The sequence below is a fragment of the Cnephaeus nilssonii genome (assembly GCF_951640355.1).
Source record: "Cnephaeus nilssonii genome assembly, chromosome: 11".
Classification (NCBI taxonomy): Eukaryota; Metazoa; Chordata; class Mammalia; order Chiroptera; family Vespertilionidae; genus Cnephaeus; species Cnephaeus nilssonii.
The window spans coordinates 3984806-4273163 of NC_137082.1; the positions used below are offsets into that span (position 1 = coordinate 3984806).

At 49.7% G+C, this 288358-nt stretch overlaps 1 protein-coding gene and 1 pseudogene across 2 annotated transcripts in view; one reads left to right on the top strand and one right to left on the bottom strand.

The window, feature by feature from the left end:
• Positions 1-44094: 44094 nt before the first annotated feature.
• On the bottom strand, positions 44095-204312 carry PHACTR3 (phosphatase and actin regulator 3; the record flags this gene model as incomplete). Its single annotated transcript, XM_079784633.1, has 13 exons — positions 44095-44264; positions 46110-46186; positions 47685-47825; positions 48898-48959; positions 53458-53513; positions 71975-72128; positions 84345-84592; positions 85236-85410; positions 87621-87833; positions 92216-92377; positions 100284-100358; positions 104142-104303; positions 204204-204312. 13 exons carry the CDS (start codon positions 204310-204312, stop codon positions 44249-44251), a joined length of 1650 nt encoding a protein of 549 aa, XP_079640759.1. The 3' UTR covers positions 44095-44248.
• Positions 204313-231901: 27589 nt separating this feature from the next.
• The window catches only part of LOC307107422 (tripartite motif-containing protein 60-like), a 167719-nt pseudogene continuing 111262 nt past the window's right edge, over positions 231902-288358 (top strand). Inside the window, exon 1 of the transcript in view lies at positions 231902-233252. The product of the transcript in view is annotated as a tripartite motif-containing protein 60-like (transcript). The remainder of the gene's footprint in view (positions 233253-288358) is intronic.

Genomic DNA, 288358 nt, shown 5'->3' on the forward strand with positions numbered 1-288358 from the left:
TTACTGAGTTAACTATACTGAATTATATTTATTATATTTACAAAACTAATTTAATCAACTAAAATTTATCACATAAGAAGTATTTTAAACATACACAGTTTTATATATTATATTACTACTAGAGGCCCCGTGCACAAAATTCATGCATGGGTAGGGTCCCTAGACCTGGCCAGCGATCAGGGCCAATTGGAGCCTTCCTTCCCCTGGCTGCTGGCTGCCAGCTGTGGCCTTCCTTCGTTCCACGCCGTCCCCTGGTGGTCAGCACACATGATAACATCATAGCAAGTGGTCAAATTCCTAGTGGGTTGAACTCTTGAGGAGACAATTTGCATATCAGCCTTTGATTATATAGGATGTATTAAACTTGTCTACTAGTTAAGAATATTTATAAATAATAAAAAAAATTAAGCTACATTTGGAGAAGTCTTTGATTTAAAATGTGTAAGTGTAAATTGGTCCTTTCAGCACACTGTGGGAGAATATTCAAGTATGTCTCCAAAATACTAAATAGCCCAAAACTATTACTATATTGTCAATATTTTAATTCTAGGTAAACGTCTTAACTCATAGCAGGCTGTTTTGACAAGTACTTATTAAGCTGTTCACTGTAGTAATTTTCAAGATTACTTTATGAAAATCAGTACACATTTAGTTTGCTTTAATCACATAGTATATTAAAGTTGAAATAAATGCTATGTCATTTGGATAAATATTATAATCATTATTTCCCTATTTTACAAACATTGGGTCACACAAAGTATCCTTCTCCAATCAGATATGCAAAGTACAATATAATACTAATCAGCCTTACTCACCATTGCTTGCCTGCTTAATGGTAGCAGAGTATATGAATACTACCAGTACTTCAATTCAGTGGCAAAGTGCCTTGTTCTTAGCTTCATTCAATTACTGTCAGCTAAGATTTATTGATAGGATGCTAGGGATCCTATTTCAAGAGACAGTGACAAGTCTGCTACACTATTAAAGATTACTCAGGAGTTGCATTTCCATGTTGCCTGTGAGACTTTTAGAACCCTATCTGTACATGTTTACCTCATCCGGGCCAGACATACAAGACCCCTAACTCATACATCACACTTCCTCCCTTACTGCACTGTGTGTGTAATCCACCCTGGGTTCCTACTTCCTCCCTGCTCTTCCGAACCTGCTGCTGTGTCCATGTCATTGTCCCTCTGAATATCAGTTTCCAACATCCTTATCCCCTACCTTCCTAGCTCTCCAGCTTTCTCTTTTTATCCTAAGAAACATTCAAACCTGTAAAGAATTTTTGTGAGTTTATTTGAGCCAGCCTGTTGACAATTGCCAGAAAGCAGAATCTCAATGAATTAAGATGATGTCCAGAGAATGGTGGTTTTCACTTTGTTTTATACATTGTAATCAAAGGAGGAGAGGAGATGTAAGTGGATTACATGAAATCCACTGGTGAGAGAAGTAAAGGGGGGCGGGGTACCTCTGGGATTGGATATAAAGTAAAATAGACACAGGCTTCTTTTACACAGGTGGGTGCAGGATAGTTAACAGTCAACAATTACCATGATCACAGTAACAATGAAGGTATTTGTGGTCTCTGCCCTGGTGCCTTGGTTGTCCTTGAGGGGGCTGGAAAAAGGGAAGTTACAAGTTACCGTGACATTCCACAGTTATGCAAAAAGACAATAGGCTCAGTAAAGATCTAAATTAATCTTTGTCAAGGACATGACTACCCACCATAACTGCTTTTAGTTAAAGTTTAATTTCAGACAATCCTTTGTGGTCACTTTAGGATCCTTTGTGGTTACTTTAAGTCTCTGAGTTTGCAAGGCCGCCATGCAGGCCCTTCCTTGAGTTTGTCACGTCAGCATGTGGCCCCTTTCGTCCACAGACTCAATCATGAAATTCCAGCAAAGGTGGTCAGTTGCTGTTCTTGTGTTTATGCAAACAATCAGGCCGAATTGAAACTAGACTTAATGCAATAGATAAATTGGTCTTAATTTGGCTCTTTAATAAAAATAAGGGTGATTTTAGGGAGAAAAATTATATTTCAATAGGGAATCATTAGAACTGAAATGTTTTCCCTTCCACATGACCATTTGTTGTAATTCTTGCTGTTCTAATTTTTGCCCAATAATACTAAATTTTATAACAGTTTGTCTCCACCAGGTTACAAGCCCACCTCCTTCCATGCTCAGGCCTCATCGTTCCTCTGACAGAGAAAAAGGATCTCTTGGCTCTGAGAGAAACCTTTGTCCCTCCTCAGCATGGAAGCAGTTAAGAGACCTGACGCCCCCTTTCCCTGTCAGAATTCAGAGCCAAGATTCTTGAGAGGATGTGGTAGGCAGTTAGACATAAGCAGACCATGGGCCAACTGAGGGAGAAATGGATGGGCCAACCCTGAGATGTGCTTCTCACCACTCCAACTGCTCTGAAGCTGGCAATAGAGGAACCTGTGTGGACTCTCTCCCCCTCCCTTCCTCTAAGAAAGCCAACAGGTATTAGAACAGCTAATGAAGATAGAATCAGTGTAAGAGAAAGAGGAGGGAATTGGTAAGAAATGTGCCTTTGATTCATCTTCATAGAAAAGGAACAGCATGAGGCCAGGCGGTTACAGAAATTTCCCAGAGCAAACAGGATGTGAGGGGTGGGGAGAGGGTGTGAGAGCTGCGCACGTGGCTGATAGCACATTTCCCAGGAAGATTCCCCTAAAGCCGTGGTTGGCAAACTGCGGCTCGCGAGCCACATGCTGCTCTTTGGCCTCTTGAGTGTGGCTCTTCCACAAAATACCACGGCCTGGGCGAGTCTATTTTGAAGAAGTGGCGTTAGAAGAAGTTTAACTTTAAAAAATTTGGCTCTCAAAAGAAATTTCAATGGTTGTACTGTTGATATTTGGCTCTGTTGACTAATGAGTTTGCCAACCACTGCCCTAAACCAGTGGTCGGCAAACTCATTAGTCAACAGAGACAAATATCAACAGTACAACCATTGAAATTTCTTTTGAGAGCCAAAAACCGACTTCTGTGCATGGGCCACGAAGTTTCAATCGCACGTGGTATTTTGTGGAAGAGCCACACTCAAGGGGCCAAAGAGCCGCATGTGGCTCGCGAGCCGCAATTTGCCGACCACTGCCCTAAACAAAGAGAGGTGGAGGCAGCGAGAAAGATCTCAGCCCAGTATTTTACTGGCACACTGGAAGACAGCAAGACCTAGGCCAGTGATGGCGAACCTATGACACGCGTGTCAGCACTGACACACGTAACCATTTCTGATGACACGCCGAGGATGAAACATTTGCTGCTCCTGAGGATGAAACATTTGCGACTAGAGTCTTAGAACTCCAAGACTCTAGTCGCAAATGTTTCATCTTCCCCTATTAGACACTCTGTGCCGGAGGTCTGTAGGCCAAAACAACAGAAGTCCGGCACAGAGCGTCTAGTTCTGGGACTTCTGGTTAAGCCAGCATCTTTGCCCTCACTTCCACTGGCAGAGCAGGGAGCAGCAGAACGCAGCAGGGGACGCATCTCTGGGGGCCCTGCCATTACCAGTAACCAAATAACAGTTAGCCACAGCAACCATTATCTACTGTTCTGGGGTGGCATGGATTTCTTTCTTTCTTTTTTTTTTTTTATCCATACAAATTTGTTTATTTAAATCCCCAAGTATTTCTGTTTGTTTGTTTGGACTGGTTTTAGTTTTGACTTATTGGGGTTCTTTTCATCTTTGTTGCTCTTTTTCTATCTGTTTTCTTTTTTTTTTTTAATTTCTTTATTGATTAAGGTGTCACATATTTGTCCTCATCCCCCCATTCCCATCCCACACCCCTCCCCACGGATGCCCCAACCCCCTGTTGAACTTAACCATTGGTTAGGCTCATATGCATGCACACAAGTCTTTGGTTGATCTCTCCCCCCTCCCCCCACCCTCCCCTATCCTCCCTCTGAGGTCAGATAGTCCGATCGATGCCTCCTTGTTTCCGGTTCTGTTCTTGTTCATCAGTCTATGTTGTTCATCATTTACCCTAGATGAGCGAGATCATGTGTCACTAGAGATATACTTATATGAACTGAATGTGAGATGAGCAATAATAGTTATGCTGACAGGCAAATGAATCAGTCTGTAGTGAGTTTCTTTCTGGACCAACAGTTCTTTTGAGACCCAATATCAATGTCCACCAGTTCCTTATGTGTACATGTCGGCACTGACCCCTCAGCTCTGGATGGTGGACAAATGGTGGTAATGTAGGTTCGATTCCCTCTGGTTGGGTCTCGGCCGAACCCAGGGGCACGGCTTCATCCGGAACCAGGGACCTCACCCGGACCCAGGTGCGCGCGGCTTCCCCTGGACCCGGGATCCAGCCTCACCCGGATCCAGGGGCACATGGCCTCACCTGGACCCGGGATCCAGCTTCACCCGGAACCAGGGGCGCATGACCTCACCCGGACCCAGGGGAGCGTGGCCTCACCCGGACCCAGGGATGCGTGGCCTCACCCGGACCCAGGGGCACGTGGCCTCACCTGGACCCAGGGGCGCGTGGCCTCACCCGGATCCAGGGGCCCACGGCCTCACCCGGACCCCAGACCCAGCCTCACCCGGATCCAGGGGCACACGGTCTCACCCAGACCCAGGATTCAGCTTCACCCGGACCCAGGGTCGCGTGGCCTCACCCGGATCCAGGGGCGCACAGCCTCACCCGGACCCGGGACCCAGCCTCACCCGGATCCAGGGGCACACGGCCTCACCCGGACCCCAGACCCAGCCTCACCCGGATCCAGGGGCACACGGTCTCACCCAGACCCAGGATTCAACTTCACCCGGACCCAGGGTCGCGTGGCCTCACCCGGATCCAGGGGCGCACAGCCTCACCCAGACCCGGGACCCAGCCTCACCCGGATCCAGGGGCACACAGCCTCGTTCGGACCCGGGACCCCGCCTCACCCTGATCCAGGGGCCCATGGCCTCACCGGACCCGGGACCCAGCCTCATCCGGATCCAGGGGCACACGGCCTCACCCGGACCCGGGACCCAGCCTCACCCGGATCCAGGGGCCCACGGCCTCACCCAGACCGGGGATCCAGCTTCACCCGGACCCAGGGGCGCATGGCCTCACCCGGACCCAGGGGCGCGTGGCCTCTCCCGGGCCCGGGACCCAGCCTCACCCAGATCCAGGGGCCCACGGCCTCACCCGGACCTGGGACCCAGCCTCACCCGGACCCAGGGGCGCGTGGCCGCTCCCAGACTTAGGGTCGCGTGGCCTCACCCGAATCCAGGGGCCCACGGCCTCACCCGGACCCGGGACCCAGCCTCACCCGGATCCAGGGGCACACGGCCTCACCCGGACCCGGGACCCAGCCTCACCCGGATCCAGGGGCACACGGCCTCGTTCGGACCCGGGACCCCGCCTCACCCGGATCCAGGGGCCCACGGCCTCACCCAGACCCGGGACCCAGCCTCACCCGGATCCAGGGGCACACGGCCTCGTTCGGACCCGGGACCCCGCCTCACCCGGATCCAGGGGCCCACGGCCTCACCCAGACCCGGGACCCAGCCTCACCCGGATCCAGGGGCACACGGCCTCACCCGGACCCAGGATCCAGCTTCCCCCGGACCCAGGGGCGCGTGGCCTCTCCCAGAACCAGGGTCGCATGGCCTCACCCGGATACAGGGGCCCACGGCCTCGCCCGGACCCAGGACCCAGCCTCACCCGGATCCAGGGGCACACGGCCTCACCCGGACCCGGGACCCAGCCTCACCCGGATCCAGGGGCACACGGCCTCGTTCGGACCCGGGACCCCGCCTCACCCGGATCCAGGGGCCCACGGCCTCACCCGGACCCGAGACCCAGCCTCACCCGGATCCAGGGGCCCATGGCCTCACCCAGACCGGGGATCCAGCTTCACCCGGACCCAGGGGCGCATGGCCTCACCTGGACCCAGGGGCGCGTGGCCTCTCCCGGGTCCGGGACCCAGCCTCACCCGGATCCAGGGGCCCACGGCCTCATCCGGACCCGGGACCCAGCTTCATCTGGACCCAGGGGCACGTGGCCTCACCCGGGCCCGGGACCCAGCCTCACCCGGATCCAGGGGCACACGGCCTCACCTGGACCCGGGATTTAGCTTCCCCCGGACCCAGGGGTGCGTGGCCTCACCCGGACCCAGGGCCGCGTGGCCTCTCCCAGACTTAGGGTCGCATGGCCTCACCCGGATCCAGGGGCACACGGCCTCACCCAGACCTGGGACCCAGCCTCACCCGGATCCAGGGGCACAAGGCCTCGCCCAGACCCAGGATTCAGCTTCACCCGGACCCAGGGGCGCATGGCCTCACCTGGACCCAGGGGCACGTGGCCTCTTCCGGGCCCGGGACCCAGCCTCACCCGGATCCAGGGGCACACGGCCTCGCCTGGACCCGGGATCCAGCTTCACCCGGACCCAGGGGCGCGTGGCCTTACCCGGACCCAGGGGCACGTGGCCTCACCCGGGCCGGGGACCCAGCCTCACCCTGACCCAGTTCCCAGCCTCACCCGGACCCAGGGGCGCGCGGCTTCACCCGGATCCGGGACCCAGCGGGGTTTCGTCTTCTTGATCCCATTTCCTGTTGGTCAATTCCATCTCAGCAATTCCTTCGGCCATTTTCTCAGAGCTCCAGGGCAGCCGCCGAAGAACTCGTTGGGCGGCGGGCTCGGCGAAGCTCCGGTGTGCCCGGTGCGCGGCGGCGGGCTGGCTGTGTCGGCCCTTGGGTCTGTAGCGGTGGCCGGTCGCCGAGCATGCGCACCTGGCTGCTTCTGGGGCGTTGAGATTCTTGAAGGACTAGGAGGTCAACAAGCGCGGAGTCTCCCACCCCATGTCTCCCAGTGGCTCGTCTGTCCGTGCTCAGCAGCGAGTGGGGCCTTCCCCTCATCCAGAGACCGCCGGGGGAACTGCGCCGAGCACGTTCCAGGCCGCCATTGTGTCGCCTGAGCCGTAGTTCTTAAAGTGTGATCTTTGGGTCACCGGCATCAGCATCATCCCGCCTACCCCTCTCTTTTATTCTAGTTGTAGAGCATCTGCTCAGCCAGCCCTCCGGTGGTTCTGGATGGTGTCTGCTCTGCTCTCCCGTCGTAGACTGAAAATTGTTGTGGTAGGCAACAATCAGGCTTCCGCCCTATGCCCCCATCTTGGTCCTCCTTTGTATAGTTAAGTCTTGATTGTTGTTGGTGTCGCTGGGAGGAATTGTCCTCCAGGCCAATTGGCCGTGCAGATCCTCTGTGTCTATAAAGGAAGAGTTGCTGTGTAGGAGACACATTTATGGGCCGGGTCTTGGTGCAGCAAGGCTTTGGCGCTCACTGAGTCTGCCTCTTGAATGTGTCCCTTATGCGAGTGGTTGAAATCTGGTGTCATCTCACCCCGACCACTAGATGCCCTCGTTTCTGGGTCTCCAATGGTGTGTAGGTCAGCTACTGCCTGAGGCCACTCAGCAGGAATTACAGCAAAAACTGCAGTTTCCTCCTCCTGTCTGAGCGTCCCTGGAACAGTCCGACTAGAACCGCAGTTTATCTGGTCAAGCTGCCATAGGGCAGGCCACCCACATGCAAAAGCCGCTGCTTGGAGCCCAGGTGTGCCTGCAAAACGTGCGGGGCGGGCCTGCAAAACGAGCGGGGCGGGTCCCAGGGTGGGGCGAGTCTCAGGGCAGGGCGGGGCCTCAGGGCGCCACCAGGCCATGGTGTGGCGAACCACACTGGCTGCAAGTCTGCTTTTTCTGCATTCCACGTTTCTAAGCCCCCTCGTTCCGCACTCCAGTGTAGCAAACACTGATTGCTGGGCGCACCTCCGCAAGGAAGTCACTCCCACTCTCCGACACGAAGGCCGAGAGTCCAGCCTCTCCCCGCAGGCGTCTGGGGAGCTAATCTCCCCTAGGGTTGGAACAAAAGCCGCACGTCCCTTCCCCCGCCCCCAGCCCGACCCACGCGCCTCCGCACCTCAGCTCCTCCAGAGTTCGCTCTTTCCTCTTCTCTCTTAGCTGTAAATCCACCATTCAGCAAGCTCTCCTGTGGTTCTGGGTGGCAGACGCTCTGTGCGCAGCGAAGTTCCTTTGTTTAACTTTGAAATTGCTGTGCGCAGCGAAGTTCCTTTGTTTAACTTTGCTGCCTTCTTGGTTCTCCTCTCTCAAAATGGCTAGAGGACTTGAGTGTAAGACAGGAAGTCCTAAGAATCCTCTAAGTCGGTGTTTGCGGTCTCCGGGGCCCCGAGGATCTCAGTGGGGAGCTGGGCCAGGTCGGTGACGCGGATGGGCCCATCCTGCAGAAAGATGGTCTCTTCCTTCACCAAGAGCCGCTGCGCCGAGTCCGTGGCCGCCGCCACAGCAGCAGCTGCGGCGCCCACGAGCTCATGGCCCTGGCTGCGGTGCTGACTGAGAGGAGCAGCCGCCCGGCCTGGGGAGACGCGAGCAGGAGTTGCCGTGCTCACCAGTCCATCTTTTAGTTGTATTTCCGAAAATGCCATGCGAGGCAACAGATCAGCCGTTCACCTCCGCCGCCATCTTGGCTCCTCCCTCCTTTCTATCTCGCATGGATTTCTAATCCATCATTACTGAGATAAGTGAGGGGGAGGCTGGGAGAGGTGAAGGTTTGTGGCGTGCTATGGGTGCTGTTTCCCGCCATTAGAAATAGCGGCAGCCATTTTAATTCACATAAGGAACACCATCTTGCTCCATAGTGCAGACTCCATTACACCACTATTACTGTTGTGCATCCTTATTAACCCCTATTTCTGCTTATTAACCCTGCCCTTTCCTAAAAGACAGTTATATGCACCATTTTGTGGTTGGTTAGGCTAGTTAACCCCTAATTGCCTGCAGGCCTAACAAGCTATCTATAATTCTATCTTCTGTCACTGCCCCCCTGATGGAGAGTGACAAAAATACAAAAAATAAAAAACTAAGGTTAAGTAAAGGAAGTGGTAGTAGCAGTGGCCGACCCTTTCAAGAGACATGGACCGAGATGTATGGCTTTATAGAAAAAAATGGCAGATCATTTTGCGTTCTATGTACTGAAACGGTAGTAAGCAGAATGTGGAATATAAATAGACATTTTGAAACTAATCATTCCCAGCTCTTGGAAAAAAGTGAGGATGAAAGGAAGGAATACATTTCCAGGCAGCTACACCTTTATAAGAGCCAATCTAATTCCATCCTTAAATTTATGAAAGGCTAAAAAAAAAATTTACGAAAGGCTCTACAAATTTAACATCTGCAAGTCTGAGCATTGCTCACTCTATAGCTCAGCATGGAAAAGCGCTCAGTGAGGGAGAATTTATTAAAGAAACTCTCCTAAGATGTGCGCCAGTTCTATTTCACAATATGCAGAATAAAGATGCAATTATTAAGAGAATATCTGAGTTACCACTCAGTAGAAATATCATAAAAGACTGAATAATGAGACTGAACACAAACGTACAACATCAATTAAAGAGAGACATAAGGAAGTGTAAATATTTTTTTGATTTCTATTGATGAAACTACTGATGTCACATCACATGCTCAGTTGGCCATTATTGGTCAATATTCTGATGGTCTCACAATGAGAGAAGAGTTGATAAAGTTAGTATCAGTGTCAACAAGTAAATCAGGAAGCGAAATATGTAAGGTTGTTATACAAACATTTCGTGACCTAAGCATTGATATCTCTAAAGTTGTGTCAGTGACGACAGATGGGGCACCAAATATGGTGGGGGAAAAAGTCGGATTTGTCAAATTGTTTACAGAAGCTATTGGACATCCAATTGTGCCTTTTCATTGTATTATCCATCAGGAGGCTTTATGTGCCAAGGCAGGATTCACCGACTTAAACGACTTAATGTCAGTTGTTACAAAAATAGTTAATTTAATAGCTGCTCGCCCCCTTCACAAGCGAGAATTTTTGGCACTTTTACTGGAGGTTGATTCCACCTACAGTGGACTGCTGATGTACAATAATGTAAGATGGCTGAGCCGAGGCAAAGTTCTTGAGTGCTTTGTGGAGTGCTTTGAAGAAATTAAGGTATTTCTTGACGATAAGCATCTGGGAAACTTTCCTCAGCTTAATGATGATAAGTGGGTCAACACCCTGATGTTTTTTACAGATCTCTCTGTTCATATTAATGAACTGAACTTAAAGTTACAAGGTTTTGGCAAAAGTATTGACATTATGTTTGGATACATAAAAGCTTTTGAAAGTAAAGTTAAAATTTTCAAGCGAGATGTAGAAACTAAAACTTATAAGTATTTTCCTCAAGTAACAAAGTATTTTGAGAAGGCCAGTGCAGCTGTACAAAATGAAATGGAACTCTTGCATATGAAGTACCAGCATGTTTTAGACTCGTTACTTGACCAGCTTAGTGATAGATGTAGTCAATTTAGAAGTCTAGAACAGACCATGAAAATAATTAAGTATCCTGATGTAGTAGTCTACAGTAGTTTGGAATTAAATGGTTTCCAATGGATGCAAATTGATGATTTGGAGATGCAACTTGCAGAATTTCAAGACAGTATCTGGGCTCAGGTGTTTGTTGACTTGAGGTCAAAGCTTGAGAATCTGGAAAGGTGCCGCTTGGAGAATCAAGAGGAGTGCCACTACGAACAGGAAATTTGGAGTGCCTGGAACTGACTACCAGACACTTTTAGCACCCTGAAAAATATAGCAATGGCTTTACTCACAATTTTTCCCTCTACATACTTTTGTGAGGCCTTATTCTCAGTGTTAAATAATATCAAAACCAACAAAAGAAACAGATTGACAGATGAAGTTAGTAGCGCTTGCTTGGGCCTGAAGTGTACAAAATACCAACCTTCAATTGAAGATTTAGCCAATGAAATTCAGCAACAAAGTCACTAATAGGCAGGTTAGTTAAAGAATTCCCTCTCCCCCTCACTTATCTTAGTTCACAGCACCCCACACAAGCTAAATAATATCAAGACCAACAAAAGAAACCGACTGATGGATGAACAAAGAAGTCACTAAGCAGGTAAGTTAAATATTTAGTTTTTGGTTTATTAAATACAATTATATATAACAATTATACATTTATGTTATTTAAACTATAAATATCGCGAAATAATGTTTTTTCCTCAAAGTGACACACTACCCAAGTTATGCTCAGTTTTTTGGCGAAGTTTGACACACCAAGCTCAAAAGGTTGCCCATCACTGACCTAGGCAATGTATGAGGAAACAGGACTCAGCCAGTGAGGAACCGGAGGAGGGACTACATGACTAGGCTGTGTTCCCTGCCCCACGTGTGTTCCTGTATAACACTCTCAAAAGTGTATTAAAAGTCTCATTTTTGCCATGTTTCTGTTTTCCAGTCATTTGAAATTTGGACAGGTGAGCCATTTTTCACACTCAGCAAACCTTCCTCTACCTCTTTTAACTCACTTGACTGCATTTTTGTAACCAATCAATGGGTTTATGCTGCCTGTCAATTTTGCAGAAGACCAAAGAAATACCAAGCACACTTCCTAGAGAAAGGGAGGGACCCCGTGTATTAACACTAGTGGACTCAGGAAATAATTTCCATATCAGAGTGAAGAAACACGCAGAGGGCTTCACTTTTTATAACCTTCTGGGATCTTTGTCTTGCAGATATGGTTCTGCCCCCTTTCGTGGGCTTACCGGAAGGCCCCCAGGTGTTGGGGTCCCCAGGCCATGTCCAATTATCTGTCCTGGGGCCATCGATAACGACCCCCCCTCCCCAGGGCAGTGCATTTTTCACAGTTTTTATGGCCTGACAAGCCTTGCAAGACCAGTTTCCTCCTCATCACTTCTGGAGCTAATTAAGTGGAGACAAGGTTAAATCCTATATGAGCGTTTATTCCAATACTGAGGGCAGTATGGGAGAGCAGCAGGTCATCCACAAACATCTGCTCTGCAGCTCCCCATAAGCCAGCTCTCTATATAGGGTAGAGATTACAGGATTACATGGAGAAGTAGGCAATGTGGGCTAGGGAGAGATTCTATTGTTTGGGCAACAAGATTGTTAATCTTTCCAAGATAATTCTCTTGAATGAGAATAGACCATGTTCCAAGGTTGACTCCCAGGTCTCAGGGGGTGTACAACTTCCAGCCAAGTTAGAATGAGTTAGAATGTCCTTTCTTTTTTTAAAATATATTTTTATTGATTTCAAAGAGGAAGAGATAATGAGAAAGAAACATCAATGATGAGAGAGAATCATTGATTGGCTGCCTCCTGCATGCCCCCTACTGGGAATTGAGCCCACAACCCGGGCATGTGCCCTTGACCAGAATCAAACCTGGGAAACCTTCAGACTAATAAGTATATCAGTTTTCTTTTCTTTTTTTTTTTTTTTTTTACACCAGCCAGGCTGTTTTATTTATTAACTAGATCCTGGTGCATGAAATTTCGTGTCCTGAGGTGTGTGTGTGTGGGGGGGGGGGGGTTCTTCAGCCCAGCCTGCACCCTCTTGCAGTCTGGGAGCCCTTGGGGGATGTCCAACTGATGGCTTAGGGCTGCTCTCCTCTAGCCTCCCACTGCGGGAGGCAACTGGCTGGCTGATCCAGGGACTGCACCAGCCAGTGAGTGACTGGCCCTGCCTCCCAATCACTCCTCCACTGCCACCCCCTGATCACCATCCTCTCCTTCCCACTGGCACCCACTTTGGCTCGCCTGGAGCCATCCCCTCATTGTCCCTGTCCCCCACCAACCAGTCATTCTGCTGTTCAGTCGATTTGCATATTAGGCTTTTATTATATAGGATGTCCCACTAGTCCATAGCATATAGACCCTGCACACAGTAGGTCTTGGATATTTGTTGTTGAATTAAAAAAAAATTGCTGCATTCCATTTCATCTTCATGCTAATGAGTCACTCCAGTATTATTACCATTTTACAACAGGGAAATTGAGACTCAGATCAAAGGACTTGCCCAGGGTCTCACACACACACACACACACACACACACACACACACACACACACGCATGTACTAGATTAAAATGCTGTCCCTTTGAGCAAATTGTAGCCATTTTCACCTTGTATCCAAATTCACTGATTGGGGTGAGGAAGGGGTGTGCTGATGATTCTGTTGCCACCTATGGTGAGTTCTTACTGCTCAACTCTGCCTTCCAGTGATGGGAATACTAAAGTTCTCAGGAACTGTGGATAAAGGGCCTTTGTGGGAGAACCCCTAGTTCTTTCAGGTCACAATCCTATCTTCAAACCTTCCTCTTTCATTGTGCCAATGAGTAAGTTGGATGATCGGCCACATGCATAAATATGGGGACAGAAATGGAATGGGGAACCCACCTCCCACCCCGTCCCAGTCCCAAGCAGGCTGAGGCCTTTGCCTAGCACTCAGGCTGCAGATATCTCCTGTGGGGTTCACTTTAGGACTCAGGTCAGTCACTCTGGCAGGGAGCTTGTGGTGACAGGGACAGAAGTTCCTGGTGAACCCTGGACTCAGGCAGCCAGGAATGGAGCTCTCCAGCTGGTCTTCACAGAAGTATGACTCTGGTTCTGTTATAGAAAACCAAAGAAGAACAAAGCAATACCAGAGAGATGGAGTTACATTTATTACACGTGGGTCCAGAGGAAAATCTCTCTCAAATTCTGAGCCCCAACATGCAGGAATTTTCCCTATTTAAATGTTTTTACCTTCTTTGTCTCCCAAATATGGAGTGTTTCTGGCCCCTTTTGTAAGTTCTTAAAGAGCCTGTATGTGCTGGGCCTTGAGACCTCAACCAGAGGCCTAGCCTGGCGCCAGCACTGATAACCTTATCTGGGGAAGGTTTAGTGGCTTCTCTGAAGTGGGAGTAGTCTTAGCAAGCAAGAATTTACAGAAGCCAAATAGCAGGGTTAAAATTTCAAACAGCAGTTTTTATATAAGATGGATGCTTCATTCCCCACTGGTTTTATGTACATGAGTCAAATCATTGACTCTTAGTCATTGTAGTTATATTTACTCCTGAGGACTATAATCTTAATTTTCTGCCTAATAAAGTTAGTGGGCCTGCTTATAAGCTAAGGGCCCGGAATGAGGGCCAGGAGTAATCTTTAGAAAGTCCAAAGAGTCCTGGACTCTCAATTTTGCTGGCTGTCTTAAGCCGGGTATGATGAAGCCACGTTGGGATTCTGTCGACCTTGACTGCCATGGAGGTGGTCCTTTCCAGGTAGGAGTCAGTCCTTAGGTGGCAAATTTCTTTACCCAAACAGAGTCACCAGGGTGGAAGGGATGAACCAGATCAGAAGTTGGTACAGGCAGAGCGTCTCAGATGTGCTTCTGGATTGCTTCCTGGGTAGACTGTAAAGCCTATAAGAACTTGAATAAATACTGGTTATGGATTTCAGCTTTTCTAGATTGGGTAGGTCAGGATCTGGAAGAGTCACTAGAATCTGTAGAGGCCCCACTGGTTTTAGGGCAGCCTCCCGGGCAGCTTCATCTGTGGCCTGGTTCCCTCTTCCTTCTGTGGAGAAACCTTACCTTGTTGTAAATGCATACCTGCTATCAGTATAAATTGTTACTGATTTTTCTTTTGTCTACCAGAGAGCCTGAAACTGGGTGACTCAAGCGTTTGACATCCAGTGCTCTAGTGTGTTCTGGTGTAAAACCTCGACTTCATGGGGCAGTTAGGATTAGTTACTGCCCTAGGGTTAACTTATTTGCTTTTTTAATAAGCATAGCTGTGGCTGCTACCACCCAGAGGCAAGTAGGTCACCCAAATGCAAAGGGGTCAAGTCTTTTGGACAAATAGGCTACCAGCCTTTTCTAGGGGCTGAGACTTTGGTGAGTACCCCTTTGGCTATGCCCCTTGTCTCACATACGTAGAGGTGGAAAGACTTAGTTACATCCTGTAGCGCTAGTTGGCCCATCATCCCTGCTCTGCTCATGTCTGTCTAACTGCCTAATATATTACCTCAAGGACCTGGTTCTGAATTTTTTTAGGGGAAATGGACGTTGAATTTCTTCTGTAGCTGCTTCATGCTGAGGAGGGACGGAGTTTTCTCTCAGAGCCAAGAGATCCTTGCTGTCTGTCACAGGGACGATGAGGCCTGGGCACAGAAGGAGGTGGGCTTATAACCTGGCAGAGACAAACTGTAACAAGTGGTCCAGTGGAAGGGAAAGAAAACATTTCAGTTTTAATGACCTCTATTGAAATAGAATTTTTCTCCTCAAAATTACCTCTATGTTTATCAAAAGAGCCAGATAAAGACTAACTTACCTATTGTATTTAATTTGGCCTGATTGTTTGCATAAACGCGACAAGAATGGTAACTGACTACCTTTGCCGGAATTTCATGATTGAATCTTATTGTGCCCCATAGGGCCAGGAAGCCAAGCCATCCAGCTGCAGTCAGGCCTGCCTGTAGTATCTGCTGAGTTAGGTGAATCCTTCACCTGCAGCGACTCCACCTGGGCCCACGCCCTAGGTTTTAAAGCCCATCTCAGTAGCCCTCCTACTCGTCATGGCCTAGAGTGTGTGGGGTTCCGCAGGGACGCAGCGTCGTCCTTATTGCTCCCCTTCTACTCTGACCAACTGCCAGTGATGGTAGGGCATGGTCCTGATACTCCAACACCAGCCATTTTCAGGGCTCCCAAGCAGGATACCAGGCTTTTCCTTGGCACTCTTATTGGCTTCAAGTCTTCAGAGTTCAGGCAGGGCTCTTTAAAACATGATACTCCTGTCAAAGTTTCTGGATAATAAAACCACTATTGGAAACCGGTCTTGTTGAATTTATGCAAAGAAATGTATTGCCAAATTTCAGAGGAATTATATAAGGAGAAAAATATACTGACCTGCTTTAAGATCTTCTGATTTTCCTTGTCAGTCCTTTCTATGGATTCTTCAGAGTAATATAACTGTCTTCAAATGACAAGGAGAAATTCAAAATGTGTCTATATTCAAGTAGACAATTATAGCTGTCCTTGTAGTAAGGTTCCCCATACTTGACTTGTCCTTAAAATTTCATATGGTCTCTGGGAGGGGTGACATGCCCTCTGAGAAAGGACTAAGGGAGCATTATTGCTTTACAGGGTCTCACATGTCACAGGACCTCACGGGGTCTGTAATTCCTGTAACAAAGGGCTGGTACTCACCACTTCCCTCTGTTCCAAACAGGCCTTCCCCGGTTTCCTAAAGTTGAGGTTTGTGCCATACCTGACATGGGCATGGTCACACAGGCCTGCAAGACAGTATGTAGGCTGCCAACTGTCTTTTAATAGAGACCAAAACCAGATGGGTATTTTCCTTGCCCATTTGGGCACTTGCCCTTTTGGCAACTGCATTCACATCTGCAAGGTTAATGCAATATTATTAACACAATGAAGTACAATATTGGCACTGTGGCCACCTTAGGTAGCCAAATCTTCTGCTACCATATATGACACATGGCAGGGCTATACAAATATCTTAGGGAGGTGACTAAAGTCTATTCTTGACCTTCCCACACAAAGCAAAATTGTCCTTGTCTTTTTGGAATCATGTCCATGAAGTCGCAGGTATCATCTAAATCTATTGTACAGTTTTCTGCAGGTCACTGTCAGGGCTGTGCATGGTGGCCAGTTCTTCTTTCTAGCCACAACACAGCCTGTCTAATTTCCCTAAATTTTATTCTGGTACGGGAGAAAATTGTTTTGCTGTAAACAGGCAGCTTAACCCCTACATATCTGGGCTTGGACATCTGCCTAGAAAGCTGTAATTTATAAGTTTAACATGTGGCCTTAGGTCCTTCTAACCCAACAGGGTCTCTGCCATCCCTCAGTCAGACTCCTCCTCTCTTGGAGAATCTCAAAGTCCTGAAGGCTCCCTGGTCCAGGGAGAGTGCCTTTCCTTTGCTCTTTGACTTTTAAGCTGCCAGTCCAAAACAGCCAGAGTTGCAGTTAGAAACAGCTTTGCATATTGCAAAGGTCTTCCGTGGCAGTGGCTTGGGTATTAGGACCCTTGCCTTCCCACCAGTCTCCTTTGTGGCAGAGCAGGGACTAGGCTTCTCCCAAGGGAGTGCACTGGAAGGGATCTCAGCCCCTCCTCTTCCCGCAGCAGCAGGTACTGAACCCTTTCAGTACATTTGCAAACAGGGAGCTTCACTAGCTCTATCTGCTGCTTTCACAGATCCTGGGCCTGCTGCTCTATTCCTGGGGCTGCCGGAAGGCTAGTAGCAGTCACTGGTTTCTGGTTTAACTGCTGCAGCCAACAAGCCAAAGGCCTAAGTCTTGTATTGCTTGTTGTAAAATGCTCATTACTCACTGGGCAGGAGCGGGGCAGCTATAGTGTCAGGTAAATGTCTGCTGTCCCCCGCTTTTCTTGCTGCTGAGCCTTCTTCCAGGGCCACTGCAGGCAGCTCACCCCTTTCTTTCATCTGGCTCTTGGGGGATGAGTCTGCCTAGCAACCAGTTTTAAATCACCAGGGCAGCTAGATTAATTATGCTTGCAGAAAACTTGACACCTGGACCATACCCTTATGCCAGCAGAGCGGTCTGCAGCCAGTAAAAATAAAAATAAAACACCTATCTCTCCCAGCTTCATAATTAACTGGTGACACTCCCCTCCCCTTTTCTGCATTAACCATTTACTCTGTCCTTAGCAGGGGAAATAAAGCAAGTGGTCTGAGATCCTGTATAACCAGGCTTTTTACATTTAAGGATTTTTTTTTCATTCAAATCTGTAACTGTTGTTTTCCCTCATAGATTTTTACTCTAAGCCCCTAGACTCCTAGAGTACCTTAAATTCTCCTCCTTTACCACTCTTGATTTCTCCGACCACCCCCTCCCCACCCATCCCATCCTCCAGTCCAGTTGTTTGTCTCCCTTTCCGATTGTGAGTCAGAGGAAGACAATTTCCACAGAGGGAGAAATAGAAACAGTGGGAGTTTTGGAGAAAACTACAGATTACCGCTGTAGCAGTCCTCCCTTTCAAAGGCTGAGGTTTGACCTGTGGAGAAAAATGACTCTTAGTCAGCCTGGAAAGATAGCGGATGAGAATAAGGGTGTGTAGGGAGATTTCTTTCGAACTGAAAGCCTGGATGGCCTCCTGAAAGAAAAGATCTCTAATCCAGTTACAGATGCTATCAGAATCAGGATGAGAGAGGAAGGGAAAGACCAGGTTATGTCCTCTATGAGGATCCTAATAAATAACTGAAAACAAGTCAAACAAAACATATAACCACAAAGACAAAAGACTACATAAGACACATAACTAGGGTTAACTTGGTCCATAGATAGTTAATAATAACTTCAGCCTTAGTTCCACGTTGGACTATGATGTTACAGGCAGGGACAGGGCCTGTAAATCTCTCCACCCTGCGGAGCTGTAAGCCCTGTCCTGGAAGTCTCCGACCACCAAAAGAGATAAGAAAGCCATAAATAAAAGTTCTTTGTTCTTTGAAATATCACAAATTTATACTTTTAAATTAACCCTAGGATTTTAAAATTTCAATTTAATACAGCAAATTCACAAATCAGAGCAAACTGAAACTCTTACTTATACAAACATACAAACAGAGAGAAAAATTTTTATTAGCTAAATGGGCTGATTCCCTCCCACTGTTATAGAGAGTAAACATCTCTGAGAAAAATAACTCAGCAGCACTGCTTAAGACGTTTGCAGAACATCACAGCAGGTCTGCCCTATCTTGAAACAAATTAAACAATAGAAAGAGATAACAAATCCAGAGTCTCACATTTATATACTAGCTAGTCCAAGTTTTTTTTACCTCTGCCAGATATTTACCCAGAGTTTCCTGATTAATTTGCCTGAGGAAGCCCTATGGCCTCCGGGGAGGTGATCAAGCTCCCCCTTCCACTCACTTGGAGTGGGCTGAACTGACGGGGCCCCTACCTTACAGATTCTGTCGACAGGTCCAGAAGTGTCCATCCACTCTCTCCAGATGCCGGCCAGGTCCTGGGCTGATGTCTGGGAGAGCCCGGAGTCCCCTGGTTCAATTCTACTAAATCAGCAGAGCGATACCTCCCGGAGGCCTATCCAGCTCCCCCAGGCCCCAAACCCGGCCCATTCACCGGAGGCCAAAAATGGCCAAGCCCAGTTGTCCCTGGTCAGGGAACCAATAATGTTATAGAAAACCGAAGAAGAACAAAGCAATACCAGAGAGATGGAGTTACATTTATTACACGCGGGTCCAGAGGAAAATCTCTCTCAAATTCTGGGCCCCAACATGCAGGAATTTTCCCTATTTATATGTTTTTACCTCTTTTGTCTCCCAAATATGGAGTGTTTCCGGCCCCTTTTACAAGTTCTTAAAGAGCCTGTATGTGCTGGGCCTTGAGACCTCAACCAGAGGCCTAGCCTGGCACCAGCACTGATAAACTTGTCTGGGGAAGGTTTAATGGCCTCTCTGAAGTGGGAGTAGTCTTAGCAAGCAAGAATTTACAGAAGCCAAATAGCAGGGTTAAAATTTCAAACCGCAGTTTTTATATAAGATGGATGCTTCAGTTCAGTGTTTGGGTGTTAAAGTTAGGGAGGCCAGGATTCCAGGAATGTGGCCTCTTGCTCTCCAATTAGCCTGGTGGTGATGGGCAGGGCAAGGGTGAGAGGGAGAGGCAGATCTTCACAAATCTATCCACTTGAGGAGGGGCTAGCCGGGTGCCAGGCACATTGTTGTGGCAGAATGCACAGGAGAGCAAGCAGCCAGCACTCTGAGGGAGGCAAGTTTAACCTTTATTTTGCAGATCTGCTAGTCCAGGGGAAATTCCAGATCCAACTCCTGAATTGAACTCCTGGAGAGACTCTGACCCATATATCTCCTTCTGTGGTGGCCCCTGAGGGTCCCCGAAGCTCCTCCCAAGTCAGTCTTGGCAGGGCCTTGGGGGCATGCTCCTCAGCTCCGCCCAAGTCAGAGTGGTGAAGTTTTAACTAGATATTGAACTAGGTGGCAGGCCCCCCCCCCGCCCCCCCAATTTTCCTTTTCAACATAATCCCAACAACAATCCTAGCAGATGGATTTTAGTATTTCCATTTTTCCAAATGAGAAAGCAAAAGCTTGGGAACATTGAGAAAGCACCTTGCTCAAGGATGCTGTGTAGCAAGTGGCAGTCAACCCAGATGTTGAAGTCTCCACTTCTCTGCCTGCAGAAGAAGACAAAGGGCCTTTGGTGATCTGGTGGCTGGTGTGGGTAGACTCAGTGGAGAAGGACATGGGGAGGGGGGTGGCTTTCAGGGAGTTCTGCAAGGTCTGCTGTAGGGCGCACTCGGTGTAAGGCATTGTGCTGGGGACCAAGGCTAAACAAGTCCCTTTCCAGACCTCTTGTCCCCTAGACTGCAATCACTAACACTGATGGAGCACCTCCTGAGTGCCAATCAGTGTTCTAAAAGGCTCAGCTCTCTTCATTCTCATTAACCCTGTGATCAGTTAGTTCTCCCATTTTATAATTGAGAACAATGAGGCACAAAGTGGTGTGGATGAAGGGGCCACATGCTGACCTGACAAGCTCAGAGAAGGCCTGCATAGCGGTCTTGCAAACTCAAGGCCTGCATGGCGGTCTTGCAAACTCAGAGACCTAAAGAAACCACAAAGGATGGTCTGAAATTAAACTTTAACTGAAAGCAGTTATAGTGGGTAGTTACATCCTAGGCCGGTATCTTCACTGACAAGTTCAACCTTTACCTTAAGGGAGCCTATGTGTCTTTTTGCATCTATAATTACATACCCTTGAAATGTCTGGGTAACTTGTAACTTCCCCTTTTCTGGACCCCTTGGGGCACAACCTAATGTGCTGGGCGCCAGGACAGATACCACAAATTCCTTCATTATCATGTTAATTTTTCCTGCAACCACCTAAGTATGTCTATTATTTTACTTTTTATCCAATCCCAGGGGTTTCCCCATTTTGTTTTCTCCCGCCTCTTTGGTCTATCACCAATGGATTTCATGTAACCCACCTTCGATTGCAATGTATAAATATAGATGTAACCCGACATTCTCCAGAGCATGATCTCAATTCGTTGAGGTTCTGCTTCCCGGCATATGTCGACAGTTTGACTCAAATAAATTCACAAAAATTCTTTACAAGTTTCAATGGTTTTTTATGTTAACATTACTTGCTGTAGTCATGTCAGGATTCCAAAGAAGTTCACCCAGAACCATCCTTTGGACACAGACTCAGTGCTAAGATCCAGCAAAGGGCCCGTTGAGCCCGCTGGTTCTCCGCCCATTGGGTGAACGTGGGTGAGTTGTCTCTTGGATCCAGGACCTTCCCTTGCTTTGGTAGAGGGTCTGACTTTATTTGAGCTGTGTTTTAAAATCCTCAAGGTGGAACCAGGGTTGACAGAACCCAGGTTAAGGGTTGACAGAACCCAGGCTAAGGTGGGACTGGAGGAAAAAATAGGTGGCTGGTTTTGATTTTGGCTTTACAATTGAAATTGCTGAGAGCCTGAGCAAAAAACTTTCGCCGTATAAATGAGCTGAACTCATTCAGCTTCAAAGATAAAGGGGCACATCCTCCCTCCAGTCTGATTCTAGGGTATTCTTAGGTGACTAAGAATCTTTGTGGAGGTGTCAGAAGTGCAGGAGCCCCATAGGGGAGTCCCAACTCAACAGTAATTAACTAAACGACCTGTCTACGGGACCACCATAAGGCTTAGTACATAACATGTCTAGAAAATTTGCTCAGACTACATATATATGTATATATATATATATATATATATATATATATATATATATATGGAAATTAACATGGGAAATTGTGCCTCAAAGCCAGAAGCTCCCAAACCCCAGCCCTCATTTAATACTCCTGATAGGAAGCCTTTACTTGCAAGTACTTTGCATAAATGGGAATATTTAACTAGAAAATATCAACTGAGAAATGGCCAAAATGCAGTTTGTTTTGGGTACCTACATTAATATTTTGCATTCAGAAATTAGAAAAAGCCGGCTCTGAAATTAAACCGAATGACTATATGGGAAGCATATCTTGATTTGGAAATTAGAAGCTTCTAAGGAAAAGCACAGAAAAAAATTCTTCCAAAAAGATGGAAATTAGTAAGAAATTTTAGAGACTGTCTCAGAACTATTCTGAAGTTAACAAATGCCTACACCCAGTTTTCCTCCCTGTAGGAAGCATGCCTCTGATTTATCTCCATAGAAAAGAAACTGTAGGTGGCCAGGCCATTTACTGAATTCCCCAGAGCAAACAGAATGTGGGGGTGCGGAGATATGTGTCTGATGGCACTTGTCCTAGGAAGATTCCCCAAAGGGAGGTAGAGCAACTAGAAAAGGCCCCATCCCATTTTTTAAATAGTCCATTGGGAGAATGCTGAGGTTCTAGAGATGGGCAGTTCCCTAACCAGGGACAAAAGACATTGCTTTGATGGTTTTTAATGCCAGACATTCTGTGGTATAAACTTTTAAGTGTGTTGTGTATTCCTGTTTAAGAGTGTTGATGTTTTGTATCTCTTTTATATTGTTTGTATAATTTGTTCAAAGAGGAGGCAAGTCCCCCTTTGGGGAAGCCCAGTATGTGTGGTGAGGTTGAAAACGTGAGAGAGACTGCAGGAACGTCCCAGCAGCTACCAAGAATTCTTAATCTATGGGGCTCTTCTTGCTCTTCCTCTCAGGGTTCAGCCACCAGAAACAGCGAATGAGATTTCTATCTGTGTGTCTGCAATGTAGTTTTGGCTTTCTATCTTTTAGGGATTTTGGTTTGCTCCTTCCTTGTTTATGAATATAGGGACAAAGAATACAGGGGGAAGTAGGGATTACAGGCCTGGGGAAGTAAGCTATACAGGCTGGGTTGGGCAACGAGGTTAATGCTTCCATGATAATGGGCAGTTCTTGAATGAGATGGACCACATTCCAAGGGTGACTCCCAGCCAGATTGGTATGTACTTTCATTTAACAGAAAGGGCAATCATGGTTAACAGCATAATTAATATTTCCCATGACTATAACTAGTCCCCAATGTTCTATTTTCCCCCCATAACACTAGGAGGAACAGATCTGTAGAAGTACCCTCTAGTAGTGAAGGGGGTGCACTTCTGTTTTATAAAGGAAAGTAAAATAGTACTTTCACATTAAAGCCACTGAAGGCTGATGAGTTATTCCTATTACAAATTGGTCAAAAAATGCTTTAGGTAATAATTGGCTTTAAAAATCTCAAAGTTGTTAAGATATAATAAATAGATGTAACTAAAATGAAGAATTTATGATAAAGCTTTTCAGTAATAATTATAAATATTTTAATAATGAAAGTCAAGTCACTCAAGAGGAAACTGACTGTGCTCTCTGTTGGAGGAAGGAGCCAGTCCTATAAAGGCAGAGTAGCCTAAAAGAGAACAAGGGCAGACAGAGAAATGAGATCCCTTGTCCTGCCTTCCATTCCCTATGCAACCGGGGAGTGGGGGGCATGTGGGACAATCTGAGGGAACATCGAAGATGGCAATTTACAATCCAAGCCTCCCCCTTGTGAGGAGAGCTATCCTGATAAGGCTCCAACCGGCCCTGAGGCCACTGCACCACCAGAAACCAGCTTTTCTGGTTGTGAAAGGGGTTGGAGCAGTAAAAAAAAGAAAGAAAGAAAGAAAGAAAGAAAGAAAGAAAGAAAGGAGTTAAAACCTCTGCTGGAAAACCAGCTAGACCCATTTTGGGGCCCACAAGTGAATATGTAGACCCCAGTTAATGTCTGTCTTGAGAATACTATTCTCAGGAGAAGAAGGGGGCATGATTTGAAGGTGAGGTATGGCTATCTGGGAAAGGGAGCACCTGGCTGGCCGTGGTGTGCTTCCAGCAGATGTAAAATTTACAAACCTGGAAGCCCCAGTGGAACCTTAACAACAAGGCCCATAGGGGATACATGAGAGATCTCTCAGGGAACTAATAATTAAAGGGATTAGGGGAGCAGTTCCCCAGTCTCAGAACCTAAATAAAGCCTTCAATTTTCAGCAGGGCAAGGAAGAAGGGCCTTCCGAATTGTACCAAGACTAAAAGAGCTAATGAGAAAATACTCTGTGCCAGACCCTGAGGACCTGTTGGGCCAAGGAATATTAAAAATTACATTTTTTCACCAATAGTTGGCCTGGCATTTCAAGAAAACTACAAAGTTAGAGAACTGGAAAAGTAGAAGTGCAGAAGAGCTGTTAAAAGGCTCAGAAGGTCTATGTACATAAAGATAAGAAAGGCAGAAACAGAAAGCTAACATAATGCTCACAACTGTAGAACAAGTGACCCAGGGAGCCAGAAACAGAAGCCACAGCAGTATCGCCCAAACCTTAGCATGTTCTCTCTAAGGAAAAATGTAGCAGTTTTGAATCCAAGAGCTAGAGGTCTGAGAACAGACTGTGGGGCCTGCTCCCTTTCCCCTCACCCTTTTCTCCAGCCTCATAGGCCTATACATAATTTTCCAGAGTCTTTGATAACTTAAAGGCATTGCTGGGTTAAATAATAAACATCTAAATATTTTGAAGTAACAGGATACTGAAACATTAATTAATTTGTGTTTGTCTCTTAGGGATAATATAGAAGATGGATTTGAATCTATTAATGAATAAATCTTGTATTTTATTTGAAATATCTTTTAAAATGTGAGTGTGTTGCTAATCTGAGAAATATTAATTACATGCCACCTAAAATTAAGGTTTCCAAGGGTTAAAATTTTAAAAATTATGAAAAGAAATTATGGTTTTGATATAATAGAGAAAGCATGAGACATGAAAATGCATTTTGAAGGAGAAATAAAATGGTTTCTAAAGCTGGTTATTAATGAAAGTTGTAAGATTTCTAAAGAAAAATTTGTGAAAGATGTTTGTAAAGAAAAATATTGAAAAGAAGTTAAATAAATGACACAGGCCAGTAAGCCAGAATAAATAGAATAGGAAAGTTGAAAAAAAAAACACCCACACACCAATTTGGAGCCATCTAGTAAATCCTATCTTCCCTAAACCAAGGACACTTAAGATTTGGAAATAAGTGAAACTGAGGCATGCAACATGACAGAAAAAGAATTCACAGTAATGGTCATACAGTTCATACACCGGATGGATGAGAAAAATCAACAACCTATGCAAAAATCAGGAAGAAATCAAAAGGGATATAGCTGTAATAAAAAATGCCATGGAAGGTTTCAACAGTAGACTAGAAGCAGCAGAGGACTAGAAGAAGATAAGGTAGAGAAACAAGCCCAATCTGAACAGAAACTGGAGAAAAAAATTAAAAAGCAGGAGGAGAGCCTAAGGGAGCTTTGGGACAACTCCAAATGAAGTAACATACATATAATAGGGGTACCAGAAGGACAAGAAGAGCAGCAAAGTTTAGAGAATCTATTTGAAGAAATAATGACAGAAAACTTACCTGATATGGGGAAGAAAAAAGTTACACAAGTACAGAGTCCCAAGCAAGATGAATCCCAAAAGACCCACACTAAGACACATCATAATTACAATGGCAAATGTTAACAACAAAGAGAGAATCTTAAAGGCTGCAAGAGAGAGACAAAGAATTACTTACAAAGAATCCCCCATCAGATTATCAAATGATTTCTCAACAGAAACACATCAAGCTAGAAGGGAATGGAATAAAGTATACAAAGTGATGCAAAGCAAAGGTCTGAATCCAAGATTACTCTATCCAGCAAGACTATCAATCAAAATTGAAGGTGAAATCAGGAGCTTCGCAGACAAATAAAGGCTAAGGGAGTTTATCACTACCAGGCCAGTGCTACAAGAAATGCTAAAGGGAGTGCTGTAAAAAGAAGAAATAGAAAGGGAGAAGGAACACAGGCATAAAGTACAGAAATGGGTACAAACAAGTACCTATCAATAATAACATTAAATGTAAATGGATTAATCAAAAGACATCGAGTGAGTGAATGGATAAGAAAACATGACTCATATATATGCTGTCTACAGGAGACTCACCTCAGAACAAGGGACTCACAAAGACTGAAAGTGAAGGGATGGAAAAATATCTATCAGGCAAATGGAAATGAAAAAAAAGCGGGGGTAGCAATACTTATATCTGACAAAATAGACATCAAAGTGATGACCATAACATGAGACAAGGAAGGCCACTTCATAATTCTAAAGGGATCGATACAACAAGAGGATATAACTCTGGTAAACATATATGCACCCAATGCAGGAGCACCCAAATACATTAAAAAAAAACTTCTAGAAGATATCAGGGAAGAGACTGACAGCAACACAATCATAGTAGGAGACTTTAATACCCCATTAACATCACTGGATAAATCCTCTAGACAAAAAAATTAGCATAGAAACTTCAATCCTAAATGAAGCAATAGATCAGATGGACTTAATCGACATCTTCAGAACATGCCAGCCCAAAATTACAGAATATACATTCTTCTCAAGCGCACATGGGACATTTTCAAAGATAGAACACATATTGGGACACAGGCAAAGTCTCTCCAAATTCAAGAGGATTGAAATCATATCAAGCATCTTCTCAGATCACAATGGCATAAAATTAGAAATCAACTACAGTAAAAACAATCACAAAAATTCAAACACTTAGAGGCTGAATATCATACTGTTAAACAATGAGTGGGTTACCAAAGAGATCAAAGAAGAAATGAAAAACATCCTGGAAACAAATGACAATGAAAACACAATAATCCAAAATCTTTGGGACTCAATGAAAGCAATCCTGAGAGGAAAGTTCATAGCATTACAGGCCTACCTCAAAGAAACAAGAAAAACTGGTAATAAACCATCTAACTCTGCAACTTGAAGAATTAGAAAGAGAGCAACAAGAAAAGCCCAGTGTGAGCAGAAGGAAGAAAATAATAAAGATCAGAGCGGAAACGACATAGACACACACACACACACACACACACACACACGCACGCACGCACGCACACACACAACAACAACAACAACAACAACAAACCCAACAACAAAAAACAATACAAATGATCAATGAAACCAAGAGCTGGTTCTTTGAAAGGATAAACAAGATTGATGAACCTCTAGCCAGGCTCACCAAGAAGCAAAGAGAGAGGACCCACATAAACAAAATCAGAAATGAAAGAGGTGAAATAACAACAGACCCCTCAGAAGTACAAAGAATAAAAAAAAATACTATGAGCAACTCAACTCCAACAAACTGATCAATCTAGAAGAAATGGACATATTCCGAGAAAAATATGATGTTCCAAAACTCAACCAGGAGGAAGCAAAAAATTTGCATAAGGCCAATAACTATGGAAGAAATTGAAGCAGTAATAAAAAAAAATCTTCCAACAAACAAAAGCCCAGGACCAGACAGCTTCACAGGAGAGTTTTATAAAACATTCAAAGAAGAAATAAAACCTATCTTCCTCAGACTATTCCAAAAAAATTCAAGAGGAAGGACCACTTCCAAGCTCTTTCTACAAAGCCAGAATTACCCTAATCCCAAAACCAAATAAAGACAATACAGAGAAAGAGAATTACAGGCCAATATCTTTCATGAACATAGATGCCAAAATCCTCAACAAAATTCTAGCAAATAGAATCCAGCATTACATTAGAAAGATCATACACTATGACCAAGTGGGATTTATTCCGGGAATGCAAGGATGGTACAATATCTGCAAATCAATAAATGTGATACACCATATAAATAAACTGAGAGATAAAAACCATATAATCATATCCATTGATTCAGAAAAAGCATTTGAAAAAAATCCAACGCCCTTTCTTGGTAAAAACTCTCAGCAAGGTGGGAATAGAAGGATCATACCTCAATATAATAAAAGCCATATATGACAAACCCACAGCCAACATCATACTCAATGGGCAAAAACTAAAACCATTTTCCCTATGAACAGGAACAAGACAGGGATGCCCTCTTTCACCACTCCTGTTTGACATAGTACTGGAAGTGCTAGCCATTGTGATCAGAAAAGAAGAAATAAAAGGCATACAAATTGGAAAAGAAGAGGTAAAACTGTCCTTATTTGCAGATGACATGATATTGTACATAGAAAACCTCAAAGACTCCATCAAAAAACTATCAGACTTAATAAATGAATTCAACAATGTAGCAAGATACAAAATTAACACCCAGAAGTCTATGGCTTTTCTATACACCAATAATGAACTCACAGAAAGAGAAATTTAAAAAGCAATACCATTTATCTTTGCAACAAAAAAATTAAGATACCTAGGAATAAACTTAACCAAGGAGATAAAGGAACTGTACTCAGAAAATTTCAGGATGCTAAAAACAGAGATAGAGGAAGACATGAAAAAATGGAAGAATATACCATGTTCATGGATTGGTAGAATCAACATCATTAAAATGTCCATACTACCTAGAGCAATCTATAAATTCAATGCAATCACCATTAAAATACCAACCGCATACTTCAGAGACCTAGAATAAATTCTCCAAAAATTCATCTGGAATAAAAAAAGACTTTGAATAGCTGCAACAACCATGAGAAAGAAGAACAATGTGGGAGGGATCACAATACCAGATATCAAGCTATACTATAAAGCTATTGTTTTCAAAACTGCCTGGTACTGGCACAAGAACAGACACATAGATCAATGGAACAGAACAGAGAACCCAGAAATTGACACAAGCCATTATGCTCAATTAATATTTGACAAAGGAGGCAAGACCATACAATGGAGTCAAGACACTCTCTTCAATAAATGGTGTTGGGAAAACTGGACAAATACTTGCAAAAAAAAAAAAGAAAGAAACTAGATCACCAACTTACACCACACACCAAAATAAACTCAAAATGGATAAAGGACTTAAACGTAAGATGGGAAACCATAAAAATTTTAGAAGAAGCCATAGGCAGCAAAATAGCAGACATTTGTTGTAGCAATATATTTAACAATACAGCTCGTAGGGCAATGGAAACTAAAAGGAAAATAAACAAATGGGACTACATCAAAATAAAAAGCTTCTGCACAGCAAAAGAAACCATCAATAAAACAACAAGGAAGCCCACTGCATGGAAGAACGTATTTTGCCAATGTTATTTATAATAAGGGTTTAATCTCCAACATTTACAGGGAAGTCATACAACTTAACAAAAGAAGATAAACAATCCAATCAAAAAATGGGCAAAGGACCTAAATAGACATTTTTCTTTTTTTAATATATATATTTTTATTGATTTTTACAGAGAGGAAGAGAGAGGGACAGAGAGTAAAAAACATCGATGAGAGAGAAACATCCTCCTCCTGCACACCTCCTACTGGGGATGTATGTGTCCACAACCAAGGTACATGACCCTGACTGGAATCGAACCCAGGACCTTCCAGTCCACAGGCCGATGCTCTATCCACTGAGCCAAACCAGTTAGGGTTAAATAGACACTTTTCGACAGAAGACATTCAGAAAGCCAAGAGACATATGAAAACATGCTCAGAGTTATTAATCATCCGAGTGATGCAAATCAAAACAACCATGTGGTACCACCTCACACCTGTCAGAATGGCTGTCATCAACAAATCAACAAGGGACAAGTGCTGGAGAGGATGCGGAGAAAAAGGAACCCTCCTTCACTGTTGGTGGGAATGCAGACTGGTGCAGCCACTGTGGAAAACAGTATGGCGTTTCCTCAAAAATTTTAAAATGGAACTGCCATTTGACCCAGTAATCCACTTCAAGGTATATATCCTAAGAAAACAGAAACACCAATCAGAAAGGATATATGCACCCCTATGTTCATAGCAGCACAATTCACCGTAGCTAAGATTTGGAAACAGCCTAAATGCCCATCAGCAGATGAGTGGATTAGAAAACGATGGTACATCTACATAATGGAATACTACGCTGCTATAATAAAGAAAGAATTCTTACCATTTGCAGCAACCTGGATGGAACTGGAGAACATTATGCTAAGTGAAATGAGCCAGTCAGTGGAAGAAAAATACCACATGATCGCACTCATTTATGGATAATAAAAAACATTATAACCTGATGAACAAAAAGATAGATACAGAGGCAGAGAAGCTTCGAACAGACTGTCAAACTACAGCGGGAAGGCTGGGGAGGGTTGGGCGAGGAGGTAAGAGATCAACTGAAGGACTTGTATGCATGCATCCTATCTAATAATAGACAAATATGCAAATTGACCATACCTCTGACACACAAGCCACGCCCACCATCCAATCAGAGCGAGTATGCAAATTAACCCAAACCAAGATGGCTACAGCCACAGAGAGCAAGGTTTCCTAGGTAACAGAGGAAGCCAAGCTTTCCGCCTGCCCTTGCCAGGCCTAAGCCTCCACTCAAGCTACAAAGTTTCAATTATAGAAGGTAAACAAATTCAAACAAATGGCGGCAGAATGGAGCTTGAGAGAGCAGGCCAGGGTTGCTGCCGGCAACAGGGGAAGCAAAGCTTTCCACACACCCTGGCCGGGCCCACCCGCTTAAGGCAACAAAGTTTCAATTATAACCCCAACAGAAATGGCTGCCGGCCTCGGAGGGAGCCCCAGGCTTAGCTCCGCTCCAGGCTACAAAGTTTCAATTGTAGAAGGAAAATAAATTCCAGATACCAGGGCCTCTGCTTGGGTTGCCAGGGGATGTGGCTGGCCTGCAAACCACCACAGGCCCCTCGCTCAGGCCGCCCCACACCCCAAGGGAACCCCCGCCTGATCCGGGACGCCCTTCAGGGCAAACCAGCTGGCTCCCACCCCTGTACCAGACCTCTATCTTATCTAATAAAAGAGTAATATGCAGATTGATCATCACTGCAACACACAATATAGCTGCCCCCATGTGGTCAAAGATCCTGCCCCCATGTGGACACAAGATGGCCACCACAAGATGGCCAGCAGGAGAGGGCAGTTGGGAGGCACCCTGCCTGCAAGGGAGGGCAGTTGAGAGGGACCAAGCCTGCAAGGGAGGGCAGTTGGAGGTGATCAACCCTGCAGGAGAGGGCAGTTAGGGGTGACCAGGCCAGCAGAGGAGGGAAGTTGGAGGCAAACAGGCTGGCAGCAGAGTGGTTAGGGGGTGATCAGGCTGGCAGGCAGAAGCGGTTAGGGGCAATCAGGAAGGCAAGCAGTTGGGAGCCAGCAGTCCTGGATTGTGAGAGGGATGTCTGACTGCCCGTTTAGGCCCGATCCCAGTGGGCCCATATTGGAGAGGGTACAGGCTGGGCTGAGGGACAACCCCCCTCCGTGCACGAATTTCGTGCACCGGGCCTCTAGTATAAGCATAACCAACCGACGAAAAACACTGCAAGGTGTGGGGGAAGGGGGCGGTGAGGGCATGTGCCAGGGGTAGGGGTGGCCAGGAGAAGGTCAATGGGGAAAAAATGGAGACATATGTACTACTATTTGTAATACTTTAAACAATAAAATAAAATTAAAAAAAGAAGGTACAGGCAGAATCTACATCTATAGGCAGTGGGTGGTGTCCTAGTGGGGACTTACAAACAGAGGGGAGGAAGACAGGATGTAGGCATGTAATGGGAAACAGCATCCCAGAAACTTGAATAACAAAGGAAGTTCATGTAGCACCAAACAGCAACTTACTGATGCTAAATAAGGTATGGGAGTTATCCAACATAGTTTTGAAATACATCTCTATCTCTTAAATATTTGTGATATTGAGTAAGTTAACCAACTATTAAATTTCAATGTATTCATCTCAAAATAGAGATACTAATTCCTATATTTTAGGGTTATTGTGAGATATACACAATATTTGAAGATGGGTCTATAACCTGGTACACACATGTTTTATAAATGCAGATGATGGTGATGAACTGTCATAATTTTTGTTTTCTGAAGAAAGAGATCATTTGCCTTCAGTTGTAGCTGCAAGTCACTTGAGAGTGGGTCCCAGAGGAGGCATGTGATCTCAGAAAATCCCTTGCACTTGCAGTGTTTTACTGAATCCAGAACTGATTATTTTGTTTTACTTCTAAAGATGATTTGATTGGTTCACTTTTTGGAAATAAGTAAAACAAAAAACTAGAACATACATGAAGAATCCTCTCAAAAAATAAAAATAAATAAAAGAGTAAATGATTTGCATATTGCCTCCCAAACATATTAAATAGCTTATATCAATGTATTCAGGGAGACTGATAGCAGAAATCCAATTAGTATCATTTGCTGACTGTACCCAAGGACAAATTCAGTCCTTTTTCTGAAGCAAAAGTTCTATAAATTATTATGTTATATTAATCAGGCTTTTTTTTTTCTTTCAAAAAGCAATCTTAATTGTGGAAACTGAAGTTTTACTAGCTTATGTTTGTGTTTAATACCCTCTTGTCACTCTGAATGCTATATAATCTTTTGGTAGAATGGGTTTGACAACCTTCTTAGGGTTTAAATTTTAAGAAAAATTTTTTTTTTTTTTTTTTTTTTTACCTGGAGTTGCCTATAGGTGATTCCAATAGGACCTGGAATACCTCAAGATCTTCCTACAATGCAGACTAGGGACCAATTTCTTCAGAACTGAGGCTGGGGTACCTCAGGCCGCACCCCGCCCAGCGTGGCTTGATGGGCACCAGGCCAGCCAAGGCAGGTGCAATGCAATTAGTCAGGGGCCCAGCCATTGCCCTATGATTGCCCCATGATTGCCCCAAAGAGGGAGGCCCAGGCCACTGATCTGCGGGCTGCAGCAGGTGGATGGGGCCTCTCTCTGTGGGGGTGATCCATCGCAGAGCCCTGGCCAGTTGGGCAGGGCCTACCTCTTTGGGGTGATTGATCGCGGGGCTCCCAGAGTGTGAGAGGTCACAGGCTGGGCTGAGAGACCCCCCCCCCTTGAGTGCACCAATTTCATGCCCTGGGCCTCTAGTATCCTATATAATAAAGAGGTAATATGCAAATTGACCATCACCCCTCGCACAAGATGACCATCCCATGTGGTCACAAGATGGCCATCACAAGATGGCTGGCAGGGTAAAGCAGTTGTGGGTGACCAGGCCAGCAGGGGAGGGCAGTTAGGGGCAATGAGGCTGGCCGGGAGGGCAGTTAGGGGCAATGAGGCTGGCAGGGGAGGGCAGTTGTGGGGGGATCAGGCCTGCAGGGGAAGGCAGTTAGGGGCAACCAGGCTGGCAGGGGAGGGCAGTTAGGGGTGATCGGGCCAACAGGGGTAGTTGGGGGCAATCAGGCAGGCAGGCAGGTGAGCAGTTGAGAGCCAGCAGTCCCGGATTGTGAGAGGGATGTCCGACTGTTTCCCTCTCCCCATGTGGGTGTCTGGACTTGCTCTTCAATAAATCTCCACCTTTGCTGTACCATCTTCAGTCGGTGGATTCATTCTTCAACTCCGATGGACAAAGAATCTGGGGAACACTGCATGTTCCAGTCCAAAAATCACATTTTCACTATGAAATGTCAGGGTAACTTGTAACTTCCCTTTTTCCGAATCCTTTGGGGCACAACCAAATGTACCTGGATGTTAACAAGAGAACATCGGTAAAACTGAACGGTTAATCAGAATAAAACAAACACGTTAAACACATAACAACATTCAAACCTGTAAAGAATTTTTGTGAATTTATCTAAGCCAAACTGTCGACAATTGCTGAGAAGCAGAATCTCAAAGGATTGGGGTAGTGCTCTGGAGAATGGCAGGTCTTCACCTTGTTTATACATAACATCAAAGGAGGAGACGTAAGTGGGTTACGTGAAATCCATTGGTGGTGGATTACGTGAAATCTGTATGGTGACGGATTACGTGAAATCTGTATGGTGATGGATTAGGGAGGCGGGAGAAAGCAAAGTAGGGGGGAGGGGGGGAACCTCTGGGATTGGATAAAAAATAAAATGCTAGACACATACTTCTTTTACTTGGGTGGGTGCAGGATAGTTAACAGTCAACAATTAACATGATAATAATAACAATGAAGGAATTTATGGTCTCAGTCCTGGCGCCCAGGGCATTTGGTATGCCTCAGGGGGCCAGAAAAAGGGAAGTTACAAATTACCCTGACATTTCACAGGCATGTTATCTTAGATGCAAAAAGGCAACAGGCTCAGTTAAGGTAAAGACTGACCTTTATCAGGGAAGATACTGGCCTAGGACATGACTACCCACCATGACTGCTTTTAGTTAAAAGTTTAATTTCAGACCATCCTTTATGGTTACTTTAGGTCTTTGAGTTTGCAAAACTACAATGTAGGCCTTCCCCGAGCTGGTCAGGTCAGCATGTGGCCTTTTTTTTTTTTTTTTTTTTCCATCCACAATTCTTTGAAACCATCAAGAAAATTGATAAACTATTAGACTGACTAAGATAAACAGAAGACTAAAATTTCTAAAATCAGAAATGAAAATTGTGGACATTACTACTGACCTAACAGAAATAGAAAAGATAAGAGAATTCTGTGAACAATTTTAATACCAACAAAGCGAATAACAGATGAAATGGATGACTGCCCAGTAACAAACTACCAACACTGACTCGAAGAAACAGGAAGTGTGAGCAGGCCTGTACCAAGTGAAGAGACTGAATCAGCAATCACAAACCTAACAAAGCATCCTACCGAACACTTAGAGAACAGTTAGTACCGGTCCTTCTCCAATGCTTCTGGAAAAGCAGGAGAAGAGAAACCCTTTTAACTCATTTAGGAAGCCAGCATCACTGTGGGACGAAGCCAGATGAAAACATCACAAGGAAAAGGAACAGACCAGTATCCCTTACGAATGCGCATGTAAAATTCTCAAAAAACGCTAGCCTATGGATCCAGCAGCATACAAAGGACATTTAATGAAGGAGGTGCAAGATTTGGGCAGCAAGACCTCGAATGACATCTTGTTAAATGTTTCATTTTAACAATTAGATGCCTTAGGAATTAACTCTTGTTATATCAATTAGCCCATGGTAAAACTGGTTATATTATACATCATTTCACTTGAAGTGGCAGAATCCTATCAATGACCGTGAGGATGTACTGTACACTGAAAACTACAAAACAGTGTTGGAAGAAATAAAAGAAAACCTAAGTAAGTGGAAAGACAGGCCAGGCTCATTAATTGCAAGAGGTAATATTGTTAAAACAACAATATTACATGAAGCAAGCTACAGATTTATTACAATCACAATCAAAACCACCCCCAATGGCCTTTTTGTGAAATGAAAAAGCCATTCCTAGAAATCACATGGAAATGGAAGGGACCCTGCACAGCAAAACAATCTTGAAAGAATAATAATGAGGTTAAAGGACTTGCACTTCCCAGTGTAATACCACAAAGCTAAATTAATCAAAACAGTGTGATCCCTAAAGAAGTATAGATATATTAGCCAATGGAATAGAACTTAGAGTCCAGAAATAAACCTATTCACCTATGGTCAACTGTGTTTCATCAAAGGTGCCAAGGACATTTGATAGCGAGAGAATACTCTCTTCAACAAATGGTTTGGGGCAGCTGGATAGCCACATGCAAAATAATAGAGTTGGACCCTTCCTTACAACATATACAAAAATTAACTCGAAAAGGATCAAAAACTTTAAAGTAAGAGCTAAATTATAAAACTCTTAGGAAAAAACATAGAAGTAAATCTTCGGGAGAGAAACCAAGATGGCAGCATAGGTTTCTCTATGCACCTAAACTGCTGCCTTGCACAACAATTTCAAAACTACAACTAAAAGACAGAACGGACATCATCCAGAACCACAGGAAAGCTGGCTGAGTGGAAATTCTACAACTAGAAGGAAAGAGAAAAGCTCATGGAGAATCAGAGGAGCTGCAAAGAGCTGAGGTACGGAGACACGTGCGCAGAGAGGAAGGGCGGCTGAGTGCCTGGCTGGCTTTGTCTGGCGGGAGGGAGAAGGAGGCTCCCGACTGCACTGAACCCCAGTTCCAGGCAAAACCCCGTGGACCCAGGCTCATACAGGGGGAGTCTAGACTTTCGGGTAGAGAGAAAGGCACACGGAGACTCAGGGGAGCCGTGGCGGGCAGGGGTCTGGAGGCTCGCGCACGCGAGTGCGCGCAGAGAAGACTGCGGAGGTTGCCGCTGGCTTTCCGTAGTGGAAGTCAGTCGGAAGCTCCTGACTGCACTGAACCCCAGTTCCAAATGCACTGAACCCCAGTTCCGGGCGAGCCCCTGGGACCCACGCTCTTTCGGGGGGAATCTGGACTCTCAGGGGAGCCATGAAGGCAGAGGTCTGGACGCGCATGTGCAAGTGTATGCAGAGAGGACTGACTGCTGACTGCACCACTGGCTGGAGGGAACCAGAAGCTCCCGACTGCTCTGAACTCCAGTTCCAGGCAAGAATCTGGGAATCTAGATTCATTGGGGGAGTAACTGGACTGTCTGGCAGTGGGCGAAACTCGAGGGTAGCTTTCTCTCAGAGGTGCTTGCAGCAATTACTGAGGGACACTGAGACCCAGGGGCCTCAGGCAGGGCTGATGGGAAGCCAAGACTGTCTGCTCAGCCCTGAGACTCCGCCCCATCCAAGCTGAGCATAGAGGCTTTTGCAATTTTGCAAGTCTGGTCCCATAAGGCTGTCTCCAGCACAGAAGGTCTCCCAGCATAGACACAGCTGATACTCACAACCAATTGGCCTGAAGGTCAATTCCTCCCAGTGATACCAATAACAATCAAGACTTAACTACAACAAGGCTGCACACACAGTCCACAAAGGGGTGCACCAAGAGTGTCCACCTCAGGTAACTGAGGAGGCCAACCCACTGGGCCATATAGGACACCTAGCACACAAAGCTACCCTACCAACTCAGGGAAGCAGCAAAAATGCGGAGACAAAGAAACAGATCACAAACGAAAGAAATGGAGGAAAACAAATGACTGGATATAGAGTTCAAAACCACGGTTATAAGGTTTTGCAAGAATTTCCTAGAAAAGGCCAATAAATTTAGCGAGACCCTCGAGGATATGAAAAAGCACCAACTAAAATTAAACATACACTGACTGAAATAAAAAATATTATACAGAGACCAAACAACAGACTAGAGGAACACAAGAATCAAGTCAAAGATTTGAAATACAAAGAAGCAAGAAACACTCAACTGGAAAAGCAAAAAGAAAAAAGAATAAAAAAAATTGAAGATAGTGTAAGAAGCCTCTGGGACAACTTCAAGTGTACCAACATCAGAATTATGGGGGTGCCAGAAGAAGAGAGAGAGAGCAAGATACTGAAAACCTATTTGAAGAAATAATGACCGAAAACTTCCCCCACCTGGTGAAAGAAATAGACTTGCAAGTCCAGGAAGCGCACAGAACCCCAAACAAAAGGAATCCAAAGAGGCCCACACCAAGACACATCATAATTAAAATGCCAAGAGCAAAAGACAAAGAGAGAATATTAAAAGCAGCAAGAGAAAAACAATTAATTACCTACAAGGGAGCACCCATACGATTGTCAGCTGATTTCTCAACAGAAACTATGCAGGCCAGATGGGAGTGGCAAGAAATATTCAAAGTGATGAATAGCAAGAACCTACAACCAAGAGTACTCTACCCAGCAAAGTTATTATTCAGAATTGAAGGTCAGATAACGAGCTTCACAGATAAGAAAAAGCTAAAGGAGTTCATCACCACCAAACCAGTATTATATGAAATGCTGAAAGGTATTCTTTAAGAAGAGGAAGAAGAAAAAAGTAAAGATAAAAATTATGAACAACAAATACATATCTATCAACAAGTGAACCTAAAAATCAAGTGAATAAAAAATCTGATGAACAGAATAAACTGGTGAATATAATAGAATCAGGGGCATAGAAAGGGAGTGGACTGATAATTCTCAGGGGAAAGGGGTATGAGGCGTGCAGGAAGAGACTGGACAAAAATCGTACACCTATGGATGAGGACAGTGGGGGGGAGGTAAGGGCAGAAGGTGGGGTGGGAACCAGGTGGAGGGGAGCTATGGGGGGAAAAAGGAGAAACAATTGTAATCATCTGAACAATAAAGATTTATTAAATTAAAAAAAAAATAAATAAAATATTACACGTGAAAAAAAAATCTTCGTGGCCCTGGAATTGGCAATGGATTCATAAATGTAACACCAAAAGTACCAGCAACAGAAACAAAAGTGAATTAGACTTCATAAAAAATTTTAAAAACTTTTGTGCATCAAAGAATGCATTCATAAAGGTGAAAAAACAACCGACAGAATAGAAGAAAATATTTGCAAATCATATACCTGATTAGGGTATGTTATCCAGTATATATAAAGAATGTTTCGAACTTAACAACAAAATGACAAACACCCAATTAAGAAACGAGCAAAGGACTTGCATAAACACTTCACAGAAGCTACACAAATGGCCAATAAGCACATGAAAATATGCTGGGCAGTATTAGTCATTGGGAAAATGCGATCAAAACCATAATGAGATGCCACTTCACACCCAATAGGATGGCTAGAATCGACAAAGAAAAGTTTTGGCTAAGATGTTGTCGGAATACTTACTCCTGAACCCTGCTCGCTGCAGCAACTGCGGGAGCAAGTCCTTCCTTGATCCTGCTGGACTACACCAACTGTGGGAACACAGGTCCTTCTCTGCTAGGAGCTCTATCCCCATGGATGCCAGTTATTAGACGGAGAAGACATGAGAACAGGCATACAGGAGAGTTTTATTGCAGACCCAGTAGCCATTGCTAACAGGGAGTCATCAGTTCTTCAAAGTAGCCTTAAAAAGTAGCTGCACAAAGCAACCCTTGCTAATACAGTAGCAAACTCAGGAGCCATTGCTAACAAACAGCCTGACCAAGCAGTCGTGCACCGGCTGGTCAACAACATGTCTTTATACCAACTTAGACAAAAAAGGCTTCTTGCCAAATAATGACATCAATATTTTGGTTATAGAAAGGCATGCCTGTGCAGTGCATACAGTAAGAGTGCTGTGTCCTTGGTTTTGCAAGTGCATATGGCAAATTGGCCTTGAACATCCGGTGTACTCTGGACAGGGCCCCCACACTCAAATTGGCCTTGAACATCAGCGTACTCTGATTAGGGCTCCCACAGATGTGTAGGAGCTGGGACCCTTGTGCATTTCTAAGGGAGTGTAAAATAATGAAGCTGCTGTGGAAAACAGCCAGTTCCTTAAAAAGGTAAATGTGAATTACCGAGTGACTCAGCAATGAGTTTATAATGATGTCAGAATTTGGAACAGATTTGATGTTAAATTTTTTTAGGCTTATTTATAAACAAAACTTACCTGTTTGAGTTTGTTCTGTGTAATTCATTTTTTATCATTTTCTATTACTTAAACTTTTTGGAAAAAATTTTAGAGTAGGAGTTGGCAAACTGTCTTAAGGGCCATATAGTAAATGTTTAAGTCTTTTGGGCCAAAAGGTGAACTGGTGGCTACCATGCAGGTACTAGTATGAACATGGCAAATGTAACCATTTAAAAATGTAAGAACCATTCTTACCTTGCAGGACATTAAAAAAAGTGGGCCAGATTCGGTCTGTGAGCTATAGTCTGCAAGACCCTGAGTTTTCAAGAAAAAGTTTAAAGATCAGATCTCTGTTCTTTATTATAAAACTAGTGTCCTGGGGCACGATTCATGCACATCGAAAGGAAATTAATTAGAAGAAATATTTTAATATCACTATTCACCCTTTCTCTATAATAGAAGTGTCAACCAAATTCACGATTGACAATGACAGATGGAAACACCTGCGTGTGATTGGCGCCAGCGAGAGCTTTATATGTATGGCACATGCGCAAGTTAACTTAGCCTTTTATAGATACAGAATAAACTTGCTTAATTGGATCTGCTTTCTCATGTAGCTAAACTTTCTCCAGCCCAGTGAAGCACCCCAACTTCTCTTTCAGGTAATTGTCAGCAACACAGCAGTAAATATCAACATGAAGCAGATTATTATTGTAGATCTCACAGGGAGAACAAAGGGCAAAATATTTAACTGTAGCAGTGTCTGACTATATTCTGTGCAGTGAGAAAAATCTGAGGTCATATTCAAGGTCCACCATTTCTTACTTCTTTTCAGTCAGGTCAAGTTTCTAAGCTTTCTAAATCTCCATTTTCTGGCTAATGAAAAGAAAATAGGATTCCACCAAGTCTCCTATCTACCCACTCCAGGAATTCTGTGAGGATCAAGTGAGATGAGACATGGAAAAACGTTTCACAGACATTTGGTTACAGTGTGAAATGTTTGCACCTGGCTCTAAAGCAAGTCATGTTCCTGGGCTGAAGAAACTGCAAGGAGGCTAGTTGCTAGGGAGAGGAAGCCGGGTGTTGCTACGTTATGTCATTACCCAGTGCCCACAGACACTGTTTCCGGAATAGGCTGGGCTGTGGGCCACAGTTTGCATCATGGGGTCTTGGCAGCGTTGGCTGCGATTTGGTGGGCTGTCACTCGGGGTGGTGGCGGGGCCTGTGTCCCACTTGGGGGAAGCTGAGTGTTGCTTTGTTGATGCCAGGTGGTGCCGTTTCTTTGTAAATGCCCAGTGAGTTAGTGTCTGCCTCCTGGTGGTCAGTGCGCATCATAGTGACCAGTCGGACAGTCAGAGGGACACTTAGCATATTAACCTTTTATATATATAGATTTATTCCTTAACTTACCTTACTATTTAACAAAAATAGTGACTTAAATAGATTTTGCATTAGCAGAGGCTGAAGACTGTTAATTAATATAGCTAAAACTTCTCGATTTTCCTTTCGAACATGTTAAAACAAGTGATCATTGTAGCCAATGACATATTTCTTACCTGGATCACAGTTCCACACCATGTTGGTGTAGGTTACTGCACTCCATCAGCCACATTGAGCCTGAAAGTGGTAACAGTCCCAGAAGAACACATGGAAAAAGACATGGGCAAGAGGAAATGTTGGAGTATTATATAGCCAGGCAGAGGCTTAAGTAGTGAACTCCACAGGCATCACACCAGAGACTAAATGACCCAAATCCCGATGCCTGGGATCCCAGCAGATCCCCTGATTGGGCGTAGACTGGTTTTTATCCAACGTTGCATTCGGGTTAAGCTGGCAGACTACAACGACGAGTCCTGCCAACTCAGAACCCAGGGCCTGGCGGGAAGCTGCCCAGGTGCTGGTGGTCACTCTTCTGCCATTCTGTTACCCCACCTGCACCGGGTGACCCCAGCACAGTTCCTGCACATGAATTCACACCTCTAAGCTCCTTAACCCCTCGAAGCAAAAGTTTAAGTATGGAAGGAATCATCAATGCGCTATATAAGCAACTAAAGTAGAATGCTGAGCAAAATAACATGCAGGAAATAATAGTCATAAACAAATGTAACTTGGAATGTAAAAATTGGAGCAAAATGGCCCTGGCCAGTGTGGCTCCATGGTTAGAGAATTGTAGACACATTTTCAGTATATGCATCTTTGAAAAGGGATAATAAACTGCATTTAAAAAATAATAGTGCCTAAATTATGTTATCAACTCTAAAAATTATTAGCATGTATGCCACATCCAGAATTCTCTACCATTGCTCATTATCAAGAAAATATGACTTTAAAGAATTTCCCACTCACATTAAGGAGATTTATAATTGGTATTAAGACAAATTACTCTCTGTTACTCTAAACACAAAACACCATTGTTTTCATAGAGCTATGGACATGATAACTGGCAGCTTTCCCATTTCTCATTCTAGCAAGACATTGTCTAAATATGAATTCATGATATGTCTCTACTATCATAGTGAATAAACTTACAGAAAACTACATATGTAATTTATACTCATTTACTCTTCAAAGTATTTTCATATGTTCAGTTTGACTTTCAAGATGTTCAGTTGCTTATGAGCACCTTCTGAAATGTTTCATTGGAGAAACAAAAAATCCTCTGAAAAGAACTGGCAAAGTGGGTGTTGGAAGCATATTGGACTAACAGTGTTAACGGTACAATTAGAATATTGCATTTCTGGACTTGCATTTGGTACTGAAGAACTGTGGGCATGTAACTAAAAACGCTTTCACCTCCAATATAGAATAGAATAAATTTAGACTTGTAATTACCATATATGTCCACAAGGTGGGCCTCTTGATGTTCGGTGTTTTTCCTTATCCATTTCTATTGTCCAAAAATTACATAATTGCAAAGTACCTTTAAAACTTTTTATAAAAAGTCATGATCTACCTTTTCCCCTATCAGATTGGCTTAAAACTCAATGGATGCTTCTAGAAGTGATTTGTCTTTCACAAAATTACCCATTATATTTTCTTAAAACTTAAAAAAATCCTTAAGAGCTTCTTTAATGTTTTAATATTCATTGTTACTTTAATAGTTAATTATATTTTATTGTGTGAAAATGAACAAATGAGTTGTAAAGTGGATGCACAGGAACCTCGTTAATGATTACTAGTAACGAAGAATTCTGACCACTCAGATATGGTGTCTGTTACTGAAGAGGAGGCAGAATCTCAGAGGGAGGGAGGCGGGAAGAGATTTACCAAGGAACTTATATGCACGTATGCATAACCCATGGACAAAGGCAGTGACTGCAGGCCTGGGGAGGGGGCAGGAGCAGGGAGGAGGGCTGTCATCCATAAATCAACAAACAAGTGCTGGCGAGGATGTGGAGAAAAGGGAACCCTTTGGGAATGCAGACTGGTGCAGCCACTGTGGAAAACAGTATGGAGATTCCTCAAAAAGTTAAAAATGAAACTGCCTTATGACCCAGGGATTCTATTTCTGGGACTATATCCGAAGAAACACAAACCCACTAATTTGAAGGAATATATGCACCCATATGCACCCCTACGTTCATTGCAGCATTATTTACAAGCAGCCCAAGTGCATCAGCAGGCGAGTGGACAAAAAGCTGTACATTTACACAATGGAATACTACTCGGCCATAAAAAAAGGACATCTTACCTTTTGCAACAGCATGGATCGACCTGGAGGGTATTATGTTAAGTGAAATAAGCCAGTCAGAGAAAGACAAACACCATATGATTTAACTTCTATGTGGAATCTAAAGAACAAAATAAAATAGAAACAGACTCATAGACACAGAGAACAGACTGACAGCTGTCAGAGGGAGGAGGGTTGAGGGCTGGGTGAAAAGGTGAAGGAATTGAGCAGTACCAATTGGTAGTTGCAGAATAGCCACAGAGATGCAGGTGGCAGCATGGAGAATGCAGTCAATAATGTTGAGATAATGGGTACGGGGCCGGGGGTGCTAGGGGCGGGAGGGGCCCTCTGTAGAGTGTGTGGTTTTCTGGCCACTTGGTGGTCCGTCTGAACCTGGTGAGGAATGGTATTGATGTGAACTGTGGCTGAAAAATAAAACATTGCAGCAATGTCGTCGGACACAGAGGTGAGGCCCCTACAGAGAAAACAGTGCGCTGAAGAGGGCGGGCTGCGTGTGGCGTGGTCCCCCAGCTCCCAAAGGCCCCGCGGCCCGGAGGGAGGGGGGACTCACTTCGCGAGGACGCTTGTTCAGAACCCACGTAAAGCCCCCTCCAGGGACCATGCATCCTGCCTAACGTTCCCCCTTGTGCCAGGATTACTTTCCACCTGCGTGCTGGGTAATCTCCGCTCCATCTAAACCTTTGTCTCTTAGAACAGCTTTTACTACTTTTCCTGTGAACTTAAAAATAGCCTTAAGGAGGGCAGATTTTTCATCTTGGTAGAATTTTTCAGCAAATCAGTACTTATTTCTAGGTTTGTTACTCAGTGATACATAAATTTCAATTAATCTGAAAAAAACAACAACACACAACAGTTTCATTTTCCAAGGCACAAACCACAGTCCCTAACAGTTTATAAAACAAAATATAGAAGTTGGAATTCTCTCTTATGTGTTTGGATTCTGATGGCTTGGAAATAAAGCTTGACTTGTTTCTTAGACTACTGTTCAGACAAAACCCCTATTCCAACCCCAAGAAAACATAAAGCCCAGGTGGATTTCCTGCAATGAGTAGTCATTTAATTAAAGAACAAAATTAACAGGAATCAAAATGTTGCAGCTGTATTTCTGTTAGACATTATATAAAAAAAGGAGAAATATAATACAGGAAATAATTTTGTATAACATGAACTTAGAGAGTTCTCAACTCAATCATGATCGGAATAAAAATGTCTTTTCAACATAACACAGAACGCCGCCGCGTCACACGCCCTCAGGCCCGAGGTCTGGAGTGGCGAGCCTGCACCTGCGTATCTCCGCCCTCTGTCCACCGCAGAACTGAAAACAAGGCTCAAAGGCAACCAACAGTTTTCTTCTGCAGAGTTACTCCGGGTCTCTGAGGACCCCACAGCTCACTCCTGGGACACCAGAGCGAAACCTGTCCGTGTCCGTGTCCGTGTCCGTGTCCGGAGAGCAGCGAGGGTGACCTCCCCTGCCTGCTCGCTCCTCCCGACACAGCGGGGAGTCTTGAGTTGAATTCAGGAGAGTCCCCTGATGAGTATCCAGTGTTGGTATCAAAAGTTAAACACAGATTCTTCTCAGAAGAAAATCTCTACGGCCTGTGGAATCTAGAAATTATTTTTAAAAGCACAATCATTTCAGGTCATACATTTTGAAGTTGAAATTGCCAAAACCTCCCACAAAGAAATCTTTTGCTATTTAAAATGTCTCTTTAGTCCAACCTGGAAAACCTGTTTTGGTTTAAGTGTATGAAGCACCTCAGGGGACCCCCCACCCCTCAGCCTCCCTCATACCCACAAAGGATTGATACCCCGATGTCTCAAGACTACCTTACACCTATTGGAAAGCGGCTCGCTAAATCCCGGATGTACTCAGAAAGGCCAGGACTGCAAATCAGAAGTAATGGGCTGAGGAGACCAGTTGCTGGAAATTACAGTGAGTTACAGTTTTACCTGCTTTTACAACTGGTAATGTGTTTGTGCTTTAATGCACTTAAGAAAACTTCATATGACTAAAAATATTGTTCAGACTTTTAAAAGTGGACTGTAAATCCTAAAATGCAGTTGTATAAAAATCTTAGAATTATTTCCTGATGTCCAAGTTTTGGGCTCACTCTCAAAATCTCATCATCTGAGACAGCTGTCAAGAACTTAGGAGAGAAAAAAACATCTCTTAGTCATTTCTTTTAATAAGTACGATGGGAAAATGTATTAAATATTTTACATTACCATACATAAAACATGTGGGAATTACATCCTTTAACACAGACTGAGCATTAAAAATAATTTTGAACGGTGACTGGAGACTTTCTTCCCTAAATGTTTTTGATTTCTGAATAATCGAAAACAAGATGATCCATTCCTTCCTAAATATACATCAGTCCTGGGGGAAACTTCAAAAAATTTAAACAGACTATCTACTTCCTCATTTTCTCCTGCCCTTGCAGCCTCCTCTTCTTCCCTCAATATCTTCATCATCAAGTGGCTGGTAGGACAGGATCGTATGGCACTGGTCTCAGTTCCACAGCTACACTGGATTACAGGGTAAACCTGCTAAATGACAGCACTGTGGCCACTCTGTGACAAATGGGGGGAGGAGGGGTACCCACTGTTCTAGTTTAAGGTGGCTTTCCTTCCTCCTTGCATCCAGGGCTTGAGCATCTTTAGACCAAGGGAGAGAGGACAAAACATCTGCTTGGAAGGGGAAGGCTTGTTGCTGAGGGATGAAGGCCATATGAGAACTTCAAAGGGGGACTGCATGTGGCGGCCACGGAACAGAAGGGGGTGCTGAGAGAACCCACAAGCAAAGAGAAGCCGATCTCCACTCTCCACCAAGAGACCCGCGTCATCTCAATGGACCACGTGGACAGAGCAGAGATGCGCCTCGCTGGGAGGTCCCGATTCTGGAAGAACCGGCCAGTGTGTTCCCACTGGAATGTACGTTCTGTGGGGATGGGCTGGCACACAGTAGGTACTCAAATATCTGCAGAGGAAGTAAGTGCCCTCTGAGCGGAGGGGGGGTGTGAGTTTGTGTAAAGATGTGACCATAAATGTGAATGAGATGGGAAGGGAACGGGAGGGTGTCGGCTCCCAGCGGATAGCCAGGGAGCTCTGTAAAGTGGAGTGTCAGGCATACCAGGAGGGTAAGTAAATATGTAAGCAAATTACTTTCATTGCCTGGAGACTAATTTCCTTACATGTACATTAACTACGTAGATTAGCCAATGGCCTTGCAATACTGTCCTACGTAACCACTCCTTTCACCAGCCCGGGGAGGAACCTGGGAGCGAACGCCCTTCCGAGCGGAGGAGCATTCTGACGGTTCCATCCAGTTCTCTGCAGATACTGACTTTGTTTACCTGAACACAGAGTTCTTTCTTTGTGGCATTTTCTTTCTTTTTTTTATGAATACCATGTTATAAAGTATGAACTTCACACAAATAGAAATCTGACCTTGTCAAATGCTTGCTCGATGCGTGTACCTCCATCTCGTTACTTTTGTATTCATTGAGTTCTTTACGAATCGCTGCCTGGAATGAAAAACAGCACATTGGTTCACAGGACAGTCAAGTTAGCATAGGCACTTGTGTCAGGGCTATGGATTAACCCCATTGCTAACAGTGCTGCCTTCTGGGATTTGGTTATGTGTTCCTAAGCAGAAAGGAAGAAACACCTTTTTGCTCAGATTTAGACTCTCACTCATCTTCACGGCCCTACCAAGCCAGTGCGGCCAGGACTGACTGAGCCCACACCTGCCGGGGCGCCCACACCTGCCGGGGCGCAGGGCACTGACGCAGCAGGAACCCCGTCCGTGGTGCGCCAAGTGCAGCTTCGGGAAACTTACGAAGGAGTCACTCTAATTCAGCGTGCACTGATGTCTTGTGTCATTTGAAATGGGACACGGTCATTGCCAGTGGGTGACACTGCCTCTCGCCTGGACCTCCTCCAGCGCCCAGGCCCACCCTCCCGGGCCAGGTGACCCAGGAGCAGCAGGCACGCCCGCCTCTGGGTGAGGACGGGCTCTGAGGGGAGGACTCCAGGGGGGCTGCTCCCACCTCCACAGTGGCTGTCAGACACTTTTCCCCGCCCCTTCAGGCCCCTGCGAGCTGATGGACCATGGGCAGCCAAGCATCGGTCCACGCGTGTCTGCATTTCTCCAAATAGGTGCAAACCCACTCGCATTCCCGCTCAGCACAGACAGGGGGAGGGACAGTTTGCAACCCCACAGGCTCCCTGGCTGCAGGCGCTCTTTCCAACCTCTTCTAAGGCTGCAGGAGTCAGAGGCAGGGGCGCGGCGGGCAGGCGGGCAGAGGGCAGGCACCGCCGGTCTGAAGGTCTGACTCCAGGCCAGCACTTTCCGAGCTCTGCTCGGGGGTAGTAGCACTGCCTCTTACAGGGTTCTTTTGGGGACTACGTGGAACGATAGCTGACAGGGGGTTCAATACAGGGCAGAGTCAGGGCTTGGTGGAGGCTCACTCACCTCACAGCCCCGGGACCTCCTTCCTCTCTTCCTGCCTCTCTGGCTGCGGCTCAGAGGGACCGACCAAGGCGGACCCAGAGCCACCTCTGCCTGTAGGTAAGCTCTCCTCCATGCCTCCTGGGCCTCTCCTCCCCCCTGCCCCCTGCAGCTGGCTTCCTGTAAGCCTGTCACCCAGCCCTGCCTACCTCTGATTCATCCCCAGACTCGGGTCTCTGCTCGCACATTCTTGACACTGGGACTGGAGGAGTCTCTGCTGTGGGCTGTCCAGGAGCCCGGTGCACAGGACAGCCCACAGCAGAGACTCCTCCCACTAGACACAGTAGCGCCCCCCACTGGTGGCACTAAAAATATCTCCAAACATTGCCAAATGTCCTGGGCCAAACGGTCCCCTAATTGAGAACACGGCCCTGATCCAGGTGCCTCTGTGAAGCCAACATCCGGTGAAGGCATAGCGTTATTTCACAGCTGACGGCCCACGGCAAGAACACACTCCCCGCAGGGCGCCGGTGCCCTTGCCCACAACTGCCCCCGACCAGTCCGGACAGTACCTTGTCCGCCGCCGACAACCTCGTCCAGGGCTTGTCCGCCCGTCTGTCGTAGTCCTGGGCTTTGGCCACTTCCACGTAATCACTGAACCGGATCAGGATTTTCCTGTCTCTCAGTTCATCCACGGTGGGTCTCTGATTAAGCTAAAATGAAAGGTCATCACCATGAGTACCTGTGCCAAACTCGCTTTCCTAAAGTACTTGGAACAAACAGCACATGTTCATAAGGGAACAGAAAACTCTGCCACTGAGAACTCTCACCCTAATGCAAACTATCTCTGAGGAGAAGGGTTTAGAATCGGTGGTCGCCAACCTTTCGGACCTCCTGGACCACCATGGGTCCGCGGACCACCGGTTGGTGACCGCTGGTTTAGATTATGCGTCTAACGGCCCAGCCCTCCCCTTGACGCATATGTCGTCGTCGTCGGAGGGGCTCACGCACCCTGTCACCTCCCAGCGTGCATATAGCACAGGCTCAGGGGTGGGTTGATGAATTTACGCATACATTTTAGGGCAGAAGTGGCTTCTTTTCAACTCTCATTAGATAAGCTTTTTAAAAAAGTTAAAGATAAAGTGCTAACTACAACTAGTATTCGTAAGTCAAGCTCAAGTTAGGGAAGGGTATTCTCTCCAAGCAGGACAAGATTTTATTATTGTTATTATTATTATTGTCACTATTAGGGAGCCCAGTGGAGGCAGCAGAAAGGAAACCGCCAGCACATGTGAATTTAGGGAGGATCTGGGTTCTAAAAGGCCCAGTGTGCAGAATTTACCAATATGGGCCTCAGCAAGCTTTAATCTAACGGAGTCCCACACCCAAGCCCTCAGGGCTGATGGAGTTTTCTGCTGTCAGGGGCTTCTACACAAATTCAAGGTTTCCAGAGAGTCTAAAGGTAACCCAAACCCTGACATCAGGTGTGCTTTCCTGGGCATCGTGTAAAAAGCCCCTTCAGCGAGGGAACGCCCGGCCCACGCCTGGCTCCCCGGAAGCAAAGGGACAGGCCATCCAGATGGTCCTGCCCGCAGGCCAGCCCTGGGTGAGGACGGCAGCACCAGCGGGCACGCATGCACTAGGCACCGTGTCTCCAGCGCCTGCTGAGTGCGTTCGCTGTGCCGGAAGCCGGCGCTCAGGACCACGCAGGGTCAGCGCCAGCCCAGCTCCCTCGCGCCACCGTTCACCGTCACATTCAGCAGACAGCGTGCTTAACTCCAGTACCTTCCTCGTCAGCCTCTGCTTGATCTCTCTTCTCTCCTCCTGCTCTGTCTGGTCGTTCCTTTCTGTGAAAGGTTGAAAACGGGAAAGAAGGGGAAGAACAGGTGAGACCCTCCTCTCCCCGTGGGCAGTGCACCTGGCTGTCCATCTCTGGCCGCGGATGGGCTCTCGTGGCCATCTGGCAGGTGACACCTGTCCACAGCGCACTTCGTTTTCTCCACGTTGCCGGTCACTGCTCAGGAGACCGTGGTCTCACCGACACACAGAACCGTGTGGGAGGGAAGCTCCGCCATGGTCCCCTCCCCCAGCCCCTGGTCACAGTAACTACACTGCTGCTGCTCTGGGCCGTCGGCAGGGCACACGGGCAGCAGCTCCCCTCCACCCCGCTCTCCGTGGGTAGCTTTACATCCACGGGGACAGGCGGCAAGCAGACAGCGTAGAGGGCTAAGTTATCTATAACACATTCACACACATGCATCAATGAATGAATACTAATAGAACTGGGATTGCTTTTTTTTTCTTTTCCATTTACTAGATAGACATACTTTTATTTTTAGCCAAGCAATATAAGCCGAGGAACACCCTCTTCAGAGTCTGGGCAACATATGCTTGCCTCGAATTTATATTTTCAAGGGTATTTCCAATGCAAACACACCCAGAACCAGCTGACTGCTGGCAGGAGCCGTAACTCTCACGCGACACTGCAACACCCCTCTTAAAGGGGCCGTCTCTCACCAAAATTGGCTCTGCTCCCCAGTGCGACTAAGCACTCAGCAGCGCTCACAGCTCCCCGTGAGAGCTAAAAATAGAGCGGATGCTGAGGTGTAGTGGAAACCTCTGCCTCGCCCTAGGATACGAGGTGATGGATGCCCTATTTCTGGCGCTCTGCTGCTAAATAAAGCCACAGCTCCTGGGCTCCTCTCAGCTCCTAGAAACGCCCCCAGGTTCCAGAAAGGGAACCCCGTGGCTTGCACGTAATATAATGTCACATGATCTGCCTTCCTTTAAAGCATTTCAAACATCATGCATTTGGGGAATTGGGTGGACAGAGATCTCATGTATTAGCCACTGGCTTATATGTTTTATTTTTTTATTTTTTAAAAGGAAGTATTGCGTGGCTGGCATGGCTCAGTGTTTGAGCATCGACCTATAAACCAGGAGGTCATGGTTTGATTCCTGGCCAGGGCACACACCCGGTTGCAGGCTTGATCCCATGTGGGGCGTTCAGGAGGCTGCCAATCAATGTTTCTCTCTCATCATTGATGTTTCTATCTCTATCCCTATCCCTTCATCTCTGAAATCAATATATATATATATATTAAAAGGAAGCGTCATCCTGCATTTGGGTGTTTTATAAAAGGGAATCCAAGAAATAAACCAGAAGAAACCACCTCTAATCAGAAAGCTGGTAACACAATTAGGGGGAAATGCAGGAGGATCACACGTAAGGCCAACCAGGAGGGGTTTCAATGACGAAGCCGCACTAATTGCCCAGGCGCGGACAAGCAGGACAGCCTCTGTCGGAAACTCCGAGACAAACTGGATCTTTCTTTGTCCAATTGTGAACGTGGTCGGCATTGTCACCAAGGTCTGCAGACACGTGCGTGGACCGAGCACTGCAGGCGCCAGGGGAGCGGGTCTGCGAGAGCGGCAGGGCCAGGGCTCAGCTGCCACCACCTCCGCGAAGCCCTTCCTTTCCCCGCCCCTTACGGCCCCTGCGAGCTGATCAACCACGGGCAACCAAGCATCGGTCCACGCACCTGTCTGCGTTCCTCCTGCCTGAGCTCTGCCTGAGCTCACTCAGCCAAGGGCTTGGGGGTCTCTGAGCTTACCCGAGGCGAGGGGCCCTGATCGGAGCCTCCATTCCCAGATTCTCCGGAAATAGCGCTGGGAGCGGAGACTCCCACGGGATAAGCTGGCAGGGCAGTGGTATCCCTCGTGGTGCGGCGGCGAGGGCGTGGGCAACAGACCTGGGTGAGAACTCGGGCTCCGTCCCTCCCCAGCACTCATGTTAAGGAGTCCTGCTTGCTACCCCGTGAGTTCTAGCTTCCTCCTGAAAGTGGGGACGGCGTGCAAGCCTCACAACTTTGCCGTGAAGATGGAACGAGGGAACGAAACCAGCGCCAAGTCCGCAGCCCGCACAGAGCGGGCCAAGGGCAGATCCAGGGTTCTCGGTGCCGCCTGTAGGGTGGGGCCACGGTGTCGCTGGCTCCCGTACCCTGAGGATGCAGGCAGAGCTCGGAGTGTTCCTGCCCTCAGTCCTGCAACCCTCCGAGGGGAGCCCATGCAACGGAGGTGCAGAACCTGCGCAGAAATGGCAGACAGAGCAGGAGCCCGGGAAGCCTGGGTCGGGCCTGTGACTGTGAGGCTCCTCCCTGACCAAGACCTGACTGCTCTCACCCTCCCGGAACAAAGAGTCCCCGCAGACAGCAGGGCGGCTCAGGGTGCGAGAGGCTCCGAGCTGCAGGCACAGGCGCTGCTTCCAGGGCGAGGAGGGACGGCACTGCCAAGGCCACACGCGGGAGACCCACGCCTTCCTTCCCTGCGCACAGAGGGTCGGCGCAGTCCGTCACCTCACCGGCTCTAGTCACTGAGCACCGACCCTCTTCGTGAGGCTGCCCGGTGACTGGCAAAGACCACACAGTCAGGAGCGCTGGCTGGTGGGCCCCGGACAGGCCGCCACCGCAGGGACAGGTCACCACGGCCGGTGACAAAGGCTCCATGGCCGTGGGCAGCAGACCCCTCTGAGTCTGGTCTTTAACTTGTGCCATTCACGTCTTGAACTGTTACTTCAGGACATCTGTGACTTATGAGCTTTATAGATGAGTGACTTACTTTTTAAAGATTCAAATACTTGGTAACCTGCCCTAGCTGGTTTTGCTCGGTGGAGAGAGCATCAGCCTGTGGACTGAGAGGTCCCGGGTTCGATTCCTGTCAAGGGCATGTACCTCCGTTGCAGTTTCCTCCCTGGCCTGGGACCTGGTCCGGGCGCGTGCAGGAGGCAACCAATGGATGTGTTTCTCTCACATCGGTGTTTCTCTCTGTCTTTCCCTCTCTCTTCCATTCTCTCTTCCATTCTCTCTAAAAATCAACGGAAAAATATCCTCAGGTCAGGATTTTTAAAAAAAATTGGTAACCTAATATTTTTTTAAAAATATTTTTATCGATTTCAGAGAGGAAGGGAGAGGAAGAGAGGTAGAAGCATCAGTGATGAGAGAGAATTATTGGTCAGCTGCCTCCTGCACACCCCACACTGGGGATGGAGCCTGTAACCCGGGCCTGTGCCCTGACCGGGAATCCAACCATGACCTCCTGGTTCACAGGTCGATGCTCAACCACTGTTGAGCCAAACCTAATATCTGACTCCTTCAGCTGGCCACGTGACTGAGCATGTTACCAACAAAAAGCTTTTCTGGTTTTTTAAAATATTTTTTTTATTGATTTCAGAGAGGAAGGGAGAGGGAGCGAGAGATAGAAACATCAGTGATGAGAGAGAATCCTTGATTGGCTGCCTCCTGCACGCCCCCCACTGGGGATCAAGCCCACAACCCGGGCCTGTGCCCTGACCAGAATCGAACCTGGGACCCTTTTTGGTCCACAGGCCGATGCTCTATCCACTGAGCCAAACTGGCTAGAGCATGAAAAGCTTTTCTGTATGTCCTCCCACGCAGCCTAGCACTCACAATAGAGAACGTAGTTGTCATGGCTTACGTTTAAAAAAATAAAACAAAGAAGTCTTAATGTTGAGGTTAAATGTTTCTAATTGTCTCTAAAGGAGCGGACTGACTGAGCAAAGGCCGGGCAGAAACCCAGGTGGGACTCAGGCCCCAGAGCCAGGCCCTGCGGCTGCTTTCTGACTGGAAGGCAGCGTGTAACTTTGTGAAAAGATGCTCACGGGTCAAAAACCAAACTCAGAGGATGTCTGCAGTGCTCACCACAGAGAGAGGAGGTGAAATGGAAACACTTAGAATCCAGGCCCAAGACGCCACTCTTGGCAGAAAATGCTTTGAGAAGGAAAGCCTGTGGAGCCGCGATGAAGACCTGGCTGAGAGCGCTTTCCGAAGGGTCCCCCCCTCGCAGTGACGAAACTGAGACGGCCGTGCACACCGTGCGGGACACGGCGATGGCATACGCCTCCCGGACCCGGACCCGGACCGGCGGGAGCCTGAAGCGCCCGGCTGCACGGCTGACTCTTCCTTTGAGCCGCGGGCTTGTGCCCCAGGTGTGACGGGGGCGTGTCCCGTGGGTTCCCACACGCGCTGCGCTGCCTGTGCGGTCTGTGGCCCTCACAAAGGAGCCCCATTCAAATCTGCCGGGACCCTGCCTGAAACCCAGGACCAATGGCCCCACCCAGGCACCTTCCGCTGTGCCAGCAGGCGCTCTCCCCGGATTTTAAGGGGGTGCTTCTGGGGACACCGACTCTCCCCGGGGCTCGCAATCTTCCCTGAGGACACAGAGGAGCTGGGCTGCGAGAAGGGGGGCACCAGGGGACAGCGCCCGCTGGTCCGGCCACGGCTCAGCACAGGTGCAGCGGCTGCTGGGGCGGGGGACTCGGCTACTCACGTTTCAAGATGTTTCTCCTCTCCAGCTCCTCCACAGCGGGTCTCTGGCTCAGCCGTCTGCGGAAAAACACCAGAATCACATTGTGCACCATAGCGGCCCCTGCGGAGTCCGCCTTCCACGGGGTCCTCGAGGTCGGAGGTGGCTGGTGCACCCCTCCAGATCGCTCCCCAAAAGCTGCAGGAGAGAAGGGGACCTCTGGTGGTGGCCTCTTGCCGGCAGGTCCAGTCAGACCTCCCCATGGGAGGGAGGTCCCCGCTGTCAAGGGCCGCTGGGGGGAGCGGGGGAGGCACAGGCGCCCCCTCTCCAAGGGAGGCTCCCCATGTCCAGATCCGCGCCCAGCCTGGCGGTCCTGAGGGCCCGGGAGGGACCCGCGATTGAGCCGCAAGCAGGGAGATCCGCGCAGGAAAGGCTGCCAGCCGCTGGGAGGGAGGGGCGCCCGCCTCAGCTTCTGCAGGAGCTGCGACCTCCCCTGGGTCCCGGACACCTGCGCCTGCCCCTCCGGGTGGCTCCTGCGCTCCTGCCGCCGAACCAGCCTCGCGCCAGCGTGACTGAGCGCGCCCCGCCTCCGCCTCCGCCGGGGAGCCCACAGCCCGGGGGAGGGCGCCGGCCCAGCGCCTGCGGGATCTCCCGGTGCGCAGCCCGCCCCACGCGCCCCGCCCCGACCAGTGTTTCTGCGACCGGAGGACACATTATTATTTCCTCTCAAGGGCTTCTCTTGGCGGGCTTGCAGGATGCAGCCCCCGAACACAAATAAATACAAGGCTTGTCAGGAGAAGGGGGCGTAATTAGCCGAAACCAATGCCAAGCTCCAACTGGTTCTGTAACTCCAATAACATTGTGCTTGGGCCACAGCCAGAGCCCCCAGGTCCGGATCTTTCAGCCACTGGGGCACAATGCTTTGCCCCAAACAGGATGCTGCCCCCAGAAATACTTGTCTGCTATTTATAACCCTGTCCCAGCACAAAGCCCAGGGCGTCCCCAGGGCACGCGTCTCCTCCCTCCACTCAAACAGGACAGTTTGCTGGGTGGCCCCTGGGGGCTGCGTGTAGCCTGGCTCAGTGGGTGGCTGCATGCACACCCTGACTTGATGGCTGAGGCGACAGGAACTGGCCCCCACAAGTCCAGATCTGTCAGGACCAGGAGCATGAAGCCTCGCTCAGTGGGTGGGGCTCCCTCAGCCTGCTCAGATTCCCCAAATGCCACTCACTCAGGCGCTCTGAGCATGACCGTGGAGCATGTGCCCAGTGCCAGGCACGGTCCCAAGCCCCAGGGCACAGGGAGGCCCACGAGCAGCCTGCCCTGCCCTTGGGAAGCTCACAGTCTACAGAAGGAGACAGACAAACGGAAAACAAGTGAATAAGAGTAATCCACAGAGCAGGCATGGGGGAGATGAAATGGGGGGTCTCAGGGGAGATCCTTACTGCTGGGACCCCACAAAGAGGAGGCGGTGGCCCTGGGAAGATCACCCCTCTAGACAGTGTCTCCTAACTGCGCATGTGCTGGGCTTGTCCTCAGGAGGAAGGAGGGTGGGCGATCAAGGCAGGCTTCACGGAAGAAGAGACGTCCACCAAGTTGCAGAGACTCTATAAGGACAGCCTGGTGCCTCCTGACTGCCAGTTGACCAGCAGGGGGCCCACAGGGACACCTGAGGAGGGAGGCCACATACTTCCTCAAACCTGAGACGCCCCCAAACATCTGTGGACGTGGCCACCAAAGAGCCTTTTCCTTGCTGGAAGCTTGTCTCCTTCAAGATGAGGAGCAATAATACCTCTTCCCAGAGGCAAGAACTGAAGGAGGTAACACATCAAAGGGTCCGTAACAGGTGCTTGGGAGTCGGCATTTTGTCTTGGGATATAGTGTCAAGAAAAGGTAACCTGTAAGTTGCCGGGGTCACGGACCAGAGTTCCCAGAAAGGCCTGTCATCCAATTCAGACATCTCAGAAAGGATGGGTCCTGCCCCTCAGAGCAGGTTGGGCTGGCTGCTGGGCCCCTCCAGGCCGAGGTGTGTGTGTGTGTGGGGGGGGTCCCAGGCTGAGAGCAGGCCTCAGGGCACCTGTGAGGGAGCTAGAAGGGGCATCTTCTGGGTGGCTGCAGCCGCAGGTGCTCAGTGGTGAGCAGAGGGAGCCCGGGAGCCCAGGGCTGGCTGGGGGAGAGGACCCGAGCCCTCCAGGTGAGTTCCTTCAGGTCAGCGGGAAGGGAAGGGACCAGCATGAAGGGAATCAAGCAAGTCCAGAGCTCCCAGCTACACTCACCGCCCCAGGAGGACCACCCTGAACCTGGGACCCGCTTCACGGAGCTGCAATGGGGTAAGGCAACCTTCCTCCATCGGGAGTCTTGTGAGCACTGGTGACAGGCCTGGCCAGGGGGGCGGGGGGTGGCAGAGGAGCTGCCCAGGCCTGCCCTCAGGGCGCGCAGGATTGGGGGTTGGGGAAGACACACTGTCTCTATTGTCACACAAGCAACCATGCATCTCAGTGGGGACCAGGCCAGGAGGAGGAATCCAACAGGGCATGTGGGGTAGGAGAGACTGAGAAAAGAAAGGAAGGTAGAGAGGCACCTGCCGTCTCTCAGCCTGGGCCCACCTGAGCGCACCGAAGAGGTGGAGATGCAGGGGCTAGGGACCGGCGCCTTGCAGACTGGCCTGGGACTTGAACAGGAGGTACAGGTATGGAGCACCTGGAGAAGGGCAGGGTAAGGGGTGACATGTGTGGGGGGCAGTCATCTGGAGACATGAGACCCCCAGTGGCTCACTAGGCCCCCCTTGCCTCTCCTCTGCTCAGATTTTGAGTGAAGCCCACTCTGTACCTGACCCTCCATCGCGAGGATGGAGGAGAAGACCTGGGAGGTGAATGGGGACGAAGGAGACCCGGGAGGTGACCAAGGATGGAGGAGAGGAACTGGGAGGTGACCGAGGATGGAGGAGAGGATGGGAGGCGACTGAGGATGGAGGAGACCCGGGAGGTGACTGTGGATGGAGGAGACCCGGGAGGTGACGGAGAATGGAGGAGAGGACGGGAGGTGACCGAGGATGGAGGTGACCGGGGATGGAGGAGAGGACGGGAGGTGACCGAGGATGGAGGTGACCGGGGATGGAGGAGACCCGGCGGTGACCAGGGATGGAGGAGACCCGGAGGTGACCGAGGATGGAGGAGACCCGGTAGGAGACAGAGGACAGAGAAGAGGATGGGAGGAGACCGGGGATGGAGGAGAACCGGGAGGTGACTGAGGATGGAGGAGAGGACGGGAGGTGACTGGGGATGGAGGAGAGGACGGGAGGTGACTGGGGATGGAAGTGACCAGACATGGAGGAGACCCGGAGGTGACTGGGGATGGAGGAGACCCAGAAGGTGACCGGGGATGGAGGAGAGGACCCGAAAGGTGACCAGGGATGGAGGAGAGGATGGGAAGTAACTGGGGATGGAGGAGAGAATGGGAGGTGACCGGGGATGGAGGAGAGGACTCGGGAGGTGACTGAGGACGAAGGAGACCCGGGAGGTGACCGAGGATGGAGGAGACCCGGGAGGTGACTGTGGATGGAGGAGACCCAGAAGGTGACCGAGGATGGAGGAGACCCGGGTGGTGACTGAGAATGGAGGAGACCCCGAGGTGACCGGGGATGGAGGAGAGGACGGGATGTGACCAAGGATGGAGGAGACCCAGGAGGTGACTGAGGTTGGAGGAGAGGACCCGGAAGGTGACTGAGGATGGAGGAGAGGACCCGGGAGGTGACTGAGGATGGAGGAGAGGACCCAGGAGGTGACCAAGGATGGAGGAGAGGACCCAGAAGGTGACTGAGGATGGAGGAGAGGACCCGGGAGGTGACTAACGATGAAGGAGAGGACCCGGGAGGTGACCGAGGATGGAGGAGAGGACCCGGGAGGTGACCGAGGATGGAGGAGAGGACCCGGGAGGTGACCGAGGATGGAGGAGAGGACCCGGGAGGTGACCGAGGATGGAGGAGAGGACCTGGGAGGTGACCGACGATGGAGGAGAGGACCCAGAAGGTGACTGAGGATGGAGGAGAGGACCCAGAAGGTGACTGAGGATGGAGGAGAGGACCCGGAGGTGACTGAGGATGGAGGAGAGGACCTGGGAGGTGACCGACGATGGAGGAGAGGACCCAGAAGGTGACCAAGGATGGAGGAGAGGACCCAGAAGGTGACTGAGGATGGAGGAGAGGACCCGGAGGTGACTGAGGATGGAGGAGAGGACCCGGGAGGTGACCAAGGATGGAGGAGAGGACCCGGGAGGTGACTAACAATGAAGGAGAGGACCCGGGAGGTGACCGAGGATGGAGGAGAGGACACAAGAGGTGACCGAGGATGGAGGAGAGGACCCGGGAGGTGACTAACAATGAAGGAGAGGACCCGGGAAGTGACTGAGGATGGAGGAGAGGACCCGGGAGGTGACTGAGGATGGAGGAGAGGACCTGGGAGGTGTCCGAGGATGAAGAGAGGACCCCTGACAGCTGGGTGGCCGGGACCTTGGAGTGGGTTTCCGGAGAATAGACGATGCGCTGTCCCATCCACATTTCTCAGGCTGTCAAATCTCCCTGGGACCAGCACTGAGGCCACCCAGGGGCACTGAGTCCAAATTTGAGTCCCAGCCCTGCCATCTGTCTGGGGGAGGGGAGGGGGTCACCCAGGATAACAGCTCCCATATCTGAGCCTCCCATCCCCTGGCCCATTAGCCCAGGGGCACTGAGGGGTCCAGAACATGAAAGCAGGAGCGCGTAGTTCCACTGCCCACGCTGGGCCCAGCCCGGGCCTCCCCCACTGGGTGCACGCGCCCCCTCCCCACGTCCTCCTGGGCGGAGGCCACGGCAGCGGGGAGCCGGGCCCAGCAGCAGCTCGCACACAGGCAGACCGCCTTCCTGGAGAGCGGAGCCTCAGAGCAACAGACAGCCCCACTCCCACGGCCTGGAGTCACCAGGGAGCCTGCCTGGGAAGGGGTTCCCCAGGGGGCTGCGTCACTCCATTCAACAGTGATTCCTCCTGCCAGACACAAGCCGTGCTGAGTGCAGGGTTCAGAGAAGGGGTCCCCTGGGGCACTGTCAGGGCCAGCAGGTAACCAGGGGCGAGTGGGCAGGCCTGGGAGATGGCGGAAGGGTGGCGGGGAAGAGGGACAACCCATTCGGCCTCCTCAGGTCCGCCAAGGCCAAGGGATGCTGCCCCAACCCTGAACTCTGGGGTAGACACCTCACCTGCTCTGGGACACCCCTTCTCTCACCACCAACTGTGGGCTTCCTGACACCCAGGAAGTGAGATACTCACAGGCCTGGGCTCTCCCCTGCTGGCCTGAGGGCCCGCCTCCTAGGCGGGCACACTGCAGGCGGGGCAGCGCTGGGCTCTGGGGTGGGCCGCAGCCCTCCCCTGCCAGGGCAGCAGTCTATCTGTGTGCCCAGAAGCAGGAGACCACGGTCCCCTTGCAGGTTGGTGGCGAGAATGGCAGGATGGATGCACGTGGAACCCCGTGGCACAGCACCACCACACCCGAGCACGGAGCCCTGGCGCCCAGCCTCGTCTCTCTGCTGGGGTTGGCCCCAGTGTGCAGGCCGTCAGCGGGTCACGCAGGCCGAAAGGCTGGCCCTGCGGGAGGGCGGCCAGCCGCGGGCTCTCAGGACAGACATGTGCCTACGTGTCAGAGGTACTTCCTATTCTCAGTCCGGTGGAGAGAGGGAATTTCACTTGCCACTCTGGCCCGCCCCACCCCTCCCTGCCTGCTCCATGCCCCGCCCCCTCCCATCCCGCCCTGCCCAAGCCCAGTTTGAAAGGCGGAAGGCAGGTGTGGGAGTTCCAGAGCACTGGGGGGTGAAGGAGAGGAGCCAGACGCCTGAGTAACCGTCACAGACCATGGGTGAGGCAGGGAGGGGCAGTGCTGGAGAAAGCCCTTCCAGGGGCCAGGAGAGGCGGCGGGGCTGCAGGGGGAGCTCGCACAGGAAGGGCCCATGGGGTCCCCAATGCCCTGCTTGGCCTCCTCTGGGCCCAGCTGCCAGCCCAGCCCAGAACCAAGACACCGGCCCCACGATGGCCTGGGCCGGGCTGCTGCCCTCTGGCCCGCTGGGCAGGAACTCAGGGAGGTCCTGGCTCACACGGACCGGGGGCCTGGGCAGAAAACCTGCTGAATGCCCAGGCCCGGCTGCCCCTCTGCTGCCGGGCTCCCCCTCCCTCTCCCACTTCCTCCCACCATGGCTTCTTTTGGTCACACTGCATGCCAAGCTTACTCCTCCCTCAGAGCTTCTACCTGTGCTGTTCCCTCTCTAGACTTCCCCATGGCTCAGCCTAAACATCTCCTCCTCCAGGAAGCCTGCCCTGACTGCTCAGCTGAAGTAGCCAACTGCTCTCTGCACTATTCGCTCTCAGTGCATATTTTCTGTTTTGTGGCCTTTGTGGCCGCCGGGGTCCAGCCTTTCCCGACGGCCCAGCCCCAGGATCCCGGACCTGCCTAGCCGGTCCCTCAGCAGCCTAAGCCCACACCTTACGATAATCTCTAGTTCATCTCCTGCTGGTTCTGTCTCTCTGCTGTCTGACCGACACAGCCTCCTTCTCTCAAGTTACCGCTGCTCACTCAGCTTCAGGTTAACCAACGCCCAGTCCGCATGGAACACCAGCCCCCCCGCCCATGCGCCCCCCAGCAGCCCCTGCCCGCCTGGGCTCCCAGGAGGCAGCACGGGTCCACTGTTCCCTGGCCTGCTTGTGCCTATGGTCAGGTGAGTTCATTCAGCCTCTGCATGTCCATTCAAGGGGAACTGAGTGGAAGGCCCTGGAGCCAGTCAAGGCAAGAAGCTAGAATACTCTGTCGGCCTGTGTGGGAGGAAAGTGTGTGGGAGCCAGGAAACCGTACAACTCGGAAGGTGCTGTGTAGGTGGCTTCCGCGTGTCCTTAAAGTCTCCCTTGTCTCCAAGAGCCGCCCCTAGAAGCCGTAGACGATGCCCCCCTTATCTCACACGAGGACACCCCGCATGAGACATGCTGGATTCCAGCTCGGAGGGTGCAAGTCAGGTGTTCAGAGCATGAGCACATCATGTTTGTGATTTCTCCTTTCATCCGCTCCCGGGCCCACGAGGGAGGTCTGCCCGCCTCCCGAGGGGACTGTGGCCCCCTCCAGGTGACAGGCCACTCGGCAGCAGGGGCGAGTCAGCTAGTGCCTCGTGGATGTTCCCACTCGTGTCAGCGTTGGAGCGGTTGCAAGCACCACAGTTTGTAACAGCGGCTGCCTCTGGGTGGAGGGTGTGGAGGGTGGGGGTGAGATTACGGTTTCATTTTCACCAGGTATATCTGTCCCTTATTCTGATCTTAAAACGTAAAACAACAAGGAAGCACCCACTGCCTGTGCCCTGGCACTGAGACCATGTGGTTGGCGGTGCACACACTCATGGAGCGCCCGCGAGTACCCGGCCCTGCCTCCCTCCCTCCCTCGCTGCCCACGGCCCCGGCCTCCGCCCCTCCTCGGTCACTGCATCCCCACCTCCAAGCTTTTGCTCAGGTGGCCCCCCACCAGGCCTTCCCCGCCCTTCCCCTCCTGCCTGGGCCAGGTCTCCTGGGCAGAGGCCCTGCCCCACGGGCTCCACTCTCTGCCCATCACCTCGGGAAGCCTGACAGCCCCCTGCGGGCCAAGAAGCTCCTCCACGGGGTCTCCCATGGTGCCTGTCCCACCTCAGCAAGTCTGGGGGCAATGGTGGGGTGGGGTCCAGTCCAGTGCCTGAGGCACAAGGCAGAGGCCCAACAACGCGGGTAAGCAAGAGCATCCTGGACAAAAGATACCGCGGCACAGAAAGACACAAACTCCGATCTGTCCCGGATTTTAAAGAAACAGCATCACCTACCCACCAACGCCTGCGGACATGGACCCCCTCCAGCCCAGCGAGGGGGGTTGGTAACCTCCTGAGGCCCCAGTAGCGCCCGTGCCCAGGGCCTGTTAGAAGCACTCCCTGTGTCCCCGACCACATGCCCCGAACCTGTGCACGTCACCTGCCCGTGTTCACCTTGGCCTCCTCCCTGTGCCTGTCCTGAAGGCCGTGCCCACGTCCACTTGGTTCCTCCTCCTTCCCCAGGATCTGATACTGACAGTGGCACACAGAGGCTGCTCAGAAGTGTCTGTCCTTGAGCGGAAATGTCGTGGCGGAAGTCATCCCTGAGGAGGGGACAGCCTAGCTGTCCACATCATCAAGGACCCTCAGAGTTACCCTCTCCCCCTCTTCCTCAGCTTGCCACCACGGCCACGCGGCCCGGCCCAGCACTAGACAGCAGGTGTGTGGGGCACAGGACAATTCCCCGTGTGGCCTCGATCACACTGCTTTGGAGATGGCTGCAACCCGACAAGGAATGTGTCTCGCTCGCGCGTGCACCTGTTTGCTCGCTCCTTCCTTGCTCCTTCGATGTGCTTAGCCAACACAGTTGACCTGCACTCCTGCCGTAGCAGAGCTGCTGGCTTCCAGCCCAACCGCCATTCTCCCGAAGCAGCATCAGAAAGCTGACTTTTTAGTGGACCCTCTTTGCCAGCGAAGATGGTCACATGATGAAGTTGTGACCCAGGGGCTGCAGGTAAAGGTGTGCTGAGTAGCTTCTGGGGTCCTTCCTGAAGAGCTGTCTTGGCTGGGATGTATGCACTTTTGGGACTTGAACGTGATACCTGGTGCTCCTGCAGCCATCCTGGACCATAGAGGCTACATGAGCAGGAAGCTAAAGGAGCCTGGGTCCTCAGGGACTGTGGAACCACCAGGCCAGGCCTGACTGTCTACAACTATTTCAGGAAGCAGGGTGGTTCCAGGTCTGGCATCCAGAGCCAGCTAGCCAGCTGGGTCCAAGCTCAGTCCATTACCTACCAGCTGTGTGACTTGGAACCTCTTAGCTACCCTCTCTGAGCATTTACATCTCAGACTTGAGTGAATGCAGGCGCAGCACAGTCCCTGGCATGGAACGTGAGTTAGCAAATGTTAGCGAACTGTCGTTGCACTAGCATTGCTACGACTGCCGCTCACACAGCATGAGCCCTGTCCGGGTAAGGCAGGCCGGTACAGTCAGTCCCTGCAACAGCCAAGCTCAGGCAGGCCAGGTGACTCCTCGGGGCTCACTCAGTCCTCGCTTCCGCCGGGCGACCTCAAACCCAGCAGGCCACCTGCTCCCCGGGTCAGGAGTCATGTTTATGGACACTGACGGGAGATGGATGTGGTCTTGCATTTTCTTACAAAACATACTGTACCTTCCTGGACAGATTCCCAAGCACCTGAGGAAAAGCAACAGCAGCTGACCCAGGGGTGACTCAAAGGACTCGGCGTGTTCCACATCACCAAACAAGGGAGCCGAGCCTGCCCTGCAGGGGCCACAGCCCACCCGCACTCTCCCTCCTGGACACCCTCAGTGCTGCGCCAGCGCCAAGGCTTGTGCTTATGTGCTCCAAGGCTTAGGTTTTGTCAAACCTTTCCCATTCAGGAGCCGTTTCCTGTTGCTTAGCTACCTACACCGAAAGGCAGAAGGTGCCCTAGCCGGTGCTCAATGGTTAGAGCATCAGCCCGTGGACTGAAGGGTCCCGAGTTTGATTCCAGTCAAGGGCACATACCTCGGTTGCAGGTTCGATCTCTGGTCCTGGTCAGGGCATATGCAGGGAGGCAACCAATCAATGCGTCTCTCACACATTGATGTTTCTCTCTCTCTGTCTCTCTCCCTCCCTTCCACTCTCTAAAGACCAATGGAAAAAAAATCCTTGGGTGAGGATTAACAAAAATCTATCTAATAACAGGATAATATGCAAATAAGTTGGGACACTATCACGTAACGACCTATCCGCAGGCTGCGTCCCCGCCCCCTGCTCAGGCAGCTGCAAGGCCCGGGGTAGGTAGGATAGGATACAATAGGAGGGGATAAGAAAGGAGAGGGAGAGGAAGGCAGGCCTGCAGGCAGACAGGCCAAGAGGAGAAACAGAAATACAGAAATGGAACAAGAAAAAGATGCAGGAATGAAAAAGGGAAGGAAACGTGGGGCTGCACGTGGGAGGGGGTGGCGACCACAGAGGGGCAGAACAGGTGTGCCCGGCGAGGGGCGGGATGCAGGCAGCGTGGAGCGGGGATCCCCATCCAGACTCGGGAGGAGGGCAGTGGCCCCCAGCGCGGGCTGTTGGCGTGGAGGCGCCCACAGGTCCTGGGACGGAGGGGTGGATGGTCTGAGGCCTTCCAGGCAGAGGCGCTCCTGCTTCGCGGCAGCAGCACCCAGGCTGCACGGGCCTCGGCCACCCTCGATGGGCTGGGCACCCTGTGCTGGGAGGGGAGGCACAGCCTAGCTGGGGTGGGGTTGGACACTAGGAGGGTACTGCTTTCGTCCTCGAGGGCTGGACCCCAAAGACACTGGCCAGGGTTAGGTTGGTGGCCCGTTAACTGTACTTTGTTGACTAGAAGTTGGGATGTCCTGGGCAGGGAATGGGAGGAGGACGGTGGTGGGGAGGCCGGGGAAGGGGGGTGGCGAAGGCCTGGCCGGGGCTGGGCCCTGGGCTGGGGATTAACGCCCCCCGAACGGAAGCTTTAATATCAAAGTGCGTTCAGGTGGGCTGGAAGCAGATCCTAGAGAGGAAAGGTTTAAAAGAGAAACCAGTGAACATGGTGGGGGGTGGGGGGAGGGGGTGTAATAATAGGGAAGGAGGGAGGGAGGCAGGGTTCAGGCTCACAAGGGAAATGTAAAAAGGAGGGTGGGAGGAGTAAGAAGGAGACAGACACGGGGAATGAAGGGAGAGAAGGGAGGAGGGAGGGAGGGAGAGGGGCCGCGGGGGGTTCAAAGGGAGGGAGGGAAAGAAAGCAGGAAAGAGGAGGATGCTAAAATGGGGCGAGGCCAGGAAAATAGTTAAATAAAAAGAAGAAACAGAATGTGAGAGTGAGGGGAGTTTAAAAGGAGGAGTTAGTAAGAAAATTAAGTACATGGTAATTTTTTAAAAATGTAGTCGGACATCTCCTGAGGGCTCCTGTACTGTGAAAGGACGCAGGCTTAGCTGAGCCCCGCCCCCCTCATGCACGAATTTTGTGCACCGGGCCTCTAGTAAATAAATAAAAGTAGAAGGTGTACGAGCCACAGTTCACATTCAGGACCGCGCTGGCCTCACCTGTCTTCCTCCAGGACAGGGGTCATGTCACTGTCCCCACAACCTCACAGAGCCCACACATAGCCCCGTCCCACCCTCCCCACTACCTCCCACGGGCCCACACACAGCCCCGTCCCACCCTCCCCACAACCTCCCACGGGCCCACACACAGCCCCGTCCCACCCTCCCCAATACCTCCCATGGGCCCGCCCCTGACCCACCCTCCCCACCACATTGCACAGGGCCCTCGGGTTCCTTCGAGTTTTGAAGTAAATCCTTGAAAGTGCCTTAACAATCAGGGCCTTCTTGACCTTGAAGGCTGTGCAATATTTGAGGGCATGTTTCTCACCACAGCAGCAGCGGGCAGGTGGTGTCGAGTCAGGGTCTGGGAGGGTTTATCTGGACAGAACAGACCTGACCTCCTTGGGCCCCGAGGTTTTGTAGTGGAGAGACCGAATCGCTAGCCACTCACTGGACGCCCTGAGGGCTTGGGAAGCAAGTGGGGTAAAATGTGCTTCATCCACAAGAGGAGGCAATTGCTAAACACAAATTGTCTTTGTTCCTGAAGCTCAAAATCCAAAGAGTGGGACCCTACCCAGGCCAGCCAATGGGTGGCCCTACCTCACCATCTACCAGGTCACTACTGGGGACTGAGGTCCCAGCGGGACCTGCAGGGTCTGTGATAGCCTGGTCCTGCTCCACCCTCTGCTGCTCACCACTTTCAAGTCTCCCTTTCTGTCCAGGTGGGAGTCTGCAGGAGGCCCCTGGCCCGGCCTTGGATGTGGCCTTCACTCCCTGGACCACGGAGAGAGGAAGCCCCAGAGGTCCCGGGGGCTGAGAGCCCATGTTTCCTAAGTGCTTCCCACCAACCTATCAAGGACTAGACACTAATGATCGTGATGAAGATGACAATGATAAGGGGACGAGAACGGCAAAGATGGTGACGATAATGATATAGATGGAGATGACAATGTTGACAGTGAAGACAAAGGAGATAAGGAGGAAGATGAAGGTGATGAAGATGTTGACAAAAATGTGGTGAAGATGGTGATGAAGGCAAAGAGGGTGATGATAACGAAGAGCTTGAGGAAGAAGATGGAGATGGTGATGAAAATGACGAAGCTGATGAAGATGACGGTGGTGACTCTAACACTTGGTAATGTTTGGGACGGGCCTCAGGTGTGGTGCCCCCCTCTGGTGACAGTAACTGGGAAAATGTCCACAGGACCTGGCACTGCTCCAGGGTGGGAAACAGGTAAGTGGTGACGGCTTCTGTGTGGGTAAGGAAAACGTCCTACAATCGTGGCGATGGATACACAGCTCTTGTGAATTGGGTCGTGTGGGAAAATCTCACATGCTAAAAAGGACACCATAAAATAGATGTATCTGTATAATAAAACTAGCCCTGGCCAGTGTGTTCAGTGGTTAGATCATGGGCCCGAGCATCAAAGGGTTGCAGGTTCAATTCCTGGTCAAGGAGCACGTACCTGGGTTGCAGATTTGATACCTGGCCCCGGTTGGAGCATATGCGGGAGGCAACCAATCGATGTGTCTCTCTCATGTTGAAGTTTCTCTCTCTCGCCCTCCCATCCTCCCTTCCACACTCTCTAAAAAACCAATGGAAAAAAATCCTTGGGTGAGGATGAACAATATATATGTAATAAAATCTAGAAATGGACTTGAAATCATGTATACTCCCTAAAGATAAAGCAAAGAGTTGAGAAAACGAGGCCAAGGGCATACAACAGAAGGTCAAACACAGGCACACACCCAAAATGAGACAACACAGTTCCCACAGGTGCTGCACACTTGGCTCTGAGCTGCCTGGTGGCCAAAGCAAAAAAGGAAACGCAATTACAGAGTTTGCTTTGCTAAGATACTCACAGGCGGCTACGATGCAGACACAGCTTATTTTGAGCCCAGCGCCTCAGAGAATGGTCCTAGGAGGGCGTAGCAGGGGCACGTGGGAGAGAAAACTCACATTTCAGCCCCTACCCCGGAGAGTTGGAGTGGGGTCTAGGAGCCTGTGTTCGCACAGAGCTCCCTGGTGATCTGGATGAATGGTCAGAAGTGGGAACCGGCGTGGGTCAGATGACCCGTTACCCCCACGTTTCTGCTGTGTGAGCAGGGGCTCTGAGCCAGTCTCCTCGTCTGAGAAACAGGCCCATTAGCGTATTCCAGGAGACATACATGCGCGCGCACACACAAGTGCACACGCACATGACCACACGCGGGCGCTCAGCAGGAGCTGGTACACAGAAGGCATGCCCGCTGCCCCCTGCACCTCTGCTCAACTACTCACACCTGCTCCTCTGTCCCCATCTTGGGTGACGAGCTGAGTTCCCAGCCAGTGCAGGCTGGGAGGAGGGAAATGAGCAGCTAGCTCTCAAGGGACCATTAGCCTGCATCCCCCACAATGGCCCGCCCACACCTCCCAAGTGGCTTCCTTTCTGGCAATTAAAAGTCTCTCAACCTCTTTTTGATAAACGCAGAATAAAACGTTTTCTGTATTTTCAAAACTCTGTGTCCACAGAACCAAGACCCCGGCTCCGTGCCCAGCTTTTCTCGAAGGTCCCGTAGAAAGAAGGGACCAAGTCGAATGCTCTGGGGTCCGGGCACCACAATTAAGTGGCCCCTTCTCCCCACCCTTCCAAGCGGCAGCTCCTCCTGGAGACCCTGCAGGTGCAGGCCAGGTGGGCAGCCACAGTACCCTCCCTGCTCACAGTACCCTCCCCACCCACAGTACCCTCCCCTCCACAGTACTCTCCCCGCCCACAGTACTCTCCCCGCCCACAGTACTCTCCCCGCCCACAGTACCCTCCCCGCCCACAGTACCCTCCCTGCTCATAGTACTCTCCCCGCCCACAGTACCCTCCCTGCTCACAGTACCCTCCCCGCCCACAGTACCCTCCCTGCTCACAGTACTCTCCCTGCTCACAGTACTCTCCCCGCCCACAGTACTCTCCCCGCCCACAGTACCCTCCCCGCCCACAGTACCCTCCCCTCCACAGTACTCTCCCCGCCCACAGTACTCTCCCCTCCCACAGTACCCTCCCCGCCCACAGTACTCTCCCCGCCCACAGTACCCTCCCCGCCCACAGTACTCTCCCCGCCCACAGTACTCTCCCCGCCCACAGTACCCTCCCCTCCACAGTACTCTCCCCGCCCACAGTACTCTCCCCGCCCACAGTACTCTCCCCTCCCACAGTACCCTCCCCTCCACAGTACTCTCCCTGCCCACAGTACCCTCCCCTCCACAGTACTCTCCCCTCCCACAGTACTCTCCCTGCTCACAGTACTCTCCCCGCCCACAGTACTCTCCCCGCCCACAGTACCCTCCCCTCCACAGTACTCTCCCCGCCCACAGTACCCTCCCCTCCACAGTACTCTCCCCTCCCACAGTACTCTCCCTGCTCACAGTACTCTGCCCACCCACAGTACCCTCCCCCCACAGTACTCTCCCCGCCCACAGTACCCTCCCCGCCCACACTACTCTCCCCACCCACAGTACTCTCCCCGTCCACAGTACCCTCCCGGGGACCTGCGCTTGCATGAGGCCGTGTCGACAGCCTGTTCAGCTGTAGAACAGAATGTTCAAAGGCATGGGCTCCAGGGTCACCCAGCGCTGTGTTCACATGCTAAGTGCCCCTCCTGAAGGACACACTGAGCGTGGATCGGCTCCTCACAAGGCCACAGGTCCCCAGAGAGGAGGACCTCCCCCCCCCCCCCCCGGGAGAGGTAATAGAAGGTTCCAGCAGCACTCAGGCAGGAATAACCACAATCATATCATCAACAACAGGAGAACACCGTGACCTGGCCTGCCAGCTGCTGCCTGCCCAGGAGCTGCTCGGCCAGTGAGCTCCTTTCATCCTCATGAGGCCTGCGGCACGCATGCGCCTCCCCGCCCCCCCCCCCCCCCCACACACACACACACAGGTGACAACCAGCCCAGGAGTGGCCGGGCCGGGACCACAGCAGCAGCGCCCCGGAGCCCTCCTGCCAGGAACACGCCTTTACGTGCCTTACAGGGACTGCCTGGAACCTTCCCAAGGGCCGCCGGGGGGAAGGTGCCGTCACGGCCACCACTTCAACCTGGAGGGAGCCTGGAAGACGGTGTCCGCACACCTCACAGGCCTTTCCCAAGCCTGTGCTCAGCCAGGAGTCTTCGGTGTCTTCTCTGCCTCCCACGGCTCCGTGTCAGGGCGCCTCCCACGGCTCCGTGTCAGGGCAGTGGCCTCATGTCCTGCCACCCACCCTAACAGAGGCACGATGCACTTTGCACCCAGAGGCGAGCATGCTGCTGCAGGTCTGAGTGCACCCCAAAGAAATAAATCAACACAAGGAAAATGCACCTGGCTGTGGGACCACGGGCAAGTCCCTTAGCCTCTCAGTAACACTTAGTTTTCACCCAGTATGGAGGCGCCTCAACAAATTAAAAACAGAACTCTCATATGACCCAGCAATCCCACTTTGGGGTACTTATTCAAAGAAATCCAAAACACTAACTTGAAAAGACACTTGCACTGCTATGTTATTCACAGCAGCCAACATGTGGGGGCAGCCATCAGCACGCAAGTGGGTGAAGAAGTGGTGCAACGTGCAATGGAATATCACTCGGCCATGAAAACATAGACATTTAGATGCATTCTGCTCCATGAAGTAAGTCAGACAGAGGAAGGCAAATACCATATGATTTCACTCCTGTGGACTCTAATGAACAAAATCAACAAACAAAATAGAAACAGACTCACAGATGCAGAGAATAGACTGATGACCGCCAATGGGAGGGGGCTGGGGGACGGGCTGAAAAGGTGAAGGAATTGAGACTGCTGGTTGCAGAGCAGTCACGGGGATATGAAGTACAGCACACGGGGTACAGCCGACAACTTTGTAGTCACTGTGTAGTGGTGCCAGGTGTGCTAGGCTTCTCAGGGACACCTGGTAAGGGATGTAAATGTCTACACATCTGAAGCTAATGGAACAGTGATGTCAATTGTAATTGAAAAACATTTTTTAATTTATAAAGAAAAAACAATAAGACTTCGTTTTCTTCTCTGTAAGATGGCGATGACAATAACACCTACTTTACCGGGTTCCTGTAAGGATTCAATTAAAGGAGGGAAAGTAAGCAACCCTTGTGCATAGGGTCAGCCCTTAAAACTATGTCGGCACCCTGACCGCAGACGCCTCTTACTAGTCAGTGGTGTGTGCGCCTCTGTGCTGAGTTCCAGGGCACGCCTACTGTGCGGGGCGTGGGAGCTGGGGTCCCCAGCTTCGCCCATCACTTACACAGGCACTGAAGGAGCGGGACCCTGCCGAGGGGGTGGGGCTCATCACAGAGCCTCACTCCTCCCAAGGGGACTGAGTGTACTTGGGTGCCCAGGTCCGGCACAGAGGGTGTCGGTGGGGGTGGGGGAACACTGTGACCACTTCAACCAGAAAAGCCCCAGGAGCACTCAAAGAAATCAAATTTTAAGGACCTGGAAAAAACAAAAATACCAACTGCCCTTCAGGACATGGAGGGAATGGCATGTTGCCATGGCAACCAGAGGCTGACTTCGTCAGCAAATGCTGGCAGGAGAACCTCAGGAAGGAGGCAAAACAAAGACAAAGGGAACCGATTAAACCCTTTCTGCAGGGAAACCAACTGGGCCGGCCGGGCTGTCTGACCTCCCAGCGACTTCTCACTGGCTGCTCCCTCCGTGTCCAATTCGGAGGGTGCTTTTCCGTTTTGAACACGACGACAAACATCCAAGGAGCTACTACCACATTCTAGTTCCAGGTGTAAAATTACAGTCTCTGGGCAACGGAGGACACTGAGGCTCCCCACACGGCTTCCTGGCGCCCGGCTACCCTCTGCACCACGGCAGGCGAGGTCCCGCCTCTCCACTCAGCACGGCCAACCTCGTCCTGTATCTGAATCAAAGGTGCGATCACGGGGTCTCACGATCTTTCCTTAAATTAATTCACTTAATATTCTACTTTGAAGGAGAATGTGGCTCCTCAATGAAATAAAAATCATTGTGCAGTGGGCTCTGCAAAAATAATCTCGTAAATAAATATGTTTTTCACCTCTGAGTAGCAAAGGGTTTTTGAAACATGGCAAAGACAGGGTGAGCCATACACCATAACAGAGGCCAGCAAACTTTGTGGGCCTGTGTTTGTAAATAAAGTTTTGTTGGCACAATTATGCATTATATTCAGTCCATGCCGCCCGCTGACCCAGCGCCCAGAGCCGCGGCAGTGCGACGAGAACAGACTGTGTAGGTACAGGAAACACGGGCCCACACAGCCACACCGTCGCGACCTGGCCCCTCGAAGCAAAAGTCTGGCGGCACCTAAAGTATCTGATTGGTGACCTGTGACCTTAAAAGTACCAAATGCTGCACATCCAAGGGAAGCAAACAAAACAAAAATGCAAGTCTCTCACAGGGAGGACTACGTAATTAGAGAACTGACGCAGGGATAGAGCCAGCACTTCCACAGCAATCCTACAAGGTAGCAATGAAGAACACCGAAGGAGTAGACTGGAAAAGAAGAAGAAACCAAAGAGCTGATACACACTGAAAAACGGTTGATCTCACAAAAAATGAGAAATGACCAAGTGAAACTTGTGTGGCTGCACCTGCATCAGTGAGCCGGGCTCATTGCGCTGAGACAGTGAGCATCACGAGGCTGGGCGGCAGAAACTGGAAAGACTCTGAACCTAGTCCTGACCCTAAAACTAACCTAACCCTAAACCTAACCCTAACCCTAATCCAGGCTCTGACCAGGACCCTGACCCTAGCCCTAGCCCTAGCCCTAGCCCCAATCCAGAACCTCATCAGGACCCTGAACCTAACCCTAACTCTAACCCTAACCCCAACCCTAACCCTAACCTTATTCCTAACCCTAACCCTAACCCTAACCCCAAACCCAACCCTAACCCTAACCCTAACACTAACCCCAACCCTAACCCTAATCTCAAACCAAACCCTAACCTTAACCCTAACCCTAACCCCAACCCTAACCCTAACCCTAACCCCAAACCCAACCCTAACCCTAACCCTAACCCTAACCCCAACCCTAACCCTAACCCCAAACCCAACCCTAACCCTAACCCTAACCCTAACCCTAACCCCAACCCTAACCCTAACCCAAACCCCAACCCTAACCCTAACTGGCAGAGATGGAACCAGGACCGCTACTTCGAGGAGCAACACAGCAAAGCCCGGTGAGCGGGGCAGCACGCTGTGACGCCACTCCCGCAGGAGGACATGTGCAGAGGCCAAGGATGCTGCTGAGCACGTGACTGCAAAGGACCAGCCCCACGACAAGGGCCAAGTGTGGGGAGTGGCGAGCCCAGCAACCCACGGAGGCGCTGCGCTCAGAGCCCATGGAGGCGCCTGAGGAGAGGGGAGACTCGCGGGGCTCGGCTGCGGCCAGCCTCGGCTCTGGCCCCTGGCGTACTTACTTGGAGAGCTTCATCTCTATCTGCTGCCGGATTTCCTGCCGCTCCTCGTCCGTCCTCCGGGGGAAAATGTTCCGGTCCTCCAGCTCCTGCTTGCTGGGCCGGTTCCTCAGTCTCACGGCCAGCAGCTCCTTCTTGCATTTCCTCGGCAGAGTTCCTGGGGGAGCCGGGGAGGGGGCAGCAGAGACAGTGTTAGGGAGTGTGGGCATGTCCCTGCAGCCCCCACCTGCCTGGGGAAGGGGTGTGGACAGAGCGAGGGGCACTGTCAGCTTGTGGTGACTTCCAGGGGAACAGCGGGTGACAGGGACGGCAACGGGGACGGCCATCTCCCACCTCTATGGTGGCGGGTCGGTCACATGGCCAAGTCTCCAGGGCCAGTGCTGGGTGACACCAGTTGCCCCAGCTGATCATTAATAGCACCCACTTTTTTTTTCAAAAGTGTCCACGTTTGGGTCATAACTTACAGTTTCTTTGCCCATGGCAACCCTCCCCACTGCCCGCTACCCTCTGGCCAGGTGGCTCTTTCAGTTCCTGGAACATCCCCCCTGGTCCACACCCATGTCCGTCCTCCGCAGGGACCTGCTCTGCCACATCATCTGGGGCTGGCCTCTTGCTGAGCCCTGTGCCAGCCTCGAACCATCTCCTCAGACAGGTCCGCCGGGACTCCATCACTATCACCCCCCTTAACTCCGCCCTCATCTGCCTCTCTGTTGTTTGTTAGTTTATTCGGTCTCTCCCTCGAGACTTGAACTTCAACTGTCATCTGCTCTCCAGGTCACAGGACAGTGTTGGCAAAGTAGGTTATTAATGATCGCTGCTGAGTGAAGAGATGGGGTGGGGCTGGCTCAGGGTCCAGGAGGCGGAGGCAAGCCTGTGTTCTGCACATGTCAAGTCAGGGGGTGGAATCTGGGCAGGAGTAAGATCCTGGGGAACATGCCCTAGCCAGTTTGGCTCAGTGGATAGAACCTTGGCCTGTGGACTGAAGGGTCCCAGGTTTGATTCCCAGGTCAAGGGCACATACCTGGGTTGTGGGCTCAATCCCCAGGAGGGGGCGTGCAAGAGGCAGCCGATCAATGACTCCCTCATCATCAATGTTTCTCTCTCTCCCTCCCCCTTCCTCTCTGAAATCAATAAAAATATATTTTTTAAAAAGGGTCCTGGGGGACAGAATGTCTGGACTCACTTCAGAGCAGGACTGGAGTGTGGCTGCAAGCACAGGCGGGGGTCACTCAGCCGGGAAATGGGGTGTCCAGCTCACTGAGCCTCCTGAACAGCAGAGCCCCACCTGCCCTCACAAAGGGTGACGCAGACCTCAGGTGTTAGGGTGTGTTGCTGGGAGCATAGATTTAAATCCTGGGGCTAAAACCATCACCCCGCTTGGTCTCTCCCACAATAGTTTGAAGACAAACGATTTCTTAAGAAAAGAGTCTTCCAAAAGAAAGTCAATTCCTCATGTGGGAGATGAAAATTCAAAGAAATAAGTCTAATAACATGATGGTTTAACAGAAGGTTGGGATGAAGTAAGACAAAAAGTTGGACTCAGCTGAGGCTTGGATTTCTAATCTGAAATAGTTTATGTATTTTATAGAGAAAAGAGAAAAATAATGACCCCAAAAACCATGTCAGTAAGGGCTCCAGCCTGACTTGCTGTCCCAGCTCTGTGGTGGGCACAGGCCCTGTGCTTACGGAGCCATGAAGACCCTGAAGGGCTGTGTGCTTGTCTCAGCGGGTCCTGACTGCGTGCTTGTCTCAGCGGGTCCTGACTGCGTGCTTGTCTCAGCGGGTCCTGACTGTGTGCTTGTCTCAGCGGGTCCTGACTGCGTGCTTGTCTCAGCGGGTCCTGACTGTGTGATTGTCTCAGCGGGTCCTGACTGTGTGATTGTCTCAGCGGGTCCTGACTGTGTGATTGTCTCAGTGGGTCCTGACTGCGTGCTTGTCTCAGCGGGTCCTGACTGTGTGATTGTCTCAGCGGGTCCTGACTGTGTGATTGTCTCAGCGGGTCCTGACTGCGTGCTTGTCTCAGCGGGTCCTGACTGCGTGCTTGTCTCAGCGGGTCCTGACTGCGTGCTTGTCTCAGCGGGTCCTGACTGCGTGCTATGGTACATCGCGAGTCAAAGGCACCTCAAAGGGACCAAGCTGTCGTGAATGTCAAGGGTCTAACCCATGGTGGGAAGGGACTGCCATTCCCAGAGAACTAGAATACGCTTAACCACAAAACTATGCTGACTGTAGCTAACCGTTTCCGCTTTGGATCAAGTCCCTAAGCCTACGCAAATATATCAGGTGTGTTATTACAAACTTCAGTCTCATTTGTCCTTAACTGAAGACCCTTTCACCAGAGATCTCCAGATATAACTGATAATTCACCCACGTGAAATCTGTGCACGGGCCAAGTCCTCCTCTGCTCACCATCCAGCCTCCATGAACATACTGGGCACACAGTAGGGCTGCAACAAACACACTTCAGGTCTTCCCAAGGCATCACGAGGTTACCAGGTTTTGCTACTTCAAAGTCAGCAAAGGACATTTCCAAACACGTAGCTTAAAACGAGTGGTTTTCATGAATGGAGAGGTGCACCTACCCAACCGGTGCGAGCGCCTGGCCAGCACGTGGCCCAGGGCACACTGGACAGCCGGTGGCCGAGAACCAGCCAGGACACCCTTCTGGCCAGACTGGGGGCCAGCAATCTCCTCCCAAAGGCTCCCAAAAATCCCTGCTGGCCGAGCTTTGGGCCAGAAGTCCTACCTCCAGGAGTCTGCCTCCCAAAACAAACGGACGAGCACATAAAAGACACCTTCAGGGGCCCCATCGGCCTCATTTATGAACGTGAGAAATGAAGCCACCTAGATTTCCCACAAGAGGGGACTTGGACCATCTGAATATGGTGAGCCTAGGAAGACAGTGGTGGCAGGGTCCCTGAGGGACAAAGACAGTCATGATGAGGCTGTGAGAAGGAACGTGTAGAAAGGTGTGTTTGCGCATACGTACAGAAATACTGTTGTGTAAGTATATATGTGATCTTACTATACACCGGCAGAGTAATGCCAGAAATCAATCATTTAACTTACTAAATTTAGTTTCCTGTATTTTTAAACCCTGAATTATAGTTTTCTGAAATTAAATAATTGTTTTAAAATAAAAACTTTCAATCCAGAGATGGAGAAGCATCAATCAGACTGTCAAAACTCAGAGGGAAGGCAGGGGAGGATAGGGGGAAAGGGGAGAGATCAACCAAAGAACTTATATGAATGCATATACTGGTAAGCCTAACCAATGGACACAGACATTAGGGGGGTAAGGGCACGAGTGTGGGGTGGTGGGGGAGCAATGGGGAGATAAGGACACATATGTAATACCTTAATCAATAAAGAAAAAATAGACAAAAATAGATTGAAAGGACATAGGAGAATGATATTCCAATCTAAAACTAATCAGAAGAAAGCTGCAGTGTCTGCTACTGTCAGACAAGCAAAGAGCCATACCAGGAACAAAGACAGGTCTCTCACAGCGATAAGGGTACGACGTCAGGAGGGCAGGACAATCCTAAATGCTTATGACCCTATTAAGCGGTTCAAATACATGAAGCAGAAACTGACAGGTCAGAGACAGGAAATAGACTAGTCACATGTTGAAACCTCCAAGCAGCGGGCGAAATTGGAAGGTAGACATGTGAGGATGAAGTGGGTGTGAACACCATTCTCAAGCAATTGGATTTGACTAACATTTATAAAAACACTAGAGGCCCGGTGCATGAAATTCATGCACGGGGGGACGGTGTGTGTCCCTCAGCCCAGCCTGCACCCTCTCCAATCTGAGACCCCTTCAGGGATGTCTGACTGCCCGTTTAGGCCCGATCCTACTGGGATCAGGCCTAAACAGGCAGTCGGACATCCCTCTCACAATCCAGGACTGCTGGTTCACAACTGCTCACCTGCCTGCCTTCCTGATTGCCCCAACCGCTTCTGCCTGCCAGCCTGATTAACCCCTAACCACTCCCCTGCCAGCCTGATTGATGCCTAACTGCTCCCCTGTCAGCCTGTTTGCCCCTAACTGCCCTCCCTTGCAGGCCTGGTCGCCCCTAACTGCCCTCCCCTGCAGGCCTGGTCCCCCCCAACTACCCTCCCCTGCTGGCCTGATTGCCCACAACTGCCCTCCCTTGCAGACCCGGTCCATCCCAACTACCCTCCCCTGCTGGCCATCTTGTGGTGGCCATCTTGTGTCCACAGGGGGGCATCCATCTTGTGTGTTGGAGTGATGGTCAATTTGCATATTACTCTTTTATTAGATAGTATAGAGGCCTGGTGCACGGGTGGGGGCCAACTGGTTTGCCCTGAAGGGTGTCCCGGATTAGGGTGGGGGTTCCCTTGGGGCATGGGCGGCCTGGATGAGGGGCCTGTGGTGGTTTACAGGCCGGCCACACTCCCCAGCGACCCAAGCGGAGGCCCTGGTATCTGGGGTTTATTTATCTTCTATAATTGGAACTTTATAGCCTTGAGTGGAGGCCTGGGCTGGCCAGGGTGTGTGGGAAGTTTGGCTTCCTCCATTGCCTGGGAAACCCAAGCCTCCTGCTTGCTCCGTGGCCGCAGCCATCTTGGTTGGGTTAATTTGCATACTCGCTCCTGATTGGCTGGTGGGCATGGCTTATGGGTGTAGCAGAGGTACAGTCTATTTGCATATTACTCTTTTATTAGATAGGATGCTACCCCAAACCGAAAAATACACATTCTTTAAAGTGCACTGTTAATACCTTAATAAAAAAATTGAGAAAAAAAAAATAAAGTGCACTGTGACCTTTAGCAAGAGAAACCATATTCTGGACTGCACGACATCTTAATACATTTAAAAGTACTCAGGTCACACTAAGCATGTGCTCTGCTTGAGTGCAATTGAATTGGAAATCAACAATAAAAATATCTCTAGAAAAATACCCAACTCTTTGGAAACTAAATAAAAAACTTGAATAATCTGTCGAAACCAGTTTGGCTCAGTGGATAGAGCGTCAGCCTGCGGACTCAAGGGTCCCAGGTTCGATTCCGGTCAAGGGCATGTACCTTGGTTGCAGGCACATTCCCAGTAGGGGGTGTGCAAGAGGCAGCTGATTGATGTTTCTAACTCTCTATCCCTCTCTCTTCCTCTCTCTGTAAAAAAATCAATAACATATATTTTAAAAAAACTTGAATAATCCATAGTTTCAAGAAGAAATCAAAGGGGAAATTAGAAAGCATTTTGAAGTAAATAAAAATATAACTTATTATAAGTTTTGGGGGAAATATTTACAGCACCAAATGTCACTATTAGAAAAGAAGAAAGGACTCGAATCAGTGCCCTCAGAGTCCATCTCAATAAACTAGGCAGGGAAGAGCAAATAAAATCAAGGAAGTAGAAAAACTAATAAGGATCATAGCAGAAACCAATAAAATCAAACAGAAAAACAACAAAGAAAATATTTGAATCCGAGAGCTGGTTCTTTGAGAACAATAAAATTGATCAAACTGCCCGACCGGCATTGCTCAGTGGTTAGCGTTGACCTATGAACTAGCAGTCAGGGTTTAATTCCCCGTTGGTCGAGGAACATGCCTGGGTTGTGGACTTGATCTCCAGCGGGGGGCGTGCAGGAGGCAGCCAATCAATGATTCTCTCTCCCTGTCCCTTCCTCTCTGAGATCAATAAAAAGATATTTTAAAAAACCATTTGATCAAACTTAGCCAGACTTATCGGGGAGGCGGGTGAATGAGAGAACCCGATGTCAGGAAGCGGAGGGCGGTAGCTGCCTCTGGTTCCGTGCCAGCCCTCGAGGCTCACTCAGGAAGAAATATAGAACCAAAACAGGCCTACCACTATCAACAAATGCAATTTCCAGTCAAAAACCTTCCTCCACATACAAATAGAACCCCTGCAGGGCCAGATGGGTGCTCTCATAAACTCTGTGAAACACGTTGAGAAGTAAACACCAATTCTATACACATTATCCTAGAACATTGAAGCAAAGGGGATACTTAAAACTCATGCCATCAGGCTAGAGTTCTCTGGGATGTCAAGACCAGAAAAGAGAATTAAAGAAAATGAAAGACTAACAGCTCCTATGAACATCGATGTAAAATTCTAAACAAAATTTCAGCAAATCAATTAGACAGCTGAAGTGCTAACCCACCCTGACCCGCTGGGAGCGAGGGGCCCAGCACTTGGAAAGCAACCACCGTCACTCTCCCAATCAACAAACGTCAGAGGAGAAGCCATGTGATGACCTCCACAGCCACGCTTTGACCCCGGGCCTGGGCCTGGCCCGGAGCTGAAAGGGACCCAGGAGACTTGGCCCGGGAAGTAAGGGGAGGGACAGTGCCATTCGGGGAGACGTGAGCCGCCCTGGGTCCCAGCAGAGGTCTGGCTCAGAGAAGCATGTTCTCCACTCAGGCACAGAAATGACACACGCTCGTTGCGAACAGCTCACAGCTAACAGCTGTGGTGGAAGATCACCTCCCCGCACCCCCTCGCACCTCCAGAAACCACCACCAGAGCTGCCCATTCTTCCAGACCTGCGTCTACTCAATCAGCGCTCACAGTCCCCCCTGACTTCACTTGTCCCCGGGGCTCCCACTCCACACCGTGCCCGCAGCGCGTCCGAGCTCAGGCGTCGGGCTCGGGATCCCGGCGGCACGCTTTTTGGAGTGTGGATGCCGTGCTGCCTCATCACTTGCGGTCCAGCCCGCCGATAATGGACATCTGGGGGCTGTCTGGCTTTGCTCTTTTACCAAAGCTATAGGGACTGTCCTCATTCCGTGTTTCCCGGCACATGTATGAATATTCCATCAGCCCCATCCCTGGGACGGGCAGGACTGCGAGCCAAGGCCGCTGCCTCTTCCAGGTCTCCATGGGCACGCCTGGCCCTGCTCCACCCACGTCCTGGCTCGCTGCCGCTTCCAGAACCGGTCCTGGGCACCCTCTGGGGAGGAGGAGGAATAATGTACAAATGGGAACGCAAGGCCGAGGGGCTCTGGCGTTAGAAAGGAGCTCGCTATCTTTCTCTCCATTAGTCTCACTTTGGAGCGCACCCTAAGGATAATTACGGAGATGCACAAAGTCGTAGCGGCGAGGATGCCAGCGTGTCCTCCCATTGCTAAGGCAGCTGTTTCCCACCCGAAACGGCAACGCTGGAACCTGGTGGGCGCAGGCCACGTGGGCTCACGTGCCAGCCTCTGACGTTGAGTGGGAGGAGGGACAGGTGCCAGGAGAGAGAGGAGGCCGGCAGAGATGGCGCCCTGTCCTGGCCACAGGAGTCCCCGCATGCGACTCCTGTCTTCACACAAGCAGGGACACTGTGGGGCCATCTTCAGCTGCTGTGAAATGCTCATTTCAGAGATTATACTTTTTAATTCTAGAATTTGCATCGGGTTCTCTCTGATAGTTTCTGTTTCTCTGCTAAGACCCTCCATCTGTTCATTCACCTTGTCCTTGAAGACCCTGGACATGCTCCCAGGCCAGGTCTTCCATGGTTTGAGCATGATCCTTACTCCGAAACACGCTGCTACTCCTGAGGCCTGGGTTTCCTGAGGTTTCCAGAGACTGTCTGGACCTCTTAGTCACAGCGGGCTTGGTAGAGACAGCTGTGTCCACACGCGGCTCCCGGGAAACTCCCTCTGCACTCGTGAGGCAGGCGAGTGGGAAAGGCAAAGTTTCAGTGCCGCTATGAGAAGTTTTGAACTTGAGAGCCTTTTGAAAGTCTCAGAGACTTCCTCCCGCAGGGTCCCGGGAAGGAAAAAAGAGAGACTGACTGTGTGCTCAGGGGGCTGTCTTCACTGCCTGGGCTGGGATCACCAGTCAGCTGCCACGCCCACGGGTGCCAAGTCCATGGACTACACAGGCACAGCCCAGCCTGGCCAACACCCATGCACACACCCTCCCATCCAGGTCCCTGTCCCACAAACCCCAGCTGTTGCGCAGCCCACGCTGCCATTGGGGCGAGACCACACTCTGCTTGCGGCCACCGCCCTGCACCCCCACAAAACAGCCAGGCCTCAGAACAGTCCACGTGGGTCTCCCTTTCATGGAGGACAGTCCCGCATGACCTGCTGTCTGACGCCCCAAACAGCGGGCTCCTACACCCCATCCAGTTTTTAAGTGGTTTCCATGGGAAGGCAGCTACCAGAAGCAGATCAGCTTAAAAAATAAATTTAGACACAGACTATACCCTTTACAAAGTGGATCACAGACCTAAATGTAAAATCAAAACTACAAAACTCCTAATTTAACAAAGGAAAAAACCTAGGTGACTGAATATGGAGGCGACTCGTTATGTAACGCTGTCAAAGGTGCCAGCCATGAAAGAAAGAACTGGTAAGCTGGACTTCATTAAAATTAAAAACTTCTCCTCTGCAATAGACAGTGTCAAGAGAATTAGAAGATAAAACCATAGACTGGGAGAAAATATTTGCAAAAGAAATACCATACCTGATAAAAGACTATAACCAGCGTGGCCAGTGTGGCTCAGTGGTTAGGAATTGGCCCATGCACCAAGAGGTCACTGGTTCAATTCCCAGTTAGGGCGCATGACCAGATTGTGGGCTCGATCCCCAGTAGGGGGTGTGCAGGAGGCAGCTTATCAATGTTTCTCTCTCATCGATGTTTCTCTCTCTCCCTTCTCCCTCTCCCTTCCTCTCTAAAAATCAGTAAAATATATTTTAAAGAAAAGACTGTTATCCAAAATATATACAAACTCTTAAAATTCAACCATAAGAAAACAAACAACCCAATCAAAAATGGGCCCAAACCTTCACAGACCCCTCCCAAAGGAGATACGCAGGTGCAAACAAGCCATGAAAAGGTGCTCCATGTCCCACGTCGTTGGGGAAGTGCAATGAGATTCCACTGCACACCTGTCAGCACGGCCAAAACCCAGAGCTGACACCACCAAGTGCTGGCGAGGACAGGGAGCAGCGGGGCTCTCGGTCACTGCTGGTGGGAATGCAAAATGATACACTCACTTTGTAAGACAGTTTGAAGATTTCTTACAAAATTAAACATACATACTCTCCCCATACAATCCAGTAATCATGCTCCATCGTATTTACCCGAAGGGGTTGAAAACCGATGTCCACAGAAGAACCTGCACATGATGTTACAGCAGCTTTGTTCCTAACTGGCAGCCATTGGAAGCAACCAAGACGGCCTTCCGCAAGGGAAGGGCTAAATGAACAGTGGTCCATCCAGACAATGGACTGTTACTCAGAGCTAACAAGAAATGAGCGATCAAGCCATGCACAGGCGTGGGGAATCTTAAGTGCCCGTGACGGAGTGAAGCAGCCAATCTGAAAGAGGTGGCCACGATGCCACCTCCGTGACATTCTGGACAGGCAAAGCTGTGGAGACACAAGAAGATCCGTGGGTGCCAGCGGCTGAGGGGGAGGGCTGACTTGGCAGAGTGCAGGGCTTTAGGGCAGTGAAAATGCTCCACACGATGCTACAATGATGGATGACACGTCGTGATACCTCTGTCCAGACCCACAGGCTGTACAACGCCGAGAGCGAACCTCATGTAAACCACAGCTCAGGTGATAGTGATGCGCCAATGAGGGCTCATTGGTGGGGGTGTTGAGAATGGGGGGCTCTGCGGGTCTGGGACAGGGTATACGGGAAGTCTCTGTACCCTTCACTTAATTTTGCTATGAACCTAAAACTGCTCCATAAAACAAAACCTTTTTAAACATCATCTTGAGAATGCCCACCCTGCGCTGCTTTTTCGTGGTGCTGACTGCACATGTAAAAGGTGCCCTGTGCGCGGGCATGTGCATGTACATGTGTAAGTGTGCTGCGGAGTATGTGTGCACTGCGTGTGCGGGCATATGCATGTGTAAGTGTGCTGCAGATTATGTGTGCATACTGCAGGCTGTGGTGACCTGTGTGTGCAGGCATGTGCGCGTGCAAGCATGCTGTGGAGTGTGTGTGTGCACTGCAGGTTGTGGGGACCTGTGTGTGCGGGCATGTGCATGTGTAAGCGTGCTCCGGAGTTGCGTGTGTGCACTGCAGGTGGTGACGACCTGTGTGTGTGGACATGTGCGTGTGCAAGCATGCTGCGGAGTGTGTGTGCGCACTGCAGGCCGTGGCGACTGCACGAGGCACACACACCGTGACGCGCCTCTCCACGCTGACCAAGACACTGTATGTGTCCTGCATGGAAACCCAATGGTCACACTCGCTTGAAACAGGTACATCTCACTACAACCTGGTCAAGCAGGACGCCGTCCGGTGGGTTCACAGGGCCGGCTGCTGGGATGGGGCCTCCCCAGCCCTAGAAATTGTGATGCATCTGATGCTGACGATTAGAGGATTCCAGTGGACGAGACGATGCCTGCAGGGCTCCGGCAGCAGTAGCTCAGTGGGTAAGGAAGGAAGTAACGAACAGCACAGCTCCCATGATGAATAACAGACGAATGTGCTGCCTGGCGCCCTTCGGCTTCGGCACCACAGAGCCCCACAAACAACGAGGCAGCCCCGACAAGGGCACGGGGTTGGACCCGAGAGAAGCAAATGACCACGGATCTTTGCTGGTGCCCGCCAGGCAGCACGGAGTGGTTTATGGGGCTCTCCTACTGTGCATAACGTCCCCCACAGTGGCAGTTCATTTATAGACTTTTCTATAACCAGCACTGAATTTTTCCCTCCAAGCGTTTTGCCTCAGACGTTGCTAATGGTGAGGGAGCTGTGACACATGATCAAAGCTAACCCTGCGTGCTGGCTCGGCCGCAGGGGCTTGGGGACCCAGGTTCCGCCGGGACGGCACCGGGAGCTCAGGTGAGATGGCAGGAATCTCAGCAGGCCTGACGCACAGCGGGCCCCGCCCTCGACACGGTGTTCTTAGGGCTGAGCGTGAGCTTTGACTTTGAGCCCCGGACCCGGGTGCCCACAGAAGGCCCCGTGAACGGGGACTCTGCTGGGGGTCGGCTGGCACAGTCAGCAGCAGTGAGCGGGGCGTGGCAGCCACAGCGGAGCTTCTAGAACCGGCCGACCCGCCCTGCATCCGTCAGACCACGAACCCGTGTTCACTTAAAAACACCAGGTGGTAAGAGACAAGCCCAGGAGACTCACGTTGGACGCGCCCTGGAGAAACGGCTCATTTTCTCATGGCGGCCGGAACGAGGGCTCCCTGGGCCACAATAGCCCTACTTTGCAGGCACCTTGTCCCCGTTCTCAGGGGTCGGCACAGCCCAGGTTTGGAGGCAAAGGTCCCGAACTCGGACCTGAAGACACCTGGTCAGCCAGTCAACAAAGAGACACCTGGTGCCGGGGGCCACGGGCTGGAGGAGTGACCGGGACCCGTGGATGCTCAGGCAGCATGCAGAGCCACCAGCCAGCGGCTGCTTGCTGACTCTAACTTGGACCCAGGCCCTGTGAAGACCAGGGTAGCACATAGGCACTGCCCTTGGGCGGACAACCGTCAGGCGCATATGTCAGGGAATGGAAATGACCAGGAACTGATAAGTTAGTGGAGAGACGGGCACCTAGTGAGATGACAAAAACTCGTGTAAAACTGCTGCTGTGTTGGAGCTCTGAGGGACATGCGCAGTGCCGCCCTGGAGCCCAGGGTGAGCTGGTCACGAGGACGCGAGGAGACCGGACCTGCCAGGGCCGCGGGGCTGGTCCCCCTGAGCCCGGCCACTGGCCCCACTGCCGAGAGCCCCTCCTCTATCCACGGCTGCAACCTCACCAGGAGGAGCTTCCAGGAAGAACGATGACACGTCACTCCACAGCCATCACCCACCTGGAAGGCCTGCAGCCAGGCCACCCGGACCCTCCTGCAGTGACGGTGCCGCTCAGCTGGCCTGCCCTGGCCTGGGCACCCCCATCCCCCCATCAGGGTGTCTACAGCGCTGTCTCCCCGAGCTCCCAGTCCCCAGGGTAGGACAGAGCAGTCACCATGACCTTGACCTTGAACACTGTGCAGACTGATAGAGCTGGACTTCCAGGGCGCGGGCTGTCACACGGACACCATTTTGCTGACACTGGACCCAATCCCTCTCTCCCTCTCTTCCTCCCCGGAGGCCTCATCTCGCTTTCCCTTAGCACTTTGCTCCCTTCCCCAACCGGGCTCCTGAGCACAACCTGTGCACGCCGTGCCCGGTCAACGCCACCTGCCGAGGCGCAGCGATCTTTCCTCGCACACGTGAACACGCCACTATCGAAACAAACCCAGCTCACTCACGTCACGATGCCTGAGCCCGTCTGTACCCCCTTGCTGGTCTTTGGAGGGGCTCCCTTCATCCTCACAGGCACAGACCCCGCCCTGTCCTCCTGGGCTGTGGCAGGAGCGCCACCTCAAACTCAGGCTCGGTGCCCCGTGACACGACCTCGTGGGGGCTGGACCGGCAGGACCCCGCTCACCGGAGATGATGGAGTCGTTCAGCACCTCTTCGTCCTGGTACAGGAGCAGGTCGTCCTGGAGCTCCGAGTTCACCAGCAAGTTCTCCTTGTTTTCCTCCGACGCCTTGGCGGCCGCCCACTTGCCCTCCGAGGCGCCTTCCACGCTCCAGGCCTCCTCCCGCTCCTTGGCCCGCTCCATGCTGGATGCTCGCGACAGGCGGACGTCCACCCGCTTCTTCGGGGACCCTTTGCTGTCCCTCCCTTGAAAACTGAATCAGAAAGGCAGGTCAGGTCAGACGCTGTCCCCTTCACCTGGAAAAGCCGCCAAGCTGACGGGCAGGGTGCTTGTCTGGGCACTGAAATGACCCAAGTACCAGAGCGACTCCTCGGCTTCTGTCGCGAACACACAGGACAAGAAGCGCAGAGGCGTGCACACACGGCATTGAGTCTGCGGCAGTGGCCGCTGAGAACATGGGGCTTTGAGCAGCACAGACGTGCATGTAACAAAACCTGCCTCACCGCCCACAGCAAGTGCTCAGGCCAAGGCTCCCAAGAGCCGGGAAGGGCACTGTGTCCGGCGCTCCCGCCAAGCCCTGGGTGGGCCCATCGCCCACTTTGCCCACCAACAATTTGCTTCTCCTTCACATGCGACAAACCACGGGAGATCAGGACCAGGGTGAGCCGCGGGAACCACCTGGGACCCCTCACAGAGCGTGACCAAGACCAGCCACAAACCAGCTGCAGAGCTGGGTGCCAAATGTCAATGCCGGCTCCTTGCCAAAAAAAATGATTGAGAACTTCAAGATGGTGACCCAGAGCAGTGAGCCCAGCCCAGAGACCTCCCAGGTGCAGCCCACAAGCTGGCCAGCAGGGGATTTGGCACACAGGTCCCTCGGCCAAGGCAGGGCCTACCTGTCCTGACGGTGCTTGGTGGCCAGTGCCCGGTGCAGCTCCTCGATCACGCGGCTGGGGGGCAGTGGCCGGTGGATGGTGGTCGGATGCGGGGACCCTGTGGGCGTGGGAAGCTGTCCTCGGGGGGGAGGGTCAGTATTCTTCCCGCCGGAGTCTTGGAGGAGCACAGCCTGGCCTGGGGAGTGAGAGGCCAAGGAGAACCTAAGTTCGCGGGCAGGGAGGCGACACGAGCCAAGGAGCAGAGGGGATGCAGGTCCCTGCCGGGTGAGCCCGCCAATGCCGGCGTAGCTGGGCTCCCGGGGCCTGTGCCCCACAGTCCACTAGAGCCGCACAGAGCAATGCCGCCGGCGAGCTGCCCCTGCCCCGGGGCCCTGTCACCACCTCTCTCGCAGGTGAGGAAGCCGAGGCCCAGAAGCCAACTCCAGGTCGCGCACCTTCAGGAGGTGGCGGGGGCTGGGACTGGACCCTGGCAGGTGACCCAGGTGTAGTTGAGGCCACAGGACCCCATACAAGGAGCGGACTGTCACCCGCCGGGGCAGGGAAAGCTTGCCTGAGGGGTAGGTCATGCGTCTCCAGGGTCCAGGCCAATGAAATGCAGGCCATCGAGGGGGCAATTTATACAAAGGGAGGGTGGGGACTGTGGCTAACAGGAGGCAGGTCCGTCTTAAGGGGGCTGTTGCAACTCGGGGCTGCCACATATGAACTTTAAAAAAAAAAAGCCAGACATTTGGACTACAGGTGAAAATTCTCCTGTGTTTATACATACTAATACCTAATACTTCAATAGACTTAGTATGTTTTAAATGTTGGCAACCCATTTTTTAAAAAAAAATATCAAACACCATATAAGCCCAGCACAGCAAGTCCGAAGTGGGATCTGGGGCAGGTGAGGATGCCCTGGGCGGGGCTGCTGTGTCTCAGACCAGAGAGCGCCCAGGGGACGCGCTTGTGTGCTATCTATCCCGTGCCAGGTAAGCCCAGGTGAGGGGCCTCTCTCCTCCCTGCTGCCACCTAGTGTTCACAGGATGAAGCCAACATTTCCCCAAAGAAAAGGAAAAAGGACCTTGGAGAAAATGAAGACACTCTCCCAAATGTCCTCAGCTGTGAGAGATCCCGGCCCAAGCCCTGTGGCCACCCTCCTGTCCCTTCCACTCCTGTCCCAGTCCCCATATCTGTGGGTGCCTGGGTGACTGGGTGACGTGTCCGATTTATGCCCCGGGTGCTCCTCTATACCAGGTGAACCAACAGGGTAAATGCCAAGGGCACCATGCGCCTGCCTGGGGGCTGTGGTCAGGACAGGCTCCTGGAAGAAGGGACAGAGATGCACTGATCTGGTGAAGTGAGAGGAAAGAACATTCTAGGAGGGAAAGCGGGAGGTGGGGGTGGGCGGGCGTGTGAAGGGTATGAGCTTTGGCCCCAAACAGCTCAAGTCTCCATTAGCTGGGGGATCTGGACAAGCTGCCGGAGCCCCTGAGCCTCAGTTTCCTCCACTCAAGGACTGTGATGGGGCCGTGTGCCCTCGGGGTCCTTGGGTGCCTGGGCTGGTGCACCCACACGCGGTAAGCAGTCGTATTACAGGTGGAGGTCAAGGGCTGAGAGCAGACCTGCTGGCCTCTCTGCTGTCATCTGCCACCTTTGTCCTCAAGGCCACCTGCCAGGACTCGCTCCTAAAGCAATCCTCTCCTAGGAAGGGCCTGCTCTTCCCGAGGCCAGTGCCATCCCTGTTTCCAGGATTATGGCACAAGAGAGCACAAGCTTGGAGAGGAAATGTCGCAACTACCTGGAATTACTCAGCTGGCATGGCCAAAGCTGCAGACGGGAGGCCTTGGGGCCTCTGCTCGGCCATGCTGCCCCCTCTGACCACCACCCTAACCTGCCTTCCAGGACAGAGCTCACGGGAGGGAGAGATAGTCAGTGAAACAGATGAACAGAGACAGTGAGAGAGACTGAGAGAGAGGGGAAGGGAAGGGGAGAGAGGAGGAGGGGAGGGGAGAGGAAGTAAGGGGAGGGGAGACAGAGGAAGAGAGAGAAACATAGGACAGACACTTGGACACCCAGGCAGACAGAAAGACCTCGTCTGGGGGCTAGCTGTGTCTCGTGCACTCTGAAGACCTCAGACCACTGCAAAGGGACTGCCCTGCTTGCTAGAGGGGTCCTGAGTGGTCTGCTTCTGACAACCAGAGATCCTTACTAAGTAAGAACAGCCCTCCTGCCCCAGCTCTGCTCCCTGGACCTGCCCAGAGCCCAAATGCCCAAGCAGCCCCCAGAGGGAGCCCCATCAGGATGGATGGAAGGAAGGAAGGAAGGAAGGAAGGAAGGAAGGAAGGAAGGAAGGAAGGAAGGAAGGAAGATGGATGGGTGGACAGACAATGCGTTAGGACCCACCTGTGGCATTTTTTGTGGCTTTGGAGCCTGCCTTGGGCAGTGGGGTGGGCGGCAGCGGGGGACTGGGGAGCTGGCCCACGGATCTCTCCAGGGTTCTGGGAGGACTGTCCAGGGAGTCGGACCCAGCTAAGGCTTGAGAGGACTCGTCCGTGGTGGGTGGAAGGCTGCTGGTGGCGTCTGCTTCTTCACCTCTGGGTGCTGAGGGCGTCTTGGCTGGTTCAAAGACAAAACAGAGAGTTCACAAACCACGGTTCCTCCGACTGGCGAAGGTGAGCAAGGGCAGCAGGGGCGGGGGACACCGCGGCACGGAGCAGAATCCACAGGGGCCACTTCACAGACACACTTGACCTCCTGTGAGTTCACCTATCAATAGAGCTGTCAGAAGCAGAGAGGAGGAGGAGATCATTTCACGAGCGAGTGGTTCAGTTCCCTTTTCACTCACTGGGTGGTGCCAAAGCTCCTACCTGGCCTGGGGAAAGCAGGGGGCGGGGGGGGGGGGGGGGGGGGCGTTGTCCACAATCACAGGTTTTGGGATCAGACACACCTGGGCTCCAGCTGGCCCCTGCACTTCCTCTGTGACTTTAGGTCAGTCACTAAACTTCTTTGTGCCTCATTTACCCGCACGTCGAACTTCCATGACATCGAACTAACAACAGGGGTCCCTCACAAGACAGCTGTGATATTTAAACAAGAGATGACATGCCCTAGCTGGTTTTGCTCAATAGATAGAGTGTTGGCCTGCAGAGTGAAGGGTCCCAGGTTCGATTCCAGTCAAGGGCACATGCCCAGGGTTGTGGGCTCCATCCCCAGTAGGGGATGTGCAGGAGGCAGCCAATCACTGATTCTCTCTCATCATTGATGTTTCTATCGCTCTTTCCCTCTCCCTTCCTCTCTGAAATCAATAAAAATATAGTTAAAAATAAATAAATAAATAATAATAATAATAAAAGAGATGACGTGTGCCTTCACATCGCATACGCTCAAATTTAGCAGCTACTGACTTCTCAGGTGGTTTTCAGCAGCCCTGCCCCCTGGCACACCAGCCAGGTGAGTGATGGGAAAGGTCAGCCTGCCCAGACCCCGCCCATCCTCTTCTTCTACCTGCATGTCCAGGCTCCCCCAGGAAGGGCCCCCCAACTCCCTTGAGTGCCATACTCCCCTGCTTTCTCCAAACCCATCAACCCTCCCCCTTCCACTCTCTCCATCCAGCTCAATTTCCACCATCCACCACAGCAAGGATCTCACCCACACCCCCAGGTCCTCTGCCTGACTTCCTTTCCATTTAAATCTGGAAAAGCCCCACCTCTGGATGGAGCCTCCATGATCCCACCCCTGCCGAGGTGCCACAGAAGGCCCAGCCCCAGCCGCCTCAGGACCTGCCCCCCAACCCCGCACTCAGCACAGCCTCTACCCTCAGTCACTCTGCTTCACACCTTTCCTGGCTTTTTCCTGCTCCGTTTCCCACCTTTCTCCTGCCATGCAGCCTCACCTCCAGGTTTACAGGGGAAACTGAGGCCATCAGACAGGGGCAATCCTGTCTCACACACAAATCTACTGTCCCCACACCCCTCCCTCCCTCCCTCCCTCCCTCTCTGATGTGAGAGGCAGCCTCCAGTCCCCACCTCCGACCCCAGGTGCCCAGGCCTGTGCAAGGCCCTGGCTGTTTCGCTTTTACAACCACCTGAGGATACTAACATCCGGGAACAACCTTTCAGAGTGGACCCTAAAATCAGAGTGGGCCCACCCATCCTCCCATCCCCCCTTCCCCCCATCCATCAGACCTCCTCAGGCAGGCAGGCTGGGGCAGGGTGCTGTCCGCGGTGCTGAAAGCACGTGCAGCGGACGGGGCGGGATCCCTGCCCTTAGGGAATGTCCACAGAAACTGGGAGCATGCGCTGTATGTCCCAGGGGTCCCATTATTCATCAGCATTTCTATTATTTCAATGTCCGCGTCGGAAGTGGCAAGCCTCTCAGGCCAGGCCCTTTCTCTTGTGAAGCTCGTGGGAATGGAGACCTTGCCATAGAGGGGCTGGCTCTCCCGCTGGCCAAGGAGCACAACCCGCAGAGGCAAACGCCCCTCCCCTCCACGGCAGGAGGCAGCCTGGGCTCTGCATCAGAGGGCTGATTTCTAACTGCTCCACAGAGGCGTCCCGCGGCTCTCCCTTCTGCTCAGAGGGCCTTGGGACTCCACACACCAGCAACACTCAGTCCTCCCCCAAAGCCTCTCCACAAACCTAGTCTCTGCTCACCGCGCAGACCCGGGAGTGCCTGACCTGACCGAGGGGCTTGCCTCTCCTCCTCTCTCAGCCTGCATCTTCCTCTGCATCTCCTATGAGAGTGTGTGTAGCTACCATTATAGTTTGGAATCTTATCAAAACTGAAGTGTTAACACCCCTTCAAATCTCAAGTATGGGGGGAAAAGACTTAGAAGACAGAGCTCTGCCTCAGGGCTGGCCCTGTCCTGCCCTGACCAGCAGAGGGAGCTGCGCACCCACTGAACACTCCAAACCCCAGTGCAGGGCTCAGATCTAGAAGTGAAGCCAGAAGCTCCCCTTGGGAGGATGACCCCAGACTCAATAGCATGTCCCGCCCACAGAAAGATTCTTAATAACAAATTTGTGCTCAACAAACCAAGTCTGCTCTGAAATCCATCCCCAAACCATCTGGATAGCAAGAGCGCCTGAGGTTAGACGGGCCTTGATGGGAGCCGGCACATCCCTCAGAGCCGAACAAGCAGAAAGGACCTGCCACGGCGGAGCGCCGGGCACCAGCAGCAGGCTCAGTGGCCGAAGGCAATGCTGAGTGGGGCCATGGGAATCCCACCAACCTCCACCCTGACTGAAGGCTGATGCCTGAGGGAAGGCAGGTACCCGGTGCCCACAGGGCCTCTGCAGCGTGTCCCACCAGCCACAGTTCTTCAGACCCCAAACTCATTGTTTCCCCAAGTCAGGGTGAAACTGGAGAGGCACAGCCAGCCCCTCTGGGCAGGTGCCTACAAATGCTGAAGGGACACGGTGGGTGGGGCCATGGGAGAGGCACAGGGAGAGCCCCATTGGGCAGGAGGAGGCAGCCGAGGACAGATGCTCGCCCGGCTGTGAAGCGAAAGACCCCGCCGTCCACAGGAGCCCTGGTGAGCCTGTCCTCGTGGCCTGGACTTCCGACATCCACAACTGCAGGGACACAGTGGAAGTTCCAGCCCTCACACTGTACCTGCCATGTTTACGGCTGCAGCTTTACTAAGGAACAGGTTTCCTGCTCCACAGCGAAGTCTCCTGGGAGACATCTCCACAAACACTGCTAAGAGGTCAGAGAGCAGGGGGTCATCACCTCAAAGCACCCACAGGTATCTTTCCTGGATTCATGCTTTCCTTCTTCTCCATCATTCCCTTTGTCTCTCCTTTCTCAGCTGCCAACCACCCAGTCCATTCAATTAAAATAATGATCATCACCACCACCATTACTGCCATCACCACCACCACCACCACCACCATCACCACCACCACCACCACCACCATCACCACCATCACCACCACCACCACCACCACCACCATCACCACCACCACCACCACCACCACCACCATCACCATCATCATTACCATCACCACCAACATCACCACCACCACCATCTCCATCACCATCACCACCACCACCACCACCACCGCCACCATCACCACCATCACCACCACCACCACCACCACCACCACCACCATCACCACCACCACCATCACCATCACCATCACCATCACCACCACCACCACCACCACCGCCGCCACCATCACCATCATCACCACCACCACCACCACCACCACCATCACCATCACCATCACCATCACCACCACCACCACCACCATCACCATCACCACTATTACCATCACCATCACCATCACCACCACCACCACCACCATCACCATCACCACCACCATCACCACCATCACCATCACCGCCATTACTGCCACCACCACCATCTCCAGTAATCAGCACAGTGCCTGCCACACTGAGTGAGTCCTTCCACCTGACACAAGCCCCACCATTTGTCCCTTGTACCAGAGGGAACCAGTGAAGCTTGGAGCAGTGCCACAAGCACGCCTGGCGGAGAAGTGGCGAGAAGCACCTCCCCTCTGGAGGAGCCCGGCATGCTGGGCTTCACCACGCGGCGGGCACTGAAGTCCTGTCCCTGACAGAGGCAGGCTCTGTGGAGGATGCTGTGGGCCCCTCCACCTCCGATCTGCCCTATGGTCTTGGGCTCAACGAAGTTGCTCCCACTGGACATTGGCTCCTTGGGGAAAATGTTCCTGAAGTTCCCAGTGAAGAAGCAAAGATGTCCAGAGGCAGGTGCACGGGGGTGCACCTGCGAGCATCGTGAGCACTTCCATTCACTGGCTGTGCCAGACTTGGGAGGACACAGTTTGAAAATGCTCCGGCAAACATTTAAACCCAACCACATGGCAGAGTGTGGCGGAGCTCGAGCCGGGCTGTGGTTGTGCCTCGAGGACAGCTCCTGATGGAGCCCAGGCCCAGGCCGGGAACCCCAGTTGCCACCCAGGCCAGTGGCCACCCTGAGAGCAGCTCAACCCCACATGGGCTCCAGCCGGTACCTGCGTCCTCGGAGAGGGTGTCCGAGGACAGCGGCTCCTCCAGGGAGGCCTGGTCTGTCCCGGTGGCCGTGGGGGATCCTGGCTGGGCATCTTCGGGAAACTGCTGCTTGGGAGTGGACGGCTCACTCTGTGTGGCTCGGCTGCCCGCTCTGCTTTCAGCATCTGCAAGGAAATGCAGCTGTCAGCCTAGCCCGTCCTCCCTCCCTACATGCTCTATGTTTTTTGGTTAATCCTCACCTGAGGTTTTGTTTTCTTTCCATTGCTTTTTTTCAGAGAGTAGAAGGGAGGGAGGGAGGGAGAAACATTGATGTGAGAGAGACACATCAACTGATTGCCTCCTGCGCATGCCCCAAATGGGGGCAGGGAGGGAACCCATAACCGAGGTATGTACCCTTGACCAGGAATCGAACCTGCGACCATTTGGTGTTGATGCTCTAACCACTTAGCAACTCTGGCCAGAGCTCTGCAGCTTCAAAGCCTTGCTGGGCATATGCCTGCCCGGGCCCCGGAGTCCCTGTGCACACCCTGTCTTCCTAAGGCAGCACTGAGCATCGCGACACCCCCAGCCTCTGCACACCTGCCTGTGCCCTCTCACTTCAACCTGTGCAGACTGGACAGTGACCCCACCTGTATCTGCAGCTTTGGATGCCTCCCCCTAACCCTGGGCTCTGCCCTATGGCTTGCTTTGGTCAGTGGGACACCAGCAGGTTTGACGCAACAGTGGCCTCAAAAGCGATGCTCACTCCTGCTTGCTGCTCCTTGTACTGGGCCCCGCCTGGGGGACACATCTAGCTAGCGTAGGGCGGGGGGTGGGGTGGTGGAGGGGGGGGAGCACGCGCGGCTGGGGGGCGGGGCTGAGCTGCCTCCATCCCGCCAGCCAAGGCTAACCCCGACAGGTGACAACAAATGCCCCCCAGGTGCTGGGGTTGTTCGTTAGGTGACATTGTGGCTACAGGAACAGATTCACCTCCGCACCCCCTGCCCCATGGGTCTCCGCCACACACATGTTTCTCAATACCCACTGTCTGTCTGGCCCCAGGCGGCCCCAGGAAGGCAGAGAGCAATAAGCCGTGACCCTTACCCCTTTAACTCACACTCTGAGTCTCATGAGCCCAGGAATGGGGTGGGGGGGGGCTGCCAAGAACTGGGGGCATCACAGAGCAGGGGTCCCAGAAGGATGACACCAGGCTCCTAGCAGGGAGGAGAGGAGGACCTGGGCTCCCCTTGTTTGGGGCTCAGCTGTGGAGCCTTTGAGGGTCTGACCCCTGATCCTTCAGGGTCACATCTTACTGATGAGGGGTCCGGCGCTCAGGAGTAACTGGTCCTGGTCCCACAGCCACCAGGTAGCAGTCCAGGCTGGGAGACTCAGCAGCTGAAAACGTGCCCCTTCTGAGACACACACCCCAGTCCCTGTAGGACCCCTCGTCCCCACAGCCGAGTCATCGGGCCATCACAGTGCAGAGCGGCAGTGTGACCTGCGCAGGTTCGCGCAGCCCGGAGGCAGCAGGGTGAGGGCAGGGACTGGGGTGTGGCCCCGATGGGACTCGAGAGCTTCCTCCGGGCTGCCTCCCTCCCATCACAGCATGGGAGCCGGGGGTAAAGTGGATTTTGGAGTCAGGGGCCCCCTTTGCCTGCGTCCTTGTATCCACCAACCGTGTGCGCTTTCACTCCTAGAGTGTCACAACCGGATAAAACATGTGCGGTCACCCTACCCGCACACCCCCAACCCCCACGGCAGAACTGTCTGTGCCCCCACAGCGTGCCTGGCCTCGGTCTCCTCAGCCATAAAATGAGGGGAATCTGACCACCTGCTCCACGGCGAAGGTGTGAGAATTAAGTGAGTTAATACATGCAACGTGCCTGGAATTGCCATTATTGCTGTTGATGAGGGTTTTTAAAAAAAATCCTCATTTGAGGATATGTTTTTGTTAATTTTAGAGGGGGGGGGGGAGAGAAATATCGATGTGAGAGAGATACATCCATCGGTTGCCTCCCGTACACGTCCTGACTGGGGATCAAACCCGAAACCTAGGTTTGTCCCTGGTGGGGAATGGAACCCACGACCTCTTGTTGCACAGGATGATCCTCCAACAGAGCCACACCACAGGCCACTGACGGGAGTTTTGATGGGGAGGAGGTGGTGATGGTCTGGTCAGCAGGCCTAGGCCCACGTGCCCAGGTGATAACCACAGGCTCCCTTACAGGGCCCGCCCCACGCCCAGGGCACTGGCCAGACCCATGCGTGCAGCACACGAGGGATTTGAGCTGGACACGGCTCACCACATCCCCTCTGCAGCACACCTGTCTCCTGGGGAGGGCGGGGGGAGTCTGCAGATTTGGACTAGAAAGCTCACATTGCACAGCCAGTGTTCTGACCGGGGTCCAGGCCAGGGGCCAGCCAGCTTTTCCCAGAAAGGGACAGATGGCCAGTCGTTCAGACTGTGGGCCATATGCCATACGGTCCATGCTGCGTTTTCTTCCTTGATTTTTAAAAAAATCCTTTAAGTGTAAAAATCATTCTCCGTTTAGGGCCTTATAAAAACAGGCCGTGGTTTGTGAGCACAACGAGAGTCTGCCAACCGACCTCTGACCTAGGGAGAGACCCAGACAAGCGCCAGCAGGTCCCTGGCCTAGTGGACAAAATTTGCTGTCACCGGCTCAAACTCGTTTCTCGGCACCTCTCGGGACTGGCCTTGTCGTGCTTGACGCACGGTCGTGACCACCTCTGCCGCCAGCCTGCTCGCTCGGTTGGGCCTTGTAAGGAAGAGACGACAGCAGCACCAAGCGAGGGTGCGCTGCCCAGACGCGCCCGGCATCGCCAGCCCGGCTCCTGGGCCTCGTGCTTCCTGTGAGCTGCCACCACCGCTTCCAGACATGGACAGGAGTTTTAGAAGGCGCGGCCATTTGCTGCCACAACTATCGTGCTGTTGTCACGATGACCCCTCTCCCTCCTCATCAACATCAGTGACAAGCCAGTCAGAACACTGGTCGGAGGGCGCCACCGTCTCAGCCTCCGTGGGACTCAGCGGAGCTGCCCACCAGCAGGCAGGCCCGGCTGCCCCTGCCCAGCAGGCTCTGAGCTGCAGCTCGGAATCTTGTTCAATGAAAACTTACAGTTCCCAAAATAGCCCTGGTGGCAGGGCGGTTGCTAGGAAACACTGGCTGGGGTAGGGGAGCTGTGGGCGGCCCTCTCCGGCCCCGTTTCCACTGCCGCCCTTTCCCTTCTGAGGGCCACACAGGGGAGCACGAGGCCAAGCCTGTGTCATCTAGAGTAGCCAGAGAGAGGGAACATGCCACGAACACGTCTGCACACACATGCACATAAATGCACACACACATGTGCACATGTGCACACATATGTGCAGGCAAGCACCCACACTGAGAGCACACACATGCTCACATTGGCCCTGGCATTCCAGACAGACCCGCTGTCCCTGCCCAAGTCCCCCGAGGTAACGGCCGCTGAGCACAGCAGGGGTGGCAGCTTGCTCTCACAGCCCATGATGGAGTATGAAGCTCCTTGTTATTTAAAAAAATGCCATGTGGACATGAACAGGAAGATGGAGGACAGTTACCCAGACACGCAGTGTCTGGCATGGAGACACCTGCGGGCTCCTGCCCTCACTGGTAGCATGTGTCAGAGAAGAACAGCCACAGCAGTGAAGACAGAGAAAAAGGGTCACCTCCTCCCTCCCCACACAGACCTAGTCCCATCTCATCTGTTGCACAACCGCACAGGTGGTCCCGCCTGGGTTCAGAAGGTCACCTGCCGTCCGGGAGCCAGAGCAGAGGGACCAGAGGGGTCAAACACACAGGGCGAACAATATCATTAAATCCACCCAACCCCGTGAGTGTGGAAGGCAAACCGTGTCCTGGACAAGGCTCCAGGGTCAGCTCCCACTGTTGCGCTGGTGACTGCAGTGTGGGCAAACTCCATGGTTGACTTATGCCTATAAGTGTGTGGGGGCAGGTGTGCATGGGGGCATGTGTGGAGGGTACATGGGTGGTAGCATGTGCATGTGGGGGGCACGTTTGTGTCTCTGTGAGTGCACCCCATGTACGTGCCACATGTGTGTGCACCATACGTATGTGTCATGTGTGTGTACTGTATGTCCATGTGCACTGGTGTGTGCACCATGTGTGTGCACAGTGTGTGCATGTGCACTGTTTGTGCAGCATGTGTGCGTGTGTGTACCATATATGTACACGCACCGTGTGCCCATGTTCAGCGTGTATGACCGCATGTTGGCACACACCGTGTGCGCACGTGCACACACACCATGTGTGTACATGTATGAATGCACACATGCAGTGTGTGTGCCTATATATGCATGCGTGCATGTGCAGGGCAGAGGGTCCTCCCTCCCAGGCTTTGCCCTGGCCTTCAAAGCTCAAGTATGAGGTCTCGGGCTGCTAAGGGCTCCAGGCAGCTCTGGGAGGGTCTGTGGCCTGAGCCTGTGGGGACTTCTCAGGGCCCCTCCATCACTGTCACCCACTCAGGCACCAGTCTTGTGTGGAGTCCTGGTGACAGCACAGGGCTCCTGGCTGCAGGAATGGTCTCCTGGTTAGGAGCAGGTGCTGGCCAATGAGCAATCCCTTAACCCAAACCCAGGAAACTATAGCTGCTTCCTGGGGAGGCGGGCACTCACACCATAGCTGCACCTGAGGGAGACGAGGGGGTGCTGCCTTCCCACTTGGGGTTCCCACTCGGGGAGCCTCGGTGCTCACCACCCACCATTCTGGGCTCAGGGAGATGCCACAGAATCCTACCACCCAGCAGGAGCCGTCACCCCAACACCAGCAAGAATTAGGGATGCACAGGGCCTGGCCTGAGCTTGACCTCACCCCCAGTGAGAAAAGGCATTTTCTGAGCAGGTGACAACAGAAAGAACAGGGCGAGGTGTCCCCAGGCCTTGTCACCACCTGCGGCCAGGAGAGGTGACACAGAACTCAGGCAGCACCGCCAAGGCTGAGAGAGCCTCCGCTCCCTCCCTGACCCACGCCCCTTCCAGCGGGAGCGCCTGGGACTGCTCGCTGCAGATCACCCGCCCATGGCTGCCCTGCTCCCACTGAGGCTGGGAGGTGCCTGTCCCCCAGCCCGCCGCTGCCTGGGGACTCGAATTGTCTTGACTCTGGCCGTGAGAGAGAGAAGGGGCAGAGAAGACAAGATTTTCTACTGGACTGCCTTCCAGTTCCCGTTTCTGACCTCACTGCACCCACCCACCTTCTCCAGTTTCCTTCACTGGGCGCCCGCCTCTTCCCACCACAGGCCCTGCTCCTCCGGGTAAAGACACCTCTGCCTCCCGGGTCGTGGATCCTCGACCTCAGCTGACAGCACCGGGCGGTTTATGACGCATGGCAGCCGCCCCACAGCACTTCAGCTCCGAGCTGCCCGGTGACCCTCGTGCGCCGCGCATGGAGAACCAGCAGGCCAGTGCCCTCACACTTTCTGAGGGGCCACGTGCCTGCCCCTCACCACACTCACCTCAGCGGTGGCTCGGACATGGCAGGCATTTCACAAAGCAGCTCTCACAGCCCTTCCTGGGCCGAGTTACCAACACTCGGCTGTTTCTCCCCAGGCTCTGCGCTCTGGGAGGATGGTGTGGGCCCACCTGTACCCTGGCAGCGGGCGCCCCTCTCTGAAATGCTGTAAAAATGCAGTTTCAACTCCCGAGGCAAGAGATGGTGTCGCAGGCCCCTCTAGTTCCTGCTCCATAATCACTCCCGAGAGGAAGCTCCATAATCACTCCCGAGAGGAAGCTCCATAATCACTCCCGAGAAGAAGAGCGGGCTGTGCTTGCCGGCACCTGGGCCGAGCCCAGCCCTCACCTGCTCCACGCCCGAGTGAAGAGGGGACTCCCTGCCTTCATGTGGTTGAAAAAATAACAAGAAATATAGTAGCCGTGGTTGGTTTCCTCAGTGGTTACAGCATCGGCCCGTGAACCAAAGGGTCATGGGTTCGATTCCCAGTCAAGTGCACGTATTTGGGTTGCAGGTTCGATCCCTGACCCTGGTCCAGGACAGGGGGTACATGTGGGAGGCAACCAATCGATGTGGCTCTCTCACACCAATGTTTCTCACTCAGGTGAGGATGAAAAACAAACAAAAAGAAAGAAATACAGTAGTCATGAGTGACACAAAATTCAAATTTCAAAGTCCACAAATAAGGCTGTCCTGGCAGCTATGTCCACGCTGAGACATACTGCTGGCTTTGCCTTTCAATGCTGTCAGTAGTTGCCCTCGGGCCCATGGCCCCAGAGCCTAAACTCTTCGATCGGATCCTCTGTGGGAAAGGTTTGCCGGCCCGATGGAGCTGGCGCGGGGTGGGAGGGGACACGACACACCCACGAGGCCAGGAGCGCCTCCTCCGCGGTAACACCGCCTGGCAGTCACCCCGACACTTTGGCTGCCGCCACAGTCCGCCCCGCCGGGTCTCTGTTTTCAGCCGTCAAACAAAATGGTCACCAGACTTGGTGTTTAGGAGCGGCAAGCTGCCCTCCAGACGTTCTTCCCTCCCTCATCCCCTCCCTCTGTCCTTCCAGGAGTCAATCCACATGTGTATCGAGTCTTCATTCGCAGCGATCACATGGTATAACTCAGTGGTCGGCAAACTCATTAGTCAACAGAGCCAAACATCAATAGTACAACGATTGAAATTTCTTTTGAGAGCCACATTTTTTAAACTTAAACTATATAGGTAGGTACATTGTTATTAACTTAATTAGGGTACTCCTAAGCTGGCCTTTGCTAAAAACTCATGGAGCCAAAGAGCCGCATGTGGCTCGCGAGCCGCAGTTTGCCGACCACTGGTATAAATGATAAATAGTCCTTAACTCTGGTTTTTTTTCCACTTCTCCAAGATCCAAAGTAAGGTTTGTTGTCAAACTGCCTCGCTCTGTCCCACCCAGATGAAAACAGTCCCGAGTCCTCGCTCAGCAGTGCGGGGCCTGCAGGTCTAAGTCAGCACAGCTTTCCTTCATGTGCAAAGTCTGAGTACTGGCGCCACGTATGTGCCCACGTGGGTTTGCCCTACACACATCATCAGAACACTTCCGTCTTTGAATCTAAGGAAATGACGATGAGGGGGGAGAGGGGTTTTGATAGGAACCCCCCACTGAGGCCAGGCTCCTTCAGTCAGGACAGAGAGCCCGCCCAGCTCCCGAGAATGAGGTTTTGAACCCCCTCACTGAGCCCAGGGGTGTCAGAGGACCAGAGACACCAGGGACTCCCGTCCGGTGCCTTTTGGTATCACAGAGAGAGGAAGATAGGAACTCGGGAATCTCATGGATGAACGGTGCTATCCGTAATGACCGATGTTTCTCAAAGATGCAAACACAGGTGGCCACACAGACTCTACCACGATGAAGACCTCCAGGCCGGGACTGACGGCGTCGGGGCCCAGAGACGGGTGACCCTGGCGGCCGCCTCCGACACCTCATGGCTTACCTGCACGCCGGGGAAGACACACCGGCCAGGATGCTGTGAGGACCAAAGGGATACGGGGCCCCGCCCAGCGCAGCACCGGCGTGCCGGGCCGTCAGGGTGGTTCATAAATGCTAGCGGCAGCGGTCGGTGGCAGTAAAAATAACTCGCCTGAGTCAAGGATTAAATGTGACCATGAAGTAACAAAGCCACTGCTACCACTCCAGGGAGGAGCCACAGCTAAACCCCACGCACTGCTCAGCGGGAAGCCCCAGGCCTCCCAGGGAAGGAGACTGCTCTTAGCTGTGCCCGGGGAGGGGCCTCCAACTCCCCCTCAGCTCTCAGAGGCCTGGGGGCTGAGCCCATGGGCCGGGCTCCGGCAATTCCTGCAGCCACCGAGCCCATTGGGTCCAGTAGCCACACGAGGACGCCAGACTTCTCCAATTTCCACTCCACCCGACGGGCTTCCTGGGCCCAGGAGAGACGCCCTTCTGTGTCCCTGGGCTCAGCGCTGCCCACTTACCCTGGCCCACTTACCGTGCCCCCACTTACCCTGCCCCCCACCTGCCCTGTCCCCCACTTACCCTGTCCTCACCCGCCCTGCTCCCCACTTACCCTCTCCCCACCCACCCTGCCCCCCACTTACCCTGCTCCACCATCTCGAGCAGCCCCTTCTTGATGAGCTCCTCCCGACCCTGCCGGCCAGCCTTCTTCTCGAGCGCTGCACAGACACAAACAGCCAGGTGAGTCAGGGCGGGGCCTCCAGAAGACACAGGGAGGCCCAGGAGGTGGGGTAAGAGGGCCTGGTCCCCGGGGCCCCCTGTTTGGGAACCCTAAGCTTTCTCACTGACCAAGCTGCCAAGTATCGCACCTGAGCAGCAAGCCTGGCATGATACCCTTCTCTCAGCTGGCCCCCACTGCCCACTCTGCCCTCCACCAAATGCTCCTTAATTAACCGGCTAGAACCGCTTCTCTCTGCCCAACGCCCTGGGGCACTTTCCTCGGTTCCTATTATCAGTTAAACACTCCTTGAGCACTCTCTGCTCCCAGACTGCCTCTGCTGCCCAGAGCTTCCCTGTGCTCCCCAGCTTATGCTTCCGGAGAGTCCACCAGGTGACCAGGGAGGAGGAGGACCTGGCCCCCCTCACAGACCCCAGCAAAGCTCAGTTCCTCCTCGGGAGAGCCCTCCCACCTCCAGCCCTAGCACAGCACTCAGCAACTTGCCCACGCTCCCCCTCTTTCCTCTAAGTGTCCAGAAAACTCGCCCACAGTTTCCAAGTACAAGCCTATGTGATTCTCGGACTCTCTCTCTAAAAGACGCAGACAGAGCCGGCCGTGAAGCCTGGGCCACAGAGGGCCTGCGGGGCACCCGTGTGTGCAAGCACTGCCCACGCCAGCTGCAGGGGACCAGAGCCGCCCACCTGTCGGAGCTTGAAGTCCAGCAGCGGTGGACAAACAGGTAATGACAGCAAAGTTATTTAACTTGTTCACAATTACTGACTGAGCACCTACTATGTGTCAGGTGCTAAGCAAGTGTGTGGGGGTGTCCCTGGGGAGCAGAACCAACTCAGCCCCTTCAGGGAGCAGCAGTGCAAACGAGGTTCCTCAGTGGATTCCCACCAATAGCGCCTTTTCTCAGCATCTGCTGTGCCCCAGGCACAGAGGGGCACCAGGCATGGCCTCTGCCTGAGGACAGTGGGCTGGGAGGACAGGTGACCAACTCCCACCAGAACCAGAAGGCCTGGGGCTGCGGCTCCCGGGGTGGGGCTGCGGCTCCCGGGGGTGGTGGTGGGGGGCCTTGCTGACTGAAGGATGAATCACAGACCCAGGGACTTCAGGGAGAAGATGGGGTTGGGCAAGAGGAACATTATTTCCTTCCTTTAGTCCAAGTTCCCATCCCGTTCCCTGGGGCCTGCAGTGTGGACAAAACTAAAATCTGAACTCAGACTTTGGGAGGTGCCATCCACCCGAGAAAAGGGAAGAGCAGCCTGAGGGTGAGGTCTGAGAGCCGGGGACCCATCACCCCGCCAGCACTGGGTGGCTCGGGCCAGCTCCGATGCAGGTGTCACCTGCCCTGACTCGCGGTCTTCCCAATGACCTGAAGGTGCAGCTGTGAGGGTCTGCTGTCCCCATCTCAGGAGACGGGGTGCCCACTGCCCGAGCCCCCCACAACACCGAGGGGCTCAGACTCCGCTTCCTGAAACTCTGAGAGCCATCTTCCAGGTGCAGCCCGATCCTCACCCCACCCCAACCACTGTTTCATGTTTTTCTTTAAATCACCTTTGTTTTGACTTCATCTCATCCTAACCAAGGATGCCTATGAAACCAGGGATTGATATGCTGAAGTACATACATCCCTCACTGTGGGGGAAGACTGGCTTAGAAGTAAATGAATGCACCCTGTTCCTGGGATTCCTAAATGCTTGGACAATGGCCTGAAGGTGGGGAACTCCTGCAGGGTTAAGCTGGAGCCCTCCATGCCCTTGCAGGGACGCACAGCATCCTGATGACCTCGCAGGCCCCTCTCCGTGGCATGGAGTCCTTAGAGCGCAGAGCTCACCTCTCCAATCCCATGGCTGCGGCCGTCAAACCCAGAGAGTGTCAGGGGCTCCCCTGAGGTCACAGAGGTCACCTTGCTTTGGCTCCCTAGGCCTTCCACTGATGCAAGGACATGTCTTCCCCAACTCAGTGCCTTTGCATGGGCTGTTCCCACCACTACAATGCTTTTCCCTGCCTTCCTCAAGGGGACCAATTACGTCTCAGCTCAATGTCACCTCCTCACCTGCGTCTTCTCAGGCCACCCACCCCCAGCCACGCCCACCCTGCCCACTTCCGCCCCAGCAGCTGCGCAGCCCCTGTGAGGCCCCACCAGAGTCGTGATGGCTCCCAGGCTGTGCCGGACACCAGGGGAAGCTCTAAGTGGGCAGGGCCTGGCTGACCAGCTGTGTGTACCTGCACTCAGGTTCGCTGAATAACGGTGTGTCTGTTGCTCTCATTCTGGACAAGAAGAATTAGTCAATCAACTTCGTGGGTGGTTAAAAAAATTATCATGTAGGGGGGCGGTGGGGGGATAAGGACACATATGTCATACCTTAATCAATAAAGAAAATAAATAAATAAACATTATTATGTAGCCCTGGCCGGTGGCTCAGTGGTTAGAGCCTCACCCCAAACACCAAAGGGTCTAGGTTTGACTCCTGGTCAGAGGCACATACCAGGGCTGCAGGTTCGATCCCAGGTCCTGGTCGGGGCACATGTGGGAGGCAGCCAATCGATATGTCTCACTCACATCAATGCTTCTCTTTCTGCCTCTGTCTCTCCCTTTCTCCCTCCCTCTCTCCCTTCCAGGCTCTCTAAAAATCAATGGAAAAAATATCCTTGGGTGCGGACTAACAAAACTAATAATAATTACGTAAAAAGTGTAAAAAGGTGAGAGGAGGACCAACTGCTACTATGAGCGGTCCCCCCCGGCTTTGTCTCCGGCAGCCTCTGAGCCCCGGGAAGGAAATGGAGACCCCGAAACTCAGCGGCAAACGGCCCGAGCCAAGCACTCGCCCGGGCAAGTCCCCACGGCCGGAGCCGATGGCACACGAGCAGCCGCTCACGAATGGCTCCCAGCAGAGCTGAGAGGCGCCAGCGAGGGCCTGTGGGTGAGAGGCTGTCTCTCTGGGTTTGCTTCTCAAGGCCGACCTTCCCCTCACCACGGATACGCTGTGGTCCAGGGGCCGGACTGAGCAGGGCGGCCAGGCTACTCCGGGCGCCTGGCCCTGCGAGTGCGTCCTCCCTCTGAGCCTGTCCTTCCCGAACGGGCAGGTCAGGTCGCAGCAACAGCACTGGCCACAGGTGCGGCGGAGTCTGTGCATTAGGAACGCGCTCTGTTGCTCTGTGCTGTTATGGCCAGTTCGCTGCGGCCACACGCGCCCCCTATCGGTTGTCTAACGGTCACAGTTCCCAGTGTGCCTGCGGGGGCAGCGGCAGAACTCCCCCGAGGTGAGAGGAGCAGCCGGAGGTGCGTGGGGGACCTGCGGGTCCTCTAAGGGGAGGGCATGGGGACACGGTACCCCCACAGGGGGCCTCTTCAGGAAGCGTGCAGAGCCGAGGGCCGCCCTCCAAACCTCCAGGGGGCTCTTGGGGGCCCCGGGCCCAGCGTGGTCAAAGTGGGTTCCTGTGCAGGAAGGCTGGGTGCTTGTTCCTCGGGGGGGGGGGGGGGGGGTCAGCCAGGAGAGCTTGTGACAAGCCAGGGTCTCTGCAGCCTGGCCCTGGCTTTTTCACGAGGTCCCGGGTGACGTGTGTGCCCCTAGGGTCTGGGTGGTAAGTGGGTCATGGTGCTGACCTGTCCCAGCAGGTGGATGAGCCTGGAAGGCCCGCTGGAGGGGGCGACCCGGGGAGGCTGAGCAGCTCCTGGCTGTCAGAGGCCACGGCAGCCCGTCCCGTGTGGGGCTGGGGGGACATCGGCCACAAAAAGCACAGCAACAATGACACCCACCACGTTCCCAGGGCTCACCGGACGTCGTCTGCTTCAGTTTTTCATTTTTCTTTTTCCTCCATTTCCAGGGTTTGAAGATCCTGCCCAGGGTGGCCAGCCTGCTGTTCCTCCTGGCAGGGGGTGTGCGAATCCCTGAGACCAGATATTCTGAGCGCACTGGGGGCGTGGGGTCCATCTCATCTGTAAGACAACACCGAGGGGGCTCAGGGGTCACCAATCCCACGTGACTCCCTGAGGAGCCACTGCGATTCTGCAGAGCCGGGCGTGTCCCGGGTGGCCCGTGCCGGCCCTCAGAGAGCGTGTGTTTCATTTTCCTTCTGTGAGCCCCTCCCCTGCAGCCCCCCCACAGCCCACCGGAAGCCCTAACCAGACTCTGCCTGCAGCACAGCAATCTGAAGACAGCGAGTTCCAGGGCGGAACTCTCCCACCCCAGGACCTTTGCTCGCGCTGCGCCCTCCTCCTGTGCTGCTCGCCCTGCCGCTGCTTCTGTGCTCTGTGCCCTTCAGCTGCTCAGCTGACCTGGCCTCCTCAGGAAGTCTTTCTTCCTCTTGTCCCAGGTGAGGTCCAGCCCTGGCCCCTGCTCCAGAAGTGACCCACACGGCCACCAAGGAGCCGCAACGAGCTGGCGCCCACCCCGCCCACTCAGCTGCCAGCTCTGCCACGGCCCCGGGCAGGCCTGGCCATGCTCCTCGTGGACAGCGGAGAATGACTAAGTCCAGGAGTGGACAGAGCGAAGCGACCGGATCCCTTCCTCATTCAGAAAACGAGGCCATTGGCACGCTCAGCAGGGAGCAGAGAGACGGGGCCGAGGAAGCTCACAGCATTGCTGCCACACAGGAGACTGGTGCCAACCACATGCCCCTGGACAGGGTGCCGCTGGGTCATCGTCCCTCCTTCTGAGAACCATGCACAGACTTGGGAAGATAAAGCAGACGGTGTGAGCAGACACCTGCTGTGTCTCATGGACGGTCTGCGGGGGCGGGGGGAAGAGGGACTGGGAGAGAGGATGGCGTGGGCTCCCCACAGGCCGTATGAGAGGTGTATTTTTTTTTTTTAAGATAGAATGGAAAACAAAACATGACTAAGGCAATGTATCACCCAGGGCGGGAGTCGACAATGGGACACTAGTCAGGACGGGCCAGCCAACGGGGCCAGGCCAATGGGTGTGTTCTCTCTCTCTCTTTCTGTTAATTGACCACGAGTCGTGTGTGCAGGGGCTGCAGCCACAGCTGGTCCATAGACCAACGCTGGCCGGGTGGGAGGTATTTTATCCAGGACAAACTTGGGTGTCTTATTTCAGAACCTCTCCCTCCAGGCTCAGCAACCAGTAAGGCACCAAAGGAATGACATTCTCCACTTGTTTTCTGCTGTAATCCTGAGGCCCTGCACCCAGTAGGAGCCTGGGACATGCAGGAGAGGGATGATCAAGCCAGGGGGATCCAAGGGTGCCAGGCAGGATCCCTCCTCCATCCTTGCCCCAGCTCCTCGCCAGGTGTGTAGGATGCAGCCGGTCCTCCTTTCCTGGAGACAGTTTATTCCCTGATATTCCTTCCTGCGCCCACAGGCGCCAGATGGAGCGGAACGGCCAGTGCCACGTGTTCCGGGAGCGCTGGCTGTCTGAAGGCACTGTGGGCATAATCTGCAAAGACCTGGCCAGGTCTCCCCAAGCCGGGGGTTCGTTTGAAGACGAAGACAAGACCCCAGAGATGAGCTGGGAATGATGGAGCACCATCACCCCTTTCTTTATACCTCCTCGCCTGGCCCACCAAGGAGGAGTGGCAGGTGTGAGAAACACAGGCCTCACAAGGTGAAATGAACATGGAGGAAAGCCAGAGGAAGGGGATTTGGACGGGGCCGCAGCGGCCAGGGGTAGAGGCCTCACACGGGCACCAGAGGAGGGCACACGGGCAGCTCTGAGCTTCCGGTGGGCAAAGCAGAAAGGAGCAGCACGAAGGATAGACCACAGATCGGACCACAAATCCCACCCCACTTGCTACCTGCATTGCTGAGACCCTGGGCCAGGTCCCCAGACGCAGGAAGAGTGAGGTCAAGTGCTTGGAGGAAGAATGCAGCCGTGAGGGCCCTGGGGACCTTCCGCTCCAAAGGCCTGATTCGTTCATGTGCTGGGCGGGCAGCATGCTTAGTCTGGGGGACCCCTCGGGGCCTGCTCTCATCAGGGAGCACAGACCCCCAAGCCCAGGGGCCTGAAGGAGGACACACCTGCTCCCCACCTCCCCAGGTGGCTCAGGCCAGGGCCAGGCGGGTGAGGGCTCCTGAACACTGTGACTTGCAACCCAAGAATAGAAAGTTCAGGAGCCAGGCTGTGCCGCTCAGTGCAGGAATTCCATATAAACACCTGAGAGCAGAGAGGGCACGAGTGTGTCAACAACTGTGGGCATGGGGGTCCCAGTGAGCGGAGGTGGGCCTGGGTCCTTCTGGGCATGGAGTGGGCTCTGCACGCGTGAGGGTTGGTGTGAATGTGGGTGGGTGGGTGGGTGGGTATGTAGGAGATGGGTGTGTGGGAATGTGTGGACCTGCATGGCGGGCACTTACGTATGTGGGTGAGCATGTGCATACCTGGGTGGGTGTGCGTGCACCCCTACATATGTGCCCCTAGAGAAGGGCGGGCTGGGCATGCTGCCGCTTCCCTCCGTCGCAGCCTCTGAATCTCTGAGTGCCTCTGGAGTTTCCAGGGAACGCCCTGCCCTTCTCACCCTGGGAGGATCCACGGGGAAGATACATTAGCAGGCCCGCTGCCCTCTAAATAGCTCAGGTGCTAAGTCCCGGCACCTCTGCTGCCTGTGATACATTAGCCGTTAATTAACGAAAGTGTTTCCACAGGGGCGTGAGGAGGTACAACACACAGCCTCGGGCCAGGCGGGGCCCTGGGTGCCCAGGCGAAGGATGGGGCAGCCGCGGGCGCCTGCTGACATTACGCACTGAGCTGAAGGCACAGGCGCCACTCCCTCCCAGTCCCCTATCAGGCTCAGGGCAGCTGGAGCTCGTCCCCAGTACCCAACACCACCCACCTCCCATTGGTGGATCCCATAAACCTGCAAGTCAGGCACGTTCTAGAATAGGCAGCGAGGAACACCAATGCCACAGCCTCAGTCACTGAGCTTACAGCTCATCTTCAAGCCTGGCGCAGGGCCAACTCTCTTATTTATAATATTCCCTTCCATCCCAGCCCTGGCCACTCTGATATCATCCTGGGTGCAGGGATTATTGTTATTTTTCCATGAGCACAGGCACTGTGGCTGTCTTGCCCAACACTGTGTCCCTGGCATCTTCACCGATGCCCAGCACCCATGAAGTGCTCCAATAAACACACCTGCTCAACCTGTGAACCTGGGATGCTCGTGTGGGAGCCAGGACCTAGCCCTGTCCATCTGAGTCCAAAGTCCACCCCTTAGTCATGCCAGGCATTTCCGCTTTCTTGCCTCTTGACCACTGACCCAACCCTGACTCCTCTTTCCACATCCCCAGGACACCTGGCCTTAAAGCACAGTGGAAGGAGACAGGTTAGGCACCAATGCCATGTGCTGCATGGCTGGCCTCTCGGGAGACAGGCACCATCTGTATTAGACATGTCGGAACATGATTTCTGAGTGTTTATTTATTCACTCACCAACTCACTCATCAATATCAGCGGAGGCCCGCTGTGCACCAGGGCCGCGCTGAGTTTGAATCCAGTCAACACGAGGTGCTGTCTCACGTGGCATGAAGCTCACCTGCTTATCAAGGGAGCAGGAAGACAATGAACAAGAGAACAATGAGGTACCCCTCAAAACAGACATGCGCTACGGAAGCTGTAAATCAGAAGCCGGGATAAGGAACAACAGCGTGTGGCCTCGGTGTCTTCCCTGAGTCCGTCTCTGCCCAGACGCAGAAGGAAGTGGTGCTGGACTCTCTGCTCTGCTGGCTCACTGACCACAGGGGAACCTGTGCACGGAATCAGTAGGAAGAATAGACGGGGATTGCAACTGCGGAGCAAACACTTCTGAGAAGCAGTTCTGAAAACTCTGAGAAGTGGGGCATTTGACTTGGGCCTTGCAGATTGAGTAGGTGTTGAATAAAAGGTGCAGATCCATCAAAGCCTGACAGGACATTGTGACTGGAGAATGGGGAGTAATGCAGGGAAGTGAGAGCTGATGTCCCTAGCCTGAGGTTGAGTAACATTTCCATGCATAAAAGTGAGATGCCAACTTTCTATGGTGCTGACTAATGACCAACACACACACACAAATAAACATACACAAAACTAGCATCCATAACTAATAGGAAGGGTATAATCTCAAAGTAAGAAAAGAATCTTTTAATTAAACACATATTGATACATGAGAAAAATAACGAGGCCATGTTGTCCTTCATGTACTAATTTGCTGGCAGGGTCTGTGCACTTGAATCTGAGAACTCTTAGGCCGGAGCGCCTGGCTGCCGGAATGGAGGGGATGGAGCGAGGCTGCGGCCTGGCCAAGAGGAGCTGTGTGTGGTCGTGACAGAAGCCCTGAGGGTGCAGGAATCACTGGGGAACCTGCTGTGAGATCAGCATTGCGGGAAGGCCTCACAGAATGTTGGGGCGATGGGCAGATTGCAGGGGAACAAGACGGAAGGCAGGGAGGCTGGTTGAGAGGGAACAGGCAGGTGAGGGCAGTGGGGCCAGTGAAGAAAGGAGGGAGGAACCAGAGATGTCACCAAAGCAGAGTCCTCCTCGGAACAGGGAGAGGGATCAAGGGGAGACATGGACGCCCATGGGAGACCGGGAAGACCAAGCTTTGTTTTGCTGCCACCATCATGGCCCGTGCGTGTGACAAGCTGTGCCCTGAGCCCCTAGCATGGATGAGCTCGTCCCGTTCCCACCCAGACCCTAGAGGACAGGTGACTGTTTTCATTGCCCACATTTCAAAGGCAAAAATGGAGGCAAAGAGAAGTGAAATCATTTCCCCAGGTCACGCGGCCAAAGCCCTTATCCTGACCCCTGGTTAGAGCACAGGGAACAGATACTGTCGTCAGGGACACAGGATGAGGGAGGAGAAGCAGGGAGGGCAGAGGTCATTATAGCAGCAACTGTGGTAAAGTCAGGGCATTTAGGGTCCAAAAGACCAGTGAGTGGCACATGTCCCGGCTGCAAGAAACAGCTTGACGGCGTCTACAAAGCAAGTGCTGGGCGTTCTAACCGCCCCGCCGCCAGGACGGGTCTGTCTGGACCTCCCAAGCCACATCTTCAAATAGATCTGAAGTCTCCCAGATGCATAAGCATCCCTGCCTGGCCTGGTCCACTCCTCCTGGAAGATTCTTGCGTAACAACGGGAGAGGGGATACTTGGGAGCACTGATCAATATGAACAGAACTAGGGCTCCACATGAGCACATCCAGGAAGGAGCACTGTCGCTTCTCAGCATGACGGAACTGAACTGGGCGGGGCGGGTGGGGCAGGCAGGGCAGGCGGAGGCAGCAAGAAGGGCTAATTCATTCAAAGGGGACAACTCCTGGGGGAGGGGGGCTGCGTTCCCAGGGCTTCTGCCGGCTGTCCTGGGCTGACAGCACACCCATCAGAACCCTGGTCAGTGATGGCCCATGTCAGAAGCACCGCTACTGTCCCGGTGCCGAGGACCAGGACCCGGACAGCACCTCTCCCTCCTCCTCTGGCACCCAGCACAGTGCCTGGCACATGGTTGGAGGAATGAAGGAGTGAGTGAGTGAATGAAGGAATGAATGAATGAGAGACTCATCCTGAGATATGAAAACTGAAACAAAATTGAAACGCAGGTCCGTGGTTATCAACAACCACCTGGGCCCCTCAACGCGGAATAATTGCAATTCCTCCGCAACCACCAGGCCTCTGCTGGCCGTCACCTCTTCCGGCAGCCACCTCAGCCGCCCTTAACACGGATGGCAGCCCTCTCCCTTGCTCATCAGTGGAGGTGTAAGAAACACAGAGGAGGAAGCAAGGCCCTGGAGTATGTGAGTCGGATCCTGCCTGATGTAGGAGATGAGATTTTTAAATGTCCCAGTGGTGGCCGCGGAATTCTTCTGCGAGTTCAAGCAGACAACCCTAGGGGGCGTGGATGACCTTTTCAGCTCCATTTCACAGTCAGAAAGTGGAGACTGAGGGCGGAGCCACACAGCTCTTAAGTGCTGGGTCTGGGACTGGCATCCAGGCTCACTGATCTAATGTTCACCATCTGGGCATGGCACCAGCGTTTCCCAAAGTGTGTTCCATGGAACCCTAGCATGGGGGATGCTTCGTGGGTGGAAAACACTGTCTACACTCAAAGCCTTCCCTGAAGAGTCCCACCACATAGTATCAGAGGAAAGGCTCTGAGAAGTCCTGCAGTAAGCACTCCTATTCGTCCGTTGAGCCAGCTTTTCCTAAACAGATGGGCCGGGCAACCCTATTCACACCTTGATGCCCAGATAGCAATAACCACACGAAAGCTGTCAAACGCAGCTGGCGCAATAGACCCGAGGAACACACTCCTGCTGAGTAGTGTTAATGACGACGTAGTTTTGGAATATACAAGATCCTCCCCGATATCTCTGTTCCAAAGATAACAGGATTCTCTAAGATCGTAGCAGAGGTTGGGCCTCAAATTTTCCCAAGTCTCTAAGCTTCTTCCAGCTGTCTGAGCACCACCCTCCCTCCCGTCCCTCCCCACCCTCCCCAGCAAGGATGCTGAAATTGGGACCAGATAACCGGGCATCATTTGTGCCTGGGACACCAGTGGAAAAATCAAGACGTTATTAAAGTGATTAACGTGCCTTCTTTCCCCTCACATGTCTGGTGGAAAAAACAGCGCATCTCACTAGAAGGCCCATCTGCTTAGTATCAACCCCGTGATTCTGCCAGCGGGCCCGGGTGCCTGCCAGACATATGGCCAGTGCTCCAAGTGAAAATCAGCTTAGCTTCGTAAATAAAGCGGCTCTGAGACACAGCGCACAGAGCTTCGAACCAGGAGTTACACATGAAGAGGTCGGGTCCGGGAAGCGGGAGGACACTGGGAAAGCTGCCTCGTCATTGCATCATCCCAGCCCTTCGTTGCTACAGGGCCTAGTAGGACGCCACGTATTTGCACGCACACAAATTCTTATACAAATGCTTTTGGGTCCTAGCTGATTTGGCTCAGTGGATAGAGCGTCGGCCTGCGGACCAAAGAGTCCCGGGTTCAATTCTGGCCAAGGGCACGTACCTTGGTTGCAGGTTCCTCACCGGCCCAGACCCTGTTGGGCCCATGCAGGAGGCAACCAGTTGATGTGTTTCTCTCACATTGATGTTTATTTCTGTCTTTCCCTCTCTCTTTCACTCTCCCTAAAAATCAATGGAAAAATATCCTTGGGTGAGGATTAACACACACACACACACACACACACACACACACACACACACACACACAAATGTTTTTGGGAGATGCCCAAGACTCTGCAAAGACTTAAAAACTGCTTTGCCAGACATCCTCCTAAAGACTGAGTTTTACAGAAGAGAAAAATTAGTGTTTCAGGGGCAGATCAGCAGAGCAGTGTCAGTTTAGACAAATAATATTGTCGGACTTCTTCAACGCCTGAGTCCCAACCCTGACTTCCTTTTTTTTTTAATTTTTAAAAATATGTTTTTATTGATTTTAGAGAGAGAGGAAGGGAAAGGGAAAGAGAGAGAGAGAAGCATCGATGTGAGAGAGAAACACTGATTGGCTCCCTCCGGCACTCCGTGCATGTGCCCTGAGCAGGTGACCTTTTGGTTCATGGGATGACGCTCCAACCAACGGAGCCACACCGGCCAGGGCCCAACCCTGACTCTCTAAAGCTCAGGTGTGAGATGAGGTTCTTCTAGCACATCAGTCAAAGCTTAAGGACAGACAAGTGTTACTTTTTTAGAAATATGCACACTTTAGCATTTTTTTTAGAGGAATTAAAACACATTTTAAATGCTGGGAAGATTCTGAGCCAAACGATTTGTATTTTGAAACATGTTCTACACTCGGTTAGGTGAGGTCAGAAATAGGCACGTGTTTTCTGGGAAGGGCCAGAGAGTAAATATCTCGGACTCCACGGGCCCCACGTTGTTGCGACGCCCCCACTCGGCTGCCACAGGGTGAACGCAGCTGTCGATGGCGTGCCAGTTCCGAGGCAGGGCTACACTTCAATGCAACTGTTTACAGAAACCAATGGCAGGCGGATTTGGTCTACGGGCCCTCATTTGCCAACTCCTGCCTTCAGTGGTCCCTTTGGCAATGTCTTCAGGGAAACAGTTCCAGTGCGCGCTCTAAGAAGGGAGAGGGAGAGAAGGAATAGTTTCTGATCCTGATCCCTTTCCCTGGCCCCCACATTAACCTGGGGGCCCAGGCCAGCCTCAGTCTCCCCCAGCAACTCTGCAGCCGCCTGCCTCCTTGGCTTTCCCGCGCCTGGATTCCTGCCTCACGAGGCAAACAGGGTCTGACACCACTCCCACACTTAATGTCACAGTGATGTTCAGGATGAAACACCAAATCCAACTGTGACCCCCCCGCCAACCTCCTGACCGCTGCTTTCTAAGCTTACCTCACACCATGCCCTCCCCGCTATGCTCCAGTTGTAGCTCTTTCTTGTCTGCTCCGACTCATCACGTTTCTCACACCACAGGGCTGCCTCCCATGCCAGTCCCTCTGGAGGCAACACTTTTCCTCAACGAACTCCTATTCACCCCCTGTGGTCTCATCCTCCATACCCATCTGTCAGGTTTGCTGCTATTTTTTCCGCCATAGTCTTCAGTGCAATTTATAATTAGCTGTTTTTTAAAAATAAATCTTTATTGTTCAGATTATTATAGTTGTTCCTCCTTTTCCCCCCCATAACTCCCCTCTACCCGTTTCCCACCCCCACCCCATGCCCTTACCGCCCCCCCCGTGTCCTCATCCATAGGTGTACGATTTTTGTCCAGTCTATTCCCGCACCCCCCACACCCCTTTCCCCCCCGAGAATTATCAGTCCACTCCCTTTCTATGCCCCTGATTCTATTATATTCACAAGTTTATTTTGTTCATCAGATTTTTTATTCACTTGATTTTTAGATTCACTTGTTGATAGATATGTATTTGTTGTTCATAATTTTTATCTTTACTTTTTTCTTCTTCCTCTTCTTAAAGAATATTTTTCAGCATTTCATATAATACTGGTTTGGCGGTGATGAACTCCTTTAGCTTTTTCTTATCTGTGAAGCTCTTTATATGACTTTCAATTCTGAATGATAGCTTTGCTGGGTAGAGTACTCTTGGTTGTAGGTTCTTGCTATTCATCACTTTGAATATTTCTTGCCACTCCCGTCTGGCCTGCATAGTTTCTGTTGAGAAATCAGCTGACAGTCATATGGGTACTCCCTTGTAGGTAACTAACTGTTTTTCTCTTGCTGCTTTTAATATTCTCTCTTTGTCTTTTGCTCTTGGCATTTTAATTATGACGTGTCTTGGTGTGGTCCTCTTTGGATTCCTTTTGTTTTGGGGTTTTCTGTGCCTCCTGGACTTGTAAGTCTATTTCTTTCACCAGGTGGAAGTTTTCTGTCATTATTTCTTCAAATAGGTTTTCAATATCTTGCTCTCTCTCTTCTTCTGGCACCCCCATAATTAGGATGTTGGTACACTTGAAGTTGTAAGGAGGCTCCTTACACTATCTTCATATTTTTGAATTCTTTTTTCTTTTTGCTTTTCTGGTTGGGTGCTTTTTGCTTCTTCGTATTTCAAATCTTTGACTTGATTCTTGTGATCCTCTAGTCTGCTGTTGGATCTCTGTATATTATTTTTTATTTCAGTAAGTGTATGCTTAATTTCTAGTTGGTCCTTTTTCATATCCTCGAGGGTCTCACTAAATTTATCGGTGGTTTCTAGATGATTCTTGAAAAATCTTATAACCGTAGTTTTGAACTCTAAATCCAGTAGTTTGCTTTCCTCCATTTCTGTCATTTGTGACCTGTTAATTTGTCTCCGCATTTTGGCTGCTTTCCTGTGTTGATAGAGTGGCTTTGTGTGCTAGGTGTCCTATAGGGCCCAGTGGCTAGAGCCTCCCCAATTACCTGAGGTGGACACTCTTGGTGCACCCCTTTGTGGGCTGTGTGCACAGTCTTGTTGTAGTTAAGCCTTGATTGTTGTTGGTATCACTGGGAGGAATTGACCTCCAGACCAATTGGCTCTGAGGATCAGCTGTATCTGTGATGGGAGAACTTCTATGCTAGAGACACCCTTATGGGCAAGACTTGCTTCAGTGGGGCTTTGGTGCTCACTGAGTCTGCCCCCTGAGTGTGTCCCTTATGGATCTGAAGAGTTATAATCTGGATGGTCCCACTCTGACCCCTGGGTACACTACCTCTTGGATCTCCAAGAAGGTGCAAATTTAGCCTCTGCCTGAGGCCACCCAGCAGGAGCTACAGAGAGATCTGCAGATTCCTCTTCTTTGTTTGGGTTTTGGAGGTGCCCAGATGAGGCCCAGCTGTGAAGCAATGCAAGCTGCTGTGGGGCCTTGGGCCTTCTTTTGGATGTTCTGAGTCTCTCTGACCCAGCTACAGTTTGTTAGGTCATTTTAGATTGCAAAGGGCCAGGGCATTCATATGCAAAAGCCTCTGCACACAGCTTGGGTGGGGCGGGGTCTCAGGGAATCAACAGGGCAGAGCAAACAGCTATGGCTGATCCTCAGCCCTGCCCTAAGAGGCCCCGGGGTCTCAGTGTCCCTCGGTAATCACTGTAAGCACCTCAGAGAAAACCGCCCTCGAGTTCCGCCCGATGCCAGACAGTCTAGTTTCTCCCCAGTATGACTCTGGGTCCCCAGAGTCTTGCCCGGAACTGAATTTCAGAGCAGTCAGGAGCTTGTGTCTCCCTCCATATTGAAAAAGACAACCGAGTCCTCAGTTGCCAGCCCTTTCCTCTCTCGCCTCCATACCTCTGCACTTTACTTCCGCACCTCCTCTGAGTCTCGGTGTGCTTTTCTCTTTCCTTATAGTTGTAGAATTTCCACTCAGCAAGCCTTCCTGTGGTTCTGGATGATGTCCATTTTGTCTTTTAGTTGTAGCTTTGAAGTGGTTGTGCGAGGCAGCTGTTTAGGTGTTTACCTATGCCGCCATCTTGGTTTCTCCTATAATTAGCTGTTGATGTGTGTTCATTAGTTTAATGTCCCTCTTAGCTAACTGACCATGAAAACAGAGACCACGTGCATCCTGTGTAACTCGCTGCCCAGGCTCTGAAACAGAATCCAAATCCAGGGAGGCCCTGCAAGGCATCAGCCAGCATTTGAGAACCCGAAGGAAAGGCGCTGCTCACGTTCCCAGCCCCTAAGCATGGGGAGCTGGTCCAGGCACATCGGGGACGGATGATCCCACCAGAACAAGGCAGGTGTCCGGGACTTACTACACTGGCTCCTTCCTGAACTGGGTGAGTCTCTGCCACCCTACACTCTGCCTGGCTCTGCTCGTTCTGGCACCGAGCAGTTGATTTGTGGCGGCTGCTGGAGAGCTCCCACCACAGAGCAGAGGGTGTTGGGCTCCAATGCCTGCAGGTGTCTGTGCTTCCGTCATCATCATGGCCACCTGCCTCACCGTGGGCCCTGGCCGGGCCCTGGCTCCGCTGGCGATTTTCATGGAAGTGAAGAGTGAGATGGATACAACCTAACAAGCCACAAGTCTGCAGTGCACGCTTTCTGGGAAGTCACACGGTGACAGGCCAGCCTGGGAACCTGCCCTGCAGACGGAGCCTGTCTGCTCAGAACGTCCCGAAGCTCCCCTGTTGTGGCAGCTCCCTCTGCAGCGCCCAGCCTGGCGTCTCCCTTCACGCCCTCCCTCTGCAGAGCTGGGAGCCTGGGGTCCAGGGGAAGCTGGTCCGGACACCACACGACGAGATAACACACACCAGGACTGTGACTCATGCAGATTTGAACGAGCCAGGAAAACAAAGGTTCGATCAGTGTGCAAACTTTGAACTTAGCCTTAAATTAGAAATTTGGTAAAGATGGCGTATTTCACAGCATTCTGGCTGTGGGAATTGTAAACGTGCTCCCGTGACCACCAACGGACTGTAGCTGACGCTTCAACACTGCCCTGCGCCGGAGCACATCAGAAATTGTGCAGATTTTGAATGAGGTGGCAGCCTGCTCCTCCAGGCGTGTCTCGGGGGGTGAGCAGAACACGGCCCTGCACTGACCCGTAGCAGGTACAGAAGCTGGCCTGAGCCAATGACCGACATCACACAAGCCACCCCCAGCCCCCTGGCCTCTGGGTGGGGCCAACTCCGAGGAGCAGCTGCCCTCGGCACCCCCTCGCCTTGGCCCTGGCCCCTTTCCTGTGTGGCTTTCCCTGTCTGTCACCAGTGTCTCCTGGGAGCACTTTCCCTCTAACCCTTGGCCTGGAGTCACCTTGCAAACCCCCAAACTAACACAGCCATCTACTCTGTGCTGGGTGCTGGAGTGGTGCTGATGAGCAAAACTAGATGCGGTGCTTGACCTCACTGAGCTCACAGCCCACCTGGGCTCACGGCCCACCTGGGCTCACGGCCCACCTGGGCTCACGGCCCACTTGGGCTCACGGCCCACCTGGGCTCTCAGACATCAATCAATGAATCGAATGCACAGGTGCATCGTGGCAGCCAGGTAAGTGTTTGGGGAGCAGGAGAGAGCACGTAATGGGAGCTGGACACATTTCCTACAAGAGGTGACTCAAGCTCAGGTGAGAAGAATGAGCAGGGCCGAGCACTTTTCATTGTGAAGAAAAAGTACAAATCCCCTGGGAAGGGGCTCATTCACACCTCTCTCCAAAGAGCTTCACTGCCCATTCGTCTCGCCTGCCTCTCCTTAGGCGCCGCGTGGTAAAGAGCTGAGTACAGTCCAGAAAGGCTCCCCGTGGACGGGAGCCTCTCACCAGGCAAAGGAGGGTTTACAGGTCCACTGCTCACCCACCCACGGGTGCCCAGCCCAGAGCATGACAAAAGCACACCTTGTCCACCTGCTTCAGAGGCTGTGGTCCCCAAATGACCCCAGTCTTCCCCACTGAGATGCCTCTTTAAATGTCATTACTCTCCAACTCCCTTTATAAGCATAAAATGTCGGAAGGTTCTTGGTCACAGTTCCCAGCCCACGAGGCAATCCCCTGTGGTGGTTTAAATGCATAGTTAGAAGTGAGTCCGTGGGGACCGCTTGGGTCTGGCCTCAGCCATCATCCCTCCTGGCCCATTAAGTAATGAAGTTACGCCCAGAGCACCACGGGGAGCAGGAGGGGCTCTGCTCGGAGCCTCCGACCCCTGCGGCGCCCCTGCTCGTGGGGACAGGAAGTGCGGTGGGTGCTCTTGTGGGCACCAGTTTTGTGACTCAACATGCAACTGCTCAGAGCAGTGTGACCGGTGTGTCAGAGATGTTCGGGACAATCACGAGAGTGGGCGAGGATGTGGGGCACCGGAGCCCTCACGAGCTGGGCTGGCGCCGATCCCACACAGAGCCATGGCCCGGCCGGGTCCCTGCACTTGTTGCTGGAAGGACTCCATCAATCAGGGCAGTCCCACCCAAACTTAGTGCTCAGCCAGGACCTCCTGACGGAGCGGGCTGTGGGCTGGTTCTGCGCAGCCCGGGGTGGCACTGCCCAGAGGGTTCCACGGGCCAGAACGGACTGGCTGCGAACCCAAGTCCCCATTCACTGCCGAAATGTGGCAACCCCCTGCCCCACCCCGCGCCTTGGCTTCCTGACGTCTATGAAACAGGATGGCATTAGCTGTTAGCACCTCCTGGGAATGGCCATCGTCAGGACTGAGCGCCTGCAGGCTCATGGACACTCCCTGCGGTGTCTGGCCACGGCGGTTTAGCCAGCATAGCTGCCGTCCCCTCATCGGCATCCTGGGTCCCCGGCTGGCTCCTTGCATCACCATCTCTGGCCACAGTCCGCCTCTCGGTGAATATCTGCCGATGAGTGAAGACATGACGCAGGCCCTGGGCAAAGTTGCAGTTTTCAAGGGAATCACAAAAAGCAAGCGCTTTGATCAAGTCTTTGATTTTCAACAGAATGGGTTTTCCCCTCCGACATCAAAACACAAAGACCAATGAAAAACCACCAGGGGTTCCTGGTGGAACCTGTAAGGTCTGAGTGAGATGCTGCCAGGAGGGGTGGCCCAGGGCAGATTCTTAAGGCTCTTGGAGAGCCACAATCCCGGTCAAAGACCTGGAAAGAAATACACAGCAAGGATATTCGCAGAGCCCGTGTCCTGATATCAATGGAGACGCAGGGAAGCGTGTGCAGCCCAGGCTCCTGCGGAAGGGCTGTGGTGGGAGGGCTGGGGCTGCGCGGGGAGCCTGACCGGGACCCAGCACAGTGGGGACTGGAGGGCGGCCCGTGCGAGCGGATGCGTCCGCTGGGTGTCCTGGAGGGTCCAGCCAGAGAGAGCACTGCAGGACACACCACGGCGCCCAGCCCAGTGAGCAAAGGGGACGCAATGAAGAGACAGAGGACGTGGCCTCCGTCTGTGCAAGCCGCCTGGGCCCCCAGGAGCCAGCAGGTGTGGTGAGGACCCCTTGGTGCGGGGCTCCCCCAAGGAAATGAGTGTCCCGATGCTGGCCTCCTGTGAGGCTGTGCTGCCCTTCAGCATCGCCGCGGGAGGGGGCGGGTGGTGCCCCTCCTCCCTGAAGACGGCCGCCAGCAAGACCGTCCCTCTGCCCCCGTCGGCGCTGCCGGGGAGACCTGGAGGCTGCGGGGATTTGGAGAAACACAGCCGGCCGCTTTCTCGGGGTTGCGGTCTCACAGACGCTCAGAAACAGCCCAGGCCTCCGCGCAGGGGACGCAGCGGGCTCCACCTCACACCAGGCAGGAGCGCGGTCAGGCCCCATCCTCCGGGGCTCTCAGGGCCCCCCGTGACCAGGTCACCTTCTCTAGGGCCCCCCCGTGACCAGGTCACCTTCTCTCAGGGCCCCCCCCGTGACCAGGTCACCTTCTCTCAGGGCACCCCCCCCATGACCAGGTCACCTTCTCTAGGGCCCCCCCATGACCAGGTCACCTTCTCTAGGGCCCCCCCGTGACCAGGTCACCTTCTCTCAGGGCCCCCCCGTGACCAGGTCACCTTCTCTAGGGCCCCACGTGACCAGGTCACCTTCTCTAGGGCCCCCCCCGTGACCAGGTCACCTTCTCTAGGGCCCCCCCCCCGTGACCAGGTCACCTTCTCTAGGGCCCCCCTGTGACCAGGTCACCTTCTCTAGGGCCCCCCCCCCTGTGACCAGGTCACCTTCTCTAGGGCCCCCCCGTGACCAGATCACCTTCTCTAGGGCCCCCCCGTGACCAGGTCACCTTCTCTAGGGCCCCCCCGTGACCAGATCACCTTCTCTAGGGCCCCCCCCCGTGACCAGGTCACCTTCTCTAGGGCCCCCCTGTGACCAGGTCACCTTCTCTAGGGCCCCCCCCCCTGTGACCAGGTCACCTTCTCTAGGGCCCCCCCGTGACCAGATCACCTTCTCTAGGGCCCCCCCGTGACCAGGTCACCTTCTCTAGGGCCCCCCCGTGACCAGATCACCTTCTCTAGGGCCCCCCCCGTGACCAGGTCACCTTCTCTAGGGCCCCCCCGTGACCAGATCACCTTCTCTAGGGCCCCCCCGTGACCAGGTCACCTTCTCTAGGGCCGCCCCCCCTTGTGACCAGGTCACCTTCTCTAGGGCCCCCCCGTGACCAGGTCACCTTCTCTAGGGCCGCCCCCCCTTGTGACCAGGTCACCTTCTCTCAGGGCCCCCCCTGTGACCAGGTCACCTTCTCTAGGGCCCCCCCCATGACCAGGTCACCTTCTCTAGGGCCCCCCCGTGACCAGGTCACCTTCTCTAGGCCCCCCCCGTGACCAGGTCACCTTCTCTAGGGCCCCCCCCGTGACCAGGTCACCTTCTCTAGGGCCCCCCCGTGACCAGGTCACCTTCTCTAGGGCCGCCCCCCCTTGTGACCAGGTCACCTTCTCTCAGGCCCCCCCGTGACCAGGTCACCTTATCTCAGGCCCCCCCGTGACCAGGTCACCTTCTCTAGGGCCCCCCCATGACCAGGTCACCTTCTCTAGGGCCCCCCCATGACCAGGTCACCTTCTCTAGGGCCCCCCTGTGACCAGGTCACCTTCTCTAGGGCCCCCCCCATGACCAGGTCACCTTCTCTAGGGGCCCCCCATGACCAGGTCACCTTCTCTAGGGCCCCCCGTGACCAGGTCACCTTCTATAGGGCCCCCCCCCCTGTGACCAGGTCACCTTCTATAGGGCCCCCCGTGACCAGGTCACCTTCTCTAGGGCCCCCCGTGACCAGGTCACCTTCTCTAGGGCCCCCCTGTGACCAGGTCACCTTCTCTAGGGCCCCCCCGTGACCAGGTCACCTTCTCTAGGGCCCCCCCATGACCAGGTCACCTTCTCTAGGCCCCCCCCCCGTGACCAGGTCACCTTCTCTAGGGCCCCCTGTGACCAGGTCACCTTCTCTAGGGCCCCCCCCCCCCGTGACCAGGTCACCTTCTCTAAGCCCCCCCGTGACCAGGTCACCTTCTATAGGGCCCCCCCGTGACCAGGTCACCTTCTCTAGCCCCCCCCCCCCCCGTGACCAGGTCACCTTCTCTAGGGCACCCCCCCTGTGACCAGGTCACCTTCTCTCAGGGCCCCCCGTGACCAGGTCACCTTCTCTAGGGCCCCCTGTGACCAGGTCACCTTCTCTAGGGCCCCCCCGTGACCAGGTCACCTTCTCTAGGGCCCCCCGTGACCAGGTCACCTTCTCTAGGGCCCCCCCCCGTGACCAGGTCACCTTCTCTAGGGCCCCCCCATGACCAGGTCACCTTCTATAGGGCCCCCCCGTGACCAGGTCACCTTCTCTAGGGCCCCCCGTGACCAGGTCACCTTCTCTAGGCCCCCCCCCCTGTGACCAGGTCACCTTCTATAGGGCCCCCCGTGACCAGGTCACCTTCTCTAGGGCCCCCCGTGACCAGGTCACCTTCTCTCAGGGCCCCCCGTGACCAGGTCACCTTCTCTAGGGCCCCCCCATGACCAGGTCACCTTCTATAGGGCCCCCCGTGACCAGGTCACCTTCTCTAGGGCCCCCCCCCTGTGACCAGGTCACCTTCTCTAGGGCCCCCCCCCCCCGTGACCAGGTCACCTTCTCTAGGCCCCCCCCCCCCCCGTGACCAGGTCACCTTCTCTAGGTCCCCCCCGTGACCAGGTCACCTTCTCTAGGCCCCCCCCCCCTGTGACCAGGTCACCTTCTCTAGGGGCCCCCCCCCTGTGACCAGGTCACCTTCTCTAGGGCCCCCCCGTGACCAGGTCACCTTCTCTAGCCCCCCCCCCCCTGTGACCAGGTCACCTTCTCTAGGGCCCCCCGTGACCAGGTCACCTTCTCTAGGGCCCCCCCCCTGTGACCAGGTCACCTTCTCCAGGGCCCCCCCCCCCCGTGACCAGGTCACCTTCTCTAGGCCCCCCCGTGACCAGGTCACCTTCTCTAGGGCCCCCCCATGACCAGGTCACCTTCTCTAGGGCCCCCCCATGACCAGGTCACCTTCTCTAGGCCCCCCCCCTGTGACCAGGTCACCTTCTCTAGGCCCCCCCTCCTGTGACCAGGTCACCTTCTCTAGGGCCCCCCCATGACCAGGTCACCTTCTCTCAGGCACCCTCCCCGTGACCAGGTCACCTTCTCTAGGGCCCCCCTGTGACCAGGTCACCTTCTCTAGGGCCCCCCTGTGACCAGGTCACCTTCTCTAGGGCCCCCCCCATGACCAGGTCACCTTCTCTCAGGCACCCTCCCCGTGACCAGGTCACCTTCTCTAGGGCCCCCCCATGACCAGGTCACCTTCTCTAGGGCCCCCCCATGACCAGGTCACCTTCTCTAGGGCCCCCCCCCCATGACCAGGTCACTTTCTCTAGGGCCCCCCCATGACCAGGTCACCTTCTCTCAGGGCCCCCCGTAACCAGGTCACCTTCCCTGGGGCTCTCAGGGGATTCCAACTGTGACCGGCCAGCTCATCGAAGACCATTAGTGTTCGCAGATGCTCAGCTCCCCCCTTGTTGAAGTCAGCTTGCATCTGTGACTTGCTCATGTTCACACCAGTCACACCCATGATGACACTGGGGGAGAAGCCAGGCACAAAGTCCCCCAAAGTCTGTTTGGATCTCCCCAAACCAAGGCTGCGTTGGGAGTACTCATTTAATCCAACTATTTCCCATGGAGGAGGGTGCTGTGTCCTTCGGGCTAAGAGCATAAAATCCAGCTAAAGCCCCACAGAACCTGGCGGCCTCGCGGTCACCTCAGGAAGAGAAGTAAAGGGAGAAAATCCCTTTAAAGATAAGCTACAAATAAGGGAAAGTGACTTTCGCCCCAGTGTGCCACCTGTTTCCCCAGCCCCTGGGGGCCCATCATTAATGTATTCATCTGGCATTCCCGAGGGCTAAACACTCATCTATTAAAACAACCTCATGAACAACACACTCAACACATTAAATTTTCACGAGATCTAATGGGCGCTCAGCTGGATAAGGAGTGGCACTCTTGAGCGCGGGGTCCCTGTCATCAGGCTCTCTGGTGAGGACAGGAGGCCACACAGGCCAGCCACGGTGGCTTCACGAACAGCTGCTCACGGCACGGGACAGACTGCGGCTGAAAGACCGTGGCTTCCTTTTGAACACAGAGCTGTGCCAGGGGCTGATTTCCTCAAGGTTTAACCCGACATGTTGTCTCAGACCAGACCCTTCGAAACTGTCAATATGTGGCTGTCACTGACTTCCAAATGTCCATTCCTACACATGACCCCGCTGTAGGTTGAAACTAGGTCTCGCTGTATAATGAAAGACACAAAGACGGAATACGGCTGGACCGTTTGGGGGAGACTTTCTCCTACATCCTCACCCCCACACTGAGTCCGTGCGTGCCATCATGCTGCTCCACTGTCCCTGCCTTCCACCAGGCGCTGCGCCTTGCAGATGGCCCGGCCAGGGGAGGCGCTGGCCCTGGGGCTCGGGACCGGCTGGCGCTCGGCCACCACCACAGCGTCCTCACCCCTTCCCGATGGGACCAGATGGAAGCGCTGGGCATAGGAAGCATTCTGATCCCGCGTCCAAGGCAAGGAAACGCACCATGCTCTTTCCTCAGGAACAGAGCCAAGCGATGTGGGAGACGCCGTGCAGATAACCCGGCGCCTCGGGAAGGAGAATCGGAAATTCGAGGGTCTGCAAGGGGGTCAAAGTCTCTGACCATGAGAGCCACATGCGAACAGGATGTAAAGACAAGTCGCTGTACAGATCCCAGACGGTGAGCCATAGGCAGTGACTGGCTGGGGCTTGGGGGTTGTCTCCCTTGGAAAGGGATAGGAACTAAGTATTTGGGGACTGGCGGGCCAGCTCATCGCAGACTATTAGTGTTCAAAGATCCTCACCTCATGAGCCACGTTCCTATTCTCGCGCTGCTGCTTCCTGCCTGTGGCCGTGCAGGCAGGTGGGGGCGGGTGTAGGGAGGAGCACCTGCCAAGCTGGTGTGATAAGCAGAGTCCTTTTGCTGCCTGTGATCAACGCACAGCACGGAGAGGAACGGATGTCCCGGGGGTCACAGCAGCAGGAGCCCAGCTCATCCTGACTGATGCCCCCCCCCGCCCCGCCCACGCCCCCGGCCCGGTGCACAGACACAGGCCCAGCCTGACTGAATCCGAGCAGCACCGTCACTGCCACAGGGACAGGCTCCGGGTGGCGGGGGGACCCAGCTGGGCCCCGGAGGCCGAGTGCCAGGACTTGCTAGGAACGTGGGACTGACACTTGTCCCACAGCAGGACTGCTGGGCTTTGAGAGCCAGCCCGGGCTCTTCCCAGCCACTTGCAGAGAGGCCTTAGGGAGGGATTCCTACGGACGTGGTCGGCGCCATGGGGCAACACAGCGCCCGTGTGACCCCCTGGGCCACCCCCTGGGCGCAGCTCTGCCAGGCCATGAGCCGTCTGCACTCGCCCACGTCAGTCATCTCTGCCCCACACCTGTCACTAAACACTTCGATTCTGCATCTTTGTAGGAAGACAACCGGAGCGGGTTTGAGAGAAGCACCTCGGGAAGGCCCGCACACCAGCTGAAGCAACTCCGGGGCTCCAAGCCCGGCAGACAAAGCCCCCAGCTCCACACCACACAGCCTGAGCCGGGCCCCCCAGCCGGGCTGGGGACGGTCCCCGTCTGTGGAGCTTGGGTTGTCAAACGGAGGGGCAGCTAGTCGATCCAGCTTCCTGTGTATGTGTGTGACCCTGTGTGTCCACTTTCTAGGCAAAAACAAGCCTGGAACAGGCAAAGCAGAACAAACACTTCTTTCCCCAATTACCAGCTCTGGGGAAAGGCTCAATGATCTTTCCAGGCCGGAGCGGAACGTCCATTCACGCCAATAGGATCTGGGCAGGAGCCCGAGGAGCACTGGCTTCTGGGAGCCGGGAACGCTGGTCTCGGCCCTGGGAGGGGCCACGTGAGCATCCTACAGGCCTGGCCACTGGCCAGAGTCTGAGCGTCATTGTCAGGATCCCCATGTTCACAAAAGCCTCAGAAGAGATGGTCTGTACAGAGGGGCCCAGGAGGGGTAAATATTTCAAACATGCTGCGGTTTTGGAACCTAGCCATGTCATTTCCTCATAATGATATAAACTTATAATTAATAGATAATATCTAAATATGTACCGAGGGAGGCTAGGTGGTTACATATATAAGGAAGCTGCAGTTATTAAAAATCCAGAAGAAGAACTTAGTGTGAATAAGAGAAGCGGGTCTACTATGAAGCATGCATTTCACATCCATGGCAACAATGGGCCATTTAAAGGCTGGGCTGAGTCTGACCTGACTCACAAGGTCAGGGTGTCATGAGATGAAGGACAAATATAAAGATAAGAACTAGAAAAAAAACAATGAGTGAGTAGCTACATCTGACTTGGGGATTGGGAGCACCATCTAAGAGAGAAGCAATTTACAAAGCCTTAAAGAAAAAATACTCATACATTTACCTAAGAATCTATATATATATAAAAGGCTAATATGCAAAGTGTCCCCTCGGGAGTTGACTGGGAGACCAGGAGTTTGATTGCTCGCTATGATGTGTGCTGACCTCCAGGGGGTGGGCAGAATGAAGAAGGCCCCAGCCAGCAGCTGGAAGGCTCTGATTGTCCCTGATCACCAGCCAGGCCTAGGGACCCTACCCATGCACGAATTTCATGCACCAGGCCTCTAGTCTTTAAATAATCCTCTGACCATGAAAATACACCATCTAAAGAAAAATAAAACAGGATGCTACTCAGTGGAGAAAGTATTTTTAACATTTACAAGAACATATCAGTCCAGTAAGTGGACCCCTGCACCACTCTTTGTGGGGTGGGAGTTGATTGGAGGAGACACTTCATTCTTTGCTGATGAGCTTGAAGCTCAGCATCTTCTCTCTGAAGCGTTACTTAGCAGAAGCGTGTAAAAGCCCAAGCATGTCCAGGCCCTTGCACACGAGAACCCAGGGCTACAGGCTGACTGTGGAAAGGAGAGAAGATGTCTCAGATCCCAGTGGGAAGCAGCTTCCAGCATAAGTTTCCACACAATGAAATACCATTCCCTACTAAAAATCACGTTTTTAAAGAAATCTTTCGAAAATGAGGAATTTAAATGAAAAAAAGCAGAATGCAAAACTAAATACAGAGAACTACCTGCATTTTGCTCCCAAAGATGCGATGTGTATATACGCAACTTTCACGCAGTTGGTAAGGTGACCTTGGCATCTTCTCAGGGCGGCCACACCGGAGAGTGAACAGGGCAGGGAGGCCTGCTTGGCTGGGGTTTAGGGTCTGACGAGATCACACACATGCGCGCGCGCGCACACACACACACACACACACACACACACACACACGTGAAGAAAATACACTGAAAGGCCAACGATATTTAAAGAACTAGGGGTAACGATGTTCTTTCTTACATTTAAGTGAAAATGTTTCCATCACTCACTTGTCCTATGTTTGTGACTGGAAATGAGACTTCGGTTGAAACCCTCTCCACCTCCTACGAGGACACAATCCGTGCCTGGGAACGGCCACGAGCACCTGGCCGGTGTGTGCCGAAAGCTGCCCTCCTGGGCTGCTGGGCGTCACCTAAATCTCTCTCCCTGAGAATAATTCCCTCTGTCAGAAGCAAGACTGGGCGAGGGGGAAGAATCTGCGGCAGCGATCCGCCTACTATATTTGAAAAATCGAAATGACCTTTCGAAAGACTTGGACCTAAAATAAACCCATGACTCAGAAACAAGTGATCCTAGTGACTAAATGTCCTTGTAAAAATACTTCAGACCGTCCCCACTGTGGTAACTCCCCACACCAAAAGAAGGCCGTCCCGCTCCGAGGTACCGACAAGAAGATGGGAATTATGTCGGTAATTTCAAGACCTGTTCAAAACAAATGTATTTATGGTGCTTATCCACACGCAGGAACGGGGACTGTCCAGGGTGGAAGAGACAGGAAGGAAGGGCGAGGAGGAGCCCTTAGAGAAGGTCTCATTGAATGTGATCCTGCAACACGTTTGTTTAGGATGATCCAACATGGACGGCTCCACCCTCATCCAGAGGGAGGAGGGTGTGGACTGGCCTCCAGCAGCAGATGCCCGGCCGCATGTCCTGGCCCCACCCACACTGCCCGAGTGCGACCACATTCCCCACGCTGCGCTCTCCGTCTCTCCTAATGGAAGGACGTGACCAGCGTAGAGGAAGGCTGTCAGCTCGAGGAGCATCAGTGTGGTCACTGAATCCCTCGTTCATCGCACAGTTTGCAAACCTCTGCACCTTGGCCCAGGTGCTGTTCGAGGCTGGGGGTGTGGCCTGGTGTGGTCCCTCCCTCGCTGCAGAGGCAGGTAACAAACAAGCCGACATTTCAAGGAGTGAGAAACCCAATAAAGGAAGTCAAAGCAGGAGTTTGTGAAGGACAGTTGCTGGGCTTGTTGACTCCTTTCAAGAGAGTGCAGGGAGGGCTGCTCAGAGGATGTGTCACTTGAGCTGAGACCTGGACAGTGGAAGACCGGGGCTAAGAGCTCACTCGGTTCCCATGTCTGGCAGCTTACGAACCAGCACCACAGACAGTTCCGTGGCCTCTGTACACGCCAGGCGATGAGTAAGACCTTCTCTGGGAGGTAAGTCAGATCAGACCTTGAACTTAAAATATGAATCTGCAGCTGTCCAGCCTTCTCCGCCCCCTCTATGCCTTTCCCAATATGTCTCTCTTTTCAAAATATTTATCTAATTTCTCTGAATAATTCTTTAAAATTAAAAAAACACAGAGTATGATATATTGCACCAAACTGGCAGTGGCTCAAGCTTCTGTTTTGGGGTGTGTGTGTGTGATTATATGTATAATTTATACGAAACGAAGCGTTACTGATAAAGGTGAGCTCCAACCCCGGGTTGGTAAGTATCTGCCCGGGCCTCTCCCAGGGCTGGTTCACACGCTCCCCTCCCTGCCCTTCCTCATACCACGCTTACATGATCTGCATGATATTTAATTGTGGGTTTAGGTTTAAAAACATGGAGTCACATTATATATATTGTTTTGCAATCTGCCCTTGTCACGGAACTTTAGTTCACTACTTTCCCCACTGTCCAGTGTCCCTGGGTCGGGACACACTACCTCGCACATACCTGGGCCCTCCGACAGCCATTCGGTTGTGTTCAGTTTTCTGAGATTACACACGACCCCAGCACATGCCTTCGTGCCCACCTCACCCGCCTGGACACAGACGTGGGAGCCAGCACAGCCCAATGTGACCTGGCGCTGCGAGCGGCCACTCCGGAATGTCCACGCTACGCACATCTGAAGTGTGAGAGCGGTTTCCCCACACGGTTTCTGCACTTGACATTGTCAAATTTAAAATTATTTGTCAATCTCTTGGGTGAAACATGTCCCACCCTTTCTTTTCTCTCCCCTCTTCCTTCTAATCTTCGCTGCTTTATAGCCTGTGCAAGGCCTAGGACCGCACCCACGGTGACGCCTGCCCCGCCTTTGTGGGCCCCTCACGGCGATGGCCACCCCCGGAGGCCAAGGGCGGGCAGCGCCTTGCAGCAGGCCCCTGGCTGAGAGTGGGCTGGAGCCATGTCTCCTGGCTCCGCCTCCTACCTGTGTGTGCACACAGGGATAAGGAAGGCCTGGGCCACCGTGGGGGACAAGCGCCCTTTTCCTATTTGCAGCAGGATTTCTGAATCCGGGCTTCCAGCAGCATCAATGAAACACGAGCAGAGAGCAGGCAGGGAAGCACCCCACCGGGTACCCTGTGCCCATGTCCTATATCGCAGAATCTAGAGACAGGCTGCTGGCTCCTGCCCACACCAGGCACTTTACGCCAACCCTCTGAGCCTCAGTTTCATGACCTGTAAGTGGGGCAGCACTAACCTCCTGGAGCCCAGGGAGGCCCATTAACTGTCTTCATCACTGTGTTACCAGCCCCTCCTCCCTCCGCCCAGCACCGGGCCTCTGTGCCATCCTGGGGCGGTTTCTGGAGTAGCTCACAGACTGGGTGTCCATCTGCCCGGTGAGCCAGAGACCACGCACCGGGAAGGCCCCTGTCCCAGGACTGACTCCGGGAGAGCAGGCGTGAGGAAAGCGCGTTGGCCTCTGAGGCTCCCACAAGCAGATCCAGGTTCCTGAGGGGCAGCTGAGGTGCCTGTCAACCCCACGTGGCGGAGAGCTGGCCCCTCTCCAAAGGCCGTGGCTGGGCTCTCCCCAGGCAGCCGCTCAGGAAGCTGGCCCCGCCGAGCCCGGGCAGGGCAGCTCCTTAGCAGTGGCACGTCGCTGCTGGAACTTCTCAGCAAAGCGGCTGGCATACAAATGCCAAAGCCCAAATGCACAACTCCCTGGGGGCGTGAACCGCATCCCAATGAGACGAGGGGCAAAAAACAGCCGCAGGCGTGGACCCCCCACACTCGGCCACATCAAACGAACAGACAGGTCCTCCCTCAAGATGGGCCAACCCACACGAAGGTGGTGTTGTGGGCACCTCTCCTCCGTCTCTCCATCGATGTTGATGCCACTCTTTGTAGGCTCTTGGGACGGGGCCATGTTTAGAGCCAGGGGCAGCGCTGCGGGCCGGGGTCTGTGACTGACAGCCTGTGCGGAGGCGTGAGCACTGCAGCAGGAGTCCATCAGCCCCTCTCTAACCTCCGTGTATTTCATTCTGTGCTACCACCAAAGCGGCCAAAGCATTTCTTTCCATGTCTGACCTTCCAAGTAACCCAGCACCCTGCTCTCTCCCCAAATGCGTAATAAACATGTAGGGGTGATGGTTACAGAGCAGGCCCAGTGCATTTGCTCATGGAGACATCCCCAGATCAAAGAACATAAACCTCTCTACGAGGAAGATATTATTATTATTATCCCCATTTTCTAGATAGAAATTGAGTGCCAGAGGTAAAATGAAAAAATGCCAGGCCCCAAAATGCTCAGTCAATAAGATAGTCAGAGAAAGGCATTCACAACTGATATCAGGTTAAAACAGAGGCTACACAGATGGCGGCCATAAACAGCCTGACTCCAGCTTCCTCCTGGAATCTAAGCTGCACACACATGAACAGGGCTAGTATGTTGTGAGCCAGACCAGGATGTCCACAGTGCTTGTCTCTGTGGCTGACGTTTTTATTGTCATAGCTCTACATCCTAGCGGGTGCAATTGGTGGCTCTGCCCTCCCCTCTACAGAACTCGGCTATCTCCTCTGTAAAATGGGGATAAAAATAGCACCTCCTGCAAAGGGTTGTTTGGGGCTAAAGGGTTAACCTGTGGAGAGTGCAGAGAATGGCATCGGGCACTGTTGTGCAAACATGCGGGTTGCTAACAGCAGCCACATCCATTGTGGTCCACCTCCCTCCTCCTGGAGGTCACAGAGACCCATGAAGGACTCACAACCAAGCCGCCAGGCCAGGCCTCTGGTAAGGGATCAACATCATCACTGGGCTGCTGGCCAGATGCTAACCCGGAACAAGCACACAGGGCACTGAGCTGAAGCTCAGGACCCTCTGGGGTTTCACACAGTTCTGCTCCTTTTATTTCTTCTTTTTTTAATTTTTATTGATTTCAGAGAGGAAGGGAGAGGGATGCAATAGAGAGAAAGAAACATCAATGATGAGAGAGAATCATTGATTGGTCGCCTTCTACATGCCCCCAACTGAGGATCGAGCCCAAAACCTGGGCGTGTGCCCTGACCGGGAATCGAAACCATGACCACCTGGTTCATAGGTTGACGCTCAACCACTAAGCCCACTGGCTAGGCTGATTCTTTGTATTTCAGGTTTTTATTACAAAAATGTGCTACAAATTTTTAATTGTTCGATTTCTTACAATATTTGAAGCTTAAGAATATGGCCAAGATTTCCAGGCTATGTTAAGACCAAGGAAAGCAGTGTTACTAATCCTATATAAGAAAAAGGTAATATGCAAATTGACCCTCACACCATCACAAGATGGTGGTGCGCACAGCCGGAGGCCCGGCAGCAGCTCCTTGCGCCTGCCGCTGGAGTTCCCTCGGCCCCGCCGGGGGGCAGGTCCTGGCTGCTGCTCTGCCCTGCCAGGGGGTGGGTCCCAGCTGCTGCTCCACGTGGCTTCCACTGGGGTTCCCTCAGCCCCACGTGCCACAGGGCTGGCTCCACGGCGGGTCCCACGGCTCCATGCGGCTGAGTCCGTCTGCGTGGGAGCAGGCAGGTATGGATCTTGCGGGATTTTGAGGCACACGCAAGTGGGCAGGGACTTGACTCTGTGTCTCCCGGCACAGGAGGACTTGACACTGTGTCCGAGTGGGCGCCAGCCCAGACTCTGACAGCAGGGAGGAGGGAGTCCCATCCCCCAGATAATCAGCCAGAATCAACCGTTGGTCAGCCAGCTCTCAGCAGTCTGACAGCCAGGACTCTCATTCACCTGACAGCAGGGAGGTGGGAATATGTCTGAAGAGCAACTATTGACACAACGTAGCTCTGCAGCCGAAAGAAGCCGGTGTCATCGACAGAAAATGTCTGAAGAGCAGCGTGCCTCTAAAGCTGAAAGAAGGCGGCGGCGACGACAGAATATATCTAAAGAACAGTCATCAACAAATACTACCAATACTGGTAGGAATTGCCTTCTCAGAGAAAATGGAGTACATGAGGATGCAATTCTTGAACACAGTTGTGGTGAAATGACTGTTAGATGTCAATTTTGCCTATCACTAAATTTCTCTGATGAAAAACCATCTGATGGAAAATTTACTCTATGCTGTAGCAAAGGTAAAGTCTGTCCAAATGACATACATTTTCCAGAATACCCAGCATATTTAAAAAGACTAATGACAAACGAAGATTCTGACAGTAAAAATTTCATGAAAAATATTCGTTCCATAAATAGTTCTTTTGCTTTTGCTTCAATGGGTGCAAATATGGCATTGCCATCAGGATATGGGCCATACTGTTTTAGAATATACAGCCAAGTTTATCACCATACTGGAACTTCATTGTTTGCATCAATGTTGTTTTCATATCATGTTTTTGTTGTTTTTATATCATGTCTTTGTTGTTGTTATATCATTTTGTTATTGTTTATTAATAAATTCATGTTATTTTCATATACATTTTACTAGTTTCCTTTCATCTCTGACACTTCTATTATAGAGAAAGGGCAAGTAGCAATATTAAAATATTTCCTCTAATTAATTCCCCTTTAATGTGCACAAATTTTGTGCACCAGGCCACTAGTACAGCTATCAAATGTTTTGACTAAAAAAAGAAAAATGCAGATAAGAGTTTTCTAATAGGCCAACTGAAAAAGAAAAGACAGGAAAAAAATTTCCAAACTGGAGCTCTAATGCAAAGGAGGGTCTTTATGATTTTTGATTAAATTTAGCTTTAAATCCTAACTCTAGAAATTATCTCTCTTTCCAGACCCTTCAGAGACCTAGCCTTTCCCCTGGATAATCAGCAACCCCGAGGCAGCAACAGACAGTAGCTGGACCTGGGGTCACAGGTCTGGACCTCTGGCGGCTAAAGACAACATCTGGGCCTAATATGTTTCAACCCCAGAGCCCTAAGGTGGAGAGATCCCTGGCTGCTTCCCCATGAAACCAGACAGAGGGATGCTGGAATGGCTCTCACAACTGTCCTCAAGCCGGAATAAATGACTTATTACCCTTACCTCACTCCTACCAATCAGCTCCAGCACGACCTCGAACCCTCACCCACAGGGTCTTATGGTTTTGCCCTCCATAATCTGTAACCTTCATGCATCAGGGATTGGGCGTTTTTTGAGCATTGGCTTCCCATTCTCCTGGCGGTGCCATTCATAACGAAATAGCCCATCTTCCTCCCGGCACTTCTGGGTGCTTGACTGCTAGCGCCAAGTGGACGCACTCTCCCTGTTAGATGACACCAAGCCAATGACCAAATAACGCACTTTCTCCCACGGATCCCACAGTGGAAAAAGTATTTATTCGTTGACGGTTCAATTCCTCAGATCAATTTTTGCATAGTGTCAGGCATCGTGCTAGGTCTTCAAGATGCTGAGATAAGACAGAATCCTGGCTCTCCAACAGCAGCCAGTCTCCTCTGTGCTTAGAAATCCCTTGACTTAGTCCTTCCAGACCAGATGTAGGAGTCATCTCCTTGCTTGGAAACCAACGTGTGTGTGTGTGTGTGTGTGTGTGTGTGTGTGTGTGTGTGCGTGCGCGCATGTGTATGTATTTATATAAAAACAAGACCACATTAAAGGTACCCCCATCTCCCCTGACAAGTCTGACCACCTGCTGGGAGTTTGTAAGGAAGAGGGGCATTTTGAGTGGGCGGGAGTTGCCAACACCCCACGAAGTGCTGCCTCTCTGAGCCCAGGCCCCCGGACTCACGGCAGCCGGCATGAAAGCTGCGGGGAAGAAGGGAACCCTGGTGTCCCCCAAGCCCTGTAGCGCCAGAGCGGGCGCAGACTCCCTAGTCACCGCCTCCTCCCAGCACTGTTTCTCACACTCCAGTCCATGGTCTGCTGGGAGCCGCTGGGAGCCGCTGGGAGCCGCTGGGAGGCCTGGGTTCCTCGGGCTGGATTACCGCTCGCTTCCCTGCTGAACACCGGGCCCTGGGCACTTGTAAGATTCCATCCACAGGGTCAACGGAGCCAACCCTCTGACACAGCTTCCTTCCGAGGTCGAAGCCAAGAAGTGGCACCGGCTCCTTCGCAGCTTCCTCAGAACACCCAGCAGAAGGCAAGCCCAGGCTGCACCCCTTAGCGCTGTCCTTCCCTCTAAGATCAACCGGCGAAGGGGTGTTTGGACTCAAAGTGTCAAGTCTCAATCACAGGAGCCCACAGGCCACCTGCTGCCCACAGGCCCCGGGGCAGTGGGAAGAACAGTGGCGGAGCCCGGGGCTCTGGTGGGGGTAGGGACCCAGGGGAGGAGCAGGTGTGGGGATTTCCTGGTCTGTCACCACCACCAGCTCACAGCGTCACTTTGACAAAATCGCCGTACTCTCTAGAAAATGTTAGAGAAGGTCCCCGAGCATCCTTCCAGGTTTAAATGCAGCAATTCCCATGACTATAATCCTGCTGAGGTTATCAGCCATTGATAAGACACATAGCGGAAGAGGTGAAATTTAAAAAAGAAGAACCAGCAAAAGAGGGATGGGAATGAGGGGACAAACTTCCTTGTCATTAAACAGCTAAAACTGTGATAATAATTTTAAAACGTGGGTTGGTTGCAACGCGACAGATTTCAATGGGACAAAATGGAAAGTCCAAACACAAAGCTGAAACCACATGGGATTGAACATGCGTATAAAGAAGGCAAAGAAAGCCGGGGCGATCGGGATCACGCAGCAAATTGGGGAGGACAATCGGCGGGAAACTGGAATAACAGCAGGTGGGATCTGACCATCACATTTCCCATCCGAATCAATTCCAGACTTATCAAAGCATTCAATACTAAAAAATGAAAGCATACAAAGAGTAAAAAAGAACTGGAAAAGTAATCTTGGCGTAAGAAGGCCTTTCTAACTAAGATATGGAACCCAGAAGCCATAAAAGAAAGACAATCTTGATAAATTCATCTACATGAAAATGTCAAAAATCACTATGGGCAAAGCTGAAAGACGAGCATCAAAACAAGAAAAAAATATTTGCTACTCCTATCTCAGGAAAGAGCTAAGCTCCCAAATGCACGAGTTTCGGAAACAGAAGAGAAAAGGAAGCCAGGGACAGCGGGAGCGAGGGGAGGTAGTCCCCGTGGACGCTCCGAGCAGGATGCTGGCGGGAGCGACAGGGTTTCCACCAGGACACAGGCGAGGCCGGGTGGACGCTGCAAGTGACCCTTCATGGGAGGGAGTCTGGCTCTCACCCATGACATCCCGACCCCAATTTGTCCTCCCAGCAAGACCACTGAGCTACCCCACAATGAAGGCCCCTTTCTTGCAATAGCAATCCAGCCCTGGCTCTCGCTTCTTTCGTTCCTTCTGGAATCATCCAGCTCATGCCCTGGCCCCATAAGAAGCACCCCCGGCCCTCGTACTGGACGCTGCCGAGGGCCCGGTGGCCTGTCCCCCCGCTGCCGCCAGCCCCCTAAAGCCTAATGCCTGAGTGACTCAGGACCCGCTGGTGGCGGGCTTTGGCCACACATGCAGCAGGGAGCTAGTTACGTACTGACTGTGAGAGGTGTCAGCGCCAAGCCCCTGCCACAGACGAAAGGTGGGGCTCTGCGGGTGGTGAGCCGCAGCTGGTTCCCATCCCTGGGGACCCCGGTCTGAAACTGCCCCCAACACGATGCCTCAGTGACCCAATGGGGAGGAAGGGCTTTCTAGCTGGCGACCAGGAGAAAAAGCCATTTCCTGCTTGGACCTCAGAATATGAAGTCTTCACAGCACCTAGGGTCTCCATCCATCTGCGTGTACCGGCTGCTCCGGGGGGCACTGTGCTCAGAGCCGGGACACGGGCATGGTTCGGGGTGTCCAAGGACCAGCAGGACGAGACGGGGCCTGGTGAAGAAGTGGTGCTTGGATGTGGCGGGGGCAGAGGAGTCACTCTGGGGAAGACCCGTGTTCGCACATGTTGCTGGGGGTGTAGCTCACAAGCTAGAGGTCCGAGGCAGGTTACAGCATGTGCCAAGGTCCTGAGGCAGGAAGGCTCACCAAGCCACCAGGAGGCCAGAGGGGCAGGCCGAGGAGCAGCTGGGCGTTTAAATCTCACAAGTCATGAGCAGCCCCTGAGGAATTTTAGGCAAGATGGGAACATGGCAGGGAGTGGACAAAGGATACCGCCTAATGAGATCTGAGGTTTAAAAAGATCACTAATTACCCAGCAGAAACGCGATGAGGTGGGCCTGCTGGAGGACGCAGGGCGGTAAGGATGCAGCTGCACCCTCCCAGAGAGCCCAGGAGGCCTGGCCTCAGGTGGGGGTGGAGGTGGGGGTGCAGATGAGGAGAAGCAGGCGCTCTGGACAGGATCTGCGGGGGCAAGGACATGGCATGACACCGGGTGGGCGAGGAGGGAAATGGTGGAGGCAGGCTGCCTCCAGTTTCTGGCTTGGGCAGCAGGTGGAAAGTGGTGCCCCGCCCTGGGGACACTGCAGGGACAAGGACATGCACTCAGTCCTCTTCTAAGCCTCGGTTTCCCCAGTGTCCAGGGAGGGGGCTGGGGCACTGCAGCGTTCTCCAACTAGTTTCATCAGCCCCTCTGGAGTTGAAACCAATGCACGCAGTCCTGGTACCCAAACACATCAGACAAGAGGGCGGATGGAACACTCAGGGTGGAGAGCTTGGCATGGCCCTCAGTTCCGAGTGGACCTCACGAGACTTTGAAAGATCCCCAAACAAGTGTAAAAAAAACACAGGACTCGGCGATTTCGCCTGCCCTGCTGTCTGTCTGTCCTGCTCTCCTACTGGACAAACCGGCTCCATCCTGGCAGAGCCGTCCTCCCTGCGGCTTCCGACCTGCGCTGCAGTCCACCTGGCCTTCTGGCCCGTCAACAACCCTAAGCGCAGCCCCCAGGGACTGAGCTCTGCGCTGGGGGACCGGCCCGGGGCAGCCATCAGAGCAGCTCCCCCCACGACTCAGCAGCTTTGCCCTCAGCCTTACACTCCCTGCGCGATGGTAAGCCTGCGCTCTGCGGAGAAGTTGGCTCTTCCGTGCATTTAAAAATACCCCTGGGATGTGTGGGTATGGAGAGAAAGAAGCCAGGCACCTCAGCCCACACAGAATGCAAATGTGTGCCTTGAAGAAATCTATGTTGATCTTAAATACAGGCCCGAGGTATGAGCACTACCAAATAACAGAAATTAGCGCTCAGCACACAGCCGTGATGTCACCCGGCCCAAGCCTCCCAGAACAAAGGCTCGCGTCCTACGATGTCCTGGTGGCTCCCAAATATCTCCAGTAACAAAGTTGCCCCATATCACAGTTTGAGGACAGACTCTCGTCATTATTTATTCATGCGCCATTCTTTCGTAACCCCACCCTGTTCCAAAAGGGGGTGAGGTAGCTCACAAAATTGCCCATGGCACTTTAAAAAAGAGAGATAAAATCAAGGAGAGGCCAGAGAGAAAACACGGGGAGGAAAGAAAATACATGATTCTGGCTTAAGTTCACACAACACATACATTAGGGTCCACGCAGAGACTGGAAGTCTAAATAAAGGCTGGGCACTGAGCTTCCTAGCAAGCCCGGTGAAGGAAGAAACACCGGCAAGTTGAGAGTCTCAGAATCCAAAAGACAGAGCAGAGCAGGCTTCCCCAGGACTAAGTATAGTGGTTCCTGTGGTCTCTTCATGCTGTCCCACCAGTGCACAGAGGGAGGAGGCCGCCCGGCCCGAGGACCCCCACCCACTCCCCCTCCCGCACCCTGCCTTTCTGAGTCCTCCGCAAATCTGTCAGAAATCCGTGGACCGCTGTCACGATTCTTGCAATATATGCACAATTAGCTGCATAATTTATTTTTTAAGTCAACTGACTTTATGTACCTAAATAAATTTATCTGTTAAAGAAACTTTACACCTCTGCTTTGATAAAAATGTCAGAATCAATTTCCAGAAATGCTAAGTGGCCACACAATAAATGCAGAGGTAACAAGTCAGTGTAATTATGTTCTGGCAGACATCATACCCTGTGAGGGCTCCGTGCCTGAGGCTGTGCGCTTGTTAGAAAAGGGAGATCAGCCAGCATTCGGCATCAAAAACTCAGCAGCCACAAACTAAAACTCTCCCTGATGCACACGCCAGATGACTCAGAGAGAATCCAAGGGGAACCTCCATCTGACCACAGGATGCTGCCACGCGAGTTACATGGAAAATGGTGGCGCTCACAGGTACCTGGCCACCGGCCACCTGGGAAGTGTGTGCAGCAGGTGGCCACCAGGTAAGGATTGCCCAGGTACCAACCCACTTCAAACTCTTCCCTTAAGGGAAAAGGGTCACAATGTTTCTCTCCACATTCAAGAAAGTATCCATTTGCAACGGATTGGACATTTTTAAAGAGGCCCTGCCCCACAGAGGGTGTGAGATGCATCCCTGGAAGACCCTCTGATGCTGCTGGGCTGCGGCCGCACGGGGAACAGGTGCAGCAGCTTCAGCCCCTTTCCGTTTTGGTAAAGCTCATGAGACCGAATTCATCACATTCACTTGCTGGCAAACATTCCCTGTGTCCTTGCTCTCTTCTCACTGACCACGTTTTGAAATCAATGACAAAACAACATCATCATGATCACCGTCACCACCATCATCATCATCACTGTCATTGTCACCTTCATCATCAGCATCATCACCATCGTGACCATCATCATCACTGTCACCATCATCATCATCACCACCATATCATTGTCAAGGTCATCACCATCACCATCATCATCATCACCATCATCATTAGTGTCACCATCATCATCATCATCACCATCATCATCACTGTCACCATCATCATCACCACCACCATATCATTGTCACGGTCATCACCATCACCATCATCACTGTCACCATCATCATCATCACCACCATATCATTGTCACGGTCATCACCATCACCATCATCATCACTGTCACCATCATCATCATCACCACCATATCATTGTCACGGTCATCACCATCACCATAATCATCATCACCATCATCATCACTGTCACCATCATCATTACCGTCACATCATTGTCACGGTCATCACCATCATCATCATCATCACTGTCACCATCATCATCACCACTATATCATTGTCGCAGTCATCACCATCATCATCACTGTCACCATCATCATCACCACTATATCATTGTCGCAGTCATCACCATCATCATCACTGTCACCATCATCATCATCACCATCATCATCACTGTCACCATCATCATCATCACCACCATATCATTGTCACGGTCATCACCATCACCATCATCATCATCACCATCATCATCACTGTCACCATCATCATCATCACCGTCACATCATTGTCACAGTCATCACCATCACCATCATCATTATCACCATCATCATCACTGTCACCATCTTCACCATCACCATCATCATCATCACTGTCACCATCATCATCATTTGTTATCATCACTGTCACCATCACCATCACAGTCATGATCATCACCATCATCATCTGTCATCACCACCATCACCATCATCACAGCAGCTCCCATTTACATACCAATTGCCAGGTGCCAGGCAGTGACACTGTTCCAGGACCTTTAAATCCTATATGATAAAAGGCTAATATGCAAATTGTCCCCTTGGGAGTTCAACTGCCCACTATGATGTGCACTGACCACCAGGGGGCAGCATGGAATGAAGGAAGGCCCCAGCTGGCAGCCAGCCGGCAGCTAGAAGGCCCTGATTGGCCCTGATCACCGACAAGGCCTGGGGACCCTACCCGTGCATGCATTTTATAGGTGAGGAGACTGAGGTATAAATGGCTCAAATAGAGTTAGCCAATGTCACTTGGATAGAACTCAGGGTCACACATGGGCCTTTGGCTCCAGACCACCCTTCTCATCCCCTTTTGATCTCATTATGACATCACACTGTGCTCCAAGAGCCAGACACCTCGTCGGGGTCTACCACATGGTATGGGGGCCAGGCCTGTGAATTCAGAAGGAAAACCCTCACACAGGAAAAGGCAGGAACAGGATGCAGCCCCACCCCATGCAGGGTGAATGGTGCAGCCCTCACCCATGCCTTCATTCATTCATTTGTTCATTCGTTCGTTCACCTGAGAGTTACCAGTGGTCTGGTCTAGGCATTAACAGTGGAGGAAATGGCAGGGGAGCGGCCACAGTGTCTCAGGTCCTATGTGTATGGAATTCCATTGTTTATTGGGGGTGGGGGGGTAATTCCCAGGAAGCAGGGAGCTTATATTTGGGGTAAGAATCCACAAATTTTTTAACCCAGCTCTAGGAGAGGACTTTCTCCCAGAGTAGTAGGACAGCCCATAGGAGACATGGACCAGATGCACAATCGCATCCCAAGGACTAACTGGATCAACAACCAACAGCACCTCTAAGCCGTGTGTCCACGCACGTGCGGGACACACCCAGAGCTCAGCTCTAAACACCCACGGTGCCTCGACTTCCTCACTCTTAGCACCCACGAGAAAGGAAAGCTGGGTCTGAAGCCCTCTCGATGTTTTTAACATGCCGATATCATTTTTGGACTTGCTGAAAGGTATGAAGAATAGGATAACGAACACCCCCAGGCTCGGCAGTTGTTCACACCTGCTGTCCAGGCGTCACAGGTTCATGCTACATCCTTCTCTCTCAGACGTGGGCCTGCTCACTGTCTCCACGTTGCTGTCCCAAGAGGGGAGACCTCACCTCCAAAGGGTTCAGTCTCCATCCCACTGACATAGCATTAGCTCATCTAACACCGTTAAGAAATACCCAGCCTCTATGATTAAATAAAGGTTTTCCCTAAACTTTCATTTCTTTATAATGAAGTCCATCTACAGCCATATGGACAGAATACACAACCTCTCTGCCTTCTGAATGTCTAAGCTGCCTCTTGACAGGTAGGCTAGCCCACCCCCTAAATCTTACTGACCCTCCACGGAGGTCGACGGCGCTGATTCTAAGAGCGGTGCGGGCCAGCAGCAGCACCTGGGCACATGCTAGAAATGCGGGTCCTCACGGCCCAGACCTGAGGCAGGTCCTCAGCCCAGAGGGCTAGCAGCTGGAGGCAGGTCCCCCCACTCTCCCTACCCCGCACCCCCCCCCCCCCTACCGTGAGCAGGGCCGGCCGGGTAATCAGCATAGAAGTAAAAGGAAAGGAGTTTTTTTATTCTGTCTGCATCTTTGGGAGTTAACTGGTCATCTCTCGACTTCTCACCTGAGTAGTAACAATTCAGTGTGCTCTGGCAGGACTTCTGCCCCATAAGGCAGATGGCAGAACCTCTGCGAATGGACAGGATCCGGCTGTGACATGTCAAATTATGTCAAGATGCAATGAAGAGAGGGGGCTAGAAATAGCAGCACGGCTGAGCAACCCTGGGGCCAGGAAGAAGCTGCCCGCGGCCACGCCTCGGCTCCCAGGCACTGCCCATCGGTCGCATGCCCTCGCGCCACAACTTCAGGCCTGCAAAGCCGAGGGCCCGGGGAGGCGGGAGCAGGCAGGTTCCTCCTGAAGATGACGTCTTCCAGTTTAAAAATAGAATGTGCACGATAGGAGCAGTCACCCCGCAAGCAGAGCATTACGTAACCATGATGTGATTAAAACCCGCATGAAGTCGCAGGCTGCGGGTCCAATCCATTGACTCGGGGCTCAACTGGCTGGCAACCAAGTGTTAAGGGAATGCACATGCATCTGTATATGGACTGAAATGTCCATTCCACGCAGGCAGGGAACTGCAGACAGCCAAGCTCCGCGGGGTGTGGTGAGGGAGGGAAGATGGTCTATGGGGCGGGGAGTGGTTTTCAGCGCCGGTCCCTGGGCCGGCCTGGGGGCAGCGTGGGCTTGAACCGCAGCCAATGTGCTGGGATGTTTGCTCCTCCGGCAGAGTGGCACCAGGTGACAACGGTGACGAAGGCTGCAGGACAACTGTCCCTGCTCCTCTCCTTGGTGAGACAACACACCCCGACTGTTTCTGAAGGGACCTCAAGCCGTGTCTATGCTGTGCGACATGCAGATTAGTAACCGGTCACCATCCTCGGCGTGTGCTTAATTCTGTCTGTCATCCTCGGAAAGTAACAGCAGCAACTGCACAGGAGGCTGCTGGCCGCCTTCCTCCCCCGCGGAGCAGCGAGCAGCCCCGGGGAGGGCCCGGCTTCCAGACACCCGCCCTCCCCTCCATTCCCTGCGACCATTTCCCTCCATTCCCTGCAACCATTTCCCTCCATTCCCTGCAACCATTTCCCTCCAGGTCCAAAAACACGCAGCTCAGAAGCACCGCAGGGCAGCATCCCATCCAGAATCCAATCCTGCTTCCATGAAATTCACACCAGGAAGTAGCTTCCCGGTCTCCCAACTCCAGATATCCAACCCCACTTGCAAAAACCCACAGATGATCCTAAACGCAGAATCCAGAGGGGCAAAGTGTACGCTCCTGCCCGCCCCGCCAGGCGTCTGGCGGAGATTCCGGGGATAATGACCCAGAGACGAATTCTTCCGGCCGCTAAACCAAGGCTGCAGCCGCCCCTGTCGGAAACCTCCCTGCTTTGAATTTTTACAAACCCGGCTTCAGAGCAGGACCCCTTGCAGCCCAGGCACAGCTGCCACAAGCCATTACTTCCTGGAGCTGCTCTCACAAGCCAGAGGTGAAAGGGCACCAAATGGAACTTCCAAATTCAGCCCAGAGGAGTAGGTTAAATAACATTTGTGTGGAAACAAAAGACTCTTTGGGGCTCTTGGCTGAGGCTCCTGGCTGCCTCAGCCAGCTACCCCCACCCCTACCCCTACCCCTACCCCCACCCCTACCCCCACCCCTACCCCCAACAACGAGATACTAGAAAGGGGTCTTGGCTATTCCTCACCCTGGACCCCACTGTGGCCGCTTGACTTAAGGTAGGAGAGAGGGAACTCTCCAGCTGCTGGCCCTGCTGCTGTGCAAAGCATGTGCCTTTAAGAGGAACCTGAAAGCACCCCCCAAAGGATGCCCGCTCCCCTCACCACCCCTCCCCCCCAGGAGCCTGGGGGAATCCCACTTACCCCATGGTGAAAGGAGCACTCTGAATTAAGGTCCTCATCCTCTCAGGAAAGGGCGTCCTGGAGGCTCCTGGGTCCTGTCTCCCCAACCTCCCCCAGAGGTATTTGGCAAAGAGCCCCAGGGCTCTCAGGACTCACTCATGGCTCCGGGAACAACCCCCACCTTGCACAGAACTGCAATTGTCAGGAAGTTCCTGTCTGCCTTTTGGGGCTGAACACCATTATTATCTGTAAACATTTTAAAATACAGACGGTGCAGGAGTGCGAGGTGGGGGTGGGGGGTGTAGGAGTGGGGGTGGGGCTGAGGGGGGCTGCCCAGGGCCTGAGGAGTCAGCTCAGTGCCCAAGCACCCACACAAGTCTCCAATGAGCCCCCAGCTCTGCTCAGGGCCCAGGCAGGCAGCTGGACGGAGCCTGGCAAAAACTGCCAGAAGCAGAGCCCTAAATCCATTTACAACGCCCACCGGGCAAGGTCCGGTAACTAACTAGAGGGGTGCTCACCCTTCTCCATCCCCTGCCCCTGCAGCCATGCGGACCTTGGCCAGAGGGCACCTTGGCCCTGCACAGCCGAGAGGTGGGTGCCCCCATCTGAGAGCAGGGCGGCTGCCCCGAGCCAAGCCCCAGGCCCACAGCGGGAGAACAGGGTCCCGACCCCAACCGCAGAACAAAAGATGTGGAAGGCCCCACCCTGCACCCAGAGGGGCCCCGACCCTTCTGCTGCTGGAGTCAATTCGGGGATGGGGCTGTGCTCTGCAGCAAGAAACTCCCCTAGCAAATGCCAGGCTCCCCAAAAGGCATTCGTGCCCTGGGACCTGCATCAGGAAGATGGTCCCTCATCAGATTCCTCCCAAAAGATTCGGGAGCTCTCACTTTGCCGGGAATTTCCAATATCTGGCTAGGTTCTCCCAAGAGGGAGGGATTCTGGCCCCATTCTACAGAGGAGGAAACTGAGACCCAAGGAGGCCAGCAAGGGGCAGGTAGAAGGGAGGCCTGGCACAGTTGGGGCCACACTGATACATTAATCATGAGATGACACGTGAATTAGGATTGTCCTAGAAAACCCCACATTTACAAATCAACAAACCATATTGGTCTGGACGCTGGGGAGACACAAGAGGAGTGGGGCGCCCTCTGCCCTCAGATCCTTCACAATGCACTGCCACAGGCACGTCTGATCTATGGACAACTCCTTGGCTCAGTCTCCCCTCCTCACCAACCCCTTGGATGCCAGCCTAGTGACCCACACTCACCTCTGGCCACGAGCCTGGGGCAGCCGCCTCCTATCTCCCCGGCCCTGCCGGCCACCCTGGGTCTACGCATCAAGGTGAGTGGGCTGGGGGAGGGGGACAGAGGGGATATGGGGTTGAGGAGCAGGGATGGTGGAGGGGACCAGGAGAGGCACAGGTGTGCTGAGGGGAGAGCCTCCGTGGGATGAGGGCCAGATATCCTGCCCCCATGTGCCCCCATGCACCCCACCTCCTGCATCTTCAGGTGCCATGTGCAGAGTACAAGTCCCATTTTCTCCTCACGTCTCAGAAGGTACGCTATCCCTCTCCCTGATGTCCAGGTGAGAAAACCGAGGACAGTCACCTGCCGAGGTCACAAGGAACAGAGAGTGGGATCCCAGAGCCAAGGTCTTAGCTGTGACCACAGCACCTAAGTCACAGGTCATCTCATTACCGACCCACACCTGGGAGAGGTGGGCATTCTCATCTGCACATTAGAGAGGGAAGAGGCTCAGAGAGGCACCCCGACAGAAAGCGTGATGCCCCCCGTCTCACCTCCCCCACCCCCCAGCCTCCCATCTGTCCAGGTTGGGCCAGCTCCTCCTAGCTGCTATTTCTCTCCAAGGCAGCCTCCCCACCACCGTGGCCGATGTGGCCAATAGCACGGGAGGCTCATTCACTCCTGGGACCCCCACCGCCTCCTGGCCCCACCACCCACTTTTCTCATTTCTGCTTCCAAACAGAGAGCCTAGTGGCTGCTGGGAAAATGCCACCATGGCACCACCATGCTCTCCAACAAATTCATTCGTGTGGCTTCAGCTAAGCACCGAGCACTTCGGGGGCCCTACTCGCCCCAGCTGACTTTCTATCCCGTTTCCAGTCCTCGTGGGGGTGTGGTGAAATCAAGCACTAGAGTGGCACTGAAAATGAGCTCAACCCTTGCTCGTGGCAACCTGAATTCTTTTTCAAGAGGCTTAGAATATTTCCCTTCTTAACTCCGAGTTTCGGCATCTGTCCTGAAGAACCCTAAATACAGGGAAGCCCCACGCACGAAGGCCTTCTGCTCTGAGGGTCACACTGAAATGTGGAAGCTCTGAAGCTACCCAGCAGCAGGGACCAGCTAGGTACGTTTTACCGAAGTGGGTATTCCATTCAAACACGGCTGATGCCTGCAATTTTGGACGACTTGAAATAAACCATTTTCTTGGATTATGAAACTTTAAAAACGTGAACCAAGTGCAGAATGAGGGTTTTATCCTTTGGGGTGAGACGGGGAGGCAAGAGCCAGCACACAGTGCAGGTGTGGGGGCCGGGCACGTTGTGTCGGGCAAGCCCCGCGGCCGGCTGTGCCCTGAACAGGACACTCTCCTCTGATGAGCAAGGGCAGAGGCTGGCGGCGAAGGGCAGGTTGCAGGAGCTGCTGTGAGCGAGGGCATTAGTGGCTGGAAGATGGTGAGACTGGAACCAAGGTCTCAGTGACTCTGCCGGGCTGGGACATGGGAGAGGCTGGCCGGCAGCCCTGTGGCCCTGGGTGAAGCGGGGAAGACGGATACAAGCTGATCAGGTGATTTCTGCCCATGCGGAGCCAGCTCCCAGGACCGGGAGAGGGATGTTTGGAGGCTGCAGGTCAAGGCTGAGATCCATTGGAGAGTGACCTTGGGACTCCCGAGACCCGGGTGCCCAGGCTAGGTCACTGAGGACGCTGTGCCAGGACATGGCTCTGAGACAGAAAGTGGGGGCTGGGGAGGTCACGGGGGGGCTGAGGGCAGCAGGACTGTACTGAGAGTGGGCTGCTTGAGTTTAATTGTGGAGGAAGAGCCATTATCCGTGCCAAGATCAAGGGTGTGACCATGGAGGCGGGCTGCCCCGGAGGGAAGATAACTGTATCTGGCCGTCTCTCCATCACTGCTCTGACCACAGGTGTCACTTCCTGGCCCTCTCTCTAAGGGAAGCTTATTGTTTCCCTTATCCATTTGCTTATTATTTATCCATCGACCACCATTTGCCCGGGTACCGAATAAAGTATATCCTTGCTGAGAATTATGGTTCACTGGGGTTTTTCTCTCCTGGGTATTTAGGAAAAGGAGAACCCTCACCAGAAAAGAGACACCAGCCAATAATTTAGGGATGTGGTGAAGGCCTGAGGGGGGTGGGGGCTTAGTGGAGGGGGGCCAAAGGGGGGAAATGGGGAACTCTGTAATACTGTCATCAATAAAAAAAGAGGAGCGTGGCAGGTCCCACAAGCATCGTATAACCGTGGGCATTCTCCTGTTGATGCAGATGGTAGAATCCTATATAATAAAGAGGTAATATGCCAATTGACCCTCACTCCAACACACAAGATGGCTGCCCCCATATGGACACAAGATGGCCACCACAAGATGGCCAGTAGGGGAGGGCAGTTGTGAGGGACCAGGCCTGCAAGGGAGGGCAGTTGGGGGCAATCAGGCCTGCAGAAGAGGGCAGTTAGGGGCAACCAGGCCAGCAGGGGAGGGCAGTTAGGGGCGACCAGGCTGGCAAAGGAGAAAAGTTAGGGGTGACCGGGCCAGCAGGGGAGGGCAGTTGGAGATGACCAGGCCTGCAGGGAAGGGCAGTTAGGGGTGACCAGGCCATCAGGGGAGGGCAGTTGGTGGCAACCAGGCTAGCAGGAGAGGGCAGTTAGGGGCAATCAGGCTGGCAGGGGAGTGGTTAGGGGGTGATCAGGCTGGCAGGCAGAAGCAGTTAGGGGCAATCAGGCAGGCAGGCAGGCAAGCGGTTGGGAGCCAGCAGTCCTGAATTGTGAGAGGGATGTCCGACTGCCCGTTTAGGCCCGATCCTACTGGGGTCCTAGATTGGAGAGGGTGCAGGCTGGGCTGAGGGACATGACTCCCCTCCTCCCCCCCTGCACGAATTATATTATTAAATATAATCCTTATACTGAACTCCTCCATTAGAAGCAAAAACAAAACAGAAACCAGACTGGTTCTTCACTGGACACTTTCCAAATGATAAAATTGGTTCCATATCCCAGTTTCCAGCCATCTATACCTGAAGTTCAGAGATGCTCAGAGGCCTCCCCAAGGCCACACAGCTGGAGGATGGAGCTGGTGGGCACTCTGCACTCAGGGGAGCCAGGCGCAGACAGGCCTTGGCACACATCGGGCCTGCCGTGTGCCAGGTCAGTGGCTGTCACGCTACTGAAAGTGTACAACCTTTATTTACGACGCGGAGTCAATTCTACATGCCAGTTTTAGGGAACAGCTTTCACTAAGTGGGGGTGACCTGAAAGATTTTCAGCCTCATCTGTGTGAGAGAGAAGGAAAAAAGGTTCACCTGAGGTGGCCTGAGGCTCTTCCTAGGTCCGGTCCTATCACCTGGGCACAGGCCAACGCCAGTGCCCCGCTCAGGGCCCTGGTGTCTCTAGTGGAGTCTTCTGTCCCACACCCCCACACCACCCAGAGCCTCAGCAGACCTGGGCGCCATCCCAACCGCTGTGTGGTCTCTTGGTGGTGGCTCAGTCTTGTCCCCGCCGTCATGTCTACCAGGACCTCAAAATGAGACCTTATTTTGAAACAGGGTCTTTGGAGATGTAATTAGCTAAGTTGACATGAGGTCATTCTGGAATCAGTGGGTCCTAAATCCAGGGACCGGTGTCCTCGGAAGGAGAGGAGAGGATATAGAGCCACAGGCACGGAGAGGGCCGTGATGACAGAGCACAAGTCACGGTAACCCAGCGCGAGCCAGGGACGCCAGCGGCCCCGGGACTGAGGAGGTGGAGGGAGCAGCCTGCTCACATGGGCCTTCAGGCTTCAGCCTCCAGGACATTTCTGGTCCTGGGACACTCACAGAGCCTTCACGCTCCCTTTGAATTCCCTCACCAAGGCACATGAAGTTTACCTCCGAAATAACTCTGGGTTACTCCACATGCCCCACCCCACTCCACACCCATGGCCAGGACCAGCCCCCCGAAACTCCTGCCTGGGCATCCAAACCAGCCCCTCCTCCCTCCACCAGCAAGGCTCCTACCAGTGAAGTATGGTAGCAACCATACTTGGGTAAAAATTGCTGTTTAATATTTTAACCTTGCTGTTTTGGGTTCTCTACTCATTTAAAAGTTATTTTGATTTTCTGAACTTATGTATGCTATTCCAATACTCCATTGATGATGGTTTGAATGTCCCGTTGATTGTGATCTCACTGGTCATCGAAGTACATTCCTCTGGGACCCCGGACAAATCAATTATCCTAAATTGTCTCAGTAGCTACAGATAACTGAGTTTCGGTTGACTCAGTGGTCCCGGAATCAGAAGAGCACAAATTATCCTAAATTGCTACAGAGAGTGCATTCCTGTTGACTCAGTGATCCCAGAATCTGGACAGCACAATTATTCTAAATTGTCCAGGTGGTCCCAGGTTATGTGTTTCTGTTGATTCAGAAATGGGCAGTCGGACATAGATACTTTAGATAACTAACTTGTGATTCGTAGATACTTTAGATAACTAACTTGCTCAGTTTCACTTCTGTGAAACCGCGAAACAGGTTCCTCATTCCAGACCCAAAGATGTAATCAATACCTTTGTGATATTCTGTCAATATAAGCCAGATGTGGCAAACTGCTCGGGGATGCGAGATTTGGAGCTTTAGCCCCTCGTATGCCACCGGCCGTTAATAAATGACTCCATAATTCGACTTTCTTGAGGCGTCCTTTACAAGTGGGGGTTACACCACAACACCAGCTCCTTCTAAACCAGAGGGATCCCTTAAAAATGCAAATGCAGTTATACCACTTCCCTCTTTACCAGCCTTTGACTTCTTTCCCCTGGATTTTGGGATAAAATCCTCAGCCTGAACACTCCTGCTGCCGCCCCCTCCATTCCCACCTCTCCCTCCTCCTCTGGAATGTGACTCCTCAGTGGAAAGGCTGCTTCCCTGAGGAAAACACTTCAGCCTGGCCCCTGGCCCCAGCTAGGTTCAGTCTCCCTGCCTGCCTGACTGTCCCCTGACCGCTCCACACACTGCATGTGTTATTTCTCGTCCCGTGTCTGTCTCTCCCTCCAGACTGCAAGCCCCTGTGGGGGAACTGTCGTCTCTTATCCCTATAACCCCAGCACCATGCAGGAAGCCTGGGCCATGGTAGAAGCAGAATAGAATGGGGTGAGAGGATGGATGAGTGAATGAGTGAACGAGCAAATGAATGAGGGGTCTGCAGACGCACACAGAAAGCTCTAGAGTACAAGGTTTATGCCTCCAAATGGTCCCCCATGCAGCTCTGAGTACAAGTATCACCATGATTCCCTTGTACAGGGGTCAGAAGAAACTGATACAACCCATAGCAATCCAACCAGGAGACAATAGGCCCAGAGCAAGCAAGCCTGTGGCTACTGGTCATTTGTGGGTGAGCGAAGTCAGGGCAGATTGGTTTTTGCATGGTCTGCCTGCCAAAGGTGGTCATGCATACAGGTCAGTTTCCGTCTGATTAGACAGCCTGAGGCCCCCCGGTGAGAGCAGGTCTGTCACTGCATGGTTAGCATGAAGTGCAAGGGAGCCAAGGCTCCAAGCAGGTAGGAAATAACATGTACTGGCTTCTCTGGACACAGAAATAACAGCCCACGGAAGGTCAAGCTGGACAAGTTTCCAACGTGGATAAGAAGATTGGAGCAAACATATTTGCTGACACACGTTGTAACCACAGGGGCTGAAAAACCAAGTCCTAAAATAGGGATCCTGGCAATATTCCAGGGAGTGTGAGGATAGGAATTGGCCACCTGGACTTGTCCTGACACAGGGGATAATGTTGGCACCACACACCTAACAACACAACAACAACATAAGAGTCATGCTGGAAAGGGCCACTTTCCCGGTTCAGACTGCCTAGTCCTGAGCAAAGTCATAGTCTCATTGGCTGCTGATGCCGCCAGCCCTGAGCCCAACGTTCCCTTCACTGTTGGGGCATAAGCGGTGCTGAGAAGCTGGACAATCCATGGTCTGCTTTCACATTTTGAAATTTGACATTAGGAATATGAAGACCATAGGATGAGGAGTCCAGTCATCAGACAGTCAAGCAACCACATCCCCTTCCTTGCCCATCAAAATGTTGAATAAGTAAAGGCAAACAGAGGTGAAACAATTGTTATAATCTGATTCCCCTTCTATAACTTTCACAGGCAAAGGCAATGACTATTGTAGAGTTTCCCTGTTTAGAAAAATGACTAAATTATAGTTGTTTCATAAAACAACTCACTCTCTGGCTCTTGGAAAGAACGATGCCCTTACTGCAGATAGCAGTGTTTGCATATGACTAATACTAGTATGAAATCCAGAGAATGGAAATAGAGTGATAGAAACATTATTTCAGGAGTTTGCCAGCTGACTGTTGAGTGATGAGGGAAGAATCAGAAGGAGAAATGTGCTGATATTTTAATTAATTTGTGACAGTCAGGTGATGGATTAGAATGTGAAGCAGCCCCAGCCACAGAGAGAGATTTTACCCACTGGCTATGCTTTCCCACAGGTAAAGCAACAAAACTGAATGACCCCTGAAACATGTAGTGCCAAGTGAAAGGCAGCAGCCCTCTGAAAGTGGGGGGCTGATGATGAAAGTCAAGAGAAATCCAACCTGGAGATTCTAGGCTTTCGGCCACTGAAGTCTGGGCACGCGGGAGTGCTGGAGGAAACCCCTCCCAGGCACTGCAAGCTTTCGCTGAGTGTAAGAAAGTTGCCCTCCAAGTCTGGAAGCAGAGTAGCAGGGAGATAAGCTCTCCCATAGAACACCCCCCCCCCCGACCCCTCCACCTGCTGGCCAGGTTGTAATGCAGAGGAAGAACTCTCCAGGTCCAGGAAGCTGGTACCAAATATGTAAAGCCCAAAGAGACCTCTCAGTGCTCAGAGCCCAAGCCATGCTGAGGGAAAATCCCGATTCTGCTTTCAAAGCACTTGAAGCTGGTAGTGAACTGAATCAAAGTAAAGCTATAAAAAAAAAACCACCCAGACTCAGCTCAGTGACAGACAAGCTTGACTCAGGGTGCCAACTCTGATAGCCTGAATGAAGAGACACATACTGTTATATGATATAAAATGTCTGATATCTAGCAAAAAAAAAAAAAAAAAAAGCATAAAAGATGTGGGAAAAAGCAAGAAAATGTTATCCAGGATCAAAAGAAAAAAACAGACAATAGGAGAAGACCCCAAAATAGACTATCTATTAAAATGATCAGATAAGGACTTAAAAATAACTATGATAAAAATTCTAAAGAATAGTGTGTGGAAGGTGAACAACATGTCTGAAGAGATGAAGAACTGAAACACATAGAAAATAGAAAAATGATCCAAATGGAAATGCTACAATGAAAGGTGCAGTATCAGAAATGAGGAATGCAGTACCTTTGAACTTGCAGAATAATCATCAAACTTGACAAGAGAGAAAAGAGAATAAAGAAAAAGGTCAAGAAAAATAAACAGAGACTCAGAGAATGTTGGGTCACCATTAAGGGCACCAACATATACATAATAGGAGTACCAGAGTGAAAGGGGGGTGGGAAAGCAGCAGGAAAAACAATGGCAGAAATAATGGCTGAAACTTCCCAAAGTTTATTTAAATAATCTATACATCCAAGAAGCTTAATAAACTCCAAACAGGATAAATGCAATAAGATCCAAACCCAGATGCAATGTTGAAAGAAAAAGACATAGAGAACTTCTTGAAAGTAAACAAGGGACAATGAGTAGTCAGTCACATACAAGGGAAACCCAAGAGGATTAACAGCTAGCTTCTCATCAGAAACAGTTAAGGCAAGGTGGTAGTGGATGACAATTCAAACTGATTATTTTTTAAAAGCTATCAACCAAGAATCTTATATCCAGCAAAACTATCTTCCAAAAGTGAAGTTGAATTAAAGACATTCCCAGATAAATAAAACAAGAGAATTTATTGCTAGCATACCTGCCCTATAAGAAATGCTAGGAAAGTTTTTCAGGCTGTAAGCAAGTGATATTAGACAGTAATTCAAGTCTACACACACACACACACACACACACACACACACACACACACACACACACACAACACCCACCAGCTGATTATGTAATTATAAAAGAAGCATGAATGCATATTTCTTCTGCTTTCTTCTGTTAACGGATTTAAAAACCAATTGCATAAGATGACACAAATACACACATACAGACACATATTATTGGGCCTATTAAATATAGAAATGTAATATGTGTGACGATAACAACACAAAGAAAGTGTGTGGGAACAAAACTGTATTTGGGATAAGGAAATCACACCAGATGGTAACTTGAATTCACAGGAACAAATGAACAGAACCATAAGTGGTAAATAAGATGGTTAATATAACGAACTCTATAAATATAAACTTGCTGTCCTTTATCTTCACTTATTTAAAAGACATAAATTCATATCTCAATAATAAAAGGCCCGTGGCCGTCATGCCGTAACGCCGTCACAACCAAATGAACAGCGGCTCTCATGGCGGGCGGGGCAGGGCACGAGCTACAAGTGGTGGAGAGCTATGAGCGGCAGAGAACTATGAGCGGCGGAGGATGGGGCAACAAGCTACAAGCGGTGATGGGTAGGGCGGCCAGCTGAGGCAAGCCAAAGCGAGCTACTCGCACACAATTTTGTGTGCACTGGGCCTCTAGTCCTATCTAATAAACGGGTGACATGCAAATTGACCATCACTCCAACACACAAGATGGCCGCCCCATGTGGTCAAAGATGGCTGCCCCCATATGGACACAAGATGGCCACCACAAGATGGCCAGCAGGGGAGGGCAGTTGTGGGCGATCAGGCCAGCAGGGGAGGGCAGTTGGGAGGGACCAGACCTGCAAGGGAGGGCAGTTGGGGGCAATCAGGCCTGCAGGGGAGGGCAGTTGGGGGTGACCAGGTCTGCAGGGGAGGGCAGTTGCGGGGGACCAGGCCAGTAGTGGAGGGCAGTTAGGGGCAATCAGTCTGGCAGGGGAAGGCAGTTAGGGGTGACCAGGCTGGCAAGGGAGGAAAGTTAGGGGTGACCGGGCCAGCAGGGGAGGGCAGTTGGGGGCAACCAGGCCAGCAGGGGAGGGTAGTTAGGGATGACCAGGCTGGCAAGGGAGGGCAGTTAGGGGTGACCTAGCCGGCAGGGGAGGGAAGTTGGGGGCAACCAGGGTGGCAGAGGAGGGCAGTTAGGGGTAATCAGGTCGGCAGGGGAGCAGTTAGGCGTCAATCAGGCTGGCAGAGGAGTGGTTAGGGGGTGATAAGACTGGCAGGCAGAAGCGGTTAGGGGCAATCAGGCAGGCAGGCAGGCAAGCGGTTGGGAGCCAGCAGTCCTGGATTGTGAGAGGGATGTCGGATTACCCATTTAGGCCCGATCCCATGGGCAGTCGGACACCCCTTGAGGGGTCCCAGATTGGAGAGGGTGCAGGCTGAGCGCCCCCCCCATGCATGAATTTCATGCACCGGGCCTCTAGTAAAATAATAATTATAACAATGTATGTTTGTAACATATATAGATGTAATATGAGCTGGTAGCCTAGTAATATGTACTGGTGACCAATTATTTTAAAATATCATTCTGAAGGTATACCTTTTTATAATTTTGAACCTTTTAGATTATTTGAATCAATCTAAGTAATTACTTTGTTTGATATGCAAGTAGCCCATCTTAGCCATCAGAAAATCACTCAATGTAATTACTATATATTTTTTTTACATAACTCCATTATTTTTTTATATTGTCCTTGCTTTCTGGCATAATAAATTTTACCAGACTAGGAATCAGTCACTTCTCCAAGGAACGCTCTTCCTATTGGAAATGGTATTTAATGAGTAAATTCTGGACAATTGGGGGTATTTATCACCACGGGGTTATTACTGCTTCCAGGTCTTTTCAGTGGACAAAGTATAGAGTAACTATTTTTAAAAGCAAAGGATATTATGAATTCATATTGATACTTCCAACCCAAATGTAAAATTAGAGAACTTTAGGTAACTTAAAATATATGTTTTATCTCTTTTTCATCATTCAAGGAATCATGATTATTAACATTAACATATCACTTATTTGCTTTCTCCAAAATTATTCCTATAATAATTTTAAAGTATCAATATCAATATTATAGCTCACAATACTAATTACTGTAGTTTGTGGTGTCTTTGTATTTATATATGCATATGTGTCCTTAAACTATACCCCACTAGGGATGGATAGTTAAAATACTGGGTGTTAAAGTCACTTGAAAAAATTACTTTCTCCGAGGTAAAGCTACCAACTTGTATATAGTTAAGTTCAATTACTACATCTGTTTTAATCTGTTCCTTTTTAAAATTTAACTTTTAAAAATATGTAAAACTAGAGGCCCAGTGCATGAAATTCGTGCACTCAGAGGGGGGGTGTCCCTCAGCCCAGATTGCAAGAGGGTGCAGGCCAGGTCAAGGGACCCCACCGGTGCACAATTGGAGCTGGGGAGGGACATGGGAAGTTGGCCAGCCGGAGAGGGACCACAGGAGGGCTCTAGGGTATGTCTGGCCCATCTCGCTCAGTCCCGATCAGCCGGACCCCAGCAGCAAGCTAACCTACCGGTCGGAGCATCTTCCCCCTGGTGGTCAGTGCACGTCATAGCGAGCGGTTGAGTGACCTTAGCATATCATTAGCATATTATGCTTTGATTGGTTCAACGGACAACTGGACGACCAGAAACTTAGCATATTAGTCTTTTATTATATAGGACTAGTGGCCCGGTGCACGAAATTCATGCACGGGCGGGGGGGGGGGTCTTGTCCCTCAGCCCAGCCTGCACCCTCTCTAATCTGGGACCCCTCGAGGGATGTCCGACTGCCTGTTTAGGCCTGATCCAAGTGGGATCGGGCCTAAACGGGTAGGCAGACATCCCTCTCACAATCCAGGACTGCTGGCTCCCAACTGCTCACCTTCCTGCCTTCCTGATTGCCCCTAACCGCTTCTGCCTGCCAGCCTGATCACCCCCTAACCACTCCCCTGCCAGCCTGATTGATGCCTAACTGCTCCATTGCCAGCCTGTTTGCCCCTAACTGCCATCCCCTGCAGGCCTGGTCACCCCTAACTGCCCTCCCCTGCAGGCCTGGTCCCCCCCAACTGCTCTCCACTGCAGGCCTGGGTACCCCCCAACTTTCCTTCCCTGCATGCCTGGTCACCCCCAACTTCCCTTCTCTGCTGACCTGGTCCCTCCCAACTGCCCTCCCCTGCTGGCCATCTTGTGGCGGCCATCTTGTGTCCACATGGGGGCAGGATCTTTGACCACATGGGGGCAGCCATCTTGTGTGTTGGAGTGATGGTCAATCTGCATATTACTCTTTTATTAGATAGGATAGTTACATGTTTCAAAACTCAAAGTTATGTAATAAAGTACACTCATAGGGGTCTCACTTCTCTATCCGGGCCTCACCCTGGGTGGTCCCTTCCCTATATGCAAGCTCTGTCTTAGCTTTTGCCTTAGGTTTCCAGTGTTCCTTTGGATATTAAGTACACAACACACAAGCGCATGTGTGCGTACACACACACACACACACACACACACACACACAAACACACCTCCTCCCTCCTTACATAAAAGGCAGTGTCCTACCAACACTTCAGTATCTTGATTTTTCCCCCACTCAATGATATATCCAGGGATGACTCCACATGGCATAGAGTCCTCACTTGTCCCCTGTGTGGATATACCATTGTTTACCCCACCAATCCACTATCTATGAATATGTGGGATGTCTCCCACAGAATGACAAAATGAATAGCCTGGCATATGTGCTCTTTCATGTTTTGCCAAGATATTGGGGATAGATTTCTAGGAGTGGGATTATTGGTTTAAAGGGTACTGAATCCATAATTTTGCTAAATATAGCCAAATTTCCTTCCATGTGGCTTATGTGGCTAGTTTGTAACGACAGTCTCACATCGTGTTTTAATTGTCCAAATACTTATGTTTATATTTCTTACTAATTAATACACACTGGCAAGATATTTTGTCAACCACTATGGAGGCAATACAATAGTTCATAATGTGCTCCATGCTTCTCAGGCTTGATGTAGTCTAGTTTCCTGATGTTAAAAGAAATCCACTACTTTAAAGATGCAATCTGAATGGGTTGACTTCTTTTGAGTAATACACATGCACAGAAGATACACATGCATGTGTCCAGTAGCGGGAATTAGCAAAGAGTGATCTCTGCACACAGCTGCTGAAGAGGGCTTTTTATTAGAAGCAGCAAACATTACAGATGGAGTTTAAGCCCCAATGGCACCCTGAGCCTGCCGCCTCTGCAGAGACCAGGGAAAGTGAGTGCCAAGCAGCTTCCTGTTGGGGTTTCCTATGTCATGGCCCCTCCCCATTTTTTGCTATAGAATCATTGCTGTAATAAGCACCCTTGGATTTGTCCCTGCTAATAACGCCTGTCTGTGGTTTTTCCAGGGCAACGGTCTGGATGGGCATCGCCGGACCATAGTATTTGCTTTGTTTTGTTTGCTAACCCTCACCAGAGGATATTTTTTCCATTGATTATTAGCAAGAGTGGAAGGGAGGGGGAGAGGGGCTAAGGGGATAGAGGAAGAGGGAGAGGGAGAGGGAGAGAGGGAGAGAGGGAGAGAGAGAGAGAGAAACACTGATGTGAGAGAGATATATTGATTGGTTGCCTCCTATGCTTACCCCAATCCAGGATCGAACCTGCAACCCAGGTACGTGCCCTTGACTGGGAATTGAGCCCTTGACCCTTTGGTGCACAGGGTGACACTCTAACCACTGAGCCATGCCGGTCAGGGCTGGACCGTAGCATTTTGAACTCCAGGAGATACTCCACATTGCTCTCCTACGTGGTTACACCCACTTTGCCAACACCGGCGATGTGAGACAGCTACTGTTTCTACAGATTTCGCCAACCCTAGCCATTATTATATGTTTTTACTTTTGCCACTCGGATGGGTGGAAATGATATCTCGTTTTAATTTGCATTGAATGAGGCACCGTTTTAAAACCACAGTGTCTTTCTTTAATGGTAAAATCTGCTTTCAATTGGCTTTTTCAAATTAATTTTTACTCCCACAGGAACAATCGCCATAATGCCAAGACAGAGAACAGCTTTCTGCGTTCTATTTTCTCCCCTGAGAACTCGGCATCCTCATCTGCTACCCTGTGGAAAGCTTAGGAACACGCCACTTATAAGGCTACATCTAGGTGACGAATTTTAGGGGGAAACGCGAGCGCACCCCTGCAGGTCCACTGGGAATCCTCGGCTGGTGTCTGAATCGATGGCTCTCCTGGGGCTTGAGTATTTTGGTTTTCTATGTTCCCAGCAGAACACAGGTTTCAAGAACCATGTCTTAGAAAACGTGGCCAAAACCCTCCACATCTTATATTATCAATGTCACACTGTACCCAGAGCCTAATATCTCATTCTTTATAGTTGGAGTTTTGTATGCTCATTTTCCAAAAGGAAATTCTCCCCACATCCTTTTATATCCGTGTTTATACCTAGAAAAATAAAAGATGTGCACATCTATAAATTATTCATCTATAGTTTGACACATGTGCCAAATTTACCTTTTGATCTTGCGGGGGAAATATTAGGAAATACGGGAAAATACTACTTGCCTTTCAACAGTGAAGGAATTGGAAACCCACCCATTAACAAGTATGCAATAAAACCTCCAAATCAGCTCACGTACGGCAAAGAAGAGCTCATTTGTAAAAGCATATCCTCACCGCAAAGATAATGTGAAAAGCCACATGCTAAGGTTTTTGCTTTGTTTTTAATGTGTGAAGGTAAACACTGAGGCAGAGCTTATGGGTAATTTGTGTCTTATATGGAAGGTGGTCCCATTTATCGGTGGCACTTCTACCCTACAAGGAACGCCATACTACTGAATACTGCTGAGTCACAAACTGATAAAAAGTCTTCAAAATAATCCATTGTACTGGCATCTGAGTTCTTAACAGGAAAAGCATTTCCAACTGATCCTAATAGGAGCATGCTTTTTAATAGGTTGAGGTACAGAGAAGTTCTTCAAATCGCAAATAAAAATAAATAGAAAACCAATAAGACCCCAAATACCCATCACATTACCATAAAATCCATCTTGTATAGTTAGCCCCTAGTTTACAGGAAATACATAAATTCTCACTTCACATTGTCAACAGGTTCTTAGAAACTGTTACTTCAAGCAAAACGACGAAGAAACCAATTTGACCACACGCAGGCTAATCGACAGCCACAACTGTTAAGATCCCAGGGTGTATTTCTGGTCACAAAAACATCATCGAACTTCTAATGAAGACCTGAAACACTTCTAATACTAAATATTGAGATCAATGTGAGTTATACATACATTTAAGAAAGATTCATAAAACAAGTAAAATCATGATTTTCCAACCCTTATTCCAGTTCAGGGTTGTGGGTGACCAGAGCAGCTCAGGAAGCAAAAGAGACAGGGCACTTTTCATCACAGGGTCACTCACGCCCACACTACTCGGACTGGGAGAACTTAAAACACATCACCCCAATTAACGGGGCACATCTGTGGGGTTGGGGAGGAACCGGGGGGCCCTGGAGAAATCCACACAGACATGGGGAGGAACGCAAACTCCACACAGACAAATGGCACGGATAGGAACGGGTATTTCGGGACCTGCTGTACATAAGGCTAGGCCCGTGGTTAACCCTTTATTGAATTTACTTCACTGATACCTGTCCCTGTGCGGGACAGAGATCCTAACATGTGTGCCTTGAAAAATCTCCTAAGAAAAGTACATTTCTCTATCGTAGCCAGATCTCTATAACCACCAAGCATTAAATAGAGTCGTCTTGCTCTCACCATTACCATGATAACTTTTCTTATAACAATTTCATAGATGGGCTATTTGCTATTTGCTTTTTAATATGCTTGACATAAAATTTCAGTCTCATTAGCCTTTTTTTTTTTTATTGTGAGGCCAAGTCATAAAAATAAAACTCAGAAATTAACTGAACTAAGTAAACAATTACCCAGCACATAAGCTCTGGGGAAATCATTTGTTTCTTTATCAAACTCCGCAGTCAGCAACGCTTAACCTGACGGAGCCAGGGGAGCTGGGGCTTCGACACGCACACTTCGTGCCTCGTCATTTCAACGCAGGTGTCTCCCGGGGAGAGCACGAGGCCTCCCTGACACTAGCACCTCTTTCAGAGGAGGCAGGGCCGCCACTGCCCAGCTCTCTCGCAGGGGAAGCGGGAGGTCTGCCCACTCGGAGAGCTTCTGCCCACTCGGAGAGCTTCTCTCTCTCCCTCCCCCACAATGTCACATCACCCAATCCGTCACTTCCCTAATCCAAACGTGTCCTCTCTGATTAGTGCAGGACATGACAGTGACGGATGGTGGGGAGCAGGGAGAGGACAGAGCCTGGTTCAGCACCAAGGTCAGTGCAAGCCTGCTCCTGGGAAGGCAGCAATGGGGTCCTCAACCCCAGTAGGTCTAGTCTTCAACTCCCTTCCCGCATCCAGCCCCACGCTCGGCTGGGCCGGCCGGCCTCCAGCGTCCTCTTGCTGGTTGAGGAGTCACCGGGTGGTGGTGAAGAAGAACTTCCCTGCGGACTCTGAGGTGGGCTTTTTCTTCCCTCCCAACAGCCAACACCCTTTTCTGGTTGCACCCCTCACCCACCTGGTCCATATGATTTGGAAGAGGCCGACCACTTCCAGGCCAACGAAACACAATTTCCAAAGTATTGTTTTGAACTAGTAGAAAATAGAAAAACTCGCCTCTTTCCCCGAGTTGGCCGGCTGGCGCCCGAAGCCCATGAGGGTCCCCAGAGAAGGAGGCGCCAACCAAAGAGAACAGGCCGGGACATGAGGGGAGCCTGCGTCTCCTGCCCCGACTAAGCACATGGGTCAGTCAGCAACTCCCTCCTACGGTGAAGCCAGTGGGGTTAGATTGTCCCCAACAAATAAAGCCCCGGGCAACTGAAAGCATCTTGACTGATCCGATGAGGAGCTGGCTGACAGGAAGGCGCCGGGCCCACATCACCATAAGTCAGTCAGAAGAATGTAATCCAGTGTCCCCAGTCTACATGAGACAGAGTCAGGCAGAAAGTTTCAAACCTGGGAGGAACCGGAGAAATGGCACAATCCAGACCACAACGCCACAGACGAGAAAACTGAGCCGAGAAAGCCCACCCAGGGTCACGGCCCATCAGCAGCGGACGAGGACCCGGATTCCGCACCCTAATTCTTAGTCATTCGGGACCCAGTAGGAACTGGGACGATGTGGGAGATGACGTTCTGCAGGGCGTGGGACGCACATGGATGTGTCCCAGGGAGCCGGGGAGCTGCCGTAAACATGGAACACGAAGCAGGCAGCCCTCCTCCCTCCCCACTCCAGCAAAGCCAGCGCCCTCCACCTCGGCACTCTCCAAACGGGGTGCCAGCATGCGGGCCACACGGGGTGCCACCTGCCATCACACTCTGAGACAGGATAAGGCCATGTCACTGCACTGTCCAAAGCAATGCTTCTAGCCACGATGCTGTTTAAATGTAAATTCATCAAAGCCAAATAAAATGTAAGATTCTGTTCGCAGTCACACCGGCCACATTTCAAGCACTCGGTCTGTGGCCGGTGGCTGCCACGTGGGGAGCACAGCACAGGCGAGCACCCCTCCATCCTGGCGAGCGGTCTGACAGCCCTCAGCTGTGGCAAACCTCCAGCGCGGAGCCAGAGGCGGCGCGAGCAGGAGCCCCTGGCTCTAGAGCGGGGGCAGCACATTTTCCTGCAAAGGGCCAGAGAGTTACTATGTCAGACTTTGTGGGTGAGACATCTCTGGGCAACTACTCAATTCGGCCATTATCGCGTGAAAGTAGGTCGTTGTCCTACTGAATCCTAGTGCTACTAGTATTACTATCATCACTAGCAGCCAACGCTCCTAACCGTACTACTGCCCTGTGTTGGGCACTTACTAGTAAGTGCTCTACCCGCATTTTCTCATTTAATCTTCACTCCCCCTCTCCATCCAGGTTAATCCTATTATTATCCTCATTGAACAAAAGAGGAAACTGAGTCACCGAGGTAAATTAACCAACACAAGGGGAGGGGTTGGACCCACCCCTGGACACGTGGGAGCCTAGAGGCTGCACGGGTAACCACAACCAGCCCCTCAGGGGAATGACATGAAACCTCTACCAAACCCCGGCCCCTCAGGCATAAAAACATCACCTCGGGAGGCAGCCCCTCCGTGGGCATCATAGGGGCCGAACCCACTTTATGTATCTCACAGGCAATGGAATGAACGCCCAAAGCTCTGAACTGAGTAGCTATGGAATAGTAAGAACATTAGTATTTCCACCTAGCAAAGAAATAATGTAAAAATTAGATGTTTCCCAATAACTGTATACAGTTGAGTAGTTTTGGAGAAAATACTCTTTGGGAAACTCAAAATGATAGTTAAGGTAGTTAGTTAATCACTTACAACATCTTTGGTTTTGTAAGAACCTCCTGTCTCCATGTCCTCAGTAATCAATCCTGTGATCCATTAGCCCTAACTCTCCTGCCGATCAAGGACAGAATCCTGAGCACGGGGGCGCGTTCCTAAAATTAAATATGCTCTGAGCAGCTCCAGACACCTACCTCCTCAGGGATGTACAGAGCCTCCGGGACATGTAAGCCAGGCAGTGTAAAAGTATCCAAGCAACCCCCACTGTTATGACAAAGCCCAAGCCCTGGCACCCCAAGTCCTTCCAGCACCGAGGGCACCCACAGATGTCTCCTCTCGCCCCCTCCGCTCCCACAGCCCTCAAGGACACTCTGCTTTCAAAACCCTCAGGAACCACAATTGGGCAGCACCTGAAGACAGGTGGGGGCCGGGGCTCGGAAGGAGAGCGACGTGGGGGTGCAGGTGGGCGTTTGGACTCCATGAATCCTGTGATCTGGGCAAAGCCACCTGCTTCCTCTGCATGCCTGCGACGCCAGAGCTCCTAGCGGCAGGCGGCGGAACCCCAGTGGGAACCAGCGGAAGCATGAAAGAGACCTTTGTTTAACTAGAAGTCCAGGCGCGCGGGCCTCACACAGCTCATCCAGGACTGGACTCCCCACCGGGAAATCGGCCCTCACGTCCCTGCTCGGCTTTCCTCTGCGCCAGCTGCATTCCCAGGAAGCCCCCTGAGCAGATGCGAGTGGCACCGCACTGCAGCTCACACCCACCAGCTCGTGACCTCTGCACCTTGACCTCTGCACCTCTGCGTGGACAGAGAATGCCTCTCTCCCAAAGCTCCAACGGCGGTCCTGGGCCAGACTGTCCACCTAAGTCCCGTGTCATCCAAGGACCACAGAACATGGGCAGAGGGACACAGGTGAGACAGGAGGTGTGCTCTTCACGACCGGACAGGGGGGCACGTGTGGAAAAGGAGTGCACTCCTAGGGCCGCCCCAGGTTTGGTGCCCAGCACGTCCTGGGATGGAGGCTCGGGAACTGGGGAAACCAAGTCCGCAATGCCTGTGGCTCACAGCTGAGAGGCCCGAGCTGGTGCAGCGCCCAGGGGGGAGGGGAGGGAGGGCAGGGAGAAGGCCGCTGCCTCCTTGTCTCGCAGCCCAGGCTGCCCCCCCAGGAAAGGATGAGTGGCCACCGGATGCTGCACGTGGCTTCCGGGAACATGAGGACGCCTCTGAGGATGTGGCGTCCCAATCTTACAGCCACGGCCCCACGTGCAGCCGTGGCTCCAGGCCAGCCACAGTGACATCCCAAGGCCCCACAATGGGCAGCACAGCGGGGGGTCCGGCTCCGCACCCGGGAGAAGCTGGCCTCTGAGGGCGCAGGCTCCCTGATTCTTTGGACTGAAATTCCATTTCTTTTAGGAAATAATAGTTAGATGTGTCTTTTGTTTTTTAACATCCTCATTTGACCCAAATTTAAAAGTTGGCCACCCGTGCTCACCTTCCTTTCTTGGTTGAGTCGCCTTTAACAAAGGGGCCAGGATAAGCGCCCCATCCCCTCTCTGCCCTCCACTGCCCGGCAAGGACTCTGGTCCCGGCACTGGAGAGGGGATGGCAGTGAGCTGATGTGGGGGTGGGACAGTGAGGGTGGGGTGGGGGGGACGGGGGGAATCCAGCAGCCGCATTCCCTGGATGCTCATTGGAAATGCAGAGTCTCAGGCCCCAACCCAGGCCCGATGTATCAGAACCACATTCCAATCTGATGCCCAGGGGTCCTGCACACAGAGAGGTTTGAGAAGCGCTCAACCCTCCTTAGCCAGGCCTCTTCTTGCTCATGGTGCCACTCGAGGGCCCGGAGCATGGGCACGTGGCCCGGAATGTTAGCTGGAGACGACGCTTCCCTGACGACTCTTCTCCCCCAGCACGGAGGCCAGGCCGGTACCGCTCTTTCTACAACCACCCGCACCTCCATCCTTCCGTGCGGCCAGTCACAGAGCCTGGGAGGAGCAGGGCTGCTTTCTCCACGAGGGAGGGGGCCCAGCCCGGGGCCTCCTGGCAGCCGCACACAGCTCCTGCGGAGACCGGACACCGCAGACCCGGCGCAGGGCTCCTCTGTGACACCTCATCTTAGTTTCCAGCCCTCGTTCCCTCTCCCAGTGTCCCCTGGCCTGCCTCAATGGCGGGCCTTGTCCCGGGAGCACAAAGCCGCCTTTGCCCTGAGCCCAGGCGGGAGGCTGCAGTGGAGATGCCGCTGACTGGCCCCGTTATGTTCTCCAGCAGCGGGTGGGCCTGCCAGGGAACAGGGCCCCTCGCCCCCGTGCCTCCCAAGGCAAGAGGGAGTGTAAACACTAAACACCCTGGGCCGGAAGCGAGGGAAGCACACTCCTGGACCACACTGGGCTGGAAACTTCCAAGCAGATTCTTAAGGGGAGGGACTCGCCTGTCACCTGGGGCACTGAAGCAGGGACAAGACTAACTGGGCAGGAAGACTAAAGAAGGATGGAGGAAGGCAAGTGGTGGATGGATGGATGGATGGATACATGATTGATAGATAGATAGATAGATAGATAGATAGATACAGATAGGATAGAGACAGATGATAGATAGTAGATAAATGGATAGATATAGAAAAATATGTAGATATAGTAGGTAGATATAGATAAATATATGATAGACAGATCGGTAGGTAGGTAGATAGATAAAGAAAAAATAAAAAGGAAAGAGAGAGAGTAGAGGAGGAAGGAAGGAAGAAAGGAAGGAAGGAAGGAAGGAAGGAAGGAAGGAAGGAAGGAAGGAAGGAAGGAAGGGAGAAAACAGTACTTATTTCTTAAACAGGAAGGCACAGCTAAATTGCTGATGTGGAGGTCGGGGGGAGACCCTGACTAATCAGCGCTGACTGGTCCCAGATGTACATACACACCTCTCCCCAACCTTGCACCATGCCCACGCGGTGTCTGATAGGTCTCCGGGCCAGAACCTGTCCAGAAGGGAGTGCGGGCTGGTGGACTCCCCATGTGCTCATCTCAAGGCGTCCCCATCACTGCTCAGAAAGCCTCCTTCTCCCAGGTGCTCGGGCCAGACCCACGGTCATCCTTGATCTCTCTCTCTTTCTCAATCTCTCTCCCTCCCCCCGTCAGTGTGTGTGTGTGTGTATGTCACACACACACACACACACACACACACACACACACACACACGCCCCACAGATCCGATCCTTCAGCAAATGCCTACTTTCGCGATATATCCAGACTGTGGCCACATCTCACCATTTCCATCTCTACTGCTGCTTTGGTTTTGGTTTGATTTCCCCTGAAAATAGAGCTTGAGGTGGACTTAAGTGCAAGCAGTTTATTTGGAAGATGCCAGAAAGCAGGAGTGAGGGAGCAGGGGGAGAGAGGGAGGGAGGGAGGAGGGAGAACCAACTTGGGCTCTTTCTCAAGGTCATTGCTGGGGGGGGGGGGGAAGGTGTGATTTTGTAAGAGCTCCAAGAACTGGCCACCCAAGGGGGAGGCTGGGACTTTAACCCATTCCCCGGGCGAGGATCTCGGGACAGCAGTTTCCTGGTGCTCCCACACTGTGCTGTGTGGGAGGAGGTCGGGCACCTGGCTCACGCCTGAGTGGAGGCCCTGCTGGTGTGAGCTGGTAAGTCTCTAATAACCACCTGGTAATGGAGGAAAGCAAGGATATAACACCTGCCAATTCTATGGTGCCAATTTCAAGCTTCCAACACGATGCCCACCAGCTCGAACCATTCCCGAAAACACAGGCATGGCTCTTGTATGCCAGGCTGAGCCATGCCCACACATCCCACCGCTGTCACCCAGCCTGCAGAGGACAGGCAGGGCGGTCCCAGGGAGTGCGATACAGGCATCATGACGTCTGCTGCAGGCAGGTGCTCCCAGCCACCACTAGGGAGGACATGACCCTCCACCCCTGCCTTGCCGGGGACAGTCCAATCTGTACACTGCAGCCAGACCACCCCCTCCACATGTTAGCTCCGGGTGCGGCATCTCCCTGGCACCCCAATCCCCAGCCCCAAGCACGAATCCCACAGACAGAGTTCGGATGGAGTTCATGTTTAAGCTCCCATGAGGGTTAAGGGGCACACCTGGCTCCAAATGCCTGGGTTTAACACCCTTTAAAATCTGGTCCAGCCCTGGGCCCTCGGTGGGCCGGCCGCTAAGCCCAAAGGCCAGCGCTGTTGGCTTTCCGAAGCCCCCGGCACCCCCCACACTGCCTCCCCCTGCTGGCCTCTGCACGGGCCATTCCCTCTGCCCAGCACGCCTTTCCCTTCCCACTTGGGCTCTCAACTCAGCCACCTTTTGGCTCCCAGCTCAAGTGGCACGGCCCTTGGACCCTTTGTCTGAACTCGCCCAGCCCCTTCACAGCCCTCGGGTGGCCCTCACCTGGCAGGAGTGGGCATTCTCCTGTGGGGCACTGTGGCCCAAGCCCATCCCCACTGGGCCACTCCATGGATGGGGCACCACCACTACTCTCTGTGGTGTTCCTGGGCCCCGCGTCACAGCCGGTGTGAGAGAAACACTGTTTGCTGGCGGGGAGGAGAAAGGGCAGGAGGAGAGGAAGAACCACGCTTCTGTGAGAATTGTGAGAATAAACAAGCCATCTTTTCTGTCAAAGAATGGCGTTTCTTAGCTTAAGCGCAGCCACTTTGACTCACGTGACTTGGCAACCGCCATTTTGACTCTGAAAATATCAACCCTTCCCTATCCTTTGAATTAGCCAATAGCGCAAGAATGTGAACCTAAGCTCTGACCAATCAAGAGTGAGGAACAAACAATGTACGTCAGGGATAAAATCTGAGCAGAACCTCCCATTCGGTGTGCTCCCATTACCAGCCCCACTCACCAGCTTAGAGGTGAGGGAACTTAAGAAAGAGCTGGAAGACCCACATGGCATAGCTGACCAAGTAGATCAATTTCTAGGCCTACAAGTATATACATGGGCCAAATTAAAGTCCATTTTAGGAATCCTATTCTCGGGGGAAGAGAGAAGAATGATTTGAAGGTCAGCTATGGCGGTCTGGGAATGAGAGCACCCGACTGGCCCTGGGGTACGTCCAGCAGACGGTAAATTCCCAAACCAGGAGGCCCAGGGGTACCATAACAACATGGACCATAGAGGGCACCTGAGAGACCTTAGGGAGCTAATCATTGAAGGAATTAGGGAAGCAGTTCCCTGGTCTCAGAACCTAAATAAAGCCTTTAATATTCAGCAAGTCAAAGAAGAAGGGCCTTCCGAGTTCTTATCAAGACTAAAAGATCAAATGAGAAAGTACTGTGGGTTAGACCCCAAGGACCCATAGGGTCAGGGAATGTTGAAATTGCATTTTGTTACCAATAGTTGCCCCCAACATTTCAAGAAAATTACAGAAATTGGAAAATTGGAAAGACAGAGGCTTAGGGAATTATTACGAGAAGCTCAGGAAGTATATGTGAAGAGTGGTGAGGAAAAGCAGAAGCAGAAAGCGAAATTGCTGCTGTCCACAATTGGACAGGCAACTCAGGGAAAGGCTGGTCCCCGATCCTCAGGGCAAAGAACAAGTCAAAGGTGGAATCCAAAGGGTTCAAAACCCCGGAACCACGCAGAGACAGAGGGAGTCACAGGTGCTACGTGTGGGGAAGAGCGGGCCTTTCCAAAGAGAGTGTCCTGGCTGGGGAGGGAGCGTAAGGCATTCCTGCTCACGACTTCTGACCAGGACTAGGGAAGTCAGGGGCTCTTACACTCGGGTCCTACCAGGAGCCCCTGAGGGATGTGGAGGTGGGGCCCGCTAGGGGGGCAGTAGCCTTCCTATAGACCCGGGTGCTGCCGCTCTTCCCTGACCCATATTCCTAAAGGGTTACCTTTATCAGAGACAAAAGTATTGGTCTCAGGGGTACAGGGGGAGGATTTGAAGTTCCTGTCTGTGACAAAACACCTATAAAGTATAAGGATGAATATGCTGGAGTGTGTGCCCGAGGCTGACCTATTAGGGCGAGACCTCTCATGGTAAAGCTGGGGATCGGCTTGGAAGTAAATCAAATGGATACTAGTTACTTTAAACCTCCTTTCTGAAGAGGACGAGCGTCTAATTCAACCAGAGGTTTGGGTTAAAAAGGGCAACAGAGGAGTCTTAAAATCCCGTCCATCCATACTGAACTTAAGAGTAAGGGCGAAACCGTTAGGCAAAAACAATACCCCATTCCTCTAGAAGGCAAACAAGGTTTACAGCCGGTTACAGAGGAATTGGTTAAGGATGGGTTGGTTACTTGAACCCTGCATGTCACCCTATAATACTCCCGTCTTGCCCGTTAAGAAACCAGACGGCTCTTATGGGCTGGTGCAGGACTTAAGGGCGATCAACCAAACTATCCAAAATAGACATCCGGTTGTTCCAAATCCCTACCCTCTGCTTAGTACGACTCCTTAGGACCATAAACGGTTCAGTGCAGTAGGCTTAAAAGATGCCTTTGGGGCCTGTCCCTGGCTGAGGAGAGCAGAGACGTGTTTGCCTTCCAATGGGAAGACCCCACGACAGGTCGAAAACAGCAGTGCAGGGGGACGGTCCTTCCCCAAGGATTTACAGGATCTCCCAATTTTGTTTGGGCAAATTTTAGAACAAACATTAGCGCATTTGAACCACCACCATTATAGGACTTCTCCAATATGTGGACGATCTATTGATCTCCGGGGTCAGAAAGGACCAACTCACCGAAGTAACTATAGGTCTCCTAACTTTCCTGGGACAAGAAGGATTAAGAATCTCCAGAACAAAATTACAATGTGTGGAGCGGGACGTTAAGTACCTGGGTCACCTGATTAGTGAAGGGAAAAGGAAGCTAAACCCTGGAAAAGTTTCGGGACTAATAAACATGCCTCTGCCTAGAACAAAGCGGGATCTCGGAAAATCCCTGGGACTAGTCAGGTATTGCAGACTATATGCTCTTAAAACAAAAGATTATATTCCAAACTCCTGGATGAAGGACCTGACCCCCTTCTTTGGGATCCTGAGGGCATCAGGCAGGTGGATATCCTAGAGCAAACTCTTATTACGACCCCCGTTTTGTCTCTGCCCTCCCTAGAAAAGCCCTCTCGTGTGTTTGTCACTGTGGATCGGGGACCGCTCTTGGAGTTTTAACTCAGGAGCAGCGGGGACAGAGACAACCAGTGGCCTTTATATCCAAACTGCTAGACCCCGTGTCTAGGGGATGGCCAGCATGCATTCAATCGGTCGCAGCGACAGCCATTCTAACTGAAGAGAGTAGAAAGTGAACTTTCGGAGGGGCCCTCATCGTGAGCACCCCTCCTCAGGTCTGGACTATCCTTAACCAGAAGGTGGGAAGATGGTTGACAGATTCTAGGATTTTGACATATGAAGCAATCCTATCAGAAAGAGATGATTTGATTCTTACCACAGACAACTGTGTGAACCCTGCAGGTTTCCTATTAGGTGGAGAAACCTCAGAGCCATGGGCCCATGCTTGTCTTGGTTTAATAGACTACCAATCTAAGGTCAGGCAGATTTACAAGACTACCCCGTTCCATACAGGTCCTAAACTGCTTGTTGATGGGTCTTCTAGAGTAATACAAGGCAAAAGACACAATGGCTCTTCTGTTGCAGATGGAAGTTCAAGCATCCTAGAAGCAGGAAGGCTATCAAACAATTGGTCAGCTCAAACCTGTGAACTCTATGCTCTCAATTAGGCCCTAAAAATGCTAACAGGAAAGGAAGAAATGATTTATACAGACTCTAAGTACGCTTTTGTAGTAGTACGTACCTTTGGAAAAATCTGGATGGAGAGAGGGTTAATCAACAGCAAGGGGAGAGATATTGTTCATAAGGAGTTAATAACCCAGGTATTGGACAATCTGATGATGCCAGAAGGAATTGCTATTGCCCACGTAAACGGGGGGAACCCTGGAAGCCTGGGGAAACAGGTTGGCAGATGAGGCCGCTAAAGAGGCAGCACAAAAATCTGAAATTCATATATTTACTCTGGTCCCAGTCCTGCCTCCACTTGAGGCTATTCCAAAGTTTAGCCCAGAGGAAGAGGAAATTCATATAGGTGGGAGCTGTGAAGAATAAGGAAGGAAAGTGGAAATTGCCTGATGGGAGGGAAATGATTACAAAGCCCATTATGAGAGAGCTTATGGACCTCCTTCACCAAGGTACCACAAGCTATGTGTGATGTCATCCTAAGGACAGTGGCAAACAGGTCCAAGAGGGCTGCATTGCTTGCAGGAAGGTTGATGCCCAGGCCTGAGGAAGCAGCTCCCAGGGGGAGGCCTCCGACTTAGCCCTCCCAGAGCATCCAGGTGGATTATACAGAAACTAGAGTCCTGGTGCATGGGATTCATGCACTGGTGGTGGTGTGTGGCCTGTGTGAATCAGCCTGCTGTGGGAGCGCCGCTTATCCCAGTTAACCGAGGGGCTGTGGACCCACCCTCTGAGCAGCTGCTCCCACTGTGGGAGCGCACTGACCACCAGGGGGCAGTGCGCGTCATAGCAACTGGTAGACCAGTCATTCTGGTTGTTCCACCGTTCGGTTACTGGGCTTTTATTATATAGGATGCCCAAAGTAGGAAGACAGAAATACCCACTGGTGATAGTAGATCACTTAACAAATTGGGTTGAAGCTATTCCACTTCCTAGTGCTACGGCCATAAATGTAACCAAGGTGATTTTAGAACACATTATCCCCAGATTTGGTCTTGTTGAAAACAAAGTTTCTGACGGCAGGAGCCATTTTACTGCCACCATTATTAAGGATGTTATGGAAGGGCTGGGTATAAGATGGGAGTATCATACCCCCTGGCACCCACGTTCCTCTGGGAGAGGTAGAAAGAATGAACCAAACTTTAAAGTGACAAATTACCAAATTGATACTGGAAACCAAGCTTCCTTGGACTAACTGTCTTCCTATTGCACTTCCCAGGATTAGAACAGCCCCAAGGAAGGATATAGGGCTATCCCCTTATGAGATGCTATATGGCCTTCCATACTAAGGAAGGCCTCAAGATCTTCCTACAATGGAAACTAAAGGTCAATTTATTAAGAACTATGTACTGGGTGTCTCTTCTACTCTAATCTCTCTCAGGTTAGAAGGCCTCCTAGCTCAAAGCCCTCTTGAGTTTTCGGCTCATCGCCATCGACTGAGAGACTAGGTTCTCATCAAGACCTTGAAGGAAAACCCTCCTGGGAAGGACCTTACCTTGTCTTGCTCCCCACAGAAACCACTGTTGGGACTGCAGAACGAGGCTGGACCCATCACATGTGGGTTAAGGGGTACCACCAGCCTCTCTAGGTGGGGACACCTCAACTTGAACAGCCACACCAGGACATGGCCCCTTGGAATTAATGCTAAAGAAGCTGTAAACTGCCTCAACGGTTATCATGGGCTGGGTCAGATTCCTTTGGCTTGGGTGCTTTGTGACCCAGGTATGAGCTTTAATCAGCCAGTTAGATTAGTAATAACTATAACCAGAACCCCACCACCTCAAACTATCAGGTTTGGCGTCTGTCAGGTCTTACGCTGTGGGAATTTAGAAAGTCAAAAGCAACTCTCGGCAGAGGGCAAGCATCGCTGCCCTGAACCAGACCGGGCCCTGCCCCAGCTGGAATGACGTGAGGTGGACGACTAAATACCAGGGGTGGACCACGAGAGACTCATGGGCATCTCTTAAGGCCAAATACATTTATCCAAAGGTATCCCATTGGACAGCTGCAAAAATGAGAGTGCAACCCTATACTCCTATCTATCACTGATCTGGCTGGCCTGCCCCAGTCTCCTGAGGTAGCCACTGGAGTATATGAGCTAGGGGCAGATGTCACAGGACGAGATTCCTGAGGGAGGCTCACACTGAGATGGTAGTCCCACCCAAGAACATCGCCATTGCCATCACCATTGCTATCTCTACCCCTAAGCAGGGGAAATCCCTTCCTACCACAGAATGACCCTAAAAGGTGACCCCAATTAAAATCGAGAATCTAAGACAAACTTTACAAATAGAAGTAGGTTATAAGGAAATGAATGCCTGGGTGGAATGGATTAAATATTCTATACGCGCCCTGAATAAAAGCGACTGCTACGCTTGTGCGGCAGGAAGGCTAGAGGTCCAAGTGGTCCCGTTCCCATTCGGATGGACCTCAGACAGTAACGGGATGGGATGTGTGCTTGCCTTGTACCAGGAGGAAACCGCCTGGGGAAACGCTTCCTGTAAGACTCTCGCCCTCTTGTTCCCATCCAACAGAGGTAAAGAGCAAGGACCCCCCAAAACAATCCGGCCCATCCTCCGATGTAAACTATGCCTCCTGCCTCCCAAGGCGGGGAACAGTGCTCGGAATTTATGAGAAATTTATCCGGATGCGTAAATGGCCCAGTATCCTTGAAGCCCATCGTGCTGCACTGTCGGTACCCTGTGCTGATGTCTGGAGGTGTCATGGGGGACCCTGACTTGGGCCTTGCCCAGCGAATGGAGTGGACCTTGCGCTCTGATACCATTGGCTATCCCTTTCCCTTTGGCACGTCGTAAACCTTCTTCAATGGACAGACAGACTAGGAAGAGGAGAGAGGGTCCGGGGGCTCCTTTGATCCCCATATACACACAGATCCCATTGGGGTTCCAGGAGGGGTGCCAAGGAGTTTAAGGCTAGAAATCAGATTGCTGCAGAGTTCGAATCTGTCCTGTGCTGGTGGCCCACTGAATTAGCCAATTATGCAAGAATGTGAAGCTAAGCTCTAACCAATCAAGAGCGAGGGACAGACGTTGTGTGTCAGGGATAAAACCCTAGCAGACTGCCCGGCTCAGTGTGCTTGCATACAGACCCGTTGTTGGCTGCACATCGTCCTGCAGGAATAAAGGTATTGCCTTGCTGTCTGGCTCCCAAGTAGCCTTTGTGTCCTATCAGGACCCCTGGTTTTGGGGCTTTCCTTCTTTCTAACACTTCCAACACGCTGAATGTATGTCATCTTCCTTCCTTCCCTTCCTTTCTTCCTTCCTTCCTTCCTTCCTTCCTTCCTTCCTTCCTTCCTTCCTTCCTTCCTTCCTTCCTTCCTTCCTTCCTTCCTTTTGTTGTGTTAACCTTAACACTAGGATATTTTGTCCATTGAGAGACAGTGGAAGGGAGGGAGGGAGGGAGAGAGAGAAACATCAATGTGAGAGAGACGTTGATCAGTTACCTCCTGCACATGCCCTGACTAGGGCCAGGGCGAGAACTGCTACCCACGTATGCACCCTTGACTGGGAATTGAACCTGGGCCAACACTCTAACCACTGAGCAACACCGACCAGGGCGTATGTCATCCGTCTTTGGTGTGACTTCTTTTCTCCCACCCAGGCTCTATACGGAGCATACATCAATTAACACCTCCGCTCCAGCTAGCGCTGGCTCCTGGGATGTCACCCCAGAAATGTTAACTGGGCCCCCCGGTGACGAAATGACCCCACAGCCTCCTGGATGAAGAGTTCACCAAGCAAGAGGCTACCTCCGCCTGCCCGGGTCAGAACCAGAGACGGAGAAATTCAAGACAAGTGATAAGGCACCTGTTCCTTCGAGAGAACAGCTGCTCTGTGCTAATCTCCTCCTGGAATAAACTGTTACTAGTTAATTTAAAAACGGCATAGAGACCAATTATTAACAAATTTGTAGGCTTATTTTTAGCAGAGGCTATTCCTAATAAGTCTCACTCTGAGCTCCTGTCCTCTGGCTGCTCATTTGCTCCCGGAATTTCCCACAGGGCGTGGCAGGCTCCCCTGGAGTCACCAGGCTCTGCCCTTGCTGTTGTTGGGGGGATTTCCCTCAGTTCTATTTTCCTATGGGGACACGCGAACAGGAATGAGAAGGGGCTGGGGCGTCATCTCCGTGTGCTCAAGGCTGAGCACCGGCCTGAGCACTGCCCTGAGCAAGGCTGCTCTGGAGCTCAGGACGATGGACAAAACAAACCCCTAAGGGAAAGTGACCAGACGTCCCGCTTTTGGCGGGACACTCCCGATTTTTAACAATTTGTCCCGCGGCGTTTTAAAAAAGTCCCGATTTTTGGAAAGAATGCACGACAAGTTAGGGAACAGCGGGAGAACGGGAAGGGAATATACGGTTTTCGGCGGCCATGTGGCTATTTAGCCAGGATATGAGTTTTATATTATTTTTGTTAATTTTATAATGTTAAACTTTAATAATAACAAATAATTGTTGAGAACTGATTATCGAGAACTGCTTATCAAAGTTCGCATTGTTGATCAGTTGTAAGTCCACCATTGTTTGGACTTAATGAACAATGGCATTTTTTGGGATTGGCAACGACGAAAACATTTTGTAACTGTCTCTCAGACGATACACATCGTACTGCGTGCTAGTAAGCTAGTTAAACAAGTGATGTCATTACAAATCAGCTATTCAGATAATTTAGGTAAGTAATTTATTTATTTATTTCATAAATACATAAATTTTCTTGAATTTAGCAGACAATACTCGTATTATTTATATTTTATAGTGGCGGCAAAAAGTCTAGCGCCAGCCTTGAAAGTGACACTTACAACTTACGTTACGGCAAATTCAGAGGAAAAATAATACAAGTTAGTATTGTTATTATTTAGAAAGAAATATAGGATTAAAATAATTTTTAAAATATAGTTACTTTATAACAATCAAATTAATTTAATTTATAAACTACCAATAAAATATGTTCATGTACTTATGTACCTACTTACTGTGTTTTAAGCAATATGTATATAATAATTTATAATATAATTTTAAATTATTTTTTTTAGATTTTTAACATAATGAGTAAGAAAAGAGGATGCAAATTCAACGATCCAAGAAGTGAATTTCCTTTTATTAAAAAAACCAAAAGCGATTACAATATAGAGCAAATTTTTAATCAAGAACCCCACCCCCCCACCCCAGGGCCGAAACCGGTTTGGCTCAGTGGATAGAGCATCGGCCTGTGGACTCAAGGGTCCCAGGTTCTATTCCAGTCAAGGGCATGTACCTTGGTTTTGGGCACATCCCCAGTAGGGGGTGTGCAAGAGGCAGCTGATGGATGTTTCTCTCTCATCGATGTTTCTAACTCTCTATCCCTCTCTCTTCCTCTCTGTAAAAAATCAATAACATATATTTTTAAAAAAAGACCTTCCCTCCCCCCCGACCCCAGTCAATGGTGTCCCGCTTTACCAATGTTAAAATCTGGTCACCTTACCCTAAGGGAAAAGTTACAAAGATCTTTCCAGAGAGTAGGATACAATCAGGAAACCATGAGAAGACATCACTTTAAAATGTCGATGCTGTTTGCAATAATTATCTTAAGGAAAAGGCACATTCCATTAAATTCAAGGGAAGGCGGGGGAGGGGGGGAGCCAGGAACCCCCCACCCCCAGGGTGGCTGCCCAGCCAATGGAGGCCGAGGCTATGCTGTTCACTTGCTCCATGTTTTATGTTATTAAATGTCCCCAGTTAGCCCTCCTGCTAAAAAAAAAAAAAAAAAAAAAAAAAAAAAGATGAGATAAAACAAAGTATTCCTAATCTTTTGCTATCTTTAACCAGCTACTTGCGAGGATTAGGGAAGAAGGAAGCACAGAGAAAGCTGGGGGATGCCAGCTTTCCAGGCTCACTCCCTCCTGAGCCCCAAACCCACCTGGAGGAGCCCAGGAGCCTGTGGGCAGCTCCAGGCGGTCACCGTGCGTCCCGCTGGAGCAGACTCAGCCTGCAACCTTGGCCTCTCACTTGGGCCTGTTACCAACCTTCACATTCCTCCCGCCCCTCCCCCAGCCCAGCTCCCTGACTAGAAGAGCAGCCCCATGGCACACCAGTCCCAGCCACCGTGCGGGGGGGGGGGGGGGGGGGGTGAAGGGCGGAAGGGCCCACAGGGATGCACCCGGCGGTGTGACCTCAGGCAGGAGGGACCCTTCCTTTGGCACCCTGAGGACACCAGCAGAAGGCATGGGCCTCCGGGAGCCTCAAAACTGCAGGGTCAGATCTCCCACTGTCACGGCCAAATGTGCAGGGGCCTCCAAGGGGCCTTCGCTGGCGCTTCTCCGCATGATGGGAGATCGCTAATAGCAGCTCGCAGTCACCGGGATCTGCCCGCAGAGCAGGTGCCATGCTCGACGCTTACAGAGACCAGCCATCTCACCACCACCCTTCCAGTCGGCCCTGCAGCAAGCAAGCCTCACTTTACAGGTGGGAAGCCAGGCTCAGAGATGGCAGGGGGGTCCGTCAAATCACACAGACCCAAGTGTCGGACACAAAGCGTCCACGCACCTGCCCGCAGCCTTAAAGACCTTGGCTGTTGGCCTCCCAATGTCAAGACCCCCCCGCCCCCCGTGTTAGAGGCAGGAGGAGGTTCTGATATGGACCTGACTGAGCCTTAGCCCTGGGAGGCCCTTGTCTACCAGGGCAATAGGCCTGCTTTGCAGGAGCCCATGGCCCCAGCCTCCCTCCCCGCTGAATCGGTGTGTGCTTGCCTGCTCTTCCCAGAGGGGAGGAGCCTATGCTCCCTTGACCTGGCCCATGTACCATTCTAGCAAAACTAGGCAGAACAGGCCCCAGCCCTCAGAGGTCCTGTGCATTTCCACCACTGCCACGAGGTGACATTGCTGGGGCCAGGAGGGGAGGGGTGTGTGGAGATGAGCCACCCTGCTGAGCCCAGCCTAGATCTCAGCCACATCAGCAACACCATGAACCTGCCGACACCAGGAGGGTCGCTCAGCGCCACAGACCCCTGAGGTCTGGAGGTGCCTCTGCAGCACCGACATGCCTGGTAGACAATGAACTGGACACAACACAGAAGTGGACACGTGTGAGCGTCTGGCACTTACTACAGATGTGCCCTGTCCTTTTACTTGTCCACATGGTATGTCCCTACCCAGACTGCGAGCGTCCAGGACGAGTGGGAGCGTTTACATCAGCCCCGCACCATGCTCGCCGCACACAGCGGTGCTTACCATGTGGGCAGATAAACAGGAACGAAGGCTGGCAGGGTCCCGGCCGCGTACACCAGCACCCGCACTTCACTGAGACCTGCTCCACCTCTGTGACTTTGCCACATCCCTATCCTTTCACACTTCAATGTATGACCACCACTCCTTTATTAACACTCTAAGCCCATCTTCATTGGCACGTGTCCCCAGTCCTACATGAGGATAAACAGGAAAATAAAGCGCCAGGGGTCCCGGCCCAGAGCCCCGGGTGCGGAGGCAGCCCGACGCTGGGCGCACTCCAGAGCATTGCACACGAGCGCCGGCTGACAGATGCGCCGAGGCCAGCAGCAGCCTGGCTCATTGGGCTGCAGACACAGCTGCCCCAGAGTGGATGCTGCCTGAGATGATGCCTTCTTGCCACAGGGAGGGGAAAGGTCACTGTTGGCACAGTTCCCTGACGTCATGTAAATCCCCTGAGCTGATGGTGACAAGGAAAACATTTTGTCTGCCTGTGGACACAAACTTCCAAGAAGCAGGCAACAGCATGTATAAAGTACTAACGGTATAACTCACCAGTAGTATGGAGACCAGGGCTGACTTTAAAGAGCCGATAGCAATGTGCAACCAATGTATTTGCCAGCACAGCGTTCTCACCCTCCGTTCTTGGCAGATTCATCTCCTGGCTGCCAACTAATCAAAGGCGTCTGCTTATGTCATCATGCCCATGAGATAAGGGGCGTGGCCAAGTTCCCATCCAAGTGACCCGCTTTAACAAAGACACCAGCCCCAGACCATTAAAGACGGGACCTTCGACGACCCTGCTGATTTTCTGCCGCCACCTGGCTTGACTTTCAATAAATAAATCTTGTTCTAGTGACCATTCTAGTTACATGAGCTGGGAAATGGAAGACCACGGCTGTGTCTGGGAGTTTATGCCACTGCAGATATGTGTACATCTGTGGGATGGATGCTTGAAGCAGGAGTGGGAAGAACCACATTTACTCTCCCCTCTAAAGGACACATGGCGTCCAGCAAGAGGCATGATGAGGCCAGCAGATGGTGGGGGGTGGAGTGGGCCAGGCAGACAGAGTAGGCGGGGCAGACAGGGTGGGCGTGACATCAAGCTCACCTGGATTCAACGCCACCTCTTCATACATATGTGCCATGGCCGGGTTACCCAGCCTCTCTGACCCTCTGGCCCTGGGACCCTAACAAGAGTTTAGAGGAAGATTGAGTAAAAAGAAGTATGATGGCCCCAGAGTTAACAACAAGCACCTTTTCACTCCAGCCATCGCTAATTTACCAGACGGTCAGCTCGGCGAGGGCCAGCGACCTCACCAGGCTTGCTTCCCTGATAAATATTATGAGATGAGATTTGAACAGACATAACGCTCAGGCTTGAATCACACATCTCAGTACAACCTTTAGTTTCTTAGCAAAGAAACGCCATGGAGCATAACAGTCGCTCGGGCCTTCCTGAGAGCCTTTCTACGGGAGGTCTCACAGGGCAGCCCGCCGCGTCGGGCTGGGGCCAGCTCTTCTGCTTGTGTTTCAGTTGACACGACAAGGACTATCGTTGACGAGGCAGAAGCCTCTCTGTTCTCCCTGCCTTCTGCCCGCTCCTGTCAGGGAGTCGTGCACATACCTAAGACAAACAGCCCAGAAACAACAACAAACCCACGTTTCCCACACCCCAGAGCTGACAGTGTGCCGGACGCCTTCTGGGCAGGGAGGTGTGTTCACTGGGTCGGCTCCCAGGAAAGCAAAGTCCTGACTCAGCAGGAAGACACCCCTTGGCCTGCCACCACCCCCTTCTCCCGCCTGGAACGTGTATTTGTTGCTGGAGCTGCAGAACCGCCATGTACCCAGGAGCTGGTGGCGCGTGGCCACGCCCTGACCCTGAAACCAAGGCCAGTGAGCTGTCTGCACTTCTGATTAAAAAACAACCCTATCTTATTCTAGCCAGTGCTATAGGTTCTTCACCCCAGGAAGCCAGAACAATTCCTAGCTGACAAACTTGCCAATATTTAAAATCCCATTTCACACAAAAGTATGGATTTCCAGCATATCTCTGAAAATAGGATGATCTGGCCGCCCTGAGCCCGCATTCCCGCACAGCCATGACCAGCTCCACACAAACAGCCCCGCAACCTGCCCCCCCCCTTTGGCGAGAATGCCAGCCCCCGGGCCCCACACTGGGGACCCCACGTTAAACAGTTCCTAGCTCGTGGAGTAGATCCCAGCTCTCAAATCCAACAGCAGTGCGTCTCAAATGCTCCGGCACGTCTCGGTTACACCCTAGCTTTTCCCCTTTGCCCGTTGCTGTGACACTTACCACCCACCCCAGTGGAGTCGCTGGTGGGCACAGAGCACCCACCCTCCACACACCCACACCCACGGCCGCAGCCACAGCCGCAGCTGCCGGGCCTGCTGCACAGGCTCGTGTTAAAAAGGCTCACCGAGTCCTTCAAGAAGGTGCCCTTCCCAAAAAGTGCTCTCCAAGCCAACGCGTTAAGAGTGAAACAACAGAAGAACACATTCAAATCGGAAGCCCAGCAGTGAGCTAGCCCATAATTACAGGACCAGGGTCAATAACTCAGAGAAGGTGGGGGCCCCTGGGTGGGGCAGCATCCGGGAGGAGGCGGGGGGCAGAGGCGGCCTGGGAAATGGCTGTGATGGGAGCGCACAGGGGTCAGCGCGAAGGCTGGGCAGGAAGAGACTGAGAGAGGCAGCATGCACCCAGCGGCCGCTGCTGCCCTCCGCGTGGACCAGAATCAGAGCCAGAACTCAGTTCTTCCCGCTGCGCTCATCGCCAGCTCCTGGGCACGGACCCTGTGGCTGGTGCTGCCCTGAGACACAGGGGCGGGGTCCCCAAGTCCTGACCAGCCCCAGGCCAGCGGGCAGAGCACGAACCTGCATCTCACAGGTGGGGGAAATGGTGCCGAGGGGCTGACTGGCTTGGCCCTGACAGAGCCAGCTGGGGCGGATGGTGACAGACCTGCGGCCGCCTGCTGTGCCTCCCCCACCCTGGGGTCCACTGCCTCCCGACTTCAGAAGACGGAGCTACGGATGGACGGCGATCAGAGGTCTCTGTGCGGTGTCTCTCCTGAGAGCCCGAGATTCTGAGAGTGAGGGCGGCGGGGTCCACAGTGGAGCTCAAAGCCCTCGTCACTGCACCCCCAGTCTGGCCCACTGTGGTGCTCGGGGCCCAGTCCAGACCAGTGTGACCGTGCCTCCAAGAGGACAGAATATTCTGGGTCTACACTGTCCCATACGACAGCCGCCTGCCCATGTGGCCACTGAGCACTTGAAATGTGGTCTGGTAGGAAAAATGTTCATTTTCATTTCTTTGGCAGATTTAAATTGCCACGGGTAGCTGGCGGCTACTGTACTGGACAAGACTATCTGAGAGAGAGACAAATAATGAGCTAGTTTGTCAAATAAAAAGTGAGATCAGTTCAAAGGGAGACAAGAAGAGGAAACCCGCTAAGGTGCTAGGAGCTGGTGGGCAGCTCACCTTCTCGGGCCAAACAGCCCCGCAGGCCCTGGGAGGCCCCGGGACAAAGTGGTCCCTCCTCACTGCCAGTCAGGGGACAAGGGGGTGGGAACAGAAATTTCAAAAGCAACCAGTCATTTTCTGTAACGAACGCGCAGAACTTTTGCAATCAGAAAACACTCTTAAGTTTTTTAAACTCCGTGTTTTTCAGAGTGGCCAGCGTCTATCCTATCTAATAATAGACAAATATGCAAATTGACCATACCTCCGCCACGCCCGCAAGCCACGCCTGCAAGCCAAGCCCACCATCCAATCAGAGCGAGTATGCAAATTAACCGAAACCAAGATGGCTACAGCCACAGAGAGCAAGGTTTCCTAGGTAACAGAGGAAGCCAAGCTTTCCGCCTGCCATTGCCAGGCCTAAGCCTCCACTCAGGCTACAAAGTTTCAATTATAGAAGGTAAACAAATTCAAACAAATGGCGGTAGAATGGAGCTTGAGAGAGCAGGCCAGGGTTGCCGCCGGCAACAGGGGAAGCAAAGCTTTCTGCACACCCTGGCCGGGCTACCTGCTTAAGGCAACAAAGTTTCAATTATAACCCCAACACAAATGGCTACCGGCCTCAGAGGGAGCCCCAGGCTTGGCTCCACTCCAGGCTACAAAGTTTCAATTGTAGAAGGAAAATAAATTCCAGATACCAGGGCCTCCGCTTGCGTTGCCAGGGGGCGTGGCCTGCCTGCAAACCACCACAGGCCTCTCGCTCAGGCCGCCCCACACCCCAAGGGAACCCCCACCTGATCCGGGACGCCCTTCAGGGCAAATCAGCTGGCCCCCACCCCTGTACCAGGCCTCTATCCTATCTAATAAGAGTACTATGCAGATTGATCATCACTGCAACACACAATATAGCTGCCCCCATGTGGTCAAAGATCCTGCCCCCATGTGGACACAAGATGGCCACCACAAGATGGCCAGCAGGAGAGGGCAGTTGGGAGGCACCCGGCCTGCAAGGGAGGGCAGTTGAGAAGGACCAGGCCTGCAAGGGAGGGCAGTTGGAGGTGATCAACCCTGCAGGAGAGGGCAGTTAGGGGTAACCAGGCCGGCAGAGGAGGGAAGTTGGGGGCAAACAGGCTGGCAGCAGAGTGGTTAGGGGGTGATCAGGCTGGCAGGCAGAAGCAGTTAGGGGCAATCAGGAAGGCAGGCAGGCAAGCAGTTGGGAGCCAGCAGTCCTGGATTGTGAGAGGGATGTCCGACTGCCTGTTTAGGCCCGATCCCACCGGGCCTAAACGGGCAGTCGGACATCCCTCGAGGGGTCCCAGATTGGAGAGGGTACAGGCTGGGCTGAGGGACAACCCCCCTTTGTGCACAAATTTTGTGCACCGGGCCTCTAGTTTTTAATAACCCCAAAGAAGCTGACAAGGTAAGTAGTGCATAGTATACTGCTCACTAAGCCACACAGACACTCCGCAAGGTGCCAGGGCAGATCCCCAGAACCCAGGACTCCGGGCCAGGGAAGGTCCGAGGAACAGACTGGGAGAGCCCCTGCAGGGGGCTTGGGTCTGCCCCCACCGCCCACCAGGCCGGGTGCTGTTCCAGGGCTGACACCAAGGAGAGACACAACTAGATTTATGTCTGGAAAACACGCTGTGCCATGGGCGATGGGCAGAGGAGAGGCCCGTGACCGGGCGGAGCTGTCTGGGGGCAGAAGGCGGTGGCTGAGAGGAGCGCAGGACGCACAACCACTGGGAACACAACTCCGTCCCCAGGAGGAGCGTGTGACAAGGAAGGGACCAGCGTGGGACCAGGAGTCGCCCTGGGGTGGCCATGTGTCCATGTCTGCCTGCGGCTGGGAGGACAGGGGTGCTCTGAGCGGGTGTCCCCAGCTCGGGGGTGGACTGTCCCTGCAGGAAGGGGGCTGGCTTGTCACTCAGCTGCTTGTCCACGGAGACCGGTCCAGCTGGCAGGAGGGCCCAGCGCCCGGCCAGCCCCACACCTGTCAGCTAGAGCCTGGCGTCTGCTGCTTGTGCCCATTCGCTTTCCATACGCTCACTGAAGGCTCCTGCGTGTGAGGTCTGGGCGGGGCTCTGGGCCGAGAGGGGACAGTCCACAGGGAATGGGAGAGACCAGGACCCTGGGCCAGGATGAGCGCCATGGGCAAGTCTGAACCTGGGGCAGGGGCAGGGCTGGCTGGGGCGGGGCAGCTGCTGGAATCCAATCAGGTGGACAGGAGGGCCTTCTGAAGTGACATGGGCCCAAGACCTGCAGGAGGAGAAGGGGAAGGCAGGACACCGAGGTCTGGAGAACAGAAGCCAGGTAGGTCGGGCGGGACTCGCACGGACACGCAGACACAGAAGTTATCAGAGGAGTCCAAGACCATAGCTGTGGGCTCCGTGTGGTCACCTGACCAGCCCCTTCGGCATCACCTGGTGACTTGTTGGAAATGCACATTATCAGACTCCCCTTCTCGCCCCCTCCCCGCCCCCCGCCTTCGCCCCAGACAAGTTGAGTCAGGAACACTGGGCATGGCCGCCAAGCCTCGCAGGTGATTCTGATAGGCACTCGGGTTTGACAATGAATGATCCATGTCAGCCCCAGAGGACACTTGGCAATGTCTGATAACATTCTTGGTTGTCACAACTAGGGGCTAGGGTGCTACCATCATGTAGTGGATAGATGCCACGGATGCTGCTGACACCCCAAATGCACGGATGCCCCTCAGCGGTGCTGAGGTGAAGACCCTGCCCTGGACCAAGAGCGAGGTTCCCCCACCTGCTTGTCCATCAGTCCCTCCTGAGTAGAATCTTTAAAAGCCAAACTGAAGGCCATACGGAAATGTTTGAACCCTGTCTCAGGTGACCCCTGGCCCAGGCCCTGGTCCCGGCTCCGGAACCAGGAGACACCCAGGGAGGGAGCTGGCAGTGCAGGGCAAGGCACCGGTTAGGCAGGGAGCAGGAAAGAGCAGTGGCCCAAAGCCAGGGCCAGGCAGTGAGGGGACAAGACGGAGGAGGCTGAGGAGATGGCAGGGGATTGGACAAGAAGGAGGTCACAGACCGCCCTCTCTGTGCTGGACCCCGGCCAGGGCAGGCCACCCGCTGTGGAGGCACAGGCAGCCTTCCCGGGGCCTGGGGACACGCGGGGAGAGGAAGCAATACCCTGGTGAGCAGGAGCCCCTCTGAAGGAGCGGAGGGTGTGGAGACGCTGCTTACCTTGTGGAATGTTACCTTGGGGAGACCTACAGTGGGGAACAGAGGAAGGGCTTACGGAGAAGAGCCTTGTAGAGATGCAGACAGTCGTTAACGGAGCGATGATGTAGAGTGAAGGGTTGGCCCTTGGGGACATCTCTCCTGCCTGCCACTCAGTCTGCGGCCACGGAGATTTAGCGCACTAATAATAATACGGCCACAAGAGGTGCTCCGGCTCACCAGCAATCAAGGAGCCACAAATTTCCACAATGAGACAGCACTTGTCACTCCTTGTGCAAGAAAAACCAGATCAATGATCTCAGGTGTTGGCGAGGCTTTGGAGAAAGCGCCCTCTGAGATCCTGGAAGGCGTTTCAATGGGTACCTTTTCCAGAAGGATGCCGTATCAGAAATAAAACATGTGGGTCCCTGTGACCCAGACATCCCACCAGCTGGGACCTGCCCTGGAGGAACTCACAGGTGAACACAAGGAAGCTCACCTGGGTAATCGCCACCTTGTTGCTTGTTGTGGGTAAAACTAAACACAATACAACTATCTAATAGCTAAACTGCGAAAGTGCATTCCTTGGGCCACAGGTGGCTATTGAACGAGAGAGGAAGGTGGAGAAGTGGCATGTGGTGCGAGCTCCGCCATCCAAAGGGGAGCAGGCTCTCCAGCTGAAGGGCCTCGCGTGCCTGTACTCGAGCCTGAGGTGCACGAAACGCCTTTTCCCAGAAGCCTTTTCCCAGAACAGGTAGCTCTAGCCTGTGACAGGTGCAGAGCAGTTTCTGGCCTCCCAGGCATCGCCCCTGGAGAGAGAAAGGGGTGTCACCGCTCACCCCCGACAGTGTTCTAAGATTTTACTAAGAAATATCGATGCACTAAAATGCGTCTGGGGCACGGATAAGTGCCACTGCGGCTGGTTTATAAAAGAGAAAATCATAGATGGAAGGGTGCGACCTGACTTGGAGCCAGTGAGCCCCAGCGGGCGCACGGGCTTCAGTTGTCAGGAGCAGCCCTTCAGAGCAGCAGGTGGACAGGTAAAGAGATCCCACAGGGAGAGCAGGGTGAGGGACTGGGGCTTTTCAGCCTAGTGACAAAATGACTCAGGGTGGGGCCATAATTGGCCCCGAACACCAGACTCTCTGAAAGCCCCAGTAACACACAGCAGGACAGGGTCCCCTCAGGACTGGTGGGCAGCAGACGCTTCCGAGCCATTTGAAAAAGAACCTTGAACTCGATGCCCAAAGAGAAGCATGCCGTGCATCAGAAGAAGTGAGTCCCCACCCAAAGGGGTGTGAAGCACATGCCACGCCAACCAGGCAAGGTTGCTCCCCTCGTCCACCTTTCCTGCTTTAAGCATCCAGGTTGCTTCCAGCCTGAAGAGTCTGACTCCCTTTCCGCCAGAACCCCTCTACTTAACACAGTCCCTGAGAGCCTCATTGCTGGCTGCCGGCTACGAAGGTCCCACGCTCACAGAGTTACACAGACCACGAATGACACCTCAGATCTGCTCGCCGGTCCCAGGTTCACCACTGACCCAGAGATGAACTCGGGTGTTTCTCCCTGCCCTGGCAGCGTTTGGCCAAGGGCACCCAAGCCCCTTCAGCCTCTCTCCTGGCGGACAGGCACCAGCGACCTGCCGGGCTCTACCCGCGAGCCCTCCATTCCCACCGACAGAGGCATCCCCTCAGACAGTCAAAAAGCCAAACCCTCCATCTTTTCCGTTTCAAGTTTGCTTCCTCTGGCTGCCAGAGAGACAAAAGGAGCCGGGAAGGATTCTCTCGTGATGAGCCACCCAACTTCCATAATTGGAATGATCGTGGCTCTGCATCGGCTGCAGAGAAACGCCAACCCAACTCGGAGCGCTGAGGGCTTAATCCCCGGTTCCTAATCAAAGCGTTAATTAAGCCTTCAGGGTCTGCTGTGGCAGCCTCTGCTTGAAACTCCAAGGGAATGAACTTGGCCTCCCAGATCGAGAACAGCCAGGGATTTCCTCTGGCCGGTACCTTCGTTTGACTGAATGATACAGCGTCAATAGTCCTAACAAAGAAATTGCACAAGCCTTGAATGGGTTTATTGTTTAAAATTTCAAATCGGGCTCTGGTGCCCACAGAGCTGCCTTTAACTGGTCTTTCTTTGGGGTCAGACAGGAAAGCCCCTCTGTTCCAGCGGAGGCACTGCCCCCCAGAGCCAGGCCCACCCAGCCCCAGGGGTGGGCTTGACTTGGATGCCCACCGTGTATGGCGATGGAGTCCCCGTCCGGGGTCAGCGCATTTAGAGAGAAACCCCTTAAAGGGAAGGCCAGGACAACTTATTGTCCAAAGAGCATCTCGGAAGCATGGCACTGGTCTGAGAGGGGAACGGGGTCCTGTGCTGCATCCAGAGCACCCGTTCTGGTTCTTTTTTGAGCCTGCGCTTCAGAAGCTCAGACTTCAGCCTGTGAAGTGAAAATTGCCTTCTGGTGGAGAAAGGTTTTAATGATCACTTTGCTTCCTGCGTCTCCATGGCGACCAGGCGTGCAGAGCCCACCCCCCTCCTGCTTTATTAGGCCTTTCTTCCTCTCTGGAAAGTAATCAATCAAGACACACAGCCGCCTTTGTGACCGGATTTATCACCTACACAATCGAGGCTGCCCGGGGTGGGGAGTGGACCAAGTCCCTGTAATTTACTGAAACGGGCTCTGTCCTGGCGCACGCGCCCCTTCATCTCCTGCTGGCCGCTCTGGGAGCACACCTGTCCCGGAGGTGGGCAGCGCCCAGGTGCGCCGGCCACTCCATAGCTGGGCGCCCTGAGGAAGCCCCTCCGCGCCGCCCGGGAGCCGGCCTGCCAGGGCGGGGCCGCCGGCCACCCGGGCTGGGGGGGGGGGGGGGGGAATGGGGGGAGGGGCAGAGCCCTGCAGGGCGGCCGAGTCGGCACAGGTCTGCCGCTCCCAGGCCAGCACCCGGGCAGGGAAGCCCCGGGAGGGCCCACGCCCCCACCAGCCTGCGAGGAGGCCGACGGAGCACCGGGCTCTCCCTGCGAAACCTCTTCTTTCTGGACAAAGGGCTCGGCGGCGCCCCAGCCGCGTGACAGGGGGATGCGACTTGCGGAGCCTGGGCACCGGGTCCCGCAGGGGCTCCCCAAATGCAGGCGGGGCGTGGAGCAGCGCCCGGGACGTGCGCTCCGCGCCGCTGCCCAGGCCTCCCCATCCACCCGGCCCCGCCCGCGCGTTACCTGGGTTCTCCCCGGCGTCGGCGGAGGAGGCGGCCGCGGTGTCAGTGAGGACGCTGGGGTCACTCTGCGAGCGGCCCCGCGACCCGAGGCAGCTGCTCCCGTCCTCGGACGCAGCCATGGCCCGGGCGCAGGGGCAAGTTGGAGGGAGCCGCGTGGAATCAGAGCATCCGAGGCGGCCAAGGTCACTGCCGAGGGGGCCGGAGGGGGCGTCTTTTTAAAAAGCAAAATGAAAAAGGCCCCGGAGAGGGAAGGAGCCGGAGGACCGCGCTGGGGCCACGAGACAATAGCCTCGCGGCCGCAGCCAAGCGCATCCCTGCGCGCGGCCTCGCGCTGTTATTTATTCGTGTTTATTCCCATTCTTCAGTCTGTATTCCAGGAAAAAAAAAGTTGAACCAGGAAATAAAAACTTTTTCTTGTCAGTGTTTAGTGCGTGCTTGGGGCCGGGGGTGATGTCCAGAATTTCTAAGGGCGCTCCCTCCCCCCACCCCACCCCACCCCACCCCCCAGTGAAAAAGGAAAAATGAAGAATCTTTGCTATTGCAATTGCTTTAATCTGAAAGCTGTTCTTGGAGCATCTGTTGGAAAACATTAGGATTCTCCCATCATGCCGCGCGAGAGGAGCATGACGTCACAAGAGAGGGGAGTGAGAATGAGCGAGGTGTTGGGGAGGGGTCTCAAATACCTGGACTGCAAGCCCTGCCCTGGGGAGGCGGGGCTGGATCCTGAGGTAGGGACCGCCCCCCCACACCCAGCGGCTCTAGAACCCAGAGAGCTTCCAGGTCCCTCTCCCTCCCCTCCCCCACCGGAGGGAGGAGACCCCGAGGGCGCCTCCCCTGGAGGCAGGGCCAATCTCCCCGGCAGCGCGGGCAGCTGGTGTCCTGGGATTTGAAGGCCATTGGTTCCCGGTGCACAGGCTCCACCAGGGGGAAGCGCCCCATCCCGGCTTCATCCCCGCCCACCCCGGCCCCTCCCCACGGCCCATTTGGAACATTGACTGACTCACGGGCTGACTGAATGAACGCTGTCATCCTCCAGGCCCCGGCCCTAGCCCGGGAGAGGCAGGGGGGCACCGGAGCTTCCTGGGAGGCTTCCCCAGCGCCCTCGATGAAGGGGAGGGCCAGACAAGGGGGTGACACCCAGGGCTGCCACTTACAGAGGCGGCCTCCCAGGTGCCGATGAGCAAGGCTGGCATTCCAGGGGGTGGTGTGGGGAGAGTGCAGGCAACGTGCTTGTCTCACCAGGCCCCAGCACAGCTGAGTGCTGAGGTGTGTGCTGAGGTGTGTGCTGAGGTGTGTGCTGAGCTGTGTGCTGAGGTGTGTGCTGAGCTGTGTGCTAAGGTGTGTGCTGAGCTGTGTGCTGAGCTGTGTGCTAAGGTGTGTGCTGAGGTGTGTGCTGAGCTGTGTGTTGAGGTGTGTACTGAGCTGTGTGCTGAGGTGTGTGCTGAGCTGTGTGCTGAGCTGTGTGCTGAGCTGTGTGCTGAGGTGTGTGCTGAGCTGTGTGCTGAGCTGTGTGCTGAGCTGTGTGCTGAGCTGTGTGCTGAGGTGTGTGCTGAGCTGTGTGCTGAGCTGTGTGCTGAGGTGTGTGCTGAGCTGTGTGCTGAGCTGTGTGCTGAGCTGTGTGCAAAGAGGTGTGTGCTGAGGTGTGTGCTGAGCTGTGTGCTGAGGTGTGTGCTGAGCTGTGTGCTGAGCTGTGTGCTGAGCTGTGTGCTGAGGTGTGTGCTGAGCTGTGTGCTGAGCTGTGTGCTGAGGTGTGTGCTGAGCTGTGTGCTGAGCTGTGTGCTGAGCTGTGTGCTGAGCTGTGTACTGAGGTGTGTGCTGAGCTGTGTGCTGAGCTGTGTGCTGAGGTGTGTGCTGAGCTGTGTGCTGAGGTGTGTGCTGAGCTGTGTGCTGAGCTGTGTGCTGAGGTGTGTGCTGAGCTGTGTGCTGAGCTGTGTGCTGAGGTGTGTGCTGAGCTGTGTGCTGAGCTGTGTACTGAGGTGTGTACTGAGGTGTGTGCTGAGCTGTGTGCTGAGGTGTGTGCTGAGGTGTGTGCTGAGGTGTGTGCTGAGGTGTGCGCTGAGGTGTGTGCTGAGCTGTGTGCTGAGCTGTGTGCTGAGGTGTGTGCTGAGGTGTGTGCTGAGCTGTGTGCTGAGCTGTGTGCAAAGAGGTGTGTGCTGAGGTGTGTGCTGAGCTGTGTGTTGAGGTGTGTGCTGAGCTGTGTGCTGAGCTGTGTGCTGAGCTGTGTGCTGAGGTGTGTGCTGAGCTGTGTGCTGAGCTGTGTACTGAGGTGTGTACTGAGGTGTGTGCTGAGCTGTGTGCTGAGGTGTGTGCTGAGGTGTGTGCTGAGGTGTGTGCTGAGGTGTGCGCTGAGGTGTGTGCTGAGCTGTGTGCTGAGCTGTGTGCTGAGCTGTGTGCTGAGGTGTGTGCTGAGGTGTGTGCTGAGCTGTGTGCAAAGAGGTGTGTGCTGAGGTGTGTGCTGAGCTGTGTGTTGAGGTGTGTGCTGAGCTGTGTGCTGAGCTGTGTGCTGAGCTGTGTGCTGAGCTGTGTACTGAGGTGTGTGCTGAGCTGTGTGCTGAGCTGTGTACTGAGCTGTGTGCTGAGCTGTGTGCTGAGCTGTGTGCAAAGAGGTGTGTGCTGAGAGGTGTGTGCTGAGGTGTGTGCAGCGGTCCTGTGTCAGCCCCTCAAATGACCCAGGGTCAGGAATGGCTCCTTCCCGGGTGGCTCCCTCCTATCTGGCCGCATCCAAAGAGGGGCCAGGCCTGAGGGAGCAGCCTGGAGGGTCGGATGAAACCCGACCAAGGGCCCAAGACAGGACACGATGTGGGGAAGTAACGTGGGCACTGCCCAAAGCATTGAGCTCTGCAGCAGTCGCCCAGAGAAAGTGCTCAGTCAGTCAGTCAGTCAGTCAGCCAAAATGTGCACCGAGCCTCCTGCCGCTGGCACCACCCAGGCATGGGGATCCCCAGTGAACAAATGCAGAGACCCCAGGGGGCTCCAGGAGGACAGAGGAGCTGGGAAGGGTGCGACCCACCAAGAAATGCCTTCGAAACCTTTAATGACAGGTGACAATGAGTACAGTGAGACAGCAGCTGGCAGGGCGTATCCTCCACACTTTTATCCACATGAGAGGCTGGATGGGCGGCCTTGGGCCAAGCACTTCAGCCCCAGATGAAACCCCCCACAGGGCCCTGGGAGGACACCTGCCCAGGTCCAAGCCAGGAGGTGCCAGGGCAGGGATACTGTCCACCCGGGGTTGGTCCCCCTGGGTCCTCGGGCAGCCCCGGGCCCAGAGCTCCACAGCCATGCTGAGACCTGTCCCCTAGGCAGGTCTCAGAACCCCCACCTCACATTACCAGCCCCCCACAGTCACGTGAGGAGGCTTCTGGCTGCCCAGCCAGCAGCAGGTGCAGAGGTGGGCGCTCAGGCGGGGAGGGCAGCCCAGGGCACCTGCAGGAGGAGGAGAGAAGGAAGAGGCACCGTGGCTCCTGCTCTCTGCCACTCACTCACCGCCCTCCGCCTCTTGGCCTTCCCTCCTCCCACTGGCACTGCCCCTGACTTGGGAATTTTCTTTAAACGAACTCTTTGCACTTAAAAGCGTTTTAAAAGAAACCATCACCAGCAACAGAAATGCAGCCCCCTGTTGCCGACGGGAAGGACCACGACCACGGTGCAGACTGGGGAGTCCCCTCTGCGCTCGCCTTGTTAGAAAGGACGGTGAGCGGGTGGGAGGGGAGTTCTGCCATCCAGGCACCGCGCAGACGTGTTCTCCTTCGTGTTTCCGGGGCTTTTCTATGGAAGCCAATGCTCTGTGTTGCCTTGTCTGGGCTCCGCCTAAAATCACTGCTGTCGCTCAGGTGGTCTAGTGCCGTCCCCATTCCCAGCCCCACCTCGGGGCGGGGCTGAAGGCACAGAAGGCCAGGACTCGGGTTTGCCCAGGATAGTGAGGAGGCAGAGGACGAGAGACAACAAAGCTTATTTCTTAAAATGTATACGTCAACGAAGTACTGTGATTTGTTACAGCTTGGTACGGGGCTGGCCTTGGGTTTTGAAATGTTCTGTAATAAAAAGTTTCAGATTAAAAAACATAGGGGCCCCCATGCCTACTGATCAACAGAAAATAAAGTCTCCTGGTGAATGTGGCCCTAAAAGTCACTCACCGCGACCAGGACCCCGTGCCTGGGAACAGCTGGTGGAAGAGAGTTCTCTGTAGGAGGTCCCAGCCTGGAGGACCCTCCAGGGGTCTTTGTGAATGTCATCAACTGTCCCTCCTGACGGGGAAGCACACTATTGGAAAGCCTACGGGCCAGCCCAGCTTCATAATGGTCCCGAAGTAGAAACCAATGCCCATCAACCAATACATAGAAAAATAAAGTGTGGTCAAGCCACCCGTCCACTGTAACCTCACTCAGCCACAAAACCCTGCCACCTGCCACGACATGATGGGCCCTGAAACATTAGCCAAGGGACTCCCATACTTTTGCTTTTTGATGTTTGCCTGGATATGGGGGGAGGGGGGCAAGGTAGCCTTCAAGTCTGATATTTACAGTGGGATGGGAGGGTTCGAGAAGGGGCGGGACGGGGCAGAAGAGGAGGACCCATCTGGACACCTGGCATTAGACGTGATGCTGTCCCGGCGCCACACCCACCCAGAGTCATGGACACTCTCTGTCCCATGGGGGGGGGGGGGGGAGGGGGGAATGATGGAAAGGGCAGAAGCTCTGGTCCCACAGACCCACTGGTACCAGCCGCAGGCTGGTGCCCTCTCTGGGCCTCCGATTCCTTCTTATCTTGGAACGAGCATGGTCACCCCTGCCTGGCCATTCCATGACGACCATCCGGGGACAAGTGCTGAGCCGCGTGGTGGTGGCTCTCACAGAACCTCCTGCTGGGCTTCAGCTCCAGCTCCGGAAGGCCCGCCGCACTCCGACCAAACACACTAAAGGGCACCCGAGGCACGCGGTGGGCTCCGCACCAGGCGACCGTGGATGTGAGGCTGCAATGGCAGGACCTGGAGGGTTACAGCGATGCTGACTGCTGCTCCGCTAGAGACTTCCTTCTCTCCCAGGACCCTGGGAGAGCTGGAGCCGAGGACCTGGCACTGGGTGTCGGATGCTCAGGGGGATTGTCTGGCCTCTTCACCCGGAAAACAAGGATTTGCTAACTGAATGAGTGAACGCACAAGGTGGTGGCTTGTCACTGGCACCCCTGCGGCAGCAGTGAGGGCTGGGTCCCCAGGGCCCAAGTCACCTCCAATGGTTCAGAGGCACAGAGGAGGCCTCCCAGACCACAGGCCCCCAGACCACAGGCCCTGTGGCTTCTCCTCCTCCGTCAACAGAAACAGAACTAAACCAGCTAACTAAAAAAAAAACTGCTTAGGCCAGCATCGCAGTTCAAGCTCTTAGGGAACCAAATGAGTGGGACAAGAGGGGAAAGCCCATTCCAGGTCAAGGGATAGACAAGAGTGAAGACAAAGCCACGCCCACTGAGTAGATGATAAGGGAGTGAGTCGCGCCCTCTGCTGGTCACGGGAGAAACTGCGCCCAACGCGGCCACCTGCCTGCATGCTTCCTACCGTTGAGTGTCCCATGGGGTCTGAAGCTATAGCCGGCACCATGTGACTGCAGTGACACTCGTGAGGATGGGATGCCAGCAACTGAGGACGGACACCTGAACGAGCCCTTGCAGGTGTCCTGTAACAGGAGCAAACATCCTACAGCATAAGTCTGAGTTGGTTGGTATTCATTTACTTGACATGTAGCTCTCATCACGTATCAAACTCTGTTCTAAGAACTTTGTAATTATTAATATGAATAATGCTAAAAATTAACCACACATGGTAGGTACTATTAGATTCACGTTCTGCAAGTCAGATGCAAAGTCCTTACTTGCCCCAGTAGCAGGGACAAGGTCCGCACAGGTCCCCCCAGGTCCGCCCAGGTCCGCCCAGGTCCGCCAGGCCCTCTGCTCTGCAGCCCGGGATATTATTGCATCAAACACATCCTAAGTGGCAGATCCGGCAGCCTCGTGCCTTTTTGGATCCCCCTAAAAGTCCCTGACTGGATGATGAGGAGGGGGAGGAGCAGGAGACGGCAGTGGTGGCATTGAAGGATGACTGCATTTTTGCAGCTTACCAAGGATCTCACCTGCGTAAGATCCCAGGACACAGGGGGTGTGAATAAGGCGGATAAAGTGAAAACACCCTAACTCCAAATGGCTGGCCAGGACGATATCCACACTAGGAAATATTACAAGCAGCTTCTTCTTCTTGACATAAATCTGTGTATTCGAACATCACTGGAACTCCCTACTTCCTGGGTGAGTGGGTACGTTGCAGCATGACGTAATGATCCCCCAGCAGCCACAGACACCCCCGCGTCCCCTCTGCCCTCCACAGGCTCAGGTTAGCATGAAAGTGGCGGCGGGGTCTGGGCAGCTCTGTCCTGGACCGAGGGCGTGTTGCCTCCAGGAGACAGGGAAGGGCTGGGCCCGTGATGGGGCCATCGCCCTCCCACAGGCAATGCTTCCGCTCCTCATGACCAGGAGGTCCTGCAGCCTTCCACGCTCCCAATGCTCCGACGGAATGAAAGGGCCAACGCAATCCCAGTGGACAGCGCTGCTCAAGCCGGAGCCCTCTTTAAAGAAGATAATTCATGTTTCAAAATGGTCTGTGTCACCCAAGCTCTTTCTCCAATTCACTGTGGACGTTTTAATATGTTTATTGGATATATATTAAAGGGACGTCTCTTTTCCCACGGGAGACAGCAGAGCCGGACTTAGGGACTCCCGGAGGGGGTTAATGCCACCAGGCCCGTCACAGACACGGCGGGCCCTGCGTGTTTGCAGCGTCGCGCCTGCTCCAAAAGTCACAGAACACCCAGAGGCTCGGTGTACAGGTAGCACTTTCAAAATAAGTCATAGTCCTGGGGCTGCGGCGATACCTCCCCGGGCCCACTATAAATAATGGCGGCTGTGCCCAGGTTTTCCCAGAGGCTGCGGTCTCTTTGGGGGCCCACAATTTCTTAAACCGCTGTGCACTTTGCAGCTGGTACATCCATTGGGATTTCTGCATTGGGGCAGTATGATTTTGGCAATTAGATCCTGGCACCTTCGGCAGTCTCTGTTCTGTATATCATAACAGTGCCAGGGATTCCAGTTAACATTCACGTCTGTTACTAGTCCAGGGACTTGGGGTGCAACAGAAATTACTCCTGGCATTTCACACGGCAGCATTCGGAACCCCCTGGCCCTCCTGGCTCTCTTCAAGGGCTACTTGGGAGACCCATGTTCACTCAGGCTGTGGTATAAAACGGAGCCCCAGGATTTTAGGGAAGTGGGCCCTGGAGGGCTGTCGGGAGGGAGTGAAGGTACAGAGATCCGTGGCAGGGTGGTTTCGGCTCCTGCCAGAACCTTAACTCTCAGCAAAGCTGAGAAGCTGGCCTTCGTCAGGAAAGGCACGGGCCTGAAGACCACACGGATCCACCAGGCTTGATCCCAGAGAAACGTCCTGGAGAACTTCAGGCCCTGCTTTGGGTTTGATTGATTGACTCACTCATTCGTTGATTCATTGGCTCATTGTTCGAGTATACTAGTACACTGAGCACAGAGTATGTGCCAGTCATTCCACAGGAGAAGGAGTACTGGTAGTCAGACAACAGCACGTGCAAAGGCCCTGGGGTGAGCAAGCACTGGGCACTTTGAGACGCTAAGGGTAAGGGTGGGGTGCAGGCCCCAGAACTCAAAGGGCCTCATGAACCATGGGAAGGAAGGTGGAGCTATCCTAGGAGGAATGGAAAACCCAGGAGCGCCTCCAGCCAGGAGAGAAAGTGGATTTACCTTCTCTCTCGGAAGGTTCTGGGTCCACGGAGAGTAGAATACAGTGGAGGGTGGCAAGGAGGGGCTGGGAGACAAGGGGCACATGGGGTGCTGTATCGAAGAGGGAGGGGGGGGGAGGTAGCCTGGCCCAGGGCGGGGGCAGTGGGAATGCAGAGCAGCGGCCGGAACCTGGATATATTGTAACTGTACTCAGCACCCCCTAATTCAAAGGTACCCCGCAGCTGAGAAACCAAGATGGAGACATAAGGTAAACACCTAACTGTTGCCTACCACAACAATTTTGAAACTACAACTGGAAAACAGAGCGCACACCGTCCAGAACCACCGGAAAGCTGGCAGAGTGGAAAACCTACAACTAGAGAAAAACAGAGAGGGGACGCTGAGCCTCAGGAGCTGTGGAGGTGCGGAGATCCGTGAGCACGGAAAGGGCGGGTGGCTGAATACGCGGCAGGCTTGCTCACAGCACGCGGAGAGGGAGGGCAGCAGACACTGCGTGGCTAGCTTTCTCGTTTGGGAGAAAAACAAAATCTCCCGACTGCACTGAAATCCAGCTGCGGTCGGGGAGAAACTGGTCTGTTTGGCAGCGGACGAGGCTCGAAAGCTGCCTTCTCTCAGAGGCGCGCAGCCATTAATTTGGCACGGAGAAACCTGCCCTCTTAGGGCGGCGCAGACGGAAACCAAGTTTGTCTGCACCACCCTGAGACTCCGCCCCATCCAAGCTGAGCACAGCCCTCCCAGTGACTGGATTTCTCGTTCGGGAGAAAAACAAAACCTCCGGTCTGCACTGAAATCCAGCCCCAGCTGGGGAGAAACTGGTCTGTCAGGCAGCGGGAGAGGCTCGAAAGCTGCCTTCTCTCAGAGGCGCGCAGCCATTAATTCGGGCACAGAGAAACCGCCCCTCTTAGGGCGGAGCAGACGGGAAACCAAAGCTTGTCTGCGCCACCCTGAGACTCCGCCCCATCCAAGCTGAGCACAGAAGCTCTCCCAGCGGAGACACTGCTGATCCTCACAGCCAACTGGCTTGGAGATCAATTCCCGCCAGTGAAACCAACAATCCCAAACACTCTGAACTCCAGTTTCTGGGGACACGCGGGGGACCCAGACGCCTACGGGACTCTCGGCCATCGGTTGGAGAGTGAGAGTGACTTTTCTGTCGGTGTGGATGACACCAGACCTCAACCACTCTCATAAGGGACACATTCAAGAGGCAGACTCAGTGAGCACCAAAGCCCTACTGTGTCTCCAGCACAGCAATTCTTCTGTTATAGACACAGCAGGCCCTCACAACCAATTGGACCGGAGGTCAATTCCTCCCAGTGTACCAACAGCAATCAGGGCTTTTAACTACACCAAGACTTTCCACTCAGCCCACAAAGGGGAGTACCAAGAGCGACCACCTAGGGTGATAGGGGAAGCTGAGCTACCGGCCCCTATAGGTCACCAACCACACAAAGCCACTCCATCAACACAGGGAGGCAGCCAAAACGTGGAGACATCGCAGTATGTCACAAGTAGGAGAGATAGATGAAAGCAAACTAATGGACGACACAGTGTTCAGAACCATAGTTATAAGGTTACTCAAGAATCTTCTAAAAACCGCTGAGAAACTTGAAGAGACCTTCAAGGACCTTAATGAGAATACCAAAAAAATGGAAAAGGACCAGTCAGAAATTATGCATACACTGTCTGAAATAAAGAATATACAGAGTAGACCACCGCACCCAAAGAGTCAAACCAAAGATCTGGAATATGAGGAAGAAAAAAACACCCAACCAGAGAGGCGGGAAGAAAGAAGAATCCAAAAGTGTGAGGATAGCATAAGGAGCCTCCAGGATGGCTTCAAGCGTACCAATATCAGAATTTTTGGGGTGCCAGAAGAGAGAGAGCAAGATACTGAAAACCTATTTGAAGAAATAATGACAGAAAACTTCCCCCACCTGGTGAAAGAAATAGACATACAAGCTCAGGAAGCGCACAGAACCCCAAACAAGAGGAATCCAAAGAGGACCACACCAAGACACATCATAATTAAAATGCCAAGGGCAAAAGACAAAGAGAGAATCTTACAAGCAGCAAGAGAAAAACAGTTAGTTACCTACAAGGGAGCACCCATACGACTGTCAGCTGATTTCTCAACAGAAACTATGCAGGCCAGACGGGAGTGGCAAGAAATATTCAAAGTGATGAATAGCAAGAACCTACAACCAAGACTACTCTACCCAGCAAAGTTATCATTCAGAATTAAAGGGCAGATAAAGAGCTTCACAGATAAGAAAAAGCTAAAGGAGTTCATCACCACTAAACCAGTATTATATGAAATGCTGAAAGGTATTCTTTAAAAAGAGGAAAAAGAAGAAAAAAGTAAAGATAAAAATTATGAACAACAAATATCTATCAACAAGTGATTCTAAAAATCAAGTGAATTCAAAATCTGAGGAACAGAATAAACTGGTGAACATAATAGAATCAGAGGCATAGAATGGGAGTGGATTGATAACTCTCAGCGGGAAAGGGGTGTCTGTGTGGGGGGTATGGGAAGAGACTGGACAAAAATCATACACCTATGGATAAGGACAACGGGGGGGGGAGGGGGGGGCGGGAACCGGGTGATGGGGAGATCTGGGGGGAAAAAAGGAGAAACAATTGTAATAATCTGAACAATAAAGATTTATTTAAATTAAAAAAACAAACAAAGGTACCCCGCAGCTAACCTGCAATAAAGAAAAAATTCCTGCACACAATTACTGTTAAAATTCAGACAATTACCAGCTGATTCATGTGCTCTATAAGTCTGAGGGAGGTTTCCATTTTAATGTCAGGATTCCTCGCAGCAGGACTCAGCCGTCCCAGCCCCATGAACTCACGCAGCTGATGCAATGAGGTCACATTACAGTGGCGTTACCCCATGTGTACCGAGCGGCTTGCTGGGGGCCGACCCGGCTGGTCCGCTCACCCACAGTGTGGCCGGCAGAACTCTGATCCCCCAGGACTCCTGCCCCCTGTCACTCGGCCAGACACTGCCCGGGCCTGCTGGGAAGGCTTTGCCCAGTGGGCTGGCTGAGGATGGGGAGGCCATTCTGGAGACCAGATGGCCCTGCGGAATCACAGGACCCTCAAAGTGAAGGGCAAGATGGGTGGGCCATGGCCTCCCACCAGCAGGACGGGCTGCTTTCTGCTGCCAGCCTCCTCATTCCCAAGGCAGACAGCTCCCCGGGGAGCCAAAGTGGGGGCGTCCAATTGGGTCCCCGAATTAGGCACTAAGAATGTCACTGCCTTCCAGAACAAAAGGTAGAGAATGGAATTAAGTTCTATGGGAGGCAGGAGAATAAAACGACTAAGAATCCAGGCTCGCCCCAGGGTCAAATTCAGCCCCACCAGCTGTGTGGCCTTGGACAAGTCAGTCCAGCTCTCTGTGCCTCCGTTTTCTCATCTGCACAATGGGCTCACACCTCACGTGCAGCTGAGCAGGGGAAGGAGCAGACCCAAGGCCAGGCTCGTCCGCGTCCATCCCCGGCTCCTGTGACCACCACTGTCCCCACAGAGACCTCTGGTGGCTCCTCAAGGGCCCCACAGGTGACTCCCACACGCACCCAGCGCAAATGACAACTGTGAAATCTTCTGTACTTTTACTCATGACCATAGTTCTCCACATTTGAAAGCACTCCCATCTGCAAATAAGAGGACTGTCTCCTTTATTTTTTATTTTCCAAATGTTTAACCAAGAGGCAGAAAAATAGAGTTAATTTACTATGAATATTAGTGGGTTGTAGGAAAAGCAGAGAGCAAAGCCATGAAAATAAAAGTAGGAACTGAAGTTTGCAGCCCACCTCTACTGTGCCAGGGCCTCCCACCTGAGTGCGTGCAGGGCGGTGCTTACAGGGGCTTCGTCACGGACGGCAGGTAACACTCAGGTCAGACCGCTGCGTGGACACACAGGGGTGCAGACAGGCAGTCCCTAACGTGCGGTAGAGACCTCATGGAGGGCACGGTCTCTTCTCAGTCCTCCCCCTGGGAAACCCACCATCCATACGCCCGGTGGCAGGAGGAATCAAACACTGACAGATGGAGAGCAGAGCGGGGGGCGTGCTGACTGAGGGTGCGCTGACTGCCAGGCGCCCACGGGAGCGAAGGCGCGGGGTCGGTGCCCAGAAGAGGCTGCAGCGGTTCACGGCGCCCACCTCGAGTCGCACTGTTCACACGTGTGCAAGTCGTTCCAAACTGCATGGAAGTGTGATGTGCTTCCAGGAGAAGGCAGGCGCCTCCTGAGCCCGCCTCCTGCTATTCGAGAGGGAAAGTGCGGCTGGGTCTGGGGTTCTGGTGCTGAATGCCGTGCCTTCGGGGAGAAGCCAGAGACTCTGCGTGGCAACAGACGCGGCCAGAGGGAAGACACTCCTGTGAGCCGGGGGGTGGCTCCACTGTTTCCACAAGGGGGGTGGGGGGCAGAGGGGGGAGGAGGAAGGGCCTCCACCACACACCTGCTGCTCATGCTCTCAGCAAGGCCGAGAGACTTACAAAGCACCTACTATGTGCCAGGCCCTGGGCCACATGTGTGCACATATCTGCAGCATCACTAACAGGCCAGTAAGCAGACGAGTTGTGCAGGGGTCCCCGAGTCCTCCGGTTCAGGGGTCACAGGAAGGATGCCCAGGTTAGACACAGTCAGACTCACACTGTGACTGATGACAGTGAAGAGACACAAGGGCGGTTGGTGCACGGGGTGAAGTCTGGGGGAGCGGGAGGCCTCGTCTCCTCCCAGTGGAGTCGCAAGAGACACCAGGATGCACCAGATGCGCCAGCTGTGCGGACGTGAGGAGTGCTGTTTCCCACAGGCGCCACGGAGACCTGGCACCCAGGGTGTGCACCTGGGCAGGCCCCGCGGGCACCCGCTGCCTGGCACATACCCAGATTCCAGACCCCGGAAGGCAAGTGGTGTCAGCATAAACTGTGCACCAGATTTCCCATTAAAGCTGCATTCTCACACTGTCCTGAAAGTAGATTACAGTGGGTGTGAAAGGAGACGCAAAGCAAAGAGCTGTACACTCATTCCAGGGAACATGGATGGATGTTCATTACCAACGTCCTGGTTTGCCCAGGACTCAGGTGTGGATGACAAGAGGGCCACACACGAAACCTGACAAGCTCCGGGAGGCCAGCAGGGTGGCCCTAGGAACTCAGAACCGAAGCACCCAGAGATGGTCTGAACACACGCATTCCTCTCGGAGCGGGTCTGCCCCAGGCCTGCGGCTTCCCTGACCCAGCCAGTCTTTCCCCAAAGCAAGCCCAGCTCTGTCTTCCTGCATCTAAGATAACAGCCCTTTGAGATGTCACAGTAATTTCCTCTCCAGAGCCCTCGGGGCTCACCCGGCCCAGCACAGGGGCCACAGAGCCCCTTGCTCTCCTGTTCGGGAGCACCACCTCCGGGCGCCGCGTTGTGAACTGCCCTGAGCCCTGCAGCGTAAAAGAGGCGTGTCTCTCCCTCTAGCTTTTCATCCGACCTAAGAGGTTCCCCGCTTTGCTCTCCCGCCTCCTTAACCTGCCACCCAGGGGTGTTGCGCAACCCCCTTAAGTCTCCCGCTTTGATGCTAATGTATAAAAAATGCTGCAAAACTGCCGGTCTCCAGAGCGTTTTCTCAGTCCCTTGAGATTTTGCTTCCCTGCAATTGTCATCAGTTTGGTTCAAATAAACTCACAAAAATTCTCTAGTTTAGACATTTCTGATGTGAACACAGGGGTCCTTGGGATATGGATGCCCAGAGCTAAAGCCAGGCCACCCTGGCAGACTGGGAGAATGTGCCCACTTTGAAGTTGCGGCCAGAAAAGGTTTATTAAAGACACAAAATGATAAAGAAAAAACGTGATACATTTTACTGCATCAAAGTAAAACCTGGGGGTGTAGCGCACAGCACAGTGACGACGGTTAGCAGCACTGTTTCGCATATTTGAAAGTCGCTAAGAGAGTAGATCTTAAAAGTTCTCACCACAAGGAAAACACTGTGACTCGAAGTGATGGATGTTAGCTGGACTTACCGTGGTGGTCACTTCGCAATAAGCACACACATCAGGTCATTGTATCGCACGCCTGGAAGCACCATCATATTACATGTCAGTTATATTAAAAAAACAAAACAAAAAACCTTCGTCGCAGCCAAAGACACTGTAAACCAAGTCAAAAGGCAAGCCGCAGAGAGACCCAAAATCGCAGCAGACAGAGTGGGAGTCCGGGACACATAAGCAGCTATTGCAGACCAATCAGAAAGAGACCAACAACCGGGCAGAAACACAGGCAAAAGGAAAGAGTGACATCTGAGCGGTCAGTGAGCATCAGAAAAAGCCTCTGGAGCAACCAAGGGAATGCAAATTAGTCCCAGGAATTCCCCCTTTTCTCCTGCAGGACTGCCCATGAGACTGAACCTTCGAGGCACCTGGAGGAAGGGCCCTCAGCCGCTGCTACGGGAACAGCTGAGCCCCCACGGAGAGCAGTACAGAGGCCCCAGGAGGCGAGCGTGCGCGCGCGTGTGTGTGTGTGTGTGTGTGTGTGTGTGTGTGTGTGTGTGTGTTTGATGCTCACGCAGGCCCACCCCCCGTGGAGCAGGGCTGAGACAATCCCCAAGGCCATCGGCCTCAGAAAGGCTAGCACAACAGTGGAATACTCTACAGCAATTAGGAAGGCTCTATTAACCCAGATAAATCTCCAAGACTCACTGAATGGAAACAATCCGTTTCAGAACAGGACGTCCTGTTTTCAGATGCCATTTCTTTAAAATCCTTACGGGAAAGAGTGCTGACCGGCCCCCTGAGACCCAGCACAGTGCCGGGAGTCTGGTGGGCACCCTGCACTCTAAAGGTCACCTGGGGGGCGGGGAGGAGGGGGAGGAGGAGGAGAGGAGGGAGCCGGTTCCAAAGGTTGGCCTCGTTTGCGGTCTTCACTCCTCACTTGGAGACAGTATTCAGGAAACACTTTGTGTCATTATTCCCCCTGCCACCCCGCAAAGAAACCAGTTGCCTGAATAGAACACATTAGGAATTACCTGACGAATATTACAAGCGTAGGCCAGGCCTGGTCCCACGCCTGAGGATCACTCATGTCCCTTAAAACACAAATGGAGCCACCACCTTCATCAGCCAAGCTTTCCAGCAGACAGCAGTCCTTACGGTGCTGAGGCAGATACACCTGGGTGAGGGGCAAGTGACAAGAAAATGCCCCGGGCACCTGGGCAGGTGACTCACAGCCTTCTGCTCTGCCTGGACTTGCCAGTAGGTGACCCAACCCACGGTGCGAGGTGCAGGCCAGATGAGCACAGGCAGGGCCCCACACTGAGGGTGCAGCTGGAACCCTGCTGGTGCTGGCGATGCCCCGCGCTCTCTCTCCATCTCTGCCGGCACCCCCTGGTTTTCTTTGGGGGTCTCAGGCCTGTGGGGCCGGTGAGCTGGCCCATGAGCTGGGCCGTAGCCGTCCAGTTCCCCCCATTCCCAGGCCACAGTGATGGGGTCAGAGACAGGCAGCGTGACCCAGCCAAGATCGGGACGCACAAGGGGACACTAGCTGGAGCCCATGAGGCCGCCTGGCCTTGGACACCCAGCTTCCTGAGCTGACAAATGCTCCTTTTGCTTCCAAAGGTCTGGTCACTTGCCACCGGAAAAGCCTGCTGGTCCAGCTGGTTGTCATTATGGTTTCAGGAGAACCCACAGCTCAGAGCCCACGTGGGTCTGGAGAGTCCCTGCCCTCGGGGAGCCTGGCCCAGCCCTGAGCTGGCCAGGGAACACAGCACCACTTCCAACTGCCTCAAACAGCCCCGAAGACACGACTTTTAATGAGCATCAGCTGACATGTGTCATGATGTCATCGATCACGCCTTTCCCTTCCAAAAATTTAAAATGAAAAAAAACTCATTTGGTGCAGAAATATCCCAGTACGAGTCAGAGCTTCCAATCAGAAGTCGAAATCTGGAAGAATGGCTGGCTGATTTGTTCCTAAATTAAAGCAGCGCTGGCCACAGAAATAGCACACGGTCCCTCTACGACCGTCCCCCATGACCGTCCCCCATGACCATCCCTCCACAACTGTCCCTCCATGACCGTCCCCCCATGACCGTCCCTCCATGACCGTCCCTCCATGACCGTCCCTCCAGGGCTGGGAACCGGGACCCGCCCAGAGAGAGTTCTGGGAAGCTGCACACAAGTTGGGAGCCAGGCTGCAGGTGGCCGCTGGACAAATGGGCACAGGGGAGAGGGGCCAGGGGACCTCCCCGGGTCCAGCCGTTAGCATGCCCAGAGCTGTGGGCACACAGCTGAGCTCTACCCTGGGTCCCTGATGGCTCCAAACCAACATTTGGTATTTGGACTGGGGTCTTGCCTGACGCCACACCGAGAGGCAGAAACTGAACCCCACTCCTGGAGAGGGCAGCATGGTCCTGAGGGTGTCCTCCGAGGGGGCTCCAGGCCAACCACTGCCCCCAGCTCCAGACTCAGACATGCCCACTCCACAACCTCAGGATGTCAACAGGCCTCTCCAAATGGGCACACCCTCCTCCCTCCAACCCCTCCCCCACAACCAGCCTCCCTCCTCCTTTGCCAAGCCTGCGCCCCAGGTGCTTAGACACACAACCTAGGTGGCTTCCTGGCTTTCAGGCCCCGGGGCATCAGCAGGCCCTATTGTCTCAGCCACCTAGACCTCTCTGTCCTGAGAGCAGCAGGCTCCTCCCTGCCCACTGAGCCCGCTGACCGCCAGATGAGCTCTCTCTCACATACAGCAGGGGAGGTAAGTCCCCCGCCAGTGGCCTCGACCGCCTGTATGAAATGCCCATGGCTTACCCTGGAGTCCAGGGCACCCACCCACCTCCCCATGACCCTCTCTGCTCCCCAATTCCACCGAGCCAATTACCACCTCAGGGCCTCCTGCCGGGATGCTCTCACCCCCAACCTCACGTGGCTCCCGCTTCCCCCCACTCAAGCCTGTAGCCAAACACCCATCTTTGCAGAGCCTTCCCTGGCCAAGCAGCTCACATCCTCAGTCAATGCTGCCTTGTACTCGCCTAGTCTTCCCCGCACGTCCCTGCACTAATGATCCTTTAGTTTCGTTTTACTGCCTTCCCCCCATGTTCCCCAAGAAAAGCTCCCTGAGGCCAGGAAGCAGACTTGCTTGCTCCCCTCATCCTGGCATCTAGGTCAGTGCCTGCCCCCTTTTCAATGATTAGTAAACATCTGATGACCCGCAGCCTAAATGGCCAGCTTTCTCAACTTGGCCAAAGTGGGTTAGCTGTGGCTCAGCCTGCCACCCTCGCGGCCTAGACAGCAGCCACAGAACTATTTTAAAAACTCCCAACAATGGAAAGGAGCGTGTGCAGCAGGAGTTGTATGTCCACAGGCAGACCACACCCTTGCAAGGGCTCTGAATACACCGCGAGCAGCTGAAGGTCAGCGTGTGAAACGTCCTTTCTCAAAACCCAACCCCAGTGGGCTGGCGCAAACGCAGGACCCAAGCATTGCAGGGGAGCTGGGAGTGGGGTCCGAGGTCCCTGGGGAGGAGGCCCGAGCAGCCCTGGGTATAATTGGTGGCAGCAGGCTGAACCCTGGTGGGGCAGCCTGGTGCACCCACTGTGCTCGGGTGCTGGGGAGGGAGCTCCATGCCCAGCAGAGGGTGTGTGTCCTGGGGTCACCACTGGACCCCAGAGCGGAGGACAAGGTCTCACACTTAGTGGAGGCACAGAAGGGCCACCCATTCTGTGCCGGGGGCCTGGGTGCTCCATTAGTAAGTGCCCGGAGCTTCACCATGGGCGGCTCACCCTCGGGACACCACCCAGTAGCTGGCACACAGCAGGCTCTCAATGACACCTGCTGGTCCCAACAGCCCCAGTACCCCCCTTCTCCTCCTGTGACTCCCTGTACCTTCCCAACTCCACACCCTGACTTGTACCCTAGATGGTTCTTGTCCTCTTTCTTTTTCTCTTCAGGGAGGGGCTGTCCTGGTACCTTAGGATGCTCAGCTGTACCCCTGGCTCCTCCCCACCAGATGCCACAGTAACTGGGGGAGTTGTAAACAAACAAAAATGGGGGCAGGCAGAATCCCCCCTGTTGGAGCCACTGATAAGAACCAGGGACTATGGAAACCAGAGCTTCCAGACCACCTGTTCTGGAATCACCTGGGGCGCTGGTCAGAAATGCAGATTCCAGAAAGCTGAGGGGCAGCCTGGTGGGGCTGTTTGTAATAAGTGCCCCCAGGTCCAGGACATTCTCCCGGGCCAGTCTGGAAACACCGCCTCACGCTCCTGCCCCACCAGGGTTCAGCCCAGGGCTGCTCTGGCCTCCTCCCAGGGCCTCAGCCGCTCCCACTCCCAGCTCCCCTTCCCTGGACCAGGTGGGCCCTCACCATTTTCCAGCTTCCTCGGCCTCTCTCCGGAGATCCTGTCCCTTTAACTGCGGCTGGACCCGCTCCAGGACCAGGTGTCTGCCTGCAGGGGCTCTGGCCACTCCTGCCCCGCACAGTTGGAGGCCCGCTCCACAGAACATGCTTGAACTCTCACTGGGTGGCGAGCAGGGCTTATGTGATCCCAGCTGCTGCCTCACGACTCAAGTATAAGATCGCCCCCTCTTACAGATGCGGAAACTGAGGCACAAAGAAGCCAAATGCCCTGAGCACCCACCAGTCACGCAGCTGGCCGAGGAGGGGTCAGACCCCAAGGCCAGCGCTCCGGACGGCTGCGCGCACTGCCCTTGTCTGGGGCCAGAGGCGCCCGCCCAAGCTGCAGGGGAGCCCGAGCCAGTGGCCAAGGGCAGGGCTCCGGCTCGCACCGCGTCGCTTACCTTGCTCCGGGCCTCGGGCGGCGGCGGCGGCGTCCCGGGCCCCAAAGGCGCGCAGCAGCGAGCGCACGGGCGCCGGCCAGCTGGCGCGCCCCCCGCCCCGGCCGCGCATCCCGCCGCAGGGCCGCTCGGGGCTGCCTCCGCAGGGCCACCCTGCACCGCGCGGAGCCGGGGCTGCGGGAAGCGCGGGCCGGCGGGGCGAGGGCGCGGGGCGAGGGCTGCGGGAGGCGCGGGCCGGCTGGGCGGGGCGGGGCGGGGGCGGGGCCGCCACAAGAGGCCAGCCCTTCCGCCGGGCGGGGGCGCGGAGGGGCGCCGCCGTGACCTTGATCTCCCCGGACCCGAGCCCGCGCTGCAGACCGCGGTGCGGGACCTCAGTACCAGGGACGTTCTGCGACGTTAAAGGGACAGCAGAGCCGGAGGAGAGGCCGCCGGTCATCCTCGTTGTAAAGAGGCTGCCTGGAGCCGCCGTGGGACGCTGCGCCCCTCGCTGACCTCTCGGAGCCCAGCGCTCTCGGTGTAACGTGGGCGTGGGAGGGTGAAAGGAGGCGCCCTGAGCCTGGCCCTGCGTCCCGCGCGGGAGCCGCCTGGGTGCCTTTACTAACTGCCACACATGCGTTCTCATAAGCAAGTGACGTGTACGTTTCCTTTTTCAAAAGATAAAACAGAAATATTTAGCTTAATGAGGACGGTATGTGGGACCCTTGTAGCCACCAGCCAGCTCAAGAACGAGGGCTGCGCCAGCCGCACCCCAAGTCCATCGAGCGCTGACTCCTACTGTAACCCCTCTCCAACCAGGGCGCGGGGCCTCTTGGGTCCCGGAGCTCGCAGCCTCTGCTGACTTGGATGCAGGGTCTCTGGCCTGTGACGGACTCAGCCAACATCACCGAGCGTGGCCATAGACTGACCGGCTCAGTGTGGCGGGCACAGGTCCTCAGAGCCCAAGGGACAGCACGTGCTCCGCCCCCCACCCCCCTTCGCTGAGCGCTCTCCGGGGCAGCTCCGCTCAGGGGCCCAGGATCCTCCGGTTCAAACCCCAGCAACCCCGCCAGCAGCTGCGGCATCTAGTCCGTCACACGTGCAGAGTGCAGGCGGCCGGGAGGGAGGAGCTGCCCACGGCCACGTGGCGGCTGGGTGCAGCGCTGGCACTTGGATGTCGGGCATCCCACCCACCTGCAGCCCCCCGGGCCACACCGCTCATTCATCCAGAACTTCGTGCCAATAGCAACGACAATGGTGAACAGCTAACACTAGGTGGCGCTGTGCCGAGCACGCATTCACTTAAACTTGCTGGCAATTAGAGGAGGTACAATCATCCCCACCTCACAGATTCAAACTCCGGGACAGCAGGGATTTTGTCACGTCCACTGCTTTGTCCCCAGCTTTATCCTATTTCCTCCTCCATCAGATCTCGTGGGGGATACTATGATTGTCCCCCACTTTTTAGAGGAGGAAACTGAGGCTCAGAGAGATGAAGTAACTTGCCCTAGGAAGTTAGGAAGGAAAAGAGTCAGGATTAAAACTCCAGTCAATGTCTCAGTACCTTTGCTCTCTGCCCAGCCCAATGGGCACTCCCTGGCGAACTCCTACTCATCCTTCAAGACCCAGCTGAAACATCGCCTCTGCCCGGAGGCCTTTCCTCCAGCCTCCTGCATCTCCTCCCCATGCATTTGGCTCCCCCATGGACTGCTAGACCCCTCTGTTGGTCACGCACCACATCACATCCGGTCCCACGCGGCTGCCCGTGCTTCCCAGTGCTGGGTTGTAGGGGACAGCATTGGCCCCGGACACCGCCTTCCGGGCCCACTCACAGTCAGTGAACATGTTTTGCAGCTTCAGTCCTCCTCACTGGTAACAAAAGTTCCAATTTCCTCTGGGTAGCTTCCTCCCCAACTCTGGTAAAGGCAAGGCCCCGCCCTACTGCTGGGGGTGGGATTGTGACCCAGTCTGACCAATCAGGACAGTCCATGCTTCGGTTCTCAAAGACGGTTCAAGAAGTTGGTCTATGGAGGCTCAACTATTAAAAATCCTCAGCACCACAGAGCTTTTGCCTCATGGTAGACACCCAATCAATAAGTAATAAGTACGCGTTAAAAAGTGGCCACGCGGATAGGCGGGCTGCTTTGGAGCCATGGGGTATGCCAGTGAATTGTTCACTTTAAAAATGTTTAATTCCATATGATGTGATTTACACCTCAATACGTTATTTTAAAAAGAAAAGCAAGCTCTCAAAAAAAGTCACCACAAGTTACTCAGAATGGCTGGGATGATGAACAAGAAGGTGGAATCTGGAGAAGGCACACAGAGAAATTGTGAGTATGTGTGTGTGTATGTGACTGGGTGAGTATGAAGAGTGTGTGTGTGAGTGAGTGTATATATGTGTCTGAGTATGAGTGTATGCATGACCAGTGTGTGTGAATGTGACTGTGTGACTGAGTGTGGACATGTGTGTGAGTGTGTGTGTGTGTGCGCACCCCTCTCCTGGTGTCTCAGGGAAACCTGTGTTCCCTTTAGAAAGCGGAGACTCTGCACGTCCAAGCCCGAGTCAGAAGCAGTGAAGGCTCTGGGGCTGAAATGCTGGTTTTACCGCCCAGTGCCTCTGACTCCAGGAACTGGCTCTTGGCCACAGGCCCTCCCGACCCCTCACAGGCCCTGAGATGGCCTGGGGCAGGCCCCGCGCTGTGGCCAACCCGGAGGGGCTTTTCGGAAAGCAGTCTGTGCCTCTGCATGCCCGCTCTGTTTTCCTCTCTCTGCACCATCCTATCTCTCCGGGTCATCATGAGCCCAAGGCCCCACCTGGACTCTCATCTCCTTTGCTGCTGAGTTTGTGAATCTCTTCAAACGGCCCCTACACACAGTCAAACAGCAAAAAGGTAACCAGACAGCAATGGCGGCCGTTCCGTGGAGCCTACTGTGGATGTGTGCTGGCCCTATGCCTTCCGCCATGGGCCCCGCGTGCCCTCGCTTCTCAGCATCTTACAGAGATGGACAAGGGTTCAAGGTCACTGAGTGGCCGCAGAGAAGGATTCCAAGGCCCTACTGCTTTGGGGTGAGCTTTGCCTGCAGCTGCGGGATACTCCACTTCTCTGTCTTCCATCCACGTGCTGATTCCGGTTAAGGGTCTAAGCCCACCACAGTCCCCTTGAAAAGTTTTGGGGTGAGCACAGAGGCTCAGCTCTGGAAAAAAAAACCTCTCAGAAACCACATTGTTTCCAGGAATCTGAGACTCAAGGAGTGGTCCGGGCGCCCTCCAGTGGCCACTGGGGAGCGTGCAGCCAAGCTTGGGCAGGGTTCCCAATTCCTGGAGGCACACCTGAGAGATTGAGGGTGAGGTTGGCAAGAGCCCACAGTGACCCTGTGTAGGTGCTGGGTCCCCTGAGTTTTCTGAAACTCACCCAATTTGGCATTCTAGTCAACACGTGCCCACTTTCTGTTCGTATACAATCAACATTTCCTCTGCTCTCCCTTTTCCACTGCGTTTCAAGTAGGACCTCAAGCTTCCTCAGAACCTCACGGGTCTCAGGTGTATGCCACTCGTAGGTATGTACTGGTATATACGCGAGGGGAGTGGAGACATATGTACCCAGGAAAAGGTCAAAGGCTGTTCATAATAGCCCCACAGTGGAAGCAACCCAAATGCCCACCGATGGATGGCTGGGCAAGTGAGATGCGATCTATCGTGCAGTGGGATAATGATGGACAGTACAAGGGACCTGTGCCGATGCACACCACAGCATGACGAGCCCTGACCGCACGACTAAGCGGCAGGCGCGGTCACACGGGGCATGAAGGCATTTATACAAAAGGTCCAGAGTAGAAACAGGAAGTTTGATCTCTGACTCTCTCCTCTTGTTTGTCCATCTCTCTCCACCTTTTTCCAGCCTTTCCCCCACTTCCCACCCAGAGTCTGCACCCCCTTTCCTGTAGCTGATGCAGTCCATCCACGGGTGCCTTTTCATGCCCCTCACCCCCAGGCGGCTCCAGGAGGTTGTGATGGATGAAATAGTCTAGACTCCTATGGGCTCTCTGTCCCCTGCTTCCCCGGGCCCCTCCTCAGACTTGCTTCTCCTTCTTTGCACTGACAGGAAGATGCCCCCAGCTGGGGTTTGGGGGGAGCAGCAAAGGTGGGGGCACTCTTTCCAGGCTTTCCCAAAACTTAGAATCAGCCATTTCGACCACATCCTCTGATGGCTTGAGTGCCCCCCACAATTCCCACAACTTGCTGCTCCTTATGCCCTGAATGTCCCTCCCAGAAAGCCCCACCCTCTGTCTGAGCATTGCCAGGAGCCTGTCCTTGCTGAACTGCCCATCACTCCCTTCCTGACATCTCGAAAGGGGTGGTCCCCCAGAAGCCGACTAGGGTGGATGTACCCAGAGTCAGGAGGAAAGAGGCAGGAAGGGAGCAGATCGTGTGCCCCACAAACTGGGCACCCGGAAGGGCAGAGGGGGTGCTATCTCAATGACGCCTGGGCAGCAGCACACTGGGGCTGTCCCAGGCAAATTAGGACACGTGGTCACGCCAGGTGTAAAGGGCTGAAAAGGCAAAGGACTCATCACCACCTTCCGTGTCAAAGATTTACCCAGTGGCCCTGACCCCCTGGCATGTGGTCATCTGCAGGGAAGCCTGGGCAGCAGCAAGAAGTGAAAGACTTGAACCTTCAAACCCTCAGGGCTGCTGGGGAGGGGTAAGATGGTGAGGAGGAGAAGGACCAAAACATTCACAGAAACCAGAGAAACAAACAGGCCCCAAGAGCATCTGGGTTACTTGCCTTTCCCCCAGATGTTTTTTTATTTATTTATTTATTTTTAATAGTCTGGAAGCTGTAAACCCCATCAGGTTTCCCTCTAGTGCCCGTTGGAAGGATTGCAGCCGAGTGTCTCCATTTTTCCCCAAAGAGGAAGTGTTGTGACTTGCTGATGGTGGGACACAAAAACAGATCAATGCACACATTGTGTCTCTTAGAATCATTTTTATTTCCATTTTAAGGGATTTTCTAGTGTATTTCCTATTAATACAAAAAGTGGTAGTTAGATGACAGATGAGATGGATTTTAAAAGCTTTATTTTAAGAGCTTCGATGTGAAGGACATGGCAGGTGTGTCTCCAGCCTTTACATAAGCCTGCAGGTGTCTGTCTGCAGGTGTCTGTCTGCAGGTGTTTGTCTGCAGGTGTCTATCTGCAGGTGTCTGCAGGTGTCTGTCTGCAGGTGTCTGCAGGTGTCTCTCTGCAGGTGTCTGTCTTCAGGTGTCTGTCTGCAGGTGTCTGTCTGCAGGTGTCTGCAGGTGTCTGTCTGCAGGTGTCTGTCTGCAGGTGTCTGCAGGTGTCTGTCTGCAGGTGTCTGTCTGCAGGTGTCTGTCTGCAGGTGTCTGTCTGCAGGTGTCTGTCAGCAGGTGTCTGTCAGCAGGTGTCTGTCTGCAGGTGTCTGTCTGCAGGTGTCTGTCTGCAGGTGTCTGTCTGCACGTGTCTGTCTGCAGGTGTCTGTCTGCACGTGTCTGTCTGCACGTGTCTGTCTGCACGTGTCTGTCTGCACGTGTCTGTCTGCAGGTGTCTGTCTGCACGTGTCTGTCTGCACGTGTCTGTCTGCACGTGTCTGTCTGCAGGTGTCTGTCTGCACGTGTCTGTCTGCACGTGTCTGTCTGCAGGTGTCTGTCTGCAGGTGTCTGTCTGCACGTGTCTGTCTGCAGGTGTCTGTCTGCAGGTGTCTGTCTGCAGGTGTCTGCACGTGTCTGTCTGCAGGTGTCTGTCTGCAGGTGTCTGTCTGCACGTGTCTGTCTGCAGGTGTCTGCAGATGCAGCACAGCGATTCCATGAGCAATTTTATTATTTTTTGTTTTTATTTTATTTTATTTTTAATGTATTACAAATAGTAGTACATATGTCTCCTTTTCCCCCCCCCCTTGACTTTCCCCCGGCCTCCCCTACCCCCTGGCACATGCCCTCACCCCCACCCCCGCAATGTCTTGCGTCCATTGGTTATGCTTATATGCATGCATACAAGTCCTTCGGTTGATCCCTTATCTCGCCCCCCCCCACACACAGCCTTCCCGCTATAATTTGACAGTCTGTTCGATGCTTCTCTGCCTCTGTATCTTTTTGTTCATCAGGTTATAATGTTCTTTATTATCCATAAATGAGTGCGATCATGTGTTATTTTTCTTTCACTGACTGGCTTATTTCACTTAGCATAATGCTCTCCAGTTCCATCCATGCTGCTGCAAATGGTAAGAATTCCTTCTTTTTTATAGCAGCATAGTATTCCGTTGTGTGGATATACCATAGTTTTCTAATCCACTCATCTGCTGAAGGGCATTTAGGCTGTTTCCAAATCTTAACTAGTGTAAATTGTGCTGCTATGAACATAGGGGTGCATATATTCTTTCTGATTGGTGTTTCTGTTTTCTTAGGATATATACCTAGAAGTGGGATCACTGGGTAAAATGGCAGTTCCATTTTTAATTTTTTGAGGAAACGCAATACTGTTTTCCCCAATGGCTGCACCAGTCTGAATTCCCACCAACAGTGAAGGAGGGTTCCTTTTTCTCTGCATCCTCTCCAGCATTTGTCATTTGTTGATTTGTTAATGATAGTCTTTCTGAAAGGTGTGAGGTGATACCTCATTGTTGTTTTGATTTGCATCTCTCGGATGATTAGTGACTTTGAGTATGTTTTCATATGTCTCTTGGCTTTCTGAATGTCCTCTTTCAAAAAGTGTCTATTTAGATCCTTTGCCCATTTTTTGATTAGATTGTTTATCTTCCTTTTGTTAAGTTGTATGAGTTCCCTGTAAATGTTGGAGATTAAATCCTTATTGGAAATAACATTGGCAAATATTTTCTCCCATGCAGTGGGCTTTCTTGTTGTTTTGTTGATGGTTTCTTTTGCTGTGCAGAAGCTTTTTATTTTGATGTAGTCCCATTTGTTTATTTTCTCCTTAGTCTCTCTTGCCCTAGGATCTGTGTCTGTAAATATATTGCTACAACATATGTCTGCAATTTTGCTGCCTATGGAGTCTTGTAGGATTTTTATGGTTTCCTGTCTTACATTCAAATCCTTTAGTCATTTTGAGTTTGTTTTTGTGTATGGTGTAAGTTGGTTGTCTAGTTTCATTTTTTTTGCATGTATCTGTCCAATTTTCCCAACACCATTTATTAAAGAGACTGTCTTGACTCCATTGTATGCTCTTGCCTCCTTTGTCAAATATTGAGTATAATGGCTTGGGTCAATTTCTGGGTTCTCTATTCTGTTCCCTTGGTCTATATGTCTGTTCTTGTGCCAGTACCAGGCAGTTTTGAGAACCGTGGCTTAGTAATATAGCTTGATATCTGGTATTGTGATCCCTCCAACTTTGTTCTTCTTTCTAAGCATAGCTGTGGCTATTTGGGGTCTTTCTTTATTTCAGATGCATTTTTGGAGAGCTTGTTCTAGATCTTTGAAATATGCCATTGGTATTTTAATAGGTATTGCATTGAATCTATGGATTGTTCTAGGTAGTATGGACATTTTAATGATGTTGATTCTACCAATCCATGAACATAGTATGTTCTTCCATTTGTTTATGTCTTTCTCTATCTCTTTTTTTCAATGTCCTGTAGTTTTCTGAGTATAGGTCTTTTACGTCCTTAGTTAAGTTTATTCCTAGGTATCTGTTTTTTGTTGTTGTTGCAATGGTGAATAGGATTTTTTTTTTTTCATTTCTCCATGAGTTCATTATTGGTGTATAAAAAGGCCACAGATTTCTGGGTGTTAATTTTGTATCCTGCTGCATTGCCAAATTCATTTATTAGGTCTAGTACTTTTCTGATGGAGTCTTTGGGGGTTTCTATGTATAGTATCATGTCATCTGCGAATAAGGACAGTTTTACTTCTTTTCCAATTTGGATGCCTTTTATTTCTTCTTGTCTGATCGCTATGGCTAGTACTTCTAGTACTATGTCAAACAGGAGTGGTGAAAGTGGGCATCCTTGTCTTGTTCCTGTTCTTAGGGGAAATGGGTTTAGTTTTTGCCCATTGAGTATGATGTTGGCTGTAGGTTTGTCATATAGGGTTTTTATTATGTTGAGGTATGATCACTCTATTCCCATTTTGCTGAGAGTGTTTATCAAGAAAGGGTGTTGGATTTTGTCAAATGCTTTTTCTGCATCAATTGATATGATTATGTGATTTTTGTCTCTCAGTTTGTTTATGTGATGTATCACATTTATTGATTTGTGGATATTGTACCATCCTTGAATCCCCAGAATAAATCCCACTTGGTCATGGTGTATGATCTTTTTAATGTATTGCTGAATCCAATTTGCTAGAATTTTGTTGAGGATTTTAGCATCTATGTTCATCAAGGATATTGGCCTGTAGTTCTCTTATTTTGTGGTGTCTTTATCTGGTTTTGGGATTAGGATAATGCTGGCTTCATAGAAAGAGCTTGGAAGTATGCCTTCCTCTTGAACTTTTTGGAATAGTCTGAGGAGGATAGGTTTTAGTTCTTTTTTGAATGCTTGGTAGAACTCCCCTATAAAGCCATCCGGACCAGGGCTTTTGTTTGCTGAAAGATTTTTGATCGCTGTTCAATTTCTTCGGTAGTTGTCAGCCTATTCAGGTTTTTTTTTTCTTCTTGGTTGAGTTTTGGGAGCTTGTATCTTTCTAAGAATATGTCCATCTCATCTAGGTTTTTCATTTTGTTGGAATAGAGTTGTCCATAGTATTTTTTTCATAATCATTTGTATTTCTGTGGGATCGGTTGTTACTTCACCTCTTTCATTTCTGATTTTGTTTATTTGGGTCCTCTCTCTTTGCTTCTTGGTGACCCTGGCTGGAGGTTCATCAATCTTGTTTATTCTTTCAAAGAACCAGCTCTTGGTTTTGTTGATCTATTGTATTGTTTGTGTTTTTGTTTGTTTGTTTGTTTGTTTGTTTGTTTTGGTCTCTATGTCATTTATCTCCACTCTGATCTTTATTATTTCCTCCCTTCTGCTTACGCTGGGCTTTCCTTGTTGCTCTCTTTCTAACACTTTGAGTTGTAGGGTTAGATAATTTATTACCATTGTTTCTTGTTTTTTGAGGTAAGCCTGTAGAGCTATGAACTTCCCTCTCAAGACTGCTTTCACTGTGTCCCATAGATTTTGGATTCCTGTGTTTTCATTGTCGTTTGTTGCCATGATGCTTTTTATTTCTTCTTTGATCTCTCTGGTAACCCAGTCATTGTTTAATAGCATGCTATTTAGCCTCCAGGTGTTTGATTTTTTTATTGTTTTTATTGTAGTTTTATGCCATTGTGATCTGAGAAGATGCTTGATATGATTTCTATCTTCTTCAATTTGAAGAGACTTTGCCTGTGTCCCAATATATGGTCTATCTTTGAAAATGACCCATGTGCACTTGAGAAGAATGTATATTCTGTGGCTTTGGGGTAAAATGTTCTGAAGATGTCAATTAATTCCATCTGATCTAGTATGTCATTTAGGATTGCTGTTTATTTGTTGATTTTTTATTTAGAGGATTTGTCCAGTGGTGTAGTGGGGTATTAAAGTCTCCTATTATGACTGTATTACTGTCAATCTCTCCTTTGATATCCTCCAGAATTTTTTTTAATGTATTTTGGTGCTCCTGTATTGGGTGCGTATATGTTTACCAGAGTTATATCTTCTTGTTGGATTGCACCCTTTAGTATTATGAAGTGGCCTTCCTTATCTCTTGTTATGCCCTTCACTTTGAGATCTAATTTGTCAGATATAAGTATTGTTACCCCAGCTTTTTTTTTCATTTCCATTCGCCTGAAATACCTTTTTCCATCCCTTCACCATCAGTCTGTGTGCGTCATTTTTTCTGTAGTGGGTTTCCTGTAGACAGCAGATATATGGGTCATGTTTTCTTATCCACTCAGCTACCATATGTCTTTTGATTGGGGCATTTAATCCATTTACATTTAAAGTTATTATTGATAGGTACTTGTTTGTTGCCATTTTTATTTTTTATGCCTGTGTTCCTTCTTCACTTTCTGTTTCTTCTTTTTACAGCAGACCCTTTAGCATTTCTTGCATTGCTGGTTTGGTGGTGATAAACTCCCTTAGTCCTTTTTTTGTCTTTGAAGCTCCTGATTTCACCCTCAATTTTGATTGATAGCCTTGCTGAGTACAGTATTCTTGGATTCAGACCCTTCCTTTGCATGACTTTGTATATTTCATTCCATTTCCTTCTGGCCTGATGTGTTTCTGTTGAGAAATCAGTTGCTAGTCTGATGGGGGATCCTTTGTAGGTAACTTTCTGTCTTTCTGGCCGCTTTTAAGATTCTTACTTTGTCGTTGGTGTTTGCCAATTTAATTATAATGTGCCTTGGCATCAGTCTTTTGGGGTTCATTTTGTTTGGGACTTTGTGAGCTTCTTGGACTTGTGTGAGTTTTTTCTTCCCTATATCAGGGAAATTTTCTGCCATTATTTTTTCAAACAGGTTTTCTATTCTTTGCTCAGTTTCCTCTCCTTCTGACACCCCTATTATGCAGATGTTGTTTTGTTTCATGTTGTCCCAAAGTTCCCTTAGGCTCTCCTCTTGTTTTTTAAGATTTTTTTTCTAGATGCTGCTCTGCTTGCATATTTTTTTTCTACCTTGTCTTCTAGCTCACTGATGAGGTCCTCTGCTTCTTCTAGTCTACTGTTGATGCTTTCTATTGAGTTCTTTATTACAGAGATGCCATTTTTTCATTTCTTCTTGGTTCTTCTTCATTTCCTCTTGGTTCTTACACATACTATTGAATTTGTCTTCCAACCTTTTCAGCGACCTTATGACCACTTCTCTGAATTCTTTCTCTGACATATTTCTTGCCTCCATTTCATTTGCTTCCTTTTCTGGTGATACCTCCTTTTCTTTCGTATGCAGACTGTTGCTTTGTCTCCCCATGATCCATCCTCTCCAGGTGTCTGGTTATGTATCTCTCTCCCTCCTTCATTGACTTAAAGGCACAAAATACAACACAACAAGGCACAACACACAAGGCACTGAACCACAAATGTATTTACAATACTAATAACCGCAAATAAAGGTGAACACCAGAGAAAAGAGAATTAGGGGATAAAAAAAGTGCATAAGTGATATTGAGTAAAGGTAAAAAAGTAAGAGAGAAAAGAAAGAGAATAAAAAAGAAGGGGGAAAATATTTATATGGGGAGAAAACTCCAATAGAAGAACAACTAATACAAAAAATAAGTGCAAACAACTAACACCCAGATGTGAATGCAAACTACAAACAAGAACTAATAACAAGCAAGGAAAGGAAAAACAGAAGCAAAAAGAGAAAAGAGAAACAATCACACAAACAAAAAAAACCAATCTAATCAACAATCAAACTAACAACAACATTAGGACAGAGAGAAAGAAGGGTAAAACAAAACAAAATAAAACAAAAAATATAAATAATAATAAAGAAAAACAGCAAAAACAAACAAAAGAAAACAAAAAAAAGGAGGAGAGAAAAAATTTGGATAGTGAAGAAAGAGAAGTGTATATGAACTTGGAGCAGGGGATCAGAAATTAGATATATACGTAGGATGAATTTTTAACAGGGGGTAAAAAGAAGGAATAGGGAAAATCTAAAGCAGGAATAGGGTATGAGAAATAGGAAAACAAAAGGAGAAAAGTGAGGAAGAGAGTGTTGGCATAAAGGTAAAGTTGAGATAGAGTAAAATGATGCTAAAGTTAAAATGAAAATAGAATGTAGAACACTAATCCCAAAATAAAATAAAATAAAATAAAATAAAATAAAGAGAAAATAAAATGAAACTTTAAAAAAAGGTAAAATAATAGTAGTAATAATACTGATTAAAAATAAAAATATAATAATTAAAAAGGTAAAATAAAGTGAGAAAAAAATAGTTTCTTAAGTAAAAGATAAAAAATAAAAATGTGCAGTAGTGAAGGTCATTCACTTCTTCTACTGTTCTGTTTGGCATGCCTGTTTCCTGTCAGGTAGTCAGGACAGTATTGAAGTTTCCTGCTTTCCACAGCTCCTCTGTGTCATAACCCACAATCCTGTTTCAAGCAGGCAGTATTTCTTTGTTTCTCTACCTGCCTGTGCTTGTATTTACACAAGAATCAGTTTGTGATTCAACCCCTGGGTGGCAGTGTTTCTGTATTGACATCCGGGGCTATAAGTCCTCAATACCCAGTATTTAGAATTTGTTTTTCCTGCTGCACTTAATACTGGTTTGGGGGTATGGACTGCCCCAGAGATGGTTTTCTGATTGTTTTTCCCTCCTCTGATCCCCAGGTTCCACAAAAATAACTTTCCCCTGCAGTCTCTGAGAGTATTTTTAATTGGGTGATCCTATGTGCTGGACTTAGAAATCAAAAGCAAGGATTTAAAGAGAAAAAAGAGCCAGAGTAAGTGCACGAACGTGTGACCTTTTCGCCCCGGCACTGCATGCGACTCTGCTCACGTCTCTATGCACGTCTTTTTCCCCTGGCAGAGCACAGCTGGTTTACCGTAAAGATTCAGGCTGCCTTTTTGTTTCCAGCCCAGCTATGGGTTGATTTCGAGAGTTCCCTTCTGTCAACAGCCCTGTGGACCCCCTTCCACATTCGCGGACTACGCTGACCCCAATGTCCGTGGATTTGGTGAGGCGCACACTTCCTCTGCACTTCTAGATCCTGCTGCACGCATTTCTCCCTTCAGCCTGGATTGCAGACCTCACATTTCTCTGGGCGAAATCTGACCTTTCCGTGAGAAGGTGCAGAGCTTGTCCAAGTTCACATATTTGCGCTGCTTGAGACCCGGTGTTTGTGGGTTCGCTGCTGGTCCTTGGGTGTTGTGGTTGTAGGGTCCTGGGAGGTATTCGATTCTTCCCGATTGAAGGTAAGGCTAGGCTTCCAATCACAGCCACTCTCCCCTTCAAGATGGCGTGGTCTCTGCAGCAGAGCCGGTTGCTCTGAGAGAGATTTCATCAGCAGTGGAGGCTGCCTGGTCAGGGGAGCTCAGTCCGGCAGTCCCCAAGAGTCCCTTGCAATATAGCTGTCCCTCACTCACAAATAGACATTCCCCGTACATCCACACACTCTCCTTTCGTTCTCTCACTCACACACTATCTTGCAGCCTGCCTTCCCGTCATCAGCCATCTTCCAATTCCTCCATGAGCAATTTTAAAACCTTATTTTTTACAAGAAAAATACCAGTACTTCACTGCAGTGAGAAATCACAATTCAAAGACCACTTTATAGTCCAACATTTAGTATTTAAAGTTAGAATCACTTTGAGTCTCTAACACATTTTCCTAATGTTTTCCTAAAAGCCCAGGAGACTACAAGGTCTTCTGAGGGAGCCTGGGGGCTCGGGGCCCAACCTTTTCAGACTCCTTGCTTTGTCTTAGAAGGGCATTCATGGCTTTTCTTTAAAAAGGGCAGTCACAATTTTTCTTTAAGGTGCCTTGATATTTGTGATCCACCACACAACACCACTGCATTTGTTTTGACATTGAAAGTATGGGGTTTGTGTTTCAGTGAGAGCGGCCAGCATGCACTGGCGAGGCGGAACCACTTTGCACTTGGGTTTGGGCCTCATCCCATGACCTCCTGCTAATGCAGTCTCCTCACCTGCACTTGTGTGTAAACTGGACCCAACACTCTGCCAGCAAAGGGCATGGAGAGCTGGCACAGGGTGAGGACACCTGCACTTGCTGTTACTATTACCCTCCAGGAGGTAGCAACACTTCAACCCCTGACATGGCATACTCCCTGGACGTGGTGGGGACCTGGGCTGGGGGCAGACTCTAGGTTGAGGAATGAGAGTTGAGAGATAAATGCTGGGCGGACAGAGCACACCTGAGCCACAGCGCTGCAGTCGCCTCTGTACCATACAAATAAATGTGACATTTCACTCACCTTCTCACCACTAATTCCCAGGCTGTTGCTTTATTGTTTGTACCTACATAGGCCCTCATAACACATGGTTAGAAGAAGTCACTGATTAAAAAGAAATTAGAATTACAATGAAATTGAGAAAACAATGAACTCCCTGTGTGGAGGGCCTGCTACCTGTGTACCAAGCTCATTGTCAAGTGTCTCGGCCTCAAGGTGCTCATCAACACCACCAACCAGACAGGCCTTGGAACTGCCCCGCGACCCAGCACCCACTCCAGCCAAAATCCCGCTGCCCCAGCTGCAGACCTGCAGACCCTGGGACCTCCACCTCCAAAGGTGAACCGCTCGGCAGCAGTAAGTGCAACTTCCCTCTCCCCAGTGGCAGAACTTCAGACAAAACATTCCTGCGTTTCCAGCGTGCACAGGCAGCCAGGGCACTCCACTCCATAGGCAGCTCCTAGGAGCCACTGGGAGCCCCTGCGAGTGTGATTTTGTACAGACAAGGGCGTGTGGCCCTGCAGTAGAAATTCTGAACTCCCTCTTCCTGAATAACTGCCCGCAGACACCCCAGCTGTGCAACTTCAGTGCCAGAGCCCCTCAGAGTGTGTCAAAGCTCTGCGCCAGCAAAGGCACCTCTACAAAGGAATAGGACCCCTGAGCCCATCTACCCACAGCATGCTCTGGGAGCAGCTGTGAGACTCTGCTGGGTGTGATTCTGCACAGACAAGGGCGTGCTGCCCCGCAGTAGAAATTCTGAATTCCCTCTTCCTGAATAACTGCCCACATTCACCCCAGCAGCTCAACCTCAGTGCCAGGACCCTTCAGAGTGCGTCAGAGCTCTGCGCCCCACAAACACACCTCCACAGATGTGAAGTTCCAACAGGCAGGCACCCTGAGCCCATCTACCCACAGGGTGCTTGTGGGAGCCACTGTGAGCTCTCCCTGGGTGCGATCTTGAACAAACAGGGGCGCACTCCCCCACAGCAGTAGAAATTTTGAATTCACTCATCCTGGATACCTGCCCACAGGCACCTCAATTACGTGGCTACACTGCCAGGGCCCTTCAGAGTGCTTCAGTGTGCCTCGCTGGCAAACTTACCGCGGGTGCTCCTGTGAGCCGCCACTGGGAGTAAGCGCTTATCCACTACAGGTGCAGCAGCAAAAGCTGAGTCTGCCCGCCCCATAACTACAGAACTCTGGGCACCACAGTCACGCCTTTCCAGAGTGCAGGCCCCCTGAGCCCCATCACCCAGACAGACAGTTCCTGGGTGCCACTGTGAGTCCCCGCTGGACATGTGTGATTTCAATTAAGGGTGCAAGACAGCAAAAACTGGAACACTCCCCTCCATGGCTGCTGACTTCTAGACACTGCAGTTGTGCCTCTCAAGCTCGCAGGCCTACATCAAGAGAACCCAAATAGCTCAAGTAGGGAGCTACACTAGATTAACAAGCCCAGGAGAACTGAGAGATTACACCAGTAGCACCATCCCCCCAAAGAACCTGGGTAGCAAAGCAATTGGATCTACAAATAATACATTACAGGAAAACATGGGAAGACAAAAGAGCAATCCCCAAAGGAAGGAAAAAGAGGAATAACCGGAAAGGGAGTTAAATGAAATTGAGGCTAGCAGCTTATCAGAAAAAGAATTCAGAGAAATGGTTATAAGGATGTTTAAATGGCTGGATGACAAATAACACACAACGCAATGACAAATACACACAACTCAATGAGAACTATAAGGAGCTGAATGAGAATGTCACCAACATGAAAATGAACCAAGAGGAGATGAAGAACGACATCACTGCAATAAAGAACACAATGGAAGGCTTAAACAGTATACTAGAAGAGGCTGAAGACCACATCAGCGAATTAGAAGACAAGGTAGCAAAAAACACACAAACACAGCAGCAACTGGAAAGAAGTCTTTAAAAGCAAGAGGAGAGCTGAAGGGAGCTTTGGGACAACACAAAACGAAACAACATTTGCATAATAGAGATACCAGAAGGAGAGGAAGAGAAGCAAGGAATAGAAAACCTGTTTGAAGAAATAATGACAGAAAACTTCCCTGATATAGGCAAGAAAAAAACTATGCAAGTCCAAGAAGTACATAGAGTCCCAAACAAGTTGAATCCCAAAAGACTGACACCAAGACACATCATCATTAAATTGGCGAACACTAACGACAAAGAAAGAATCTTAAAGGCTGCCAGAGAGAGACAGAAAATTACCTACAAGGGATATCCTATTAGAATATCAACTGATTTTTCAACAGAAACACACCAGGCCAGAAGGGAATGGAATGAAATATACAAAGTGATGCAAAGCAAGGGACTGAATCCAAGAATACTATACCCAGCAAGGCTATCATTCAAAATTGAAGGTGGAATCAGGAGCTTCACAGACAAAAAAGGGCTAAGAGAGTTTATCACTACCAAGCCAGCAATGCAAGAAATGCTAAAGGGACTGCTGTAAAAAGAAGAAAGAGAAAGGCAAGAAGAAACACAAACACTAAGGAAAAATATGACAACAAACATGTACTTGTCAATAATAACATTAAACGTAAATGGATTAAATGCACCAAACAAAAGACATAGGGTAGCTGAATGGATAAGAAAACATGACCCATATATTTTCTGTCTACAAGAGACCCACCTCAGAGCAAAGGATTCACACAGACTGAGAGTGAAGGGATGGAAAAACATTTTTCAGGCAAATGGAAATGAGAAAAAAGCTGGGGTTGCGATACTTATATATGATAAAATAGACCTCAAAGTAAAGGCCATAACAAGAGATAAGGAAGGCCACTACATAATACTAAAGGAAGCAATTCAACAAGAAGATATAACTCTGGTAAACATATATGCACCCAATGCAGGAGCACCCAAATACATAAAAAAACTCCTGGAAGATATCAAGGGAGAGATCGACAACAATACAATCATAGTAGGTGACTTTAATACACCACTGACATCACTGGATAAATCCTCTAGACAAAAAATCAGCAAAGAAACAGCAATTCTAAATGACTCACTAGATCAGATGGACATAATTGACATCTTCAGAGCATTTCACCCCAAAGCCACAGAATATACGTTCTTCTCAAGTGCACATGGGACATTTTCAAAAATAGACCACATATTGGGTCACAAACAAAGTCTCCCCAAATTCAAAAAGATTGAAATCATATCAAACATTTTCTCAGACTACAATGGCATAATATTAGAAATAAACTACAATAAAAACATTCCAAAAAATTCAAACCCTTGGAAGCTGAATAGCATGCTATTAAACAATGATTGGGTTATCAATGAGATCAAGGAAGAAATTAAAAACATCCTGGAGACTAATGACAATAAAAACACAACAATGCAAATGCTATGGGACACAATGAAAGCAGTCCTGAGAGGGAAGTTTATAGCTCTACAGGCCTAGTTCAAAAAACAAGAAAAAACGGTAATAAATCATCTAACTCAACAACTCAAAGAATTATAAAGAGAGCAACAAGAAAAGCCCACAGTGAGCAGAAGGAAGGAAATAATAAAGATCAGAGCAGAAATGAATGACATAGAGACAAAAAATTAACAATACAAAAGATCAACAAAACCAAGAGCTGTTTCTTTGAAAGGATAAACAAGATTGATGAACCTCTAGCCAGGCTCACCAAGAAGCAAAGAGAGAGGACCCAAATAAACAAAATAAGAAATGAAAGAGGTGAAATAACAACAGACCCCACAGAAATACAAAAGATTGTTAAAAAAATACTATTAACAACTCTATTCTAACAAACTAGACTACCTGGAGGAAATGGACACATTCCTAGAAAAATACAACCTTCCAAAACTCACTCAGGAGGATTCTAAAAATCTCAATAGGCTGATAACTATGGAAGAAATTGAAGCAGTAATCAAAAAGCTTCCGGCAAACAAAAGCCCAGGGCCAGACGGCTTCACAGGGGAGTTTTACCAAACATTCAAGGAAGAACTAAAACCTATCCTCCTCAGACTATTCCAGAAAATTCAAGAGGAAGGAACACTTCCAAGCTCCTTCTATGAAGCCTGCATCACCCTAATACCAAAACCAGATAAAGACAAGACAATGAAAGAGAATTACAGGCCAATATCCCTCATGAACATAGATACCAAAATCCTCAACAAAATTCTAGCAAATCGAATCCAGCAGTACATCAGAAAGATCATTCACCATGACCAAGTAGGATTTATCCCGGGGATGCAAGGATGGTACAATATTCACAAATCAATAAATGTGATACATCACACAAACAAATTGAGAGATAAAAATCACATATTCATATCAATTGATGCAGAAAAAGCATTTGCCAAAATCCAACACCCTTTCTTGATAAAAACTCTCAGCAAGGTGGGAATAGAAGGATCATACCTCAACATAATAAAAGCCATATATGACAAACCCACAGCCAACATCATACTCAATGGGCAAAAACTAAAACCATTTCCCCTATGAACAGGAACAAGACAGGGATGCCCACTCTCACCACTCCTGTTCAACATAGTGCTGGAAGTACTAGCCATTGTGATCAGACAAGAAGAAGAAATAAAAGGCATGCAAATTGGAAAAGAAGAAGTAAAACTGTCCTTATTCGCAGATGACATGATACTGTACATAGAAAACCCTAAAGACTCCATCAAAAAATTATTAGACTTAATAAATGAATTTGGCAATGTAGCAGGATACAAAATTAACACCAAGAAATCTATGGCATTTCTATACACCAATAATGAACTTACAGAAAGAGAGACTAAAAAAGCAATCCCATTTACCTTCGCACCAAAAAAATTAAGATACCTAGGAATAAACTTAACTAAAGAGGTAAAAGACCTCTATGCAAAAAACTACAGGACACTGAAAAAAGAGATAGAAGAAGACATAAACAGATGGAAGAACATACCATTTTCATGAATTGGTAGAATCAACATCATCAAAATATCCATACTACCCAAAGCAATCTATAAATTCAATGCACTTCCCATTAAAATACCAATGGCATATTTCACAGACCTAGAATGATCTTTCCAAAAATTCATCTGGAATAAAAATAGACCTTGAATAGCTGCAGCAATCCTGAGAAAGAAGAACAAAGTAGGTGGGATCTCAATACCAGATTTCAAGCTGTGTTACAAAGACACTGTTCTTAAAACAGCCTGGTACTGGCACAAGAACAGACATATAGATCAATAGAATAGAATAGAGAACCCAGAAATCGACCCAAAACACTATGCCCAATTAATATTTGACAAAGGAGGCATGAACATACAAGGGAGTCAAGACAGTCTCTTCAACAAATGGTGTTGTGAAAATTGGACAGATGCATGCAAAAAAATGAAACTAGATCACCAACTTACACCATACACAAAAATAAACTCAAAATGAATAAAGGACTTAAACATAAGATGGGAAACAATAAAAATACTAGAGGAATCCACAGATAGCAAAATCTCAGACATATGCTGAAGGAACTCTTTCACTGATACTGCTCCTAGGGCAATGGAAACTAAAGAGAAAATAAACAAATGGGACTACATCAAAATAAAAAGCTTTTGCACAGCAAAGGAAACCATCAATAAAACAACAAGAAAGCCCACTGCATGGGAGAACATATTTGCCAATGATATCAACTATAAGTGTTTAATCTCCAACATTTACAGAGAGCTCATGCAACTTAACAAAAAGAAGATAAACAACCCAATCAAAAAATGGGCAACTGATCTAAATAGACACTTTTCAAAAGAAGTCAGAAGGAAGGCCAAGAGACATACGAAAACCTGCTCAAAGTCACTAATCATCAGAGAGATGCAAATCAAAACAACAATGCGGTACTATCTCACACCTGTCAGAATGGCTATCATCAACAAATCAACAAACAACAAGTGTTGGCGAGGATGCGGAGAAAAAGGAACTCTTTTGCACTGCTGGTGGGAATGCAGACTGGTGCAGCCACTGTGGAGAACAGTATGGAGTTTCCTCAAAAAACTAAAAATGGAACTCGCATTTGACCCAGTGATCCCACTTCTAGGAATATATCCCAAGAAACTAGAAACATGAATCAGAGAGGATATATGCACCCCTATGTTCATAGCAGCACAATTCACCATAGCTAAGATTTGGAAACAGCCTAAGTGCCCATCAGCAGATATGTGGATTAAAAAACTGTGGTACATCTACACAATGGAATACTACGCTGCAGTAAAAAAGAAGGAGTTCCTACCATTTGCAACAACATGGATGGAGATGGAGAGCATTATGCTAAGTGAAATAAGCCAGGCAGATAAAAATAAATATCACATGATCTCACTCATTTGTGGAACATAATGAACGGCATAGACTGATGAACAAGAACAGATCCAGAGACTGAGAAACGTCAATCAGAACATCAAATCTCAGGGAAGGTGGGGGTTGGTGGGAGTAAGGGAGAGAGATCAACCAAGGGACTTGTGTGCATGCATATGAGCCTAATCAATGGACACCGACAACAGGGGGGTGGGGCATGAGTGGAGGTGGGGGGTAATGTGGGAATAAGGACACATATGTAAAAAAAAAAAAGTGTCTCAGCCTCTGCCTCTCTCCTCCTAGTGCAGAGGGGAACTGGCAATAATTGTCCCCATTCAAAAAGCTGATTACTGAGGCTCAGAAAATCATATAATCTACCCAGCACTCTTGGAGTGGCATGAAGTACTGGAAGTAATAAAAAGTAAGGGCCTAAATCCAAAACTACTGTATCCAGCGAGGCTATAATTAAAAATTTAAGGTGAAATAAAAAGCTTTCCAGACAAAAAAAAAAAAAAAGATTAAAGGAGTACATTACCACCAAACCAGCAATGCAAGAAATGTTAAAGGGACTGCTCTAAAAAAAAGCTAAGGAGAGAGAGAGGATCATAGGCATAAAGAAAATTAAAATGGCAATGAATAAATAGTGCCCTAGGCAGTTTGGCTCAGTGGATAGAACATTGACCTGTGGACTGAAGGGTCCCGGTTCGATTCCTGGTCAAGGGTACATGCCCAGGTTGTAGGCTCAATTACCAGTAGGGGGCATGCAGGAGGCAGCTGATCCATGATTCTCTCTCATCACTGATGTTTCTATCTCTCCCTCCCTCTCCTTTCCTCTCTGAAAGCAACAAAAATAAATTTAAAATAAATGAATACCTATAAAAAATAACCTCAAATGTAAATGGGTTAAATGCTCCAGTCAAAAGACATAGGGTGACTGAATAGATAAGAAAACATTACCCATATATATGCTGTCTACAAGAGACCCACCTCAGAACAAAAGATATACACAGACTGAGTGAAGGGATGGAAAAAATATATTCCATGCAAATGGAAAGAGGAAAAAAAGCTGGAGTAACAATACTCATATCAGACAAAATAATACTTCAAAACAAAGGCTATAACAAGAGACAAAGAAGGCCACTTTATAATACTAAAGAGAATAATTCAATAAGAAAATATAACCCTTATAAACATATATGCACCCAAAATAGGAGCACCTAAGTACATTTAAAAACTCTTGATGGACTTGAAGGGAGAGATTGACAGCAATACAATCATAGTGGGGGACTTTATCACCCCACTGACTTCACTGGATAGATCTTCCAAACAAAAAAAAAAAAAAGAAGGAACAGCACCTTAAATGATACACTAGACCAGATGGATATATATAGAACATTTCACCATAAAGCAACAGAATATGCATTCTTCTCAAATGCACATGGAACATTCTCAAAGGTAGACCACATGTTAGGGCACAAAACAAATCTCTACAGGTTCAAGAAGATTAATATATTACCAAGCATCTTCTCAGATCTCAATGGCATGAAGTTAGAAATCAACTACAATTAAAAAAATCAAAAACACTAGGTAATTAAACAATGAATGGGTTACCAATGAGATAAAACAAAAAATTAAAAATTTCCTGGAAACAAATGAAAGTGAACACACAACCATCCAAAGCCTATGGAACATGGCAAAAGCAGTCCTAAGAGGAAAGTTCATAGTACTGCAGGCCTACCTCAAGAAACAAGAAAAAGGACTAATAAACTATCTAATCCTAAAACTAAATGAACTAAAAAGAGAACAGCAAGAAAAGCTCAGAGGAAGTAGCAGGAATGAAATATAAAAATTAGAACAAAAATAAGTGACATAGGGATTTAAAGAAAAAAAAAAACAGTACAAGAGATCAATAAATCCAAGAGCTTGTTCTTTGAAAAGATAAACAAGATTGATGAACCCCTAGCCAGACTCATCAAGAAACAAAGAGAGAGGACCCAAATAAATAAAATCAGAAATGAAAGAGGCAATATAACAGACACCACAGAAATACAAAGGGTTGTAAGCAAACACTTTGAACAACTATATGCCAACGAGCTGGACAAACTGGGTGAAATGGAAAAATTCCTAGAAACTTACAATCTTCCAAAACTCAATCAGGAAAAATCAGAAAACCTGAGTAGGCCAATAACAACTGATGAAATAGAAGAAGTAATTTTAAAACGTCCAGAAAAAAAACAAAAAAAACAACATCCTGGACTTGGATGGATTTACAGGTTAATTTTACCAAACATTCAAAGAAGAACTAACACCTATCCTCCTCAGACTATTCCAAAAAATTCAAGAGGAAAGAACACTTTCAAGCTCTTTTTACGAAGCCAGCATTTTCCTAATTCCAAAATCAGATAAAGACACTACAAAAAAAAAAAAAAGAAAATCATAGGCCAAAATCCCTGATGAACACACATCCTAAAATCCTCAACAAAATATTAGCAAGTCGCATCCAGGAATATATTAAAAAGATCACACACCATGATCAGGTGGAATTTATACCAGGGATGCAAGGCTGGTACATTATACACAAATCAATGAATGTGATACATCTCATAAACAAATTGAAAGGTAAAAACATATGATTATATCAATAGATGAAGAAAAAGCATTCAACAAAATCCAGCATCTTTTTTTGATAGAAAGTCAGTAAAGTGGGAATAGAGGGATCGTACCTCAACATAATAATGGCCATATATTACAAACCTACAACCAACATAATACTCAATGGGCAAAAACTAAAAGTGTTTCCCTTAAAAACAGGAACAAGACAAGGATGCCGGCTTTCACCATTCTTATTCAACACTAGAGGCCCAGTGCACAAATTTGTGCACCTTGAAAGTAACTGTGGGCCATGAGACTGTGGTAGGCACAGGGGCAGGTCTCGGCCCATCCTCTGCACCCCTGCCCGGCCCCTCCCACCATGGCCCTAGGTCCCTTGTCTCCTGGCAGCCCTGCTCCCACGGCCACCGCTCCCACGCACTGACAGCACTGGCCCCACTGACACCTGCTGATGGCGTGGAGCGATTGGGGCCCGTGCCAGCAGCAGGTGCAAGCAGGGCCAGCACTGTCAGTGGTGCAAGCGGCGGCTGCTGTACCGATCGCCCCTCAGGAGCAGAGGGAAGTGGAGAAGCCCTCAGGGGTAATTGGGGCCGGCAGCCACAGCTCGCACCCGCTGACGGCGCAGAGCCATTGGAACTAGTGCCAGGCACTGGCAGCAGGTGTGAGCAGTGGCTCAGGCACTGGCTGTGGGTGCAAGCGGGGCCGGCGTCGTCAGTGGGTGCGAGTGACGGCTGCTGCCCCAATTTCCCCTCAGGAGCAGGGGGAGGTGGAGAAGCCCTGAGGGGCGATTGGGGCCAGCAGCCACCACTCACACCCGCTCACAGTGCCAAGCGATTGTGGCCAGTGCTGGACACTGGTAGCAGGTGCGAGCAGCAATTCCAGCATCAGCAGCAGGTGCAAGCACCTGGCGGGACCGCAGCACATGGGAGCAAAGAATTTTCAGTAACCACCAGAGGCTCACCCCAAAGACAGCGACTGGCACCCCACCTTGGTCTGGCACCCCTGCTCACCTGCTCCACCATCCCACCACAGCCAATGCCCACCATGTTCCACACATGCCCCCTGGTGGTCAGCGCTCATCGTAGCGACCAGTTGTTCGGTTGTTCGGTTGTTCCAGTTGTTCCACTGTTTGGTCTATTTGCATATTAGCCTTTTATTATATAGGATAGTACTGGAAGTCCTAGATACAGCAATCAGACAAGAAAAAGAGATAAAAGGCATCCAAATTGCAAAGGAGGAAGTAAAACTGTCATTATTTTCAGATGACATGATATTGTACATAGAAAACTGAAAAGATTCCACCAGGAAACTACTAGACTTAATAAATGAATTTGGCAAGGTAGCAGGATACCAAATCAACAATCACAATTCAGTAGCATTTTTATACACCAATAATGAGCTCTCAAAGAGAACCTTAAAAAGCAATCCCGTTTACCATTGCAACAAAAACAAAACAACAACAACAAAAAAACGTAGAAATAAACTTAACCAAGGAGGTAAAAGATCTGTACTTGGAAAACTATAGGACATTAAAAAAGAATAGAAGATACAAAAAAATGGAAACGTATACCATGTTCATGGATTGGAAGAACTAACATCATAAAAATGTCCATACTACACAAAACAAGCTACAGATTCAACACAATCCCTATTAAAATACCAATGGTACAATGAGGTACCATCTCACACCTGTCAGAATGGCTATCATCAACAAATCAACCAACGACAAGTGCTGGTGAGGATGTGGAGAAAAAAGAACCCTCATGCACTGCTGGTGGAAATGCAGACTGGTGCAGTCACTGCGGAAAACAGTATGGAGTTTCCTCAAAAAATTAAAAATGGAACTCCCATTTGACCCATTAATCCCACTTCTAGGAAGATATCCTAAGAAGTCAGAAACACCAATCAGAAAAAATATATGCACCCCTATGTTCATAGCAGAGATTTGGAAACAGCCTAAGTGCCCATCATCAGATGAGTGGATTAAAAGACAGTGGTACATCTACACAATGGAATACTACACTTCGGTAAAAAAGAAAGAACCCTTACCATTTGCAACAGCATGGATGAACCTGGAGAGCATTATGCTAAGTGAAATAAGCCAGTCAGAGAAAGATAAATACCACATGCTCTCACTCATTTGTGTAATATAATTAACAACATAAACTGATGAACAAAAATAGATCCAGAGACATAGAAGCATCAAACAGACTGTCAAACCTCAGAGGGAAGGTTGGGGAGGGTTTGGTGGGAGGGGGTAAGAGATCAACCAAAGGACTTATATCCATGCATATGAGCATGACCAATGGACACAGCAATACGGGGGTGGAGGCATGTGCTAGAGGGCGGGAGAGGGTGAGAGGAAGTTAATCAGGGGGAAAGGAAACATATGTGTTAACGTAAAAAAACAACAAAAAACTTTGAAACCTGTAAAGAATTTTTGTGAGTTTATTTGAGCCAAACTGTCGACATATGCTGGGAAGCAGAACTTCAATGAATTGAGATAATGCTCCAGAAAATGGCGGGTTACATCTGTATTTATACATTGCAATCAAAGGAAAGGGACATAGGTGGGTTACATGAAATCCATTGGTGATAGAGAGGCGGGAGAAAGCAAAGCTGGGAAAACCCCTGGGATTGGATAAAAAGTAAAATGATGGACACATACTTAGGTGGGTGCAGGAACAATTAACATGATAATGAAGGAATTTGTGGTATCTGTCCTGGCACCCTGCACATTAGGTTGTGTCCCAAGGGGTCCAGAAAAAGGGAAGTTACAAGTTACCCAGACATTTCTAAGGGTATGTTATTATAGATGCAAAAAGACACATAGGCTCAGTTAAGGTAAAGGCTGACCTTGTCAGTGAAGATACCAGCCTAGGATAACTGCTTTAGTTAAAGTTGAATTTCGGACCATCTTTTGTGGTTACTTTAGGTCTCTGAGTTTGCAAGACCGCCATGCAGGCCTTCTCTGTGCTTGGCAGGTTAGCATGTGGCTATACTTCACAGAGCAAGAACAAATACTCCAAAAATTTATATGGAACCATTAGAGACCCCAAATAGCTGCAGCAATCTTGAGAAAGAGGAATGAAGTAGGAAGGATCACAATACAAGATATCAAACTATACTACAAAGCCATTATAACCAAAACAGCCTGGTACTGGCACAAGAATGGATCAGAACAATGGACCAGTAGACCAATGGATCAGAACAGAGACCCCATAAATTGACCCACACCATTACAGTCAATTAATATTTGACAAAGGAGGCAAGAGCATGCATTGGAGTAAAGACAGTCTCTTCAACAAATGGTGCTGGAAAACTGAACAGACACATCCAAAAAGATGAAACTAAACCATACACAAGAATAAACTCAAGGTGGATAAAAGACTTAAATGTAAGGCCCAGAACCATAAAAATCTTAGAAGAAACCATAGGCAGCATAATCTCAGATATCTCGCATAGCAATATGCTTACATATACATCTCCTAGGGCAAAGGAAACTAAGGAGAAAATAAACAAATGGGACTACATCAAAATAAAAAGCTTGTGCACAGCAAAAGAAACCACCATAAAATTGAAAAGGGAACCCACTGAATGGGAGACCATATTTGCAAATGATACATCTGATAAGGAGTTAATATCCAAAATATATAAAGTACTCATACAACTCAACATAAGAAGACATACAATCCAATTAAAAAATGGGAAGAAGAGGAGGATTAAAAATGGCAGCGGAGTAAGTAGATGCTGCATGGACATGCTCCCAGGACCAAACTGGAATTGCAAGTAAAATACAGGAAAACTTCCTGAATAATCAATGAAAGACTTGCTGGAGAGAACCTTGATAACTGAGGACAAAAAGTGGAGACACATAGAGACTGGTAGGAGGGGCAGAGGTGCGAAAGGGCTGGCCGGGTGCCCACAGACAGCAGCTAAAGTTCCGGAGAGATATCTCAGCTGTGGGGGGTTGCCACTGAGAACTCTGTGGTCTAACCCCTAAGCTGGGCCCCCCAGCAGAGAGCACCAGAACTGAGAATGGTACCCACATAACATCTCACTGTGAAAAGCAGCAGGGGTGTTGGCAAGGGAGTGACTGCTGGAAATGCAGGCACCCTTTTAAAGGGCCAGTGAACAAAATCCCTGGTGGAGCTTTCATCTTGTGCTCTGGCAGAGGGAGGGTAGAGTGGACTGGAGCTGTGTGAGCAAAAGCCAGGAATGGGGGCTTTGGGGTTAGAGCTCAGAAGGCAGACACCCTGGTTTCCAGTGCTGAGTCATTCCCTCACCCTGTGGAGGCCATCTTTCTCATGCAATTGCTATACAGGTGGCTTTGCCTGAGAGGAAGACCGCTGACCCACCCTATTGGAAAACACCTTGCTCCAGCTGTGTAGTTTCTGAGACCCATTAAGAGACTGAATAACAATTAGCCTCCAGGCAGAAGCAATTGTCCCACCCTGCTGATAAAAGCTCTTGCACACCTGTGGATGATTGCCTCAGGGCAATTCAAGATGGAATCCTATCAGTCTGCAGCCAGAGGCGGTCTCTGGAGGATTTGAGTCTCTGCCTAATCTAGTTAGTCAGAAACATTGTTTGACACTGTCCTGCACCAGAGATTGAGAGGTGTAGCAGCTTTTTTAACTGGTAGGAGACGCTTCGGAGACTCTTGGAGACCCACTTCACAGACTCACTCAATGGAGCAGGTTCCAGAAACCACAGATGACTTGGATGGTGCTTGTTTTTTTACCAGAGTCCACAGATGATTTTCACTAGGGGCAACCTGGCATTAAATACAGAAGGAGAAGGTGACAGGAAGACTGGACATCAGCTGGCCACTGGAACTCTTCTTGGAAGCTACTACTGATAAGGTGGTGGAGGCATGTGCTAGAGAGCCTCCTGGAGGATCACACTGACTGAAGAGAGTCTCTTCTGATAGATACCTTCACTGCAAAATGGCCTTTGCAGCTTCCCTGGCCAAGCTCCAAGCAGAGGCCAACTGTCCTATCTGCCTGGATTACCAGAGAGACCCAATGAACATTGACTGTGGGCAAAACTTCTGTCACTCTTGCATCCATCTACAGGGCATCTTTCCCTGTCCTGTCTGCATCCACCATTGCCCTGACAAGAACTTGAAGAGGAACACCCAATTATGTCACATGACTGATATTGTTAAGCAGATTCCCACTTCAGGGAGCGAGAGGAAATTACAGGAAGAAATATCTCTGTGTAAGAAGCACCATGAGGTTCTGACCCTGTTCTGTGAGAAGGACCTGGAGCTGTTGCATCACCAGTGCAGGGTCTCATCTGACCACCAGGATCAGCCCCTGATACCCATTGAGGAAGCTGCAGGTAGTCACAGAAGAGGATGCTCAAAATGTACATTGAGGCCCTCACTAATCACCTTAAAAATGCTGAAACAGTATATGAAAACCAAGTTGCAAATACTTGGCAAGTAAAGAGAAAGATGGAAAAGTGGAGGGAGGAATTGGACTATGAATGTAAAGAACTTAAGTGTTTCTTAGAAATAGAGCAAAATGAAATTGATAACAATGTACTTATAGAAGATAATGATGTTGAAGAAAAACTAATTAAAAGTGGAAGGCAAATTTCATACCATATGTTCATACTAAACATATGTATTGTACATACAAATATGTACAATAGAAGTATTTGCAGACAGACATGGATTTACTCACAGGTATTGAAAGTATCCACAACAGGTATGAAAACCTGGAGACCCCAAAAGTCTTTTCATGTGAATTAAAGGAGATTTTCACTCTCGCCCCACATTAATTGGGCCTGCATAAAATGATCAACATGTTTCAGGTAGATTTGACACTGAATCTTGAAATTGCTCATCCAAGTTTCACCATCTCAGATGGTCTGCCTGATCCCCAGGTACTTACTTACCCGGCTGTCCTGAGTTCTGAGGGATTTAATGCTGGCGGGCATTTTTGGGTGGTAAAAATAGGCGGCAGAGGTGAATATTTCTTAGGTGTGTGTAAATAATCTTTCCCCAGAAATACTCTCATATCACCATCCACAAGCAATGGATGCTGGCAATATCAGCTCTGGAATCGTAGATGTGGCCCTGGCCCTACAGGACAGCAGAAGATTGGCATTTTCCTGGACCTTGAGTTGGGAGAGGTTTCATTTTATAATTTGAATAACTGGTCATACATGTATGGAATCACTGATACCTATACAGAAAAATGTATGACTTATTTCTCCAATGCATCTTCTTCAGAATCTCTTCCAATCAGTATAATTGAGTCTAAAGATGAACAATTTGGAAGAAATTTGGTATGTGCTTAGTTTCTTCCCTTGTTATTGAAAGGGATTCTTATAATAAAGATCCTGATCCCAATTTTGATGCTTGAATATTGAAAGCTTTTAGGATGCACCCTTCTCTCCTCTCTGACATTACACCTGATGGGAAAGCTGATGAGAAAGTCCAGGTGCTCCATCCTTGGGTGCAGGGGGATGCTCCAATCAAGCAAGTTTCCATTCTTGTCAGCAGGCTCCAACCAGCAGCACCCAGTAGCCACCATGAACACCAGAAGCTAGTCCATTTTACCTGTGCTCTCAGTCATTTTGGGAACTACTCTAATATCCACTCTACTCTCCTACAAAAACCTCATCTTATGAGTAATAAACTTTTTCACACTCTTTTGGTATATGGTGAGTCAACATCACTGTGAACATTTAAAACCAATTTTGGATGGCTTCCACCATGACTATGCAATCTGGTCACCACCATTAGCATTGTGAGCAGGATTTCCCAGATGTGAAACATCCCCACCAGGAGTTTCTTCTGACTTTGTGTTGTAACACACTCTGGTTCCCTAGGCAAGGGTGTCCTTGAATCTTTGTGCTGCATTTGCTGAGTTCTATGGAGGCTGTGAAGATTTAACTGACCTAAGTCAGAAGTTTGGGTAAGAAACACATTCTAATCCAGCCAGTGTGCTCAGTGGTTGGTTATCGACCTATGAGCCAGGAGTTATGGTTCGATTCCTAGTCAGAGCATATGCCCTGGTTGCTGGCTCGATTCCCAGTAGGGGGTGTGCAGGAGGCAGCCAATGGATGATTCTCTCTCAGCATTGATGTTCCTATCTCTTTCCCTCTTCCTTCCTTTCTGAAATCAACTATATATATATTAGCTGTACCCGGCCACGCGTTGCTGTGGCTCAGTCTGGTTAAATGGAAAAGAAAGAGAAGAGAAAGTGCACGTTTCTAATACATTTAATTTCACAATGCTTGTGGGTATACAATATTTGTTGTTGTTTCATTGTCTGTGCAGATATAGAGATTGTCTGGTTTGCTGACTCTAGAACACGCAACATATAATTGTCCATGTGAGAAGCAATCCGTGTCTAGATCTAAACCGCACAATTCTAAAGATTGGCCTTGAGCTTTGTTGATGGTGATTGCAAACGCCAATCGAATTGAGAATTGAAATCTCTTAAATTGAAATGGCATATCCATTGGAATCATAGGAATGCAAGGAATGAGGACATCTTCACCTTTGAAAGGTCCTGTCAAGATTGTTGCTTCTATGACGTTGCTCATTAATTTTTTTACTGCAAGCTGCGTGCCATTGCAAAGCTTTGGCTGGTTGATATTTTGCAACATGATAATTGGCACGCCAATTTTCAATTGCAGTACGTGTGGTGGCATCCCTGGCAGATCGAGTGAATTCAAAAATTCTGTTGGATAATTAACCGCTTCATCTGCTTCCACAACAGTGTCGACGGACTTGTATGTGACTGCCTCACTTTGAATGTTAGACTGAATAATATTGTTAAGTTCATAGACGTCTTTGTTCTTGGCCGCAAGAATAGCTCGTTCACTCAGACAATTGTGATTCTTATAATTAGTTTGAATATTGGGAAATACTTTTTCAACCAATTCTTAAATTGCAAAAGTTATGAGGCAATGAAATTCGTCCTGAGGTCAGATCAACCGGCACCTTTCCGTTTCCAATTTCCAGCAATTGATGTGAGAATATCTCAGCTGATCGATCGTTTTGCAGCTGGACATGCATATTTGTAGTTAATTTTAACGTCTTTACGTGTCACCACAAAGTAGAGTATTTCAGGCAAGCATTTATTTCGTCCGCTGGTGTCGATCGAGGAATTACAGGTAATGTTTGCCTGAAATCTCCTGCAAGCAATATTAATGCATCCCCAAATGGTCTGATGTTTCCACGCAAATTTTGCAATGATTGATCAAGAGCCTCGAGCGATTTTTTTGTGCGCCATTGTGCATTCATCCCAAACAATAAGTTTGCATTTCTGCAAAACTTGTGCCATGCCGGATGCTTTGGAAATGTTGCATGTGGGAGTTTCAATGAATTGCATGTTCAATGGCAATTTCAAAGCGGAATGAGCAGTTCTTCCACCTGGTAGCAATGTCGCAGCTATTCCGGACGATGCAAGAGCTAAGGCTATGTCATTTTGGGATCGAATTGCTGCCAGAATCAATCTAATTAGGAATGTTTTACCAGTTCCTCCTGGTGCATCTAAGAAGATTTCTCCAACCCCGCTATTGACAGTTTGCATTATTTGATCGTAAATGCCTTTTTGCTCAAGCGTTAGCTTAGGAATATTTGATTGCAAATACGACAAAAGATCACCCGTGTTGTAATTTTGTTCACGACGCAATTCTACATCGAACGAAGCAGCAGCAGATCGATTCGGTGATGGCATTCCCAACTGATTGAGAACTTAGTTCGTGATTACTAAGCACAAATCTTCAATCATTATCAACATTGAAATGGAATCGTAAAATTGGAAATTTGGAAATCGTAAATGGATCGTAAATTGGAAACATTGAAATGGAATCGTAAAATATTTAGTATAACGTATGTTGCTTTTATGTCCAACAGATGGCGCTGTTTTTCAAAAAAGCATGTTTTTACCTGTCACAGGTGTGACATCTATATAATAGTAGGTATAAGGTATATAAAAACACGCGCGTATTCGAATGCAACATTGTGTCAAAATTTCAAAGCAATCAGTGAAGAAATTTCGGAGATTTAAGATTTTGAACAAACATACATTTACATTTTTATTTATATAGAAGATATCTATATTTAAAGAAACATGTTTTATTTGCTTTTTATTATTTTTCATATATATTTTGGGAATTCTAGTTGTCTTGCTTTTGTCTCAGGTTTTATAAAATTTTCATGTACAGGGCTGAGGAAAAGCAGGTTGACAGTAGTGATACAAATATGTACAATAATTAATAACAAATAACACAAGAATAAACTTTTATGTACTAACCACTGTGAAATACTTTTGTTTTAAATCCTCACCAGATGATATGTTTATTGATATAGAGAGAGAAGAAGGGGGAGAGAGAGAGAGAGAGAGAGAGAGACAGAGAGAGACAGAGAGAGAGAGAGAGATATGCAAAAGAGAAACATCAATCAGTTGTTTCCTGTACTCGCCCTGACTGGGGATTGAACCTGAAACCTATGTGCCCTGAATGGTAATCCAATCTGCAACCTTTGTGGTGTACAAGACCACATTTCTCAAAACTGAGTCACCAACCAGGGCTTTATACTTACCTTTGACAATCCCTGTATGACTTTCAAACATCACATACTCATTTTTGACATTATGTGAAATTGCCAACCTTTTAGAAAATACTTCTGTTTGTATGCCTGTATGTGTATTGTTTACAATTTTCGGAAATAAAGTTTTACTTTGCATAAGAGAGAGAGAGAGAGAGAGAGAGAGAGAGAGAGAGAGAGAGAGAGAGTTGTAGCAGATCTACCTAATACAGAGCACAAGCTGAAAGAGGCAGCCAAAATGAGGAGACAAAGAAGCAACCCACAAATAAATAAAAAGAGAATTCTTCAGAAGAAGAGATAAATGAAATGGAGATAAGAAATTTATCTGATATGGAGTTCAGAATAATGATAGTAAAGGTGTTCAACAGCATGAGAAAAGATACAGTAACTATGAAAACAGAAATAAAGAATGACATAGCACAAATAAAGAACACATTGGAAGGAACACACAGCAGATTAGTGAAAGGTGAGGATCAAATCAGTGAATTAGAAGATGGGGTTGAAAAAAATCTCTCAGAAGCAGGAAAATGGTGGCCGAATAGGCAGGCATGTCGTGCACCTCGTTCCAAGGCCAGCAACTAAATCGAAGAACATACACCCAGAATTAACAAATTAGACACAGCTGAGGAGACAATTCACAACAAGGAAGGCAGAGGACATCTGGAGAACTGTAGGAATGGGGATCTGGGCTGGAGACGGACACAGACCACTGGGCTGAGAGGGTGAGGAGAAAGCTGCATTGCACCAAAGTCGTGTCCCTTGGGGACAAGCGTAACATCTGACTGTGGAAAGGAAAAGCCACAAGCTGCTGGCAGCCAGGGAATCCAGGTCTAAGACCACAGCCTTGAAAAGAGGCATCCAGAAAGGTGGCCTGAAAAGCGGCCAGAGCAGCGTGGTGCCGGGGGCGAGAAACCTGCAGTTTTGTGGTTGTTTTGTCTTTGTTTTGTCTTTGCCTTTATTCACTAAATCCAGTTCATTGGACCTTTCAATTCCAAATGCTCACCCAAGGCTGCAGTGCAGGTAGAGGCCCAGATTTTTGGAGACTGAGAAGAGGCTGTGGAGGGAAGCAGGGCAGGGATATGTGGCCAGGATCCTGCATTGGGACATTCATAACCTTCCAAACCTAAGCAGTCATTTCTCTCCTGAAGAGCCAGTCCCTCCCAGTAGTCTCAAGGCAGGGGATACAGCCTGCCACACCCTGCCTGCATTTTGAGCTACACAAAGGAAACAAAGGCTCTGAAGAGCCTCAAAGAGCCCTCAGTGACTGGGCTGGAAGAGGGTCCAGTCTGCCCCACTATCTGAGAACCAGACTGATAAAACTCCAGGTTGCCAGCCAACCCCACTGGTCTTCACACAAGGATCTCGGACCAACTAAGGACAGAGTAATGTTTTGGGCTACTTGAGGAGGAATAGCTCTGGGTCAGGGAAGAAACATCTATCTGACTCCCAGAAAACCAAACAGCACCACCCCACCTAAAGCCCTGTCAGAAACAGATGTTTGAGTGACTAAGATTGATAGCTGGAAGACAGGCAAAGAGGGCAGACTGGCCCCGCTTGCTTGCAGGCAAGGACTGTAGAGACAGACACAAACAGAGGAGCAGTGGATCGCTTGGAGCTTCAACAGGTGCTAAACACCAAAAACAGTGTCTGACAGTGCCAGCACCTAAGTACCTAACAGGAAGCCCAGAATTGGAAGACAGAACAAAAGAGTGGGATCCTCAACCAGCTCCCATGGGGCAGTAAAACTTGGCTGAAGCAAATGACACTTCACTTTTTAAATTTTTTTTTTTAAAAATTATTATTATTATTATTTAATTCTATTTTATATTTTACTAGAATTCATGCATGGGTGGGGTCTGGCCAGACTGCCCCGAGCAGGGCCAATCAGGCCAGGCTGGCCAGGGGAGAGAACACAGGAGGTTGGCTGGCTGACCCGCCCCCTGGTTGAACTCATGGCCGAACTTCTGGTCAAGGGGACAGTTTGTATATTAGCCTTTTATTATATAGGATTGTTATTTTGTTTTCTTATTCTTTTTTCTTTTTTTTCCCTTGCTTCTCCCTTTTTCATCCTGTGTTTTTCTTCTCTTGTCCCGCTTTAGTTTTTCTCTTTCCTTTCTTTTTATCCCTTGTTAAAAATTGATCTTCTATATCTGATTTATTGATATGTTATTATTATTGTAGTCTCTGTGGGCATATTAATATATCTCATTTTCTCTTCCCTGCTTTTACTCCATGCTTCCTTCTCTTTTCTCTTTGCTACTCAATTTTTTCTATTCTTCATCTCTTGCTTTATTCTTCTACTAATTTTTAAATTAGTTTCACTTTCTAAATTCAAGCCTATCTGCTTTCCCCTCTATTCTCCTTTAAAAAAATAATTGTTTTAATTTTTTAAATTTTTATTTTTTCTTCTTATACACTCATTCTCTCTTTTTTAAAATAAATCTTTATTGTTCAGATTATTACAGGTGTTCCTCTTTTTTTCCCCCAATAGCTCCCTTCCACCTGATTCCCCACCCCACCCCATGCCCTTACCCCCTGCCACTGTCTTTATCCATAGGTGTAAGATTTTTGTCCAATCTCTTCTCGCACCCCTCACACCCCCTTCCCCCTGAGAATTGCCAGTCCACTCCCTTTCTATGTCCCTGATTCTATTATATTCATCGGTCCATTCTGTTCATCAGATTTTTAATTCACTTGATTTTTATATTCACTTGTTGGTAGGTATGTATTTGTTGTAATTTTGTTGTTCATAATTTTTATCTTTACCTTTTTCTTCTTCTTCCTCTTCTTAAAGAATACCCTTCAGCATTTCATATAATCCTGGTTTGGAGGTGATGAACTCCTTTAGCTTTTTCTTGTCTGTGAAGCTCTTTATCTGACCTTCAATTCTGAATGATAGCTTTGCTGGATAGAGTAATCTTGGTTGTAGGTTCTTGCTGTTCATCACTTTGAATATTTCTTGCCACTCCCATCTGGCCTGCATAGTTTCTGTTGAGAAATCAGCTGACAGTCGTATGGGTACTCCCTTCTAGGTAACTAACTGTTTTTCTCTTGCTGCTTTCAAGATTCTCTCTTTGTCTTTTGCCCTTGGCATTTTAATTATGATGTGTCTTGGTGTGGTCCTCTTTGGATTCCTCTTGTTTGGGGTTCTGTGCACTTCCTGGACTTGTAAGTCTATTTCTTTCACCAGGTAGGGAAAGTTTTCTGTCATTATTTCTTCTAATAGGTTTTCAATATTTTGCTCTCTCTCTTCTTCTGGCACCCCTATAATTCGGATGTTGGTACACTCAAAGTTGTCCCAGAGGCTCCTTACACTATCTTCATATTTTTGGATTCTTTTTTCTTTTTGTTTTTCTGGTTGGGTGTTTTTTGTTTCTTCATATTTCAGATGTTTGGTTTGATTCTTGGGGTCTTTTGATCTACAGTTGAATTTCTGTATATTCTTTATTTCAGACAGTGTATGCTTAATTACTGACTGGTCCTTTTCCATTGTTTTGGCATTCTCATTAAGGTCCTTGAAGGTCTCACTAAGCTCCTCAGAGGTCTCATCAGGTTTCTCAGCGGTTTTTAGAAGATTCTTGAGTAACCTTATAAATGTGGTTTTGAACTCTATGTCCAGTAGTTTGCTTTCCTCCATTTCTTTCATTCATGACATGTTTCTTTATCTCCGCATTTTGCTGCTTCCCTGTGTGATGGAGTGGTTTTCTGTGGTAGGTGACCTATAGGGCCCAGTGGTTCAGCCTCCCCAGTTACATGAGGTGGACACTCTTGGTGCACCCCTTTGTGGGCTGAGTGCAAAGTCTTGGTGTAGTTAAGCCTTGATTGCTGTTGGTACACTGGGAGGAATTGACCTCCAGGCCAATTGGCTGTGAGGACCTGCTGTGTCTATAATGGAAGAACTGCTGTGCTAGAGACACGTTTATGGGGCATGACTTGCTTCAGTGGGGCTTTGGTGCTCACTGAGTCTGCCTCTTGTATGTGTCACTTATGGATGTGAGTAGTTGCAATCTGGTGTCATCTCATACTGACCACTAGATACACTAGCTTCTGGATCTCCAATGGGGTGCAGGTCAGCTACTGTCTGAGGCCACCCAGCAGGAGCTACTGTGAGAACTACAGTTTTCTCCTCTTTGCTTGGGATTTGGAGGTTTTGGAGCTGTCTGACCAGAGCTGCAGTCTGTTAGGTTAAGCTATGATAGAGCAGGCCATTTATATGCAAAAGCCGCTGCGTGTAGCTTGGGTGGGCTTGTAGATTGTGCAGGGCGGGGTCTCAAGGAGTCAATAGGCTAGGGTGTGGCAAACAGCGATGGCTGCCAGTCAGCAGTCTCTGCATCTCCACGTTTCCAAGTCCTCACATCCCGCGCCCCAGTGCAGTAAACAATGATTGCTGAGCACACCTCTGCAAGAAAGCCACCCTCACTTTCCGACCCGATGGCAGACAATCCAGCTTCTCCCCACAGGAGTTTGGGTCCCCAGCATCTCCACAGAAACTGGAGTTCAGAGTAATTGGGAACTTGTCTCCCTTCGGGTTGAAAAAAGCAGCACACCCATTTGCCCTCTACCAGCCAGATTCACACGCTTCTGTACCTCAGCTTTTCAGCCATTGTACACATCTCAATGCTCTTTTCTCTTTCCTTCTAGTTGTAGAACTTCCACTCAGGCAGCTTTCCTGTGGTTCTGGGCGATAGACGTTTTGTCTTTTAGTTGTAGATTTGAAATTGTGTGAGGCAACAGTTTAGGTATTTACCTATGCTGCCATCTTGGTTTCCCCCACCCATTCTCTTTCTACCTCCTCTATACTAAACTGTGGTCCTTCCCCTAGTCATACAATTCCTTAACCTTATTTTCTCTATGTAAGCTCTGCCTCTACAGATTCTGCCCCTTCTTTTTCTAATTGTTTTTGTTCGCAGTGTTTGGGTTATTTGTTTGTCTTATGGTGTTTTCTCCTCATATTCTTTTTCTTGTTTTTTTCTTTACTTTTATTTCTTTTCTCAATATCGTTTTTGTTCTTTTTTCGCTCTTATAGTTTTCTTTTCTATGGTGGTCACTTTTATTGGGGTCATAGGTGTTTTGTGTACATTTGTGTTCTGTTCCTTTTGTGTCATGTCTGGCTGTGTTGTATTTTGTGCTGCTCAGTCAGCACCTCCACAATGGTTGGTTTTCTGTGGTAGGGAGCAAGCCATATAACCAGACACCCTGAGAGGAGACTCCATCCATGAATAGGACAATGACATTCAAGACCCAACTACATCAAGAGAACCCAAATATATAAAGTAGAGTTCATCCCTAGAATACTCAAACCAGAAGACCTAAGAGACTGCATCACTGGTTCCCACAAAATAACTACTGCAAAAGAAATTTAAAAAAATCTTGGTGGCATAGTAGTTTGATCTTGTACATAGAAACAATCACAAAGGAACAGAAACAATACAAAGACAAAGAAACAACCCCCATGTGAAAGGAAAGGAGGAATCACCAAGAAAGGAAATAAATGAAATGGAGGCAAGCGATTTGTCAGAGAAAGAATTCAGAATAATGGTTATAAGGGTGCTTAAAAGGCTGGATGAGAAATTCACCAACATGTGTAAGAATCAATAAGAAATTAAGAATGACATAGCTGCAATAAAGAACACATGGAAGGTTTCAATAGTAGACTAGAAAAAGCTGAGAACCAATTCAGCGAGTTAGAAGACAAGGTAGAAAAAAAACCCAAGCAGAGCAGCAACTGGAAGAAAAAAAAAACATTAAAAAGGAGGAGGAGAGTCTAAGAGAGCTTTGGGACAATGTGGAATGAAACAACATAATAGAGGTGCCAGAAAGAACAGAAGCTGAGCAAGGAATAGAAAACCTGTTTAAAGAAATAATGACAGAAAAATTCCCTCACTTTGGGAAGAAAAAGATCACACAAGTCCAATAAGCACACATAGTCCCAAACAATATGGATCCCCAAAAGACAGACACTAAGACACATCATAATTAAAATGGCAAACATCAATGACAAAGTAAGAATCTGAAAGGCTGCCAGAGAGAGACAGAAAGTTACTTACTAGGGATCTCCCATTAGACTATCAACTGATTTCTCAACAGAAACATGTCAGGCCAGAAGGGAAGGGAATGAAGTATACAAAGCAAGGGACTGAACCCAAGAATACTCTATCCAGCTAGGCTATCATTCAAAATTGAAGGTGAAATCATATCTTCCCAGATAAACAAACAAACAAACAAACAAACAAACAAAAAACACTAAGGGAGTTTATTTCTATCAAGCCAGCAGTGCAAGAGATGCTAAATGGACTTCTGTAAAAAGAAGAAATAGAAAGGAAACACGGAACACAGGCATAAAGAATAAAAATGGAAAAAAGTACCTATCAATAATAACCTAAAGGTAAATGGATGAAATACTTTAATCAATGGGTAAGAAAACATGACCCATGTATATGCTGTCTACAAGAGATCCACCTCAGAACAAAAGTGAAGGGATGCTAAAAATTTTTTTCAGATAAATGGAAATGAAAAAAAATCTGGGATAGCAATATTTATATCTGACAAAATTGATCTCAAAGTGGAGGACATTACAAGAGATGAGGAAGGCCACTTCATAATACTAAAGGGATCAATTCAACAAGAGGATTTAACTCTGGTAAACATATATGCATCCAATACAGGAGCACCCAAATACATAAAAAAGCTTCTGGAAGATATCAAGAAAGAGATTGACAGCAAAACTGTCATAGTAGGGGTCTTGAGTACCCCATTGACATCACTGCATAAATCCTCTAGACAAAAAAAAAAAAAAAATCCAGTAATCCTAAATGACTCACTAGGTCAGATTAATTTAATTGACCTTTTGAGAACATTTCACCCCAAAGCTACAAATATACATTCTACTCAAGTGCACCTGGGACATTTTCAAAGATAAATGACATATTAGGGCACAGGCTAAGTCTCTACAAATTCAAGAAGATAGAAATTATATCAAGCATCTTCTTAGATTACAATGGCATAAATTAAAATCTATACTAAAAATAGAGTAATATGCAAATTGTCCAGGACACCATCACAGTAATGACCAAATAGCAGGCTGCATGGGGTGACCAGGCTGGCAGGGGCGTTAGTGACGGACAACCAAATGACTGAACAGTAGGCCAGCGGGGTGGCAGTTGGGGGTGATCAGGCTGATGGGAGGGCAGTTGGGGGCAACCAGGCCAGCAGGGGGGTGGCAGTGAGGGGCAACCAGGCTGGTGGGGGGGGCAGTTAGGGGTAACCAGGCCAGCAGAGGGGGGCAGTTAGGGGTTATTAGGCTGGCAGGCAGAGGTGGTTTGGTGTGATCAGGCTGGAAGCGGGAGCAGTTAGGGGTGATCAGGCAGGCAGGCAGGTGAGCAGTTAGGTCCTGGATTGTGAGAGGGATGTCCAACTGCAAGTTTAGGCCCGTCCCAGGGATTGGGCCTAAACCGGCAGTCAGACTTCCCCCGAGGGGTCCCAGATTGGAGAGGGTGCAGGCTGGGCTGAGGGGACACCCCCCGTGCACAAATTTTGTGCACTGGGCCTCTAGTCTTACCTAATAATAAAGAAACATGTAAATTGACCATACTTCTGCTATGCTCACAGCCAATCAGAGTGAGTATGCAAATTAACCCAACAAAAGTGTCAGTTAATTTGCATACATACTGGGAACCTCCTTGGCACCCAGGTCACTCCTAGCCGGCCATTTAGGCTTGAGAAGGGGCAAAGCCTGCGATCGGAGGGGCTGGGGGGAACCCCTTCCCAAGCCTAAAGCCTGGGGCAGAGGCTTTAGGCTTGGGCAGGGGCCAAGCCTTGGATCGGAAGGAAGGGGGAAAAAAAATCAATGGAAACATATCCTCAGGTGAGGATAAAAAGAAAAATAAAGAAAGAAATGTCATAGCTTATGAAAGACACATCTTAAAAATGCTTAAAGAAAGTTGTCATTTTTTCATGGTGAAGGGACTGGAGTCCGTGTTGATGAAAATACCTTGGCAGCTGCAGTGACTGGCAGTGGCTGCAGCAGTGGGGTGATGGGGCTGGCACCTTCCCCTGATCAGCCCGGTTGCCTCCCGCAAAGGGAGGCCAAACTGTGGTTTAGGTCCGCTCCCAATGGACATCAGTAGGACATCCCCTGAGGGCTCCCAGTATGTGAAAGGGGGCAGGCTGGGCTGAGGGACCCCTCCCCAGTGCACGAATTTTATGCACTGGGCCCCTAGTCTATATATAAAAGCCTAAGCGACCATTACAACTAAACAACTGGAATGACCAGAATGACTGGAATGACCAGTCGTTATGATGCACACTGGCCACCAGGAGGCAGATGCTCAATGCAGGAGCTGCCCCCAGCCCACAGGCCCTGCTAGCCAATGGGGCCTGCCAGCCAAACTCCCAGTCCCTCCCCCTGACTGGCAGGCTTCAATTGTCCAATCGAGGAAGGGCCCCCGGGCAGGGATGGGGAGCCAGGGTGGGTGGAGACAGATGTGGCCCCTTTCCCAGAGGGGTCAAGGGCCGGCTCCCTCCTTGGGGCCAGTGGCCAATCTCCTGGGTCCCTCCCTCCATTTCTCCCACCAGCCAGCAGGCCCCGATTGGCCTGCTGCCCACCCGCTGTGGTGGTGGTTGGCCCCTTTTCATGGCTAACAGGCTCCAATTGCCAGATCAGGGCCTGCAGACCAAACTCCCGGTCCTTACCCCCAGCCGCAGGTCCTGATCACCTGGGATGGGGAACCAAGGGTGGGTGGCAGCAGACAGGGGCAGCAAGGGAAGGAGGAGGTGGGGAAGTGGGGAGGCAGGGAACTGTGCAGTGGTGGTGTGTGGGTAGTGAGGAAGGAGGAGGCGGGAGGTGGGGAGGTGAGGAACTGTGCATTGGTGGCACATGGAAAGCGAGGGAAGGAGGAGGCAGGGAGGCAGGGAGATGGGGTGGTGGGGAGGTAGGAGGCAGGGAACCTGATTGGCCATGATTGCCAGCCAGGCCTAGGTACCCCACTTGTGCATGAATTTCATGCACCAGGCCTCTAGTAAAAACAATAAAAAACAATCAAACACATGGAAATTAAACAGCTTACTATTAAACAATGCATTGGTTACCAAAGATGTCAAAAAAGAAATAAACATTCTGGAAACAAATGAAAATGAAAACAAAACAAAATCCATGGGACACAATAAAAGTAGTCCTGAGTGGAAAGTTCATAGCACTACAGGCCTACCTCAAAAAAAACAAGAAAAATTAACAATAAACTATTTAACCATAGAACTTAGAGAACTACAAAGAGAACAACAAAGAAAGCCCAGGAATTAGAAAGGAGGAAATAATAAAGATTAGAGCAGAAATAAATAACATAGACGCTATAAAAAAACACAGTACAAAAGATCAATGAAACCAAAAGCTGTTTTTTTGAAAGGATAAACAAGATTGATGAACCATTAGCCAGACTCATCAAGAAACAAAAAGAGATGACCCAAATAAATAAAATCAGAAATGAAAACAGAGAAGGAACCACTGACACCATAGAAATGCAAAGGATTGTAAGGAAATACTATGAACAACTATATGCCAACAAGCTGGATAATCTGAGTCAAATGCACAAATTCCTAGAAAAATACAATATCCCAAAATGGAATCAGGAAGAATCAGAAATCCTGAATAGGCCAATAACAACTGATGAAGTGGAAGCAGTAATCAAAAACCTCTCAGCAAACAAAAGCCCAGGTCTGGACAGCTTCACAGGGGAATTTTACCAAACATTCAAATACCTATCATCTATCCTCTTCAAACTATTCCAAGAAATCCAAGAAGAAGGAACACTTCCAAGCTCTTTTTATGAGGCCAGAATTACCCTAATTCCAAAATCAGATAAAGACACTACCAAGAAAGAGAATTACAGGCCAATATTCCTGATGAACATAGATGTTAAAATCCTCAATAAAATATTAGCAAATTGGATCCAGCAATATATTAAAAAGATCATACACCATAACCAAGTGGGGTTCATTCCAGGGATGCAAGGTTGATACAATATTCACAAATCAATAAATGTGGTACATCACATAAACACATTGAAAGACAAAAATCACATGATCATATCAATAGATGCAGAAAAAGCACCTGCTACCCTTGAGAGTTTCCTGTTTGAACTTGGCTCTGAATCTTTGCAAGTATCTTCCTGAAGCAGACTGAAATTTCTATAACATTTACTTTAACACAATATATGTATACTAGAGGCCCGGTGCATGAATTCATGCATGGGTGGGGTCCTGCCAGCCTTTCCCCACTGGGGTCGGGGAAGCCTTTGGGGGTGGTGCCAGCCAGGGGGAGAGGCCTTGGGCTGTTGGCCAGCCAGCCCTGCCCTTGATTGAGGTTGGGAGGGAGGCCGATTGGGGGCGGGGCTGGTTGGGGGAGGGGCCGCCAACGGTCAGGAGCTTCAGGCAGTTGGCCGGCTGGCCCCGTCCCCTGATCAAACTCCCAGTTGAACTCCTGGTGGAACTCCCTATCGAGGGGACAATTTGCATATTGGTCTTTTATTATATAGGATAAATAGAACATAGTTATTATTAATTTTTATTTGATAAAACTTCCCACGTAATTTCAATTATTTTAAATAGGCCTAATTTAGTTTTTAAATATTTCTTTTAAGACGAAATTATAAATCCTTGAGTTATTCTAGGGCCCATTGGAATGACTCAGAGTCATCTCTCAGTTAAAAAGTCTTAAAATTTAAACTTTGGATAGATTATCAAATATACTTAACCAAAAGATTATATTATAAACTCTTTGTAAATCTAGGAAAAACATGTATTTTATGGTAATAACTCTAAAAGACATTAATCAAACTTAAACCAGTTTTAATATCAAAATTTTTGTCCAGACCACAGAATTCTGCTTAATTTATATAAGTGCTTAATCTTTTTTTAAAAAAATTAGGCCAATAAAAAATTATATCCTAGTAACGCCATCTGGAGGATGAAAAATTACCACACTTAATACACAAACACAAGACCATGTTAGAAATGCTCTTAACCGATGTCACTGGAATAAAATAGATACTCGAAAATGGATCCACACGGCACTTTACTTCAGAACAGTGCAATGCACCAGCAACAATTTGGCAGGGAAGTACAAAGAATGGGATAGGATTACTGTTAGGGTAGGCTATTGGTGTTATGGTTGGGGAAACATGTAGGATAGTGTTAGAAAGACGTAGAATTCACATTGATAAAGCTGGGAAATGTTTAGGGAAGTGTTTGAAACACTTAGAATTCAAGTTTATGTAACTGGGAAATTTGTAGGGAAGTGTTGAAACACTGAGAATTCACATTTAAAAGGCTGTGAAATGTGTAGCATAGTGTTAGGGTAAAGGTTAGAATTAGCATTAAGAGTTAGACTTAGGGTTAGGGCTAGGGCTAGGGCTAGGATTAGGGTAAGTTAGGTTAGGTTTAGTGTTAGAGCTATGGCTAGGGCTAGGGTTAGGTTTAGGATTTAGGAATGGGTTGGGTTTAGCATTAGACCTGGGGTTAGATTTATGGTTATGGTTATGGTGAAGGTGAGGGTTTGAGTTAGAGTTATGGCTAGGGTTAGAGTTATGGTTATGGTTATACTTAAGGCTGGGGTAAGGAATAGGGTTAGGTTTAGTGTTAGGGCTAGGGTTAGGTTTAGGGCCACAGCTAGTGTTAGGGTTAGGGTTAGGGCTAGGGCTAGGATTAAGTTTAGGTTTAGGTTAGTGTTAGAGTTAGGGCTATGGCTAGGGTTAGGGTTAGGGTTTAGTTTTGGGTTAGGATTAGGTTTAGGGTTATGGTTAGAGTTGTGGTGAAGGCTGACACTAGGATTAGGGTTAGGTTTTGAGCTAGGGCTAAGGGGATGGTTAGGGATAAGGTTAGTGCTAGAGTTAGGGTTAGGTTTAGAGCTAGGATTAGGTTAGGGTGGGTGTTATATTTAGGGCTAGGTCCAGGGTTAGGGTTAGGTTTAGGCTAGGGTTAGAGTTAGGGTTAGGGTTATGGTTGGGGCTAGGGCTTGGTTTAGGGTTTGGGCATAGGCTAGGGTTAAAGTTAGGGTTAGGGTTATATTTGAGATTAGGTCTAGGGTTAGGTTTAGTGTTATAGCATTAGGGTTAGGATTGCGATAAGGGCTAGGGCTTCATTAAGAGTTAGGGTTAGTGTTAAGATTAGGGCTAGTTCTAGCATTAGGATTAAGATTAGGGTTGGGGTTAAGGTTAGGGATAAGGCTAAGGTTAGGATTGGGATTAGCATCTAGGTCCTTGGATGCAGATTGGAAAGACCTGGAGAGTTAGGGTCAGGGTCAGGGTTAGGGTTAGGGCTATGGCTAGGATTAGGGTTTAGGTTAGGTTAGGTTTAGTGTTAGGGCTAAGGCTAAGGCTAGGGTTAGATTTAGGATTTAGTGTTGGGTTAGGTTTAGCATTAGACCTGCGGTTATAGTTATGGTAGGGGTAGGGTTAGGGTTCAGGTTATGGCTAGGGTTATGGTTAGGGCTGGAGTTAAGGTTATGGTTAGGGTTAGGATTATGACTAGGGTTAGGTTTAGGACTACAGATAGTGTTAGGGTTAGTATTAGAGTTAGGGCTATGGCTATGGTTAGTGTTAGGGTTAGGTTTTAGGGTTGGTTTCAGATTAGGTTTAGATTTAGAGTTGTGGTGAGGGCTGGCACTAGGGTTAGGGTTAGGTTTAGAGCTAGGACTAAAAGGAGGGTTAGGGTTAAATTTAGAGCTAAGGTTAGGTTTAGGACTATGATTAAGGTTAAAGTGGGTGTTATATTTAGGGCTAGGTTTAGGGGTTGGGTTAGGTTTAGGCTTAGGATTAGGGCTAGGTTTAGGGTTATAGTTAGGACTAGGGTTATGGTTAGGGCTAGGGCTAGGATTAGGAATAAGATTAGTGTTAAGGTTAAGGCTAGGGTTAGTGTTAGCTATTGGATCCTTGCATGGACATTGGAATCCCCTGGAAAAGTTAGCATTAGTGTGGGAATTAGGGCTAGGGTTAGGATTAGGTTTTAGGGTTGTGTTAGATTTTGGGTAAGACCTGGGTTTAGGGTTAGGTTCATGTTTAAGATTAGGATTAGGGTTAGAGTTTTGGCCAGGGTTAGAGTTAGGGTTAGGGACAGGGCTATGGTTAGGATTAGTGTTAGGGTTAGGTTTAGGGCTGCGATTAGGTTTAGGCTTAGTGTTATATTTAGCACTAGGTCTAGGGTTAGGGTGAGGGTTAAAGTTAGGTTTAGCGTTACAGTTAGAATTGTTAAGGCTAGTGCTAGGGTTAAGGTTATGATTAGGGTTAGGTTTAGGGTGACAATTAGGGCTAGGGCTAGGATCAGGATTAAGATTCGGATTAGAGAGGGAAACCAAGATGGCGGCATAGGTAAACACCTAAACTGCTGACTCGCACAACAATTTCAAAATTACAACTAAAAGACAAAACGTCTATCGCCCAGAACCATGGGAAAGTTGGCTGAGTGGAAGTTCTATAATGAGAAGGAAAGAGAAAAGAGCATTGAGACGTGCACAAGCGCTGAAAAGCTGAGGTACGGAGGCGCGCGATCGGGCTGGTGGTGGGTGATTGGATGTGCTGCTTTTTTTCATCCCGTTGGGAGACAAGCTCCCGATTACTCTGAAATCCAGTTTCTGTGGAGATGCTGGGGACCCAACCCCTATGGGGAGAAGCTGGATTGTCGACCATCGGGTCGGAAAGTGAGGGTGGCTTTCTTGCAGAGGTGCGTCTAGCAATCATTGTTTACTGCACTGGGGCGCAGAATGCGGGGACTTGGAAACGTGGAGACGCAGAGACTGCTGACTGGCAGCCATCGCTGTTTGCCATGCCCTAGCCTAGTGACGCCCTGAGACTCTGCCCAGCACAATCTACAAACCCACCCAAGCTACACGCAGCGGCTTTTGCATATAAATGGCCTGCTCTATCACAGCTTAACCAATTAAACTGCAGCTCTGGTCAGACAGCTCCAAAACCTCCAATCCCCAAGCAAAGAGGAGAAAACTGTAGTTCTCACGGTAGCTCCTGCTGGGTGGCCTCAGACAGTAGCTGACCTGCACCCCATTGGAGATCCAGAATCTAGTGTATCTAGTGATCTGTGAGACGACACCAGATTTCAACTACTCTCATAAGTGACACATTCAAGAGGCAGACTCAGTGAGCACCAAAGCCCCACTGAAGCAAGTCATGCCCCATAAACGTGTCTCTAGCACAGCAGTTCTTCCATTATAGACACAGCGGGTCCTCACAGCCAATTGGCCTGGAGGTCAATTCCTCCCAGTGACGTCAACAACAATCAAGACTTAACTACAACAAGGCTGTACACACAGTCCACAAAGGGGTGCACCAAGAGTGCCCACCTCAGGTAACTGGGAGACCAATCCATTGGACCATATAGGACACCTCGCACACAAAGCCACCCTACAAACTCAGGGAAGCAGCAAAAATGAGGAGACAAGGAAACAGATCACAAATGAAAGAAATGGAAGAAATTAAATGACTGGATATAGAGTTCAAAACCACGGCTATAAGGTTTTTCAAGAATTTCCTAGAAAAGGCCATTAAATTTAATGAGACCCTCGAGGATATGAAAAAGGATAAACTAGAAATTAAACATACACTGACTGAAATAAAAAAATATACAGACACTCAACAGCAGACTAGAGGATCTCAAGAATCAAGTCAAAGATTTGAAATGCAAAAAACACTCAACCGGAAAAGAAAAAAGAATCCAAAAAGTTGAAGATAGTGTAAGAAGCCTCTGGGACAACTTCAAGGGTACCAACATCAGAATTATGAGGGTGCCAGAAAAGAGAGAGAGCAAGATACTGAAAACCTATTTGAAGGAATAATGACAGAAAACTTCCCCCACCTGGAGAAAGAAATAGACTTACAAGTCCAGGAAGCACAGAGAACCCCGAACAAAAGGAATCCAAAGAGGACCACAACAAGACACATCATAATTAAAATACCAAGGGCAAAAGACAGAGAGAATATTAAAAGCAGCAAGAGAAAAACAGTTAGTTACCTACAAAGGAACACCCATACGATTGTCAGCTGATTTCTCAACAGAAACTATGCAGGCCAGACGGGAGTGGCAAGAAATATTCAAAGTGATGAATAGCAAGAACCTACAACCAAGATTACTCTACCCAGCAAAGTTATCATTCAGAATTGAAGGTCGGATAAAGAGCTTCACAGATAAGAAAAAGCTAAAGAAGTTCATCACCACCAAACCAGTATTATATGAAATGCTGAAAAGTATTCTTTAAGAAGAGGAAGAAGAAGAAAAAAGTAAAGATAAAAATTATGAACAACAAATACATATCTATCAACAAGTGAATCTAAAATTCAAGTGAATTAAAAATCTGAGGAACAGAATAAACTGGTGAATATAATAGAATCAGGCGCATCGAATGGGAGGGGATTGATAATTCTCAGGGGGAAAGGAATGTGAGGGGTACGGGAAGAGACTGGACAAAAACAGTACACCTATGGGTAAGGACAGTGTGGCGGGGGGGAATAAGGGCAGAGGGTGGAGTGGGAACGGGGTGGAAGGGAGCTATGGGGGGAAAAAGAAGAAACAATTGTAATAATCTGAACAATAAAGATTTATTAAATTAAAAAAAAAGATTTGGTTTAGGGTTAGGGTTAAGGTTAAGGCTAGGGTTAGGGTAGGATTGGAGTTAGTGTCTTGGTGCATGGATGCAGATTGGAGTCACTTGAATAATTAGTGTTAAGGTTAGGTTTAGGGTTAGGATTAGTGTTAGGTCTAGGGCTAGGATTAGGTTTAGGTTGAGCTTAGGGTTAATGTTAGGGCTAAGGCTAGGGCTAGGGTTAGGGTTAGGTTTTAGGGTTAGGTTAGGTTTAGCATTATACCTCGGGTTAGAGTTTGGGTTATGTTTAGGGTTAGGACTAGGATTCGGGTTAGGGCTAGAGCTAGGATTAGCATTAGGATCAGGTTAGGGTTAAGGCTAAGGTTACGGCTATGGGTAGGAGAAGGGCTAGGGCTAGGGTTAAGTTTGGGTTAGTGTTAGAGTTAGAACTATGGCTAAGACTAAGTTTAGGTTTTAGGGTTGGGTTAGGATAAGAGTTAGGGTTAGGGTTGTGGTGAGGGCTAGTGTTAAGGTTAGTGTTAAGTTTAGGTCTAGGTTTAGGCTTAGAATTAGGGTTATGGTTAACACTAGGGTTAGGGTTATGGTTGTATCTAGGATTAGGTTTAAGGTTAGTGTTAAAGTTAGGTCTAGGATTAGGGTTAGGGTTAGGTTTAGGACTGGGGTTAAGGTTAGGTTTAGGACTAGAGTTAGGGTTAGTATTAGTGCTAAGACTAGTGTTAGTGTTAGGTTTAGGGCTTGGGTTAGGATAAGGGTTAGTTCTAGGTTTCTAGTTAGGTTTAAGGTTAAGTTTAGGGCTAGGTTAGAGTTAGGGTTAGTGTTATACTTAGGGCTAGGGTTAGTTAGGGTTAGTGTTAGTGCTAAGGCTAGGACTAGGGTTAGGATTGGTTTTAGGGTTGTCTAAAGTTTAGGGTCATATCTGGGGTTAGGTTTAGGGTTAGTGGTATGGTTAAGGCTAGGGTTAAGTTTAGGGTTAAGATTTGGGCTCTGCCTAGTGTTAGGGTTAAGACTAGGGCTAAGAATAGATTTAGGATTAGGGATAGGTTTAGGAGTAGGGATAGGGTTAGGGTTAAGTTTAGGGCTAGGATTAGTGTTTGGGTTGTGGATATAGTTAGGGTTAAGGTTTGGTTTAGGGTTTTGTTTAAGGTTAGGTTTAGTGTTACAATTAGAGTTAGGGTTAGTTTTATAGTTAGGGTCTGGTACCTTGGATGCACATTGGAATCACCTGGAGTGCTAGGGTAAGGATTAGGTTTAGGGATAGTGTTAGGGTTAGAGTTGCGTCCTTGGATGCACATTGGAATCACCGGAGAGTTGTGCTTAGGGTTAGCATTAGGTCTAGGGCTAGGATTAGTGTTAGGGTTAGGTTAGGGTTAGTGTTAGGGCTTGCGGTAGGGCTAGGTTTAGAGTTAGGTTTTAGGTTTAGGTTTGTGGTTAGAGCTGGGGTTAGGGTTAGAGTAAGAGTTCTGGTTAAAGCTAGGGTTAGGGTTAGGGTTAAGATTAAAGTTGTAGCTATTGTTGGGGTTAAGGCCAGGCCTTGAGTTAGGGTTAGTTTTAGGGCTAGGTCTAGGTTTAGGTCTAGGGCAAATGTTAGGGTTAGTGCTAGGGTTAGAGTTAGGGTTAGTGTTATATTTAGGGATACATTTAGTATTAGGTTTCAGGATAGGGTTAGTGTAAAGGTTAGGGCTAGGTTTGGGGTTAGGGTTAAGATTAGGGCTAGGGCGAGGGTTAGAGTTAGAGTTAGGGTTAGGGCAAAGGTTATGTTTAGGGTTGTTAGGTTTTGGGCTATAACTTGTTTTAGGGTTAGGGTTAGGATTAAGTTCATGGTTAGGTTTAGGGTGAATGTTAGTGGTATGTTTAGTTCTAGGGCTAGAGTTACGATAAGGGTTAAGGTTAGTGTTATAGTTTGGGCTAGGGTTTTGATTAGGGTTAGGATTATCAACTGGGATTGGATGCACAGTAGAATCACCTGCAGATTTAGAGTAAGGGTTAGGGTTAATTCTAGGGTTAGGGTTTGGATCCTTGGATACACATTGGCATCACCTGGAGAATTTCGGTAGGATTAGGGGTAGGCCAAGGGCTAACATTAGGGTTAAGGTTAGGGCTAATATTAGGGCTAGAGCTAAGGTTAGCGTTAGGGTTAGATTTAGGACTTGGGATAGGGATAGGATTAGTGTTATGGTTAGGGCTAAGGTTAGGGTTAGGGTTTAGATTGGGGCTAGGGTTAGGGTTAGGGATAGGTTTAGGAGTAGGGCTAGCTTTAGGGTTAAGGTTAGGTTTTGGGTTATGTTTAGGGCTAGGGTTAGGTTTGGGCTGAGGTTAGGGTTAGTGTTTGTGCTAGGGAAACAGTTAGGGTTAGGGCTAGGGTTAAAATTAGGGGTAGGACTAGAATTAGGATTAGGGTTAGGGCTATGGCAAGGGTTAGGTTTTGCTGTATCCTCTGGGTCCTTGGATGCCATTGGAATCATGTGGGAAGTTAGGGGAAGGGTTAAGGGTAATGTTAGGGGCAGGGTAAAGCTAGGGTTAGGGATAGGGATAGGTTTATGTATAGAGTCTGGGTTAAGTTTAGTGTTAGGGTTCACGTTAGGGCTAGGGTTAGTGTTAGAGTTAGTGTTAGGTTTAGGATTAGGGCTAGGTGTAGGGGTAGGCTTAGGGCTAGGGTTAGGGATAGGTTTAGTGTTAGGGTTAGTGCTAGAGCTAGGGTTAGGGTTAGGGTTAGAGTTAGGGTTAGGACTAGGGTTAAGGTTTAGATTAGGGCTTTAGCTAGGTTTAGGATTAGGGTTAGTGTTATAGTTAGGGCTAGGCTAGGGCTAGCGCTAGGGTTAGTGTTAGTGTTAGGACAAGTGCTATGGTTAGGATCAGGTTTAGGTTTAGGGCTATAGTTTGTTTTAGGGTTGCAATTAGCGTTAGTGTTAGCATTAACGTTATAGTTAGGTTTAGAGTGAAAGTTATTGCTATGGTAATATCTAGGACTAGGTTTATAATAAGTGTTGGGTTTAGGGTTATGTTTAGGTTTAGGGTTAGTGTTATGGTTTGGGCTAAGGCTTTGGTTAGGATTAGGGTTAGTGTTATGGTTTGGGCTAAAGCTTTGGTTAGGGTTAGGGTTAGGGTTAGTGATCTGGTCTTTGAATGCACAGTGGAATCACCTAAAGAGTTAGGGTAATAGTTAGGTTTAGGGTTACTGTTTGGGTCCTTGGATGCACATTGGAATCACCTGGAAATTTAGGGTATGCATTAGGGGTAGGCCAAGAGCTAAGATTAGGACTAGGGTTAGGGTTAAGGTCAAGCTTAGGGCTAGGGTTAGATTTGGGTTAGGGATTGGATTGGTTTATGTTTAGGGCTAGGTTTAGGGTTAGGTTTAGTGCTAGGCCTATGGTTAGGGTTAGGGTTAGTGTTAAAATTAGGGCTAGGGATAGGATTTGGATTAGGTTTAGGGGTATAGTTAGGGCTAAGGCTAGGTTTAGGGTTAGTTTTAGATTTTGGGGCCTTGGATGTACATTGGAATAACCTGGAGAGTTACGGTATGGTTAGAACTAGGGCTAGGGCTAGGGTTAATTTTAGCTCGAGTGTTAGGCTTAGGATTAGGGTTAGGGTTATGGTTAGGGCTAGGGCTATGGTTACTGTTTGGGTTAGGGTTAGGGTTAGCATTAGGTATTAGGGTTATCTACGGTTTAAGGTTAGAGCTGGGGTTAAGTTTAAGGTTAGTGTTATGGTTATTGCTAGGATTAGGGCTGGGTTAAGATTAGATATATGCCTAGGGTTAGGTTTAGGGTTAGGATTAGGATTAAGATTAGAGCTATGGCTAGGGTTTGGGATAAATTTAGGAGTAGGGCTAGGGTTAGATTTGGGTTAGGTTTTGCGTTAGGGTTAGAGTTTGGGGTCTTGCTAGGTTTGGCGTAGGCTAAGATTAGGGTTTCTGTTAGAACTAGGGTTAGGGTTAGTGTTTGGGTCCTTGGTTGCACAGTGGAGTCACCTGGAGAGTTAGGGTAAGGGTTATGACTAGGTTTAGTGTTAGGGTTATTTTAGGATTACTGTTAGGGCTAGGGCTAATGTTAGGGTTAGTTTTTAGGGTTGTTTTAGGTTTAGGGTTAGAGCTGGGGTTAGGATTAAGGTTAGTGGTATGGTTAGGGCTAGGGTTAGGTTTAGGGTTAAGATTAGGGCTTTGCCTAGGGTTAGAGTTAGGGTTATGCTTAAGATTAGGGCTAAGGCTAGGGTCAGGGTTAGGGTTAGGGATAGGTTTAGGAGTAGGGCTAAATTTAGGGTTAGGGTTAGGTTTAGGGCTAGGGCTAGGGTTAGGGTTAGTGTTAGTGCTAGGAAGACAGCTAAATTTAAGGTTAGGGTTAGAGTTAAAATTATGGCTAGGGGTAGGGTTAGGATTAGGGCTAGGGTTACAGTTTACTTTATCCTCTTGGTCCTTCCATGCACATTGGAATCACCTGTGGTTTAGGGTAAGGGTTAGGCCTAGGTCAAGGCTAGCATTAGGGTTAGGGTTAGGGTTAGGGTTAGGGTTAGGGTTAGTTTTGGGGTTGGGGTTATGGCTAGGGTTAGGGTTAGGGTTGTGATTTGGGTTGGGGTTGGGGTAGGGGTAGGCGTAGGAGTAGGGTTAGGGTTAGAGTTAGGGTTAGGGTTAGGGCTAGGGCTAGGGCTAGGGTTAGGGTTAGGGTTGGGGTTATGTTTAGGGGTAAAGTTAGGATTTGGTTATGGCTAAGGCTAGGTTTATGGTTAGGTCTAGGGCTACATTTGTGGTTAGGGTTATTGTTAAGGATAGGCTAGGGCCGTGGTTGGCAAACTGCGTCTCATGAGCCACATGCAGCTCTTTGGCCCCTTGAGTGTGGCTCTTCTACAAAATACCATGGCCTGGGCAAGTCTATTTTGAGGAAGTGGTGTTAGAAATTTAGGTTTAAAAAATTTGGCTCTCAAAATAAATTTCAGTCATTGTACTGTTGATATTTGGCTCTGTTGACTAATGAGTTTGCTGACAACTGGGCTAGGGCAAGGATTAGGAATAAGATTAGTATTAAGGTTAGGGCTAGGATTAGTGTTAGGTTTGGTGTTAGCATCTGGGTCATTGGATGAACTGTGGAAATACCTGGAGAGTTATGGTAAGAATTAAGGTTAGGGCTAGGGATGAGGTTAGCATTTGGGTCCTTGCATTGACATTGGAATCACCTGGAAAATTTAGCATTAGTTTAAGAATTAGGGCTAAGATTAGGTTTTAGGGTTATGTTAGATTTATGGTTAGACCTTTAGTTAGGGTTAGGTTTATGTTTAAGATTCGGCTTAGGTTTAGGGTTTTGGTTAGGGTTAGGGCTAGGGCTCTGGTTAGGGTTAGCGTTAGGGTTTGCGTTAGGGTTAGGTTTAGGGCTGGGATTAGGTTTATAGTCAGTGTTATATTTTGCGCTAGGTCTAGGGTTAGAGTGAGGGTTAAGGATAGGTTTAACATTACAGTTAGAATTGTTTGTTAAGGCTAGTGCTAGGGTTAGGGTTACAGTTAGGGTTAGCGTTAGAGTAAGGGCTAGGGTTACATTTATGGTTAGGCTTAGTGTGAAGATTGGGGCTAGGATTAGGATTAAGATTCAGTTTAGGGTTAGGGTTAGGGCTAGGGCTAGTGTTAGGGTTGGAGTTAGCATCTTGGTCCATGGATGCAGATTGGAGTCACCTAGAGAATTAGGGTTAAGATTAGGTTTAATGTCAAGGTTAGTGTTAGATCTAGGGTTAGGATTAGGGTTAGGTTGAGTTTAGGGTTAATGTTAGAGCCAAGGCTAGGGCTAGGGTTAGGTTTAGGTTTTAGGGTTGGGTTAGTTTTAACATTAGACCTGGGTTTAGGGTTAGACCTGTGTTTAGGTTTGGGGTTAGCAATAAGGATAGGCTAAAGTTTAGGGTTGGGGTTAAGGTTATGGCTATGCCTAGGTGTGGGGTTAGGGATAGGTTTAGGAGTAGGGCTAGGGTTACAGTTAGGGTTAGGTTTCAGGTTAGGTTTAGGGCTAGTGTTAGGTTTGGGTTAGCGCTAGGGTTAGTGTTAGGGTTAGAATTAAAATTAGGGCTAGGGCTAGGTTTAGGGTTCAGGGTAGGGGTAGGGCTAGGCTAGTCTTATGGTTTGGTTTATCCTCTAGGTCCATAGATGCACATTGGAATCACCTGGCGAACTGGGGTAAATATCAGGGCTAGGCTAAGGCTAGGGTTAGGATTAGAGCTGGGGCTAGGTTATGTATAGAGCTAGCATTAGGATTAGTGTTAGGCTTAAGATTAAAGCTGGGGTTAGGGTTATGATTAGGGTTAGTGTGCTGCTCGCAGTATGGCCAGGGGTGAACCTAAGGGGGTTAGGCTTAGGGTTAGGATTAGGGCTAGAGTTAGCTTTAGGTTTAATGTTATAGTTAGGGGTGGGGCTAGGGTTAGGGTTAGGTTTATAACCGGGGTTAGGGTTAGTGTTATGGTTAAAATTAGGGCTAGGGCTAGGTTTAGGATTAAGGCTAGGGCTAGGATTAGGGTCAGGTTTAGTGTTATTGTGCCACCACTTTGGTTAGGTTTAAATTTAGGGCTAAGGTTAGGGTGTAAGCTGAGGGTTAAAGTTAGGGGTAAGGCTAGGATTAGGATTAGTGTTATAGTTTGGGCTATGGCTATGGCTTGGGTTAGGGTTAGTTTTAGGGCTAGGGCTAATGTTAGTGTTAGGTTTTACGGATGTTTTAGGTTTAGGGTTAAAGTTGGGGTCAGGATTATGGTTAGTGGTATGGCTAGAGCTAGTATTATGTTTAGGGTTAAGATTAGGGCTATGCCTAGGGTTAGAGTTAAGATTAGGACTCATGCTAGGGTTAGAGTTAGGAATAGGTTTAGGAGTATGGCTAGGTTTTGGGTTAAGCTTATGTTTTATTTATTTATTTATTTGTTTGTTTGTTTGTTTGTTTAAATTTCAGAGAAGAAGGGAAAAGGAGAGAGATAGAAACATCAATGATGAGAGAGAATCATTGGCTGCTTCCTGCACACCCCTTACTAGGGATCAAGCCTGCAACCAAGGCATGTGCCCTTGACTAGAATCGAACCTGGGACCCTTCAGTCCGCAGGCTGGCGCTCTATCTACTGAGCCAAACCAGCTAGGGCAAGGATAGTTTTAGTGTTGTGTTAGGTTTAGGGTTAGAGCTGAAGTTAGGATTAGGGTTAGAGATACAGTTAGAGCTAGGGACAGGGTTAGGGTTAAGATTATGGCTATCCCTTGGGTTATGGTTAGGGTTAAGGTTAAGATTAGGGCTAAGGCTAGGGTTAGGGATAGGTTTAGGAGTAGGGCTAGGTTTAGAGTTAGGGTTAGGTTTTAGGGTTGGTTTAGGTTTATCGTTAAAGATGGGGTTAGGATTAGGGTAAGTGGTATGATTTGGGCTAGGGCTAGGGTTAGGATTAGTGCTTGGGCAACAATTAGGATTAGGGTTAGTGTTAAAATTAGGGCTAGAACCAGGGTTAGGATTAGGGTTAGGTGTAGGGTTAGGGCTAAGGCTAGAGTTAGGATTTGGTTTATCCTCTGGGCCCTTGAATGCACATGGGAATCACCTGGGGAGTTAAGGTAAGGGTCAGGGCTAGGGCAAGGCTAAGATTAGGTTTAGGAATAGGGCTAGGTTTAGGTATAGAACCTGGGTTGAGTTTAGTGCTAGGGCTAACATTAGGACTAGGGCTAGGTTTAGGGTTAGATTTAGGGTTCAGATTAGGGTTAGGGCTACAGTTAGTGTTAGGTTTATTGCTAAGGTTATGGTTAGGTTTAGGACTATGCTTAGGATTAAGGTTAAGGTTAGGGCTAGGGCTAGGATTAAGGTTAGGGCCATGGTTAGTGTTAGAATTAGGTTTAAGTCTAGAGCTAGTGTTAGCTTTATGGTTAGGGTTAGGTGTCGGGTTAGGGCCAGGGTTAGGGTTAGGGTTTTTGTTATGGTTAGGGGTAAGGACGGTTTTGGGATGGGATTAAAATTAGGTTTAGGGTTAGTGTTTTGGTTAGGGCAAGGACTAGGGTTAGGGTTAGTGTTAGCATCTCCATCCTTGGATGCACAGTGCAATCACCAGGGTGAGGGTGAGGGTTAAGGTTATGGTTAGTGTTCTTGGATGTACTTTGGAATTACTGGGATAAGGCTAGGGTTAGGGATTGGACTAGGGCTAGGGTTAAGGTTAGGGCTAGGGCTACGGGTTAGGGTTAGGGTAAGGGCTAGGGTTTACATTAAGTGTTAGGGTTAGTGTTATGATTAGGGCTAGTTCTAGGATTAAGATTAGGGTTGGGGTTAAGGTTAAGGTTAGGGCTAAGGTTAGGGTTAAAGTTAGGGCAGGGGCTAGGGTTAATTTTAGGGCGAGGTTTAGGGATAGTGTTAGGGATAGGTTTATGGGTAGTGTTATGGCTAGGGTTATTTTTAGGAGTGGGGTTAGGGTTAGAGTTAGGGTTACATTTAGGGTCCTTGGCTGCACATGCAATCATCTGGAGAGTTAGTGTTAGGGTTAGTGCTAGTATTAGGGTTAGGGGCTGGGGTTAGCATCAGCTTTAGATTTAGGTTCGGGTTAGGGTTAGTGTCTGTGTCCTTGGCTGCACATTGGAATCATCTGGAGAGTTAGGGTTACTTTTGCGTTAGGGTTAGTGTTAGGTCCAGGGTTAGCATTAAGGTTAGTGTTATAGTTTATGGCTAGGGCTAAGGTAGGGTTAGGTCTATGACTATGGTTAGGGTTAAGATTAGGAGTAGGGTTAGAGTTATTGCTAGGGCTATCTTTAGAGTTAAGGTTAGTGTTAAATTTAGGTCTAGGACTAGGTTAGGGTTCAGGTTCTCAGTAGGTTTAGGGCTCTGGCTAGGGTTTGGGTTAGGTTTATCATCTGGGTCCATAGATGCACATTGGAATCACCTGGATATTTCGGGGACTTGTTTGGTCTAGTGCTAGGTCTAAGGTTAGGGTTTGGTCTGTTCCTAGGATTAAGTTTATGGCTAGGGTTAGGAATAGTGTTAGAGATAGGTTTGGGGTTAGGGTTAGGGCTAGAGGTAGGATTAGTGTTAGTGTTAGTGTTAGTGTATGTTAGTGTTAGGGCTAGCGTCTGGGTTCTTGGCTGCACATGAAGTCATCTGGAGAGTTTGGGTTAGGGTTAGGATTAGAGTTAGGCTGGGGCTAGCATTAACTTTAGGTTTAGGTTAGAGTTAGGGTTAGGGTTATGGTTAGGGCTAGGGTTAGGGTAAGTTTTAGGGCTGGGATTAAGGTTAGGGTTAGTGTTATAGTTAGGCTTGGTCTAGGGTTAGGGTTAGAGTTAGGTTTAGGGTTAAATTTACAACTATGGTTAGAGCTAGGGCTAGGGTTAGGGTTACACTTGAGATTAGAGTTAGGGCAAGGACTAGGGCTATGTTTAAGGTTAGGGTTACTGTTATGATTAGGTCTAGAGCTTGGAATAGTAATAGGATTATGATTATGATTATGATTATGATTATGATTATGATTAGGATTAGAGTTAGAGTTAGGGCTGATCTAATGGTAGGTTTAGGGTTAGCATCTGGGACATTAGATGCACAGTGGAATCACCTGGAGAGTTAGGGTATGACTTAACATTAGGGCTAGGTTTAGGGTTAGCCTCTGGGTCCTTGGACGCATATTGGGATCACTTGGAGAATTGGGATTTGCTTAGGGTTAGTGTTAGGGCTATGGTTATGGCTAGGGTTAAGTTTAGGTTGTAGGGTTGTGTTAGGTTTAGGGATAGACCTGGGGTTAGTTTTAGGGTTATAGTTATGGTTATGGTTAGGGTTGGGTTTAGGGTTATGGCTAGGGTTAGGGTCAGGATTATGGCTAAGGCTACATTTATGTTTAGTGTTAAGGTTTGGGCTAGGGCTCCGGCTAGGGTTAGGGTTAAGGTTATGGCCAGGGTTAGGGTTAGGGTTAGTGTTTGGGTCCTTGGATGCACATTGGAATCACCTGAAGATTTAGGGTTTGGGTTGGGGTAGACCAAGGGCTGAGATTAGGGCTAAAATTAGGGTTAGAATTGAGATTAGGGCTAGAGCTAGGGTTAGGTTTGAGTTAGGACTAGGGGTAGGTTTACAGTTAGGGTTAGTGTTAATGCTAGGGCTACTGTTAGGGTTAGGGTTAGTGTTAAAATTAGGACTAGGGCTAGGGCTAGGGTTAAGATTAGGTTTCAGGTAGAGTTAGGACTAGGCTAGGATTAGGATTAGAGTCTTGGTGCTTAGATGCAAATTAGAATCACCTGGAGAGTTGGGATAAGGGTTAGGGCTGGGGCTAGGGTTAATTTAAGGCTAGAGTTAGGGATAGTGTTATGGATAGTTTTAGGTTTAGGGTTAGGATTATGGCTAGGGTTAGTGTTAGGATTAGGGTTAGGCTGGGGTTAGGGTTAGGTTTAGGGTTAAGATTAGGGCTAGGGTTAGGGTTAGGGTTAGTGTTATGGTTAGGGTTAGTGCTAGCACTAAGGTTAGGGTTAGGTTTAGGACTAGATTTAGGGTATAAGGTTAGCGTTCAAAATATGGCTAGGGCTAGTTTTAGGGTTATGTTTAGGATGAGGGTTAGTGTTGTGGTTAGGGCTAGGGCTCTGGTTAGGGTTATGATTAGCAACTGGGTGTTTGAATGCACAGTAGAATCATCTGGAGATTTAAGGTTAGTTTAAGGGTTAGGGATATGTTTAGGGTTAGTATTTCATTCCTTGGGTGCACATTGGAATTACCTGTAGAGTTAGGGTTAGGGTTAGGTTTAGGGGTAGGGGTAAGCCACAGGCTAAGATTAGGGCTAGGGTTATTGTTAGGTTTAATATTAGGGCTAGCACTAGTGTTAGGTTTATGACTACTATTATAATTAGGGCTAGGTTTTTTGTTATGTTTATGGTTAGTGTTAGGGCTAGACATAGGAATAGGGTTAGTGTTATATTTAGGGCTAGGGCTAGGGTTTGGGTTAGTGTTAGTTTTAGGGTTAGGGTTAAGATTGGGACTAGGGTTAGGTTTAGGGTTAAGTTTTGGGCTAGGGCTAGGGTTAACGCTAGGGTGTGTGCTAAGGCTATGATTAGGGTTAGTTTTATGGTCTGTGTCCTTGGATGCACATTGGAATCACTGGGAGAGTTAGGGTAAAGGTTAGGGTTATTCCTAGGGTTAGGGTGTGGGTTTGTTTATGGTTAGTGTTTGGGCTAGTGCTATGGCTAGGGTTAGTGTTGGGTTTTAGGGTTGTCTAAAGTTTTCAGTGATAGCTAGGGTTAGAGTTAGTTTTATAGTTAAGGCTAGGGCTAGGATTGGAGTTAGGTTTAGGGTTAGTTATAGAGCTAGGGATAGCATTGTTGTTAGGATTAAGATTAGGACTAGGGTTAGAGTTAGAGTTAGGGTGGGGTTAGGGTTTGGGTTAGGGTTAAGATTAGGGTTAAGGCTAAGGTTAGGTTTAGGTCAAAGGCTATGTTTAGGGTCAGGATTAGGTTTAGGGCTATAGCTTGTGTTATGATTAGGATTAGCATTAGGGTTAGGGTTAGGGTTAGGGTTAGGGTTAGGGTTAAGCCTAAGGTTACGGTTAGGTTTAGGGTGAGTGTTAGTGGTATGGTTAGATGTAGGGGTAGGGTTAATGGTTAGGATTATGTTTAGGATTTTGGTTAGTTTTATTGTTAGGGCTAGGACTTTGCTTGGGTTTTGGGTTAGTGCTTGGTTCTTTCAGTGCACATTGGAATCACCTGGAGATTTAGGCTAACAGGGTTATGGCTAGTTTCAGAGTTAACATTTGGGTCCTTGGATGCACTTTGAAATCACTTGGAGATTTGGGATTGGGGTTAGGGGTAGGCCATGGGCTAAGATTAGGGCTAGATTTAGGGTTAAGTCTAGGGTTACTGTTATAGTTAGGGCTAGGGCTAGGTTCAGGATTAGGGTTAGAATTAGGGATATAGATAGGGTTAGTGTTATGGTTAGGTCTAGGGCTAGGGTAAGTGTTTGGTTTAGGGCTAAGGTTAGGGCTTTGGTTAGGGTTATCATTAGGGCTAGGGCTAGGGCTAGGTTAGGGCTAGGTTTCAGGAAAAGGCTGTGTTTAGTGTTAGGGTTAGGGTTAGGGTTAGGGCTATAGCTTGTGTTAGGGTTATGGTTAGGACTAAATTTACAGTTATGTTTAGGGTGAGTGTTATTCCTATGATTAGGTGTAAGGCTGGGATTACAGTCGGGTTTCCAGTTAGGGTTATGTTTAGGATTTGGGTTAGTGTTATGGTTAGGGCTAGGGCTTTGGTTAGAGTTAGGGTTATCCCCTGGGTCTTTGGATGCACAGTGGAATCACCTGGAGATTTAGGGTAAGGATGAGTGTTAGGGCTTTGGTTAGGGTTAGCGTTTGTTTCCTTGGATGCACATTGGAATCACCAAGAAAGTTAGGGTTAGGGTTACGGGTAGGCCAAGAGCTAAGACTAGAGCTAAAGTTAGGGTTAAAATTAGGTCTAGGGCTAGGGTTAGGTTTAAGGTTATAGTTATAGTTAGGGCTAGGGTTAGGGTTAGGTTTAGGGCTAACCCTACATTTAGGATTAGGGTTAAGTTTAGGGCTAGAGTTGTGGTTACAGTAAACAGTAAGGTTGGGGCTAAGGCTAGGGTTAGGGTTAGTTTTATTGTCTGTGTCCTTGGATGCACAGTGGAATAACCTGGAGAGTTAGGGTTAGTGCTAGGGTTTGAATTCTGGTTCATTTATGATTAGTGTTTGGTCTAGTGTTAGGGCTAGGATTAGGGTTAGGTTTTAGGGTTGTCTAAGGTTTACAGTTAGAATTTGGCTTAGGGTTAGAGTTAGTTTTATAGTTAGGGCTATGGCTAGGGTTGGAGTTAGGATTAGGGTTAGGTTTAGTTATAAAGCTAAGGATATGGTTAATGTTAGGTTTAAGATTAGGGCTAGGGTTAGGGTTAGGCTAGTGTTAGCTTTAAGGTTAGGGTTAACATTAGGGCTAGGGTTAGGGTTAGGGTTTGGTTTAGGGCAAGGGCTATGGTTATGGTCAGAGTTAGGTTTGTGGGGATAGCTTGTGTTAGGGTTAGGGCTAAGATTACTGTAAAGGTTAGGATTAGAGTTCTGTTTAGGATTAGGGTTAATGTTATGGTTAGGGTTAAGGCTTTGGTTAGGGTTAGGGTTAGTGACTGGGTCTTGGGATGCACAGTGGAATCACCTGGAGATTTAGGGAAAAGGTTAGGGTTAGGGCTAGGATTAGGGCTAGGACTGGGTCCATGGATGGACATTAAATTTAACTGGAGAAGTAGGGTTAGAGTTAGGGGTAGGCCAAGGGCTAAGATTAGGGCTATGGTTAGGGTTTGGGTTATGATTAGGACTAGGGCTTGAGTTAGGGTTAGGAATAAGTTTAGCAATAGGGCTAGGGTCAGGGTTAAGGTTAGGGTTAATATTAGGGTCAGTGCTAGTGTTAAGATTAGTGCTATAGCTAGCTTTAGGGTTAGGGTTAGCGTCTGATTTCTTGGGTGCACAATGGAATCACCTGGAGAATTAAGGTAAGGGTTAGGGTAAGGGCTGAGTTTAGGGTTAGGTTTAGTTTGTTGTTAACTTTAGGGCTAGGACTATGGCTTTTGTTAGGTTTTAGGTTTTGTTAGGGTTAGGTTTTAGGTTTAGGCTTAGATCTGGGGTTAGTATTAGGGTTAGTGGTATGATAAGGGGTAGGTTTAGGGTTAAGGTTAAGAGTAGGGCTAAGGCTAGGGTTAGGGTTAGAGATAGGTTTAGGAATAGGGCTAGGTTAGGGTTCAGGTTAGGTTTAGGGCTAGGGTTGTGGCTAAGGTTAGGTTTGGGGTTATGGCTAGGGCTACATTTAGGTTTAGGTTTAAGTTTAGGGCTAGGGTTAGGGTTAGGGTTAGGGTTAGAGTTAATGTTATTGTCATGGCTAGGGCTTTGTTTAGGGTTAGGGTTAGTTTTAAAATTATGGCTATGGCTAGGGTTAGTATTAGGGTTAGTGGTAAGTTTTGGTCTAAGGCTAGGGTTAGGGTTAGCATCTGAGTCCTTAGATGCACATTGGAATCACCTAGAGTGTTAGGGTAAGGGTTATGGCTAGGGCTGGGGCTAGAATTAATTTTAGGGTTAAGGATAGAAATAATGTTAGAGTTAGGGTTAGGTTTCAGGTTAGCTTTAGGGCTAGGTTCGGGTTTGTTCATCCTCTGTGTCCTTGGATGCACATTGGAATCACCTGGAGAATTAGGGTAAGGATTAGTGCTAGGGTTAGGGACAGGGTTAGGGTTTTGGCTGTGGCTAGTGTTATATATAGAGCTAGGGTTAGTGTTAGGCTTAAGATTAGGACTAGGATTAGGATTAGGTTTAGGTTTAGGATTACAGCTAGTTTGGGGTTACAGCTAGGATTAGAATTCGGGTTGATTGGGGCTAAGTTTATAGTTAGTGTTAGGGTGAGTGTTAGTGTTATGGTTACGTATAGGGCTAGGGTTACAGTAATGGTTAGGGTTAGGGTTATGTTTAGGATTAGGGTTAGTGTTATGGTTAGGGCTAGGGAATTGGTTAGGGTTAGCGACAGGGTCTTTGGGTGCACAATGGAATCACTTGGAGAGTTAGGGTAAGGGTTCAGGTTAGGACTAGGGTTAGGGTTAGCATTTGGATCTGTGGATGCACATAGGAATCACGTGGAGATTTAGGGTTTAGATTATGGGTAGGCCAAGGCTAGGGTTAAGTTTTAGTTAAGGATAGGGTTAGGGTTACAGTTAGGGCTAGGGGAGGTTTAGAATTAGTGCTGAGGCTATGGTTAGGGTTAGAGTTATCTTTAGGGTTAGGGTTAGTGCTAAGATTCAAGCTAGGGCTAGAGTTAGGCTTACATTTAAGGCTAGGATTAGAGTTAGGGTTATGGCCAGGGTTAAGGTTATTATTAGGGTTTAGTTTTGGGCTAGGGCTAAAGTTGGGGTTTGTTTTAGGGTTATGGCTAGGATTAGGGTTAGGTTTAGGTTATGATTAGTATTAGGGCTAAGGCTAGGGTTAGAGTTAGGGTTACATTTTAGGGTTTGGTTAGGTTTTGTGTTAGACCTGGGATTAGTGTTAGGGTTTGAGTTGGGGTTAGTATTAGGTTTTTGGCTAGGGTTAGGATTCGGATTATGGCTAGAACTGGGTTTAGGGTTATGATTATGACTAGACTTATGGTTAGGGATAGGGTTAGAGCTAGGGTTTGAGGTAGGTTTAGGGTTTGGGTTAGGGCTAGGGCTAAAGCTAGAGTGAGGGTTAGGTTAGGGCTAGGGTAAGGGCTGGGACTAGTGTTAGTGTTAGGGTTAGGGCTAGGGGTAGAGTTTGGTTTAGAGGTAGGGCTACTGTTAGGTTTAGGGTTAATGTTAAGATTAGGGCTAGGATTAGGGTTACATTTAAGGCTAGGATTAGAGTTAAGGTTATGGCCGGGGTTAGGGTTATTATTAGGGTTAACTTTAGGGCTAGAGCTAAATTTAGAGTTGGGGTTTGTTTTAGGGTTAGGGCTAGGATTAGGGTTAGGTTTTGGTTATGGTTAGTGTTAGGGTTAAGGCTAGGGCTAGAGTTAGGGTTAGATTTTAGGGCTTGGTTAGGTTTGAGGTTAAACCTGGGGTTAGTGTTAGGGTTTGAGTTAGGATTAGTATTAGGGTTTTGGCTAGGGTTCGGGTTAGGGTTATGGCTAGAACTAGGCTTAGGGTTAGGGTTAGAGTTATGGCTAGGGTTACAGTTATTGTTAATTTTAGAGCTTGGGCTTGAGGTAGGATTAGGGTTAGGGCTAGGTATAGCCTTAGCTTTAGGTATAGGTTAGGGTTAGGGCTAGGGATAGCGTGTGGGTCCTTGGCTGCAAATTGTAATCACCTGGAGAGTTAGGGTTAGGATTAGGGTTGTGTTAGGGTTAGGGTTAGGGTTATGGTTTGGGTTATAATTAGGGCTAAGGGTAGGGTTAGGGTTAGGGTTAGGGCTAAGATTAGTGCCTGGGTTAGGGTTAAAATTTGGGTTAGGACTGGGGTTATGATTAGGGTTAGGGATAGGGTTAAAGCTAAGGCTAGGTCTAGGGTTAGTTTTAGTGTCTGGGTCCTTGGATGCACCTTGGAATCACCTGGAGAGTTAGGGTAAGGGTTAGGGCTAGGGTTAGGGCTAGGTTTAGGCGTTGGGCTAGTATTAGCTTTAGGTTTAGGTTAGAGTTACTGTCTGGGTCCTTGGTTGCACATTGAAATCACCTGGAGGTTTTTGTTTGGGTTATGGTTAGGGCTAGAGTTAGGGTTAGGATTGTGTTCATGGCTAGGGTTAGTGTTAGGTATAGAGCTAGGGTTAGAGTTAGTTTGAGAGTTAAGTTTAGTGCTAGGGCTGTGGTTAGGGTTAGGATTAAGGCTAAGGATTAAGGCTAAGTTTGGGGTTAGGGCTCAGGTTAGAATTAGGTTTAGGGTTAAAATTAGGGCCGAGGCTAGGATTAGATTTATGGTTAGTGTTATAGTTTGGTATAGGGATTGTTCTAGCATTAGGGATTGGTTTAGGGCTAGGGTTAGTTTGTAAGGGTAGGGTTAAAATTAGGGCTAGCCTTATTTTGGGGGGGTTAGCGTTAGTTTTAGGGCTAACGCTTGTGTTAGGGTTTGGGTTATGTTTAGGGCAAGGGCTATAGTTAGGGTCAAGGTCAGGTATAGTTTGTGTTATGGTTAGGGTTAGGGCTAAGGTTATGGTTAGGTTTAGGGTGAGTGTTATTGGTATGGTTAGATCCAGGAGTAGGATTACAGTAAAGGTTAGGGTTAAGGTTATGTTTAGGTTTAGGGTTAGTGTTATGGTTAGGGCTAGGGCTTTGGTTAGGGCAGTGGACGGCAACCTGCAGCTCACCAGCCACATGCGGCTCGTGAGCCGCAGTTTACCGCTCTGTTGACTAATGAGTTTGCTGACCACTGACCTAGACTCTCGCTTCCAATAATTACAGGCTGTTGTTGTTCCTTGTGATTAAGCCCCTATCCAGTGGTTGGCAAACTCATTAGTCAACAGAGTGGCAAACCACGGCTCGCGAGCTGCATGTGGCTTGCGAGCCGCAGTTTGCCAACCACTGGATTAGGGTTATGGTTAGTGACTGGTTCTTTGGGTGTACAGTGTAAACACCTGGAGATTTAGGGTAGGGGGTAGAATTAGGGCTAGCATTAGGGTTAGGGTTAGCGTTTGGGTCCTTGGATTGGAATCACCTGGAGAGTTAGGGTTAGGTTTAGGGGTAGGCCAAGGGATAAGATTAGGGTTAGAGTTAAGGTTAACTTTAGTGTAATGAGTAGGGCTAGGGCTAGGGTTAGGTTTAAGGTTACTGTTATAGATAGGCTAGGGCTGTGGTCGGCAAACTGCGGCTCGCGAGCCACATGCGGCTCTTTGGCCCCTTGAGTGTGGCTCTTCCACAAAATACCACGGCCTGGGCGAGTCTATTTTGAAGAAGTGGCATTAGAAGAAGTTTAAATTTTAAAAATTTGGCTCTCAAAAGAAATTTCAATTGTTGTATTGTTGATATTTGGCTCTGTTGACTAATGAGTTTGCCGACCACTGGATGGTTAGTGTTAGGTTTCAGGTTAGAGTTATAGCTAGGGATAGGGATACTTAGTGTTATGGTTAGGGGTAGGGTTATGCTTACGGTTGGGGTTAGTGTTAGAGTTAGATTAAGATTAGGGCTAGGGTTCAGGTTGGGTTTACGTTTAGGGGTAGGGTTGGGGCTAAAGCTAGTGTTAGGGTTAAGTTTATTGTCTGGGTACTGGGATGCACATTGAAATCACCTGGAGTGTTATGATAAGGTTTAGGGGTAGGGCTAGGGTTAGGGTTAGGACTAGGATTAAGGTTAGAGTTAAGATTAGGTCTATGCCTAGGGTAGGGTTAGGTTTAAGATTAGGGCCAGGGCTAGGGTTAGGGTTAGGGATAAATTTAGGAGTAGGGCTAGGGGTAGGGTTAGGTTTCAGTTTAGGGTTAGAGCTTGTGCAAGGTTTGGATAGGCTAATGTTAGTGTATCTATTAGTGGTAGGGTTAGGGTTAGGGTTCCTTGGGTGCACAGTGGAATCACCTGAATAGTTTGTGCATTGGTTAGTGCTGGTGCTAGTACTAGGGCTAGGATTAGGGTTAGGGTTATAGTTCAGATTAGGTCTAGGGTTAGGGTTAGGGTTAGGTTTAGGGTTAGGGTTAGGGTTAGGGTTAGGGTTAGGGCTAGTGTTATGTTTAGGGTTAGGTTTAGGATTAGGGCCAGAGCAAGTCTAGGGTTAGTCTTAGAGTTACCATGTGGGTCCTTGTTTGCACAGTGGAATCACCTGGAGAGTTAGGGTAAGAGTTAGGGTTCGGGCTAGGTTTAGGGTTAGAATTAGTTCAAGCTTTGTATTAGGGCTAGTATTAGGGTTAGGTTTTAGGGTTGTTTTAGTGTTAGGGTTAGATCTTTCATTAGGATTAAGTTGGCCTTATGGTTAGGATAGGATTAGGGTTAGTGTTAAGTTAGGCCTATGCCTAGGGATAGGTTTAGGGTTAAGGTTATGGCTATGGAGAAACCAAGATGGCAGCATAGGTAAACACCTAAACTGCTGCCTCTCACAACAATTTCAAAACTACAACTAAAAGACAAACGGACATCATCCAGAACCACAGGAAGGCTGGCTGAGTGGAAATTCTACAACTAGAAGGAAAGAGAAAAGCACACTGAGACTCAGAGGAGCTGCAGAAGGCAGAGGTACAGAGATGCACGCGCGGAGAGGACTGGCAACTGAGTACGCAGCTGGCTTTCTCAAGTGGGAGGGAGACAAAAGCTCCCAACTGCGCTGAACTCCAGTTCCGGGCGAGACTCTGGGGACCCAGACTCATTCAGGAAGAAACTGGACTTTCTGGCAGCAGGTGAAACTCGAGGGCGGCTTCTCTCAGAGGTGCTTGCAGTGATTACCACGGGACACTGAGACCCAGGGGCCTCTTAGGGTAGGGCTGATGGGAAGCCAATGCTGTCTGCTCCGCCCTGAGACTCCACCCCATCCAAGCTGAGCACAGAGGCTTTTGCAAGTCTTGTCTCATAAGGGTGTCTCCAGCACAGAAGTTCTCCCATCGCAGACACAGCTGATCCTCACAGCCAATTGGCCTGGAGGTCAATTCCTCCAAGTGATACCAACAACAATCAAGGCTTAACTACAACAAGACTGTGCACACAGCCCACAAAGGGGTGCACCAAGCATGTCCACCTCAGGTAACTGGGGAGGCTGAGCCACTGGGCCCTATAGGACACCTAGCACACAAAGCCACTCTATCAACTCAGGGAAGCAGCCAAAATGTGGAGACAAAGAAACAGGTCACAAATGAAAGAAATAGAGGAAAGCAAACGACTGGATATAGAGTTCAAAACCACGGTTATAAGGTTTTTCAAGAATTTTCTAGAAAAGGCTGATAAATTTAGTGAGACCCTCAAGGAAATGAAAAAGGACCAACTAGAAATTAAGCATACACTGAATGAAATAAAAAATAATATACAGAGATCCAACAGCAGACTAGAGGATCGCAAGAATCAAGTCAAAGATTTGAAATACAAAGAAGCAAAAAACACTCAACCGGAAAAGCAAAAAGAAAAAAGAATCCAAAAAGTTGAAGATAGTGTAAGGAGCCTCTGAGACAACTTCAAGCGTACCAACATCCAAATTATGGGGGTGCCAGAAGAAGAGAGAGAGCAAGATACTGAAAACCTATTTGAAGAAATAATGACAGAAAACTTTCCCCACCTGGTGAAAGAAATAGACTTACAACTCCAGGAAGCCCAGAGAACCCCAAACAAAAAGAATCCAAAGAGGACCACACCAAGACACATCATAATTAAAATGCCAAGAGAAAAAGACAAAGAGAGAATATTAAAAGCAGCAAGAGAAAAACAGTTAGTTATCTACAAGGGCGTACCCATACGATTGTCAGCTGATTTCTCAACAGAAACTATGCAGGCCAGATGGGAGTGGCAAGAAATATTCAAAGTGATGAATAGCAAGAACCTACAACCAAGAGTACTCTACCCAGCAAAGCTATCATTCAGAAATGAAGGTCATATAAAGAGCTTCACAGATAAGAAAAAGCTAAAGGAGTTCATCACCACCGAACCAGTATTATATGAAATGCTGAAAGGTATTCTTTAACCCTTTGCACTCGCTTGCTTTTTTTCTCGATTCCTTTATTCTACTCGGGATTTAATTTTTTAAATACCCCAGATTTTACAAAGCGCGGCAGTAGAATAAAAAACTGGAGTTTCTTTTCATACAAACTTATTTATTTGTATTTTTTATATTTCAAATTATTGATACATTCAATACAATTCGACATATGAGCTGCTACCGATGCTAACCGTGTAGAGTCACACTCGACATCTGAGTGCAAAAGGTTAATAAGAGGAAGAAGAAGAAAAGATAAAGATAAAAATTATGAACAACAAATACATATCTATCAACAAGTGAATCTAAAAATCAAGTGAATAAAAAATCTGATGAACAGAATAAACTGGTGAATATAATAGAATCAGGGGCATAGAAAGGGAGTGGACTGACAATTCTCAGGGGGAAAGGGGTATGGGGGGTGCAGGAAGAGACTGGACAAAAATTGTACACCTATGGATGAGGACAGTGGGGTGGGGGGTAAGGTCAGAGGTTGGGGTGGGAACTGGGTGGAGGGGAGCTATGGGGGGGAAAAGAGGAACAATTGCAATAATCTGAACAATAAAGATTTATTAAATAAAAAAAAAGGTTAAGGGTATGGCCCTAGCCCTACTGATTAGAATTAGGTGTAGGTTTAGGGCTAAGGGTATGGTTAGGGATTGGTTTATTATCTGGGACCTTGGATGTACATTGCAATCATCTGGAGAATTAGGATATGTGTTAAGGCTAGGACAAGGCCAGGGTTAAGATTAAGGAAAGGGTTACGTTTAGGTATAGAAGTAGGGTTAGAGTTAGTGTCAGGGTTAACATTAGAGCTAGGATTAAGGTTAGAATTAGGGGTAGGGTAGGGTAATGGTTAGGGCTAGGTTTAGAGTTAGGGTGAGGAGTAGTCTAGGGTTAGGGTTAGTTATTGTTAGGGCTAGGGCTAGTATTAGGGTTAGGTTTAGGACTAGGGTTAGAGTGTAAAGTTAGGGTTAGAGTCAGGGTTAGGGTTAGGGCTAAGGTTACAGTTAGGATTAGGGTGAATGGTAGTGCTATGGTAAGGTCTAGGGCTATGGTAATGGCAAGGGTTAGGGTTAGGTTTTGTTTCAGATTAGGGTTAGTGTTATGTTTAGGGCTAGGGCTTTGGCCATGGTTAGGATCAGCTATTGCGTCTTTGGATGCACAGTGGAATTACCTTGAGATTTATTGTAAAGGTAGGGTTAGGGCTAGTGTTAGTGTTAGGGGTAGGGTTAGAGTTAGGTTTAGGGCTAGGTATAGAGCTAGGGATAGGGTTAGTATTAATATTAGGGCTAGAGTTACAGTTAGGGTTAGGGCTATGTTTAGGGTTAGGGTTAAGATTAGGGCTAGGGTTTATGTTTAGGGCAAGGGGTATGGTTATGATCAGGGGTAGGGTTAAGGCTATAGCTGTGTTAGTGTTAGGGTTTGTGTTAGGGCTAGGGTTAATGTTAGAATTGGTGTTATAGTTATGGCTTGGGGTAGGGTTAGTGTTGGGTTTAGGGCTAGGGTTAGGGTTAGATATAGAGCTAGGCATAGGGTTACGTTTAGGGCAAGGAAATAAAAAAGTTTAGGGCAAGGACTATGTTTAGGGTCAGTGTTATATTTGGGACTATAGCTTTTGTTGGGTTTAGGCTGAGGTTTAGGGTTAGGTTTAGAGTTAGGGTTAGGACTAAGTTTACACTTAGGGTTAAGTTTAGTGTTAGTTGTATGGTTAGGTCTAGGGCTAGGGTTATGGTAAGGGTTAGGTTTAGGGTTATGTTTTGTATTAGGGTTTTTGTTATGGTTATGGCTAGAGCTATGGTTAGGGTTAGTACCTGGGTCCTTGGATGCACATTGGAATTACCTGGAGAGTTAGGGTTAGGGTTAGGTCAAGGTCTAAGTTTAGGGCTAGGGCTAGCATTATGTTTAGGGTTACTGTTATGGTTAGGGCTAGGGCTGAGGCTAGGGTTAGGGTTAGATTTAGGGATAGGGTTAGGGTTAGTGTTATGGTTAGGGCTAGAAATAGGGTAGTGTTAGGTTTATTGTCTGGGTCCTTGGGTGCACATTGGAATCACCTGGAGAGATAGGGTTAGTGGAAGGGTTAGGGTTAGATTTTAGGGTTGTCTAAAATTTAGAGTTAGAGCTGGGGTTGGGGTTAGGGTTAGTGTTATGTTGAGGGCTAAGTTTAGGGTTATGGTTAAGCTTAGGGCTAGGGCTAGGGCTAGGGCTAGGGTTAGGGTTAGCATTAGGGTTATTGTTTAAATTAGGGCTAGGGCTAGGGTTAGTGTTATGTTCAGGTAGATTTACGGCTAAGCCTAGGCTTAAGGTTAGTTTTGTCATCTGGATTCTTGGATACACATTGGAATCACCTAGAGATTTAGGGTAAGCATTAGGCTAGGGCTACGGCTAAGGTTTGGGTTAGGGCTGGGGCTAGGGTTATGTTTAGGGCTATGGTTGGGATAGTGTTAGGGATAGGTTTTGGTTTATGATTAGGGCTAGGTTATAGTTACAGTTAGTGTTAGGGTTAGAGTAAGGACTAGGGCTATGTTAGTGTTAGAGTTAGTGTTAACTTTAGGACTAGGGCTAGGGATAAGGTTAGGGTTACTGTTATAGTTAGGTCTAGGGCTTGGGCTAGGGCTAGGTTAAGGATTATGGCTAGGGTTAGGATTAAGGTTAGGTTGGGGCTAGGATTAGCCTTAGGGTTAGGTTAGGATTAGGGTCAGGGTTAGGTTTAGGATTATGTTTGTTTTTTATTTTTTATATATATTTCTATTGATTTTAGAGAAGAAGGGAGAGGCAGAGAGAGATAGAAACATCAATGATGAGAGAGAATCATTGATTGTCTGCCTTCTGCATATCCCCTACTGGGGATTGAGCCTGCAACCCAGGCATGTGCCCTTGACTGTAATCAAATCTGGCATCCTTCAGTCCACAGGCCAACACTCTATCCACTGAGCCAAACCAGCTAGGGCAGGGTTAGGTTTAGTGCTATGATTAGGGCGAGGGCTCAGGACTGGGTTAGGGTTAGAGTTAGGTTTAGGGTGAGGTTTTGTGTTATGGTTAGGGCTAGGACTGGGTTTAGGGTTAAGGTTAGGGCTAGGGTTAGGGTTAGGTTTAGGGGTAGGGCTATGGTTAGGTTTAAGTTTTGTGTTAAGATTAGGGATAGGGCTGGAGTTAGGGTTAGGATTAGATTTGGGGTTAGGGCTGGGATTTAGTTTAGGGTTAGATTTAGGGCTAGAGCTAGTGTTAGGTTTAGGATTTGGGCTAGGGCTAGGTTTAGGGTTAGTGTTAGATTTAGGGCTGTGGCTATGGCTAGGTTTATGGTTAGGTTTTATAGTTGGGTTAGGATTATGTTTAGGGTTATGGCTAAGGTTGTGGTGAGGGCTAAGGTTAGGGTTAAGCTTAGTGACATTGTTAGGGCTAGGGCTTGGGTTAGGATTATGGTTAAGGCTAGAGTTAGGTTTAGGTTTAGAGCTAAAATTCAGTTTAGTGTTACAGTTAGGGCTAGTGCTAGTGTTAGGGTTAGAATGAGGGTTAGGGCTAGGTTTAGGGTTAGGATTATGGTTAAGATTAGGGCTATGGCTAGGGTTAGTGTTAGGTTTACTGCTATGTTAGGGTTAAGGATAGGGTTATTGTTAGGGTTAAGGTTAAGATTTAGGCTAGGGCAAGGGTTAAGGTTTGGTGTTATAGTTAGGGCTTGGGTTCAGGTTAGGACTAGGGCTAGGGCCAGGATTAGGGTTAGGATTAAGATTAGCGTTAGGGTTAGGGCTAAGGCTAGGTTTAATGTTAGGATTAAGGAATTGGTCCTTGGATGCACATTGGAATCACCTGGCGAGTTAGGAAAAGGATTAGGATTAGGTCTAGGGCTCAGGTTAGGATTAGGTTTTAGGGTTGTGTTAGTTTTAGTAGTAGAGCTCAGGTTAGGGTAGAGTTAGTGGTATGGTTAAGCTAGGGTTAGGGTTAAGGTTAATATTAGGGCTAGGACTGGGGTTAGGATTATGTTTAGGGCCTGGGTTAGGGTTAGTGTTACGGCTAGGGTTAGCGTTAGGGGTAGGATTATGGTTAGGCCTTGGGTTAGAGTTATTGTTAGGGTTAGGTTAGGGTTAGTTTTAATGTTATGGTTAGTGTTAGGGTTAGGGCTAGAGGTAGGGTAAGGTTTAGGGGTCCTTGGATGCACATTAGAATCACCTGGAGAGTTAGTTAGGTTTAGTGCTAGAGCTAGTATTAGGGTTAGGGTTAGGTTAGGGTTAGTTTTAGGGCAAGTGCAAGGGCTAGGGTTAGATTTAGTGTTACTGTTATAGTTAGGGCTAGGGCTAGGTTTAGTGTTGAGTTTAGGGCTAGGTTTAGGGTTAGGATCAGGGTTAAGGTTAGGGTTAAGATTAGAACTAAGGCTAGAATTAGGATTAGGCTTAGAATTAATTCTAGGGCTAGGGTTAGTGTTTTGGTTAGGTTTAGGGCAAGTGCTAGTGTTAGGGTTAAGGTTAGTGTTAGGGTTACAGCTAGGGCTAGGGTTATGTTTACGTTTAGAGTTATGATTAGGGTTAGGGTTATGGTTAGGGCTAGGGCTAAGGGTAGGGTTACATTTAGGGCTAGGGTTATGGATAGGGTTAGGTTTAGCTTCTGGGTCCTTGGCTGCACATTGTTATCACCAGGAGATTTAGGTTTAGGGTTATGTTTACAGTTAGTGTTGGGGCTATGACTAGTTTTAGGTTTAGGGTTAGGTTAGTGTTATAGTTAGGTCTCAGGGTAGGGCTAAGGTTGGGGTTACATTTTTGTGTAGGGTTAGTCTTAGGGTTACAGCTGAGTTTAGGGTTATGTTTAGTGTTATGCTTATGGCTAGGGTTAGGGTTAAGATTAGGGCTAAGGCTACAGTTAGGGTTAGGTTTAGTGTTATGCTTAGGGCTAGGGCTAGGGTTATGGTTAGGGCTAGGATTAGTGTTAAGATTAGGGCCAATGATGGGTTTAGGGTTAGGGTTTGTGTCTGGGTCCTTGGATATATATTGGAATTACCTGGAGACTTAGTGTAAGGGGTAGGGTTAGGGCTAGAATTAGGGTAGGTTTAGTGTTCGTTTAATGTTACTGTGAGGGCTAGGTCTAGGGTTAGTGTTGAATTTTTGGGTTGGATTGAGTTTAGGGTTCGAACTGGGATTAGTGTTAGTGTTAGTGTTAGTGTTAGTGTTAGTGTTAGTGTTAGTGTTAGTGTTAGTGTTTTAGTGTTAATGTTATGGTTAGGTCCAGGGTTAGATTTAAGGTGAGGGTTAAGGTTAGTGTTAGGGCTAGGATTAGGGTTAGTGTTATGGTTAGGGCTAGGGTTAGGTTTATGGTTAAGACAAGGGTTATTGTTAGGGTTAGGACTAGGGCTAGGGTTAGTATTAGAATTAGGGTTAGTGTGAGGGTTAGGGCTAGGGTTAGGTTTAGGTTGAGCTTCTGGGACCTTGGATGCACCCTGGAATCACCTGGAGAGTTAGGGTTAGGTCTAGGTCTAGTATTAGGGTTAGGGTTAGGGTTAGGGCTAGGGTTAGGGCTAGGGTTTGTGTTAAGGTTAGGTTTTAAGGTTGGGTTAGATTTAGGGTTAGTGTTAGTGTTAATATTATGGAGTCAGTGTTAGTGTTAATATTATGGTTAGGGCATAAGATTATATTTAGGTTTAAGATTAGTGTTATACTTAGGTTTAGGGTTAAGGTTAGGACTAGTGTAGGGTTAGGGTTAGGGCTATGGCTATGGCAAGGGTTAGGGTTTGGTTTAGGGTTAGGTTTATGGTTAGGTTTAATGCCAGGGTGATGGTTAGTTTTAGGATTAAGTTTTGGGGTAGGGCAAGGTTATTGTTATGATTAGATTTAGGGCTAGGGCTAGTATTATTGGTAGGGGTAGTTTTAGGGCTAGAGCTAGTGTTAGGGTTAGGGCTAGGATTAGGGTTTTGGTCAGGGTTAGGGTTAGATTAAGTTTAGGGTTAGGGTTAGCGTTAAGGTTAGGTTTAGGTGTTAGGATTACAGTTATGGTTAGGGCATACTTTAGGGAAATATGTAGGGAAATGTTGAAACACAGAGAATTCATGTTTAAAGAGCTGTGGAATGTATAGGATCACCTTTAAAATACTTAGAATTCTCCTTGAAAGTGCTTGGAAATATGTAGGAAAGTTTTTGAACACCCTTATAATTCATGCTGAAAGAGTTGGGATATATGTAGGAAATTGTTCAAAGCACTTAGAATTCACACTTATAGAGCTATGTAATCTGTAGGGAAGTATTGAAACACTATCAATAAACGTTTAAAGAGCTGTGTAGGCTAGTGTTTTAAAAACAGAATACACATTGAAAGCGCTGGGAAATATATAGGAAAGTGATTGAAATACTAGGAATTCCCATTTATAGAGCTGGGAAATTGGCAGGGCAATGTTGAAACACAAGGCCACATTTAAAGGGCTGTGAAATGTGTAGGATGGTGTTAGGTTTAGGGTTAGAATTAGTGTTAGGAGTAAGGGTTAGGGTTAGGGTTAGGGGATAGGGTTTAGGCTAGAGTTAGAACTTACTGTTAGGGTTGGCTATTGGTTTTAGGGTTGGGGAAATGTGTAGGATAGTGTTTAAAAAAACAGAATTCACGTTGAAAGCGCGGCGAAATATGTAGGAAAGTGGTTGAAACACTTATTATTCACGTGTATAGAGCTGGGAAATATGTAGGGAACTGCTGAAATACTGAGATTTCACATTTAAGGAGCTGTGTAATGTATAGGAAAGTGTTTAAAACACTGAGAACTCACATTGATAGAGCTCAAAAATGTTTAGGAAAGTATTAGAAACACTGAGAATTCACGTTTAAAGGGCTGTGAAATGTGTAGGATAGTGTTATGATTAGTGTTAAGTTAGAAGTTAGGGTTAGGGTTATGAGTTAGGGTTAGGGTTAGGGTTAGGGGTTAGGGTTTAGGCTAGAGATAGGGCTTACTGTTTGGGTTAGCATTTACTAGTAGTGTTAGGATTAGGAAAGGTGTTAGGATAGTGTTAGAAAGATGTAGAATTTGTGCTGAAAGAACTGAGAAATGTTTAGGAAAATGTTTAAAACACTTAGAATTCACACTGAAAGAGCTGTGATATATGTAAGAAAGTTGTTGAAACACTTAGAATTCATGTTTAATGAGCTTGGAAAAGTGTACAAAAGTGTTTAAAACACTTAGAATTCATGTTTATAGACCTGGGAAATATGCAGGGAAGTGTTGAAACAGAGAGAATTCATGTTAAAAGAGCTATGAAATGTGTAGGATATTGTTAGGGTTATGGTTAGGAGTTAGGTTTAGGGTTAGTGTTAGTGTTAGTGTCAGTGTCAGGGTTAGGAGTTAGGATAGGGGTTAAGAATAGGGTTAGGAGTTAGTATTAGGGTTAAGGTTAAGGTTGGGGGTTAGGTTTAGGTTAGAGATAGGGTTTATTGTTAGAGTTAGCATTTAGTGTTAGGATTAGGAAAATGTGTAGAATAGTGTTTGAAAGATGTAGAATTCACATTGATAGAGCTGGGAAATGTTTAGGGAAGTGTTTGAAAAACAATTAACATTTATAGAGCTGGAAATGTGTAGGGAAGTCTTGAAACACTGAGACCACATTTAAAGAGCTGTGAAATGTGTAGGATATTGTTTAAAACACTTAGAAATCAGGTTGGAAGCACTGGGATATATGTAAGAAAGTGTTTGAAAACACTTATAATTCACGCTGAAACTGCTGGGGTATATGTAAGAAAGTTGTCGGAATACTTAGAATTTACATTTCAAGAGCTAGGAAATGAAGAGAAATAAGGCAGTCAGAGAAAGATAAATATCACATGATCTCACCCATTTGAGGAATATGATGAACAACATAAACTGATGAACAAAAATAGAGCCAGTGAAGGGAAAATATTTTAAAATCTAATAGAAGTAATCCTGTTATTTGCAGATTTTAAATATTTCCTACAACTTTTTTTTAATTTACCTTCCACAATTTATTTCTTTTTAAAAAATATTTTTATTGTTTAAAATATTACATATATTAGTACATATATCTCCTTTTTTTCCCCATTGACCTTCCCCCAGCCTCCTCTACTCCCTGTCGCATGCCCTCATCCCACCCCCCGTGTCTTGTGTCCATTGGTGTGCTTATATGCATGCATACAAGTCCTTTGGTTGATCTATTTCCCTCCCTCCCCAACCCTCCCCAGCCTTCCCGCTGTAATTTGACAGTCTGTTGGGTGCTTTACTGCCTCTGTATCTATCTTTTTATTTATCAGGTTATAATGTTCTTTATTTTCCATAAATGAGTGAGATCATGTGTGTGTTTTTTTCATTGCCTGGCTTATTTCACTTAACATAATGCTCTCCAGGTCCATCCATGCTGCTGCAAATGGTAAGAATTCCTTCTTTTTTATAGCAGCATAGTATTCCATTGTGTAGATGTACCATAGTTTTCTAATCCATTCATCTGCTGATGGGCATTTAGGCTGTTTCCAAATCTTAGCTATGGTGAATTGTGCTGCTATGAATATAGGGGTGCATATATCCTTTCTGATTGGTGTTTCTAGTTTCTTGGGATATATTCCTAGAAGTGGGATTACTGGGTCAAAAGGGAGCTCCATTTTTAGTTTTTTGAGGAAACTCCATACTGTTCTCCATAGTGGCTGCACCAGTGTGCATTCCCACCAGCAGTGCACAAGGGTTCCTTTTACTCCGCATCCTCGCCAGCACTTGTCGTTTGTTGATTTGTTGATGATTGCCATTCTGACAGGTGTGAGATGGTACCGCATTGTCGTTTTGATTTGCATCTCTCGGATAATTAGTGACTTTGAACATGTTTTCATGTGTCTCTTGGCCTTCCTTCTGTCTTCTTTTGAAAAGATTCTATTTAGGTCTGTTGCCCATTTTTTTATTGGATTATTTATCTTACCTTTATTAAGTTGTATAAGTTTCCTGTAGATGTTGGAGATTAAATCATTATTAGTGATAACATTTGCAAATATGTTCTCCCATACAGTGGGCTTTCTTGTTGTTTCATTATGATTTCTTTTGCTGTGCAAAAGCTTCTTATTTTGATGTAGTCCCATTTGCTTATTTTCTCTTTAGCTTCCATTGCCCTATGAGCAGTATCGGTGAATAAATTGCTTCAGCATATGTCTGAGATTTCTCTGCCTGTGGATTCCTCTAGTATTTTTATGGTTTCCCGTCTTATGTTTAAGTCTTGTATCCATTTTGAGTTTATTTTTGTGTATGGTGAAAATTGGTGGTCTAGTTTCATTTTTTTGGCATGTATCCATCCAATTTTCCAAACACCATTTATTGAAGAGATTGTCTTGACTCCATTGTATGTTCATGCCTCCTTTGTCAAATATTAATTGAACATAGTGGTTTGGGTTGATATCTGGATTGTCTATTCTATTCCATTGGTCTATATGTATGTTCTTGTGATAGTACCAGGCTGTTTTAAGAACAGTGGTTTTGTAATACAGCTTGAAATCTGGTATTGAGATCTCACCTACTTTGTTCTTCTTTCTCAGAATTGCTGAGGCTATTTGGGGTCTTTTTTATTCCAGATGAATTTTTGGAGAGTTCTTTATAGGTCTGTAAAATATGCCATTGGTATTTTAATGGGGAGTGCATTGAATCTATAGATTGCTTTGGGTAGTATGGACATTTTAATGATGTTGATTCTACCAATCCATGAACATGGTATGTTCTTCCATCTATTTACGTCTTCCTCTATCTCTTTTTTCAGTGTCCTGTAGTGTTCTGTGTATAGGTCTTTTACTTCCTTAGTTAAGTTTATTCCTAGGTATCTTAAATTTTTTGGTGCAATGGTAAATGGGATTGCTTTTTTAGTCTCTCTTTCTGTAAGTTCACTATTGGTGTATAGAAATGCCATAGACTTCTTGGCATTAATTTTGTATCCTGCTACATTGCCGAATTCATTTATTAAGTCTAATAGTTTTTTGATGGAGTCTTTTGGGTTTTTTATGTACAATATCATGTCATCTGCAAATAAGGACAGCTTTACTTCTTCTTTTCCAGTTTGGATGCCTTTTATTTCTTCTTCTTGTCTAATTGCAATGGCTAATACTTCCAGTACTATGTCGAACAGGAGTGGTGAGAGTGGGCATCCCTGTCTTGTTCCTGTTCATAGGGGAAATGGTTTTAGTTTTTGCCCATTGAGTATGATGTTAGCTGTGGATTTATTATATATGGCTTTTATTATGTTGAGGTATAATCCTTCTATTCCCACCTTGTTGAGAGTTTTTATCAAGAAAGGGTGTTGGATTTTGGCAAATGCTTTTTCTGCATCAATTGATATGACTATGTGATTTTTATCTTTCAATTTGTTTATGTGATGTATCACGTTTATTGATTTGCAGATATTGTACCATCCTTGCATTCCTGGGATAAATCCTACTTGGTCATGGTGTATGATCTTTCTGATGTACTGCTGGATCTGATTTGCTAGAATTTTGTTGAGGATTTTGGCATATATGTTCATGAGGGATATTGGCCTGTAATTCTCTTTCATTGTGTTGTCTTTATCTGCTTTTGGTATTAGGGTGATCCTGGCTTCATAAAAGGAGCTTGGAAGTGTTCCTTCTTCTTGAATTGTTTGGAATAGTCTGAAGAGGATAGTTTTTAGTTCTTCCTTGAATGTTTGGTAAAACTCCCCTGTGAAGCTGTCTGGCCCTGGGCTTTTGTTTGCCAGAAGCTTTTTGATTACTGCTTCAATTTCTTCCATAGTTATTGACCTATTGAGATGGTTAGATTCTTCCTGATTGAGTTTTGGAAGATTATATTTTTCTAGGAATATGTCCATTTCCTCCAGGTTGTTCAGTTTGTTGGAATACAGTTGTTCCTAGTATTTTTTAACAATCCTTTGTATTTTTGTGGGGTCTGTTGTTATTTCACCTCTTTCATTTCTGATTTTGTTTATTTGGGTCCTCTCTCTTTGCTTCTTGGAGAGCCTTGCTAGAGGTTCATCAATTTTGTTTATCCTTTCAAAGAACCAGCTCTTGGTTTTGTTGATCTTTTGTATTGTTTTTTTTGGTCTCTATGTTGTTTATCTCTGCTCTGATCTTTATTATTTCTTTCCTTCTGCTTACACTGGGCTTTTCTTGTTGCTCTCTCTCTAACTCTTTGAGTTGTTGGGTTAGGTAATTTATTACCATTGTTTCTTGTTTTTTTTGCAGTAGGCTTGTAGAGCTATGAACTTCCCTCTCAAAACTGCTTTTGCTGTGTCCCATAGATTTTGGATTGTTGTGTTTTCATTGTCATTTGTTGCCATGATGGTTTTTATTTCTTCCTTGATCTCTCTGGTAACCCAGTCATTGTTTAATAGCACGCTGTTTAGTCTCCATGTGTTTGATTTTTTTGGATTTTGTTTTTATTGTAGTTGATTTCCAGTTTTATGCCACTGTGATCTGAGAAGATGCTTGATATGATTTCTATCTTCTTGAATTTGAAGAAACTTTGCCTATTACCCAACATATGGTCTATCTTTGAAAATGACCCATGTGCACTTGAGAAGAATGTATATTCTGTGGCTTTGGGGTGAAATGTTCTAAAGATGTCAATTAATTCCATCTGGTCTAGTGAGTCATTTAGGATTGATGTTTCTTTGCTGATTTTTTGTTTAGAGGATTTGTCCAGTGGTGATAGTGGGGTATTAAAGTCTCCTACTATGATTGTATTGCTGTCAATCTATCCCTTGATATCCTCCACTAGTTTTTTGTTTTGTTTTTTATCTATTTGGGTGTTCCTGTATTGGGTGCGTATATGTTTACCAGAGTTATTTCTTCTTATTGGATTGCTCCCTTTGGTATTATGAAGTGGCCTTCCTTATCTCTTGTTATGTCCTTCACTTTGAGATCTAATTTGTCAGATATAAGTATTGCTACCCAGACTTTTTTTTTTTTTCATTTCCATTCGCCTGAAAAATCTTTTTCCATCCCTTCACCCTCAGTCTGTGTGAGTCTCTTGTTCTGAGGTGGGTTTCTTGAAGACAGCAGATATGTGGGTCGTGTTTTCTTATCCAATCTGTTAGTCTATGTCTTTTGATTGGGGCATTTAATCTATTTACATTTAAAGTTATTATTGATAGATACTTATTTGTCGCCATTTTTATTCTTTACCCCTGTGTTCCTTCTTTGCTTCCTATTTCTGTTTTGTTTTAGTTTTCGTTTTTTGTTTTTTGTTTTTGTTTTATAACAGACACTTTAGCATTTCTTGCATTGCTGGTTTGGTGGTAATAAACCCCTTTAGTCCTTTTTTGTCTGTGAAACTCCTGATTTCACCTTCAATTTTGATTGATAGCCTTGCTGGGTACAGTATTCTTGGATTCAGACCCTTCCTTTGCATGACTTTGTATATTTCATTCCATTCCCTTCTGACCTGATGAGTTTCTGTTGAGAAATCAGTCCCTAGTCTGATGGGGGTTACTTTGTAGGTAACTTTCTGTCTCTCTCTGGCCGCTTTTAAGATTCTTACTTTATCGTTGGTGTTTGCCAATTTAATTATAATGTGCCTTGGCCTCAGTCTTTTGGGGTTCATTTTGCTTGGGACTCTGTGAGCTTCTTGGATTTGTGTGGGGTTTTTCTTCCCTATATCACGGAAGTTTTCTGTCATTATTTCTTCAAACAGGTTTTCTATTCATTGCTCAGTTTCCTCTCTTCTGGCACCCCTTTTATGCGGATGTTGTTTTGTTTTGTGTTGTCCCAAAGTTCCCTTAGGCTCTCCTCATGCTTTTTAATTTTTTTTTTCTAGAAGCTGCTCTACTTGGGTATTTTTTCCTACCTTGTCTTCTAGTTCACTGATGTGGTCCTCTGCTTCTTCTAGTCTACTCTTGATGCTTTCTATTGAGTTCTTTACAGCAGCAATGTCATTTTCCATTTCTTCTTGGTTCTTCTTAATTTCCTCTTGGTTCTTACACATATTGTCGAATTTGTCTTCCTTTCTTTTCATCCACCTTATGATCATTTCTCTTAATTCTTTCTCTGACAGGTTGCTTGCCTCCATTTCGTTTACTTCCTTTTCTGGTGATGCCTGCTTTTCTTTCATATGTGGGCTGTTTCTTTGTCTCCCCATGGTCTCTCTTCTCCTAATGTCTGGTTATGTAGTTCTCTCTCTCCTGCATTGATTTAAAGGCACAAAATACAACACAACCAGGTACAACCCACAAGGCACTGAACAGAAATGTATTCACGATATTAATAACACCAAATAAAGGTGACCACTAGAGAAAGGCAAATTAGAGGATAGGAGAGAAAGAAGAAGAGAAAAAAAAAAGAAAGGAGTGCAAAAATGAAATTGGGAAAAGGAAAAAAATGTAAGAGAGAAAAGAAAGAGAATAAGAAAGAAGAGGGCAACAAAGTATATATATGGGGAGAAAACTCCAATAGAACAGCCACAAATCCCAACAAATGCCAGCAACAAGTACCTGGAGATGAATACCAACTATCAACAACAACTAATATCAAGTGAGGCGAGGGAAAACAGAAGCAAAAAACAAACAAAACAAAAAAAAGAATAAGCAAAACAATCTCACAAACAAGCATAAAAAATTGATATAATCAACATTCAAGCAAACAACAACAAAAGGACAGAGAGAGAAACAATTTTTGGATAGTGAAGACAGAGAAGAGAGAGGTGTGTATGGACTTGGAGCAGGGGATTGGAAATTAGATATATAAGTAGGGTAAAATTTTAACAGGGGGTAAAAAGAAAGAATAGGGAAAATCTAAAGCAGGAAAAGGGTAAGAGAAACAGGACAACAAAAGGGGAAAAGTTAGGAAGAGAGTGATGGCATAAAGGTAAAGTAGAGATAGAGTAAAATGATGCTAAAAGAAAGATGAAAATAGGATGTAAAACTCTAATCCCAAAGTAAAATAAAAAGAAAATAAAATGACACTTTTTTTAAAAAAAGGTAAAATAGTAGTAGTAATAATACTGATTGAAAATAAAAATATAATAATTAAAAAGGTAAAATCAAGTGAGGAAAAATAAAAAATAGTTTCTTAAGTAAAAGATAAAAAATAAATTTAAAAAATGTGCAGTAGTGAAGGTCATTCACTTCCTCTACTGTTCTGGTTGGGACGCCTATTTCCTACTCAGGACAGTATTGTAGTTCCCTGTGTTCCACTGCACCTCGGTGTTGTAAGCGAGTCCTGATTTTTAAGCAGGCAGTGTGTCTTAATTTCTTGTATTCCTTTATTTGTGATTACACGAGAGTCAATTTGTGATTCAACCCCTGGGTGGCAGTGTTTCTGGATTGACCTCTGGGTCTATAGGTCCTCTCTAGCCAGTGCTTAGATTCTGCTTTCCCTGTGGCACTCAATACTGGTTTGTGGGAGTGGTTTGCCCCAGAGCTGGTTCTCTGATGGTTTTTCCCCCACTCTGATCCCCAGGTTCCAGAAAAACAACTTTCCCCTGCAGTCTCTTAGGGTGTCCCCAATTGGGTGATCCTATGTATTGGGCTTAGTAATCACAAGCAAGGATTTAAAGAGAGAGAGAGAAAAAAAAAGAGCCAGCATAAGTGTGCGAACTCTAGGGCTGCGTGCTAGTCTATGCAGTCTTTTTTTCCCCCCTTGGGTCTAAGCAGCTGGCACACTTTTAAAATTTTTAGGCTGTCCTTTTTGCGTCAGATCAAAATGGGTTGCTTTTTAGAGATCCCTTCTGTTAGCAGCTCTGAGGACCCCCTTCCACATTCACAGATCACGCCAGCCCCAACAGCCACGGATTTTTCTAGGCGCAGATTTCCCCCGGTCCTCCAGCTCCCACAGTGCACGTGTTTCTCTCTCCTGCTGGGACCAGAGACCTCACCTTATCCCAGAAGAAATCTGAACCTTTCCGTGGTGGAGTGTAGAGCTCCTCTGAATCCGCGTTTTTGCACCAATTGGGGACCGGTGCTCTGGGGTTCGCAGCTGTTCAGTGGGTGCTGCAGTTTTAGATTTTCAGGCTCCTGATAACATCCACTTTCCCCTTCAAGATGGCGTGGTCTCGCATCTGAGCCGGTCGCTCCGGGAGGGAATCCAGCAGCAGTGGGGGCTTCCCGGTCAGGGGAGCTCCGTCCAGCAGTCCCCCATCGTCTCCTGGAGTATAGCTGTCCCTCAACTCATCAACAAACACTCCCAGTACAACCCTCAGCTGTTCTTTCTATCTGCTCCGGGACAAGTCTATTTATTCTGCTGCCATTATTTTTTCCCCCACAATTTATTTCTTCTTTGTTAAGAATGAACAAGTGGCTGCAGTCAGGCCAGATAGTCAGGAAGTCTAGAAGCCGTAAGGGGGGAATGGTCAGTGGACCGGTGATCCCGCTTCTCTGTCTCCTTCCTCACATTAGAGAGTTCTGGTGTGAGGCAGACAGCACAACTTTATGCAGTTACACAGGCACCAACTGGCAGTGAAGTGGAGTTGAAATTCTTCCTGCAATCACTGAAGACCAGGTTCAACCAGGAAATCTGCCTCTTAGAGCTGAGCAGAGCAGTGATGCTGACACCTTTCTATTTCCTGCAACTTTTGTGATATCATACTATGTTAGTACAGTTTTGATAGTATTATTATACCTAAAATCCCTTTTTTCTTTAAATATTAATGTTAATTCATATAATTTTACTATATTTAAGATAGTTTTTCTTGAATAATTGGTGTTTATTGCTTGTAACATTATTATATTTAAGACTAGAAGCCTGGTGCACGAAATTCGTGCACGGCGGGGGGTTGTCCCTCAGCCCAGCCTGTACCCTCTCCAATCTGGGACTCCTGGAGGGATGTCCGACTGCCCATTTAGGCCTGATCCCATCAGGATCGGGCCTAAACGGGCAGTCGGACATCCCTCTCACAATCCAGGACTGCTGGCTCCCAATTGCTTGCCTGCCTGCCTTCCTGATTGCCCCTAACCGCTTCTGCCTGCCAGCCTGATCACCCCCTAACCACTCCGTTGCCAGCCTGGTTGATGCTTAACTGCTCCCCTGCCAGCCTGTTTGCCCCCAACTTCCCTCCTCTGCCAGCCTGGTCACCCCTAACTGCCCTCTCCTGCAGGGTTGATCATCTCCAACTGCCCTCCCTTGCAAGCCTGGTCCCTCTCAACTGCCCTCCCTTGCAGGCCGGGTGCCTCCCAACTGCCCTCTCCTGCTGGCCATCTTGAAGTGGCCATCTTGTGTCCTCATGGGGGCAGCTATATTGTGTGTTGCAGTGATGATCAATCTGTATATTACTCTTTTATTAGATAGGATAGAGGCCTGGTGAACGGGTGGG